The following is a 252,540-nucleotide window of genomic DNA, read 5'->3' as shown; positions in this document are numbered from 1 at the left end:
CACTGTTGAAGGGATTGTAAACTGGTGCAGCCGCGGTGAAAAACAGTATGGGGGTTCCTCAAAAAATTAAAAATAGACCTACCATATGATCTAGCAATCCACTTCTGGGAATAGTGAACACATTAGATCAATTAGTGGAGGAAAAGAAAGCACAGGCTTCTGTTACAGATGAATGTACACTTAAGTTGGAACCAGACATGAGTGGATAACGGTTGCACCACAGCCCACTCTGGAGTGGCTCCAAAAGTTAGTAGTCGCCAGTGGGCAGTGCTCTGCTATAGACCTATCTAAGACACAGGTCTAACTTGACTCATGGGCAGTGGCTAATAGGATGGCCAGCTGGTCAAGAATTTAGAGAGAAAAAGATGAGAAGATTGGTGACAAGGAGGTCCAGGGGAAAGATGGGCTTCTTGCAATACAGAGTATAAAGATGTTCATGTGTCCCGTATCGTAATGCATGTCGAAGGGCACCTGTTGTAGGTGAGACTCTCAATAATCAGGAGGAAAAGATGGTGCAACCTGTGGACATCAGATGGTCTCTTCCTCAAATGCTCTGGTGCTTGGTCAATAGACCCATTTACAAAGTGGCCATGTAACAGGGAAGGAGACAGTGCACAGACTCAGCAACATAGAGTTGCTCTCACCAAGTTGATCGGGCCATTGTCACCATTTTCTTTGTGGGAGGGATTTTAACTACAACTTCAAAATTCTTAATAGATATAAACCTGTGCAGGCTGTCTATTCTTAAATAAGCTTTGATAGTTTGCGTTGTTCAAGAAATTTGTCCATCTCAGCTAAGTTGTTAAATTTATTCGCATTAAATTGTTCGTAACATTGTCATATTACCCTTTCAATATCCGTATAAGCTGTAGTGATGTCACTTCTCTCATTCCTGAAATTGGTAATTTATGTCTTCCCTCCTTTTATTCCTGATCAGTTTGACTAGAGGTTTAACAACTGGGTAGATTTTTTTCCTCAAAGAATCCGTTTTTGGTTTCATTGATTTTCTCTATTGAATTTTGTTTACTATTTCATTGATTTCCACTCTGATCATTATTATTTCTTTCCTTCTGTTTATTTAGAGTCCAAATTACTCTTTTTGTTTTCCTGTTTCTTCACATGGAAGCTGAGGTCATTGATTTGCAACTGTTCTTTTGCACCATAGGCATTTAGTGCTATATTAAGTACTGCTGTTGAATGCCCAATTTGCATATTCAGAAGCTGTGTTGAGCCTAGAAATGGCACCATTTCCAGAGGGACCAGCCAGACACCTGGGTATTGGATCTCTTTCAACATGTGGGAGAAAGATATTTGTCTTTACATGAGTAGACACATATCAAGGGTATGAATTTGCCTCCCCTGCCTGCAGCATTTCTGCTGGCACCACCAGTTTATGGAACTGCAAATGCCTTACCCAATGCAACGATATCTCACATGACACTGCTTCCATCTGAGGGCCACATTTTATGGCAAATAAAATGTGACAATGGCCTCATACTGATAGAATCACTGGTCTTACCACATGCCCTATCACCCAGAAAGTGCCAGTTTGGTAGAACAGTGGATTGGCTTGTTTAAGTCTCCATTTATAAGCCTTAAATCAGCAACTAGTACATGGTACCATTTCCTCCAAAACCAGAATGCACGGTTTTGGGAAATAAGGGGTAAAAGAGGAGGTGACCTTCCTCACTGTTACACCAAATGAACAGAAAGGAATTTTTGGGCTTCCCATCTTTACAACCTTGGGCACAGTGGGTTCGGAAGTACTACTACCAAAAGGAAGGATGCTTTCACCAGGAACACAACCATGGTTCCATTGAACTGGAAGTGGAAATTGCCTCCTGACAATCGTGGCGGAGACTGACCCCAGAATCTAGCATCCCTTTCTTCCTTTAGGAATAGAATTCCAGAGTTTTAACACTGGGCATATGGTCACCCTGCTAAAGACCACAAAGCCTCGATTATTGGGAGCTAGAAGGTGCATGTTGAGGATGGCAGACATAGGATGGACCATGACACTATGGAGTTGAAATATCCACCCAGGACTTCTTTTTCTCAGTCTTTTATGTCAGAGGAAACAAATTTCTATTTTGGCTATTGTTACAGCAGGAAAGCTAGCATCCTTATGCAGTTTGGGTCTTCTATCAGTAGCAACCAAAAGGCCCTAAATGACAAAATGATTCTGTTATTAAATATAATCCTATAATCTAATCTTTCCCATGAGCCCCCACCCTGTTGGGTGGGAAGGGGAGATTTAGGCTTGCCAGTAAACAATATATTAGATTCTTTTGGTTTGAGCAGCATCTTTGGAGGGAAGGTCTCTTCTCCTTCCCGTTTCAAGTTGTCAAGAGGTTCCTAGGAGAGGAGAGGCTCAAATGTGATCTTGTGGTAGGATCCCTGTGAGCAGGTCCTTGTGCTGTGCTCTGGTTCTGCCATAATATACCTGGCCTATTTCTGGAGTTCCTCTAATTACCTGCTGAGATGCAGGGCCCTTACCTGGCCTCTGGAGTGTAATGCCAGCACCCAGAGCTGAAGCCTGTAGTCCTGACCATGTGCCACAAAGTTCTACCTCTGCAGCCTTTTCATCCCAGTGCTTTGCACAAGCCTCTGCAATACTTCCTCATGCCTTTATGCAGCACAGGGAAGCTTTTGCTTTCCTGCAGACCAAGTGTAGGCTGTGAGGGATCAGACATGGTTTCCTAGTGTTCACTGGCCTAGACTCGGCCCTCCATCATTCCTACATTATTGTTCCTACAGTATGTTGCACATGATGCAAAGCCAAGTGCAAGGCTTCTCCTAGTGACTTGCAGCCTCCCCCGAGCCACACCTGGGGAATCAGTCCATAAGCCTCTGATGTTCTTGGGTTCTTCATAGTTTCCATATCTGTCTTGGATATTCTATAGCTTCCCCTAGTCAAGATTTGGATGGGTTAGGGAGGATGTGTAGGAGGAAATGTGGACCCTGGAGGCTGCCTGGCTTCCTTGCTTTCCCTCTTCTGTTTCTCTTGTCCATATGACCACAGGTAACAAAAAACAAGTGGTGCTTTTATTTCCCCTTCCTTTCTACCAGTATAGTGACCGCCCTGGTCAGAATATTACAGGTGGCTGGGGTTCCATCCCTACAGTATGGAAGGAACACCATGGCTTTTGATATGAGGGCTGTAGGACAACTGTGAACTAGGGCTCTAAGGACAATTACATTGATCGTCCATCTCTCGAATTTTATCCCTGTTAAAAACTTAAGACCGTTTGCCAGGGTGTTTTGTGCAAACATCCCAGTTGCTGGTTCTACTCCACTGCCCTCAGTTCTGCCCATTTCTCTTCTTCAAATCTTCATTGTGCAAATTCCTTCCTTACCCTTTCTACATCCCAGGGTTGTGGCCCTAAGATCCATTCCCTTCCCCCAGGCAATTTGTGGGCACACCTATCTCCTGGTGGTACATTTCCTACAGCCTGCTTACTTAACCTTGAAGAATGCCATGTTTGTGTGTGCCCGTGCATTTACACATGCTTCACCAGGACCCTCCAAGGGGGCTTTGGCACTCCAAATTTGCTTCCTTCCAAAGTCTCCCTGCCACGTGGAATGTTAATAACACACCCTACACACCATATGCACACACATTACCAGGTGAAATTACCCAACTACACATTGAGAAGAGAAAGGCTTTTCCCAGCTACAACATAGTCTGTACAGCTTTACTTTCTGACGACCATAGTGCTTGTGTAATATGCAGTGAGTTCCTCTTTGTTTTCCTGCTTTCAGGCTGTGTCCCAAGCCTTATCGGGTGCATAAGGCGACCCATTATAGCACTACTCTATAATAGTTACCACAAAGCCACCAAATTATTTTTCTCTCTAGGATTTGCATGAGTTCAATTCTTGGGCAGGGTATTCTGTAGGACACTTTTATATAATTCTACAAAAGTCATCAATGTGGGTTTTATTATCCTCATGTCCGACTAGATGCTCTGTGAGAGGATGGCAAGGGGAGGCTGGGGGGCTAATTGGCTTAGCACTCACCTTAGGGGAACCAAGTTACCTCCAAAACACTGAACCAGAAGAATCTGATAATATCGTTTTTCCCTAAAATAAGACCGACCCTGAAAATAAGCCCCAGTTAAGATCATCAGCTGGACAGATGCATTTAGTATGTTATGACGATGTTCCAGAAGAACATGACATGACTGTATTTGAATAAAGGTAGATTGTTGTACGTGAAAAAATGACATCCTCCGAAAATACACCCTAATGTGTCTTTTGGAGCAAAACTTGATATAAGACTGGGTCTTATTTTTGGGGAAATATGGTATAAGACCCGGTCTTATTTTCGGGGAAACACAGTAGTAGGATAACACCTTCTCTGTCTGCTGGATGGTGTGGCCAGAGCATGGATTCTGCTCTGAGGTCATGGGGAGCCCACTCACTGTCATGGTCTGCTGCCATCACCAGGGAAGTCACACCAGTTCTGGAGCCCAGGTCCCTTTGGATGATGGGAGACAATCTCCTTTTTAGGCAGACTGCTCACAGCTATGCACATGGAGAACAGTTCATAAATGTCTGCGCCCAGCGCCCAGTTCATAAATGTCTGCGCATTGATTGGCGCAGACAATCAATGAGCATTTGACTGTCCCCATTTCTTGGTGTCCTGAAATTTCCAACTCAGTATCCAGGCAGGCAGGGGCCTCTCTAATTTTGGTAAACCTAAAACCCCAAATTCACTTGTGCAGGTTGGGCACTAAAGGCAAACAAGGCTTCACACTCCACTGGGGATCACAGATAAAGCCTGTATCAGATTTTGCTGTAAGAAATTAGGCAGTGCTATGAGATTTTAATCAGATTTTGCAGTAAGAAATTAGGCAGTGCCAGGAGCAGCAATGAGGCAGCAGTGGTATGACGTGACCAGCATCACGCAGGTGGTGGCTGAAACCTGTTTTACCTGAGTAAGCAGACCTGAGTCAGACCTACGGTAGGCACTGTTGCTTAACCTCCATCTCCGTAATGCTTTAGAAATAGTCTATTCCCACCAACTGACAAATAACAGCTATCACTTATTGAGCACTTACAAGTTAGGTCCTGTGCTAAGCATTTCCAAAAATTTCTGGAGGCAAGTTTCTTATCTTTCTGAGTTTGTTTCCTCATCTGTAAAATCGGCATAGAAACCTCACAAGGCTATTTTGCTGACCTCATGAGGTAGTTGTATCCCTTAGCACACATTGCCTGTCCGTGACAGGCACTTAAATCTGATTGTTGCTATGAAGATTTTGTTGGGCTTTTTACCTGAATTTATATTTTAAAAGCTAGACATGATATTTCATGCTGTCTGAAGTCATTTAGTTCCTGAGTTCAGAGACTGAGGGATACCAAGTTATCAGAAGATAAATATGAGTATTCCGTTCCTGAGTTTAAACAGTGAGCGATAGCTGCATTTTGAGTGTTTTTATAAACTACACCCACTTCGGAGATGATTTACTCCTGCCTAAAGTTGAGAATTAAACAGTATATACATTTTTGCAAATTTTCCTAAAAAGGAGAGAGAAATGCAGCTCTTCATAAATTTCTCAACTATCCTCATGCTGACAAATCTTAAGGTGGGCAAACAAACAAACAAACAAACAAACCGCAAACTCCACAAAAATTTTCTACTTCCTTTCTAGTGATAGGGTATCCCCCACTCCTCACAGGTGACCCGCAACCTAATTTGAAGTATAGAATATTCACACACAAAAAAGACCGGGCATGTGGCAGCACAGGCTAAGTGCCCAGAAATGGTCTGGGTGAGGTGGTAAGTGTACCTAATATTTCCCTCAGGGCTGGAACAATCTCCGGAAAAGTATTTAAAGTAGGGGGGAGGCGAGGGTGACCTACAAGCTGAACCTGGCAGAGCCAGTCAGACTTGGATGGGTGGACAAGGCAAGTGGCATTCCTGGAAGGAGAAATGGCCTGAACAAAGGGGCAAAGGGAGGCACAGTGAAACCAGGTTGAATAGAGTTTTAAAGTCCCCTCAGTGTGAAAGAAGGGAAGGGTAGATTGCAGGGGTATCATAAACATTAGTACTGTCGGAGACAAGAGAAACCAGACTTTAAGTCAGGAAACCAGGGACATCTATTGGAATTTGCGTGGGAAATAAGCTTTTGGGTTAAACCAGCCAGATTTTTGGGTTGCTACGTCAACTAGGATTACTTACACCAACACACGTTTTTTTTTTTTTTTTTTTAATGTATCCTATATTGTCCCACATAATATACGCGTATACAAGCAATTACCAGTTCTCTATCAGTGGATACCTCTAAGGTTGTTTCCAGTTTTTCCTATTACAATAGCACTACAATAAACATTCTAATGAAGTAGGTTTTTAGACATATAACACCATTAAAGAGATAGTGTTTGAAATGTAGCAACTCGCTCCACCTCAGTCAGGTATTTCCCATCTTTTGCTCACTCAGCTTGAGCTCATCAAGTTGGCATGGTGCCAGCAGGGGCGAACCGGAAGCTACTCTCTGGCTCAGAATCTAGCTTGATGTTGAAACTACTTTCAGCATGGACTGATTTTTTCCCCCTACAATAACCTTTGCACCTACCTATTTCTTGCAGGCTCTAAGGACCTGTCGCCTTGGATATTCACTTCCTGGTTTTGCCAAGGTATCAGCTTCTCACCAGGCTCCTGACTCCTCGCTTGTTCATGCCTCCCCTACTCTATCTCATCTATTTAATCAACACCATGCCTGAATATGTATCTGTGCATACTCCAGGCACAATGAGGGAGGCACACCTATGTGACATACGGGTGTTGCCCCTCTCATACAAGAGATGACGTTCTACTACATGTGACATGTGGTAAGGGAATAGATGGGGTGGGGGAACAGATTTTAGCAGTCTGTAGCTGGTCCCAGCACTGACATGGAACTGCTAAGAAAATCAGCTTTTGACAGAGACATAAAATTGTGCTTTTTTTTATATTCAGGTTACTCATAGGGCACACATTAATTTCTAGATTTCAAAAACTTTCTTTCATTAATGGAGCCTATAAAACTTGAATTATTACAGCTATAATTACCACTTCAAGGCACCACTAGTCTTGAAATCAGCCCTTGTTCCTCTACCAGGCAGGTGCAAAAAACAAAGCACAACGCAGGTAAGTTGCTTAAAGGCAACAAAGAAAGAAGGGGGAGCATGAATGTCCTTTCTCTCCTGGTTTTTCAGTCCTGTGATTCTCAATTTTGGGGTTCACACATTGTAGTAGACGCTGTCTATAGGTACTGCTGATACCCTTTGGCCTTTGACTCTGAAATTTGCTTTCAGAGAGTTCTAGAACACCAGGAAGACTGCCTGTGCATTCTCTGACTTTAGGAGCATGCTTTCCCCAACACTGAGCTGGGCAGAAGTGCAGGAGCATTATAAAGAGCGAAACGAGTTGGTGGGTCTATACCTCAGCTTCCTTGACTGTTAGTGGGACAATTCTGACATGTGTTCCAGTTTCTCAAACTGCTCACAGCAGGACTGAGCCCACACAATAGCCCCTCATGACTTTCCTTCCTTTCTTTCCTGTCTCACTTCTCCACTCCTTCAGAGCGCCTGCTGGGGTCACCTCGTAAATAAACTATTTGCATCTAAATCCTGGTTCAGAGCCTAATTTTGGGAGGAACCCAAACGAAGACAAGGAGTCCTTTGAAAATGTGTGGAAAAACAAGATCCCTCTGCCCAGGAAAATATGTCATACTTTTAAGAAACCAATGTATGATTTGGTGAAATGTTGCTATTAGGGCCAGGGTTCCCAAATCACCCTAGTTTCCCTTTTCTCCAATCCCCCAAGAGATTACTGAGGGAGCCATACACAAGGACAAGCAGCCTAACGGGAAAGAGGATTATTTTATTAATAGCTTCAAAGTGCCTAAAACCCCTTTGTTCCGTGTTTGCTCTTTGCACGGCTAGCTCCGTTTCCTCAAAGGTCTTCTCAGAACTCGCTACTAGTCTCTATCACAGTACACTGACCTTTTCCTGCATGCTGCTCTGTAACATAACTACTTATGTTTGCTTAGTTGTTTGCTGTTTCTCTACTAGACTATATGCTCCATGAAAACAGGAACTAAGTTGCTTTCTTTACCACTGTATACCCAATGTTTATATCAGTGCTCTCACATGGAAGATACTCCATAAGCTGAAAAAGAGGTTTGAGGTTTGGGCTCTGGCCTCAAAACAGCCACCACTTCCTTTCTCATTAAATACATGGAATCTTAACTTCTATCAGGCCGCATGGAGAAAGCCCAGGAGACGGGAGAAATAAAATAACCAGATCTGCAGAACAGGTTCTGGCTCAAACCATCAAGCTATGTGCTTGCAGGAAGCAGAAGAGAATCTATTAATAATTGTATAGTGACCCTGACCACCAAGAAGGTGGGTCAATTAATATCCTGAATTTTCACTATTAGGTTAGTAGCTCCTTTTCACTGGGAAAGGGGAATAGAGGAAAGTGGCCAAAATCTCGTCCTAAAGTACATACTATTCTGTATATAATTTCAAAGGAGTAAAAAGGAAAAAAACCCACAAACCTTCTGAAGTCTGTCCATGATTCACACAGGGCAACAATCCCAGGTTAAGAATCTCTGGTTTATGGATCTTTCTATTGGTATAAATCTTGAGATCTCTAATCTTTACCATCAGAATTAGCTCCTCTTTGATGTGTTTGACCTCCACCCCTCTTCTCCCTGCTAAATGAAAAAGGCGACACATGGCAGTAAGAAAGGTGTCAGTAGTAATGGCTGAAATCAATTTCTACAGCAAGGTCTGTGCTTTGCCTTCAAACTGGGGAACTCTGGTACCTTTGCTGCGACTGGAACAGTCTAGCCTCTCAATTTCCACCTGTTGAAACCAACTTTTCAGGGTCTGGTACAAATGCCACCTCCTCCACAAAACGTTTTCTAATCTCACTGACCAGGTGGAAACCTGCTAACAGCTCCAATGTGACTGCTTTAGTTCTGTGGCCAGTGGACCTCCTACAGCACAAGGGCTTCCAGTGCCTGTCAGGCAGGGCCTCGGTGAAGGTCTCTTCCTTAATGACTACTACTGGTTTGAAAGATGTTCTACTGAGAACAATTTTGCACCTAACCCAATCCATGTTGATATATTTTTTTCACTTCGCCAAGTGCGTCCGATTTTCACCTCATTAATTTCCCAATGGGCCTAAGTGGTCACCCTGAGAAAACTGAAGTTCAATGAGGTCACACAAAAGTCAAATCCCTTGAAACGACGCCAAACCGCGTGGGCCAAATCTCACTTGTTTAATGGCCCAAGCCGCGTCAGGAGAAACTCCCCCAACTTTCCGAGGCCCCAAGACAGTTGCTCATTTGAGCTGCACACCCAAACTTGAGAATGGATAGAACTCCCTCCCTGCCCAATAAGGGCTGCAGGCAAGCCGCAACCGGAGCTGCAGAGAGAACTTCCGCCTTGGAAAAAGTGTCGTCATTGGGCAAGCTTCCGGTTCCACTGTGTCCGTAGCCCAAGGCCTTTTATCCTAGTTGGCAGTCGTCCATACCCGAAGGCTACCCCACCCAGCTGCTCCCTCGGGTTTCTCCACACGCTGCGGAGCCGTTTGCACGTCCTGAGGGTGTAATTGCTACACCGTTAACATTGCTCCAGAAAAAGGGGTAAAACGAGCACAGAACCGGCAATCTTGAAGAACTGGAGCCCTGGTGCTCAGGAAACGAACTGAGCCTGGAGGCGGGACTAACTTATGACTGACGTCCACACACACCCATTGCCTTTCTGATTCCTTCTCAAACAAACCAATGAATGCGAAGACGGAGACGGCAACGTGCCCCCGCAGCCAGAAGGAGCCCCGCCCCCTCTACTCGGCCGCCCTTTGGTCGCCATGTTTAGTGTGGCTGCCACCTCTGTGCTACTTTAGATTCTCTTGTGGCTCTCTGATGACCTCGCTGAACTCCTTCCTAAGCATTTCTTCCCTTTCACTGTCAACTTCCACCTTCTCGGGCTTCTTGCTTGCTCGCTGCTAATCCAGCCACACTTGAGATGGCGTCCGGGGAGCGGGGGCCGAGGCGGAGAGTGCCCGGCGCGGTGACGTCAGCGCGCTGCGTGTCGGCAGGTGGAGGGAGAAGGGAAAGTTTGGCCCGTGCGTGGGGCTGGGGTGGAGGGCGGGACAGAGGGGCTGGGCCCAGGCGAAGCTCCTGTCGCTGCTGCAGCTGAGGACGAGGACGAGGCCGGGACCTGGACCGGGCCGGGAGTGCCGGACGTGGAGAAGCAGGAGGCGAGGTCTACCGGAGCTTCGAGCCCCCGCCGCTCTGCCGCTCTGTGACCCCCTCACCCAAGCGCCGTCCGACCCGTGGCTAGTCTCGAGGCGATTGGTGGGGTCGCGGCGGCAGCGGTTGGGGGTGGGGAAAGGCGCGGCGAGGAGACGAAAGAGGTCAGCGAGTTTGAGGGAGGACCGAGAGCTGTGCCGCCGTCATGACCGAGGAGTCGAGTGCCCTGCCCTGGTCCATCAACAGGGACGATTATGAGCTGCAGGAGGTGATAGGTGAGAGCTGGCGCCGCTGAAGGGGGAGGCACCGCTCTGGGTGGCGGGTGACACGCGCGAACGTGGGGACCCGCGGGAGCTCCCGGAGCGCAGGACTCAACAGAAATTCATGCGCGCTCATGGGGCCGAGGGGATTGTAGTGCGCGTGGGTGAGGCTCTGGGTTGGTGCAGCGCGTGTGAAGCGGGGAGGGGATTTTGAGTGGCGCGCCTGTGCGGCAGGGTAGGGTGCGGTTTGAGGGGCTCGTGAGAGATCTGTGTAGTGATAGATGTTTGAACCTGAGCGACAGATGTTTCTTGGAGAGAAAGAAAAGTGCAGGCGTGGGACAGGCCTTTACGAGGCTATGCGAAAAATGGGATATTGGAGTTATGGCACAGCCACCTATTTGGGGGATTGTGGGAAAGGGTGCTTTAGTTCATTCCCGCATCCGTGCGAGAACCCTTGCGTGCCCACGAAGTGCCCGGCATTGCTGGGGTGGAGCTAGGGATCCTCTCCAGATGAAGCTGCAGGTACCGCACTGAGCAACGTGGACACAACTTCCGACTGTTTGGAACTGACTTTCTAGGCAGGGAGGGAGACATTAAAAAAGTAGACAAAAAGAATTACAGGTTTTGGCAAGTGCTAGGAAGGAAATAAGATGTTCTCATGGGGAATAATCGGGAGATTTCCTAAGGGTGCTTTCAAGGAAAATTATTTTTTCGAGGCATTGACTACGTTGAGCACTCAAGTATGAGGAGGAAGCTTAAGAGCCTAGGGAAGATTTTTCCTACTGAGGGATGAGAAAATGCAAAGGTCCTGAGGAGGGAAAGAGCTTGATGTGTTTTAGGATCTGAAGGAAGGAATACTGGCATAGAAAGGATAAAAATGGATCGACATGGATAGAAAGGAAAGAGACGAGGCCATATCTTAGGGACTTCTCAGCTCTGGTAAGGATTTTGGAATTTTAAGTGTTATTGGAGGACTCCAAGCAGGGACATGACATAATCCAGTGGGTCGGGCTGTTGTGTGTGGAGTGGATTTGAAGGGGGTCCAGGAATACCAGTTGGCAGACACCAAACTTGCACAGACATAGATTGTAATTCTCAGAGAGGTACAGTAATTGGGGAAGTATGGGGACTGGAGATGGTGAAGTGAGTATTTGTTGGACAACGATAATCTACTGACTTTAGAAATCAAAAGGGGGTGGGTTTAGCTAAACAGAAGCTTAGTCCAAGTGACATGAGCAGACCCCTGTGTACTGGAGGAAGGAGATTGTCTACTTTGCTAGATCAGCATCCTGTCTCAAAATTAGTTTTATAACAAGGGCTGGCTGAAAATTCCTTAGCTGTCTTGGTGTGTTTATTGTACAGTATGTGTTTTAGGGAAACTTTGCCATTCCTCCCCCACCCCCCCTTGTCTGTTGTTTCTAAACAAATCTGGGCTGAGTTTTAGCTGAAAGACATCACATCTTTTTCCTTAAGTCACTTCATGGCCCGTGTTCTTGATACATGCTGAGTCTTGACATGTACTGGTTGGTTCTAAAGACAGCTAGCTAGGTCTGTCTGATTGATTGCTTCTGGGTCCCTCAGAGTTTCATACTGAAGAATGGGATTAAGTGGGAGTTTCCAAAGTGATGTCTGAAAAGTAAAGACGGGTCCCTATGATCGTGTCAGAAGAGGAGTTTTGCTTTCCTTTTTGGTAAGGTGTATATCCTTCTGGGGTGAAGAGCATGCTTGTGGTCATTCTTAATGCCATTAGCTATTAAGGTGGCGTTGGACTCGAGCGATTTTAGAGACTGGTGTTCTCAGACCAATAGGGTGTTCGGGATTGGGGAAAAAGGGAGTGTCAGCCCTCAGGGATAGGGTTGGTATTCATCTCATTCTCAGTGGTCCATGGATAAAAGGTTAAGAACTCAAATGTGATTTGATCACTGTGTTGTTGTTTTTTTGACAGGAAGTAGCATTTCTTGGTGGGTGTGAATAGACCACCTTATTTTTAAAAATAACTTTACAGGCATATAATTTAACCCATAAAATTCACCCATTTTTAAGTATAAAATTCAGTGATTTTTAGTAAATTTACTCTGTTCACACCAATCAGCGTAATCCAGCTTCAGGATATTTTCATCACCCAATTGAGATCCCTTTTGCCTGTTATAGTTAATCCCTGTTCCCACTCTGAGCCCCGGGCAACCACACATCTACTTTCTGTCTCTAGATTTGCCTTTTCTGGACATTTCATATAAATTGGGTCATATAACATGTGGTCTTTTGCGTTTGGCTTCTTTGACTTACCATAATATTTTTTCACTTTTTAAAACAATTTTATGAAGTTATCATTTATGTACCATAAACTCCACCTGTTTTAAATGTACTGCTCTATAGTTTTTTAGTAAATTTACAGAGCTGTTCAATTATTACCACAATCCAATTTTAGAACATTTTCATCATTCCAAAAAGATGCCTCACATCCATTTGTAGTCACTCCCTGTTCCCACCCCCTGCTTCAGGCAACCACAAATCTACTTTCTGTCTCTATAGATTTGCCTTTTCTGGACATTTCATGTAAATATAATCATATAATATGTGATCCTCTATGTTTGGTTTCTTTAACTTGGCATAATTATTTTTGAGGTTCAGTCATGTTGTAGCCTGTATTATACATTATTCCCTGTGTTTTTGGATACCACTTGATGGACATTGGATTTCTGCTTTTTGGTTATTTGCAATAATGCTACTGTGAGCGTTCACATCAAATCTTCATGTGAACATGTTTCATTTTTCTTGAGTGGAATTGCTGGGTCAGATGGTAAATTTATGTTTGACTTTTCATAGTGCCTGTACCATTTTACATTCCCATCAGTGATGTATGAAGGTTTCCCTGAAAGTAAGACCTGGCCAGACCATCAGCTCTACTGTGTCTTTTGGAGCAAAATTAATATAAGACCTTGTGTTATATTATATTAGACCCAATATTATATTATACTATACCAGGTATTATATTATATTACATTATACCCGGTCTTATATTATTAATTTTTGCTCCAAAAGACACATTTGAGCTGATGGTCTGGCTAGGTCTTATTTTCGGGGAAACACGGTATATCCTTGCCACCATTTGTTTGTCGTTTTGGTTATAGCCATCCTAACGGGTGTGAAGTAGACTCTCATTGTGGTTTTGTTTTGCATTTCGCTAATGACTAATGACGCTGAGCATCTTTTTGTGTGCTTATTAGCTTTTCATATATCTTCTTTGGTGAAATGTCTATTCAAATCTTTTGCCCATTTGGGTGCGCATCGGGTTTTCGTATTGAACGATAAGGGTTTGTGTGTATGTATTCATTCTGGATATGAATCTTTCACCTGATACGTGATTTCAGATATTTTCTCCCATACTGTAGCTTGTCTTTTCAATTTCTTAATGTCTTTTAAAGCACAAAAGTTTTGAATTTTGATAAGAGTTTAATTTATCATTTTTTTTTATCGATTGTGCTTTTGTTGTATCTAGGAAATCTTTACTAATCCAACATCATGGAGATTTTTTTCCTATGTTTTATTTTAAGTGTTATAGTCTTAGCTCTAACATTTAGGCCTCTTATACATTTTGAGTTAATTTTCTGTATGGTGTGAGATAAGGTGAACCGTCTTATTTTATAGATGAAGACACTCAGACATAGAAAGGTAAAATGACTTGTCTAAAGTCGCAGAGCTAATTAGTGGCAGAGCCAATACTGGTGTCTACCTCTCCTGTTGTCTAATTCAGAATCCTTGTTCCTGCATCTGTATTTGTTTTCGGATATAAACTGGAAGATGGTGGTAATAGCCTGACAAATTAAAGGAAATATTCTTACAATGAAAAAGATCTGAGAGGAGCAAATATTTTGTAGATAACCTTTTTGGATGTAGTAGGATTTATTCTCTTTTGTGTATCCTATTTTGTAGTTTTTTTTAATGTTCTCCCTCTCATTAGTAAGTTTCTGAAAGTTCCTTACATCCTTCCACTCCACTCCACACACACTCTCACCCCATCTTTCCAACAGGGAGGAAAAAAAAGTTTTTCTGCGAACTACAGCCTAGTACGAGTTGCAAGTCTCAATAAAGCAGTGTATTCTTATTCTAACTTTGCTTCCATGCTGAAATGTTTGGAATACAGTATTTTGTAATCAGTTGTAGTCTTCAAAATAAATCTTTCGATTTCTTCAGGTTCCACTAAATTTTTTCAGGGAACAAATGATCGAGTCCAGAAAAAAAGGTTTCAGGGATCATTTGAATTTTCTGTTGTCAAAGGATTGTATTTTAAGGACATGGTATAATGTATGTTCTTTCTCATCACAGCATATTTGTTTGAGCTGTAAGTTTTTTCCACACATGTTGCTTAGCACTATAATATTCGGGGGGTTAATTTCTTACATTCTGTTTTGTTATCTTTTTTTCTGGCAAAATCCTATTAGAGGAAAGAAAATTTCCTTCCTTGAATATAATAAAAGCATACAGATTGGGAATTCAAAGGACTTCCTTTCAAAGACTTGTATTATAACAAGCGTGCTTTGGCAAGATTTGAAGTTCTCTAAGTATAATTACTTCTAAAAAAATGTTAGTATTATTCTCACTATAAATCATTCATCTTTTCAGTGTTTTTGAGCTCCTTCCTAACCTCTATTATTGTATTAGATTTTCTGACCCAGTGTTGTACTATATTTGACATGTGTTGAAGCAACTCTAAGAGTATGGGCTTGAGGGTTGGACTGACTGGATTCAAATCCTGGCTTTACCTCTTACCACCTATGTATGTGATCTTGGGCAATTTATACAACTGGTTTTAGTGTTAGCTTTTTGCCTCTAAAAAGGGATAATGGTACCCATGTTAGTGGGGCTGTTTGGAGATTAAGTGTAATTGTTTGTGGAAAGCGTTTAGCTTGTATTGAATGCTTCGTAAAACGGTTGCTGTTATTATCTCTGACTCTTTTCTCTTTCTCCTTGTCCTTACATTTTTGGTATTGTCATGAAATAGTATTCAATTTGAAATCTTGTAACACAAATATTTTGAACCTGTTTTAATGCTTAGTGCAACATCATTGCATCTTTTTTTCTTACTTCCAGATCTCATTCATGTTTTGATGGATCTAAGGATTTGTGTTGGACATGGTAGTACGACTGTATAAGGCCCTGCCACCCATGGTATTATTGCCAGTAATACAATATGATGGGGAAAGTGGGAAACCAGTCTGTCCGGGGCTGTGCCATGTGGCTTTTATTGGAATGCATCTTGAAAAGTCTTGATAAACATTTGCTGTTTACCTTAGACTAGGTTTAGAAAAATCGTTCTTCAAGATCTGTTTTTAGTAAGCGATGATTCACCCAGCTGTGACACTTTGGTGACGGCAACCCACTAGCTTGATTCTCTACTTTCCCTCTCCTTTTTTATTTTCATTAGTTGTTCACTAGCCACACATTTTGATGTCTAAAGTAGTGGTTTCCAAACGCAGATCCCAGGATCCTACCTCTATCTAGCCCCTCCATAAATGTGAAAGACATAATGCGACTGTCTCAGTAGAGTGATGCTTAATGTTTAAGTGTATTTTCTTCCCCTGATTGAAAGACTTGGCTGTGGTGACATTTCCGTTAAGGCCAGTTTGGGGCCCACAACCTCATAAGGTTGTAGCAAACAGGGATTGCGTTTGGTTTCATGTAGTGGGAAACAAATAATAGTAGCTGAATAAAATGCTTTTTCCTTCTTTATATAACAAGAAAACTGGAGTGGCAGCCTAGCTACCATCGGGCACCCAGGCTCCCCGTTTTTCACTCCACCGCACTGAGCATGTGACTCTCTCATAGTGGCAAGATAATTGTTCCACTCCTCGCCTCGTGCTTGTGTTCCAAGCCGGAAGAATATGGCAAAGGGACAAAGGCACGTGACAACTCATTTGGCTCCCTTTCAAAGGACTTTCTTTCCTGGAAGCCTTACTCAGTGACTTCCATGTCTGTTTTATTGGAAGTGTGTAATTTGGCCATTTGCACGGGAGGCTGTGAAATTAAGCTTTTCAGCTGGGCACATGATTACTTCCAACAAAGCAGGTCAAAGTTTCTTTTATTAAAGGAGAAGGGAAAATTGTATGTTGGATAGGCAACTAAAAATGTTGGCCTCATTTTTCCTTTTTAATTAAAGTAGTTAACTAAGACATTGCAAGTAAATAATTTAACCGGACACATAGTAATCAGTTAATAAATGTTAGCTTTAATTTAAAGAGGCAGCTGCCTACCAATTAAGAGCATGGTGTTGAACCATCATGTAGTTCTGGTTTCTGGACCCCATTCTGCCTCTTATTAAGTCTTACTTTTGCTTCCATTGCTTTTCTTGTACTGCTTTGTAAGATCAGTAATACCTAACTCGTGGGATTACTGTGAGGATTAAATGGGAAAAAGAAAAGCAAGTATAGAAAGTGCTCAGCATAGTACTTGGTACACAGAGTAAGTGTTGAATAAAAATTCATGCTCATGGTGGTAATTATGCGGTAATGCCCATGAAAACGGGCCTGTTTTGTGTTTGTTCTGCCCCAAGAAAGTCATTTTTTTCTTGAAAATACATGCCACTACTTTATTGATTAATCTATTCAACAGATATTTGGGAATTCCTCTTATGTGTCAGGCACTGTTCTGAATGCTAGAGATACAGCAGTGAAGCAGACAGAAATCCCTGCTTTTTTGGAATTTATAATCGAGTGGTGGTGAAGGACAAAAATAAAGCAGGGAAAGGGGTTGGGGTTTGCTAGGGATAGAGGTGAGTTTTAAATAGGTCAGTGAAAGCCTCCCTAAGAAGGTGACATTTGAGGAAAAACCTGAAGGAGGCGAAGAAGTGAATGCTGTGGTTATCTGCAGGAAGTGTGTTCCAAACAGAGAAACTGCAGGAGCAAAGCCTTGAAGTAGAAGCATCGTGACTAAGGGACAAGGAGCTGAGAGTGGCTGGCGCAGAGTGAGACGGTGAGAGGTGGGCAGGTGAGCGATCTGAAGTGGTCCTGACCGGCAGATCGTGTGAAGCCTCGGCAGTCATTCTGGGTACTTTTGTGGGTGGCTTTTGCTTTGAGTAAGATGGAAAAATCATTGCCGGTTTTGAGCAGAGAATTGATACGACCTGACTTATTTTGAAAAGGAGAATTTGGGCTGGAGAATAGTTTTGGGCTGGAGAATAGTTTTGTAAATGGTGCAAGGGTGGAAGGAGAGGTTATCCAGAGGGGAGAGAGAGGTAGCAGTGGAAGTAGTGAGAAGCAGTCAGATGCTGGATATAACATATTTTGAAGTTAGAGTTCTGCCCTTAGGATTAGATGAGAAAAGATTTGAAGGTTTTTGGCTGGAGCATCCAGAAGGATGTAAGAGTTAGCATCCGTTCAGATGAGAGATCACCAGAGTGAACAGGAGAGAGGGATGACTCATTGCAAAACCATCAGGCTGCTTGAATAATTACTCAAAGCATATGGTAGTATGTCTTTATTTTCATCTTTGTGTGGAGAGAATGGCATGATTTTTATGATGACTATTCTTACATCTGTTTCACCAGTTCTAGAAGCTTTACTTTTCAGCATGACTCTGACAAGAGGCCTTATTTAGAGAAGTGTTTGCAAAATTGTAAGTTCCTGTATTTTCCATGGTTCAGGTGACAGTGCCTTACTCATCTTTCAGAATGAACCGTCTGGGCTAGTTCTTTAGTGAATGCAAAACCTTACTACAGAATACTTAAAAACAAAATTTTTAGAACATGCATCTGCTACAGTGATGGCTGGCCAAAATTTTGGGGGAAATATCTTCAACTGATAAGGTTCATTTGATTTATTTTTTCCTTACAGAATAATATGCATTTTTTACTTTCTCTTAAATTTTTGAGTCCAGTAAAGTGGAGAGAGATACTCTGAATGTTTTTTTAGTCCTCATGTCTTTGCGTAGGTTCTTTTCTGTCTCAAGAGATGAAGCTAGCCAGTTTGAAGGACTTTAGGAGATAGTTCACTCATGTTTTTGTGCATAAATCCATTCTGGTGTGTAATGTACATTAAGACTGAAGTTAAGAACTAACTAGGAGAGGACAGAAGAGGAGTGAAGAAGTGGGGACATAGGGAATGGTGCATTGAGATGCACCATGGTGTAATATGGTGACAGTTTGGATTAGGCTGTTTTATTGGAAATTGTTTTACATTTTCCATTGTATTATTATTCATATTAGACTAATGCTTATTAGAGGTCATTAGGGCAGTAGCCTTCACACTTTGACTAAAGCCATTTCTAAGAGGTACCTTTTATACATTCGCATGTGTGTTTGTACTGAAATAAAAGTTTTCCAAAATAGCATTTTCTTTACTATGTGCAATGCAGACTGATGTTTTCTTTTTGATTCTATTGAAGAAAAATGATGGTGAAGCTCAGTAAGTTGACTTGTAGTTTGAAAAATTCCACATGAAGAGATAAATGTTTTAAAATTTGTATCTCTAATCCTGTTTTAAAATTCTTGTAAAAATTGATGAGTAGTTAAAATCATTATACATTTTAAGATATTCTTCCCTATCCTCATAATTACATGAGTAGTTTGTATTTTCTGTTAAGTAAATTTTTTTGAGATGACAGAACGTGATTGACTGTTCTGAATTAGTGGTATTGAAAGTAGGGAGTTTTTATTGCATCACCATAATCTTTTATGTTAGTACCTTAAAATATTTGTGATTGCTGAACAATATTTTGGTTTTTGTTTTGGGAAGATCATATGGCAGTCAATGAAAGTGGTTGTTGAAGAACTGGAGCCTACACGTCTCTTTATCATCAGGTGTGGGAAACGTTAGCAACTTGTCTTTTGGCCATTTGTTAAATTACAGCAGAATTTAATATCTTGCTCCTAGCGAGATTTATTAAGTGAGTGAATCTTTTAGTGAAAAAAAGGTACTTTAGTATATAAACAATTATGATTGGTTAATACCTAGGTTTAGTGTTTCATTATTAGTGAAATTAATTCTGTGTTTAATGATGACTAGGAATTGATAACAACTAAACTTAAAATCAGATATTCTTTATCTGTATTTTTAACCACAGTGTAGTTTTGGTTTCTGTAGGACATGGCATTAGTATGTTTAAAGCTGGTATTTCAGATTTTATGTGTATAAGATAATGTTGAATTACCTGGGGATAGAATAACTGGTTTGAGAATTAATACTAGTTAAAAAGAATACCACGAGACAGTACATTTGTGAAAATTAAAATGAGAAAGGAACCATATTTACATATTAGAAGATGTCTGTTATCTGGGACCAAAGGTAACCTGTGGAGGCCACATTACTTTTCTGTGACTTGAGAATGCCTGTCGTCTTACCAGACAGCTATGTGACCTGCCTGATTAGCTTCCATGCTCCCTGGTGTTTCACAGAGTAGGGCAGTGGCCTCTCACTGAAGGCAAGAGAGAGAATTGATAAGTTTTCTTCTGAGTTTACACACAGCAGGAATTAAGAGAGGAAGGGATGGGAGTGGGAGGAATCTTAATGGTGAGTACTAACACTCTGACGAACTTTGACCTCTACTCATGTACTGAATAAAGAGAGCTCAGCCAAGAAGCAGACAAACTGCAAACTATCTCCATAGTAGCCTACTGGATCATTTTTATCAAGCAATGTTAGTGTACCTAAACCAGTGTCAAAGTAGTTCGAGTACACTGTTGGATGATGTCATTGAATGGTAAATGTGTTCTTGAATATTAGATTTTATTTTGAATTTTACATTACATGAAATTTGTGCACAGTTTTCACTTAGTTTGTTATAATTGTGATTTGGATCTATCCATGTCAGTGTTGACTATGGTTGTGTATGTGTGCTTCACACAAATTCTGTTGAATGATATAGTTATATTTGTAAATTGTTTTCAATTTTTGATGTTTGTAGCACATTAATAGAAATTTGGTGGCGTACTTCAAGAGATGTTTTAATAGCAGCTTTATTGAGATATTCACGTACCATAAAATTATCCCTTTTAAAGTGTACAACTCATTATATTCACATAGCTATGCAACCATCACCACTAATTCCAGAACATTTTCATAGCTCCAGAAAGCAACTCCATATCCATTAGCAGCACACCTCATTCTCCCTTTACTCTAGTCCCCGGCCACCACTAATCTGCTTTCTGTCTCTATGGATTTGCCTATTCTGGATATTTCATATAAATGGAACTACACTATCTATGGCCTTTCGTGTTTGGTATATTTACGTAGCATATTTTCAAGGCTCATCAATGTTGTGACATCTATCAGTACTTTATTCCTTTTTCTTTTGTTTTCTTATGATAAAATGCTCCTTTTCCATTCCCAGTTAACCTTCTTAATAGTTTCTCTGTATCCTGAGTTCTGGACAAGGTGGCAGAGTAGGTAAATGCTGTGTTTGCCTCCGCCTGTGACCACATTAAAATTGCAACTAATTTTAGAACAGTCAACCTAGAGAACTATCTGAAGACTGGCTGAACAGAAGTCTTACAACTAAGGATATAAAGAAGAAGCCACCTTTAGACTGGTAGAAGGGGTGGAGATGCAAAACGAGCTGGCCCCACACCCACACGTGACAGTTGAGAATCTGGAGACATGTCTCAGCTGCAGAGGTCCTTCCTGAAGAGCCAAGGTTCCTAGCCCCACGCCAGGCTCTGTAGCTGGGAGCACCAGTGCTGGGAAAAGGAGCCCCTGTGGCATCTGACTAAAGATCTGTGGGGAATTTCTTCTGTCCAGGTGAAATGGAAGGCGGCTGGAAACCCAGATGTCCTCTTAAAGGGCCTGTGCACAGGCTGTCTCCCACCCAGGCACTCATCCTGGGCTGCCTCGTAGTGACTACAGCTCAGGAGGTGCCAGAGACATGTGAAGAAACTGAGCTGTGTGGCTTCAGAGCGAGGGCTGGGGGGTGGGGGAACCACCATTGTCCCTGTGTTGAGTTCTCCCATGTAGCCAGTGGGCAGATATCATCTTTCTCGTGTTGAGCTCTCTCCCTACACAGCCAAATCTGAATTTTCATTGGTTTGGTGAGCTCTGTTCACTCTGTTATGATGACTTGCTGGGACTCTGCCACACTGAATTTGCACAAGGCCAGAGGCTTGTTTTGCAACTGGTAGGCAGTATGTTTGTCGGCACTGCAGCTTTTCTTGGACAACGCCTGTGAGTCCATGGACCCCAGGCTGATGGTAGCTGGCCACAGTGTGCTCTGAGATTTTTGCAGAGTGGCCCCAGGCTCAGAACTGGGGTCAAACCTTAATCTCCATTAACCCCATGAACACCACTTACCCCATGCTGATGACTCCCTGCCCCACCCAACTCCTGTACAACCTGAGGTTCTTTCAGTAACTGAACCTTATGGACAGCTGGCAGGTGGCACAGGCCTCAGCATGCCCTGGGCCTTTTGCTAAGATGCCTCAGGCCCGGTACTGGTGACGGCTGGTCTTGGTTCCCACCGTGGCCTCTCCTACACATCTCCAGGTCCAGCACAGGCAGCACAGACCAACTGTGGATGGCTTTGTAGCTCCTACCAGGTAGCTCTGGACCAGTCACAGGCATTGGTTGACCTTTACCTGCACAAGATCCCCTCCCAAGATGCCCCAGAACCAGCACACCCAGTCGCCAGCTTCAAACCACAGCAGAATACCACTCAATTAGCCCCACAAGTGGCACACCCAAAGGGTGGCCTCTGCAGGCACCAGAACCCACTGGAGTGAATTCCACTCTGTGGGGTCAGCCCTAGCACAGCAGCTCATACACCATGGTCGTGGCCAATCCTCACAGCCAGTAAGCCTGAGGGTCAGTCCCACCCACTGACATGCCAACCGCAGACAAGGCTCAACTACAACAGGAGGGCACACACAACCCACACAAGGGACACTCCTGGAACATACAGCTCAGGTGACCATGGAGACTGCAACACGGGGCCCCACAGGATAAGACAACATAAGGCCACTCTGCCAAGACTGGGAGATGTAGCAGATCTACCTAATACATAGAAACAAATATAGAGACTGCCAAAAGGAGGAAACAATAGTTTCTGTGTAGCCTTTCAGAAAACTTAACATATATGTATATCCTTCTAATAGAGTATTTTGCTCTTTGCTTTTTTTACTTTTTGAAATTTAAGTTTTAAAGCCCTAGATGTTAAACTGCTATATACTTCTTTTAGTTGATCTAATTAGTTCTTTCACAGGCTGAGACAGGGTCTTATTAAAGTAAGTGTTCTCTAAAGTGAATGCTGTGTATGAAAGTGTGTAGGTAATATTTTCCCCAGCATTCTGATTGAAGTTGCTTTTTCTTTTTCTTCCCCCCTTTCTTTCACTTCCCCCTCCCCACTCTGGTTCAAGCTGTTGTTTCTCAATCTAGTTGTGTAGGACACAGCTCCCTGGCTCATGCTGGTGTTATGAGCCTTGCGCTTCCCCCGGCTGAGGCAGTCGGTCACCAGTCGTTGGTCGGCTACTCACAGCAGCTTGCGGCAGCTCTCGCTGGCTGCTGGCTGCTCACGCTGGCCACCAGACACTCCTGGCGGCACACGGTAGCCCACGGCTGCACACAGCAGCTCACGCTGGCTGCCGGCCACTCACATTGGCTGCCGGCTACTTGCGCTGGCTGCTGGCCACTCATGCTGGCCACTGGCCGCTCATGGTGGCACACAGTAGCCCGCAGCATCACACAGCAGCCTTTGGCAGCACACAGCAGTCCATGCCAGCACATGGCAGCTCACACCAAACTCCAGCCCAGCTCCAGGGAGAGCTGTTGTTCACAATCTTAGCTGTAGAGGGCGCAGCTTACTGGCCCATGTGGGAATCGAACCAGCAACCTCAGTGTTAGGAGCACGGCGCTCCAAGGCGCTCCAACCACCTGAGCCACTGGGCCCGCCCGAAGTTGCTTTTTCTTAACGTAATTACAGTACAATACATATAGCACTTTTTCTTCCCCCTTGCTCTGTTTGCCAACACTTTGGTGAAATTACTTTGTATTTGGGAAGAGGATGGATGAGAGAATGGAGAGAAAAGAGGGAAGAATTTAATGATTGCACATTTTTTCCTTTTTTTGGTGTTTACAATTCATCTCTACTCAAGGCTGAGTATTTGTACAGGAGAACGGTTAGTCTGTGGTGATACCAGTGATTAAAACGTTGGAAAAAACTACAGTTTTAATGGGATGGGTAGAGATGGGGAGTTGGTGGGGATAATTTGTCCTCATGTATTTTGGTAAAGAATGAAGTGCTTTAGAAGCATAATAAACCTACACTATGCCAAATACTTGAGGAGACATGGCAATGTCTTTTAACAGTTTAAATATCTAACAGTAAAATAATGTGTGAATAAACAAATATTAGTGACATTGAGCATTATTATGTCCAGGCACATAGTCTGGAAATGAAGACTTACCCTGTTAATAGCAGTGGAGCTTAAGTTTGAATCTCAGTGTGTTTTCCATGGTGTTTCTTAAAGTTAGGTGAGTTTTGACTTGGGCTTTGAAAGGAAGGGGAGGTATGGATTAATGTGTAGAAAGCAGGGTGAATGGCTTGCACGAAGGCATGGAGATGGGGATAAAATAAATTGCATCTGGAGTATGGAAAATAAGTTAACATGTTCAGTTTTCAAGTAGCACAGTATCAAATAGCTGCTGTGGTTTAGTGATCTGAGGAGTGACATTGTGCAAATGGTGTTGGAAGATTATTTTAATGGTAGGGGATGAATTGAGGCCTAGGCACTTTTTTTAAACAATCCACAGAATTCAGATTTTACTGGTTATATGTGTACTGTACTTATTTGTGTGCATGTGTGTATAGTTCTATGCAGTTTTATTACATGTGTACCTTTGTGTAGCTACTCCTAAACTCAACGTACAGAACTGTATCCCACTCTAAATTCTGTTATAGTCCCTTTAAGCCGTACTTAACCCCTCTCTCCACATCCCTAATCCCTGGCAACCACTAATCTGTTCTCTTTGTCTATTATTTTTGCTATTTCAAGAATGTTACGTAAATGAGGTCATAAAATATGTAACTTTTTGAGATTGGCTTTTTTTACTCAGCATACTGCCCATGAGGTTCCTCAAGTAATTGTGCATATCAGTGGTTTATTTATTTTTGTTGCTAAGTAGTATTCCTCCATATGGATATACCCGAGTTCGTTTAACCATTCATCTGTTGAAAGATATTTGGGTAGTTTCCAATTTGGGGCTATTATAAATAAAGCTGCTATGAATATTTATATACACATTTCTGTGTTACTATATATTTTTATTTCTCTGGGATAAATACCCAAGCATAAAAATGCTGAATAGTACAAGTCCATTTTCAGTTTTAAAAGAAATAGCCAAACTATTTTCCAGAGTGACTATACCAATTTTTATATTTCCACCAGCATTTGGTGTGTTATCATTTAAATTTTTTTTCCACCTATTCTGATAGGTTATCCCATCTCTACTGAACTGCTTTTGTACTTTTGTTAAAAATCAATGGGGCACATTGCTGTGAATCTATTTCTGGGTTCTTTGTTCTGGGGGGTGTGTGTGTGTGTGTGTGTGTGTGTGTGTGTGTGTGTGTCTCCCTCTGCCAATACTATACTGCCTTGTTACGCTATATAATAAGTCTTGAGATTGGGTCGTATGAAGCCTTCAGCTTTGTTCATCTTCACTATTATGTTGGCTATTCTTGCGCCTTCCTTTTTTATACAATCTTTAGAATAAGCTTGTCTATGTGTACAAAATACTTTGTTGGGATTTTGATTGGAATTGCATTAAACCTATATATAGTCAATTTGGGGAGTATTGACATCTTTACTATGTTTAGTTTTTAAAAATCCATGAACATGGTATGTCTGTCCAATTATTTAGGCCTTTTTTTTTTTACTTTCTTTCATTGCTATTTTGTAGTTTTCAGCATATAGATCCTGCTTGTATTTTATTGGATTCATACCTAAATAATCATGTCGGGGGAGCCATTGTAAATGGTATTGTGTTTTATAAGTTCGGTTTTGACTTGTTTGTGTTAGTCTATAGAAATGCAATTGGTTTTTGTGTGTTGATCGTATATCTTGTAATCTTGCTAAACTCTCTTGTTCTAGGAGCTTTTCTTGTAGATTCCTTGGGATTTTCTTTATAGACAATCATCATCTACAAATAGGGGCAGTTTTATTTCTTCTTTCCCCATCCATATGCCTTTTATTTCTTTTTATTGTTTTATTGTGATGGATAGGACTTCCGGTACTATGTTGAATAAGTATGATGAGAATAGACATCCTTATCTATTCCCCAATCTTAGAGGGAAAGCATTCAGTCTTTCACCATTAAATATGTTGCTAACTGTGAGGTTTTTTTATAGATAAATGTTCTTTATGCAGTTAAAGAAGTTACCCTCTATTCCTAATTTGATGAGAGCTTTTTATCATGAAAGGTATTAGATTTATAGAAAGTTTTTATGGGGGCGGCCAGTTAGCTCAGTTGGTTAGAGCACGATGCTTGTTAACACCAGGGTTGCCAGTTGTATCCCCGCATGGGCCAGTGTGAGCTGCACCCTCCACGACTAGATTGACACAACTGTTTGACTTGGAGCTGATGGGTCCTGGAAAAACACACTTAAATAAATAAAAGTTTAAAAAAAAGTTTTTCTGTGTCTATTGATGCGATTATATGATTTTAATTCTTTAGCCGGTTGATACAGCATATTACATTGATTTTGATTTTAAAAAAAATACTGCACCAGCCTTGCTTACCTAGAAGACATATTACCAGGTTGTGGTGTATTATCCATCTAATGCTGGATTCGATTTGCTAATATTTTGTTAAGGATTTTGCAGCTAAGTACATGAGAGATATTGGTCTGTAGTATTCTTGTAATGTCTGTGTCTGGTTTTGGTCTTGTAATACTGGCTTCATAAAATGAGTTGAGAAGTGTTCTGCTTCTTCCATTTCTGGAAAACTGTGTAAAATGGCTATTAATTATTTTTTTAAAAATATTTGGTAAAATTCTCCATTGAAACCATCTGTGTCTGGTGACTTTTTGGATAACTTTTAAATTACAAATTTGATTTGTTTAATAGTTACAGAATTATTCAGGTTATCTGCTTCATCTTGGCTAAGTTTTGGTAGTTGCTTTCAAAGAATTGCTTCATTTTTTTCTAAATTGTTGAATTTGAACTTAAGTAGCTTGTAGTATTCCCTTATCATTTTTAAATTGGGATAAAAGTCACATAAAATAAAATTGACCATTTTAAAATGAACCATACAATTCATTGGTTTTTAGTATATTCACAGTGTTTTGCAACTATCGCCACTAATTCCAGTGTATTTTCATCACCCCAGAAAGAAAGCCTGTACCCTTCAAGCAGTAACTTCCCATTCTCCCCTTCTCCCAGCCCCTGGCAACTCTGAAGCTATATTCTGTCTCTATAGATTTGCCTGTTCTGGACGTTTCATATAGAGTCATACAGTAGGCTGTCTTTGGAATTTTTTTCAGATAGCATCGTGTTTTCAAGGTTCATCTGTGTTGTTGCTTATAGTATCAATCAGTACTTGCTCCTTGGCTTAGGGCGCTTATCACTGACCTCTGCTTTCATTCATTGTCTCATCTCCTCTGACCCTTCTGCCTTCCTTTTATAAAGACCCTGGTAATTACATTGGACCCATCCAGACAATCTTCCCATCCTTTATTCAACTTAATAACATGTGCAAAGTCTTTTGCCATATAAGGTGATGCTCACAGGTTGCAAGGATTAGGACATGGACATCTTTTGGGGGGGGCGTTATTCTACCTACCACATGGACTTTAGGTATTTTATTTCATTGTTCCTTGAGGCTTTTTTTTTTCCAGTCTGTTTTCTCTCTGTTGTTTAGATTGAGTAAACTATTGATCTTGTCCCTAAGTTCAGCAAATTTTTTATTTTGGAAATTGTATGTTTCAGTTATATAATTTTCATTTGGTACATTTTTTTAATAACTTCTATATCTGTACTAAGATTTTTAATTATTTTATTAAGGAAATTCTTAATTGTTTGTTGAAGCATTTTTTATAATGGCTGCTTTAAAATCCTCCAGCATGTGATTCATTTTGGTGTTGACATCCTGGTTCTTGGAATGTGACATGTGGTTACTATTATTTTTTACTGTATCATGGACATTTAGGATACTAATGTTAGGAGACTCTTGATCCTATTTAAATCTTCTGTTTTAGTAGGCAGTTCCTCTATTTAGGTCTAGTGCGGAGGCCCTGGCCTACTTTTGTGAGCTGTGTAACTCCTGTGGTAATTTAGTTTTCCAAGCTCTTGCAGTGCTAGTGTCTTCTGCTTTATTTCTTCTGCTTTATTCTTCTGGCTCCACAGGAGCTCCTGTTTGATCTGTACAGGTGTTACCTGGGCTGACTGATGGGTGTGGTGTAGGTCCCCAGTTCTGCTGCTGCTGCTAAGGGCAGTTGGGTGGACATTGCCCAGGTATGGGACAGGGACCTTTTGCCTCTGTGGTGGATGTGGCCTGCTGCTGTCTGGTGTAGGGGGGAGACCCTGCCAGTACATTGGGTCCCCCACTGTCCTGGGTAGGGATTGGGGAATCTGTCTCCCCTCTAGATCTCTGCTGAGCTGGCCTCTTTACAATCCTTTGGTCAGAAAACAGTGCTTTCTCATTTATTTGTTTGTCTGTCTGTCTATCCCTGATGGTGGTTCCAGGTTGCAGGCTACTCTGGGGCCCACTCATGATATATGGGAGATAAAAGGAAAATGCGGTCAACTCACAGTCATGCCTTTCCTCATACTGGGAGGATCTAGCCCGGTCACCTTCTTTCTACCTCTCAGAGTCATTTTATGATTGTCTTTTGAATTATTTCCAGGGTATTTAGTTGTATTTAGAGGAGAGGAGCAGAGGAATGTGAGCCCACACTATCATATTCAGCAATTTTGATTTTTTTGGGAGGGGTTGTATTTATTGGCAATTCTGTGAAATGGTTGAGGCTTTCATTTTTATTGACACCTTGCATTTCAGTGTTTTTCTGCACCTGTTGTTGAATGTAGGAACAAGATAAAGATTAACTTCTCTTTTTAAAATTGTGTGGGAATTAGAAATGTCATGTTTTTATCTGTCCATCTATTTATTTATTTGTTTATGTGTTTTTCTTTAGGGAGTGGAGCAACGGCTGTGGTCCAAGCAGCATATTGTGCCCCTAAAAAGGAGAAGGTGGCAATCAAACGGATAAACCTTGAGAAATGTCAAACTAGCATGGATGAACTCCTGGTATGCACATCTCATATTTCTTTTTTTTCTTTTTTATTGAGGAATATTGGGGAACAGTGTGTTTCTCCAGGGCCCATCATCTCCAAGTCGTTGTCCTTCAATCTAGTTGTAGAGGGCGTAGCTCAGCTCCAAGTCCAGTTGCCATTTTCAATCTTTAGTTGCAGGGGGCACAGCCCACCATCCCATGCGGGAATTGAACTGGCAACCTTGTTGTTGAGAGCTCGCGCTCTAACCTACTGAGCCATCTGGCCGCCCCCATCTCATATTTCTTAAGTGGAGAAATATACTCGTGTATATTCATGTTAGAGTGGGAAATAACTGGAAGTTTTTGTTTTTATTTTTAAAGGCTTGTAACTTTTTCGTTAATAGTAATGCTTATTATAAAATTTATAAAAATCCAGGTAAGTAGAGCGAAAAAAAGTGTTATAATCCTCTCATTCTGAGATTAACACTTGCAATATAATCTTTCTGACTGTACATTTAGACATCTTTGTGTATTTATGATAATGTAATCATACTTGTTTTTATTGAAAACTTTATCATAGAATTATTTCTGTGTCTATAAATATGAATTAATATAATTTTAAATACATGTGTAGTATTCCATTGAATAAGTAGACCACACTTCATTTACCCTATTCTCTGGTATTGGACAATTACCTTATTTTCTCTTTTTTATTGTTATAAACAATGCTTGCTTACTTCTCTTTCCTTAAAATAGTATCATGCAATTATGATTCCTAGGTCAACTGGAATATCCTTTAAAAGGCTTTTGGTCTCCTAGGAACATGGTGCAGTCTGCATTCTGACCACTGATGCAAGATGAGAGAATGACCCCACGCATCACTGGCTTTTGCAAAGGCCAGGGGAAGGAAGACGAAAGGGAGTCCCGAGGATTAATAGCAGCAAGAGATGTTCTGTGGCATTAAAAGCTAGTCACACAGGGATTGTTTTGTACTTCTTTTATGCAGCATGACATCCTGAGTAGTTTTAAGTATGTAATAGGTACTTACCAAGGGAAATAAGATCATTTTTTAAATCGTGTAACTTTTTAAATGCTCAGTTTCTTTGGCTTAAAATGGATATTACTTCTGCTTTGTGTACCTCATGAGGTTTTTCTTAAAGATCAGATGGCATAGTACTTGAAAACTAAACTTCCATGCAAATACTATTGGGAGTAAATAGTAGAAATCAAGATGAGTGAGTTTCATGAAGAAATGAAAAGTCATCACTAAAACATTGCTTCCAAAAGCTTCAGATGGGGAACTGAAAAGTCCAAACAAAAGAGCTGGCATTAGCAGATAATGGAGGACTTTGAAGAAAGCTCTTTCATTAGTAGGGGTGGAATTCACTTCTAAGTGTTGAGGAAGCTGCTGGGAAATTTGAGTCAGAATGAATATACCACTCTTGCAAAGCATTAATATATATTTATTTTTTATTTTTTGAAAGGAAAGGGAAAAAGATAACTCCAATGGGAATTAAGATAAAGGAAGGCTCCTCCTTCCCCTTTAAAGGAATAGAAGAAAAGGAATATTTAAGACTTTTTATCTTTGAATTCTATGGTTGTCTGATAGTCTCCTATCAGAAAACCCCTTGTGGTGCATCTTTTTTAGGATAAAGCTCAAAACCCTTACCATTTAAGACCTTGGACAATTTGACCCCAGCTATTTACATTGTGTGCTTGTGATCTCTCTGTCTCTCACCTTTACCATCCAATGAGTCACCAAGTCCTATTGTTTATACCTATTTAGTGTTATCTTTTGACTCCCTTTCTTTTCATTCATATTGCCACTTTTTTTAACTTTCTTTTTTGAGATAATTTTAAACTTAGAGAAGAGTTGCAAAAGCGGTAGTAGACAAAGTTTCCATATGTTGTTTACCCAACATTTCCTAATAGTAACATAACCATAGTACAGTTATGGAAACTGAAAAATTACCTATTTTTCATTTTTTCAGGCCACTATCGTCTCTCACTTGGGTCATGGCAGCAGCCTTAAACAGTCTTTGCCTCTGGTCTTGCCTTTTCTCATTTATTTTCTACATTACAACCAGAGTGAGTTTTATGAAACAAGTACAGTTAAACCTTTGATGCCTTTCCATTGCTGTTATGATGAAACCTAAATTCTAGTCCATAGTTAAAGGTCTTTTTGGATATGGTCTCAGGTAATTGAACAGTCAAAACCGGTAAAAACCTACTTGTCTTTTCTATTTCAGTATCCGTGTAGTTCAACTTCTCATTGGAAGCCTTCCCTGATGATTACTCCTATTTTTGGATAATTTGCCTCGTGGATGAGGTCATGTAGTATCTACTGTGTTTCCCCAAAAATAAGACCAGGTCTTATATTAATTTTTGCTCCAAAAGATGCATTAGGGCTTATGTTCAGGGGATGTTGTCCTGAAAAATCATGCTAGGGCTTATTTTCTGGTTAGGTCTTATTTTCGGGGAAACACGGTAGTACTTCCCCTATTAAACTGTTTATCAATCTGTGTTATAAATTAGTATTTGTCTAACTTCTTCACTAGGCTGTAAGTTTCATGAGGTCTCACCATTGTGGTCAAGCACCTAATACAGTGCCTGGCACACAGTAGGTACTTAGTAAATATCTGCTGAAAGCATGAACTATTTACCCTAGGCAGGTTTACTCACTGTGTTGTAAAATCTCGCTTGCATATTTCATCTTTTTTTGTAATTTTATATGCCTTTCACCTTGTCATATCTCCTGTAATATCTCCACATCCAGCAGAACTAAATCTAGCTCCCACCTCTTCTGTGAAGACTTCTTGCCTACTTAACTGTTCTTTCCTATGGATTTTTGTAACATTTAATATCTTGACTACTCATTTGGCATGTACGTGCTGTCCTATGTATTCCCTCCCATATGTGCATATCATATCTACTTGAATCCTGTATAACTGTCAACAGGCAGGTGTTTTCTTTAGTTCCTTCTTCCTTTTCCTTCATATTTACTTAGCTTGCAGTACAGATGACTGTGCTGGTGACTTTGGGGGGTTGCAGTGATGCATACGTCAAGGTCGTTGCCATAAAGGAATTGACGTTCAATTAGAGAAGATAAGAAAAGGAAAGCTGGTGTTTATTGAGCCAGAGATTATGAATCAAGGATTATGGGTAACTTTTACATGCTTGATCTTACTGAACAAATACCAAGGTCATAGAGCAAATATATGAATAAGTAAAAAGTATAAAGTGCTGTAGGATTTCATTTTATTCAACACGTGTTTATTAGAGATGTACTGTGTGCCAGGCACAATAAGTGCCAGAAATACAGAGTCTCAGCTCTCATTGAGCTTACAGTTTTGTGAGGGATGTAGAAAAATAAATAGGCGATTAAAGTATAGTATGACAAGTTCTACAATGTTTAAGAATCCACTTTTAAATTGCCTCCATGGAGCTCTCAGTCTAGCTCTCATTTGAGCTCACAAATAAGCACCCAGTGCACTATCCAGTATGTATGTGCCACGACGTGAGGACATGCACAGGGAGCTTGGAAGCTAAGAGAAGGCACAGCTAACGCGACTTGGGGAGCTGGGAGGAAATGATATTTATGTTTTGACTGAGTTCAGAAGAAAGAATTGGCATTTTTTAGCTAGGCAAAATAATGAAGGAAGTGTATTTGAGGCAGAGGGAACAACAAGGTAAAATGTTCATGTTAGAAGAAACATGACTCAGTTGAAGTTAGTATGGCTGGATCATAGGACTGGGGTATGTTGGAGTGCAGGATAAGTGAGGGAGTAGGAATGAGACTAAAAAGGTGAGCTGGGTCCTGTTCACACAGGGCTTTATAAGGCAGTATCATACCAAATCTAATTTAAATCCATTAACTGAAATTGTGTAAGCTTAGAATTTTAGTTCAGGTTTCTACTTTGGATTTAGTTTATGCTCTTGCCCTGCTTCAGTATAGTTCTGAAGTTTAGAATGAGAATTGTTAACCTGTTTCACAAAAATGGGATGAAACAGTATTTTGAAGGGAAAAAAAACCCCCAAAAAAACCCACAAACAAAAAACCATCCTCTGTTTATTAGTAATTATCCTCTCTGACTGTAAAACCAGATTTCCCAAGATGGTTTTTCAAGGGCACCTTGAAGTAAAAATATGTGTTCCAGTGGAGGCCTCTGTGGTGCTGTGCCAGGGTGTGAAAAATAGTGCGTGTTTCTGGTGTCAGAGATTACTAGTGTAGTGATAGGACGGAATCGAGTCAGAATGGATGGAGGGAAACTAAGTGGTTTTGGTTTTAACCATTCTTGAAGAGGTCGGGCCTTGGAGAGCCCAGAGAGATTGTCACATAGTCTTGGGGTTCCCAGTCTGTATTCACTAACTTGTAGTGTTGTTTTAGGCTTGCATATAATAAGTTATGTTTTTCCTCTTCTTTGTAGAAAGAAATTCAAGCCATGAGTCAGTGCCATCATCCTAACATTGTGTCTTACTACACATCTTTTGTGGTAAAAGATGAGCTGTGGCTAGTCATGAAGCTGTTAAGTGGAGGTGAGTAAAGTACAATGAAATGTTAACTTCCATGGGTTGAAAAGTTAATAAAAATGTTCTTTTTCTCCTGGTTTGGTTTTCATAGACATTTGCATTTGAGGAGATACTGAGAATATAATATCTGCTAACAATGCTATTGTATGAGTTGAGACAGGTTTCTTCACACATTGCATTTGGTTGTCATGCCTCTTAAATGTCTCTGAATCTAGAATTGTCCCCTCCCACTTCCTCTTTTCCATGACAAACTTGTGGCAGGGTCTGGTCTGAAGGATCTGATGGTGACTATCTTGCAGAATTCCCCACATTCTGGATTGGTCTATGTATTTCTTCCTGGTGATATTTAACTTGAGTTATATTCCTCTGTTTCTCAAAAATTGAAAAGTAGAACTAAAGGCTTGATTAGATTTAACTTAAGTATTTTTGGACAGAGTATTTTGTAGGTGATGCTGTGTAGTTCATATTGCATCACGTCAGGCAGTGTTTGCTATCTTGTTTGGATCTTTAATGGTGGTGTTAATTTTGATTGCTTAAGATTATGATAGCCAGGTCCCTCCATGGAAGAGTTAACTTCCCTTTGCAGCTGACAAGTAATCTGTGAGATGACACTTTGGCACTGTGAGTATCCAGTTCCCCATAAGTCTTTTGTCTGATGGTTTTAGCATCCATTAACAATCTTTGTTTGAATCAATTATTTCATCGGGGCTGCAGAATGGTGATTTTTCTTATCGCATCCTTTCTTTTACATTTATAAATGCATTCTTCTGAGAAAAGGAACTTTACCTTATGTACTGGGGCTCATTGATTAATCTATATTGTATTTCCTACTGAAAAGGCAGGATAAATAATTGGTTCCTTTATTGAAGAACCAATTTTTAAAGAGTTTAATGATCACCTCCAATGGTGGCACATGAGAGGGTTGCCCAACCCCCCATTCGGTAAGGCTTTCATTTTTTTGACTATCATTATATAGATTCAAGGGTTTTTATATATTCAGGGTCTTTCCATCAATTATGTTCTATTCTTTTGATGCTCAGGTTGTCCAAAATTTTGTCAGTTTGAGGAGTCCCTTTAAGCTTACTTTTGTGTCCTTTTGATAGGAATCCATCAATCTTTGAAAACTTCCTTGTTTTTTGGTTCAAGATTTCCTAGGCTCATGTTTCTATTGCTTTTCCCATACCCAGAATCAGCCAGTATTCTAAGGCACTTTGGTCTTTTTCCTGGGGAATGGTATTTAGAAAGCATATCCTGGATACTTGGGATGCTCATAGCTACTGCTTTGTCATTGCTTCTAGTGGCAAGGGCTTGTATACAAGGTTGGAAAGAGCTTGGAAATACAGTGTATTAAAAATAAATCATGATTTGACATTAGTGCTTCCAATTCAAGTTTAATATTACAGACATTTAAAACTTTCAAATTACACGTGAAAGTTTACACTGTTACATAGAAAATCTTGGTCCCCAACATTAACATAATTATATGCTTTATCCTGCAGTGAATTTGCAGTTATTTCTGTTTTAGCTCTTAGAATCTAATGCAAGTATTGCTGATTGCAAACAGTGGACTCTTGGCCTGTATAGACTGAACATTTTGTTATGATTACCTGAAGGCCTATGCCATAAAGTAAATTAGACAATTAGACATTTTGCTAAGGTATGGATTTGAGTCGTGGCAAGATTGAGAGTGATGGAGCCACCGACTTTCCCATTATGCTGCTCGGTTTTTGTTTGCGTATGTATTTTGTGTGGGAGCCTGATTTTTCCATTCTAGAGTGTAGGGTTACAGAAAAGAGGATCCATGTTTGTTTATAATTTCAGTACCATACCTTATCAAACACCTTACTTGCCCAGATAGGCTGTAAAGAGTATGGGCTTTAGAATTAAATTCTTAACTGTCCTACTTAGCAATTCTATGTCATTGGGCAAACTATTTCAATTCTTTGAACCTGTTTACTTGTTTGTTAAGTGGGGATACCTTTCTGCATTTGAGGGTATTGGGGAAGAGCAAATGAGATGCTATTTGTAAAGCATCCGTCACTGTGTAGGTGCACGAGAAATTTTAGTCATTAATAATAATAATCCCTTGTTATTTGATGCTTTTCAGTGTAGCCAGAATCACCTTTTTGTTTCAATCCCATTAGTGACACACTGGAGAAACTGGATTGCTTTGTTAAAGGCCCTGTTCATATGCTGGTTGGAAGCCTTGCTAACACCAACCACCTTTCAAGATGGTGGTCAAGCATGGTTCTTTCAGTATGGACAGATATGGGAATATTAGGTAATACTGTATCTTTTGTTATTGATCACCTATATATTAATTTTCTTTATTGTAATTTACAAAAATGTATAATACAAAGTTTTTAATGTTTTGCTAAACAGTCCTCTGATGAATAGGAATAAATTGTTTGCCTAATTCTTTCATCCATACTTGTATTCCAGCCCATCCTTTCTGCTACTCTTAAGCAGAATGACCTTTTTTTTTTTAAAGAATCCTTGTTGTTATCTCAGTGAGTATATGTCCTGATTGCAGAAGGGACAGAACATGTATCTGAGTGGAATGTCTTTCAGATGTAACTCTCTGTCCCTTCTGTCTTAGGTTTCCTGGGGTAGTGCCCAATTTTTTCAGGCTAGCACTCAGCATATTTCCTGGAGGATAATTTTCAAGCATGTTTCAGGCAATAATTCTTTTTTATAATTATTTACATTTTTATGAGTCAGCATAATCTTATATCTAAAATTTTTAAATATTAATTTTTAAATATTAAAAATTTTGCATCTTTTTTTAGAAAAATGAAATCTCGTTTTTGCAGTTATAGACTGAATACACATTTACACTGAAGAGATACATTATGCAATATTTAGAACACAAAAGGTAGAACTAAGCACAAATTTAATTTTTTTTTAAATAGGAGGAAACTGTCAAGATAGCTGATAAATTAAAATGCCATTTATCAAATACTTATTGATCACCAATACATTGGTGAATCAAACTGTCCATTCCTTGCTCTTGTGGACCTCATAATTAATTACAAGTGTGTAGAGTGCCATGAAGAAGTATTGGGTGCCGTGGGAACAAGTACCAGGAGAACCTAACCTTATTGAGGGAGGATGGATGTGGTAGGGTTAACAAAGACTTCCCTCAGGAAGCGATGTTCAGCTGAGATATGAAGAATAGGTAATAATTAGACATGTGGAATGGGAGGTGGAGGTGGTATCAGGGAAGATGGGAGACGTGATCCAAATAGAGGGAGCATTGCAGAGAATTGTCTGGAGGCAGGATGGAGGAGTGTGGTGTGTCTTGGCAACTAACGGAGGATGACAGATGGAGCAGAAAGAGAGTGACAGGAGAGGACCATTGATGAGCAGGGTCTCCCTTTGAATAATTAAAAAAATATATATAACCAGAGTTAACAGAGGTTTGTATAGGCTACCTTCTGGCACATCAACTTTTTCAGCCAACATATTTAAAACAAAAGCAGTGTTTATTTTTGATTTGGCAACATTGTACTAATGTAGAATTTGATAAGCTAATTGGAACATAATATGAATTGTAACTGTCATTCTTAAGCCCTAATAACCAGGTGGATGTCATGGTTAAAATAAATTTAAGTGTGTCAATATTATAATTATTTCATGATGCTTCCCTGTAACTATAATATTCTTATCTTTTGCCAATTAAAACTTTGATACTGAATGATGAGATTTAATAAGGAAGTTTAATCTTTAGATATTAAAAGTGCTTTTTATCTAAATAGTTATTTCTACAATTTATTAGCACCAAACTGCAAAGTAAGATTTTTAGAAATCAAAGTATTAATAACTAAGAAGTTTTTGAAGCTTTTTCTTACCTTTTTCTAATTAAAACTTTGATACTGAATGATGAGATTTATTAATACAGGAAGTTTAATCTTTAGATATTAAAAGTGCTTTTTATCTTAATAGTTATTTCTACAATTTGTTAGCACCAAACTGCAATGTGAGATTTTTACAAATCAGAGTATTAATAACTAAGAAAGCTTTTGAAAGGAAAAATGAAAGTAGTACCTGTAGGGTAAGATGCTCAGGAAATCATATAGAAAAGAGGGGGCCAGTATTTTCCAGTTAAGGATGAAGATCTTAGTGGTATAATCATCCATCCCTCCACCTATGAAAATTACATTATGGGAGACCGAAACTAGAAGGACATTGCTATCGCAGGGAAGAGGGCGCATCTTATATAGCCTTGTTCAGAATGTGTGTTCTTGACGTAGACTGGGGATGTGCATTGCCTTAATATCCCCACTGATCATTAGGTGATGTGAAATTAATAAAAATCGTCTAAGGTTTTGAAAGGGAGCTCCTGCTTCAAATGCTTAAAAAATACAGATCTAATAACTTTTATGTGCCTAGGGTCTTTGTTGATCAATTTCTTTGCAACACCAGACTGAAGTTCCTTGAAAGTCAGCAGTCATGCTTTATTTATCTTGTATTCTGTAGCACCCAGTTCTAGATCTTGCATATAACATGGCTTAATTGTTGAATGAATAAATTGTATTAATTTTTAATTCCTAGTAGGAATTTCTCCCTTTGCGTTCCTTATTTTAGATATTCTTTACATTATAAACATGTAACTCAATTGGCGTTTATACAGATGTCATCTTCTTACTAAGCAGTTCTTATGTGGCCTGATTTCTCAGAAGCATGAATTATGTGACCTCTTGGTGTAGTCACTTTGCTTTGGGGATTAATGTATGATTGGTTAAACTAAGCAGAACCGAAGTTCTTCCTTGGGCTTTCCCCTTTGTGGCTCAGTCTTGTGAATCCCAGCAAAAAAGAGGGGAAGTGAGGTAATGTATTAGGAAATGTTACCTGGTATCTGGATTCTCCCTGGTTTTGTCTACAGAGCACAAGCTGCCTGTCTCCTGCTGGAGGTGCAGAGAAGTAGTGGCCTTCTTCCAGAGTGGGGAGGAAGGTTCTAGGAATCTTATTCTCCCTTATATGAACTTCCAACAAGATTTCCTGCTTTCATTCCTTTCCGTCAGTTCCCCCTCGTTTCCCCTTATGCGGGGTCCGTATATTCTGAGCTTTTCTGGAGCTCTAGGATAAGTAGAGACCACTATTTCCTAACTGGCATACCTTCTCTGGAGGCAGTGAAGTTTCTCCACTCTGCTTAGTCAGTTCTTTTTTCTGCTTTCCTTCTTCCAGAAAATTATTGTTGTCTCTCTTCTGTTATCTTCTTTCTTGTTTTATTCTTCATTCTGCGTTCATGCCTTTTTTATCAAGTTAATGGATTTCAAGAGGGAGGTAAAGTAAACATGAGTTCAATCCTCCCATGTTTTTGAGGATTCCATCTAGACCACTTCTTTTCATCTATTTGGGAATACATTTTTTCTTCTTAAGTGTGTGAACTAAAAAGCACCCACTAGGGCAGGTTTTCATCAGAAGTGTGTGTTTGTTTTAATTTTAGTCTTGATCATTGAAGTTTTGTGTCAAGAAATGGGCTTCCAGTCTTTTCAGTGCAGTTTATATTATGTTCAGACTTCTCGATACAATTTCTAATATCGGAGATTGTTTTGGTTCTTTCGTCTTTATGGGCCACTGTACTGCTAGAAATCTTATAAATCTTTAGCCAACTTTGTAAAATTATCATCATCAGTTATGGTAGTCAGCATTCTATGATTTAATTATTGTACAGGTGTCTTTATCCTCTCTCCCTGTAATTTTTAGTGGGAACATTATTTCCCATCCTCGGAAGAATGAGATTGATAATACATCTAGGCTGTTATTTAAAGAGAACTGCCATTTTTATTCTTTCCAGATTTTTCTTTGCCTTACCTAGTTTATTTCTATTAACTTGAGACATAATTTCAGCCCTTAACTTAGTTTGCATACACATGTGATCTTTACTTTTCAAGTATTGTGTAATTTTCCCTGCGTTTTAATTGTGTTTTTCTGTCTTTATTCATACAGTGTTGCATACTCTAACCTGGTGTGGGAAACCTAAATGGGTTTGTGATATCTTATATTCAAGTTTTAATTGACGGACATGGTTTACCTAGGGATTCTTCAGAGGTGGTTAAAAATTCTCTGCTACCTTTTCCACATTCTCATTAGAAGTATAAAGATGATGCTGGTGTAACACTACTGTTTGGATATTAGCAGGCTACTTTCTGTTTTAAATTGGAATTCAGAATCAATTATGAATTTTAAACTTCTGTATTTCCTTATATTTGCTATTTTTTTCTCTTTTTCCCACACAGTTAAATTTGTCAAAAGGTTTACATGTGTTTTAATTTCAGAATGTCTCTGAGTTACATTGAATAAGTTAAAAGTTTATGAAAAACTGTTTTCTGTTTTCAGGGTCTGTTCTGGATATCATTAAGCACATTGTGGCCAAGGGGGAACACAAAAGTGGAGTCCTCGATGAACCTACCATTGCTACAATACTCAGAGAAGTGTTGGAAGGGTTGGAATACCTGCACAAAAACGGACAGATTCACAGGTACGCAAAAGACAACATTCTCCTCTTTTGGATAAGTACAGTGGTAGCTGTGCTATATCATTTCATTGAGGCCATTCCCCATTCTTTTGCAAAATTAATCACAATCTGAGTGTTAATATGGTTCTTTGTATTCCAGCACATTGTGGTTAGGGCTTTAATTACACAGCTAATAAGTATTTTAAAAGTAACGAAATCTTTAATCAAATTGGAAAAAAAAAAACCTGGAAAAATTCCTAATTTCCTACCAGGAGGCAGTCATTGTAGTCAGTCACTGATAACATTTTTGGAATATTCCTTTGTAGTTTCTTTTATGTGCTTAAAAATATTTAAAACAAAACTGTATATATAATTTTGCATGTTCCTTTCTTTATTCCTTTTATATCTTTATCTTGAATATTTTCTCAAAAGCTCTTTGTAAAATAACATATTTTTATAAAGCTTTTTTTAAAAAAAGAAAGCATTTAAAAAGCTGTGTAACAGAATAATAGGGTATTTTCATACACTATTCACATCAATGGATAGATTATCTAGACAGTAAATTAATACAGAAAGAATGGCCTTAACTGTCACATTAGACCAGATTGACTTAATAGGCATTTATAGAAAATTTCACCCAAAAACTGTAGATTACACATTTTGCAAGTGTTCTATTCTGGAACTCTCCAGAATAGGTCACATATTAAGCCATAAAACACGCCTTAATAAATTCAAGAAGATTGAAATAATATCAAGCATCTTTTCTGACCACAATGGCATGAAACTAGAAATTAACTACAGGGAAGAAAACTGGAAAAGATACAAATACATGGAGACTCAACAGCATGCAATTAAACAGCCAGTGAATCGAAGAGGAAATCAAAACTGTCCTGAAACAAATGAAAATGAAAACACCACTTTCCAAAATTTATAGGATACAGCAAAAATCAGCTCTAAGAGGGAAGTTTATAGCTATTAGAGGTCTACCTCAAGAAACAAGAATAATCCCAAATAAACATTCTAACTCTACACCTAAAGGAACCAGAAAAAGAAGAACAAACAAAACCCAAATTGAGTAAAAGGAAGGAAATAGTTAATTAAGATCAGAGCAGAAATAAATGAAATAGAAATGTAAAAAAATAGTAGGAAAAAAGTCAATAAAATAAAGAACTGGTTCGTTGAAAAGATAAACAACACTGACAAACCTTTAGCCAAACTCATCAAGAAAAAAAAGAGCCCCAATACATAAAATCATAAATGAAAGAGAAGTTAACAGCTGACACTATGGAAATACAAAGAATCGTTAAAGAATACCGTGAACAATTATATATGCCAACAGATCTGACAATCAGAAAGAAATGAAAAAAATTTTAGAACTATATTACCTTCTAAGACTGAACCAGGAAGAAATACAAAATCTAAACAAACTGATTACAAGCAATGAAATTGAAGCTTTAGTCAGAAACTCCCAACAAATAAAAATCCAGGACCAGGTGGCTTCACGGGTGAATTCAACCAACCATTCAAAGAATTAATACCTGTTCTTAAAATGTTTCAAAAAATTGAAGAGGAAGGAATGGTTCCAAACTTATTCTGTGAAGCCAGTATTATCCTGATACCAAAGCCAGACAAAGACATTACAAATAAAGAAAAATTACAGGCCAATATCCTTGATGAACATAGAGGCAAAAATTCTCAACAAAATTGTACAAACCAGATTCAGCAATACATTGGAAGGAACATACACCATGACCAAGTGGGATTCATCCCAGGGATGCAAGGATGGTTCAACACCCGTAAATTAATGTGCTCTGTCACATTAACAGAATAAAGGATAACAACCATATAATCTTCTCAATAGATGCAGAAAAAGTATTTGACAAAATTCATTCTTTTATGATAAAAACTCTGAACAAAGTGGGTATAGAAGGAACATATCTCAACATAATAAAGGCCACATATGACAAACCCACAGCTAATGAATGTCATACTCAGTGGTGAAAAGCTGAAAGCCTTTAAGATCAGGAACAAGCCAAGGATGCCCACTATCACCACTTTTATTCAACATCTTACTGGAAGTCCTAGCCAGACCAGTTAGACATGAAAAAGAAATAAAAGACATCCAAGTCAGAAAGGAGAAGTAAAACTATCTATTTGCAGATGACATGGTATTACGTATAGAAAACTCTAAAGACTATACCAAAAAACTGTACAACTAATAAACGATTTCAGTAAAATCACAGGATACAAAATTATACAGAAATCAGTTATGTTTCTATGCACTAAGAACAATCTGTTAGAGAAATTAAAACAATCTCATTTACAATAGCACCAAAAAGAATAAAATACTGGGGAGGCCGGATGACTCAGTTTGAGCACGAGCTCTCAACAAGGTTGCCGGTTCAATTCTTGCATAGGATGGTGGGCTGTGCCCCCCTGCAACTAAAGATTGAAAACGGCAACTGGACTTGGAACTGAGCTGCGCCCTCCACAACTAGATTGAAGGACGACTTGGAGCTGATGGTCCCTGGAGAAACATACTGTTCCCCAATATTCCCCAATAAAATTTAAAAAAATAAGAAGAAACCTCTTACTCCTACTACACTCATGGCTTTATTGTCATAGTTGTTAGATTCTATGGTAAAATAGTATAGAACTGTAAAATGAAAGGCTTCTTTCTTGAGAAAAGAATTAATATATGTAACACCTAGAAGATACTAAACAGAAACTTGAGGGGGCAGTATATTTGAAATTGTGAAGGGTAAGCAATTCATATAAAAATCATAAAAATAAACAGAATCTAAAGAAAAGAAAAGATGCTTAGCAACAAATTTAACTAAGGAAGTGAAAAATCTGTTCACTGAAAACTATAAGACACTGATGAGAGAAATTGCAGATGGCACAGATAAATGGAAAGATATTCTGTGTTCATAGATTAGAAGAATAATATTGTTAAAATGTCCATATTACCCAAAGTGATCTACAGATTCAGTGCAATCCCTACCAGAATTCCAGTGGGATTTTCACAGGAATAGAAAAAACAATACTAAAGTTTATATGGAACAGCAAAAAGTCCACAAATAGCCAAAGCAGTCTTGAGCAAGAAGAACAAAGCTGGAGGCATCACAATGCCTGCTTTCAAACTCTATTATAAAGCTATAGTAATCAAACAGTATGATATTGGCATAAAAACAGACAGTTCAATGGAACAGAATAGAGAACCCCCCCCCTAAAAAACCAAATGCATACGAGGTAGGATAATTAAGTTCACGAACTCATCCTAGAGAAAGTGCTACATACTTCATTGCTGAATATCTCTACTGCCACCTTCAAAGTCCTCCCCTTGGGAAGCTATGCACCGATGCCAGTGCCTAGTCCACCCTTCAAAGCAGTTTTGGAACTCTTTCTCTGGAATGGCCATCAGCACTGTTGTCATATTATCCTTGACGTCCTGAATGTCATCAAAATGTCTTCCTTTCAATATTTCCTGTATCTTCGGGTAAAGAAATAAGTCACTGGGGCCAGATCAGGTGAGTAGAGAGGGTGTTCCAATACACTTATGCGTTTACTGGCTAAAAATTCCCTCACAGACAGTGCTGTGTGAGCTGGTGCATTGTCGTGATGCAAGAGCCGTGAATTGTTGGAAAAAAGTTCAGGTCATCTAACTTTCTCATGCAGCCTTTTCAGCACTTCCAAATAGTAAACTTGGTTACAAGGTGGTACAAATTCATAATGAATAATCCCTCTGATATCAAAAAAGGTTAGCAACATTGTTGCAACAAGTTCATGAACTTGTCAGTCCTTGTGTGTGGTCAATTAATTTTTATTTTTTAAAGATTTTATTGGGGAAGGGGAACAGGACTTTATTGGGGAACAGTGTGTACTTCCAGGACTTTTTTCCAAGTCAAGTTGTTGTCCTTTCAGTCTTAGTTGTGGAGGGCGCAGCTCAGCTCTAGGTCCAGTTGCTGTTGCTAGTTGCAGGGGGCACAGCCCACCATCCCTTGCGGAACTCGAGGAATTAAACTGGCAACCTTGTGGTTCAGAGCCCGTGCTCCAACCAACTGAGCCATCTGGGAGGCAGCTCAGCTCAAGGTGCCGTGTTCAATTTTAGTTGCAGGGGGCAGAGCCCACCATCTCTTGCGGGACTCGAGGAGTTGAACTGGCAACCTTGTCGTTGAGAGCCCACTGGCCCGTGTGGGAATCAAACCGGCAGCCTTCGGAGTTAGGAGCATGGAGCTCCAATGGCCTGAGCCACCGGGCCGGCCCTGGTCAATTAATTTTTGACAAAGGGGTCAAGAATATACATTGGGGAAATGATAGTCTCTTCATAAATGGTGTTTGGAAAACTGGATATCCATATATAAAAGGATGAAACTGAACTCTTACCTTACATCATATGCAAAAATCAACTTCAAATGAATTAAAGACTTGAACTTAAGACCTGAAACCATAAACATCCTGGAAAAAAAAATCCTGGGCATGCTCCTTGACATTGTTCTTGGTGATGATTTTTTTTTTTTTTTTTTTGACACCAATAGCAAAGGCAACAAAGACAGAAATAAACAAGTGGGACTGCATTAAAAAGCTGCTTCTAAACAGCAAAAGAAACCATCAGCAAAATAAAAAGACATGGATGGGAAGAAATATTTGCAAACCATATTTCTGAGAAGGGGTTATATCCAGAATATAGAAGGAACTCATGCAACTCAGAAGCCAGAAAAAATCCAACCCAATTAAAAAGTGGGCAAAGGACCTGAATAGCCGTTTTTCCAAAGAAGACACGTAAATGGCGAAGAGGTTCATGAAAAAGGTGTTGAACATCACAAACCATCAGGGCAATGCATATCAAAAACACAATGAGATATCCTCTCACACCTGTTATGATGTCTATTATCAAAATGACAAAAGATGACAGATGCTGGTGAGGATGTAGAGAAAAGGGAACTCTTGTACAGTCTTGGTGGGAATATCATCTGGTACAGCCACTATGGGAAACAATTTGGAGTTTCCTCAGGAAATCAGAAATAAAATGACCATATGATCCAGCAATCCCATTTCTGAGTATATATATCCAAAGGAAATGAAATCACTATCTCAAAGTGATATCTATACCCCCATATTCATAGCAGAATTAGTCACAATAGCCACGGTGTGGAAACCACCTCAGTGTCTGTCATTGGGTGAATGGATAAAATAATATGGTATATATACACAATGGAATATTATTCAGCCATAAAAATTAAGTAAATCCTGTTTGTGACAACATGGTTGAACCTGGAAGGCATTATGCTAAGTGCATTAAGCCAGACAGAGAATGACAAACACCACATGGTATCACTTATATGTGAAATCTTAAAAAGAAATGTTGAACTAATTGAAACAGTAGAAAAGTGGTTGTCAGGGGCTGGGGAGTGGGTGAAATAGGGAGAGGTTGGTAAAAGGTACAAACTTTCAGTTACGAGATGAATCAAGTCTGAGGATCTAATGTATGGTATGGTGGTTATGCAGTAACTCCTCACTTAACAGCAGTTAAGTTCTGCAACTTGAAGCAAAATGATGTATAATGAAACCAATTTTACCATAAGTTAATTGGTGTAAGCAAGACTTAAGTTCCTACAGCATCTCATCAACGTTATAATGAAACGATACCGAACAAAACGGTGTTACTCCAGGACCTACTGTAGTTGATAACACTCTGTTGTATTACTGCAGTTTGCTAAGAACGTAAATGTTCTCACCAAAGGAAAAAAAAGGAAAGTAAATATGTGAGGTGATAGATATGTTAATTAACTTGATGGGGCAGGAAATCCTTTCTCAGTATATACATATGTCAAACCATCGCATTGTATACTTTAAATGTGTTAAGTTTTGTCACTTATACCTCAATTTAAAAGATCACCTACATAACCCTAATTTGTTAGCAAACAGACAAGCAAAGCCCAAGGAAAGTAACTGATCAAAGACCAGACAACTACCAAGTTGGAAAACTGAGATTTTAAGGAGTAATCAGAACATGGAGAAAAAATGCAAGGTACCAATCCCCCTTACCCCTCACATAAACTTTTGATTTGGTTACTCTGAAAATAGCATTTTACAGAAAATCAACATATAATAGGTGGAATCAACCATTTATATAAGCATCTCACTCTAAGAAAAAAGTCGATAATTCTTTCTAGTCTAAATTTTCCAACCTACTTAAGTCTTAAAAAGGAAAATAAATTCTCTTTTTATGAAGATGAAGAACAATTGACTCTTAAGGAAGAATATATAAACTAGAAATCTTGGAAACATTGAAGGTATATTCTTAAGAAAATAGGATTTTTCATCTAAAATTGTACCTTATCGTTTTGTACAAAGTTAAAATAATGTATTAACAAATGACTGAAAAGGGGGTATGACCAAAGAGTAAACATTTGGGAATGTATTTCCCACACTGTTAAAAAGAAAAGTACCCTAAAAACAGAGGATTCTTGTCCTTTGGATGCTGATAACCCTGTGAATACATACTTTGATACTAACAATGAACATAATTAGTTAATACTTCAGTTCTAGTCTATGTTCATCAAGCAATCTTCTCGAAAGAAATATGCCAGACACTGCTTATTGGCCCCCAATATGTCTCCCCTTCTTGAATTAAAAAAAAAAAATTACATTTTTGGGGCACATGACCATCCGGAAGAAAGGCAACATTTTATAACCAGCCATGCAGGCCAGATATGACCATGAGATTTAGTTTTTAGCCACTGTGATGAGAAGAAAAGTGTCGTGTACTGCTTCCAAGTTGTTCCTTATCAGGTTTTGTCAACCCCACCACTATTGACATTTGCGCTGGACAGTTCTGTTGTGGGGCTGTCCTGTGCATTGTAGGATATACTTAGCAGCATCCTTGGATTCTACCCATCACATGTCAGTAGCACCTCCCCGTACTGCCCACTGTGACAACCAAAAATGTCTTCAGACATTGCCAAATGTCCTGAGAACCACGGCTAACAGAAAGTAGCATTACCTCTATTTCCCTTTTCTTTCCTTCCATTGAAATGTGGATGTGGTAGTGAGCCATCTTAGACAATGCAGCAAGAACTTAGAGATGGTAGAACAATAAATAGGAGCCTGAGTTTCTGACTCTATAGAGTCACCATACTGAACTGATGTCACTCATGCCCAAACTATTATGTGAGAGAGAAAAAAAATTGTTTTTCCAAAGCCATGTAGATCATCAGGGATTGACAAACTATGGTCCACAGGCTGAATCTAGCCTCATGCCTGTTTCTAAAAAACAAAAACACAGCCAACCCATTCATTTGCAGATTGTCTATGGCTGCTTTTGTATTAGAAAAACAAAGTAGTGGTGACAGAACATCTGGCCCACAAAGCCTGAAAATATTTAAGTATCTAGCCCCTTAAGTAAACGTTTGTTGTTGACCTCTGGTGTAGAGAATAATGACACTGAAACTTGTATGCTAAATACTATTCTAAATGCATTGTTTACATTACGTCATTTAATCTTCACAGTTAATTCATTCCCATTTTACAGATGAGGAAATCAAGGCAAAGTGATTAAGTAACTTGCCAAAGCTTTGGCAAGGGTGTTGTCTAGTGACAGAGCTGGGATCTGAATTTAGGCAGTCAGCTTCCAAAGCCTGTTGGAAAAGATTGCGTTAATCAATGTAGCTGGCTATACATTGATTCAATATCAGTTATATTTTTTAGTTACTAACTCAATAGAATTTAGATCTGCCAGTGGAATTATTATTCTTTAAATATACCAAGTATCTTTTATTTGACATAACCATGTCTCTATTTTTAAAAGTCAGTCTTCAGAACACAATAAAAGTATATTGTTTTTCCTAAACCTTTACATATGCAGACTTTGTATAGTTAATAGTAAAATTAACCCAAAATACACACTGAAAAGCACATTAAGGTCACTGTCATTTTTAGAAAGTGAATTGGTTCACATCAAGTTCAGGCACAAATTTAGTCTGTGCTTTTTTGTATGATTTTAACATCTACTTTGTAAAATATATTAACTCTCATTTAGCTAAATGAGTAAAAGGGACACAAAAAATATTGAAAGAAGTGATGTCCCAAAGCTTCTAAATTTAAAGAAAAACAATCTACAAATTTAAAAAAGCCCGATGAAGCACAGTTAAGATAAATACCAAGAAATCTATTCCTAAACTCATCATAGTCACACTGTTGGAATCTAAACACAAAGAGAATATCTTGAAAGCAGCAAGAGAAAAACAACTCATCATGTAGGGGAAGCTATACTTGATGTTTGTATCCCCTCAAAATTTATATGTTGAATTCCCGTCCCCAATGCGATAGTATTTGGAGGTGGGGCCTTTATGAGAGCAGAGCCCTCATGAATGGGATTCGTGTCTTTATAAAAGAGACACCAGAGAACTCTCTTGCCCTTTCTGCCATGTGAAGCCACAGCAAAAAGATGGTCACCTATGAACTAGGAAGCAGATCCTCACCAGACACCAAATCTGCCACTGCTTTGATCTTGGACTTCCCAGCTTGCAGAATTGTGAGAAATCAATGTTGATTTGTTTAAGCCACCTAGTCTGTGGTATTTGTGTTATAGCAGTCTGCACAGACTAAGACAGAGAGCGTCAATGTGGTTAAGAGCTGACTTCACATCAGAACAATGGAGGCCAGAAGTTAGTAGGAAAGAGCCCTACAACCCTAATGACCCCCTTGAACTATTACTCTCATTGAAGATATGTTTTAGGTACATACAGGTTCAGGATTGTTATCTTTCTGGTGAATTATCTCTGTTATTAAAACTATATAAGGACCCTTTTTATTCCTAAAAATGCTTTTGTATTAAAGACCATTAGGTCTTATTTTAGTATGGTAGCTTACCTCTGATAAGGGTATCTTTCCTTCATTGTGGCTCAGTCTTCTCACAGTGGGTCCTGGCTTTCTGAAGAGTTTCAGTTCTACTTCTCACCCTTAAACCAGCTCAGTACCATATTTCTATTTAGGGGTGGGTTTTAAAACCTGAGCTACCTAGCCATTTGGGGGCAGTGTCTTTGCTCTGTCTCCCAAGGTTCCCTCTGGTTCTTAAGTGTCCCTTTTCATTTCTGAAACTTTAGGATTTCTTTTTTTAATTCATGCTCAACTATGACACATTTCCCTCTAATTTAGCCAGGGTTTCCTTGAGTTTGTAGCAGGGGAATGGTGTGTTTTGGGGCAAAGACCTGCTGGGTAGTAGTGATAAAAGTCTGTTTGCCATGCATAGTTTGCCATGTTACTGTAATAGAAATTCTCTATGTCACATTTTAAATCAGAGACTCTCAACCTTGGCTACATATTGAGATTACCTGGGAAACTTTGATAAGTACTGGTTTCCTAGATCCACCACCAGAAATTCATTTAATGGGTGTGGGATGAGACCTTGGCATTGGGATTTTTCAGAGCTCCCCAAGCGAGTCTAATGTGCAGCCAAGGCTGAGATACACTGAGACTTCAACAGGCTTGGGAGAAAATTGTTTTACTGGAAAACAGAGATGGATATTTTAAGTAGTTTTTGCTACCTCTCATATCTTTAAAGTTCAGTTGTTTTCCTCTATCTCTACTATGTTTTCCCCTTGAGCCTCTTGACTTTAGAGGTTTTTGACTAGCATGAACAGATCTCTAAATTAGACTTGTACTTTTCTCTCTATATTTACCCACCCAAATATTTTTCTCATTAAAGAAGTTAGCTCTAACAGAAATGTTAGCTATTTAGTCACTTTAAGATGCCTAAGTGTAGTGTGTTTGCCAACTTTTGTTTCGATTTGTTGCTTCTCTTGACGTTTTTCAAGTTTTCCATAAACTACGCCTATTTATGAGTCATAAGAATGTTATAGGGAGAAACTTGTGTTTTTCCCTTGTGTTCTGTACTAACAAGAAAGTCAAGCATGTCTATGACATTACTTTTAATTTTAAAAGGAATTTGTAACTTTGCAATAGTGACATGAGAATTGGCAGTAAGCTGTGAAAAACAAAACTCACTGTTCTTGCTATTCAAGAGTGGATGAAGGATTTAACTGTTGGGGATGCTGGGTTACTTGATATTCTTTGTGACAGAGTAAAAACAGTTCTTTAATCAAGGACTATATTGAATTCCAGGTATTTAGTTACAGATGTTTTCTTTGAAGGGTCAATTGTCCTGTGGTATGTGAAGACAGAATGTGATGTGTTTGATTATCCAGTGAGCCATTTAGCTTCATGATTTTCCTCTGCTTTTACTTCTGTAAGCTGTTCTACAGATTGTACTTGTGGTTTCAAAAGGGAAACATGAATTGATTAGCTGGGGAATTGACTGGGAAAAGTCATCCAAAGTGAAGGTTCACTGAAAATGGATTACTGTCTCTTCACTTATGAAAGACAAAAACTTAGAAAACATTATTTAAATAGGTAATATGTATACATGGCTTAAAAAATTCAAACAGCACAAAATGGTAGATCATAAAAAATAAGTCTTCTAAATATCCACTGTAGCTAAATTATGTTGATACTATGTACTCTTGATAGGATGTGATGAAAATGGCACTTCTGTGGTTTTCCTTCCAAAAATTCATAACTCCAATCTAGTCATGAAGATATCATACAAATTCCATTAGAAGGGCATCCTACAAAATACTTGACCGTTACTCGAAATTGTTGAGGTCATCAGAAATAAGGAAAGTCAAAGAAACTGCCACGGACAAGAGGAGCCTAAGGAGACACGGCAACTAAGTATAATATGGTATACGAGATGGGATCCGGGGACAGAAAAAGGACATTAGGTAAAAACTTAAAAAATCTGAATAAATTGTGCACTTTAGTTAATAGTAATGCATCAATACTGGTTCATTAATTATGGCTAAGGTACTGTGCTAATGTAAGATGTTAACCACAGGGGAAACAGTGCAAGGGATATGAGAACGTCTCTGCTGAGCTTCTCAATGTTTATGTAACTCTAAACTGTTCTAAAAAATAAAAGGTTTTTTAAAGTCTTCTTCCTTCCCTGAACCTCCAGTACCCTGGTCTAAAGGGAACCACTTCTTGCCATTTTCTTGTGACTCCTTTCAGAGAGATTTTAGCCCAATATAAACATAATGTATATGTCCCTCTCCCTTCCGTTTAAAAAACAACAACAAAACCAGAAAAATAGCAACATACCATATGTTGTATTCTTACTTCACGTAAGATTGTTGCATATTAACACATATATTCATTAGTATTCATTGTATTTCATTATCTAGATATACAACAGTTTAACTGGTCTCCTACTGATCGATAGTTAGGGTTGTTCTATTAGACTGCAATGTATTGGTTTATAACCCTAACATTTGGAACAGAGTTGGGGGTTGGCATGGTGGGGAGGGGACAATCAAGTTTTATTTTGATATTTAGTTGGATTAAATGATAGATTTAATATACTTCTCTTTAGAAACAATCAAGTTTTATTTTAATGTTTTGTTAGATTTATTCACGCGTTCATTTATTTAATATCATACTTATCTCTATAAGAGAATTTGAGGCAGGGTGTCTCCTATTTAGTTATTTAAATTTTGATGAATATCTGGGAGATGCCTCCTATGTTCTAGTCATAATACCAAATAAATAATTAAATTGCAGGTGATACAGAAATGTATTGAGATACAGGCTCAGATATGGCTCATGGTGAAATGAGAGACACGGACCCAGAAATATGATCATATTTCTATGATCTGTGTTAACACTGTGTTACAGCCTACTGAAGAGGCACAGAGGAGGAAGTGCCTACGCTATACATTGTATTTTCCGTTGAGTTTTAGGTATCATTCCAAATGAGCTCAGAAAAAGGAGGTAAAGGTTCATGGTTGACTCAGTTGAATGGTCTTTGTCACCAAGGGAAGGGAATGTCCTCAATTCTCTCCTGTTCATAGTATCTAGAATCAGAGACTTTAGGTTTTTAGAGCAAAGTGAGTCAGCTTCCACTCTAAGTCAAGTCTCTGGGAAAATGTCCTGTAAATTGTTTGGATTTATAAGCAGTACAAAATATTCAGTAACACGATTTCCTTACATTTTAGTATATATTCCAGAAAGTTATTATATACTCTGGTATGGTGATGCTGCTACACATAGCTACGAAACTTGTTCATTGTTTACCAAGGTTATAGCTAAATATGGAGGAAAACAAAACAAAGGGAGATAAAGTGTTGTGCTTTTCACTAGTTCCTTTTCATGATAAACAAAGCTTTCCTCCATGAGCTAGCCTTGCTTTTCTTTCTTGTCTAACAGCTTCAAGGGTTAGCTCTTTTTTGTTTATTTTTAAATTATATTTATTTTAATTACAAAATAAATAGATGAGTTCGTTCCTACAAGATATTCAAACACTGTTCCCCTTGACTCCAGTCCCACGCCTGTCCACCAAAGGAACCAGCCATTCATTGCTCTCTGTTTGGGTGTGTGTGTGTGTGTGTGTGTGTGTGTGTGTGTAACATTGATGGTGTCATACAAAATGTACTGTCCCATTTGATATGTTCTCTTGGGCATTGTATTAAAGGGCATTTAAAGTCATAACATGTTGATTGACCTTATTCCATTTCATGGATGTAACAGAATTAATTTAACCTTTCTGCTGTTCTTGGCTTTTTAGGCCGTTACCATTTGGGGATTGTTATTACAAATTACACTGCTGTGAACCCTCTTGTATTTATTCCCTGTACATTGTGAGAGTTTCTCTAGGTTATCAAGAAGTAGATTCGCTACTCATAGGTTTTGTGATTTTAAATTTTGCTAGATATTACTAACATGTTGCATGAGAAAAATAAGGTATAGAAAAATAAGGTATAGTGGATAGTATAATAACATTTATGTTGGAAGAAAAGCCTAGATATGTCACAGAAACATTCCATTAACCAGACTGATAATGGCTGAAATTTTTAGAGAGAATACTAGACTTCAGAATAGTGGTGAAAGGGATTTTGGCCTTTTCAGCGATGTTTAGGTTTTCATAACAAGAACATATTCATGTATTACTTGAGTTATAAATAGTTACCAATAAAAGTACAGAGATGTTTGAATAATTTATATGTATCTTTATGCTATAGTCATAGAATTATCCCTGTTTTCAACCAAATTTTAACGATGTATCAGGGTATTGAAAAAAGAAATCAATATATTTCAAAAAGAATCAGATGAAGGTAGTTGAGGATCACATTCTTTGGCCACTGTCATCCCAGTCAGGTATTTAATCACCGTGGGTTTTCTAGATTTCATAGTAAAAAGCTATATGTTATTCTAGCTTTCTGTTTACAATGTTTGGATTCTAGTACAAGTGACAAAAAATATTTTTAATTTTACTATTGCCTTAATGCCCTTTCATGCAAAAAAGAACACTTAAATAATGCCAGTGTTGTGTGCATATAGTAAACAACTGCTTAGATTATGTGGCTCCAAAGAATAGGTGTTTTTTTAATATGTAACTTTTGTTTTTCTTAAAGAGATGTGAAAGCTGGAAATATTCTTCTTGGAGAAGATGGCTCAGTACAGATTGCAGGTAATGATTAGTATTTCTTTTTATTTTGATAATGGTCAGTAGAACCATATTACTCATCTTTTACAGTTTCTTAGTCAGTTTGCTCTTCTCTTCCCTGGACCATTTCTAGTCAAGCATCCTATTTTGGCACATCCCTGCTGATTTTCAAGATATCCTCTACTACTCAATCTTCTTTTTTGATCTTAGACATTTTTCTGACCATTACTCATTACCTTTCATTTATCCACTCTTTATCCTCCATTAGGGTCTTCTTCTATGGGTTCTCATGACATTCTGTACTTTCCTTTAAAGGAGAAGTACTCAAGAAACTTCATTGTGTTTAAGAATAAATACTTCATAGAAAGGTGATACAGAGCTGCTTCTGTCCTGGCGGGAATGGGGTATATGCCAGTTAAGAAGAGGCATCTGAGAGGGGGAAGTGCACTTTGGGGAGATTCAGAGCTGAAGAGATGAGTTGGAGTCCAAGGCCTGTAAAAGTGGCTGTCCTTGTGAAATACCCCTTCCTCCAAACTGAGACTCCAGAGTGGCTCTACCACAGGATTATTGACAAGCAGACCATCTGAGCAAACCTCAGCTTAGTCCCATGGGCACTGCTGGAACAGTCAGGTTATTTGGCAGGAGGAGGATAACCACCCAAAATTTAATTATTTCTTCAGATTTAGAAGAAATCTAAATCTGATTCAAATAGGCACACATCTTCATGTCCTAAGGTAAGGGGATATTTTAGCCTAGCCACATAATGCTCTAACATAAAGGAAAAGATTATAAATTTGACTCCTTTAAAACGACCAACTTCTATTCATCAAAAAAAGGAACAGTTTATCATCATCAATAAGTAAAAAGCAAACCACAGAGTAAAAAGATATTTGTAGCATGCATAACAGACAAAAGGCTCAAATTTAGAATATATAAAGAGCTCATTACAAAAATGGGCATAAAACTTCCCAAACGAAGACATCAAAACATAAATATAATAAAAGGTGTTCAGTCTCACTAGTCACCAATTAAATGCAAAGTAGAATAACATTGGATAGCATGTTATACTGACTGACCTGGCGAAAACATCTAACAATACCAGTAGTTAGTATGGGTGTAAAGTAAGGAAAAATCTCATACTCTGATGTGGGAATGTAAATTAGTATAAACATTTTATTACAATATGCATACCCTAAGACTGGCTTCTAGGTGTATGGCCTAGAGAAATTCATGCTTACGTGTACCACGGTACTAATAAGCATGGAAAGTTTGAAACAGTCCCAAGTCTTTCATTAGTAGAATGGATAAATAAATTGTGTTTAATTTATACATTAGAATACTATCTAGTGATGAAATTGAATAGAACTACAGCTACGTACAAAAGCGTTAATAAATTATAAAGCCATAACATGAAAGAATCCAGTCAAATAGAATATACAGCATGTGATTCCATTTATGTAAGTTCAGCACCAGACACAATTATGCTGTATTGCTTAGAGAAGCAAAATCAAGTGGTGAAAAACTAAAGACGAGGATTCTATGAAGAGGGCAAGTAAGAAGCACCAGAAATCTTTCTCCCCACCTAGACAGCAATTGAACTGGCAGAATCTGTCTCATGTACAGCAGGTCCTCAAATAATGTTTCATTCAATGTTATTTCATTATAATGTTGATGAGATACCATGAGAACTTAACTCTTGTTTGTATCAGTTAGCCTGTGGTAAAATTGGTTTCATTATACACCAATTCACTTAAAGTGGCAGAACCTGTTGACGATGTCAAGTGAAGCCCTACTGTAACTATTTTGAAATTCTGTAGTCCATTAAAGGCTTGGAAATTCTAAGGGAAGTCTTGGAAGATAAATTATGGTTTATTTTGGCCAATTTCAGAGCTATTTATTCCTTGACTATCAGCCACATTGCAGGTAGCTGTGCACATGTTTTTGGAGCGACTTGCACACAGCTTGTGGGAACCATGGTGAGCAAAAAGGATCCTGTCCTCCAAATATCAGGGATCTTTGCTCTGATCACTGATTGCTGCTTTTGATCACAAAGGTGAGGGCAGAGAGGTGAGCAGCTGTTGTTGCTGCACCGCCCCCCTGCCAAGTGACTTCCAGGGGGAATTAATGGGTCAGCGCCTTTTTTCCTTCCCTTCATTTTTCTTTTCTTTCCCTTTTCGGAGCCAGACATTAGAGACTAGGACATTAAAAAACAACTACATGTACAGGGAAAATTGGAAAGTGACTGCATATGCCCAGCAAAAAGTGCAGAAAAGACCTGAGAAGAACTTAAGTTAACATCTTTGACTGATGCTTGACACAGACACAGTCTACAACAACCAAAAAGAAAAGAAGAACAAAAATGAACAAACCCTGGGAAAGGGGTAGAATATGATCTCCAGAGTTGTCATATTATTAGATTCCAGTCTTCAGTTTTCAACAGCAAAATCACAAGGTATTGAATGAAACAGGAAAGTGTGACCCATTCAAAGGAAATAAATAAATCAACAAATACTGAAAAAAGACCTGATGGCCGAGCTACTAGACAAAGATTTTAAAACAGCAGTCTTCAGGATGCTCAGAGAACTAAAGGATGATATAGAGAAACTAAAGAAAACAATGTGTGAACAAACTGAAACTATTACTAACGAGGGAAAACCTAAAAGTAACTAAAAAGAAATTCTGGAGCTAAAAAGTGCTACAAGCTGTGCTGTGAAATGAAAACTCACTAGAAGAATTTAGTTGAAGATTTGAGCTGACAGAAGAAAGAATTGGTAAACTTGAAGATAGGGAAATGGAAATTAGCAAGTCTGATGAATACAAAGGAAAAAGGTGAAGAAAAGTGCACAGAGCCTGAGGGACTTGTTGGAAACCATTAAGTGGACCAACATATACATTGTTGGAGGCCCAGAAGAAGAAAGGAGTGGTGAAAATATTTGAAGAAATAATGATTGAAAACATTCCAAATTTGATGAAAGACATGAATATAAACATCCAAGAGGCTTGGAAACATCATTTCCAAGGAAGATGAACTCTAAGAGAGTCACACAGAGACACATTATATTCAAACTTAATGTAAGCCAAAGACAAAGAATCTTGAACGCAGCAAGAGAGAAGTGACTCGTCACATACAAAGTTATATTCAATAAGGTTGTCAACAGATTTCTCATTGAAAACTTTTGGAGGCCAGAAGGCAGTGGGCCAATATGTTCAGAGCTAAAAGAAAAAAAAAAAGTTAGTCAAGAATCCTATGTCCAATAAAACTGTCCATCAAAAATGAGGGCTAAATTAAGACATTCCCAGATAAATAAAAGCTGAGGGAATGTTTTCACTAGACCTACCCTGCAAGAAATACTCAAGGGCGTCCTGCAAAGTGAAATGAAAAGACTAGACGGTAACTCCAAGCAGTATGAAGAAATAAAGATCTCAATAAAGGTAACTATATGGACAAGTTTAAAAAACATTATTATAAGTATTGTAAAAATGGTTTGTAGCTCAACTTTTTTTTTTTCCTACATGATTTAAGAGACTAATGCATTTAAAAAAATTAGTCCTTTATATTTCTGAGCACACAGTGTATTAAGATGTAATTTTGTAACAGCAGCAACCAAAAATGGTGGGAACAGTGCTGTAAAAGGGAAGAGTTTCTGTATATTATTGAAGGTAAGCTGGTATAAATTCAAATTACAGTGTTATAATTTTAGAATGATAAATGTAATTCTTATGGTAGCCACAAAAAAGTAGCTATAGAATATAGACAAAAGGAAATGAGAAATAATTTAAGCATTTCATAACAAAATATCAACTAAACACAAAAGAGGTAATGCAGGAAATGGGAGCAAAACTATTAGATATGTAGACAATAAATAACACAATGACCGAAGTCCCACCTTATCAGTAATTGCTTTAACTGTAAATGGATTAACTCTCCAATGAAAAGACAGATTGGCAGAGTGGATAAAAACACATGATCCAAATATATGCTGTCTATAAGGGACTCACTTTATATCTAAAGTCACAAAATAGATTGAAAATGAAAAGATGGAAAAATACATGCAAATAGTAACCAGAGAGAAGGGCTGGCTATTCTAATATCAGATAAAATAGACATTATATCATGAAAGGTTACAGGAAACAAGTACATTGCGTATTAATAGAAGAGTCAATACAGCAAGATAATATATGTATTATATATATATATAAAATACATATATGTGTGTCTATATATATGTATACATATATATATATGTACACACACACACCCACACACAACTTACTAAAAGCCATCTATGAAAGACCTACAATGAACATTATATTCCATGATGAAAGAGTGAAAGCTTTCCCTGAGTTCAGAAACACAGCAAGGATGTCTGCTTTTGCCACTTCTATTTAACGTAGTACTGGAAGATCTAGGTTGAACAATTAGGCAAGAGAAATAAAAGAAATTCAGACTGGAAAAAAAAGTAAATTATCTCTGCAGATTACATGGGTCTGCACCGAACATTCTGTAAACGATTTGAACTAAAATTAATTTAGCAAAGTAGGATACAAAGTCAACACACAAAGATCAGTTGCATTTTATTTACTAACAATGAACAATTTGAAAGGAAATTACAAAAACAGTTCCGCTTACAAGTAGCATCTAAAAGAATAAAATACATAGTTGTTTACCAAGAGAGGAAAGATTTATACAATGAAAACTACAAAAGATTGTTGAAAGAAATTAAAGAAAACATATATTAATGGAAACACATCCCATGTTCATGGACTGGAATATTATACAGTTTTCTCCCGCTATCCTGAAGTAGATTGTTCCTGTGAACCCTTCCGTAAGCCAAAATGGTGTAAAGCGAAGAGTATCCCTCACTTTTAGAAAGTTCACATCATGCCACTTGCTTTCACAAAGGACCTACATTAGTATGGTAATGGATTTGTTGGTAAAAGCAAAAATCCTGTTTGCATTTCTCTCGGTTAGTGAAAGCAGTTACTCATGTAGGTCTTTTCATAAAAGCAAAGTGGCATAATGCAAACTTTAGAAAAGTGGGGTATACCTGTATTGTTAAAATGCCAAGACTACCCGAAGTGATCTACAGATTCAATGCAATCACTATCAAAATCACAATAATGTTTTTGTAGAAATAGAAAAACCCATCCTGCAATTCCTGTGGAATCTCAGGTAACCTCAAATACCCAGGACAATCTGGGAAAGGAATGAACAGAGCTGGAGGATTCCACACTTCCTGTTTTCAGAACTTAATGCACAGCGACAGTGAAAAACAGCATGTTGTGGGCCTAAAGAGAGACATAGAGACAAATGGAATAGAAATGAGAGCCCAGAAGTAAACCCTCATGTGTATGGTGAAAGGAGTTTGACAAGGGTGCCAAGACTGTTCAGTGGGGAAAGGACAAATGGTTCTGAGAAAACTGGGTACCCTTATCTAATACCATGTACAAAAATTAATTCAAAATGGATCAAAGTCCTCAGTGTAAGACCTAAAACAATGAAACTCTTAGAAGAAAGCAGAGCAAAAGTTTCAAGACATTGGGTTTGGCATTGACTTCTTTGATATGATGCCAAAGGCACAGACACCAGAAGAAAAAGACAAATAGACCTTTATGAAAATTTTAAAATTTTGTACCTCAAAAGACACTACCAACAGAGTAAAAATGGGATCCATGGAATGGCAGAAAATATTTGCAAATCACATATATGGCAAAAGACTAATATCCAGAATATATAGAGAACTCCTAGAACTTAAAAGAATGGCTTAAAAATGGGCTTGAATAGACTTACTCCAGAGAAGATATACAAATGGCCCATAAGCACATGAAAAGATACTCAACATCACTAATTATTAAAACTACAAGGTGATACTACCTCATGCCCATCAGGATTGCTACTATCAAAAAAGGAGGGGGAGGGGCCGGCCCGGTGGCTCAGGCGGTTGGAGCTCCGTGCTCCTAACTCCGAAGGCTGCCGGTTCCATTCCCACATGGGCCAGTGGGCTCTCAACCACAAGGTTGCCAGTTCAATTCCTCATGTCCCGCAAGGGATGGTGGGCTGTGCCCCCTGCAACTAAGATTGCGCATGGCACCTTGAGCTGAGCTGCTGCTGAGCTCCCAGATGGCTCAGTTGGTTGGAGCATGTCCTCTCAACCACAAGGTTGCTGGTTCGACTCCCACAAGGGATGGTGGGCTGTGCCCCCTGCAACTAGCAATGTCAACTGGACCTGGAGCTGAGCTGCGCCCTCCACAACTAAGACTGAAAGGACAACAACTTGAAGCTGAACGGCACCCTCCACAACTAAGATTGAAAGGACAACAACTTGACTTGGAAAAAAATACTGGAAGTACACACTGTTCCCCAATAAAGTCCGGTTCCCTTTCCCTCATAAAATCTTTAAAAAAAAAAAAAAAAAAGGAAAATAACAACATGGATGTGGAGAAATTGGAATCCTTGTTCACTGTTGGTGGGAATGTAAAATGGTACAGCTGCCCTGGAAAACAGTATGGCATTTCCTCAAACGATTAAAATACTAAATGATCCAGCAATTTCTGGGTATATAACCCCACAGAACTAAAAGCAGGGACTCAAACAGATATTTGTACACCCATTTTTATAGCAGTATTATTCACAGTGGCTAAATCGTGGAAACAACCGAAGTGTTCATCAGTGGATGAATCAGTACCCAAAATGTCATATATACATATAATAGAATGTTATTTAGCCTATGAAGGAGGGAAATTCTGATGTGCTCCAACATGGATGAACCTTGAGGACATTATGCTAAGTGAATAAGCCAGTGGATAAACAGACAAATATAGTATGATTCCACTTGAGGTACTTAGTCAAAATCATAGCGACGGAAAGTAGAATGGTGTTTGCCAGGGACTAGGGGAGGGGGCATTGGGGAGTTATTGTTTAATGGATATAGAGTTTCAGTTTGGGAAGATGAAATGAAAAGAAGGGATTGGAGCAAGGAGGAAAAAGATGATATATTGGGGTGGAGAGGAATGGAATGGAGGACCTGGTAAAGTGTGTCTTAATTTAGTCAAGAAGTTCAGCAGGAGGAAGATATCATTCTGTGTGTATATAGGACTATAACTACATTATATTATTTTCCTATTCATTTATGTTACTTTACTTTTAATACCTTGATGTTGTATTCTATTTTAGACTTTGGGGTTAGTGCTTTTTTAGCAACTGGTGGTGATATTACCCGAAATAAAGTGAGAAAGACCTTTGTTGGCACCCCTTGCTGGATGGCACCCGAAGTTATGGAACAGGTACTGTGTCTTTTTGAAATGGTTTAGGGTTTTGTTATGAAATTGAAAAACACTGAGTAGTGTTTGCATTTGTTTGTTGTACTAGGTTAGCGTTGGGAAATACATGTTTCTGTTCCTTGGTTAAAACTTTGGTCCTCCCTTTAAAAAACAAAAAAAACACACGACTATAGAACTTTACAAAGGACATATGAAACTCAGGGTTTATATCAAAGACAACTAAGGAATAATATAATGAAGATTGGTTTAATAATATTTCCCTTAATTAAATGACCTAATCTTTTTACATGTACTTTTGTTGCTGTGGTTCTTGAGGGACTAGTTTTTCCCATGTCCCCATTTCCCATTTGCTCTCAGACAACTACAGTCTGATGTCACTCATCCTGTCACCTTACAGAAATTGCTAAGTCTCAAAACCAGTTCTCATTTCTTGTTCCTTGTTCTCTTCGTGGCATTTGACACTATTGGCCATTCCCACCTTTCACTTCCTTAGCTTCCCTAGGTAGTTTTCTCATAGTTTGCTACTTGTCAGGCCATTTCTCTGACTTCTCTGGCTTTCCTTCTACTGCTAAATGACCCTGCTCGCCACGACCTTGTTCTTGACTTCTACTCGTCTCTGACATACTCACTAGATGTTCTCTTTGCTTCCCACCTATTATTTCTAAATTATATCCAGTCCCGTCTTGTTTCCTCAGCCTTTAGGTAGATATTTCTAACTCCCTATAGGTGTTTTGCAGACATGTCTTATTTGTATAGCAAACTCAGTATGTAGAACTGAATTTACTTTCACTCTGTTATAATGCCCGTCTTCACCCTGTTGGTGAGGGAAGGATTCCCACCCTAGGGTTATGTGGATGGTTTAGTACACAACATGTGACACTGGACCGATGAGGTTGACAGCAGTTATTTGGTTGGTGCAAAAGTAATAGTGGTTTAAAAGTTTAAAAATAATTGTTTAAAAGTTTAAAAACAATTACTGATAATTGCATATACACATAGCTGGGGCGGAATAGGATACTGCATGCCACACGGGGTTGTACTCAGGAAGAGAGTGAACCGTTACTGTGGCAGACAATATTTGTGGTAGCAAGAAAGTGAGATGCCCTTTGGTTTCCTTGTGTGGATGTGATTGGCTCATTTGAATAATTCTGAGGGCTGGCAGCGACCTGAAACCTGCTACTCAGGGATAAGCAGGAACTACACCTGGTCCAATTGATAATAAGGTTGTTTGGCTAGGATACCTTATCCTCAGGAGCAAGGGGGAGGGTAACTTGCCCTTAGGTCATTAGAGACCCTTCTATTTACCAGATGTCAAGACAGCACAGAATATGGAGCTTTAATTTTAGGTCTCAAACCACACACTCCCAAAACTATTTCTACTCCTATATTGTTTAGAATAGAAAACTGAAATATTTACTTGTATAATATACTGGTAACAGTATAACAGGAGAGAAATTTGGCAAGATATTCACACCAACAACTTTAAAAATATTCACACTTTTTGTAACTTTTTTTCATTATAAAAATTAAGGTGATAAAACAATACCATAGCATAGGAAATTTTGAAAACGAAAGACTCACCACCACTGCCTAACATTTTGTTCTAGTTTTTCCATATTTGTATAGCCAATATACCTGTTTGTAATAGTATCAAAACTTATGAACAATTTTGTATTCTTTTTTCTTCATAAGTGCTTTATCACAGGTGGTTTTCTGTATTTTCATATAGAATTCATTACCACTGCTTTTAGTTAATATAGTATTTCTTTAAGTGAATATACCATATTTAACAATTTCCCCATTGTGGTGAACATTGATTCAGGTTGCCTCTTTTAATTTTTAAGTTTTTGCTCTTACCAAGTATATTTAGCTTTTGCCTACTTTAGATTATTTTATTGGTTTAAAGCAGGGGTGTCCAAACTGCGGCCCGCGGGCCAACTGCGGCCCATGATCCATTGTTAATTGGCCTGCAGCAAATTCCAAAAATATATTTAGTTTACTTAAATAAACCAGGTGAGGCAATACGTACTTCACCTCGACTGAGTTGCCCAGTTGTTTGTGTATTTTACCACATATGGCCCTTGGTGAAAAACGTTGAAAAAAGTTTGGATACCCCTGGTTTAAAGCTTATGAACACTTCCATGGTCCTTGATACATGTTTGAAGCTACCTTTTAAAAATGCACTTAGGGTGGTAAAAGTCATCATGTACATCTCTGTTCTTTTCAGGTCCGAGGTTATGATTTCAAAGCTGACATCTGGAGTTTTGGGATCACAGCAATTGAACTGGCAACAGGGGCTGCTCCTTACCATAAGTATCCGCCAATGAAGGTGAGGCTCACATTCCAAATACTGCCCCAGCTCATGTCCCAATACCTTTTCAGAGCCTTTCTGCATTTGACATTTTTATCTGTAGAATTCTGCCCTGTATTCCTTGTACCTCCTGTAGCAGTTGAAATCTGTATTAGATGTTTGGTGTTTAGCGTTGGATGACTCTACATTGTAGTGGACATTTTTGTATGATGACTCTCCATCTTCTGACTCGGTAATTAGTTTGATGTTAGGATCTGATGTCTCTCATTTTAGTGTGTGTTCCTTACAGTCACCTGTGTAGGACAGCCTTAATATGGGGATGCTGATCATTTCTACTTCATAAGGTTGTTGGAAGGGTTACATATTAATAGTAATTATAGCTGATGCTCATTGAGCATTTATCTGTGCCTGGCACTGTTTTAAGTGCTTTTCATATATTTGGTAAGATAATTCATGCAAAGTGTCCATGTGCTATACGTAAGTATTATTTTCATTATTATCGAATAAAAGTTCAAGTAAAAGTTTGCTTTGTGGTAGGGCACTGAGCAGCTTTTATGAAAAGGCTTATAATTACATCCTGATGTGATAGTTAACCTGAAACGTAGTTAGTAATCCTGCCTCCAACCTTAGTGCCAGAGTGAGTTTTTGGGGTTTCAAGATGGTGCTGCCAGTACTGTTGGTAACTGGCTTTATCTGTGTGACCCCTTAGTTCTAATATGCACGAGTTCTATTCTTCTGTTTGTAGCTGTAGCTATTGTGTATAGTTCTGCTTGCCCACTTTGCAAGATACCCTATGACTGTTTAAAATGTCAAACCACTATTGTGAATTGTTTTCATATTGATATTCACATCTGTATGATCTTAGTACACTTGAAATGTCATTCTGTCCCCTTTAAGGCTCTAACATTGTAGAGAGGGACAACACCAGTAAAAGGATATTATGAAAAATCTCTCTCTCTCCATATTCAAAACATACATGTATTGACGTGCATATATTATTGGTGAAATTTTGATTCTGTGAAAGGTTAGTGATGTTTTAAGGCCATGGTTTTCGTAAAGGTTGAAGATTCTTAGGAGGAAGTGGATGTTCATAAGGATTTACGAATGATTCCCCCCTCCCCCCACTCTGGTTCAAGCCGTTGTTTCTCAGTCTAGTTGTGTAGGACACAGCTCCCTGGCCCATGCTGGTGTTATGAGCCTTGCGCTCCCTCTCACTGAGGCAGCCTCGGTCGGTAGTCGGACGCTCACAGCAGCTCACAGCAGGTCTCGCCGGCTCCCAGCCACTCACGCTCGTCTCCAGCCACTCATAGCGGCACACGGTAGCCCACAGCAGCACTCAGCAGCCCACGGCAGCTCACGCCAAGCTCCTGCTACTCGCAGCCCGGGTCCAGGGAGAGCTGTTATTCACAATCTTAGCTGTAGAGGGCGCAGCTCGCTGGCCCATGTGGGAATCGAACCAGCGACCTCGGCGTTAAGAACATGGCGCTCCAATCACCTGAGCCCCTGGGCTAGCCTGGATTTTTTTTTTTTTTTTAATAACTGTAAGGTGGGAGGCTATTTTTAGGCCAAAGAAATGTCTTATTTTTTAAAAAAGGAGGTTGGGGGAGCATGAGATTTACTTTTCATCCGTTAATAGGCAGTGACTCCTGCCTGTAGCCAGATGTTAACCTCTTTGCTCAAAATGACAAATATCACCAACCTTAGAATTTCAGTAAATGTAAATCTGAAAAGCAAGTAATAATTCTGATTATAGCCTCCTTTTATTTTTTAGTGTTGTCTTGGTTTTTAGAAAATAGCTTATACTTTATAAAAAACTCAAGCAGTATAGAAAAACACAAATAACCCCAAGTCCCATCACATAAATATGACTTTCATTACTTACATCTCTGTGAATCAAGCTAGTATGTTGCCATGAAAGCCACAGTCAAAGAAGGAAGAGATGGACAGAATAGTCAGTTTATTCAGGGAAGGTAGGAAAAATGAGAACTTTAAAAAATAGGCTGTATCTTTGTTAACTAGGACATCATCAGTGATTTCTATGATAGAAGTTTCTGAGGAGTTCCAGGAAGAGAGGGCCAGATTACAAGGTGTCAGGTTGAAACAGAGCCATGAATAAGTGAAGTCAGCAAGGTCACACTCTGAATTTTGCTATGGTTTTAATATTGTTTTAGAGATAGTTTGGCAGTGTAAGAATGGGGACAGAAGACATGAAGAAAGGACTAACCAAAGAACATAACGCTGTTGATGCAGTTGAGCTCTGGCAGGCACGTCGTCTGGGAAGCCAACTTTCTATAGGATATTGTTTATGTAGAAAACACCTAAATACTCTGGGTTCTGAACAACTGATCTAGATATGAACTAGTAGAAAATAAAATCTGCTTGTATGTTGGGGGTTGTCTATATTGAAAAATCTTGGCCACAATATTTAACATTACTGAGTCTTAAGTTTTTATCATATTGAAAATTCTAACAGGTTTTGATGCTGACACTGCAAAATGATCCTCCTTCTTTGGAAACTGGTGTTCAAGATAAAGAAATGCTGAAAAAATATGGAAAATCATTTAGAAAAATGATTTCATTATGTCTTCAGAAGGATCCCGAAAAAAGGTAAAATATGAGATAAAGCTTACTTTTCTCTTCATCTAATATGTAACCCATTGTGGGAAGTCTAGGAATCACATACATACATATGTAGGGAATTATTTGTGCATATTCAAAGAAACTATAAACTATAAAAAAATAATACACAGACCATTACCCTAGGTTGGAAATGAATAAATTGCTTTCTTCTTTTTAGTATATGATGTATCCTAAATAGTTCAGCTATTTCCTGGTTAATTTCTTATAATTATGAATTTGTATGTTGTGAATTCTGTATTAATAAAACGTCAAATTAGTGGGAGGGCTCGTTTTTAATTTGCATTTAAAAGTTATAAGTAAAATATCTTAATGCTGCTTACAGATTTAATAGTAAAAGAAATATACATAGCAAATGTTTAAATATAATCATATTTATTTCTTTATTGGAAAGATATTTTAGTAAGTGAACCAAAAATTTGAAGAGCTTACGTTGTTAACACTAGGCAGATTGGATGACTAGCAAATAAATAACCATGATCATCTAATGTGTATCTTTATGAATTAAACAGAATCATAGAATATTGGAGATCCTTGAGTACAGCCTTTTACCTCTGAGGTCAACCAGCTACCTAGTCAGAGGTGGGACTTGAATCCAAAACTCCTGATTCCTAACCTCGGGCTCTGCTCCCATTGTATCTTATTTTTCTGTTTCGCATATATATTCCATTCAGTTTCTTAGCACTAAGAGGTCTTTAAGTTTGATTTCTCTAATGATCAACAAAAGAAAATGGTTTTAGTTGACTTTCATATATTTAATGGGGCTTCAGAATTTACTGTTGGAAATATTTGAAAGGATAAGGAAAATACAGGGAGCAAAGTTCAAACCTGTGTTTTTAGAACTTTTTTCTGTTTCTGAATAAATTTGTATAAAAGATAGGGAACAGTTTTGCCTCTGCCAAGTTAGTTGACTAAAATAACAGAATTCTCTTGTTACAAACACCCAGAAATGCTGGATAAATCTATCAAACTTAAAAAAACAAATCCAGAGATGAGCTTGCAATAAAGGGAAGTCCTCAGATGCCAGAAGTAATGAAGAAGCCATAAATTAGAGAAGAAAAATCATGAACTAAGCCTGTGGCTGCCTGCAGTGGGGCGCTATTCATTCTCACTTCCACATGGGGACTGGAAATGAGATATGGTGCCCGTCCAATGGGGATTTGGAACTGAGATCTCTACTTAAAGCTAGGACCACAAGTCTGCATCCTGAATGAAAAGCTAAACCAGAAATCAAAAAATCTGTCCATCGTCACAAAGACACAGCAAAAAATCTCTGCTGAATAATCAAGCCTCCGACCTGGACATTCTGCAGGTTTACAGTCTTCATTTATTCTACCTGTGTTATCCAGGAAACTACAGGATTAGAAAGTAAAATTATTTCCAAGCCAGTTTTATTTTTAGCCGAAGCTATTGTAAAACTGCACCATTAGAACACTTCACAAAACCCAGGTCCGTGAGATTCTTGCACATAATGCCCCACTGAAGAGAAGATTACAATCCAAAATTATAAAACAGAGTGAAACAGTACACTGTGAGCTAGAGTCAGCTGACACCACAAGCAGAAGGATTAGTGCTCCAAGAACTTTGGATAATGCAAAGATACCTGAAAAAACTATTAAATAAGTGTATTTAAAATAATTTAAAATCTTAACCATAACATAAGTAAAGAATGTGATTATGACCAAAAAGAAAAAAGATAAAAATCAAATAGAACTGCTAGAAATGACAAATACAGTAATTAAAATTTAAAACTTAAATGGATTCCCTTGCTCAAGGGTGACTAGACTTGCTTTTTAATGACTTGCTTTTGACGAATAGAGTATGAAAAAGGGAAAAAAACAATTTTAGAGTAGAGAAACCTGATAGACACCTTATTCCCACTTTCTTCAAGTAATCAAGGTTAACATCACCAGTAATAAGACACGCTGATTATTATATACTTCTTGATATGATGCAGAGAGAAGGACACATCACCCCTTTGAGGTAGTGTGTCTTTGAGGTAGTGTAGTCTTCCCCAAAATCTGCAACTTCAGGCTATCATGAGAAAACATCAGACAAACCCAAATTGACAAATACGCTGCAGACTACCTGATCAGTACTCTTCAAAAGTGTTAAGGAACGGAAAGACTGAGGCAGTGGCACAGGGTGGAGGGGTCTAAGGAGACATGAGACTAAATGCAACATGGTGTCCTGGGTTTGATCCTGGAACAGAAAAAGGATATTAGTCGAAAAACGGGGGAAATCTGAATAAGGTCTGTAGTTTAGTTAATGGTACTGTACCAATGTTAATATTTTTAGTTAATTTCTTGATAATTGTAATACAGTTATGTAAAATATTAACATTAGGGGAAGCTGGTGAAGGGTATGTAGGAACTCTACATCTTTGCATCACTTCTGTAAATCTAAAATTATTTCAAAATAAGCATTTTTAAAAAGAAGATCTGGAAGCTATAGAACATCTATTCCAGTTTGTAAACCAAAATTATACCTTATTTAGAACATTTCTAAGTTAAAAAAACACAAACCCTCAGGAGACTGGTTAAACAAAACAGCCAATAAAACAAAAAAGAGAGAATAATTGACTACTACCCTGTTTCCCTGAAAATAAGACCTATTCGGACAATCAACTCTAATGCATTTTTTGGAGCAAAAATTAATATAAGACCCAGTCTAATTTTACTATAATATAAGACCAGGTCTAATATAATATAGTATAGTATAATATAATATAAGACTGGGTCTTATATTAATTTTTACTCCAAAAGATGCATTAGAGCTGATTGTCCGGTTAGGTCTTATTTTCGGGGAAACACGGTAAGCAAGTTACCAGGTACTGTTATAAACACTTTGCATATATCATCTCACTTAATTTTTATAGTAATCCTATGAGGAGGGCAGTATTATATCCTCTGTTTTACAAATGAAGAATCTGAATCACAGAGCGGTTAAGTAACCTTGCCCAAAGTCAGTCACACAGCTAATAAATGGTAGAGAGAGCTGGAATTTCAACCCATACAGTTTGACTAGAGTGTCTGCTCTTAATCACACTGCACTGTACTGAGGAAATTGCACAAATGTAGCACAGAAAGATAAAAAGTGGGAATATGAAAAGAAAGATGAACATTTAGAGGCTAGAATGAGAAGGTTCACAGTGTATGTGCGTAACAGACATATACACATATACATACATACACATATATGTATACATGGACTTGACGAGTGAGATTAGAAAGAACATAGGAGATGCAATATTCAAAGAAATAATGGTTGAGAATTTTCTAGAATTGAAATACCTACATTCTTAAAGAACACCCCCCAAAATTCCAAGCAGCATCCTCCTTTCCCCACTTGTACACATGGTCCTGAAACTACTGGACACAAAGGCAAATAGAAGCTTTAAATGCACCCTGAAGGAACAGATTACCTTTAGGAATAGCAGGTAGACAGCCACTGCCCCAATAATAACAATAGAGGCCAGAAGATACTGGAATAATGCTAAGAGAAATACCTGTTAACTCAGACTTCTCCAGCTAGTCAAACTATTATTAAAGAGTTAAGCATGAAATTAAGATCTTTTTCAAAGATTGAGTTCTCCAGCCATGTTTTAGCACTTAAACAACTCTTATAAATTGTACTTTGGAAAGAAGGAAATGAACCAGGAGAAAGGAATGACTCATACTAGGAAACAATATTGTGCAAACTATTTGAACATATTGAAATCTTGACAGAATGCTAATGTCTGTTGTCAGTCTGCATAGCACTGTCACATTCATTCTCTCTTTTAATCTTGATACTAATCCTCTGAGGCGCTGGTTCTCTCAAACTTGAGTGCACATTGGAATCACCTGGAGAATTTTAACAACTACTGATGCTTGGGTTTGCCCCGACAGATTCTGCGTTAATCGGTATGGGGTGCAGCGTAGGCATCGGGGTGTTTTTTAAGCTCCCAGATAGAATGCACAGCAGTGTTTAAGAACCACTGTTTTTAGGGACTTGGCCAGGTAATCCTGAATCTTAGCGAAGTGATTTGCTCAGGATTCTATGGTGGGTGTGTGGCGTAATCAGGTCTAATCTCTCAAGTGTAGTATTGTTTATTCTTAATCATACTTATTTAAAAGTTTGTAAAGTTGGTAATGATGCCTTTACTCAAAGGAAGTAAGACTGTGTAGAGTTGAGTTAAAAATGGAGTTAAATTTGGGAAATATATATTAATTTAAGAATCTGCAATTTTTAAAGGGAAATTATGAAATCTATTATAAGACATGGTTACCTACGTTGAAGGCTGGCAGGCAGCCACATAGCAAAAAGCCCAGGACTTGGTGAGTTTAGATGTATTTTTATGCCTCTTTAAAGTAAACATTGTCTAGTCTATTTCTTGGGAAATCATATTAAATAGCAGATATATTAGAAGCCTCTAAGAAATCATGCTTCCAAAAGAAACATTTCACTAATGAATTTTTCAAAGAACTTACAATAATTATTATCAGAACATTTCTATTTGAGTTTTTATTCCACTCAATGTCTTATACCGAGTTTATCCTACTTTTTTCTTTTTAGCAGGTTAAGGAAAATGGAGTACACTGAGTTTTTAATCTTGTTGCTCAAGAAATCATTTTCTCATTTTTGAAGATAAAATACCACATTACACTTGAAATAACTATAAAAACTTTCTTTTCTGGTTTTAGACCAACAGCAGCAGAACTGTTGAGGCACAAATTTTTCCAAAAAGCGAAGGTAGGAAATTCTGACTTTTGATTTTATGTATCCATTTGATCTTTCTAAGTTACCTAAATTAGATTCACTGCTCAGAAATTGCATTATCTTAAAATAATTATATTTAGAAGAATGATAGTAGATCAAATAATTGCTAAGGGCACTATCTATACAATCTTTGATAATTAAGATATATCCTTTAGAATAAGTAAATTATTTTCATATAAATTAATTTAAATGTCAACAGTTTAAACATATAACAGGAACAGTGAATATTAAATTTTTCCGTTATAAATATAATCTGTGAAAAATACTGAACTCTCCTTTCGAGGTTTACTACTGAATTGGTAAACATCTCATTTCCCAAAGATACCAGATAAATGGGATGTTACTGTAGTTGTAAATATGGGACTATGATCCCAAAGGATGTATGGTAAAGCAAACTTTTTATAGATACTGGTTTATACAGTACACTAAAGCTCTGTCTCAGTTTATAAACCCATGGTGGTAATGTACTAAAGGAGCGTCAGAATAAAAGAATGGAAGCTTTTTTCCAAACTTTCTTGTAAAACACTTACTATGTCACATTTTAATTGTCGTGAACATTTCTTTGTCAGTTTTTTTGGTTCAATAAAAACATCTTGTAAGAAGAAAATACTTATTTTTCCTTTCCAGAATAAAGAGTTTCTTCAAGAAAAAATATTGCAGAGAGCACCAACCATTACTGAAAGAGCTAGAAAGGTAAATGGAGCTTTTGCTCAGTTTCCTGGAAAATAACTTAAGAATTTACTTTTGCATTTTGATAGTATGTATGTTAAGTAATACTTTGATAACTGTATAAGTATTAATCATTTTCTTTCGATCCTTTCTTTAGCATTCTTTTGATATATTCATTCAGCAAATATCATTAGTCTACTGCATGCCTAAGTATTTGTTACTCTGGTATCTAGTACGAGGAAAAGGTATGTTAGACAATTGATGGATGCATTCTATACTATGTTAAATCACTGTTTGCAACTACCAGAGTGAGTTGTGAAGTTAGGCCCTTTCCTCACACCATACGAAAACAGTGAAGATACCACTTCACACCCAGTAGAATGACTATAATAAAAAAGGCAGACAATAATAAGTATTGATAAAGATGTGGAGAAATTGGAATCCTCACATACTAATGTGAATGTCAAATGATGCAGCCACTTTAGAAAGTAGTCTGGCAATTCCTCAAAAGGCTAAACACAGTTGCCATATGACCCAACATTTCTACTCTTAGACATGTCAAAGAGAATTAAAAACATGTACACACAAAAGTAAGTACACAGATGTGCATAGCAGCGTTATTCATAATAACTAAAAAGTATAAACAACCTGAATGTCCGTGGACTGATGAATATATAAAATGTATCTATACAATGGAATATAATTTGGCAATAAAAAGGAATGAAGTACTGATACATGCCACAATATGGATGAAACTTAAAAACATTATGTTAATTGAAAGAAGCCAGTTAGTTACAAAAGACCACATACATACTGTACGATTCCATTTATATGAAATGCCCAAACTAGGCAAATGTATAGAAACAAAGTAGGTTATAGTCGTTGCCTAGGGCTGGAAGGATTGTAGAGAAATGGGCAGTGACTGATAATGAGTATGGTGTTTTTTTCCAAGGGTAGGGAGTGAGTGATAAAAATAATCTAAATTTTATTATGGAGGTTTCACAACTCTGAATATACTAAAAAACATCAAATTGTATACCTTAAATCAGTCAAGTATGTGGTATGTGAATTATATCTCAATAAAGTTGTTACTTTAAAAAGAAAAAGCATCTAGAGTATGGCACCACCAACAAAAAGCTCTTGGAAACAGAAAACATAGAACAAATGAAACAACTCAGTACAAAGGCTATAGGGTAAAGTTGAGGGAATTCCCAGAAAACGGAGCTAAAAGGCCAAGATATAAATAAGCAGGAGAGAAAAGATGAGAACATTAGAGGATCATTTGAGAAGGTTCAACATTTGAGTAAAAAGAGTTCCAGAAAAGGAAAACTGAAAAAACAAGTAAGTAAGGAAATCACTGAAGAAATAATTCTAGAAAAATTTCTAAAACTGGTGGTCATGAATTTCCAGATTGGGAAAGCCAGCACAATGAATGAAAATAGACCAATCCTAAAGCCTATTACCATGATAGCTCAGAATACTAGAGGCAAAAAGAAGATTTTATAGCCTTCCAGAGAAGGGGGAAAGATTACAGACAGGATCCGGAGTCGTAATGACCTCAGTAGTACCTCTGGAAGCCAGATCATAATGGAGCAGTTATGTTCAACATAGTCAAAGAAAATGATTCCTAGCCCAGACTGTTTTTTACCAGGCAAACTGAGTGAAATGTGGAGATGGAATCAAGATGTATTCAGAAATGCATGGCTTTAGGAAATGAGCCATGCTAGTAGTGGAGGAAGTGCTTAAAGTAAGAACAGGGAAATCATGTGATCCGGGAAGCATGGTCCTCTAGATGATGGTAGAGTGAGATCTAAAGTACCAGACCTGGTGTGAAACCTTTCTAGGATAGAGCAGATCAGGAGGCTTCCTCAAGAAGGTCATACTGATATAAAATACGTAATGTGTATGAACGTGGTGAGAAGATTTACATAGCTGGGAGAGAATTGGAGGGTAAATGTAACAAGTACATAGAAATAATTCCAGGGGAAACAAAGATGTTATGCAGGAAAGAAAAGTAACTATAATATACAATAAGGCTCAGCTGTATGAATTATATAATCATGTTATGTAAACACTGAATATTGATTTAACCGAAATTACAGTATACGCGTATCTTGAGAAAAGAGTAGGGGGTTGGTAATGGGGTTAAATTCTCATCTTCCCTAGTGGGAAGTCCAATAGATAATTCCTAAAACCAAAAACACCAACAGGTAATAATAAGAACACGTTACGTGGAGAGATTAATATAAATTCCGAAAGTAAAAGCTAAAATGAGTTGAAAGTGGTTGCTTGTGGGGCAAAGGATGAAAGGTAGGAGATTGTTGTTTTTCTTACGAAAACTTACGCAGCTATAGTACTCTTAAAACTGTATAGGTGTAACTGTGATTTCAAAGATTAAAATTAAAAAGAAAAAACAGAATATTTTTTATCTTGGGTTTATTTATTTGGGAGACTTAACCTTTTTTTTTTTTTTAAACATCTCTGGTCATGAAGCCATTGATCAGATTTGACCTGTGACTTCACATAAGGACTTGAATGATCTTTGGGCCCAGAGCACAGAACTACGTATAGGGAAAGTCAGTGGTTGTGAGTAAAGAAGGAGTAGAGATTGTGAACAGAGAGCGAGTGGTGGAGGATGCTTCTGGGGAAAATGATTATCTGCTTACTGTGTTGAAGTAACAGAAGGAGAGGAAAATATGACTGACTTTTCTATGTAGTAAATGTCAAATATTACCATAATTCACTCATCTCTTCCAACGAGCAGGTTCGGAGAGTACCAGGTTCCAGTGGCCGTCTTCATAAGACAGAAGATGGCGGTTGGGAGTGGAGTGATGACGAATTTGATGAAGAAAGTGAGGAAGGGAAAGCAGCAATTTCACAACTCAGGGTAACTTTTGTTAAACTATATATTTTAGCTAGAGCTCTATCTTTTTGTCTGAAGCCTCTGAGATACTATTGTATTCTGTGGTTCTGTTCAGCTTAACGAGCTAAAATATAAAAAATGCAAGTGGCAGAATTTTTTGAACAACTGATTAACAACAGGAGCCCAGTTAATTTTGCTGGCAGGTCTGTTCGAATATAATATTTAGAGTTTATACATATGCCCCAAATCTAAAGAAGAAAACTATAGTGTCTGAGATGAAAATGCACTAGGTAGGATTAATGGCTGATTAGGCATTGCAGAAGAAAAGATTAGTGAACTTGAAAGAGTAACAATAGGAGCGTTGTTCCTGAGGTCTGCTAATCTGTCTGAAGAGTTGTAGTATATCACTTCTTTAATTGGTATATCCTGGGTGGCGCGCCCGTGTGTTTTTGGGGGTAGATATATTCTTCAAAGGTATTTATGTGCCAGATGTAAAAGATCTTAACGAGACATGACAGCTAACTGCCATACATGATCCCAGACTGCATCCTGTATTGGAAGAAAAACAGAGTGAAAGTGAGCATCTAAATAATAAAGCAAAGAGGAAAAAAGGTGACTGAGTAAGGGATGTCCTTTTCATTGTGCTTATTCTAACGACTTTTTTATAAGTTTGAAATTTTTTTCCAAATATAAAGTTTAGAAAAAAAGGTTTTGGTTGGCCATATGCTTGCTGTGATGCATTAGCTATTACCTGAACCTTGAGTCTCCTTAATAAAATGGTGATGAAAACTTTAAAAAAAAGAAAGGAAAGAAACCTAAACTAACCTTTTAAGTAGTCTAACTCTGTATTTGGTAGAATTTACCATAAATTGTTATTTGTTTAGAGACATGTTAAGATTGTTTTGTTTTTGTTTTTTTGTTTTTGTATTCTCCAGTGTCTGTATCCAGAATTACTACTAACTGTTACAATTTACTAAATAAATTTTAACTTAGATTTTCATGTGGAAGATTATAATTGGTTGTTTCAATTTTGGTTCAAGAGTTTTCTCCATTAAAGCCCATAATCCAAATTACTCTTGGGTGAGAATGGGTTGAATAATTAGCTTGAAGGTTTACCTTTGGTCTGGGGTATTATGCATATAATATGTTCATGATTAATAGAAAGAATTGTACTTTGAGGAATGCAACCTCCCTGCTGAGAACTCGGTCCCATTATGTTTGCTAGGAATCTCAAGTTGTGACCTTTTCAAATACTGTAAGTACACTGATGCATTATAGGCCACCTGGACAAAGAATACAATAATATCACAATAGTTTTCCTTTTCCAGAAAACTTTCACTAGAGTTACTGGTGAGTGAATGTATGGATCAAAATGAAGTGGAGTTGACTTGCATTTCAATATTCCTTGCAGTTTGGAACTGACTATAACTAATACGAGTTTTGCGTTAACAAGCCTCCTTTTTTTTGTCTTTCTTTTAGTCTCCCCGAGTGAAAGAATTATCAAATTCTGAGGTAAGTAGCAGTGGTTTTTGAATTGTTAAAGCATAGGGTTTTGTTTTATTGTTAAGCACATTCTTTTTGTACTGTGTTTCCCCGAAAATAAGACCTAGCCGGACAATCAGCTCTGATGCGTCTTTTGGAGCAAAAATTAATATAAGACCCGGTCTTATTTTACTATAAGACCTTATAAGACCTTATTACTATAAGACCTTATTTTACTTACAGTAAAATAAGACCGGGTCTTATATTAATGCTCCAAAAGACGCATTAGAGCTGATTGTCTGGCTAGGTCTTATTTTCTGGGAAACACGGTATGTGCCTAAATGGGAATGAGAATTTATACCAGTGGATTTTATCTGAGTTTGAATGGACTTTGGCAGTAAATTGGTACCATTGAACTCATTTTATTTTTTAAAATGAAGTTTTGCTTAATCAGAAAACCTGAAGTTGTTTAGTCATTACATTGCAGTCTAACCTGATCTAAACAAGCCAAGCAAGGCATATATACCATATAAGCTTTTCTCTTCTAAAAATATCTCATTGCCATCCACAGGAACAGTTAAATATAGGTGTTTTGTTTTTATGGTCTTTATTTCTGAAACATAAAAACTTCTATGTTTCTAATCCCTAGGGGAGACTAAAATACTACAGTATCACTGAACCTCAAAAAACTATGCTAAGTGAGAGAAGCCAGACACAAAAGAGTGCATAGATTTTTGAGGTGCAGCCAACCTCATTCAGTGACTTTGAACAAAACGACATTATTTGCGGACCTGCAGTTGTGTATGTTTCTGTTACAGCTGTTTCCAACACCTGATCCCGAGGGTACTGTACTTCAAGTTCCAGAACAGATTTCTGGTCATCTACCTCAGCCTGCACAGCCAACTCAAGTCTCTCTCCAGCCCCCCACAGAGCCAGCAAAAACAGCTCAGGTAAAGCAGGGACACGCTTTAGTGGTCAACCTTCTGGGTCAATGAAGAAAGCAGAGAGTAATGTGGAACACACACACTGTAATAGGTTGATGTCTTGGTAGGGTTTGAAACAAGTTAGAAATTCTGTTTTCACAGTTGTAATGTAGGCAGTTAAGAGAGTTTTGCAAGTATCACAAAGGTTTTTCAGTAACAAAATAAGTTCATGATAGAAACATTCCAAACATCAAAAATTTGGGTGTTAATTTCTTGTCAGATTTTTACTAGATCATTATTATGTTTTACTTGAGAATGCAGCTGACTGAGTTCTTCTTGACACTTGGAGAATTGTTAGCTGTTTTGTTTTCTTTTTGTTCACTTATTTATTTTGTTTGTATTTATTAATACTGTCTCCCATCCATGATTTTCCTGTATTATTCTTTTTAAGATATTTGTCAGTTTTGTAAGGGTTGGTTTTATTAAGATGAGGTAATGTAATCTATAAATCCACATAATCAGACGCACAAATTTCTGAAAGCAGCCAAGGGAACAAAGGCCTCATCCCCCCCTCCCCCCCGCACTTTCCCCCTGCCCCGCTGAGTAGCTCCCACTCGTTTCCTTAAGGACCCTCAAATACTGTATGTAGCATGTGACCTTATGCTCTATGGTTAGAGTAAGGGTTTCAGAGTCTGTTCATTTATTAAATATTAGAGGTTCCTTTTTTTCCCCCCTAACATTTTAGATGGAAAGAAATAGAAAAAATCAGAATTGCCATTTTTGTACACCCCAGTGGTGGTCTGCCTTTAGAACCACCGCTTTGAGCGCTTCCAGTTTGTCGTGGTACTGACTTCATTTAACCTTTTCATCACCCAAGCTTTCCATGTCTGCCCATGTGGGAAAAGATACAGTTGTCTTATGAAACTGATAGAAAGATGGAGTTCATTTTACAAACAACTTAAGTAGAATGTATATCCCTCCACTAAGCAAGGGATGATTGTCCAGGTTTTAGAGAGGATTAGTTTAGCCCTTAAAAGACCTGGAATCTCCAAATTGGGTGGCTTCCTGAAGGGGCAGCCAATTTAGATCCTCCCTGTGTGTTTCCATATGTTACACTGGGAGATTTTTTTAAACGGGAAGAACCCAGCTTCGTGTTTTTCACCCTTGTCGAGGGGAACAGGGATCTGAGAAATATAAAATTGAAATGTGGCTACATATAGAACTTCATGTGGGTTTGAGAATTATCTTTCTAATTGTGTTCGACTCAGGCTGACGTTCAGCTCTGGTTGCTTCCTTGGCGTGCATGTCCTCCCACTGCAGGGAATGCCCTGGGGACTAGGATGGCCTCACCTGGAGTTGAAGAAAATTGCTGCCAAGTGGATGATTCCTCTACAGATGACCATTAGTCACCTCCATGCTTAATAGTCCATGCAATGACTTTATACCTTTCAATGCTTTTTAGGCTGATTCTTCAGGAGCAAGTTCACAAGAAACCAAGATCCCCATCAGTCTAGTACTAAGATTAAGGTAAGCAGACATTTTTGTTTTGTTTTCTGAATATTGCGAATATGCTGTTTTCTCTTCGAAAGTTACTCCTTATTCCAATAGTCTGTGCCTGAGAGTAACTGGATAGGATTGTATGTCCTTCCAGCAGCAAGTTGGCTTGTAGGTGTATTGTTTCCCTGAGAAATAATAGCAACATTGTGAGTCCCTGGGGTTAACAAGTCAACTGATAACTCACATTCTCTTGGTTGTTTCTCCACTAACAGTGACGACTTTGCGTTTGCAGGATAGCTATTTAAGTTAGGAGTGTGATCTGTATTTGAGGAACAGTTTTTAGGGGAGCAGCACTAGTTGATGTATCTGCAAAATTAGTCTTGTGATTATGACCATATAAAGGTCATGGACTCTGAGACCAACTAACCCAAGAGTGGAGCGCTTTCTGATCATGATAAATCAAATAAAGGCCTTGTTCTTAAAAAGATGAAAGGAAAAACCTCTAAGCATGTTTTTAGTCTTTTTCTCTATTTTACAGTAAGTATTCTTAATTGATAGTTCTTGGTTGGGGCATCTGGAGAGTCCCTGACAATCAATTCACAGGAAGTGGCATCGGTGGTGATCTGTTTATTTTAACCCTTTCTCCCTCTGCAGATAGTTGGATTAGGATTCAAGAGCATTCTTGTCTGTTGTATTAGCTGTCTGAATAGCTATGGCTGTTGTATTGCTCTACTGAGGTCTTTGTACTCATAAATGCATTTTAAAAAATTAATTTCAAAAGCATCACCTGAGGTAGCTCAGGCCTTCTTTAACTATTAGTAACATTTTAAAAATAGTTCCACTGAATTACCATTGCCTAATTCCTTCCTCTTGGTATGACCATAATTAGAGATAAAGACAGCAAGAGCTGTTTTGAGCATGTTTTGATTTTACCACTAGGAGCAATGAAATTATGCTATAAATATGAAGAAAGCAGATTTGGTTACCTTTCCTTTACAGAAGCTTATTCAGTAAACCTCGTTTTATCTCAAATAGTTCTGAATTAATAGAATGTTTTGATAATCTTATCCTATTTTAATTGTACATAAAGAATACCACTTGTGTCTTTTCAAAATTTTCTTTAGAAATCTTATAGCAGTTATATAGCAGTTAATAGACAGTACAAAAATTCTATTTGACATGTGCTTCAGGAAGGTGGAGAAGGTACTTTTTTAAGTGACATAGTTAGCTTTTGAGAAGGTGGGTTTTTTTAATGGACTCTATTGCGACCCTGCTTATGGAAGACTAGGCTAGATTCTTATTCTCAGTAATAAAGACTTTGAAGTTAAATGTTTAGAAGAGGTTTAATCCAGTTAGCATATTGTCTTTGAAGGTGTTTGTGTTTGGCCTGCCAGATAAATAACTAAAATGATGCTGAACAGTCTATCTTAATTTTATTCTGGTTTCAGAAAGAATAACTGAACAGTTATGTAGGCAGCAGACTACATGTAGCACTTTTGGCTATTATGGAAGGATACCAAGAAAAGAGAAAATGAAATGCCTCACTTGGTAATCAAGTCGAGGTTCGAAGTTGATTTGTATTATGTACTAACATAGCTAAAAACAAATTTAAGGTAGTATACATGCAGAAGTGAAAGTCTGTGTATGCAAATGCACAAAGGAGGTGAAGTGCAGGGGAAAAGTCACCTTGGGGCAGGTTGTGTTGGAGATGGGTAGCTGTATTTTAGGCACAATTTCAGTAACATCCTCAAGTATTTGTCAGATACACCTAAGCCCTCTGCATTGTTTAGATAAAAAATAGATTCGGATCCTAAGTGATCAGGCGTGTCTGCCTTTAGACATAATGTTCTAATTTCTCCACCTTCAGCCAGAATCTCCAGGGAGGCTGGTTAATCTCAGTACATGGTGTGTGTGGTGCGTGATCACTGTAACTGCCCCTCACCAGTTACAGGTTTGAACAGGGACTCTCCTAAGCATAGGGAGAGTGGGGTGGGAGTGGAGGTGAGGCTGAAAAGGGCATCCTATGCCAGTTTAATCACACCTCCCTGTGCTCAGACACATTTTCCTCTTGGTTTTATATGATCATCTTACTGGGAATAAGGATGGGAGTAGGGATATAAAAACATGAGTTTTTTATATCGATCACTGGAGGACATATGTTAAAAGGTTTGTCGGACAATCAGATGATCACTGTGAGTTGCTTGCTCTGAGCCCTGCAGCGTGAGCTCATTAGGACAAATCGTATGATCTGTGGGAATAGAGCAATCTTTGTGGAGGCACAGCTTTCCTAATATATGTTGGCAGAGTCTGTATGCGTAAATTCAGAAATTGATTTTACACATTCTGTTTTCTTTCATAGGAATTCAAAAAAGGAACTAAATGATATTCGATTCGAATTTACTCCTGGGAGAGGTGAGGCATTGAAACAAAATAACTTCTAATTTGTTTAATGAAATGTGTGGTGAAGTTTTTGTCCTTTAGATATATTTTGCTGTTACAGGATTATACAAGTGTTCCTGATTTAAAGAGTTATGGAAGCATATGAATAAAATAAAAACGCAATTTAGTTACTACTAACTTCATTTAGAAATTCTAGTACAGTTGACCTTTGAACAACATGGGTTTGAACTGCGTGGGTCCGCTTATACGTGGATTTTTAAAAAATACTGTAAATGTATTTTTGTCTTCCTTACGATTTTCTTAATAACGTTAGGAGAATGTTACTAAGCTTACTTTATTGTTAGAATGAAGCATATAATACATATAACATACAAAATATGTATTAATTGACTTTTTATGTTAGTGGTAAGGCTTCCAGTCAACAGTAAGCTCTTAGTGGTTAAGTTTTTGTGGAGTCCAAAGTTATCCGACTACACTGGTGATCAGAGCCCCCAACCCGCCCCCTGCATTGTTCAGGGTTAACTGTTTAATACTAACAGTAATTAATATAGCTCTAATTGACTGCTTACTTTAGGCCAGGCGTGTGCTAAGCATTATCTCATTAAATTCTCAATACAGCCTCATAAGGAAAGATTACTATCCACATTGTATAGGTGATGAAATCAGTGCTTAGAGAGAGGTGAAGTAACTTGTTGCAGTTCACACAGCTGGGAAGAGGTGTAGCTGGAATTCAAACGCAGATCTGTCAGAGTGCAAAGTTCTTGCTCTTACCACTGAACATGGTTGTCTTCCATGACAATAAAGAAGAAACAAGGCTTCCAGTCTCCTCTCTGAGGCTGAAGCTAAGCCCCGTCATGCATAGTTTTTAGCCATGAGCTTCTCCCTGGGACAAGGCTTGTTGCCTTCGTTACTCACAGTTCAGATTTGGGAAGTGGCCAGCAGCCAACTGATATCTGGCCTGTGTGCCATGCTTACTCTTCTTGCTGTCTCAGTATCATCAACAACTATTAAAGAGAACAGATGAAGATGTACCGAGGTGTACCCGTTTTACTTTTCTAAAGCCAGGCAGAGTTACATTTTAAAGAACTAATTTAAATCTCTGGTCATCTGCTCAAATGTGTGCACAACCCTTCCCCAGTCCTCCCATCCCCTCTGAGGGGTTCAGTGTTCAGTCTTCAGGAGGCAGCCCCACTGAGTCAGAGGTGAAAGTAATTGGGGATACTCTCCTCATCTTCAGTTTCTTGGTACACCCATTGCTCAGATTATACCACCTGGAATAAGTAAATATGAAGAGAAGCCCACCAGAAGAAAAAAGAAAATGATTTTAGCAAAAAGCATGGAGTATGACCCCCAAAGAGAAGAAATTACATTTAGTTCTCTCAAGACGTAATTGAGAAAAAAAATCACTTTTATTATTAGCCCTGGAGATGGTGCATGCTCGTCATCATGTCTCAGAGCTCACTGGGCTCAGGTCCAGGCCTGCCCTCAGAATAGGAGTTTTCTTCTGCAGCATCACTGTCAGGTGCTCTCCCAGGAAGGGCCTGAACCCACCTAAGTTACACCATTATCTAGAAAGTTATCTTTACATTGAGCTGAGATTTGCCATCTGGTGGTATTGATTTGGCCCTCTCGCTAGACCTGTGAGAATCCCTCACATAAAATAATCTCAGTCGTAGGAAAAACCTTTGAGCGGGAGGAAGACTCCTGCCTGCCTTCGTGGTCCTGTAGATTTAGCAGCTGAAATCTGGCAGCGCCAGCATCCGCTCTGAGAGTTAGCAGTGACATGCATGTACCAGAAATGGAGCACATCTTTTTTGTCCTTGCAGATACAGCGGAAGGTGTCTCTCAGGAACTCATTTCTGCTGGCCTGGTCGATGGAAGGGATTTAGTAATAGGTAACTTGCTTTGTGCCTTTGTGCCCCTGTGTCTCCGTCTGTGCAGTTAGGACCAAGAATACTAGGCTTTGATTCCACTGAGCATGTCTAACGATTCTTGAAATGGTTCTTAGCTTGGCTGAACTAACAGTTCTTGGGGACAGGTCCTTACAACAAAAATCTCACTTCTGAGTTTGCTTTGTGACCCCCGAAGATAGTAAGCGAAAGCACACCCAGTTCTTTGAGAGACCCTGGTAGAAGTGATGGCAAAAGTCACAAGTTAATTTAAGTTTGGCTGTGTCTGACCCATTTTGGATGATGAACTCTACTTTTGTGGAGCTGAGGTAAGCAAAAATCCTTAGAGATATAGTCCTAGAAAAAGCAGGAAGACACAGGCCATAGGTACATATTACTGAAGGAAAAGACCAATGTCTAGGGAACATCAGCAAAGTTTTTCTGTAAAGGGCCAGCTAGTAATAGTTTAGGCTTTGGGGGCCATGTACAGTGTCTGTTGTTTTTAACCACCCTTAACTCACAGGCAGAATAGAAATAGGCCACAGGCCATAGTTTGCTGATTCCCAGTCTGGGGCTTTCTGGCCCCTGAATAAACAAATCATACTTCTTTCACCTGAGTGTCTTTCCTAAGTTAATACAGCATGCTAAAGAAAGTTAATATGACAATGATTCAAGATGTATTTGTGCTACTTGAAGTTGAGTTAAAAGATACTTTCATTTGGGGAGTGGTTTATCTTTCTGCTTCCATTTTGATTGTACATAGAAGATTCTAAACTACGATTTAAGTTCTTAAAATATGGTTGAAAGTGGATTTACTAAGCTTCTCATTACTTTCTCTGTTTGTATGATTACAGTGGCAGCTAATTTGCAGAAAATTGTGGAAGAACCCCAGTCAAATCGATCTGTCACTTTCAAACTGGTATTCATCTCTTCCTCCTCCATGTTAAACCATCTTACTTTTTTTTTTCATACCAGCAGCCCTTTCAGACCAGCTTCCATATTCCCGGGGTGATGAGAATTATAAAATATAGTGATTGTGTTCAGTTAGTGCCCCCAAGCCCTGGGCTGAAATCTTCCTTTGAGTGGCCTCCCTTCCTCTGCCCCTCCCAGGAAGTCTCCTACCTCAGGCCCTTGACTATTCTTAGGAGAGATTGTTAGCCAGCTGGACTCCAGCTATGTGCCCAGCCACCACCCTTTCTGGAAGAGACACCTTCGTCCACCTCCTGTTTGTAGCCCAGGGACCTGTCCCCCACTGCCTGCCTTCTCATAGTCCCCATATCAGTTTTAATTGCTACCTGTAGTTTTGTTTATAAATAGCCACAGCTTCTCGTTTTGTTTGGTCCTTAGGCATCTGGTGTCGAAGGCTCGGATATTCCCGATGATGGTAAACTAATAGGATTTGCCCAGCTCAGCATCAGCTAAACCACAGCCCTGGAAGAGGCGGCCTAAGGAGATTCCACACATACGTATCTCTGTTGCTTCTGTTGGCCTAAACCCACTACTGCCAAAGAACCCAGCAACAAACCTCCCAGCTAGGAGCTTTAGAGGTCTTTCTTTATGTTCTTCCTGCCATCATTCCCCCTTTTTCCCACAGGGAAAGAAAAGTTGGATCACCAGTGGCCAGCATCCCTTTAAAGAGTTCCGTTTGTAAACTTACTGCACATGTCCCCTGTCTTCCTCCGTCTGAGAAGCGGCCTGTGTGCTTCAAGGCACAGGAGGGAGATTTCTCAGCTCATCTTGCCTTACTCCAGTGATGACACTGGGTGGAAAGTAGCAGCTATATTGGGCTTCCTCGTGCTGCCTATTCTCCCACACCTGACAGGATGTGGGCATTTTGGGATATCTCTTTACCCCACTGAAGTAGCAATTAGAAGTTGATTGTTCATCTGGAGCCCAGAGAATTTAATTTAGGGTTTGTTTGGTTTTTTGTTTTTTGTTTTTTTGTATCTGATGTGAATTCTAGCAACCTTTGTTAGGAAAAAGCACAGCCTCAGATGGAGGCAGCCTAAACTGTGTTCTAGTTTTGTTCATGATGTTCCTAAGCGTTTTGCTGAAGCTGCTCTCAGGCACCCCTCTTCACCACTCCCTCCAGAAAGGGTTGCTAGCCTTAACTTCAGCTGGTGCAAAACATCTGACTGTAGTCAGACTTCAGCCATCAGATCCTTCAAAGGAAAACTTCAGACTGTTTTTAGAGAAAACATCACGGAATGGATTGCAAACGTGAATTTTCCCAGCAGTGGTTTTTGAACAGGAAAAATCATAACTCATTTCATTGTGGAAGTATTTATTTTCAGAATTTAAAAAAATGAAATTGAAGAAAAACTGCTCCTCAATCCTCCCATGGGAATCAATTTGCCTGGCCTCCGAGTCATGAGGAAATGCAAGGCTGAGATTTCTGCAGCAATAAAGGAGATTCACATTGGGCCCGAGAGGCCTGCCTTCGGCCCCCTCGCCTGCACTGACCCTTTGGAGGGGGTCCCCACTGCGGTGCGCTGAACCTGACCCAAGGCGGAAAGGGAAACCACATGTGCCGTGACTTTTAGGATTTATGAGTAGACAGTGTTCATTTGATTTTCTACAGAAATAATATAAATTATTCTTTAGGTTTTTAAAAAAGAGCACTCATAATGCAATATGTGAATTATCAGTGGGGTTAATTTTTTTTTTTTGTCCTACTGTTTCACAGTCAGCCTTTGCTTAACTGCAAATAGCCCTAACAAGTTTTGTATATGAAAGGTGTCCTCAATCTGGCCTTAAAACAACACACAAAGAGGGACTGTGGCCCCATAAAAATGGGAGAGTTGCCTCTTACAGAATGGCTTCAGTCCTTTCCAGCATTGTTGGTCTGAGTAACAAGATGGCTTCACCTAGTTTTCTCTTGTAGCATCTCTGAAAGCTTTCCCCACAGCTGACTTGCTAAAGTTCTTATTTCATCCTGAGCTTATAGTTTTAGTCCTGGGCTTGCTTCACCTACCCTGGATGCAAAGGCATGTTGGGAAGGAATGGACGTGGGGGAGAGGGTAAGGGCATGAATTGGAGATGAGCGTTGGGAAGTAGATTAGAGGATCAGACACCAAAGCCTATGATCCCAGCAGGATTGTTAACAGGAGGGAGCCTGCTGAGCCTGGAGAGAGTAAAGAAGATGGATTAGATTGCTGGAAAAAATATTTAGCTTCCCTTTCTTTCTTTCTTCCTTCCTTCCTTCTTTCCTTCCTTCCTTCCTTCCTTCCTTCCTTCCTTCCTTCCTTCCTTCCTTCCTTCCTTCCTTTTCTCTTGGAGGCAGGTCGAGGGAGGACAGGGAGATGTTGGAACAGGTATGAAAAAAAGATAGTGTCCTCTTTGGCACAAGACTAGTGGCTTACCTTAGAGTCTGTGTTTTGGTGGCAAACAAGCCCATCATAATGTACTTTTGAATCCAAGAGGTGGTAGCATCACTCTGTTCTAGCTTTCTGTTTGGAGATGGTCTAAAGCCCAGGCTGGGAGGAAGCGGCAGCCCACCCTCCTGTTCCATTTCTCCAGCCCGCCGTTACCTTTGAACTGCAGTGGGACAGGCATGACAGTAGAAGTGGGCTAGGGCTTTCTCTTTCCTTTCAGTTCGTTTTTTGCCCTGCTGGGAATTAGGAGTCAGACACCAAACCCAGGACAGTGTTATTTTTCTTCTGCATGATGTATGGTGGACTCCCTTTGCTGCCTTATGCAGTGATGCTGAGAAAATAAGTGAACAGAAACTTCCCAGGTGGGACAGCATGTGACCGAGTGAGTGACCTGGCTCCTCTCCAGGAGTGGTGATTCAAGGTACATCTCTGTCCTGAGGTCCCCAGGATCACTGGCCCCTGGGGTAGGGACTAACTTTAGCACAAGGTAACATGTGCCAATGCTATTTGTGAAATGTATGGTCTTTCTAAATGACTAATGGATTTGTTTGGGTTTTTTGCTTAAGTTTTGAACCAAATCTAGAGCCAGATGATACTATTTAATAATCTGGAGGATAGAATAATGGTGTATCAATAAATGGAGGTTCCTCCTTATGACGTATGCTAGATTATGAAAGATGTAAAATATTTGACTTTTTTTCCCCTTTTTTTGACTTTGTATTTTGCTGCATGTTTCCATCATTTTTAATCAATAAAGAGGAAATTGTCTGTCATGGTGTAAGGATTCTTTACTTTAGTCGCTATGGTGGGGAGTGGGTCAGGGAGTCACTACTAACTTTAATTTTTCATGCGAATAGAAAAAAGCCAAAGTGCACATTAACTAAAGAAAGTATATATCTACAAATCACAACAGCTTAAAACCTTTGTACAAATGGGCAAACTGAAATCCCGGAAGAGAGCAAGGTAAGATCTGCCCAAGGGGATTTCACAGGGTGAGATAGGGAACTCCTTGTATTGACCTTTTCTAACTGATTCTGTTCGTACTGTTGGGCAGGGGAAAGACGCCAGATTCAAGTCCTTGGGAGTAGAAAGTTCAGAGCAGCGCTGAACTTGTCCCTATTTGGCTTTGATGTTGCAATGGTGGGATTTCATGTAAGATTCCAGACCCCTCCGTATTCCTCCACCTCCCAGATAAGTAATCTCTCTGATCGTAAGTCCTTCCCACCAGAAGATGGCCTTTGAACCACGAGAGGACTGCGTGTGGCTCCTGGTAATCTAGAGCTCAAGTCTGGAAGCCTTGGAGTGACAATAACACATCTGATTGAATTTGCATTCAAGATAAGCAGGTTGTAAATGTGGACTCTGATTATTGTGGGGACAGAAAGGAGGTACCAGTAATTTAGAAGTGATCATGGAATCTGGGGGGGCAAGGGGACGAAGCAAGAGTAAATAGAGCCTCTCCACATGCCTGTTCTCTCTAACATTATCAGAGCTTGTTCAGAGGCCTGATTCCCTAGCTCTGCCTCTTCATAGTCATATTGTTCAGTGCGGCAGTTCATGGATTCTTCCTTTGGGTCAGCTCACCTACCCCTTTATTTTTTAGAGCACTTTAAGTCTCATAGCAAAATTGAGCAGAAAGTATGCAGAGTTCCATATAACCCCTGAACTCACACATGCACAGACCCCCCCCCCGCCCCTGCACTGTCAACATCTCGCACCAGAATAGTACATTTATTACAGTCGACGAGTGAACATACATTGACACGTCATTATCACTCAGAGTCCATAGTTTACACTCAGGTTCACTCTTGCTGTTGTGCATTCTGTGGGTTTGGACAAATGTGTAATGACATGTACTCATCGTTACAGGATCAGAATAGTTGCACTGCCCTAAAATCCTCTGTATGCTTGCTGCCTGTTCATTCCTCCCTCCCCTCTAGTCCCCGACAACTGCTGATCTTTTTACCATCTCCATGGTTTTGCCTTTTCCAGAATGCCATAAAGTTAGAATCATACTGCATATAGCCTTTTCAGAATAGTTTCTTTCACTTGGTAAGAAACATTTGAGGTTTCTACAGGTCTTCATGGCTTCATAGTTCATTTCTTTTTAGCACTGAATAATGTTCCATGTCTGGATGGACCAGTTTGTTATCTGTTCACCTACTGGTTGCTTCTGAGTTTTGACAGTTATGAATAAAGATGCAGTAAACATTGTGCAGGGTTTTGTGTGGATATGAATTTTGAACTCCTTTGGGTAAATACCAAGGAGCCCAATTGTGGATTGTAAGAAGCCACCAACTGTCTTCCCAAAGTGGCGGTACTATTTTGCCTTCCCATCAGTGAAGGAGAGTTCCTGTTGCTCCACATCTTTGCCAACATTTGGTGGTGTCAGTGTTTTTAGATTTTGGCTGTTGTAACAGATGTATAGTGCTATCTCATTTTAATTTGCAATTCTCCAGTGATATAATGTTGAACATCTTTTCAAATGCTCATTTAGATCTGTTTATTTTCTTTGGTGAGATGTCTGTTCAGGTCTCTTGCCCATTGTTAATCACGTTGTTTGTTTCCTTATTGTTGAGTTTTAAGAGTTCTTTATATATTTTGGGTAACAGTATTTTTTATCAGATATGTCTTTTGCAAATGTTTTTTCGAGTCTGTGGCGTGTCTTATTGTCTTAACAGTGTCTTTTACAGAGCAAAAGGTTTAATTTTAATGAAGTCTGGCTCATCCATGATTTTTTTCATGGATTATGCCTTTGATGCTGTATCTAGAAAGTCATTACACAATGTCATCTAGATTTTCGCCTATGTTATCTTCTACAAGTTGTATAGTTTTGCAGTTTACAATGTGGCTTGTGATGCATTTTGAGTGAATTTTTGTGACAAGAGTAAGGTCTGTGTCTAGATTTGGTTGTCTAGTAGTTCCAGCACCATTTGTTGAAAAGACTACTTTTGCTCCATTGTATTGCTTTGGTCTTTTGTCAAAGATCACTTGAATCTGTGAGTCTATTTCTAGGCTCTCTATTATATTCCGTTGATCTATTATTTGTCTATTCTTTTGCTAATACCACACCGTCCTGACTATTGTAGCTTTATAGTAACTTTTTTTTTTTTTTTTAAGGGGAACAGGACTTTATTGGGGAACAGTGTGTACTTCCAGGACTTTTTCCAAGTCAAGTTGTTGTCCTTTCAATCTTAGTTGTGGATGGCGCAGCTCAGCTCCAGGTCCAGTTGCCGTTGTCAGTTGCAGGGGGTACAGCCCACAATCCCTTGATGTTAGAGGGGATGTGCTCCAACCAGCTGAGCTATCTGGGAGCTCAATGGCAGCTCAGCTCAAGGTGCTATGTTCAATCTTAGTTGCAGGGGGCACAGCCCACCATCCCTTGGGGAGTCGAGGAATCGAACTGGCAACCTTGTTGTTGGGAGCCCACTAGCCCATGTGGGAATTGAACCGGCAGCCTTTGGAGTTCAGAGCATGGAGCTCTAACCACCTGAGCCACCAAGCTGACCCCTTTATAGTAAGTCTTGACGTCAGCTATTGTCAGTGCTCTAACTTTGCTCTTCTCCTTCAATATAGTGTTGGCTATTCTAGGTCTTTTGTCTCTCCACATGAAGTTTAGAATCAGTTTGTCAATATTCACAAAATAACTTGCTGGGATTTTGATTGAGATTGTGTTGAATCACTAGATTAAATTGAGAAGAATTGGCATCTTGACAGTTTTGAATCTTCCTATCCATGAACATAGAATATCTCTCCATTTATTTAGTTCCTTGTTGATTTCCTTCATCAGTTTTGTAGTTTCTAACATATTTTGTTAGATTTATATCTAAGTATTTCATTTTGGGGGTGCTACTAGAAATGGTATTACATTTTCAATTTCAAATTCCATGTGTTCATTGTGGGTATGTAGGAAAGTGATTAGCTTTTGTTGATTAACCTAACATTCAGCAACCTTGCTATAATCACTTACTGGTTCCAAGAGTATTTTTGCCTGTTCTTTTGTTTTTTTTACGTACATAATCATGTCATCTGCAAATAAATAAAGACAGTTTTCTTCCTTCCCAGTCTATATACCTTTTATTTCCTTTTCTAGCATTATTGCATTACAGGATGTCCAGTATGATGTTGAAAAGCAATGGTGAGAGAGGCTGTCCTTGCTTTGTTCCTGATCTCAGTAGAAAAGCTAGTTTCTCAACATTAAGTATGACATTAGCTATAGGCTTTTTGTAGATGTTCTTTACCAAATTGAGGTCACCCTCTAGTCATAGTTTGCTGAGAGTTTTTATCATGCACGGGTGTTGGATTTTGTCAAATGCTTTTTCTACATCTATTGATGTGGTCATGTGATTTTTCTTAGCCTGTTGATGTGATGGATTACATTAATTGATTTTCAAATGTTGAACCTTCCTTGCATTAGCTGGGATAAATCCCACTTGGTCATGGTCCATAATTCTTTTTATACATTATTGGATTCAATTTGCTACTATTTTATTGAGGATTTTTACATCTTTGTTCATGAGAGGCGCTGCTTTCTAGTTTTCTTTTCGTGTAATGCCTTTGTCAAGTTTTGATAGTAGGGTAATGCTGGCCTTATAGAATAGGTTAAGAAGTATTCCCTCTGCTTCTGTCTTCTGCATTGAAGATAAAATCACACACACAGGCATGCACATGTGCACGCGCGCGCACACACACACACCATTATCATCATCATCATCATCGCCCATGTATATGACAGAAATGATGCAAAGAACAAGAGGGGAGAATTAGGATTATTTTGTTATGTGGTATTAGCACTACCTGTAAAGTGGTATAGTGTTCTTTGAAAATGGACTTCAGTTAGTTGTAAATATATATTGCAAACTCTAGGGCAACCACTGAAAAAAAAAGAAAAGAAAAGGTATAACTGATAAGCTAAGAAAGAAGAGAAAATAGAATGACATAAAATCTCAGTTAAAACTGCAAAAGGCAGAAAAAGTAGAAAACTTAGGAACAAAGAACAAGAGTAATGAACAAAAAACAGTAACAAATGTAGTAGATACTAATCCAACGGTGTTAATTGCTTTAAATGTTAATGGTCTAAAATATATCAAATAAAAGAGAAGAGACTGTCAGAGTGGATCAAAAAACAAGATCTAACTATATGTTGTCTACAAGAAACCCACACTTTAGATGTAGACACATAGATTAAAAGTAAATGGATAGAGAAAGATATAGCATGCTAACACTAACCAAAAGAAAGTGGGAGTAGCTATATTTCAGACACAGCAGACTTCAGAGCAAGAAACGTTATCAGGGATAGAGTATTATTACATAATGATAAAGGGGTCAGTACTCCAAGAAGACAATTCTTAATGTGTATTTGCCTAAAAGCAGTATCAAGGTACATCAGACAAAAATTGATGGAACTATAAGAAGCAAGACAAGAATCTACTATTACAGTTGGAGACTTCAACATCCTCTAATCAGAAATGAACAAATCCAGCAGGCAGAAAATCAGTAAAGACATAGTTAAACTGAACAGCACTATCAATCAACTGGATATAATGGACCTCTATAGATTACTCCCTCCAAAAACAGAAAACATTCTTCTCAAACTCACATTCAACAAGGTAGACTACAGGCCGGCCCGGTGACTCAGGCTGTTAGAGCTCCATGCTCCTAACTCCGAAGGCTGCTGGTTCGATTCCCACATGGGCCAGTGGGCTCTCAACCACAAGGTTGCCAGTTCAATTCCTCGAGTCCCACAAGGGATGGTGGGCTCTGCCCCCTGCAACCAAGATTGAACACGGCACCTTGAGCTGAGCTGCCGCTGAGCTCCCAGATGGCTCAGTTGGTTGGAACGCAGGCTCTCAAACACAAGGTTGCCGGTTTGACTCCCGCAAGGGATGGTGGACTGCGTCCCCTGCAACTAGCAACAGCAACGGCAACTGGACCTTGAGCTGAGCTGCGCCCTCCACAACTAAGATTGAAAGAACAACGACTTGGAAAAAAATCCTGGAAGTACACACTGTTCCCCCAATAAAGACCTGTTCCCCTTCCCCAATAAAAATCATTTAAAAAGAAAACAAGGTAGACCACATTCTGTGTCAAAACATATCTTAATAAATTTAAAAGAATAAAAATCACAATGTCTGCTCTCAGGTGACATTTCTATTCATTCAACTAGAAATGAATAACATGAAGATACCTAGAAAAATCTCAAAATACTTGGAGATTAAAGAACACATTTTTAAATAACAATTAGTTCAAAAAGAAATCTCTAGAGAAACTTAAAAATATTTTGAGCAAAATGAAAGTGAAAATACAATTTTTATCAAAATTTGTGGGATATGGCGAAAGCAGTGCTTAAAGGGAAATTTATAGCATTAAATATGTATATATTAGAAAAGAAGAAAGAACTGAAATCAGTAATTTAAGCTCTTACCTTATGAAACTAGAAAAAGGAGACCAAATTAAAGACAAAGGAAGTAAAAGAAAGAAACTTAGAACAGAAATCAGTTAAACAAACAGGAAAACAGTAGGGAAAACCAACAAAACTAAAAGCTTGTTCCTTGAAAAGATCAATAAAATTGACAAGCCTGTAGCCAGACTAAGAAAAAAGAGAAGACAAAATTGCTAACATCAGAAATGAAATAGAGGACATCATTACGAATTCTATAGACATTAAAAGGATAATAAAAGAATACTACAAACAACTCTATACCCACATATTTGACAACCGAGATGAAATGGACTAGTTCCTTGAAAGACAAACCAAAACTCACATGAGAAGAGTCTATAAACAGGCCTATATAAATTAAAGAAATGTGTCAATAACTAATACCGTGTTTCCCTGAAAATAAGACGGGGTCTTATATTAATTTTTGCTCCAAAAGACGCATTAGGGCTTATGTTCAGGGGATGTGATCCTAAATCATTTTAGGGCTTATTTTCCGATTAGGTCTTATTTTGGGGGAAACATGGTAACCTTCCAAAACAGAAAGCACTAGACCCAAATGGGTTCGTGAATGAATACTGCCAAACATTTAAGTAAGAAATTGTGGCAATTCTTTACAATCTTTTCCAGAAGATAAAAGCAGAGGGAATGCTTCCTAACTTTTCCTATGAGGTAGCATTACCCTAATATCAAAACCAGACAAAGACATTACAAGAAAATTAGAAAGCAGTATCTCTCCTGAACATAAATCCTCAATAAAATACTAAATCAATCCAACATATGCATAGATAATCTAATACATTGTTGTTCTTATTACTTTGAATGAACTGTTACCTGTTAGATCAACTAAGAAAAGGAAAAATAAAATATTTTATTTACTTTCACATATCCCTCCTCTGATGCTCTTCCTTTCTTTATGAAGTTTCAAGTTTCTGACTTCTAATTTTCCATCTTCCTGAAGTTCTTGTAACATTTCGGGTGAGGCAAAGTCTACTGATAAGAAATTCCATCAATTTTTGTTTGAGAACATCTTTATTTCTCTTTTACTTTTAAAGGATAATTTTACAGAATATAGACTTCTACGCTGGTGGGTTTTTCTCTCAACATTTGAGCTATGTCATGCCACTCTCCTCTTGCTTGCATGCTTTCTGAGGAGAAGTCAGTGTAATTTGTGTATTTGCTCCTGTGTAGGTAACGGGGTTTTTTCTCCTTCTCTGGCTTCTTTCAAGATTTTTTCTGTATCTTTGATTTTCTGCAGTTTAAATACAATAGGCCTAGTTGTAGATTTTTTTAGCATTTATCCTGCTTGGTGTTCTCTGAGCTTCCTGCATTTGTGCTTTGGTGTCTGACATGAATTTGGGGAAAATTCCCAGTCAATATTGTTTCAAATACAGTAGTACCTTGGTTTTTGAACATCTCCGTTGATGAACATTTTGGTTTACGAATGCCATAAACCCGGAAGTAAATGCTTCTGTTTTCGAACATGCCTCAGCAGTCGAACATGTCATGCGGCTTCCGCTGAGTGCAAGATCCTGAGGCCTAGCTGTCAGCTGTTTTCAAACGTTTCAGGCTTTTTTCCGCCATCTTGGCGCCTGGGGAGGCCTGCTGGGAACAGGACTTCTAAAACGACAATATGTCTGGAAGGCTGTGGTCCAAAGCCATTTTTGCTGGCTATAAACGGGGTCTCCGGAACCAGAGAGAGCACACAGCTCTTCTTAAAATTGAAGATGTTTATGCTCGAGATGAAACTGAATTCTATCTAGTCAAGAGATGTGCGTATGTGTACAAGGCAAAGAATAACACAGTGACTCCTGGTGGCAAACCGAACAAAACCAGAGTAATCTGGGGAAAGGTAACTCGTGCTCATGGAAACAGTGGTATGGTTCGTGCCAAATTCCGAAGCAACCTTCCTGCTAAAGCCATAGGACACAGAATCCGTGTAATGCTGTACCCCTGAAGGATTTAAACTTACTGAAAAGTAAATAAAGTGGATTTGTTCTCTTGTAAAAAAACAAAACACAAAAAAAAAAACGTTTCAGAACTCGAATGGTCTTCCGGAACGGATTCCATTTGAAAACCGAGGTACCACTGTATTTCTTCTGTACCTATTCTCTTTCTGGTATTCCCATATGCCGATGTTACACCTTTCGTACTTGTCCCATGGTTCTTGGCTATTCTGTTCCGATTTGTTTGTTTCCACTTTTTTCCTTTCTGCTTTTCAGTTTTGAAAGTTCCTATTGACATATCCTGAAGCTCAGAGAGATTCTGTCTTCAGCTTTATCCAGCCTGCTAATGAGCACATCAAAGGCATTCTTCATTTCTTTTGAACTGTTTTTAATCACTGGCATGTCTTTTTCTTAGAATTTCTATCTCGCTGCTTACATTACCCACGTGTACTTGCATGTTGTCGACTTTTTCCATTAGATCCCTTAGCATATTTTTTAAAAGGCCCAATCTGGTAATTCCAACATCCCTGCCATATCTAAGTCTGGTTCTGCTGCCAGCCATATCTCTTCAAACTGTGTTTTTGTCTTTTAGCGGGCCTTGTATTGTTTTCTGTTGAAAGCCAAACATGGTGCACTGGGTAAAAGGCATTCTTGTAAAGAGGGTGTTAGTGATGTGGTAAGGTGTGGGGAAAGGGACAGTGTTCTGCAGCCCTGTGATTAGGCTTGTCTTTAGTGACCTGACGAATTTCACATGTGCTTCTCAGTGTCCCCACCCCTTTAAGTCCGACAGGATGGCTAGAGGGGGTGGAATTGGACATTTCCCTTCCTCCGAGTCATTTAGGCCCTGATAAAACCCCAGCGGCTTAGGCTCTGGTTAACTAGTCTCTCTTGTTAAGAACAGAATGCTCTCATATATTTCAAAATGGGTTTCTTTCGCACGCTGCAGGGGTCACAGCATTTTTCTCTGATATTCACTGGGAGAACCTGGTAGAGCTGCTGGAGGTAAAATGCACAAAAGGGAGAGGAGCCCACTTTGGAGTTTTTAACTCTCAGCTTTATCCACATTGAGCCTCCAGCAATTTCTCAACTACAGTTCAGGTTTTCCTACTCTGTTGTTGGTTCCTGTGCAAACTTCTGTTTGTGGATTTCTACTCCAGTAATTTATACTTCTCTGTGTGTACCTGTGTGTCCCTCCAATTTGAGAGACAGCAGTATACCCTTTGACCCGACTTCTCTGGTAAATCCTAAGAAGAGCTTTTGACTTTTCAGTTTGTTCAACTTTTTACATGTTAGGATGAAGGGACAACTTTCAAGTTCCTTACATATTGGACTGGAAATCGAAAGTCGGAACCCAGTTTCTATTTACTAGAATCATTAATTCTCAAATTTGGAAAAGATTTGAGACATCATCTGTGCATCCCAATAGGCAATGTTTCAGAAATACCGCCCCATCCCCCAGGCACACACACCACCACCACCCTCTGCTCCTCGGACAGGTGATGCCCAGTGATGTACTGAATACTTCCTGCAAACAGTGTGTTCATTCCACAAACAGCTTTGGTGGTTAGAAAACTCCCGTTACACCCCTCTTTGGCTTTAGTTGTGCCCTTGAATGAAGGCAGGCACAAGGAGAAGAGGAGGGAGACAGCCTGCAGGTTCTTCCTGACGGGCCAGGGGCAAACCCAACCCTGTCCTGCAGTCTCCCAGAAGGCGGTGGGGGTGACCAGACCCCTTGGAGAAGTCACAGACCAGCACCCATGCTTGTGTTGGAGACAGCCTCTCAAGTCAGTGAGACCACAGGGCAGAGCAAGGCCCTTTGGGGCTACAGTGATGTTGGGAGGGCTTCCTCAAGGAAGAGAGCGGGTGGTGGGCCTTGAAGCACCATGGGGAGCCTTTGGCAAAATGGTTGGAATGGGGGATAGTGACAGGAGAAAGAAGTTAACCAGAAAATTAGGATTTGGGGACTGTAGACGTCAAGTGAAGCCTTTGGGATTCATCACCTCTGTTCCAAGATTCGGGGATCATGTTATAGTTCCAACTATGGAAGGTCTTGTCTCACTCGTGTCAGGAGTCTCCTCATCATCTATCTGTCTCCACGTTTAGAATCACACACCAAGAAATGGAAGAATCCTTAGAGACCATCTAGTTCAAGCTTTCCCTTTACACACATGGAGAAATTGAGTCCCATAGGGGTGGAAGGGGCAGATTTAGGATTACAATGAATGAGTAGCAGAGCCCAAGCTTCTTGCCTCCTAGCTCCAGCTCCCTTGGCTACTTGGAGCCAAAAGCAGCAAAAATCCTTTCCCTGACTGGAACGAGGAAGTCATGAGGACTCAGTTCTCCCCACCCCACCCCCGCCAGGTCTCCGCCATAATAGGAACTCCTAACTGGGGGTGGCCACAGGTAGCATCCTTTTCTGGGCAATTCAGTTGTGATGCTGAGCACAAGAACATGCAAGGAGGTAGGTGAGGAAGAAAAGGTAGAGCTGGGGACACTGGTGAGCCTGGTGGGAGTTCGGGGTGGGCGGCAGAGAGGAAAGCACTCTCCATATGCAGCATCGTGGGAACTTGCCTCTGCCCTGCCCTCACGTGCTGATTAGCAGGCAGCCAGACGCTGTGCCAGCCAGGCAGCCAGGTGGATACAAGCACATTGTATCCAGAAATGCCCTGTACAGCCTTGTTCCTTGTAAGGCCTTTACCCATTCCCTGCCCAGCTCTTAAAATGGTTCAAAATTCAAAACATGAAAAGGCTTTTCTATGCACAAGCAAATGCGTGGATGTGCATGCAAGCATACACGTGTATTTTTCCCTAACGCTCTCTAGTCCGTCATTCCCCACCTCCCAGGACTGAACCAGACACCTGCCAAGCCCTGATCTACCTCCACCCAGGAAGACTTTCTGCGGGAGAAGGATGGGGGCAGGGGTGGTATCTTTGGGAGATTCCTCTTTCACGTCCTGCCTTTCTGTTAGGCCCCAGTCCTGTAAGAATCCTGACTCCAGCAAGGGTAGGGCTTCCCCAGCTGGGCGGGTGGTAGAGGGAGACTTTGTGTTTTTCTGTTATCACTGAGATTGCCTCGGGCGCTAGGGCTACTCTGGGGCAGCTTGCATTTGCTTTTATCTGGGGATTGTGTTTATGGTTTGTTCTTTGATTAGAGTAGAGCTCAAAATGCAATTCTTGGCTCTTCTGTAATTGCTCTGCATTCTTGACTTGTCTTTGGTGCTGGAAGGGAAAGGCATTTATGCCCTGGGTGGGTCTCCTGGCCTTCCAGCTGCCCTGGAACTGACTGGTGTTGCATACTACCAGGTGCCAGAGACCCACCGGAGAAAGAGAAGCTGTTCAATGTCAAGGAGTCACTGTCAGATTGGGCTCCTGATGAAGTTAACAAATACGCAGGCGGGGTCCTTGATGCTCTCCTGACTTATCCTCCGCAGCCCACTGTGGGCTGCACCCTAGGAGGGATTTGTGTGTCCCCCTGAGTATTGCAACTGCTGTCAGAATGTGTTCTACTGTGGTGAGAGGGGTTTGAGCTGGATGTGAGTGGTGTGGGACGTTGCAGTTAGTGGGGGTAGGAGCGTGTGCTGTGTAATAAGCTAACGCTCGCTCCTGTGTGCTGAGCCTGAGACGGCCCTCGTGTTCTGCTCGTGATACCGGTATCTATCCCACAGTCAATAAAGTGTGCTCGGAGTCTGCAATCCAGAGTGGACTATGTTTTCATCAGATTCTGTCCTCCGCGGGTGGCTGAGGTGTTGAAGGTGGAGCTAAGCAAGGTGGGATTAAACATTAATTACTGCGGCTGCCATCACGGCCCACAAGAGCAAGCAACCCAGGATCAAGGTGCAGAGCTGTTGGGTGGCCCAGGGCTGAGGACGCGGTGACCAGTAGACATGGCTCAATTTTCTGAGGTCCTGGCTGAAATAGGCGACTTTGGTCGCTTCCAGATACAGCTGATGATACTACTGAGTGTCCCCAACTTCCTGACTGCCTTCTACATGTTTGCCCAGGTCTTCATGGTCCTGGATGAGACCCATCACTGCTCCGTGGACTGGGTCAAGAACCACACTTGGAACCTGAGTGCTGCTGAGCAGCTGTCCCTAAGCGTGCCTTTGGATGCCGCAGGCAAGCCTGAGCCCTGCCTCATGTTCCGGCCGCCCCCTGACGGTGCCAGCCTGGAGGACATCCTCAGCCACCGCTTCAATGAGACACAGGCTTGCGAGATGGGCTGGGACTACCCTGAAGACAGGCAGCCATCCCTGATGAATGAGGTAGGCTGCCCATGTGCCGGTCTGGGCCCTCCGTTTCGGGTCTGTCACTTCCTCTGTCTAACCCTCCGCCCTCGGTCACTGGTGTTGCCTCTGTATCTCCCCATTCCTGAATGAATAACCATTGATATGCCTTTTTTTCTCTTTGTCCTCTGCCTCTACCTCTCCATCCATTTTTTCTGTCTGCACTGTCTGCCCATGCATCCGTTCACGTTGGCCTGTCCTTCTGTCTTTCTTCCTCCTTCTCTGCCCAGTTGCCTGCCTTTTTTCCGCCCGCTCCTATTTTCCTATCTTTATGCCTTTCTCTCTCTCCCATGTTCCCATCTGTCTGTCCATTGGCCTTCGTCTTTCAGTTGCCTCTGCATGTCTGCCTGCTTACCTCTCTTCCTGTGTCTTTCTCACTCTCTTATGCTGTCCCTTCCCCTGTCCATTTGTCTGCCTTCCTGCTGGCTTGACTTGGGCTTCCTCCCTTTCAGCTTCTCTCTCAGTCTCCGCCTGCCTGCCTCTGGGAGCATGTGACTCTAGAACTCTATCCTGTAGATACCTGAGCATTTGCTCTTGCGAATAAATTCATTCTCTTGGAGGGACCCAGCCCCCTACTCCCACTCCAGCCACCTCAGAGCAGGGAGAGCCCTGGGAAGCATGGAGGCCCTCTGTTGCATCCCAGATGGCGAGGTCAGGCTCCGAGTGGGGAGAGGGCTTGGCCAGGCCAACACCATGGATTGACCATGGAGCTGGGAACTCCCGCAGGCTCCTGCTGCCCAGCTCCCTGCAGGAGCAGGAGAGAGCACACATAGTCCAGAAACCTGCGTGGAGGGTGTTGATGGGAGGTGCTGTATAGCGCTCACCTATATCGTGGCAGATCCTGAGCCTCTGTGGAGAGGGCAATCTGGAGTCCAGACATTAAACACTAACTTTCCCCACTATGGGTGAAAAACTCTTTCATTCTTGGAGATTCTCAGAGGGCAATGTTTTAACCAAAGGTAAACGTTTACTTTTTAGTATGTGACTACAAGCCTGCCTCCAGGACCCTGGCAGTCCGAGGATATTTCCTGCCATCTTCCTCCTGACCCTCCACCTCATTCTACCCCGCAAGGGGAAAGGGTAGCGTGGAGCTCTCCAGCCTATGGATGTAGCCCAGCGTAGCCCCGTCTGACGCTCACTGGCCTCTGGCTTATCTCCCAGCATCACCTCCATAGTAGGTGGCGGCCTGCACCAGTCCTCAGATGCTGTGGGTGTACCTGCCACTACACGTGCTATGCACTCTCTGTCCACCTGGCCGAATAGCAGCCTCCTTAAAGGCAGGCAAGCTTCCGGCTGGTGCGGAGCCCCCTCTAGCCCTTATTTACAGCCTGTGCTGCACTAGTCACAGAATTTTATTCAACCGAAGCCCCCTAAGTATTAACTGTGCAGGGAACAGTCAGAGGAAGGAGGTACCTTGTTCCCTTTCTCCAAGGAACCCTGATGGTCAAGGGACAATCTGTGCTCCTTGTAGGTGGAAACAGGACTGGGTGGGCTCTGAGGCTAGAATTTGCTTCCTCCTAGAGGGCATGGGGCAGGCAACTTCCAGAAGGAGTTGGTATGTGAGCTGAGCACCAAGGTATCAGAAGAAATTTGATAGAGAAGAGGGGAAGGCCTTTGCAGACAGAGAACAGCGCAAGAAAGGCCTGGCATCAGGAAGCGGTGACGTGTCTGGGGAGCAGCGAGAATTGGTGTGTCTGGAATAGGGATGGACAGCCTGTGGGAACTGAACGGGATGTTCTCACGGGACCTCCCCCTCCATCCTCAGCCATCGTCCTAGACTGGGTTGGCCCTTGGACTTCGTGCCTTTCCCTGGCCTGCTCCTACCCACACTTACCCGGCCAAGGGCCGTGACTCCCAAGGGAATAGCAAGTTTGGGCACTTTGAGACCATAAGTTGGGTCCAGTGTAGAGGTACGTTGGTGGGAGATCGTCTACTTCTGTTTCTCATCTATGAGGAGGGGCTGTGCCACACTGATTCACAGGACCCTCTCTGAGCTGACATCCGTTTCCTTGTTACAACCAGCAGCTTCCTATTCAAACGGAAATACAAACAGTCCTAATTTGAGAAGAAAGGAGCACGTTTCCTCATAGACGGTGTGCTCTCAAAGGACAAAGTTCATTTCTCCTTTTCATCCTACACATCCCACTTTTCGTAGGTGCCCATTCTTGGTGAAAGAAAACATGCATCTGTGAATGAGGAGGGAAATAGACTGTCAATGAATAGCTACAACAGTGTGTACTGACCTGGGACCAAAGAAGGGGCAGGGATGAGAGGGAAGGGGAAGCAGAGAATAGCCAGGTCTTGCGTCTGGAGAAAATGCCTGGTATGTCTGAGGAAAAGACATACACAAGAGGCTGGGAAATAAGCAAGTGTCAACTCTTAAAGGGTCTTAGATACACTGCTGAGGAATTTGGGCTTTCTCCTAGAGACCAAAGAGAGCCACTGAAGGTTTTGGAACAGGGAAGGGAGGTGTGATGGGTTGTGCGCCATGAAATGGGGACAGAAGTCTGTGGCGCACTGTGGCAGGCTCCAGACAGAACCATCCACTGGGGGCGTTAGGGCTGGGGTGGTTGCTGACTGGTGTCCCAAGCAGGAGCCCTCTTCATCTTTGTTCCACCTGCAACATGATGCCACCACACGAGCTTAGTGACATGTTGGCACGTTTCTAAGCCACAGTCTCTGCTCCTGCACAATGGGAATGGTAAGCCTTCATGGGGTGACAATGGCCATTTAATGAGATAAGAGGCATATAAACCACAGGAAGGTAGTGAATGGTGGCCACTGAGCAGGGATGCCAGCGTTGGAAGAATCCCATGCCTTCAGGTCACTGCAGCCCTTCGTGTCTGAGACAACTGTGTCACCAGCTGTGAGTTTCATGAGCACAGGGGCCAGTGCACCCTCAGCTGAACTAACATTTACTGAGAGCTTCCTGTGTGGCTGCCACTGCGCTGAGCATGTTACATGCATTGATTCCTTTAATCCTGTTGGGTGATACTATGTAGTGTTTATATTCTATCCCCATTTTATACATGGGAAACCAAGAAACCAACAGATCAGCTAACAGGCTCAAAGGTCCACAAAGTCACTCAATTCTGGCTCCAGACCCTGACAGCAGCCGGCTTTTATTCATTATTATTTATGCGTCTAACTACAAAGGCAATCTGTGGCTGCTAAACAAAAGCCGAACAGGATGGAATTAGGTGGAGCAAGTTCAAGACCCCTGTCCTTCCCTGCTTCATTCCCGTGGGGTACTAATTGCTTGGCACATATTCAAAGTTCTTAAAAATTAACAGTTGTCCTTGAGAACGGAAGTGTGAGCACAATGGTATTATCTGGATTGATTAATTTGTTACTAAAGGTTACTTAACTGATAATGATTGGCCCGTTGACTAGGTATTAGTGCATTCATTCCTTCATTCATTCATTCAGCATTTTCTTAGCTTTCACTCAGTTTCAGTCCTTGTCTGGGGCAGTAGAGATATCTGAACGCTCCTGACATCCAGCTGTGGGACCTAGGATTCACTACTTAGCCTCTCCTTCCTTAGGGGAACAGAATGATAAGTCAAGGATTGATGTCAGAATTATATGAGATAATGCACGTAAGGCATGAGGCATAGTACCCAACATGGAGCAAGCACTCGAAAGGCATCGTCATCATTGGGAAGCTATCTTCAGGAGCTCTGGAGAAGCGCGCACGTGTCACGTTTCCCCACGTGCATTTGTGTGTGGAGCTGAGCTGTGTGCAGGGGTCACAGAACTGGCTGGGGCACAAAACAAACCAGGGCGGGTAGGGCTGAGTCACATGTACTTACTGTGTGTGCCCATGCAGCAGACGTGTGTACAGTTATGGGGACACACGTTCTCCCCGTGGTGTCCCAGTCTGTCCGTCACGTTCTCTCAGTGTGTCTCCAAGTGCCTTGCCCCCAGCCCCACCGTGTGTGTACACCTGCATGTGTGTGCCCCGTGAGATCGCTCGGGTTCCCTGGGGTGCCTTGGCACACAGTTTGGGAACTGTGGGCATCTCCCTGAGAAGTTTACAGTGGGTGGGCTAAATGATAAAGGACTTACCCTCAGCTGCCCCTTGTCTCAACATCTGCCTCTGTCTGCCTCAGTTCAACCTGGTTTGCGATCGGAAGCATCTGAAGGCGACCTCGCAGTCAGTGTACATGGCTGGGCTCCTCATGGGGGCTGTCATCTTTGGACCCCTCTGTGACTGGTAAGAACCTGAGCCTTTCATCCCTTACCCAGCATGCTCTCAGACTCCTGGCACAGGGTCACTGGTCTCCCTCAAATGGGGCTCCCTGGGTGGGGCCACGTGTCCCCCCTCACAGAGAGCGTGGGGGAGGGCAGGGCTGGGTCTCCCTGGCTTCTTCCCCTCACAGCGTCCCGCCTGGCCCTGCCCCCTTCTTCCTCCAGGATTGGCCGCAAGGCTACTATCCTCGTGCAGCTGCTGTTCTTCGCGCTCTTTGGTCTGGCCACAGCCTTTATGCCCAGCTTCGAGCTCTACATGGTCCTGCGCTTTGCTGTGGCTACTGCCGTGGCTGGATACACCTTCAGCAATGTCACTCTCCGTGAGTATGTGGGCCCTGAAGCTGTTGGCCACACGGTGAGTCCTTGGGGTCTGGCCACATGCCCCAGACTGCCTGTGAGGGCCTCAGGCACCCGCACCTGAAGTGGTCACACCTGCTCTTCCTGAGCTGGGACAGAGGCCCCAAACCTGGCGGAGTGAGCGGGCAGGGTCTGGCCCAGCCTCAGCCTCTCTGTTACAGTTACAGAGTGGGTGGGGCCCTCGTGGAGGACTCAGGCTGTGGTCCTGGCCCAGTGCACCTTCTCGCTCGGGCAGATGGCGCTTGCAGGCCTTGCCTACGGTGTCCGTAACTGGAGGCTCTTCCAGATTGCTGGCACTGCACCTGTCTTGCTGCTCTTCTTCTACTTCTGGTGAGGAGATAGTTCCTGGGAGCCAGCCACCCTTGGTTAGCTGTGCTGCAGTGGGTTTGGCGTGCAGCACTCACCTTCACTCGGGCGTGTCAAGGAGACAGACTGCAAAGGGTGTGGGGTTCAGTGTGTACTGAAACAGTACCCCAAGCTCATAGTTATCCTGACCTATAGGGCTCTGCCAGAATCCGCACGGTGGCTCCTGACCCGGGGGCGGGTTGAGGAGGCTAAACAAGTGCTCCAGAAGGCAGCTTCGGTCAACAAGCGGAAACTCTCCCCAGAGCTCCTGAGCCAGGTACTTCCAGCAGGCCGGGCCTGCCCTGCCCCAAATCTCTCACATACAGACCTTTCTGCTGCCCCCTCACTCTGCGTCTTCCTCCCAGCTGGTCCCAGAGAAGACAGGCCCCTCAGGGAATGCCCTGGATCTGTTCAGACACCCCCAGCTCCGGAAGGTGACCCTGATTCTCTTCTTCGTCTGGTGAGTGCCCTGTGGCCCAAGCCAAGGGCTGCCACTTCCCTGGTATGTGTCAGTGGCATGTGGGATGGTGGCTCTCTGGCTGGGATGGGCTGTGTGCGAATGACTGGGTCTCTCCCTGGCGGTGGTACTGTTTTCTGGTTTGACTTCTGGCCAGCCAGGCCGTCTTTCTCTTTCTGCATGTCATGGTGTCTCATCATCCAGCAGTGACAGGGACTCTTGGACGTTGTGTAGGTTTGTGGACAGCCTGGGGTACTTCGGCCTGAGCCTCCAAGTCGGGGACTTCGGCCTAGACATCTACCTGACACAGCTCATCTTCGGTGCAGTGGAGGTGCCCGCCCGCTACTCTAGCATCTTCATGATGCAGTGGTTTGGCCGCAAGTGGAGCCAGCTGGGGACTCTGGTTCTGGGTGGCCTTATGTGTATCACCATCATCTTCATCCCAGCAGGTACCAAGGCTGGCTCTCCCCCGACCCATCCCACCCTCATTCACCTATGGCCAGAGGCCTATTGCTTTTCTTTCCAGGGCGAGAGCTTCCCTGGGGTTCGGGTACAGAAGGGGTGAGGAGCTGGGTTGAGCCGGGCAGGGGGCAGGGCCCAGGTGATGGGGCCATCTGCCCTCCGTGGGGCTGACCAGCATCCCTCACCAGATCTGCCCGTGGTGGTCACTGTGCTGGCCGTGGTGGGGAAGTTTGCCACTGCTGCTGGGTTTACCATCTCCTACGTGTACTCTGCTGAGCTCTTCCCCACCGTCATCCGGTAAGGGCTGCTGGTGCAGCTCATGCACCTCTGCTCCCGACACCATCCTTCTGCTGTCCTCACCGCCGTCTCACAAATAGCTTGTGAGGCTGGCTCTGGGACAGCAGTGCTGGGTGGGGTCCAGGACAACCTGAAAGCTAGTTCAATCCCCCAAGTTGTCCCCAGGCTGGTGGAGGAGCCATAGAGAGGTAGGCCATGCCCTGGCCTTGTCAGGACTGGAATATGGAGTAAGTCTAAGAATGAATGGCCCAGAAGCAACAGGCAGGTGGGGGTAGGGGATGGCAAGAGGTGCAGCCTTTGACCTGAGACTGGGTAGGCGGGCAGGTACGTAGCAGGCAGACAGAGAGGCCTGGAGGTAGGAGAAGCAGGGCACAGGTGGATGACAGGTAGTTCAATGTGCAGGAGGAAGGCTAGGTGAGCCTGGAGGCCCTGCAGGCCTGTGGGGGCCAGAATGAGGGATCTGGGCTCTCCCAGGGAGGTGTGCTGAGGTGGCGCTGTGGCCCGGAATTGAGGTTGGGTCGGCTCACTTTGTGCTGGTCTTCCCCTAGGCAGACGGGCATGGGGCTCGTGGGCATCACGTCAAGGATTGGGGGCATCATCACGCCACTTGTGATCCTGCTGGGCGAGTACCATGCAGCCCTCCCTATGGTCATCTATGGCAGCCTCCCCATCGGGGCAGGTTTACTCTGTGCACTGCTGCCAGAGACACGCGGCCAGACCCTGAAGGACACCATCGCAGACCTGGAGCAGGGGCCCCACCCACAGTGAGCTGCTTGCTTTTGCTGATGCCCAGGACCTGGCCCCTATCCTAGAAGCCCAACCCTCTCCCTCACCATCCGTTCATTGTTGCGTAGAGACCAACATTCGGGGGGGCGTCAGGAACCACAGATATCTGACTGGCTTTCGGTTAGAAGCCCCCTGCTTTGGGGAGGGTTGGGGAGGGACACGGCCACAGGACCATTTCCTGGTCAGCCAGTAGAGGCCTTCTGCTCCCTCCAGGTCTCTGAAGCCAGCGCCCTCAGAAAAGGAAACGGAGGCCGCAGGAAGTACATCTGGCCCAGGGCTGGCCTTTGTGAGCAGCACGTACTTCTGATTCTATTCCCCTGTACATGGCTGAGACCTGAAGGCAAGACCAGCTTTGCTGATGGATGTGGCTCAGCACCAGCACCCATTGCCGAGCCCACTCCCAGAGGCACCTGGGACAGGACCTCCGTCCTGTCATCACCTTTCTTATCCCCAGATCCCCACCTCTAACACCCTCTTCTGGTTAGGATCTTGGGCGGGTCTTTGGCTTAGTTTGTTGCCTTCAATCTGGGGTCCCCCTGTCTGCAAAGCACAGTCAAGCCCAGAGCAGAACACTTAGAGAGGGCCTTTCCAAGAGTGGAGAGGAAGAGGAGAAAAAGTGTGGATTGTGGACTCTGTCCACGCAGATGGATGAAAAGGCCATGGGTGAAGAGAAAGTGGTGGTTCCTTCTACTGTCTGGACCAGGCCCTTCTGGCTAAGGTGGGGGGGGCAGCACATATCTCATCCACTGAGAGAGGACCACGTCCAGTGGAAATCAAAGCTTCAGTCTTGCTTTCTCCTCAAAGACCCTCTATCCCTCTGCCCCGCACTCAGCTCATTGCTAACCCGCGTGGCTCAGGGACCAGCAGCAGGGAAAGAGCGGGGGCGGGTTCTGTTTCTCTCCATGCCCCCCACCTCCCTTTCACAGTCTGCTGCTTCCGGCTCCTGCAGGGCCCGAGCAGGGCGAGGGGAAAGCACGGCAGTCTTGACTTAGCTGCCACTGGTTGTGGTTGTTCCCAGGGTGTGCTGGCTAGTCATCAGTCAGTGCACTCCAGCGGGTGTCAGAAAGTTGGCTGTCCCGCGGGGCACATCCATGGCTTTCCAGATCCTCTCAGGACCTCTGATTGTTCCTTAATATGAGCCATGTCCTCACCACTGACCTCGAGACCCAGCATTGCTCCCCGCGTTGTGTCGTCTCTCTTACTGCTCGCATACCTTACCATAGAAGATCCCCCTCTCAGGTGGGATCCCTCAGGCCAGGCTAACTTCCCCAGCAGCTGATTCACCCACAAGAACACCGTACATCCTTGTGCCACGAAGAAAGGGAAAAGAGCTTGGGTGGCCACTACGCCTTCCTTTGCCCTGCCTTCAAACGCATCTCTGGCTGACCTCTCTCCAGACAGTAAGGTTCCGTCTCTCCTCACGGGCACAAGGGTTCAAAAAAGGGTTCCTCAGGCCTCCGTCCCTCACACTCAGCTCCTCTGTTGGAGCGTGGAGGTGGAGGCAGGTGCTGGACCAGTTTTCTCTTTGTCGATCTAGCATGGAAGCGTCCAGCTCCTCTCTTTCGATTACACGGATATTTGTTATGCACAGTTCTCAGCGTGGACGTGACAGGCAAAAGTTCTATTTAACTTCCTGCTGCATACCCAGTCATGGAGTCCCACGTCTAACTCTCCCCTTGGGGACACTCAGAAGTCTTTCTTGGCATTATGTGGCACCCAGGCTGAAACTGCCAAGGGGGTGAAAAACCTGAATCGGAGTTAGGAGACGGCTGTTCCGAAGGCAGTTTCCTCCTCTAATATGTGGACACTTGCATCCTTTTGAGGCAGAACAATCTTCATTCCTGGAAAGACACTTAAACGGATCCTTTATTGACACAAGCGTAAATGTGAAGATTCACCTATTGCCTCTGGGCAGGTCTTTAGAGACTTTTATTTCTTTAGGGATTGTGAACCATTGGGAGGGAGAAAGATGTATGTATGTATGTGTGTATGTATGTATTACAAAGCACCCTGTGACTTGTTCTGGACAATGCTAGTCTTTTAGCAGTTGCTGATGTCAGGTGAGCAGCCGAGACCCTGGGACCTCAGAGAACAAGATATGCAGGCCTGATCTGGACTCTACCTGGAGGCACAGTGGCCAGCCTGGGCTAGGCAGTGGCTGTTCTCCCTAGGGTGTTGGTGAGCACAGAAGAGCCCAGATTCGGGGGACATGCTGGTGGTGGGCCCATTACTCATGTAATGGTTAGCTTTGTGGGGGCTAGTACTGGACTCACCTGTCTGGCCTTGGGGGCAAGAGCCCTCCGACTCTGGGCCCCAGGCTTCCCATTTTCCAGTGGATGACTTTGTAGTTCCTTTTACACCGATCCTTAAGGATTCTAATCTCAGGTGCCCTGGCTGGGTGTGAAAGGCAAAGCACTCCAGCAATCTGCCCTCAGGGTCCAATTAGATAAGAAAGGAGAGCCATCCACCATCCCAGATCACTGCCAGGCACAGGGCAAGGCTGAGTCCTGAGCGTGGCCCTGACTCATACACCACTAAGCTTTGCCTCACTCGCTCGCTCACTCAGAACGATACCATGGCTGAGGAACAGAGGACACCGTGTTGTTAAACAAGGCCGCTGACCCCGTGTGCGGGGCCTGGAAGGCCCCCTTGAGGTTGGATATCCTGGGAGAGAACTGCCGGCAGGAGGGGATGCAGATGCCCTTTACGAGTGAAGACTAGCGATGAGCAGGGGCTGCAGCTGTGAGGATTTCTGGGAGTTTGAGGAACCAGACCTAGGTGGGGCTTGCAAGGCCAGGTCCTTAATTTTGAACTTTGTTCTGAGGGTACTGAAAGCTACGGATTTTCTTATTGTTGCCCAGTACGATTTGCATTTTAATAATTACCCTCTATATGAAAAATGTGTTGGAAGAGGGCAAAAGTAGAAGTGGAGAAGCCAGGCAGAGCGTCAGTACGACAATGAAATGTGTTGCCAGCATTCACGGCCTCAGTGGCTCCTCACTGCATTCGGTGATGAAATGGGGCGATGCCAATGGAAGTGGGGGAGGCTGGGTTTGAGAGCAAATTAGGAGGTGAAGCCCCTGTGATTGATTGCTCCCTGGGCCTGTGCCCTAGGCACACAGCGTAGCATCTCGGTTTCTTTTAGCTCTGCCCAGGGGAAGCCCCTGGCAGCTAGGACCCGTGCCCGCCCTCCTCAGAGGGACCCCTGAGACTGACGAGTGTACTGTGCATCTTGTAGTCACTGTGTCAATCCAAAGTCGAAGGCACCCCCACACTTCCCCAGCCAACTCCTCTGCTTTGACACCCGCCACTCACCTGGCCCCAAACCTTCCCACTTCCACCCATGGTCTGTGTTTCTGGATTTGCTGCTCCAAATCCAGCAGAAGCCCCCGTGTCCTCAGCCCTCTAGAAGGGTTCTCCAGCTCCTGCCTCTTCCTCTGGTCACGTATCCTCTCACAACCAGGGAGCTGGGGCGACAGCCTCACTACTCCCCATGGCGACCGCTTGACCACTTCGGCCCTTCCCACCTGGAGGAACCTCCTCTTGTAGAAACATCTCTTCCTGCTCCCACCTCCAGCCCTCCATCTCATGCAGCCTCACTCATCTAAAGCTGCCTGGTTCACAGTTGTCCCTTCCACTCCAGCTCCTGCCTCTAGCTTGGGAAAATTCATTTCCACCTCCAAAATCTCAAAAATGCCTGGCATATGAGTGAATAAATGAAGAAATCTCTAATTCAGACACCCCACTCTCTGAGCACAGCGTCCCAGCCTTCTGGCTTGTTTGCTCCCTCACTGAATCTGCCTGAGTCTGCCTGGGCTGCAATAACAAAGTACCACAGACTGGGGGGCTTGCAACAGAAATTCATTTTCTCACAGTTCTGGAGACTGGAAGTCCAAGCTCAGGCTGCTGGCAGGGTCGCGTTCTCCTGAGCGTCCTCTTCTTGGCTTGCAGACAGCCACCTTCTCGCTGTGCCCTCACATGGCTTTTCCTTGGTGCATGCAAGTGGACGGAGAGAGAGCTTCTCCTTCCAAAGCCACTAATTCCATCATGACGGCCCACCCTCGTGACCGCGTCGAACCCAGATGACCTCCCAAAGGCCCATATCCACATATCATTACATTGGGGGCTAGGGCTTCCACACAGAAACGGGGGGGTCTGGGGTGGATGCAAACATTCTGTCCACAACACCATCCTTAGCCTCATTGGTCCCTGCAGTCTGCTGACCTTGTTACTGCCTGCCCACCTGTGTCCTCCGCTCAGATTGGAGGATGGAAGCCATCACTTTCATTTCTATTGGGAGATAGGACTCGTTTCTCTGTTACCAGCACCCTGCGCTTCAATCCTTTCACCCTTCGGTTGGACCCAACCAACAACATCATGGCAGCGATGAGCCCGATTATGTGCCTTCTGTCTCCCTGCCCCGCAGACTGCTGGGCGCTACTGGAGAGAGATTGTCACGTGCCCAGCAAGCCTGTTCTGAGAATTGAGGGTCGTCAGCCTCAAATGGGCCTTTAATAGCACCCAGCATTCCCAGCAGCTACTTTTTAGTCAGCTTGTCTGCCAACTCTCACCAGTGGCTTTGTTGAACCTCCACTCTGCATCCCTCCCTTCACCTACCTCCTAACAGTCACTTCTCCACCTCCTTTCAGAGAAAAGACAAGCCCTCCGATGGCAGCTCCCCAAACTTCTCACCACTGAATCTTCAACCCCCATTCTCCCCGCCCCTTCTGCTAGAGTGAAAGAACTCTCCTGCACAGAGAGGGCAGTGAAGCTCCTGGGGGCCAGGCCCTTAGCGCTGTTCTCACCTCTGCCCCAGATCTGGGAGCGGCTGAAAGGAGGGCCTCGTCCCCCTCTGATTCTCCTCCCCAGCCCTGTCCCTGAGGCATGGGGACTGAGGATGGATCTGTTGTGTCTGGAAGGACAGGAGAATTTCCCTCATTGGAGGAGGGCCCCTTAATGGTAGTGCAGCTGCTCCTGGTGCCAGGAAGGCTGCACAAAGGCATGGGGCCGGCTCACGTGGACAGTTTCAACCTGCCTCGCCCGTTCCGTCCCTACTATCCATGGCCAGTTGTGCCCCTGGAGTAGAAGGCTGATCCTCACCGTTCTTACCCCACCCCAAGGAACTCCCTGCCCCATTGTGACACTACTCCCTGGTCACCAATGGAACCCAAAGGTTCTATTCCCAAGGGTCTGGCCAGGGCTGGCTTGTGGTCCTGTCTCCAGGGAGAAGGGATGGGAGGCTGTGGAGGGTGGCAATGATGATGATACCGGGCAGTGGCCAGCGGCATAATCAGCACAGATGTTGATAGGAGCCTGTCAGGACATGTCCGGCTATAGGGAGTCGATGGAAAGAGCAGACTGCCCTCAAAGGAAGCGTGAGTTCTCAGGTGTGGCATCCGGTCATTTCCGGTCCTCAGATTTCCAGTTTCTCCTGTCTCTGCCTCCCTGTTCCAGGCCTCAGTTTCCTCTTTTGTACATTGAGAATGAATTGCTTGGGGCCTGTCCACCAGGCAAGGGATCTCTGGAATCAGTAGAGGAAGCAAGTGCTCCAGGCCCTGGCAGACTGTCAGAACCCTGTGGGTATTCAGGTGATGCTGGGGGGACATGGAAGGGGACCCTGCAGGGGGAAAAAGGTACAGCTGGCTCTAGGACTGAAAGTCAAATATCTGTGAGGACAGCACATGTTCCCTCCCGCCTTCCTGGGACGTCTCCTCTGTCCCCTCCACCCCTCCACCCCTCCAACCTTACACACATATATACTGTATTAGTTTCCTATTGCTGCTGTAACAAATTACTACAAACTTAGCGGCTTAAAACAACACGAACTCATTGCCTTACAGTTGTGGAAATCAGAAGTCCACAGTGGGTCTCACTGGACTGAAATCAAGGCATCAGGAGGGGTGCATTCCTTTCTGGAGGCTCAGAGGAGAATTCATTTTCTTGCCTTTTCCAACCTCTAGAGGCTGCCTGCATTCCTTGGCTCATGGTCCCTTCCCATCTTCAAAGCCAGCAGTGGCCAGTCAATCTTAAAGGATGTAACTGAAATTTATTCATTTTCACTGCTGTATTGTACTCTATATAAATATACCACAATTTATCCATTCTTCTGTCGATGAGCATTTGGCCTTTTTTGTTTTTTTCATATTTGGAGTGTGTCGTCATGAACATTTTGGTATTCATTGCCTGGAGCACGCGTATAAATGTTCCCTCGGATTGTGTACCTGGGAGTAGATCTTCTGGGTCACAAAGTGTGTGAATGTTCCACTTTATAAGACAATGCCAGGTTGTTTTCCAAAGTGGAACTATGCATCATTCTGCCAGAAATGTATGAAAAATAGACGTTCTCCAACACTTGGTATTGTCAGACTTCTTTAGTTTTGTTAAGCAAATGAGTAAAAATATTTCATTCAGGTCTTAATTTGTATGTCCCTTGTTATTAAAGAGATTGAACATCTCTTCGTGTTTGTGGACCACATGAACTTCCTCTTCTTGAAATGTCCATTCGTGTCTTTTGCCCATTTTTCTATATTGTCTTTTCATTATTGATTTGTAGGGTTCTTTACATATTCTTGATTCTAATTTTATTTTCAGTAATATGTGTTTGCAAATATATTCTCCTAGTTGTGACTTGGTTTTTCTTTTCCTTTAGGATTGGCATTTTTTTAAAGTCAAATTTATAACTTTAACGTTGTATGTTTAGCTTCTGTGGTTTGATTAAGAAACCCTCACCTGAAAATTAAAAATATATTCCCTGTATTTTCTACTAAAAGTTTTGTTCTTGAAATTTTAGTCCTTAATAGGACTGGACTTTCTGTTTTTGGTGTGAGACAGGAATCCAATGGTTAATTTTTTTTTTCACTTACTGATCTGTCATGCTTTTTCTCTTTCTCCCTCTCTCTCATCAAAACTTTGTTTGCATAGGTCTACTTCTGAGCTTCCTGTTTAATTAGTCCTGCATTGGTACCACTTTGTCTTTAATGAATGGGACTTTATAATAAATTTCTATATTTGGCAGGACATATCATTCCCTCTTATTATTATTATTCAGAATTGTGTTATGGCCTTGTTCTTTCATATTAATTTTAGAATCATCTTGACATGTGTCACAACAATGTCTTTTGGATTTTGACTGGAGTTGTACTGAATCTACAGATCCATATGGGGGAGAACTGATAACTTTTATTCATGACCATGAACTATGTCTCTGTTTTTCTTCCTTCACATATTTGTGTAAGTTTTATAATTATTTTGTACACAGGTCTTGCACATATTTTTAAACCATTTTATTGTGATAAAATATGCATACACTTGACTATTTTAACCCTTTAAAATTTTTAGCTTTATTGGAGTATAACTGACATAAAATTGTAAGATATTTAAAGTATACATTGTGGGGCTTTGATTTACATATACATTGTGAAAGGATTCTGCCCATCTAGTTAATTAACACGTCTATCACCTCATATATTTATCTCTTTTTTTAAGTTCTATTCTCAGCAAATTTCAGTTATACAATAGTGTTATCAACTATAGTCTCCATGTTTTACACCCTCAGAACTTATTCATCTTATAGCTCAAAGTTTGTACCCTTTTTCTGACCTCTCCCTATTTCCTCCACCCTCCAGTCCCTGGAAATTACTTTTCTACTTTCTATGAGTTTGAGGGTTTTTTTGTTGTTTGTTTTTTTTAAAAATTCCACATATAAGTCATGCTATGCAGTATTTGTCTTTGTCTGGCATGTTTCACTTAGCAAAATGCTCTCAAGTTCCATTCATGTTGTCAAAAATGGCAGGATTTCCTTCTTTCTCAGGACTGAATAACATCACATCTTCTTTATTCGTTCATCCATTGATGGATACTTAGGTTGTTTCCATATCTTGGCTATTGTGAATAATGCTGCAATGAACATGGGTCTCTTTGAAATAGTGGTTTCATTTCCTTTGAATATATACCTAGAAGTGAGATTGATGGATCATATGGTAGTTCTATTTTTAATTTTTGAAGAAACTTCATATTGTTTTCCACAGTGGTTGCACCAATTTACATTTATTCCCACTCACAGTAACAGTACACAAGGATTCCCTTTTCTCCACATCCTTGCCAACACTTATTTCTTGCCTTTTGGATGACAGCCATTCTAACAGGTGTGAGGTCATATATCATTGTGGTTTTGATTTGCCTTTCTCTGCTGATTAGTGGTGTTGAGAACCTTTTCATGTATGTGTTGGCCATTTGTATGTTGTCTTTGAGAAAATGTCTGTTCAGTCCCTCAGTCCAGTTTTAAACTGGATTATCTGTTGTTGGATTTTTTTTTTCTTTTTTGCTATTGAGTTTACGAGTTCTTTCATTTTAACCATTTTTAAGGGTACAGTTCAGACACATTAAGTACATTCACACTGCAGTGAAACTATTACCACTATCCATCTCCAGAGCTTTTGCATCTCCCCCAGCTGAACTCTGTACCCCTTTAACAATAATTTCCCATTCTGTCCTCCTCCCAGCCCTTGGCAACCACCATTCTACTTTCTGACTCTGAATTTGACTACTCGAGGTCCCTTATATAAGTGAAATCATACAATATTTGTCCTTTTGTGACTGGCTTATTTCACTTAGTGTAAGGTTCGAAAGTTTCATCCGTGTTGTAGCATGTATGTATAAGAATTTTATTCCTTTTTAAAGCTGAATAATATACATATATTGTATATGTGTATATATATCACATTTTGCTTACCTATTCACCCATTAACGGACATTGGGGTTGCTGCCACCTTTTGGCTATTGTGAATAATGCTGCTATGAACATTGGTGTACAAATAGCTGTTTGAATCCCTACTTTCAATTATTTTGGGCTTATACCCAGAAGTAGAATTGCTAGATCAAATGATAACTCTATTTTTAATTTTTCAAGGAACTGCTGCAGTGGCTGCACTATTTTATATTCCCATCAGCAATGTCCAAGGGTTCCAACTTCCCCACTTCCTCACCAACACGTTTTTTAAACTAATAGCCATTCTAATGGGTGCTTTCCACATATTTTGTAACATTTGTTCCCAGTTTACATTTTCTTAATATTATAAATGGTGTCTTTTTTTCCAATTTCTCTGTCTCTAGAAATCTTTTGGTTTGAAATCATTTTAAAGTAACAAAAAAGTTGCAAAAACAGTAGTCCCTTCAGGGTGTACTGAACCCTATATATTCTATGTTTTCTCCTGTGCACACAGGCCTATGGTAAAGTTTACGGATTTTCTTTGGCGTATCTGAATTGCCTGCATCACTAGTCTTGTGCTCTGGGGCCATCATTAAGTAAAACAAGGATTGCTTGAGCACAAGGACTGAAGTATCAGTCGATCTGATAACCGAAACGGCTACTAAGTGACTAATGGGTGGAGAATGTATACAGCATGAAGATGCTGGACAAAGGGATGGGCCGAATTCCAGGTGGGGCAGAGCAGGACAAAAGGAGATTTCATCATGCTGCTCAAAATGGCATGCAACTTAAACCTTACGAATTGTTTATTTCTGGAATTTTCCATGTTATAATTTTGGACCATGCTTGACTGCAGGTAACTGAAACTGGAAAGAGAAACAATGGATGGAGGGACCACTATACACAGAATTTTTGTTCTCCTTCACCCAGCTTCCCCTAATGTTATCTTGCTTAACCATAGTACAATAATCTCAATCAGAAAATTAACGTCATTACAATACTATTAACTAATTTACAGATCTTACTTGATTTTGGCAAATTGTACAGATCAACAAATGTTCTTCTCCTGGTTTGGGATCCCGTTCAGGATCCCACATGACATTTAGTTGTCATGTCTTCTTAGTCTCCTCCACTCTGGGAAAGTCCCTCAGGCTTCATCTTTCATGCTTTGACACTTTTGAAAAGCACTCGCCAGTTATTTTGTAAAATGTCCCTAAATTTGTTTGGTGTTTTCTCATGATTATATTCACATTATTCATTTTTTTGGCAAGAATCCCTCAGAAGTGATGATGTGCCCTTCTTAATGCATGATATCATCACGGGGTACATGACGTCAACATGTCCGTTACTGGTAACTTGAACTAGCATCACTTCGGTGAAATGGCATTTTCCTAAGTTTCTTCATTATAAAGTTATCATTTTCCCCTAAGCATCTTGTGGGGAGATACTTTGAGACTGTTCAAATATCAGTTTCTCATATTTTCATCCTCTAATTTTAATATCCATCAATGATTCTTGCCCGCAACACTTAACTGCAATGCTTGCCAAACGGTGATTTTTCTATTTCCATCATTTCCTTCTATTTTAATTAGAATTCTGCAGGAAGGAAGAGCTATCCCTTTTCTCCTGTTTATTTCTTCAACTATTTCGATCAGCATGGACTCAGATATATATGTTCTATGGGTTATAATCTATTACTTTCATTATGCATTTTGTTGCTAAAGTTGTCTCATATTCGAGGGTTCCTTCTATTTGGCTCCTGTGTCCTTTTGATGTGGCCTCCATCATTTTGGGGGCCCTTCCTTACTTTCTGGCACCACAGGACATTCCATACTCATCTTGCCCCAGCTTTGGAATCAACTGCTTCTCCAAAGAACCCTGGTTCTTTTATTTAGAAACCAAGATCTGAAGACTAGGTGTGAACATTGCTATTAAGGTATGATTGCTGTTAGGCCATTTCAGTGGACAGAGATAGAAAATATATGTACACACATATCTCTATCTCTATCTCTGTCATCTATATCGATATAACATCATGAGTTCATAGTCTAAATCTGTTGTTTCTGGTTTCTGTAGACTCTCAGAATGGCTTGCCTTCTCAAGTGTTTAATAATCTTTGTGTTGAGCTCTTTGCTTGATCTTAACCTGTAAACGTCTTGCAGGCGTTAACTTGGAGCCATTTCCTTCAGAGCAGGCTTGCTTCTGCTTCTGCTTCTGCTTCTGCTGGTAGCCAAGGGTGCCTCAACCCAACACCTCTTCAGCCCTGATGAGGGTTTCGGCTCAAAACAGAGTTTTGAACTTAGTTCCCACTCACCACTCCATGCTGCCTTTCCAAAGTAGTGTTCTTACAATCAATAGTGCTACCTTACTCCTCCCACTGGCCTGCCTCTGGTTTGGCTCTAGGTTGATGTATGTCACCCTACTGTGTCGGAGCCCCACGGTACAGGCCCTGGCCCCCCACCTCTATGGCCAACGCTTCTAGCCATCAAACTTGGCCTCTCAGTTCCTGACCACTCCTGATCCAGATTTTGTTTTTGTTTGGGGGTTTTTTGTTTCTTTGGTTTTTCCTTTGTTTCGTTTTTTGGTTTTTGTTTTTTTTTGTGTGTGTGTTTTTTTAAGGGATGGTCCCTGGAGTCCTCTCCTTTTGCAAGACCGGTGGTGTCTTGGTGTGTGTATAAGCAAAGTTTCAGTTCTGCGGAAGTTGCAGGAGAACTCAGAACTCAGTCATTCATGACAACAGAAGCATAGCACTTTCTAAAACCTTAAAAAAAATGAGGGATGGGGGTGCCAGCAGGGCGGGGCAGGGGACAAATTATATTAACTAAGAAACTTCAGAAGCAAAGAGAGGGAACTACAGAGAACATCAAAGTTGGACTCCAAATTGTTCCAAGCCAGAGAGGCCAATTTCTGGTCTGTGGCTCCTAGGCCAACCTCTGATGTTTGGGAAGTGGTGTCAGTAGAGACTGAGCTGAATCCTTTCTTTGAACAGATGGTAAGCAAACACAGCTTGAAGGTGAAGCTCAAGTCCCAGCAAACTTGAACCAGCACGAGGCAGCCATACGCCCCTGTTCCTGATCTCTGCAGATGCTGTTACACATGTTGAAGGCCATGGAAACCAAGCAGGATGAAAATTTCACTGATATCCTGAATGTGGTGGGGGAGTTTGGCACATTCCAGCGGAGGCTGGTGGCCCTCACCTTTATCCCCAACATCCTGTTGGCCTTCTTCATGTTTGCTGACACCTTTGTGTTCGCAGCCCAGAAGCCCTGTTGTAATACCAGCTGATACTAGCAGTGGGCCCCAACCCGTCAGAGGCTGAGCAGCTGAATGTGACCCTCCCCCGGGAACCCAATGGCAGTTTCCAGACGTGCCTCATGTAGTTGCCTGTCACCTGGGATCTGGATTCCATCATCCAGTTTGGCCTCAACGACACACAGTCATGCCAAAATGGGTGGATTTATCCTGACAGCAAGAAGCCATCACTGATCAATGAGGTGTGCCTCGTCCTAAGTTGTGTATAGCTATCCCATGGGCCCAGAGATGTTCCCTCGCCCTCACCAAGCAGGTGGGGAAACTGAGGCTCAGGGAGGTGAAGCAGTGGGCACAAGGTCACCCTGCAGAGGGAGGGCCAGGGCAGAAACTTAGGATTCCTGCTGCCCAGCCCTGGCCATGCCTGTCTTAGCCATGAAGCTAGAGTGGATTGAGGGGTAAGAGACAAAAGGCTGATGGCAGGGTTTGCCATCTGTCCGGGGAATTGCTTCTATAGTTGTGGCTCCACCCTCTGAACTCACCGAAGGTAAGGAGTTGGGGAAAGAAACAGCTTTGATCAAGATACCTCTTACAGAATTTCTCAGTCTAAGCTGCATCCTGAGCCTGCATAGGACAAACCTGCCCAATATGAATCTCTAGGCTGGGTCCCAGCATCTGTATTTGGGGAAGGGTGCTCAGTGATGCCAGCTTTTACTCAGTGGCGTCTCCATCTGTCCACCCCCCACCCCCCCGCATTCTTGGCCTCTGCCTCTGGTCCCTGTCTATAGGCCTGACTCCCAGAGTCTGCCAGATGCAGGACAGGAGCAGAGGTAACAGATGAGGCATGCTACACACACAGTTAGGTGTCCCTGTCCCAGGCCCCTTCTGCCTAAAAGCCCACCCTGGGAAGAGGCTCAATCTCTGGACCCAGAAGACTGATCTGGGTTGGGAGGCCTGTGGCCAATCTCTGCATATAACCTCCAGTTTGACGTGGTGTGTGGCAAGGACTTAACGTGGACACTGCAGACCCTGTTCCTGCTGGGCGTCCTGATAGGCTCTCTCGTCTGCGGGTTCCTAAGTGACAAGTAAGTCTCCCAGAGTTTCCCCTGGTCCCTAGGACGCCCCGGCCTCCTCCTGGTGGGCATTCAGAGCTACCAAGTCTGAAGCTGGGGAGGCGAGGTAGGGGTACGCTAGAGGCCCGTGCATGGCTCAGGTCCTGGCCCCGGGTGTCTGGCTGGGCCAGCTGTGGAGGCCCATGCGCTTGGGCTTGGCGCAGCCTCCCTCCGGTAACCGCAGGCTGGGCTGCTACCCCTCCACTCTGCTGTCTCTGCTGGAGCTGATCATCTGTGGCTTCGGCACAGCCTTCATCAACAGCTTTCACTAGTATCTGTTCTTCTGTTTCAGGGTGTCCCAGGCGCTGGTGGCTACAACATCAGCAACGTATCTTTAGGTGAGGCTAGGCTGCATGGGGAGGGTGGGGTGGGACAGGGAGTGTGGGACAAGATGGGACTAGTGGGGGCGGGGCCAGGTGCATGGGAGTGAGGTGCACGGGAGTGGGGGGCGGGGGTGGTACTGGTGCGCTCACTGGGAGCCCAAAGGGCAGAAGTGTGGCCCAAATACGTGGGAAGTGGAAGAAGGAGCCTCCACCAAGACTGCCAGGAGGATGCAAAGAACCTGTGACCGGACTGCCCTTCCACCCTCATCCTCCATCCTACCCGCCTCCTACCCCGTGTTCCCCTCTCATACCCCTTGACACCCTCCACATGGCTTGCATCGAGCTCTGAAGCAGGACCCGGCAAGCAGCTGAACCCTTTGTATGTATTGGCTCATTTCGTCTTGGCAGAACTATTTAGCAGGCGCGGTCCCTTTGGCTCAGAGTTGAAATCCGTGATGGTCCTGATACCCTGGTGGGAGAGTGCAGCCTGGTCGCCTCAGGCACTGTGTTTGTCATCTACACTGCCGAGCTCCTCCCCACTGTCCTCAGGTAGGAGCCTGGTGGGTAAGTGTCATGGGGGGAGGGGAGAGAGGGACATTTACAAGATGAATAGCAGCAACTAAGACTGGCCATTCACCTGTTGACAGGCAAAAATCTCCCAAACATTGAAACAACAAAATCAGAGGTAAAGGCACTGGCTCAAGGTCAGACCAAGCAAGTGCCAGAACTGGCGTTGGGTCCGAGGCATCTGCCTCTGGTCCCTGCCTTGCACTGACTGCCTGAACCATGTCTGGGCCACTCTGGGGCTCAGGGCCTTCCCTGCGGGGGCCCTCGGCAACGGCAGCAGCAGCATCCTACCCACCCAGCATCACTACCTGCGTCTTCTCCCTGAATACCCCCTCAGCGTTGTATGGGTCTTACTTCTCCCACTCCCAACCCCGTTAAGTAGGCCCAGAAGAAATGTCTCCCTACTCTGAATCAATGGAGAACTATTCATAAATTCTCCAAGGTCGCACTGTGAGTCGGGACAGGGTGGAGACTGGAGGGTGTGGAGTTTGGGGGAACTGTCTCTTCCGCTCTCTCCAGCCTCTAGGCTCCCAAGGCACCGCAGGCAAGCTCTGACCTTTCCTTCCAGGGCGACGGATCTGGGGCTGTTGTCCCTGGCCTGTGTGCCTGGAGCCATCTTGTCGCTGACCCTCATCAGCCAGAGCCTCACCTTCCTGTCCAGTTTTCTCAGCTGCCTCTCAGCCGTCTTGGCCTTGTTCCTCTCCTCCCTGCTTCCAGAAACACATAACCAGCCCCTTTCCGACAATCTGGACAACTACTCCTTACATACAAGGTAGGTGTGTGAGGCCCCTGGGCTCTGGCCAGTGCAGGGCCTGGTTCTCAAGCCCTTGGCAGTGAGACTATGTCAGAGGCTGTCCAGCCCTGCCTCTGTGCCCAAGGGGCCTGTGACACAAGAGCCACTCTATGTCTATAGCAGGATCCCTAGCTCTCCTGGATGTCGCCACCCAACTCCATCCAGCTCAGTCTCTGTCAGCTCCTGTCCTGCCTGGCTTTTCTGACCCAGCCTGGGCTACGTCCTCTCCTCTCTTTGCCTTCAAGTGACATTGAAGGACATTTGAAGGAAGTGACATTTGAGTAGGGCTTTGGAGGATGAATAGGCATTTGCCCTGTTGTAGAGAGGGAAGTGGAATGCAGCAGAGTAACTGCATAGTAGTTAAGAACACAGGCTCTGGAGACGGGGGGCCTGGATTTCTACTTCTGCTTCCACTGCCTAGATGTTCACAGGGAACTTACCTAATATCTCCGACTCTCCCTTTACCTCTGAGTTTCTTCATTTGCAAAATGAAATAATGTAGTAACAACAATAGCTAACAGGCATTGAAGGTTTACTACGTGTCAGGTCCTGTTCTATACATGGCTTTTCACGCTCTGTCCTAACAACAACTACATGCAAGGAAAGTCCTGTCACTGTCCCCCATTTTACAGATGAGGCACTGAGGCACAGACAGGGAAAAACATGCAGCCTAGTCTTCCTCTCTCACAGGGTTTTTGGGAGGATTAAATCCACATGAAGCACAGTGTCTGACAGGTGGCAAGTGCTCAGTAAATGCTAGTAATGAAGATGGGGGGACAGAACCCCAAAGGTGCAGAAGAGTGAAGGGTCTGGCTAGGGTCAGGAGATGGAACAGGCCTGAACCTACAGGCGAGGGTTCGTCCTGTGCTCATGGAGAAGCTTGGCTGGGGACCTGCAGGCGAGGGAAAGGCCCGCCTCTCAGGAATACAGAGCCAGTCGTGGCTGGAGCTGGCCCAGAGTCGCTGCTTTTCTCAGCTCCCAGAAAGTGCCGCTCATGACTTCTCCAATGGCTTCTTCAGGAGCATGATCAGGGATGCATTCTGTGATGATGTGACTAAGGAAGTGGCAAAGAACACCTTTCTCAATGCCATGAATTTGGACCCAGACTTATCTCCACCACACCTTCTGCAGAAGTGACAGCAGACAAGACGGTGACTGAGAGCCAGGCCCCAAAATGATCTCAGGATGGAGCTGAGTGGCTGGGTATGGGGCCATGGATTCCAGGCCCCAAATTCCAGGCCTAGTCCACCTTGAGGGGCAGGGTCAGTCCTGCTCTGAGGCCAGCCCTTGATATCCAAAAATGGCCCCTTCTGGGGAGCTAAGATGTGGTTAATTACAATAAACCGTGTCGGACTTGAGGTGACTGGCTCAAACCTGACGGTGTCTGGAGAACCCAGAGACCCAGGGCCAAAGGCTAGTGAGTTGGACAGGTTCATCCAGAGTCCTTAATGTCTTTAGCTAACCATTGGGGACAACCAGGAGCTCTCTGGATGGGGTGTGGGGTGGGCCGTGTCTGTGAAGACCAGGAGTAGGCAAGGACAGGACTGTGCCTCCACCCTGCCCACAACCTGTAGCCCAGGCAACTGCTCGGGTGGGTGGGCTTCCAGCTCCAATGCAAGCTGAGGACACACTTCATGGTCCCACTGTATGTACCTGTCAAGGCAGGGATGGAATGTGAAGGAATAAAGAGAACTTCTCCATTTGTACCATGGCACGGGGCTTTCTCACTCTGTTTCCTTTGACGCTCCCCAATAAGCGTGGCCTTGGGGGTTACCCATCTCAGCCTCCAGGGGGCGCCTTCCCTGATGGCTCCAGCTTGGCTGACCTCTGACTTCCACTGCCCTGAGAACAAGCCCCAAACCCCAGCTCATGGTTCCAACTGCCCTGAGGGTAAGTCTGACCTTCTCATGAGGGCAGGCCGCTCCCTGGGCGGCCCCAGGAAGCCCCCTCCTCCCCCAATCTCTGGTGGGCAACCATGTGGACTCCCAAGTACTGGCACCCCTGAGGAGCGTCTAGGCAGCACCATGCTGGGCAGAAGGGGGGGGGGGGGCGCCGCCATCTAAAGACAGAGGCTGGTGGTGGAATTCTGAGCAGCTGAACGGCCAGCTAGGTACCATCTGCTCCCCCTGCCACCCCTGCCCTGATCAAGCTCTGTGGTTTCTGCTCCCTTGTTGGGTCACCCTCCTGCCTTCCTCCCCACTCTTGTCCAGCCATGTGGTCCCCTTGGGCTTTGGCCCATTTCACCTTTTCCCTTGGCCTCTCGAACTCAGTTCCATACCACAGCCCCATGACCTTCTGTCGCAGTCCACAGAAATAGGCCCGGGGTGCTCCCCTGCTGCCCAAAGCCCCACACGAACCCAAGAGTCATCCCTCAGCTGCCTCATTTGCTTCTTGTCCCCCCTCATCAGGTTATTCCCTTGGCCTGAATTTCAATTTAGTTTCCCTTCTCTTTTTATTAAACATTATTAAATAGAAGGTTTCACATGCGACCTCCTCCAGGAAGCCTTCCCTGGTTTTTCACTGTACAGTCCCTCACCTGCTCTGAACTCCTAAGACAAGTAAGGATGTCCATGGGCAAGGCCTCTTCCATGGCAGACTGGGCCCTCAAGGCAAAAACTGGGGCTCCTCTTATTTTAAGGGCCCTGTCAGGGTTTGTCCTTTGACCCCACCAGAACAGTTCCGCCACCCTCAGTGTGTGGGGCAGGCCTGGGACTCACCTGAGTGGTGCGGTTGGGGTACTCCAGGAACAGATTCTGGGTAAACACCATTTCTCTCTCTCCACTCGCGCTCTGCTGAATGTCCACTCGGAGCAGCATCTGATCAGCCGGGAGCCTCTGATAGGAGAGCAGCTCCAGGGACAGCGAGAAGGACACGTTCACCTGAGCAGACGTGGACGAGGCAGCACCTCAGGCCACTAAAGGCAGGCGGCAGCTCCCCCACTGGAGCTCCATCCTCCTCCCCCGCCCCCCACGGCCCCAGCAGGCCCCACAAGGTACAGCTCAGCCTGGAGCCAGCAGAGCCTGCAGCGCCCAGACTGACCCCGCCCTGCCCAGCAAACAGCCCAGCACAGTGCGCCTCCCCCACCAGCACTTGGAGCCCTTCATTCCACAAACACTGTGCCCTGCTCTGTGCCCAGCTCCCACAGGTCCTGAGGGCAATGCTGTGCCTGCCCTCAAGAGCTGAGGGGCTAGAGGGGGAGACTACAAGCCAACCACCCTTTGTCCCCTAGCGCGACAGTGCTGTGGGCAGGCCCATAGGCCTGGGTGAGGCCTGTGTCTTGATCCTGAGGACAGTGAGGGCCTGGGACGGGTTTTAAGCAGGGGGACATCCGGTTCAGCTTTGCCTTCCTCAGAGGTCAGTCTGGCTGCTGTGGGAAGGGGGGCTGGGGGAGAACAGGTGAGTATGAGGACATCAGTTAGGGGTCCAAAGTGTGACTTAGGCCCGACAGGATGGGGCTTGGACGTGTGGCTGCCAAACACAGTCCAAGCCCCCCTGGGGGATGCTGTGTATGGCATCCCACACAGCAAGGGATGGTGGGCAGCGCCCCCTGCAACTAAAATTGAACACGGCACCTTGAGCTGAGCTGCCTCCCAGATGGCTCAGTTGGTTGGAGCGCGTCCTCTCAACCACGAGGTTGCCGGTTTGATTCCCGCAAGGGATGGTGGGCTGTGCCCCCTGCAACTAGCAACGGCAACTGGACCTGGAGCTGGGATGTGCCCTCCACAACTAAGACTGAAAGGACAACTTGAAGCTGAACAGCACCCTCCACAACTAAGATTGAAAGGACAACAATTTGACTTGGAAAAAAAAAAGTCCTGGAAGTACACACTGTACCCCAATAAAGTCCTGTTCCCCTTCCCCAGTAAAATCTTTTAAAAAATGAAATAATAAAGAGCAGAGATTAATGGAATAGAAAACAAAGATGTAACCTAGAAAGTGGAGGCTGAAAATTAGTTAAGGAGATTAATTATATGGGCAAATGGAAAAATCTCTGCCATTAATTCCTAAAAAAAAAAAGAGAAGGTGAAAATAAACAATAGTAGGAATTAAAAGGAAAAAAGTTTTCTCAAAAGGTCAAAAATAGAGCTATCAAGTAAGGATGGCAGTATCCAATCTGATCCCAATGTTTGAGAAGTTGCACAGTGCCCAACAGGCACACATGTCCCCTTAGGACGTGATTCTGGTTATTTAAGAATAAAATGAAATATTGTTTTCTCCTCCAATGTATGTGTATTATTTTCCTTAAACAGCTACTAAGTTGTGAAGACATAAATATGTATTAAGCTGTTTGGACCTAACTACTTAATAAACAGAGCTGTTTGCCATTTCTTTTGGCGTAGGAGTACTGTGAAAAAATAGTTGCGCTTCTAAGGGTCTCAGGAAGTGAAAACATTTGGGAACCCCTGATCACGTTGAGGGTTGCTAATCGCTCCATCATATTCAATAGTGAATCGACCCCACATTTTCCTGTTCAGGCTCCCTGTGAGTGACAGTTGGGTGAACTCCAGGCTAATATATAGTTTTCTAAATGAGTAGTTTTAAGAGTGAAGAGTTAGGAGTACATTGGTAGCTTTAATTTCTATCCCTTCTACTTCGAAGACAAAGATAAATTCACTGAACCAAAAATAATAAGAAATTAGGGAATGAAATAGATAAATCAATTATAATTCAGGCTCACTAATTTATTATACATATCTGTTTGACATTTTATAGATTTCATCTCGGGATATGTTAGAAATGAAATAATTCTGTCTATTCTATCTCAAAGGTCGTACAAATTCTTTGTAAGTTCAGTGGGAAGCTATTATGAGGGAAGATAAATGTGTTGAACTATAGCTCTTAGCAGAGCCAACCTCACACAGATTTGTTTGTCCAAGTTTGAGGGCACGAGGTGGGTCCTGCCTCCAGTTAAATAAATGACTCATGTAGCTGAAGTTAACATTTTTTAAAGCTGACTTTGTGTTGATGTCTGGAGAAAGTGTGATGGACTTTGATGTTTAAGCAAAACAGATTCATTCCAAAGAGCTTTGTGAAGAAAGGTGCTTATTTTCACCAAAGTGGAAATATGCCTGCAGTGTATGCGTTTGTGTTCACCTCAGAAGCAAATCTGATTTTAGGAAAATTAAATGTTGGTGTAGATTTCTTCCATTTTTCTGATTTTTAAAGCATTCGTCCCTTGGGTTCTGCTCTCCCCCCACTACATAAGCGTGTGAGGCAGATAATTAAATCCAGGAGCTCTGAATACATGAAAGAAAGCGCTGGAAAATCATGCTCCAACTTATTAACAACGATCTGTGGGAGTGGGATCTAGAAACTGGTGGTTAGGGGATAACTTCTGCATTTTAATTTACTTTCCATAGAACCCCTTTTTTCTTCCCTAGGACTGTGGGCCTCCCCACTACTGTGAAGAGACACCTCCAGGGAAGTTTCTGCTTTGTTCCCAAGTCAGTGCAGGGGTTCTGTGCAGGGAGCCAAGTTCAAGCTTGAACCATGACACGTGAAAGACCAGCCTCAGGCCATGGCAGTGCTTCCCAAGGGTTCCCCCAAACCCCTCTACTGCTGGGTGCCTATTTTCAGCACATCAACAGGAGGACAACGTGAGAATCATGGATATCTTAGAATTAGGATGTTTGTCTTCATTCCGTGCTAATGGATTGGATCAGACTATAAATGTGCAGTCTCCTCATGAAGGCAAACGGGCGTTCAGACCTCTGTGGTCACAGTGAAAGGGCTGTTACATCAAGAGAAAGGATGAGTCACCAGCATGGGGTAAGTGCCACAGCCCAAGAAAAAGGTACTCAGAACAAGACAAGGCCTCCCTGTGAGGCAGCTTGAGAAAGAGCCAGTGGCCTTGGCCTTCAAGAAACCTTTGTATATTGCCACGGCCTTCTCGCAAGGCTGCCTAGAAAATCGTTTTGTTTAGTGGTTAAATGTGGATAACGGAGTCCAAGTTACTGGCTCTGGGCCCAGCTCTGCTACTGATCTTCGGACCTTGGGTGAAGAGGAGGATCTGGGCTCCAGGCAGTTCAGCAAGAGAAAGGTAGGTAATCAGACCATTGCATCAGGGGCTCTGATGGGCTGGAAAATTCCTGGGAGGAGCATCTCACCTAGGTGGGTGTTGGCAGGGCCTTGGGAAGAAGTCAGTTCTAGGGACAACAAGGCGAGGTGGAATGAGGGGAAGCGAATGTGTCCTCAGCTTTATGAAGAAAGGGAGTGGGTCTGATTTTGGTTCTCATTCCCCCCTCACCATGTTGGGCACACATTAGACCATCAGTACTAGTTGACAGCAGGAACAAATGAGCTCCTCTGTGGGGTATTAGGAGTTCTGGTTTTAAATACAGAGGTGGGATGTGGCACATGTTAGAGCTGGGAACCACTCCGATTTGCTGGGTCAGGACAGGGCCTGCTGGAGCCCAGTGCTTCCAATCCCAGGACACATTTCCCTGTGACCCCTGAGTCACCACCATGAGCGGACAGCTGTTCCAGTACCCAAGACATAACCATGTAGGTCTCCAGACCGAGGGCCACCAGAGACTGGCAGGGACAAGCTAGCTTCAAGGTGAACCCTCTGACCCAGATGTCCTTGGAGAGACACCAGGACGCGTTAGGGCGAGGCTTTTGCAGAGAGCACATTTAGATGGGGAGGAGGGCGGGGTGGGGTTGGGAGGGAGAGGGCTGTGCAGGGGCCACGGACATGTTGCACAGGTTCCAAGTTCCAGGCCCCGGGCCACATGCGCGTTCCCGCCCCCGTCGTCCGGCAGGCGGCGATAGAGTACAAGGCCGCCTGCGCCTCGGGTCCGGGAGTCCGGCCGGGCGGGGCGAGGGGCGGGCCCCGGCGTCTCCGAGCGTTGGAGCGCAGCGACAGTCACGCCGCGGGAAGGATAGACTAGTGCGCTGCCGGACCTTCCGTGGCCATGGCCGAGCCCGCCACTCGCCGCTGCTGCCTGGGCTGGGACTTCAGCACACAGCAGGTACTGCCGCGGGCTCCGGGTCCGGGAGGGGCGGGGCCGCCTCTCCGCGACGCTGGGAGGGCCGGCGGGGACCCGGGTGCGGGGACTCCTGGGACGAGCCGCGGGCGCGCCTCCCTTTCGGATCACTCGGGGATCCGGCGCCCCTGCCCGACGACTCCTTGCCAGTGCCGCCCGCTCGCTCGCAAGATGCGACAGCGACCGGTCGGCCTGGACCTCGGCCCTCCCGGAAACGGCGTCCTCCCCCTACGCCTCACCCCGTGGCGGGATCCTGCGGGCACGTGGCGGGAAAGTGCCCAGAGGAGCCAGGGGACCCGGAGGTCTCGCGCGCCGTCATTGCCACCGAGTGACAGGGACCCAAAGGAACTCAACTACTGAAAGACAGGGACAGACAGACTGGTAGACGTGCACACAGGCCCAACCAGTGACCAGGAACCAGATCACTGCTCAAAACTTTTTTTTTTTTTTAAGTGAAATGAGCACAATATACAAATGAACTTTGTTCCATCCTTGGTTGGCACCAGCATGCCCGCGTCAACGGTGCCCAGCACTACTGGCCAGAGGGCGGGCTGTGCTGCTCCCAGGACCTGGCAGACAGGCGAACAGAGTCAAAATTTGCCTTCAAACTAGGCATGGGGTACCAAGGAGCTCCTCAGATTGGGAAATCACCACAGTTGTAGTCAAGCCCCTCATTTCACATGGGTCAGGGAGGCAGGCCTCTGACAATCCATGACCACTAGACCTGTGGGACCTTGGACTAGCCAGGTTACCTTGCTGGGCCTCAGTTTCCTCATCAGTCCAGGAAAGGTATTGTACTGCTGAGTTTGGAGGTCTGCTGCATTAAGACACTGTGTCTCTAGCGCATGACCATCGCCACGGCCTATGGGAACAATAGCCCAGGGGCCTTACCTGGTTTCTCAGGTCCCTGCAGATGTGGACCCCCAGAAATAGCTCCAAACCTTGCCTCCCATTCCTTCCCCTCTATGACTTTCTCAGGCCTCCTTGCCAGGTGCAGGAAGCCAGCTCATCTGTGAACATCTGTCTCTAAAGGATCTTGATGTGGCTGTTTGGGGTGGGGGGCAGAGATTCCTTGAGCTACATGGGTCTCAGCTTCTTTTACTACATCTTTAGGCATGTCCCCAGATGAGGCTCTCTTGTCACAGTCACAGTGATGCACCCCAGCTTGCCAGGAGGTCTCCATGCTGAACCACTCACTCCTAGGGGGCTGGGCTTTACCTGGTGATATTTGTACCCCTGGACCAGTGTAGAAGCGGAGGAGAATTCTGTACACCATTTTTGAAAAATGCCTTCCAGGTGAAAGTTGTTGCTGTTGATGCAGAGCTGAATGTCTTCTTTGAGGACAGTGTGCATTTTGACAGAGACCTTCCAGAATTTGGGTATGTACCTAGTGTACGTGTATGGGGGGGTTGGTTTTGGGGTCCTCACTCAATCTTTTACATTCATTCACACACTGTTATGGCTTCATCAAACTATAAGAGTGGTTGTCTCGGTAGGATCCTTAGCACTTTTTTTTTCTATGCCTGGAATGGTCTCTTCTCCATTCATTCCCAGTTCCTTTCATTCATGCATGAATATATGTAGTAGGTATCAATTGAAACTTAGTTTGCGTCAGTCACTGTGCTGGGTGCTGAAATTTGATGGTAAACCAAAAAGAGACATGCTCTCCCAGAGCTTCCCTTTGAGTGGGGAGGACTGCTGTTAATCAAAGAATCTCACAAAAGAATATTTGGTTATAAACTCAGAAAGCCACTGAAGAAAAGGAACTCAATTCTCTAAGTGCTTCTTATAAAGAACGTCACCTAGACTTAGAAGGGAGAGTCAGGGAAAGTCCATAAAGAAGTAGTGATAAGCCAAGATCTGAGTCATTGGAGTTAGCCAGGTGATGGAAGGGAGAGAACATTCCAGGCAGAAGGAACAGCATGTGCAAAGGCCCTGTGGCAAGAAAGAGCCCTGCTTATTCATGGAATTGAAGACAGCCCATGTGGCTGGGGAGCAGAGAGGGAGGTGTGGCTGTGCTGAGCCATATAGACCATGTTTGTCTTTATCCTAAAAACTATGGTCAGCTACTGAAGGGCCATAGAGATGGGGGTGAGGTGTGACACAATTATGTTTATGTCTTGAAAAGATCTCTCTGGGTGAAGTGGGAGAGCAGATGGGGGTGGCCAGAGCGCGTGTTGGGAGATCATTGAGGAAGTTTTTCAAGATCATCTGGATGAGAAATAATGGTGGCTTGGAGGAGAGAGAGCTTGGTGGTCAAATTGGCAGGTCTTGGTGCAGAATTGAATGTGGGATGTGAAGGTGAAGTTTCTGGCTGGCCTTTGGGATGGATGGTAGACTGTGGAAGAGAATTGGTTTTGGGGAGAAAGGTCATGAGTTTAGCTGTTACATTAATTTGGTAGGGTTGCCAGAACAAAGTATCACAGACTGGGTGGCTTATACAACAGAAATTCAATACCTTACAATTCTGGAGGCTGGAAGTCCAAGGTCTAGGTACTGGCGGGGTCACTTTCCTCTGAGGCTTCTCCCTGTGGTTTGCAGATGGCTGCTTTCTTGCTGCCTCTCATATGGCCATCCCTCTGTGCGTGTGCACCCCTTGTGTCTTTTGGTTTTGTTATCTGTGTCCTATTATCCTTTTATAAGGACACCAGTCATACTGGTTTACTGTCCACCCTAATGACCTCAGTGTAACGTAATTACTCTTTAAAGGCCCTAACTCCAAATACACTCACATTCTGAGGAGCTGGGGGTTAAGACTTCGACATATGAATTTGAGGGGCACACAGGTCAGTCCGTACAGCTGTGGACTTACTGCTTTTGAGTTAGCTCTGAGAGTTCCTGGTGGAAGTATCCCTCTATGTCTGTTTTAGATGTCACCTCCTTCTTGAAGCCTTCCCTTCTGGCTGTTTGTGCAACACTCACTGCCCATCGTGTTGTATTGCCACCTTTCCCCCAAGGCTGATGTACCTACTTTGAGCTGAGGTTGGAAACCATCTTTCTTTCATATTTTATATTACTGCTGGCCACATATGTTTGTGTCTTTCAAGGAATTGGTCCATTTCATCAAAGCTATCAAATTTGTGGCCATGGAGTTGTTCTTAATATTCCTTAATTGTCCTTTCATGTATATGTGATCAGTAGTGGTGACTCTTCTATCATTTCTGATATTGATAATTTGTATCTTCTCCCTTTTTTCTTGGTTAGCATGGCTAGAGATTTAGCAACTTTATTGATCTTTTCGAAGAGTCGGCTTTTGGTTTCATTGATTTTTCTCTACTGTTTTCCTTTTATCATTTTCATTGACTTGCATGCTAATTTTTATTATTTCTTTTCTTCTGCGTGCTTTAAGCTTAAACTATTCTACTTTCTCTAGTTTCCTGAAGTGGAATCTTAGCTTATAGATTTTAGCTGTTCTTTCTTAAAATATGCATTTTTAATGCTGTAAAATTTCCTCTAAGCACTGCTTTTGCTGCATCCCACAAATTTTTTGTTTGTTTGTTTTTGTTTTCCGACTTTCTTCCACCTCCCTGCCCCCCACTACGGTTCAAGCAGTTGTTTCTCAGTCTAGTTGTGTAGGACACAGCTCCCTGGCTCATGCTGGTATTATGAGCCTTGTGCTCCCCCGGCTGAGGCAGTCAGTCGCCAGTCTTCGGTCAGCTGCTCACAGCAGCTCTCGCGGGCCACTCACGCTGGCTGCTGGCCACTCACGGTGGCCACCGGCCACTCATGGCAGCACACAGTAGCCCACAGCAGCTCACTCTGGCTGCCAGCCTGAGGCAGCCCACACCACGCCAACCTCTGGCTCTTCACGGCAGCCCAGCTCCAGGGAGAGCTGTTGTTCACAATCGCTGTTGTTCACAATCTTAGCTGTAGAGGGCTCAGCTCACTGGCCTATGTGGGAATTGAACCTGCGACCTCAGCAACCAGAGCGCGGCGCTCCAACCACTTGAGCCACCAGGCTAGCCCATGCATCCCACAAATTTTGATCAGTTATATTTTCTTTTTTTTTTTAGTTCGTTTTTTAGTTTCTCTTGAGGCTTCTTTGACTCATATTATTTAGAAGTGTGTTTGTTAATCTCCACATCTCCAGTTATCTTTGAGTTGTTGATTTCTAGTTTAATTCTGTTACGATCTGAAACCATACTTTATATGATTTCTTTTAAATTTTTAAATTCTCGCTCCATCATTCTTCCATTCAATAAATCAATCAGTTCTCTTCATTAGACATCTTTGGGGTGGGGGAGGTATCCATAAGCAAAGTACTATATTTTTTTTACTCAAAGTTAACATTTTTAAGATCTTTTAAACCATATACATACATACCTAGTTCATTCCTCCCTCACCCCCAGATCGCTTTCTGGTTTGGGTCTTTTTTCTTTTTTTTAACCATCTTATTGAGGTATAATTGATGTAAAATAAATAGCACATACGAGTATATAAAGTAAACAGCTTGATAAGTTTTGAGATATGTGTTCCTCCATAAAACTATCACCAAAATCAAGATAATCAACATTCCTATCCCCCAAAAGTTTTCGCATGCTCCTTTGCAATTCATCCCTCTTCCCCACCCCCAACCCCTGGAAATCACTGGTTTATTTTCTTATCACTATAGATTAAGTTTATACTTTCTCGAATTTTATATAAAGGGAATCTTAATTATGTACTCTTTTTTTATCTGACTTTGTTTACTCAATGTAATCATTTTGAGATTTATCCATATTGTTACATGTATCAATAATTTGTTCTTTTTATTGCTCAGCAGTATTCCGTTGTATGAATGAATCACAATTGGTTTTCCATTAACCTGATGAGGGACATTTGGGTTGTTTCCAGTTGTTTTCCTACTATGAAGAGGCTGTGAAATTCACGTCTTTGTGTCAACATAAGCTTTCATTTCTCTTGGAAACGAAATACCCGGGAACGGCTAAGTCATATGCTAGGTATATGTTTAACTTTGTAAGAAATTGCCAGATTATTTTCCCAAGTGGTTATTTTAATAACAATATTTTGTCAATAGGCATTGCATTTACTTGGTACATAATTCAAAAGAAACAAAAGGCAACAGTGAAAAGTCTTAGTCCCTCTGTGATTTCATCTTTCCTCCTGTCTTTTTTTGTATATCCTTGCAGTGTTTTATATTGAAATATCAGCTGATATGAATGTCCTTATTTTCTCCTTTACTTACACACAAAAGCACACTGTACTTTGCTTTATTTATTTCACAATGGTCTGATGGCCAAGAACTTTTCCCACAGATGCAGCACTTCCTGTAGCCACACCTCCTCTACCTCTCCGAGTCCAGTGGATTTGGGCTTATCCAATTCCACGCTCCCGCAGTCCCTTCATGGCCACTGCACCGTGACATCATGCCTGCCTTTCAGGGTGAACCCCTCAGTGTTAGAAGGCTTGTTTTTGCTGGTGTTTTCTGAGACGTGCCACTCTGGGCAATTTCTATGCCTTCTCTTTCCATCTCACTCTGCATTTGCACCTGTTCAATTTAGAGTGCCACTCGAGGTTGGGGAGGAGGCATTTCCACAGGAGGTACCCAGGATCTGCCACTGCTGGGCCCCCGCCTGAGCTGTGTCCCACATTCTCTCTTGTTTTCCTTGTAGCACTCAGGGTGGAGTTCATGTCCACAAGGATGGTCTGACAGTGACTTCTCCGGTCCTGATGTGGGTCCAGGTAAGCCCAGGGATTCCTGTCCCTCACCTGTCCCCAGCCTATCTGACCAGCAGACCTCGTGATTTGCTAGGAAGCCCAAAGGTGGCAGCTCATGAGAGCATTGTTGAGACAAGGTCTTCTTGGGGAAATGGAGTCTGCATGGTTCCCAGGGCCAGCTTCAGCTGGTGTCAGTGCTCCCAAGCTGAGAGGACTCACAAAGGGCATCCGAGTTCTGGAGCCACGGAGGCTGGGAGGTCCTTACTATCTTTAAAATACCAAAAGCAGACCTTTCCCAGACACTGCATTCAGCTCATGTGGGCAGCCTTGTACCCTGAGATCCAAACACAGCCTTGTGTTCTTAGTGCCCAGCCCCCAGACCCCTCATCTCCCAGGGCAGGGGCCCTCAGAATGGTGGCTTATGACCTGCCCCATTGGGCTTAGATTGGTCCCAAGCAGGCCCGCCCACTCAGGACCATTGAGAAAGGAAGATGCCTCTTGCCAGATCCAGGTGACCAATGGGGCCACAGGACCAGGGGTGTGGACAGCACAGATTAGCCCAATAGAGCTGGGGCTGCCTCGTGCCACAGGGGACCCCAGGCCCTGAGACCGGGTGCCAGCCAAAGGCAGAACTTAATGTGTTTGCCAAAAGCTTTTCTGTTCCTCCAGTACCTGTTTAACCAATTCCCTGCACTAAAGACAACTGTTATGATTTCTTTTTTATCAACCTGACCCTGACTAATAGTGGAAGAATGGGGTAAAGGGTGGATTTCCACCGGACAGCCTGGCTGGAATGTACTGCAGAGGGCTGAGCCAGATCGAGGGGCAGTGGCGGTGGGGCTGGGGGTGACAGGCAAGAGTTGGTGTCTGGAGGTCCCTGTGATGATGTCGAGAGCTTCCGGTGGGCCAAGGCCTTAACTTGGGGAGGTGAGCAGTAGGTAGAGAGCCAGGCTTGGGGTTGGGACCAGGGCGACTTCCAATTCCAAAAAGCACTCAGGACTGGACCTGTGCCAATCCCTGCCTGATATTTGGCAAACTGGGCTAGAGTTCACAGCCACAGTCAGGACTGTGAAAGGAGCCCTCCCAGCACAGGGTAGGGATGGCGGGGTCACACAGAAGCTCAGGTGGCTTACCGACCCACACAGAAAATCCAGCCTAGGGTGACCAATTCCTGCTGTGAAATCTTAGGGGAAGTGTCAAGCTTTGCTGGACAGTGCCATCCATCTCACCCACCGTTGGGGTCTTGGTAGAAAGAAGATTCCAACTGGATGGTGGAGGGTGGAAGGAAGGCTTGGAACAAATGGCCAGCAGCTCTACCTACTTTCTGCAACCTCGCGCTGCTGGACACGGGCAGTGTGGGCCTGGAGCCCCATTCCGGTGGGAGCTCTCTACTTTGCTCTTTGCTTCTTCATTGCAGTGAAGCCACATCACTACGTGGGGGATTGAGACTGCAAATAAAAGAAACCAAAATTTGAGCCACCTTGGTTTTGTTCTTCCTGAGTGCATGGAAGTCTCAAATTTGGGGAAGCACAACTTAAGGACTGGTGCTTTGTAATTCCACTTAAAATATTTGTGGCATAGTTCACCTTTTTTATGTGATTGATGCCTACTTGTTTCATTAACGTAGTCCAGTGCTTACAGATCCCAAGGCATCAGTTCTTTCTTTGTCAACTCCGCTGTAATGACAAGCACTTCCATTTCAGCTTCGAGGCTTGTGTGGCTGCCTAGTTCTGTGGTTTGGTACAGTCATGGGGATTCTGCTTTTCTTCTCAGGCTCTGGATATCATCTTGGAGAAGATGAAGGCTTCAGGCTTCGACTTCTCTCAGGTCCTCGCCTTGTCTGGGGCAGGCCAGGTGTGTCTGCAGCAGCCTCCCGTCGACCAAAGGAGGGCGGATATCTTAGGCAGCGGCCCGAGGTGGTGGCTCCGCTAGAGGGAAGGTGCTCGTTCTTGAGACCCACCGCACACATTTTGTTGTCAGCAAAAATCTTTACAGCTGTTTTGCCTTGGAGGATGTATGGCTTGGCTCCTTGGAAAAGGATCTGAGAGAGTTCTTACGATTCCGCATTGTTCGAAATAGGACAGTGGGTGAGGAGGAGCTGGAGAGAGGTCTGCTGAGGGATGGAGGGAGCATTTGACATGAATTTATTATGACTGGGGCCACTAAAACTGCTTTCCTATGTCCTGGAAGTAAAATCAAAGTCAGAAATGATACCGAAGATGACAGCAATTTTAGTAGTAGAGATATTAGTAATAATAACATTGATTGAGCACTTAGTGTATGGTGGGTGCAATGCTGAGCCTTTTACGTAGCTTATCTAACTGAATCCTCATAACGATTCTACGGGGTGGTATCAAGGGGTAGTTAGCACGGGGGTTCTGGCCAGGCTGCCAGCCCTGTCATTTACAAGCAGTGACGTGGGGCCTGTCATCCAGCTTTCTGGTGCCTCCATACCCTCATCTGCCATAGGTCAATGTGAGTGCTAAGTACATAGAACAGTGCCTCGTACACAAAACCCTACTGTTTTTATTATTGCCATTTACATGGAGAAACTGAGGTGACGTCAGAGAGGTGACGTCACTTGCCCAAGGTCCCATAGCTGCTAGGAGGGGAAGCCAGGACCCAAGGGCAGGTTGATCCTCTGAATCACTTTGCTCCACGCTGGACTGGCCTGTTTTCACATCCTTGTTAGAGAGCGCGTACTTATTTTTCTGAAGATGCCTCGTCTTCCCCTGACCTAACAGGAATTCATTGCTCCTGTCCTTGTTAAACTAAATGGATTCCCTGGGCGATCTTGTCTCATCTGAACCCCAGGCCAGACACCTTCTCTCTCCTAAGGCATCCCTGTCACACACATGGCCAGGTGTCCTGTGAATACCTCAGACTTGTCATGTCCCAGATGGAGGACCCATCTACTCCCAGACCTCCTCCCCCTCGGGTTCCCTTTCTCGGGGAGTTCTCCCTGTCCACTCAGAGCCACAACCCAAGTATCATCTCCCCACTTCATTCAAGGGTCCCCATGTTCATTTGTACACGACTCTTCTCCAACTCCGCCTCTGTTGCCCAGGCCCAGCGCCCGCCATTTTTCTCTGGGCCTCTACTTCAGACTGTCTGTCTCCAGCCTACGTTCTCCAAGACTCCCATAGGCCCCTTTGTACCTGCAGCCCTGGCCACATCCCTCCCCTGCTAATCCAGAGTTCCCACCGCCTCCAATACAAACCCCAGTCTCCTAAGCAGGGACATCAAGGCCCTGGTGCTGTCACCTTCCCTCCTTCCCCTCTAGACCCATCACCCACCTCTCGCCCTAGCTTTAGGCCCACTGCTTAGAATGCCACCCTTCCCTGCACCTGCCAAGCTCTCTTTCACTGATGGTTACACTCTGCATGGGACACACACACACTTAGCTCTGGGATCCTTTGCCAATAATCACATCACTTCTTCCTGTCTGTACTCCCAGCTGCTTAGCTGCTCCTCCTCTGTGTCCCCACAGCCGTCACTACACCTGCAGCGTTTTGTAATTTACATTTGTGTCTTCTTCCCTGACTCAACTCCCATCTCCCTCAGAACAGGGACGATACTATCGTATTTATCTGTCCCATGCCTGGCATGATCTTTGGGCTCAATAAATGTTTCAGTGGGTAAGTGAATGAATGAATGAGCGAATTTCAGGTAATGTTATGAACAATACATATAAATACAGTTTAACAAAGGCACCCAATCCAGACCAATCATTTGTTCTTGGAGCCTTCCTACAAGTTGGGAGGTGGACGGGGCATAGTTCCTTCCCATTTTATAGACAGGAAATCCAAGTCTCGTGAATGGGATGGGCTCTGTGACTAAGAAGGGCAGGGCAGGCCTGGAGCCCAGTTCTTTGGCGTGTGGCCCGGCGTCTTTCTGTGTCTCCAGGAGGTTGTGACACCCAGCAGTGTGTGGCCTCACGACTATGTACATGGGTTTCCCTTTGACAGCAACATGGAAGTGTGTACTGGAAAGCCGGGGCCAGCCGGGTGCTGACAAGCCTGTCACCAGCCCTCCCATTACACGGGCAGCTTCAGGTCAGTGTGGCCAGGTCACGGGAGCCTGAGAAACTTCTGTAGACGGGGGAGAGGGGCCCTGAAGTCTGGATTTTTGTGCATTGTCAGGGTGTAGGGAGGTAGCTTGGGCAGTCGTCCTACGAGCATGGTCTGCCCTGCCCCCCTGCGATGGGTATACCTGGTGTCTGGGGCAAGGTTCAGGTGCTAACAGCCCTCATCACACAGGCCCCCTCCTGCTCCACTCGGGATGTCTCCCGTTGATGCTGGAAGGCTGGCTTGGCTTCTCCTTTTCTGCCAGACTCCAAATACCGCAGCGAAGCCGCACTTCCCTGTTCGTCACTAGTACTGCCTGCGGTGCTCAGGTGTCTTTATCAGAATCTTCAATTTCGAGCTTTCTGGGCCAGGCCGAGGTTTGGGCGCAAAGGTGCTTTCCTGTGGGTCTTCCAAGGACACATCCAGAGAAGAAGTGCCCATTCTTGCTGTCATAGGCCGTGTGACCCCCCAGGGTCAGCAGGCAGAGCTCAAGCCTGAGCCTTTACCCCTTCTTTCCAGGCCTGTTTCTCCATCAGCAGCTGCCCAGTGTGGATGGACTCCAGCACCACAGCCCAGTGCCGCCAGCTGGAAGCCGCCGTAGGTGGGGCCCAGGCTCTCAGCTCCCTCACTGGGTCCCGCGCCTATGAAGTAGGTAGTGTTTGCTGTGGGCTGGGGACTAGGTTTGGTCCTGGGAGGAAGGTCTAGTTGTTGGCTCTGGTCCCTTCTCCCTGGGTGTCTGGGAAGACACAGCTGGTGGCTTGCCCCTGTTCGGATCATGTGAGGCCGTGATGAGCCCTGTGTTGTCACCCCATGGAGCCAGGACTGGGCACTCTGGCCCCTGGTTCTGATCAAGGCCATCCTGCCTCCTGGTGCTGTCCGTCAAGCAAGGGCAGCCCTCCCCTTGTATGTTCCCCGGTCAGAGCTGAGGTGTAAACATGGCTGTGCTCCTCACATCAGCTCCTGCCTATCGGGATGATGATAACACCTGGCTTTCAACCTCTCAAACCTGGGGATAAAAATAGCCCTTACATTTTGGGTAGTTTTGAAGCCAAAAGGAACCAGTGCATGTAAGATCTGTAGTGCGATTCCTGCAAAGTAAAGAAAAAGCTGCTGGTTTCAGCTGTGGTCCCACACCATCCCACAGGGTGGCCACAATTGGCCCAGCTTGGGTCATGCTACCCTCACTGGAGTAAAGGTTTGGGGGACAGGGCCAACCCTACTTGGGCCACCTGAAGTAAGAAGAATGTGGGTGAGGAAACTACCTGAGTCCCCCGCACAGGTGCCCTTGGTCACAGCAGTGCCTGTGCTGTGTGAGGCGCAAGGCTTATTCACTCAGGGTGGTTGGCAGATTTCAAACAGTTCCGGATTTGAGGCCTTTTTAAAGCTTTCATTATGCTGACTAATATCCGGAGCTTACCACTTTATGGAGTTGATCATTCCATGTAGGGTTCGGGTTTTTAAGAATTTGCGTTCTTTTTCCAGCGATTTACTGGAAACCAAATTGCCAAGATTTACCAGCAGAACCCCGAGTCCTACTCACACACGGAGGTTGGTAAACTGGTTAACGTTCCTATTTGATCGAAAGTTCACAGTTGAATTCCTTTTATTAATATAATACTTACCATTAGCATAAATGCATCTTGTGTGCATTGGTGGAAAACATTGATTTGCAGACATTAAAACTGATGTATTCAATTTGCTTTTTTCTCATCATTAGGTGGTTTCCAAAGAGGAGGGAAAGAATAGAATCGTGGGAAAGAGAGGTCGGGTTCTCCTGTCCAGAAGGGGTGGCGGTCAGGGTCAGGGTGGGAGCAGCAGGGACTCGCGTCTTCCTGGGATAGCCTGAGTGGGAGACCTGGGTGCCCTATAGGCTCTGTCCACTCAATTTCCTGTATGGGAAATGCAGGGTGGCTACCAGGCTCTTGATCGGTGTAGGGTCAGTGTTTTCTTAGGAAATTCGTGAAGCTGGACTGAAGTGTCCCCAGCGGTGGCCCTTCAACCAGAGCCTGCGTCCAGGAGCCCAAATTCATTCCTTGATCCACAGTTGCTGGAAGTCAGTACTTAATGCCACCTGAAGAGTGGCACTCCCACACCTTGGGAAGTGATTGCCATCTCTGAGTAATTGGAAAAGGATCAGCTTGTGTTAAACCAAAGTGCCTTAGTAATCTCGGAAGTTAACTTCCAATTTCTTATTTCATGATTCAAGATTACTCTGCAGCATTAGCCATGTAGATGGGGGAGGAGGAGGGGATGAAAAACCCTCTCCAATTTCTGTGTGAAACAAAGGACAAAGGTGGCCTGATGAGATCAAGAGGTGTCGGCATTCTCTCCGCTGGCCCAAGGGCTCCTGATTTCCGTGTGGAAGCGCAGACCCTCAGGCTGACATTTGAAATCCATTATCAGTTCCTCTGGCTCACATCTGGGGTCTGTGGATTCCGAGGGGCTGGCTTTCGCTGATACTTGCTCTGAACCCCTGAGACTGTCTTGGTTGGTTCTGAGTCCCGTGGCCACACATCTCACTTCCCTTGTAACTAGACATAAAGACCACAGAAGTAGAGGAAGGAAATCAGGGCACCACACTCCCTGGATTCCGGGTGGCAAACCCGCTGCCCTGAGCATGACTTTGTCTTGGGGCTTATTGCTCTTTGTCTGTGTTGAACTTGACAATTTTATGGCTTTTCAGAAACTGCAGAGTGAGGTGCTCGTCCTAGGGGGTCAGTTCTTGGTATTCCAGCTACTCAAAATGCTTTCATTATTGGAGCTCCTCGCTCACAGTTTCCACTTCCCTCTCCAATTTAAAACGCTTCGTGTGTGTGTTTGTGTGTGTGTGTGTGTGTGTGTGTGTGTGAGAGAGAGAGAGAGAGAGAGAGAGAGAGAGAGAGAGAGAGAGAGTATTCAGTTGCTTAGGATATATGGAAGTGAGTCATAGCTTACTGTGTTTCTCTCTTTTACAGAGAATTTCTTTGGTCAGTAGTTTTGCTGCTTCCCTATTCCTTGGGTCTTACGCCCCTATTGACTACAGTGATGGTAAGACTTCATGGTCCTGGGCGTGTGCCGGTGCAGTGGGCTTGCGGGAGCTTCATCCACCTGGGTGGGTGTCAGTCTTTCAGCCTTGTCGTCTGTTGCCAAAAAGAGAGTATATTTGTTATCTATTGCTGTGTAACAGATGGCCCCAGCACTTAGCAGCTGAAGACCACAGATGCTTATTTGCCCACAGAGTTTCTGAAGGTCGATAATCTGGGAGCAGCTTAGCCGGGTGGTTCTGGTTCATGATCTCTCATGAGGGGCCCGTCACGCTGGCACCCCGGGCTGCAGTCATCGGAAGGCTTGACCACATCCAAGAGCACATGTGTGGCTGCCGGCCCCAGTTCCTCACCATGTGGGGCCCCCATGGGGCTATTAAGGGATGGGAGAAGGAGAGAGCAGCCAAGTAGAAGCTACAGAGTCTTTCATACCCTAATCTTGGGCGTGACATGTCATCACTTCTGCCCCAGCTTACTGGTCGTACAGACCTATCCAGGTACAGGGAGGTGGAGACCTCACAAGTGTGAAAACCAGAACTCAGGGACGAGCAGGGGTCATCTTGGAGCTTGGTTCTCACAAGGAGTCACATGGAAGGTTTTGTTCCCATTTGGGGAACTTGTGACAGTTGTGAGCTTCTGGAATCAAAACCTGGACAACAGTAAATGCAAATGGTACCAGTAAAGAAGGAAAGCCGGGGCGAGATTGCTGACGGGGCTCTTAGATGAGGCCAGACTAAAAGGAGTGACCGGAGAGGGGAGCAGAATGCACAGCGAGAGCCCCGACCTGTGACCGTGGCTTCAGAAAAGCGTTGTGGAGAGCTCTGAGCCTCCTGGGATTCACCTGGAGGTTTTGGGTGCTGTTGTGTGCCAGACATCCTTGTTTTCAGGGATAAAAGGGGTGGTCCCTAAGCTTCTCTCAGTCTGGAGAAGACAAGGCTCCTACAGCTGACTCCATAGACATCAGACCAGGAGAACCCAAACCTGGATTGGTGTGAGCGCCCGCCTCTGCTCTCCACACCCACCTGCGGCTGTTAGGTGCTGCTGGGGGAGGTCACACCACTGCTCCAGTCGACATTCCAGGGGTCACATTCTTCAACCTCCACTGGGCCCTCCACTCCACTCCCCTCACTCTCACCTGGGGAGTCACCTCCTGATTTACCAGCTGTCCGTCCTCCTTTCATGGGCATCTGCATCCCAGCCCCTCTCTGTCTGCCTCCACTGTGCTGGGTTCCCCCCTTCCCCATGCCAAGGAGAGCCTTGGGAGAAGTAGATTGTTCTAGGAAAGGCTTAGTGAGCTGATCTTGGTGAGAGCGCAGAGAAGTTTGGAGGAGCCTGCGTGCTCTCCTCTGAAAGTTAGATGTGACTGGGAAGTCCCGGAGGCCTGACCCACATCAGCACCAGGCTGTCCCCGGGTAGACACCTTGAAACCCCAGGGGACACGAAGAGCAGGGAGAGCGAGCTGTTCCTTGTTGACATATTGCTGGTAGTTCCCCTCCCCCAGCCAGGTCTTAGAGCAGCAGGTTGCTAGGCTGCCAGTGGCATTCGAGCCTGTGAGGAATTTTTAGAGGAAGTGGTGGGGCCATGTGTTTCCAAGGGCCCTGGTGGCCTCCGGTTCTCCAGTTCCAGCATGACCCAGGCACATCCTATACCTTCCATTGGTACAAGTTTGCTGCAAGCAAATGATCTTCTCTCTGCCAGGTTTCTGCATTTTTACAGAAAGTCCTTTTTCCAGGTGCTCCTATTTCTTGTGTCCTTCCTTCCTTAGGTTCTGGAATGAATCTGTTGCAAATCCAGGACAGGGTCTGGTCACAGGCTTGCCTCAGTGCCTGTGCACCGCATTTGGAGGAGAAGCTTGGCCTGCCGGTACCGTCATGCTCAGTCGTGGTAGGTCTCCTTTCCCGTGATGGGCTCCTGCAAGAGCTGGCAGCTACTGGGGAGGCAGTGCAACGCGCACATGTGCATGCACACACACATTCATTTACACGCAGGGTTGGGATTTTCAGCTTAGTGTAAGATATGTAAAGTTAGATGTCTGGATCTGTGCCTTGCACTCAGGTACTCAGGTGAATACTGTGTTTCCCCGAAAATAAGGCCTAGCCGGACCATCAGCTCTAATGTGTCTGTTGGAGCAAAAATTAATATAAGACCCGGTATTATATTATATTATATTATATTATATTATATTATATTATATTGTATTTTATCAGGTCTTACATTAATTTTTGCTCCAAGAGACACATTAGAGCTGATGGCCTAGCTAGGCCTTATTTTCGGGGAAATGTGGTATATAGAACACTGTCTTATGGCCGTGCAGTTGGGGGTGGGGGGCACTTTGTAAAATTCCAGTAGGAACTTATTAGAATAGGAAAAAAATTGAAGGCATAAGTTCTGGGTGGTTGCGCATCTTAGGAAAAAATGCACAGCATGTTGCAATTCTAGGGCTAGGGACCACCAGGGAAGCTTGAAGCAGGCAGTCTGGAGGAAATGGAAAGAAACGCCAGTGAGTCTGGCAGAGCCTGGCCCTGGTGCCCGCTGCCCAGGATGGAATCCTGGCTCTATCCGTAACTGGCTCAGTGACGTTCATCTCTGCCTCAGTTTCCTCATCACTTCCATTATTCCTGGAACAATGAGAATAACAATACTTTCTATTTCATCAGGCTGTTGTGTAGGATAAATGCGTTGATGCCTTTAAAGTGCTTAAGCGCTGGCCGGTTTGCTCAGTTGCTTAGGTGCGGTGCTAATAACACCAAGGTTGCTGGTTCGATCCCCACATGGGCCACTGTGAGCTGTGCCCTTCTTAAAAAATAGAAAAATAAAATAAAGTCCTGAAGGTAGTGCCAGGTCCTGTTGTAATAATAAAAACTTTTAAGCATCAGTGTGCCACCCCATTCAGAATAGACACTGCCTGTGCATGCTCTGGTGTGCCCTAGTGGGCCGGCTCAGTTTTTGGCTATTCTGAGGGGAGAATAGAGTTGAGAGAGACCTGGGCCCTGCTCTTAGGGCCCTTTGGCGTAGAGCACAGGCCACACAGCCAGGGCAGTCAAAAATCCTGAGTGGGACATTGTTGGGTGTGCAGGAAGGAGGAGGGTCCCCGAGGCCTGGGGAGAGTCATGGGGCTGGGAGGGGTGGGCCCCGAGGAGAACCAGGCTATCACGAGTACTCCCCATAGGGAGTCCCAGCCACAGAAGCACTTGTCTGAGATCAACAGCGATACTCTGAAAATAGCCTTTGCCACCGTGAGCAGAACCACAGAGCCACACCATCACCATCCAGAGGGTGCCGTGAGGCCAACACACAGAGTTTAAGGGAGGGTATCCTGCCCCTAGCAGCAGACGTTCAGGACCTGGGCACACGGCTGCACAGCAGAGACAGAGGCAGGACGAGCAGAACACAGCCAAGCCTCGGCGCTTTTAGTTTCATGTGGGATGGAAGCAGCGTTTTGTCCATGGCAGCAGGCTTCGCCAGCCTTATGCCAAGCACAGAGACCACCGAGGGGAGCCTGTGCAGACGCTCAGCTTGCGGAACAGGATTCTAGAACGGTTCTGGATTTTCACTTGTGACATCTGCACCACATGATGGTGATGGGGAAAACAAGCGAAATCCATGTTTTCTCTCTCTTTTTTTTTTAAATTTTTATTTTTTAAATTAGTTTCAGGTGTACCAAACAATGTAATAGACATTTACACCCCTCACAAAGTGATAACCCCCGTCTTCCATTGACTACCCCTCTGACATCGCATACAGCTTTTATAGTTCCACTAACTCTATTCCCTATGCTGTACTCCACATCCCGTGACTGTGTATATATTTAATTATAATTGTCATTCAATATTATTCAGCTTCAGCTTCAGGTGTCATCTCTTTTTTTGAAGATGGTGTCCAGATAGCTTTCTGTCGTTTGCTCTAGGAAAATATTTGGTGATGGATTGTAAAGGACATTTCTGGGGCCCCACCTTGCATCCCCCCAGCCTACCTTTTTCATCGTCCATCATCACCTGGCAGCAGCCTGCCTGAGCTGCATCCATGTCTGTCACTTGCCTCACGCTCTGGGACTTCTGTGTCTCCACATTTGTGCTTTGCAAACCTGGAGGCACAGGGAGGACCTTGCACCAGCAGGAGCCTGTGGAGAGCTGCTCCCCTGTCCTGTCCCCAGGCGGGCAGCCCCACGTCCGCTTCACGCAGCTCTTCAGATGTTACCCCGTGGCTGAGTCTAGTCTGTGGTGCTGACCAGCTCCACATTGTACCCCCCGAAGCTCTCCCTCCTTCCCTGTTTCACTCTTCCTGGTTCCGCTTTCATTTCCTGGAATCACTTCAAATAAGCCACCTGCACACATGCCCAGACGCAGACTCTGTTTTCTGAGGCAACTGAGGCCTCTGCCTCTGTCTCCCGGGAGATGGCTTATTCTGATGTCAAACTGAAATTTTGCTGGGAGGAGCAAACCTTTCTGTCAGACATTGGAAACCCCATTGTTTATTTTAAACTTTTGGAACTAAGAAAAGCGGAAAAAAGCTTTCATACTATACTTTCTAAAAATTCTGTCTGCCCAGAGGGTGTCCCTGCCCTCTGACCCCATAGCCACTTTTGGAGGGGCCCAAGGGTGTGGTTCCTGGGGGACTCCCTCCCCCCGCACTGCCTTTTGGGGTTTGTTTTCTTTAGAGTGTTGCCCTCTGCATTTATGTGTCTGGTTATTAAATCCGATTGCTGGGCTGATGGACCGTGCATGTAAGGGTTTATCTATTCCTGTGAGTTTGCTTACTGCTGTCCTCCAGTTATTTATTTTGAATGTTATATCCAGACTTTGGAGCTAACACAGCACATACAAGTTGGGGATTGGTTTGCCCTAGTGACCTTGAATCTCAAAATCAAGTGGTCTACAAGGCAGTGCAATGACCTCATGTTCATGGTTCCAAACCTGTGCTGGGCTCCTTGGGCTTTTTGTAAACAAGAGGGACATCCCTGGTTTGCCGCAGGGAGTGTGTGACTCCAGGCTCAGTGACCTGGAGCCTGCAGCATTCCTGTGGCCTGAGGTGTGTGGCCTGCGCTGCTGAGCAGGCGGTCAGCAGGGCATACTGTCTTTTTCTCCCCAGGGAGCAATTTCTTCCTACTACGTCCAGCGCTATGGATTTTCTCCAGGATGCAAAGTGGTGGCCTTCACGGGGGACAACCCAGGTGAGTACCTTAGGGGATTTCACTCTCTAAGTGTCCTGACGTACTCTGTGCCAGTCTGGCCTCGTGATGTAGCCCTTCTGTGGCGGGGCCCCTCCCTCCAGGGCTGCTCCACGGCTGAAATCTGGCTCCTAGTACCTGCCCCATGTTGGCCCTGGCTGCTCTCAGGAGCAACTCAAGGCTGCCCCTCCACTCCACTGAAAACCGATCAGCGATTAAGGCAGGCCGTCCTGCCCACCCCTCTCTGACCTCCCAATTCTGTTCCAACCTAAATATCTCAGTGCCTGCAACCCTTCCTCTAGGACACCCCATCATTTGATCTGTAGGTATGACTCACTTCTCATCCAAACACCTTGCTTGCCTTTCAAAATGAAAATAACTTAATCAGGTCACATTAGGAACATGGATTAGTTCTTATGCTTACTCTATCGACTAGAAGAATGTCAGGGAGAATGACAGGCCTGTTTTTTAACCCTTGAAGTGTGAGCTTCTGGGCACATTTGAACGGGAATGACAAAGAAGCAGGTTTCTGTCCTTTTGGATTTTGGTTTCAGGCTGAGTGTCGGAGATACCAGGCTGGTAGCTCTCAGCCGATCCAGCCCTAAGTCTGACCTTCAGTTTGCTGTTGCCTTAAATAATACATTAGTTGCTCCTTCATTAAAATAACAACAATAACAAGCAAACAGACTAACAAAAGGCTCATGCTTTTTCCCTTACTCACAAGGGGTACCTCTTCATTGCAGAAAAAAATTTTAAATACTAACAAACCAAAGAAAGGATATAATGATCATTTATAATCCCTTAACCCAGAGATAACCACAGTTAAAATTTTGATGAATATCCTTCCAACCTTATTTCTGTGCTCATAAATGAGCATATTTTATTTTAACGAACCTGGGCAATATTTTTCGTGCAGTATCATTTTAATGGTTGTCTGGGGTTTGGTTATCCCAGCATTTATTTCACCAGTCCCCTGTGGAGGAGGTTGGCCTGGCTTCTAGTGTTTAGACAATGCAAACAACATTGCAGTGCACATCCTGTATTGTCCCTTATTCCTGTAGGATAAGTGCTCAGAGGGGATTCCTGGATCCAAGGCTCTGGCACACTGCTGATTGCACCTCACCAGCAATGTTTTGAATACGCCGTTCCTCCTTCACATTACTCTTTTCATTCATTCTCTCGGTGTTTAGTGAGCACCTACTACATGCCAGGCCTTCTTTCAGTTCCAGAGTATATCAATGAACAGGACAGATAAACATCACTGTCATGGCCCTCACGTCGAACAGGGGCAGAAGCAATCAATGTAACCTGCCCCTTTCCATACCGCTGGGGCGAAGGAAAGCCCGTCACTGCCGCCTCCCCTTTGTCTTTCTCTGCCATGTGTGTCCTGGTGTCTTGACTTGGCCCCCTTGGTTCTCCAAACAACTGGGAGCACCGGACAGTGGGCAGGGAATTTAAACCCCTTTAGGGAAGAGGTCCCAGCCCCAAATCAGGGGCCATGACCACAGAGACTCCACCTTCTGACCCCTGGGACCTCCTTTTGGGACCTACTGAGCCCTCAGCTCACTCTGTTGCTGCCTCTACCCTTAGCATGTGGATTCAGGTGGGAGATAGGGGCTGTATTCCCAACTGGCGGGTGATTATCATTTGCTCTGTGGCTCCCATATGACGTCCAGCTAACCAGAGGCTCCTCTCCTGTTCTCAGCATCACTGGCAGGCATGAGGCTGGAGGAAGGTGACATTGCGGTAAGGTGACCACAGCTACAGGTGCAGCCAGCTCTTTCAGCCCTGGGGACTGAGATTCTGGGTCTTGGCAGTATCTTTGCTGCCTGTCAGAGGGTTTGCGGGTTTTAAAAGGCAGCTGAGAAAGGGGCTGGGGAGACCCAGGCTTTTGCTGAGTCCCCCGTTGGCCTTGACAGTGGCCAGTCTTGGTGGACACAGTGGCAGACAGTCAGACATTGGGCCAGAGGACTGTGAGCTCCCCAGCTAGATAAGGAGGACGTCACCCATGCCCTCCTGGGTTTAGTGGGAAAGTCATTCGGGGAACCACTCATCACCTACACCATTAGACGCAGTTGTGGTAAGTTCTAGAAAATCCGCCCATATGATCCATGCATGACAACCTGTGTGTGGGGAGCTGACTTTGGGCTCGTTTGGTGTGGGAGGGTCAGAGAGGTGTCTCTGAGGAAGTGGCATTTAATCTGAGGTCTGCAACAGGAGGAGTGAAGCGATGGGGTTGGGGCGGGTAGAGCTGGGCAAAGGCTGAGGTGCCTCCCCCTGCCCATGTCTCCCCAGGTCAGCCTAGGCACCAGTGACACCCTGTTTCTCTGGCTCAAGGAGCCCACGCCCGCCCTAGAAGGCCACATCTTCTGCAACCCAGCTGACCCCCAGCAATACATGGCGCTTCTGTGGTAGGTGGAGTGGGAGGAAGGAAGAAGGAGGTTCGGACGGGCATCACCCCATCGGGAGCACCTCAAGTCATTCCGCTTGTGGGCAACTGAGACCCGAGGGGCTCTGCTGCCAGACAGCAGGGCTGGGTGGGGAAGAGCCCTGGACCTGGAGTCCCCTAAAACTCAACCCTACCACCCGCATCCTGTGTGGCCTGGAGCAGGCAGCATATCTGAGCCACAGTTTGCTCTGAAAATGGGGAGAATGAGTGTTTACTTCCTAGTGTTGTACACGGTAGACCTTTAACAAATGGTAGTAAGGACTCCTGCTTCCGGCAGTTCTCATGAAAGGGGTGTGCTCTGTGCCCGGACCACAGGCCTTTGGAGAAGCTACTTCCAGCTTTGCTGGAAGCTACTGAGTGAGGTTTCGGAGCCTCTAAACCCCAGGCACCGCTGGAGAATGTGTAGGTCTAGTAAATCTAGCTCCCCCTGCCCGTTGTCCAGGTGGTATGGCGTGTAGAAACCCAGCTCCCTGTCCCTCTCTGAGCTCCTTTGTGGCAGCCTCCTCTGTAAACCGCTCAAGACAAGTGACTCCGGGGACATGAGGAAGAACTTCAGATCCCTGCCACATAGCATCTGGGGCTTGTGGTCCAGCCTGACCTACAGCCCTTCTACTTGGGACTCGTCATGGAAACACATGGGTCCAGTCAACAAGTACTGGGTCCCTCCCTCAAAGTTGTGTATACTTCCGCAGCTTTAAAAATGGCTCCCTCATGAGAGAGAAGATCCGTGATGAGTCCGCTTCCTGTTCCTGGAGTGAGTTTTCTAAGGCGCTACGGTCCACGGAGATGGGGAATGGCGGAAACCTTGGTAGGCTGTTTGTTGATGCCCAGGTCCATGAAGGGGCAGCAGCTCACTGTGGGAGGGGCAGGGCCTGGGCCACCATGAGTTGGGATAGAAGAGGGCCAGGGAGAAGCCAAGGGGGTCCCTTCTGTCTACACTTCGGGTCCATGGGCCTTACAAGCTGGTGTGAGACCCAGTGTTCTGAGTGAGGTGGGCCATGAGGCTGTTGTTGGCTGCCACTCTGTGCCTGGAGTGGGAGACCAGGCCATTGCTGCATCCTCTGTTGCCTCTGCCCCTGGTGACAGCATCAGAGATGGCAGCCACAGCACCCACTCCACTCGGGTGCATTTCCATGCACAGCTTTCTGCCCCAGACACAGGGTCCTGTTAGGAAAAGTGCCCGGCGCCTGGAGCAGGCCTCTGAGCTGTGAGGGGATCTCCCTTGATCAGTCAAACCTGTGCTGGTATTTTAGGGTTAGTGGGGCAGCCACCCCTTGACCTGGCCTGCGTGGTGAGTCTAGGAGGAGCTGTGTAAGCAAAGCTAGCCTTGCCCTTTCCCGTTGCCCTCTGTCCTGCCAGAGAGAAGGAACTGAGAGTATTCGCAGGTCTTATCCAGGGGATAGGGAGGCCTGGGTAAGTCATTCCACCCTGCCCCTTTCTAAGTTGGTTTAGAAACTCATCTTTTGATTTTGACCAGCAAAAGTTAATCTCTTCCTGGTCTGTTTCAGGTTTCTATTTTGATGTAATGGAGATCACCCCTGAAATTATCGGGCGTCATAGGTTTAGTGCAGAAAGCCATGAGGTATGTGTGTTACTGGTATTGGAGCTACGTTTGCTCCAATTTTGAGTATTAAATTTAACAGTCACCAGTCAAATTACTTGTGTGCTACTTTTAGGGACTTTGTTCATTCACTCATCCATCCATAAAGTAAGCATTTTTGATGTGCTAGAGTGTGCGCTAGATGCTGGGGAGTCAGCAGCATCTAAGACCGAAGCCATCCTTCCAGAGAGGAGTGCGGAATACCTCAGGGCTCTCCCCTGAGCTAACGCGCTCTCACAGATAATCATTGAGTGTCATAGAGCCTGTTTCCTCCGTGAGCTTCATCCCACACCTCCCAAGAACTCACAGATCTTGAGATCATGAATTTCCTCCTTATCGAAGGAGCCTCTGGAATGAGGGGCACTCACATTTGTCAGCATTTATTGGGCACTGTTTAGTTCCAGGCGCTTTGTTGGTGGTTTTCTGTGTCTTCCTAATTTATCTCTCAAAGCAACTCTCTGAGGGAGGTATTATCAACTCCTTTACAGATGGAGAAATGGAGCCCCAGAAAGACTAAATCATGCACACAATTCACAAGGGCTTAGGTGATGGAGGGGCTCAAACTGGGTCTTCTTTGGCCCTGAAGTCACTGTTTTATTTTCCCCTCTACCATGTGGTCTTTCCCGGGAGAGATTTGGTCGTTACCTGCTGCTTTGAGGTGACTTTTCTATGAGATAGTCACCAGAGTCATCAGCACATTTTGGGTGGGACGTGAGAGATGTTTCTGACCGTAATGCCTGGGGGCTTCAGTCAGTCTCTGTCAGCAACTGTAACAGAGTTGGCATTGGATTATGTGGCCGATAATGGCGTTCCATATTAGATTGTAAATGGAAAGCTTCATGTGAAGTGAAGGGGTTCATCTCAGTCTTTTGATGGAGGATCAATTTGGTTTCTGTTGTTCATAAAGAGAAAATATGCCCGTTCTCTTTTACGTGACTGTCTAGGTTTGTCAAGGAGAAGGTAGTTTTCTTCGTTAGTTCCGCCAACAGATATGCATGATTGGGGCCAGGCATTGGGGTCGCAAAGGAGAATAAGATACCCTATTCCTCACTCCATGGAGTTTATTGCCTCGGAGGGAGATAGGCAGTAAACAAGTGAACAAACACCTATAGGGTTAGAGTGTGTGACCTGTCGAGGAAGGAGAAGGAAAGTGCCACTGAGAAAGCAAGGGTGAGCTGGGGGAGTTGCCCTAGGTGGGGTGACCAGGTGTGGCCTCTCTGAGGAGGTAACCTTGAAGGATGAGAAGGATCCCCCCCGTGGGAAGAGTGGACAGACGTCCAGGCAGAGGGAGCTGCTTGAGGAAATGAAAGGAGGTGAGTCAGGTTGATGGAGTTCGTGAGGGAGGGAGCGTCCATCACTGGTCTCAAGCTAGAGAAACAGGCCAGGCTGGAGTCGCCACCCACCGTCTTCAGCCTGAAGGATACCCCACAGTTGCGGGTTCTCGGCATAAACCCCTGGCTCTCACTTAGTATCAACTACAGAGACCAGGCTTTGTTGTCTGATTTGATCATTATAACAGCCCTGAACACAGGCACCACTGTTCCCTGAGTTTTGTTAAGAAAGAAAATGAGGTCAGCGAGATTTATGAAACGTATTCAAGATCACAGAGCTGAATGGCAGAGGCAGAATTTGAACCCTCAGTGGCCTGAGCTCTCTGGTGCTCTGACACCCACGGTGATACTCATGTAAGTCTGTGGACACATGTGTGCGAGTTGTGTGTTGGTGTTGAGTGTGTGTGACGAGCAGTTAGTGGTTCAGGAGCCGAACTATGCATGAGCTCCATTGTAGGCCTGAGTCATGAGTTCTGAATCTGGGCAGTTGTTTAAAAAGACCACACACACACACACACACACACACACACACACACGAGTGGACAATGAGAGGTCTTTACTCTGTGCCCACTTTTTCCTGGAGACAGGTCTCAGCATTCCCCAGGGACGTGGAGATCCGAGCACTGATTGAAGGACAGTTCATGGCCAAGAGGATTCATGCCGAAGGCCTGGGCTATCGAGTCAGTAAGTGAGCTGCTGGTGGGTTGTGTTCTGGGGTGGGGGCCCAGGGCCCCGCTCACACTTTGAGGTTCTTGAGACCCTTCTCAGCCTTCAGGCATGACCTGGCAGGGCCCTGTCTTAAGGCTCCATCAGAGGGGCCTCATGCAGAAGGGAGGTGGAGCCTGGCAGTTGACTGGCACTTGTGGGCAGGCATCCACTCGGAGGCGGGTTGTTCCTGCTTCTCTGCTCTGTCCCCAGTGCCTGATGACCTGGCCAGGGGCTGTAGGACATGGAGATCTTTCTGTAACCCTAAGCTCCAACCTGCAGAGGGACTGTTCCAAGCTCTGGACCCTGAGGACATGGGCAGCACATAAGGGAAGGGTCTGGGCTGGGGGCCTTGACTTCTAGCCTGGCCAGGCCCCATCTGCCTGGGGGTGCAGTTCTGGGCATTTCATCTTGGACAGGAAAGAGTGGGGATGTGGAGGTCTGGAATGGAGTGGCAGAACCAGGCCTGGAGGAGGCACACAGAGGGAGAAAGGGATTTCTAGGAGCTTAAACTATGGAATGGGCAGCTTCAGGAGGTAAGTCTCCCTTACTGATGATGTTGTAATGGCCTGGGGGTTCTGTAAGCAAGTTGGAATCCAGGTTTCTAAGATTTATTTCAGCTTTGAGCAGCAGCTGTTGTCACTAGAGAAGGTGGAAAACCCCTGAAGCCTCTTTGCTGGATGGCGTCCTCATGGTACTTTGGTGGGCAGTCTAAGTTCTATGTAGTGTATGTGTTATGTCTTTGAACCCACCAAGTGAAAAGGTACTTTAAAAATAAGCTTTGGGGAAACCTGAAAACCTGTTAGGCAGCCCTAAGCTGCATCACGCGTCAGTGAACACATGGCAGAACCGTGTTCTCCAAAGACGTACAGGAGACCATTCATTGTGGCTCTGTGCTGGGTAGCCCCACGTGGGAAACAACCCAATGCCTGTTGATAGTAGACAGAATAAATGCGTTGTGTGACCCCGCACAGAAATGAAAACAAAGCAGCCTCAACTACACACAACAAATGGAACTGAGCCAAAGAAGCCCAACACGAAGTCCGTACGGTAGGATTCTATGTGCATCCGATTCAGAAACAGACGGACTGTTTGCTGTTGTTGGAAGTCAGGATAGTTAGCAGGTAACTTTCTGGAGTGGACACCAGAGAAGGCTCCTAGGATGCTGGTGATGTTCTGTGTCCTGGGTTATACCAGTGTTTCATTTGTGAAAATGTGTCAGGCGGTCAGCTAATGATGTGTATGTACGTTTTCTAGGATGTGTGTGTGTTCGATAAAACATTTTAAATGCAATCATGTGCCACATAATGACATTTTGGTCAGTGACGGGCCGCAGGTAGGACAGTCCCATCAGATTATAATGAAGCTATAAAATTCCTGATGTCTAGTGAGGTCGTAGCTGTGCTCACATCATAGCACAACACATTCCTCACGTGTTTGTGGTGATACTGGTGTAAACAGACCTGCTGCTCTGCCAGTCCTATAACAGTGTTGTACCTTTTATGTTTACGTAACACAAATACAGTTGTGTTACAATTGCCTACAGTATTCAGTACAGTGACGTGCTGTACTTGGAGCAATTGGCTCGACCGTACAGCCCAGGTGCGTAGTAGGCTGTACCATCCAGGTTTGTGTCACAGCAATGAAATCGCCTAATGACGTTTCTCAGAACCTATCCCCTCATCAAACAACGCATGATTGTAAATCAATGAGCATTATGAATATTCCCATTCCTCTCCATCCTATTGTGCAAACTGAAAAAGAAATTCCCCCAAGGCCTTCAAGACTTCAAAGTTCCCTGAGAAAGGAGATCAGTTGAGCCGGGCAGGGATGGTGCTGAGGTTGGCGCCAAGTGCCTGGCACAAAGGGTCCCCTGGCTGTCAGGAGGGGGCATTGGTGGAGGGTGGCCCTGACAGCCCAGTGTTTGGGGAGAGGCCGTGAGGACAGAGAGGTCCTCCCGGGCTCAGGAGGGGTAATGTGATCATGTCATTATTCCCAGCCTCTAAAGCGTTTCCTGTGCGAAACAGCATAAAATTACTTATCCTCTTAGCAAGCTTAAAAGCAGAATCAAACCTGTCTTGCCAGCTCTGCTGGGTTCCTCTCAAACGAGATCATGTAAATGAACGTGCTTAGGAACACAAAGGGCCGTGCAAACAAGAGACATCATTCTCCCCTCTGCTGTGTGGATTGACCCGCTCAGGTTTCTGTTCATCAACCATAACTTTGTTTTAATAGTGTCTGAGGAGAACAAGTAAGACTGGTGATCGTGATAATTTTAACTGCCAGCATTTATTAAGCGTCCACTGTGTGCCTGGCCTGGTTCTGTGCACTTACTCCTTATTACCAGCAGTGCCTCTGAGGTAGGTGCTGGTATTACTCCCATTTTACAAAGTAGGAAGCTGAGCGTTAAGTCACTTACTCCAGGCTGGCAGAGCTTCTGAATGAAGCCAGTCTGGCTCCAGACTCTGGGTTCTTAACCACTGGTCTACCTCTGCTTTACTTAAGGAATGACGGCTCTCTTGGTGTTGAGATACCACCAGACATAGGCACCCAGCTGGGCTGGGCTACAGCCATGGTGCCTTTTCAGCTTATGTTCCTATGTATATTTCATTTTTCTAAGGTTGATTTGTAAAAGCAATAAAACCTTATCATAGCAAGTTTGTAAAAGTAAACTACTTATAGTCCCATCCTATCTTTTAGCCACTTGTCCTGTGTTTTCTCAAAAATAAGACCTAGCCAAACCATCAGATCTAATGCATCTTTTGGGGCACAAATTAATATAAGACCTGGTATAATATAATATAATATAATATAATATAATATAATATAATATAATATAGTACTGGGTCTTACATTAATTTTTTCTCCAAAAGACACATTAGAGCTGATGGTTCGGCTAGGTCTTATTTTCGGGGAAACACGGTACTATCTGGAGTTCTTCTAGTCTCTTTTATGAGCTTATATTTATATAGCCATAGTCCTATTTCCTTTGTACACAGAAACCCTAAGGTTTATCAAAAGCCTTCTTCATCGGCAGGATTTTGTTCTGGTTGGAAGATGAATCCAGCTTATTTCTCTGATGGACGGAGCTGCCTTCCGTGTCTCTATCTCTTTCCATCTCTACCATGGCAGTTACTTCAGTGGTACTTGAAGTTCCACTTCCCTCTCAGTCCCTCCAGGTAACCCTCCCCAGGTAGAAGCTCGCTTTTGCTAGAGGACAGTTCTTTAACTTGTCAAATGCTGCTGCTGCTCAATGTCGGGGGGTGGAGAGAAGAGGCTGAGAGTCTTACAGTTCTGGAGTCATTAGTCTCCTCTCAGCAGCAATGCACACCGGTGCCTGCATCCAAAACACTCCCCATTAAGCCCCTTGCAGTCGTTTGCTAATCTCATGGGTGTAAATGAAGATCTCAGTGTTGGTTTAATTTGTGTTTCTTTCATTAATGAGTTTGAACAGCTCTTTGTAACTTTGGGTTTTTTCCTCTGTAAGTTGGCTATTTATGTCCTTTCCCATTTTCCCCCATATTGGATTTCCTATCTTTTTCTTATAGATTTGCAGGAGCTTATTGTGTATTTCGAATATTAGATCATCAGTTTTCCGTGTTGCAAGCTTCCTCTGTCATTTGTCCATTAACCTATTTGTAGTGTCAACAGATTAACAGAATCTTGATTAAATTAAATCCACCCATTTTTCATCTTAAATTTTGTGCTTCTAGGATATTGTTTAAGAGGTTTTCCCATATTCCAATGCCACAGAGATGTTTTCACATTTTCTTTTGTTAGTGTAACTTCCACACTTAGGACTTTGGTCCATCTGGAGTCCACCTTTGTGAATGGTGTAAATTGGAATCCAGTTTAAGTTTGGTGGCTCAGTTGTATTTTCCCCCATTACTTGTAGTGCCCCCTTTATCATTTACCAGGTTCCTATATATAGGTGGGTCTCTCTCTGTACCCCTTTTCCATTCCATTGGTTTATCGGTCTGTTCTTGGGACAATCTGTATAATTATAGCTTTGTAGTATGTCTGTTATTAGATGGCTAGGGCTGCATAACAAAGTACCACAGACTGGGTGGATTAAACAATTTCTCTATCTTTGTATGGTCTTCCCTCTGTGTGTCTTCATTTACTCTTCTTACTAAGACACCAGCCATATTGGATTAGAGCCCACCCTAATGACCTCATTTTAAGTTAATTACCTCTTTAAAGATGTATTTGTCTTTATCTCCAAGTAGTCACATTCTGAGGTACTGGGAGTTAGGACTTCAACATACGAGTTTTGGAGGGACACAATTCAGCTCATAACGACGTCTTAATATCTAATATAGCAACAGGCACCCTCCTCACTTTTCTTTTTTCAATATTGTCTTAGCTATTTATGGGTCTTTCTTTTTCCATAAGTATTTTGTACATATTTGGTTCAGTTCCTGAAAAAAAAAAAAAAACCCAGTTGGAATTTTTATTTAGGTTGCATTGAATTTATAAATTAATTTGAAAAAATTGACACTTTTATAATATTAATTCAACCCATCCAAGACCCTGGGATATTTTAAAATTTATTTAGATATTCTTTTTCGTACTTTAATAGCGTTTCAATTTTTTATTCATAGAGATCTTTGAATTCTTTGCTAAGGTATTTCCTGGCTGCATGGTATTTCTGGTTGCCATTGTGAATGATAATTTATTTTTTATCCCATTTGCTAGTTGATTATTGATAGAAATGCCATTGATTACTGTAAGTTGATTTTGTATCTGGCAAATTTATTAAACATTTATTAGTTTGCCTATTTTTAATTTTTCTAGTTGGCCTATTGTTTGTAAATAATGGTAGTTTTATCTTCCTTTCAATCCTTATACATTTTACTTATTTTTCTGACTGGAATAACTAGTACTAGGTAACAGTCTATTGGGTAATATCTTTGTTTTGTTCCTAGTTTAGTTATCTATGGCTGTGTAACAAATTATCTCAAAACATAGTGATTTAAGACAATAATGCACATTTATTATCTTACACAGTCTCTGTGGGTTAAGAATTCAGGATTAGCATAGCTCATTGGTTCTGACTGAGGTCCCTGCTGAGGTTGAGGTCCGTGTGTCATCTGGGGCTACAGTCATCTGAAGGCTTGACTAAGGCTGCAGGATCTGCTTCCAAGGGGGCCTGCTCACGTGCTTGTTGGCAGGAGGCCTCAGAACCTCTCCCTGTAGACCTCTGCATAGCTTGAGTGTCTTCAAGACGTGGCAGTTAGCTTCCCCCAAAGAGAGTGGTCCAAGAGAGGGTGACCTACAACAGAGCAAGGTGTAAGTGTCAATGTCTTTTATGACCTCGTCTTGGAATTCATGCTCCGTCATTTACACAACATCCTGTTGGTCACCTGAGTCAGCCCTATGGAACGTGAGAGGCGACTATGTGAAGGAATGAATATTAGGAGGCAGAGATCATTGGAGGCCATTTTGGGGATTCTGGCAGGCACACTAGTTTTAAAGAGAATGCGGCTAAATGTTTCTGTTAATTTAGATATTTGTAAATTTTGGATGTATGGCCTTTATCAATTTAAGTAAGTTCCCATCTCGCATTGTTGAGAGATTTTGTTTTTTAATGATTTTAAAAAATGAAAAGGAAGAGGTGGGGCAGCAGCCTCACAAGCAAATTACATGTGATAAGCCTGCAGAGACAAAGCCAGCTTTGGATCTTTGCCCCAGTCCTGTGTGAGAAGCAAGAGGCATTGGCCCAACACAAGCCCTTTGTGGATGAAGAACTCTGGAAAACAACCTTTTCTGCTGTTTGTCTGTTCATTTTCCTTGCAGTGCCCAGGACAAAGATTTTGGCCACTGGAGGGGCGTCTCACAACAGAGACATCTTACAGGTAAGTGCCTGTAGCATGCCCTGCATTAGGACCTCTTCTACATCTGTTACTTCTAAGAGCTAGACACTCAGCAATAAGGACTACCTCTGTTCCCGCTCCTGCAGGGATGGGGAACTCACAGCTCGTACTGTCCCAGGAAGCCAGTTCTATTTCCGTATAGCTCACAGTGTGAGCAGTTATCTCATACGTAGATAAAATCCACTGCCCTGTATAACTGCACTCTCTGATACCAGCACTGGCTTTTCAAGTCACAAAAAAAGTGCCTGTCCCACATGGCATGGCAAATCTGACATCAAATGCCAGTGTCGTTGTCTTCCTAAAAGTTTCTCCCTTCCAATTTAAAGACCTCTGATTTTCCCAACCATTCCTCTTACAATATAGTTGCCAGACTTTGTCACTGTCTTTCTGGTCCTCCATTATGCTAGAAATAGATGACCAAAAGTGAAATCAACCTGCAAATGTCTGACAATCAGACTGTTACATCTTGGGGCTGTCAGAGTCTTATTGGGATACTGAGTATATTTGGATGTAGCCTGAGGCTGCCTGAGGTGTTTGAATAAGTGCATCAACTCTTGACTTGTAATATACGTGTCTCAGGTAAGATTCTCTAGAAGCAGAGTCTGAAATGGCATTTTCTATAAGTGATTTGTTTGAGAAAGTTCTCCAGGGAGAAAGGGAGGGATGCAGGCAGGGCAGGGGAAGAAGGGCAAGTAAGGATGTGGTTTTGGCTGGAGTGGCTTCAGCTCCATCCCATGGGGTGACTCGGAACATGAATTATACCACAGACTTGGTTCCACCTTGGGGTAAGGGGTCCAACTGGCTGCCCTGGGGAGAGGTGAAAACAACCTCTTGTGAGAGGCAGCCTCTGTTCAGCCCAGAGCAGTTCTTTTGAGGAGGGGCACATGTGAGCCATTAGCAGCCAGTACTCACAGCAGGGGGGAGAGCGTGGGGGGCTGTGCACACTGGTCCAGTCAGGGGATCTGGATGGGGCATCAGCAGCATCTACTACAATATTTCTGGTCAACTTAAGACCCCCCCCCCAAGGCTTTTCTATGTGAGTTCCTCTTAGTATACATCCTCCATTCTAACTTTATGTAATTTATTTCGGGGACCTAAGTGGAAAAGTTTATCCCTAGAAAACATGCCCTTGTTAGGTAGGTTTGTCTGGGCTTGTTAATATGAGTCTGATACCCAGCCATCTCCACCTTGACTGTTTGCTAAGCATAATTCCTAAGTCTTCCTCGTTGGTCTTGGATAAAATGGTTAAACAGTGCAGGGGCAACCTGGACTGCTGTGGCTCTTCACGAGGGGCGTCCCCTAGGTCATCCTGATAATAGTATCACCGGGCAGCATGGCCAGGTGTCCTTCCTTTAGGGCAGTAGAGGTGAAATGAAAGGCATCAGAAAGAGTGTGAGGAAAGAGAGCCTGGAAAATGCTTGCCAAAATGTCTGTGTTCCGTCTGAGGAATGACTCACCACAGTAAGAATCTCTGTCCTTTCCAGGTGCTTGCGGATGTGTTTGGCGCCCCAGTGTATGTCATAGACACTGCCAACTCAGCCTGTGTGGGCAGTGCTTACCGAGCTTTCCACGGTAGGTGATGGATGGAGAACAGATGCCTCTGGAAGAGGTTGGGGCACTGGCGGGGCTGAGGAGGGTGGAAAGGGGAGCTTAGGATGTTTCCAGTGTGTAGGGACATTGGAGTCTTGGGGGCTGTAGCTTCATTTTTCTCCCTCCCAGCACACGAGAACCAACCCAAACCCTCTGTTCCTTTTTTCTCGACTTCAAGTGGAGACAAAGAGGCAGGGTCTTAAGTGAATGAGGCCTGGTCGGAGTCAGGCTGAGCACAGGGACATTGGGAAAGAACATCCGGCATGCTGAAGGCACGTAGACTTGGGTCTAGACTGCTCGTGGGCAGGAGCAATGGATGAAGTCCAGAGCCATCTTTTCAGCAAGAGCAGAAAGTTGAGACAAAGGTGAGGGCTGCAGAGCCAAGCCGTTCAGGACCCTGGACAGCTCCACGGGGGCCCATTGCTTTGAAGGAGGCCTTGCTTGAAACTCCAAATAATAAAGGAATCTTCCCAATGTAGGCAAGTTCTGGCAAGAGCAGCACATGCCCACAAGGGTAATTCTTCCTCCCGTTTGGTCAGTTTGCTCAGGCTGCTCCTTTGGGCCACCCGTATACCTCAAGGGCTTTGTGTTCTCCCTCTAGACGGTCCATTCTTCACAAGTTTCCTCTTAACTTTTTCACACACCTGTTAAACTATTTTTCTACCAACATTGAGAATTAATCAGGGACCCTGTCCTTCTCTGAATAATTAACATCTTTTTTTATCCCCCTCCCTCCACACCCCATTCACCTCAGCCCCCCTCATGTCACCTCCTCTGTCAAGATCACTGGGTAATTTATTTCCAGATTGTTATGTTTTTAATTAAAATTTACATCACAGTGGATTTTACTTACACTTACCTATGAGGTTTTATTTCTTTTTTTTTTTTAATTCCCTTCAATTTCTTTCTCTTTCGTTTCTGTGCTAGTTTTGTTGGAATATACAACCTGGATATGTTTTTTAAGAGGGAATTCAGTAGGTGATAATTTTCTGAGGTCTTCCAGGTCCAGAAAGGGCTTTGTTTTGTCCTCCCAAAGAATGTTGCCTTGGCTGGGCAGAGGACTCTTAAGTTCAAAATACTTTTCTCAGAACTCTGAAAACTCTGTTCCATGATCTTCTGGCCTTGATTGTTGCCCATGAAACGCCACGGGTCCACTTCCCACTCCTCTTTCTGCCGAAGCAGGAAAAGAATTACACGTTAGGGACCCCGCTGTTATACTCCACTGCATTTCTTTTTCATTTTTCCTTTTCTGTGTCTATTTAGTTGTCAAATGTTACCTGGGGTACCACCCTATTCTGTCCCCCAAAACCAAAAAGTGAGCTAAGTCCTAGCAAACCAGTTCCCACCCCGAGGCCTGTCAGCCACTTGTTTAGAGACCTGTTCTCCCCAGCCGGGGCCAGGGATTAAGCTCACATGCGTCTGTGAATGAGAGGAGAGGGGACTGGACTAGCTCCATCCGTCTCTCTGCTGGCCACCCTACCACTCATCCCATTTGCTCATCCGAACAGCTCTGAGCTGGGATATTCCAGCATTTGGTTAGAAGACAGGGTCTCCCGTCCTCGGTGGGCCCTCCTTCACTCTTGGTGGTGTGTTTCCCTGTCAATCTGATACTACTCCTTAAATTGCCTAGAAATTCCTCACTGTTTCTTGCCCACCTATGGCAACCTTCCCTCGTTTCCAGCTCTGCCACTCATTTGCTTGGTGAGTGTTGATTGAGTGCCTCCTGTATGCAGGCAGTGTGCTTGGCAGCAGGGCTCTAGTGGAGACCCAGTCCCTGGCCTCAGATAGGTTCCGGCTCAGCAAGGTAGGGACCTTCAGCAAACCTGTGGCCAGGAATTGTGAGAAGTGGTCTGAGGAAAACGGATGGTGCTTAGGGATGGAGGGTTAGGGAGCCTCCCCAACCAGTGATGGTCTCTGCTGCAGCTTATCGGAGGAGAAGAAAATCGGTACCTGAGAAGAGAAGAACGTTCCACACAGTGAAAAGGCTCTGAGGCAGGAGGAATGGAAAGATGGCAGGGAGGCTTGCATGCAGTGAGCAATGGGAGGGCAGAGTAATGTGAGAGAGGAGAGGCCAGCGAACCCTTCCCTTCTGTCAGATGTCAGGGGTCAGCCACCGATTCCATGACAGGCGCTATCAGTGAGCAAGACAAACTAGGCCCTGTTGAAGAGGCCTGCATTTAAAAGCTTTCTTTTCTCTCTTATAACAGTTTTATTGAAACACAGTTTATAAGACATAAAAATTACCCAATTTTAAGTGTACAATTCAATGATTTGTAGTAAATTTACTGAGTTGTGTAACCATCAGCATAATCCAGTGTTAGAATATTTGACCACCCCAGAGATAAAATGCTGTTTCCGGTTAAAGTTCTCATTGGCAATGTGCACTGATGTGAAGTGAAATTTCCCTTCTAGGCCTTGCAGCTGGGACAGACGTGCCCTTTTCAGAGGTTGTGAAGTTAGCCCCAAATCCCAGATTAGCTGCTACCCCAACCCCAGGAGCTTCTCAGGTGAGAGACCATCAGAATTTGGTCAGAGCATTTGCATTGTGAAAACCAACCAGGTTCTTTTTTTCTAAAAGGTAAGTTTTTCTTTTTCACCTACATTAAAGTTGATGTGCTTAACCAACAGGGAAATCCAACTGTTTTTTTTTCCAATTGTCGAGGAAACAGCAAAAGAAGCAAGATTGCCAACTGAGATTCACAGATGCTGCTGATTTTATAGCCCCAGGGGACAGATAGATTTCTGGGCATACCCTCCTTGCTCCATATGCCTCGGGGTGGGCACTTCCATTGCACCTGGGAACAGAAGCCACTGAAAGACTGTCACTTACGCACAGGGCATGCTGGGTTTCTAGCACTCACATCTGAAGTCTGGATCCAAGACAGCTATGCTATCCCTCAGGCCAGGAAATCCTTGTGAAGGCAGCCCCCCACTTGTTACAGGTTGGGCTCCCTGGAAAGCAGACTCAGGATGTCTGTTAGGATGCAGGAGATTTATGAGGGGGTGCTCTTGGGGTCTATGTGGAAGGGAAAAAGAGGAGGCAGGACCGGGTGGAGGGAGGAGGTAAGCTGCAGCGCCATCTCAGTGGAGCCCTCAGCTAGTCCTACAGGAAGTTCTGAAGCTGGGATGAGCCTTTAGAGTTCGGGTGCAGGGGCCAGGCCTTTATAGCTCACGTCAGTCAGTCATTGCGTGCGGGCTGCAGGCAACCCTGAGATGGGGTAAGGCCGCTGTCCATAGCCGAAGCCATCCCCAAAGTGGGCTGTCGCAGAGGTCTGGGGAACTAAGTCCTCCATTCCTGAAGGGCCATCTGTGTGGTACATCACAACATCTGCTGCACCAGTCTCCTGTTTACAGAGCGTCTTGCAGCCCAGGAGCAGGGGTGGCTCAGATACAGGGCTCTATTCCTCACTGTCCAGGAGGCAGCTTGAGTTTCATGTTTGCCTCAGTTTTCCTTGGCCCTGAAGTGGGGTGATGTGGAGTGGGCCTAGGTGGGTACTGTGTACACCCTATGAGGGACTCTGAGCTAGAAACCCCCAACCTTAATGAAGGAGCTACAAGCAAACCTGCCCAACCTTTACCCCCAAAGGAGACATTATCTTTATTATCCTGGTCAGTAAAAAAACTTTCCCTCTGCCCCCAGAGGGCAACACGACCTTCTAAGGCTGCTATACAAACATCCTTGAAAAGATAGTCTGGAACAAAAGCTGTCACCAGTCATATATATAGAAACACCGTGGAGAATTGTTCCCAGCATATCTTGGAAGCAGAAGCTCATGCTTTCCAGGTGACCAGATAACCCACACGCATCAGTCTGCCCAAGCTTCGATTATCTTCTGTTGTGTGTCCTTACGTTTAAGAGGCAGCTCAGTGCAGTAGAAAGACCCGACAGTGAGATAAAAGGCCTTTGGGTTCTGAACTTACTCTGTCTCTCCCTCACCATCTGACCTTCATGTGACCTTGAGCAGCACTCCTCAACTCTGAACCTCTGTTTCTTCATCTGTGAAGTGGGGACATCTGTCCTGCCTTCTTTCAACCTTCCAGTTGCGAGGCTTGAGAAGAATTCTTAACTGTAATGGCTTTCTTACGTAACAGGGGGTCTGAGGTAGTTGCCAGTGTTGGTTCATCAGTGTCAGGGCTCCGGGTCATGTTCCCTGAAATTCTCCAGATCAGCACTGGACATTGGGGACATCATGAGAGCCACATATGTCGTTTTAAATTTTCTAGTAGTCTCTTTAAAAAAAAAAAAAGTAAAAAGAAATAAATGACTACTTTTAATAATATATTTTGTTTAATCCACCATGTCCAAAATGTTGTCATTTCAACATGTAATCAGTAAGAAAAATTGCTGGTGTGAGATTTTACTTTTTGTGTGTGTGCGAAGCTTTTACAGTCTGGTGTGTACTTAGCACAGTGGTTTCATTTCAAGCACTCAAAGGCACATATGGCTTGTGGCTACTGTATTGGATAGTACAGCTCTAGGCAGGTTTGTAATCAGATGTCACAGGATGTCTCCAGCTGCCCTAAACATCATGTCCCCCCACAACTGCATTCATAGGCAGGAATCAGAGCATAGCATTGGGTAGAGAGTCTCTGCTCACACACTTCTTGCTTATCAGAAGAGACATCCTGGTCTGTTCCCCTCAATTCCCCCAGCAGACTATCGCTTTGTCTTATGGTCAGCCTTGGTTGCAAGAAAGGCTGGGCAGGGTCTAGCTCTTTCATCCTCTCTAGAAGGAACCCCGCAAGGAAGAAGGTAGTTGGGGAAAGATGTAGGGAAACAAACAGCTGTATCTGCCTCATTACAGGTAGCAAAGACTCAGTGTGTGTACCGCCTCTCTCCCTGGCTTGCTCATGGCCAGTCACTAACAGTCATTATAAAGCTAAAGAACTCTTTACCAGTAAACCCAAGTGTAACCTCAGAATCTTTCTCAACACCAGGTTGCAAGCCATGACGAGTCTGATTGTTGGCGTAAGTGCCCTATTTGGGGACTGGATTGTAAATCCCTGGAGAACAGGGTGCCATCCTCTGTTTTCTCTCTATGGCACCTACAGCAGTGCTTTGCTCAGGTGGAAACTCAGAACCATGACAGTGTTTTCTCTCAGGTCTGCATGTTGCAATTTCCTGCTTGGAGAGGAAATCAAAGCCCCCGTACTTTCTCTGTGTTCACAGACAGAGCGGTTCTAGCTACATCAAGAGTAGGCCCTAGTTGTGTGATCAGTTACTAAAATCCTTGACTTTGGAGCTAATTAAGCCAAATTTCAGACGGAATGGGATTGGCATGAACTACTAGTGGCATTTGTGAGTCCCAGGGTAATCTGGGTCCCTTGGGTGTTGCTTGTCTGTAAAACAACATGTGCTCACCTAAGGGCACCTGCATTTCTCAGGTAAGGCTTACAGAGCCACAGGTGAAAACAGCTTTAAAAAAAAAAGGAACGAAGAATAAGAATGTGGGGTTGTGTTCTTTTGTGGTCTTTATTCCCTTGTTGGTTTTTTGGTTTGGGTTTCGTACATAACACACACTGCGTATATCATTTTGTAGTCTACTTCTTTTAATTCTACATTACAACCTAAGTATTTACATTCTTAAAAATGTACATACACATTATTTTTAGTGACTACATAATATTCTATCTGGCAAATTTTACTTGAGCATTTTCCATGTCTTAGAGCAGTTGCTTCTAGTTTTTCAATTATGATTAATCCTGTGTGGGTAAATGGTTAACAAAACCCTTTCCTGTTCTGTTAACTTTCTAGCTCTGCTTCCTTTGAGACGTAATAAAATGGAATGTCAACAGTGTTAACTAGGCAACATTGCTTGCGTAAAAATGGCCTTGAATAGGGAAACTGCAGCTGGAGTGGGAAAACCATGAATATTATTATCTGATGGGAAGTCCTACTTAGAGATTCCCCGAGTGCAGTGACTTCTCACGGGCATGTCTCTTGCCTATGGAGTTGTCATAAGAATTGCTCCTGTGGGACATGAGGTTTCAAAGCCAGGGTGATTCCTATACCTGTTCAAAGTGGATTTCATCACCTTGTACCTGAGCTTCACCTGGGGGACAGGGAGGCTAAGAGACCTTTCTCCGGATCTGTGCGAACTGCTGTATGGCCCACTATATGTTCTCCTACCAAAGAGGCGTGCCTGCAGCCACTGTGCCGACAGGTATGTTTTTCTAATGTATCCTCTTGAGAGGTAAGGTGTGGCCCATGGTAGTCTTATGCGTCTGGATGTTGAGTGATAGCTAAGAAGACTCTTCGTGGGCCTGGCACCTGACATTTAGGGTTAGTTCCTTAGGAATGTTGCAGAAGTAGAATAACTGGGTCAAAAGCTATGGGAATTTTCAAGCACCTTGATACAGATGTTAAAGTCAAGTTGATTTCCAAATGGGTTGTACCACCGACTTCCACTAGCTGTACAATGAGACCGCCATTTCCAGGTATCTTCACCAGAATTGTGTTTACAATTTTGTAGGTTTGATAACAAAAATGGGCTTCTTGTCATAATTTTCATTTTTTAAAAATCTTAAAATGTTCAGAATTACTAGCATTTCCTTTTTGTATGAGTTGATGCTTCCTTTCTTTTGCCCAGAAGAAAAAAAATTAAATTGCAAATAAATGGGATGTAAAATTTTTAAATTGCAAGTTGCAAAGAGATGGAAGAGGCACCTTCCCCTCCTCATTCTAAACTGTTCTTTCCACCCCTCCAGGTATACGCTGCCCTCCTCCCAAGGTATGCCCAGCTTGAGCAGAGAATCCTGTCCCAGCCCCGGGGGCCTCTGGAGTGAATTCTGCAGGCCCTGGAGCCCCTGTTGACCCTGCCCGCCCAGACCTGCCGATGCCACTTGGAGGTGTGGCCCTGGACAGCAAGGCTCTTCTTACCTTTCGCCGTGGCTCTGCCTGCTACCTGGCTCTTTCCATGCTCCAGCCCAGCCCAGAACCACCTTGAAAGCCCGCCTTAGTACATATTTCTGAACATAAATAGACTGCTTGTGTCCCTGTGCCCTTGTATCAAGGGCAGGAAAGCATCTCTCCTTTTCTGTCTTTATCTCAGGAAGCAGGATAACACTGAGTCTGGATATCGTGACCTTTTTCTTTTCCAAAACACAGAAGTGAAGCTAATCTAGGGACCTAAAGCAGGATTGGGGGGACAAAGCCGTCCCCCTTCCCATGGCGCCAGCACTGCCCTTCTCCAACCCTGACTCACTGGCCATTCCTCCCCATACCCGGACCCCACTGCCCATCCTTTCCCCAACCCTGACCCCCAGCCAAGTCTCTCACGCCCTGATCCTCCCCGCTGCCTCCTCCTTCATTTCAGGCACTGAAGTGCCTCCCAGTTTCCTTTTCTGTCCTCCCCACGCTCAGTCCTCCTTCATGCTCTCACCCATCTTTTAGCATCTGTCCTCCCTCCCTCCTTGATCCGTCCTCCCTCCCCTGCCCACCTGGTGTACTCAGCCCTTCCCACCCAAAAATACCTGCTGGGCCAGGTGAACAGGCTTCAGCTCTGCCCACAGGCTGCCTGACCCCCAGGCACATCAGACCACGTGGAGGGGCCATCGCCCAGGTAGCACAGCTTTGCGCATGTGTGCGTGCGTTCGTGCTGTGTGTGTGCATGTGTGCGTGTGTGTGTCTGTGTGTGTGTCTACTTTCAGTTCTCTTGCTGAAAAAATTGGGTCATTTATCTGGGAGAATTTCCCAAACTCTGGATTTTGTTAATTCTACCCCTGAGGTGTCATTTAACGTGTTCTCTATTTTCTGTATTTCCTATAAATTAGTAGTTGGATCTAATACAGGATTTTTCAACCTCAGCACCCTGGGCATTTTGGGCTAGATTTTTGTTGTTGTTGTGAAGGGCCGCCACGCTCGTTGTAAGACGTTCAGCAGTATCACTCACTGGCGTCTTCCCACTAGATGCCAGTATCACCCCTCCCCCCAAGTCGTGACAATCAACAATGTCTCCGGGCATTGCCAGATGTCCCCTGGTGGGGGTGAGGGAGCAGAATTGCCCCTGGTTGATAACCTAGATGCTTGATCAGATGCATATGTGGTTATTTTCCTTTTTATGTAAGACAGCTTCATAGATGGTGTTATGTCCTTCCGTCAGGAGGCAGATGTGTCTGGTTTTCTCACTCTTCTGTGATGTTCATGCCTAGCTCCATTTTCACTAGGAATCAAATTTTGTTGCCTCTCTTTGTTTATTAGCTGGGATTCTCCTACATGAAAAGCATCCCCTAGCCAGTTATCCAATGGTATTGTTTACATAGCAGAGCAGAATAGATTCTTTCCTCTTTATTCACCAGTTTTCAAAATAATGAGTTGATTCCCAACCATCGTCTAACAGCAACTAGATTTTTATTTGTAGTATCAGTACGATACACTTAACGTATTTTATGTGTTTTAACCCATGGCAGTAACTATTCTTATCCTTCTTTTTGATAGCCATTCTCTCCAACTTTTCTCGTGCTTTCCTGATCTCTCCCATTCATTCTTTCTTCACCGATACTTCTGCTCTGTCTACTTCTTAATTATTGCTGGGCCCCGAATCTCTGTCCTCATTGCTCTTGCCTTCCCATTCTGTCCTATCTTGTTGGATGATTTCATCTATTCTTGGGCTTCAACTACTACTTATATACCAGTAACACCAAGATCTGTGTTTCTAGCCAGAAATCTCACTGGAATCTACCAATCTCCACTTATCTTCCGTTGCCCTTCCACAAACCTCGTCCTCCAGAGTCCCTGTTTCAGTGAATTGGCAATATCATCCCCCCATTCGTTCATTCGGGAACCCAAACTCAAAACTCTTTTCCCTCTTTCCCACCAGTCCCAAGTGATTTTGGTTATTCCTTTGGTAACTCCTAAAGCAGTTCCTTTTTCTCCATCCCTCCTGTTTTACTTTAGACCCCTTTCTTTATTCCTTGCTCAGATTATTGCAAAAGCCTCTGTAGAAAGTCCTCTGTGATCTGCCTCCTGCAAAATCCTCCAGATTTTTCTTCTGCCACAGGCCTTTGCCTTTGTTGGCACTTCAGTTAAACCAAACTGCTTATGGTCTCACCCAGAGTGGAAAATGCTGCAGACGGGTCTGAGACCTGGTGGATCAGAGCTGTGGCCTGTGGGAAGTCAAAAGGAAGGGGTTTCCAAAATGAGTGGGACCAGAGAGATGACGTCATCTTGAAAGGGAGTGGTGCCCCTTGCAGGCTCGGCGAGTAAAGGGGAAAACAGGAAGCAAGAAGCTGATGATGATGGCTTAGCAACAGCAAGTCAAAGATTCAGAAGAAAATGGACTGTTCCCTGCCATGGCCACGTAGACGTTCCTTACTAAAGAAATGTTACATTATTGACCAACAGAAAAGGGTTTTCTTGGACCAAGAAGCAGAGAAAGCCACTCGATTCATTCTCCATTTTTACCTCTGCCCCCACAGAGTTGCCTGTTATTGCAAGCGTGTCAACATAAATAGAAAAAGGAATTCACCATTTATACAAATATAGGAAGAAAACGGAGTGAGAATCATAACTTTTCAAGCTGATGAAACACTCAAAAGGAAAAAGGGAACAACCCTGAAATACGAATTTTAAAATAATTAAAAAACAATTGTGAATATAAAAGAATACCACAGATCAGAAATCCAAAAACTCAGAATAAAAATGAAAAAGCAACAGGCATATGTGAAAAGGGAACTGACCAAACTTGGGAAAGAGTTTGAATAAAAAGATAAAATCATCATAATTATGAAGCCTGCATTACAACACATCTAAATTAAAATAAAAATGACTGCAAGTACAGTAAAGCATATAGAAGAAAGGAATGAAAAAAGCTAAGACCGCAAAACAATATAAAGGAAGAGCTAAAAAGGCCCAGAAAGAAAATGATGGATAAAAAGGCAAAAAAAGATTAACAAGTAAAATCAGAGCTCCTGAAGCCAAAAGATAAGACAGTGGAACAGAGTTAATATTTAAAACTGTACCCCAAGAGAAATTTCTGAAAACTCGAAGACCTGAATCTGTATCTTGAAGGGACCTATCTTGTTACTTGGAAAATGGTTCCAGAATGATCAACTAAGACATATCCTAGCCAACTATTACACTTTGAAGGTGAGGAGAAAACTAGGTCAAAAAGACCTAGTCTTTTGCAAAGGAAAAACCAGGTTGGCATCAGACTTCTCAAAAAGCAAGTAGCAGTGGAGCAACATTTTCAAGAAACTTAAAAAATTTGAACTAAGTATTTAGTATCCAGCTAAGCTGTCCTAAGTATCAAGGAGATATGTCTATCTCTATATCTATCTATCTATCATCTATCTGTCTAATGTTTTAATCATGCAATAGCTCAGGAAATAACCCCTTAGGATTCTACAAAGACAAACTTCATCCAAGTAGGAGATGACTGGGGAAAGTTCCACAAAAGGCCTGGTGGTGAGCATTGAATATCTTTAATTTTAGATCTAAGGTCAAAATGAAAGTAGGGATAAGGGTGAAAGAATAGTATCAACTAGTCTATGTTTTAACAAGGTAAAAGCAACACAACTAGAAATGAAAAGGGAGAGAGGAAGCGGACAGTACAAACAGCTCTTTGTTGCCAGAAACAATATGTGCCAATCAAACAGTATCACTTTAAGTTGACAGAACAAATAGTTGAGGCTTAAGTAAAAAGGGAGAGAAAGCATTATATAAAGATAATAGTATAGTATAAAGATAGTCACTAGGATAAAAATAGACCTCTCCCTCAATGTCCAAACAGACAATCATAAAGGCACTAGATCACATAGTGAAAAACGTGCAGTAAATGTAGCATCACACACACAGCAACTGGGAGGATAAGCAGGAGTCAAATTAGTAAATGGAAGGACTCAACTCATTTATTAAAAACGTTCAGATTGGCTCACAGACCAGTATCTTACTGGCTGTTATTTACAAGAGACACATTTAAAGTAAGTGACCCAGAAAGGCTAAAAAGGAAAGGGATGGGCGACAATATACCAGCAAGTACAAATTATGAAAAGCAGATTACAGTATCGATGTTAACAAGGTAGGTGGAATTCAGGAAAAAATTAGACACGACAAAGAAGGACTGATGTTAAAAGCCACAATTCACAATGAAGATACACTGGTTATGAATGTTACAGTGTCAGCCGGATGGTTTGTCAACTTCAAATGATAGTCTTTGATTCCCACCTAGAGATTCCAACAGAATCAGTGTATCTTCTGAATATATATATTGAACTTTGCACTTATTATAAGGAATAAGTAATAGATAATACACTTTTTTTTCCCGCTTTTTAACAGGATTTTTCATCTGGTAGATTTATTGTCAGATCCCCTTCAAAACAGACAAGATGCTTACCATATTTTAAAGATTATAGGTTACCACTGAAAGGAAATTTTACACAGTCACTGTACATCAAGGTTGAAAAACTGTCCTGCATGAAAAATATACTTGGAAATCATGTGAATAAAAGAAAAAGAAAACATTATTGTGAACAAGGAAAAATTAAAGTCCTCATAATGTGCCATCTAAATGTGGACATTCATTCTTCTCGGAGTCGCTTAGGTGTAGGGAGTTTTGCCTCTGCCCATTTCACTCATTATATTGTGTTTTTAACCAACAATATTCATTAAGGCAAACACATCCTTTTCTGAAGAGGTCTTGCCCTGCCGTATCCCATATCTGAAGTTTTATTTGTTTTCCATCAATAGTTATCATTCGAGCACCAAACTCTACACCAATAGTAAGGTCATGCACTGGCTGAAACCTCTTGTCTCTAAACTGCAGCAGTAAGTAGTATTTATCAACACCTGTGTCGCCAATGATGATGTACTTGAAGAGATAGGCGTACGCCAGTACGCCATGGCCATGGCCGCTGGGTGCCAGGGCACACGGCTCCTCCTCCTCCGCGTCCCTCACCCAGGCGCCTCTAGGCCTCGAAGCCAGGCCCCACCTGCTGCAGCCGCTGCCGCTGTCAGCTGCCGGGAGTGAGGGCCTGAGAGGTAGCCAGACAAACTGACACCGCCAGAGCCAAGTAAGACAGCGCCCAGCCATGCACAGTCGAACACTAATCTGTATTCTTCACTTCTAATTGGTTCCATTTTATGGTTTCCATGTCCTTTTTTTTATGCTTGCAGTTTCTTTGTTAAAGTTCTCACTGAGTTCCTTGAGCACCCTTATAACCATTGTTTTGAATTCTGTCTCAGGTTGCTTGCCTCCATTTTGTTTAATTCTTTTTCTAGAGTTTTCTCCTGTTCTTTTATTTGGGACATATTTCTTTGTTTCCTCATTTTGGCTGCCTCCCTGTGTTTGTTTCTGTGTAAGAGGTAGATGTGCTATGTCTCCCAGTCTTGCCAGGTGGCCTATGGTGCCCTTGCACAGTCTCCCCGGTCACCTGCACCGGGTGCTCCAGGAATGTCCCTTACGTGGTTTGTGTGTGTCCTCCTGTTATAGTTGAGACTTGATTGCTATTGGCATGTCAGTGGGTGCGATTGACCCACAGGCTGATTGGCTGTGGGGTTTTGCCCCATCCACAGCTTATGGGCTGCTGTGTGGGGTGCTTACCCCATGGAGTGGCATTTGCCCCAGCAGGCTCTGGTGCCTATTGAGACCACCCATTGTATGTACTGCTTGAGGGGTCAATTGAGCAGTGCTCTGCTGTGGTCTGAAGCCAACCTCCAAGTATGTTGGTTCTGTGGCCTTTTGGGAGGGGCTCTGGTGCAGGCATAGGTCATCCACTGCTTGTGACCAGCCAGGAACTACCTCGTAGGAGCTACAAAGCAATCGTGTTTTTTTGCTCCCTGTGCTACACCTGGAGGCACGAGGGAGAAGCCACGCTGCAAACTGAAGATGGCTGCCACCAGTACTGGGCCTGGGGTATCTCTGCAAAAAGCCAGGACTCCCCAAGTCCTGCTGCTACCTGCTAGTTCCCGTAAAGTTCAGTGGCTGAGAGAACAAAATTGTTCTCTACTTTTTTAATGCACAAAAGAAGTTTCCAGGACATGAATATCACAACAAACTCAATTTGGCAATATCTGTGACTCTACAGTGATGCTTTTGATTATAATTATCTATCTCGTTGAGGTAAGCAACAGTAATTTCAGGTTTCCAAAATATATTCTGTCTTTATAATACATTCAGAACCCCAAACTGAAATCTCACCTGCTGCTGCTTCATATTCCTATTCAGTCATGAGGAGTGAGATGTGCTCTGTTTTTTTATTGCAAATTATATCCCGGGAATTTTTGAAGGAGCTCCACTCCCAGAGATCTCTGTGGAATTGCACCCATGATAACAAGCCATGAGGCTATATTGAGAAGTTAAATTTAGTAGGCCAGAGTTGACATGTTAGCAAAATTTCTTCAACTCAAAATGATGTCAGTTTGATGTACTCACCAGTCCCTCTCTTTCTACCCCTGATGTTTCCTTGGCTGAAATGAGGAGAGATGTATAATCTCTGTCCTCATGGAGCCATGTCACCCTGGGAGAAAGGACATGGCTGAAAGATAAAAAGTGTGATCTTGTTGATGCAGGAGGTTTACTTAGCAGGTTTCATCTCCAGTGTGTAAGGCATTGTATAAATAGGTTCAGTCCACACTGCAGCCTAAATCTGCATCAGGCTGCTCTAAAGAATGTCGTCTTCATAGTCACCTGGTCCTAGAGCGTCATATACATAACGGTTTATTTTCCCAACAGGCAGGTGCTACCATTGAAAAGAGTGAATTAATACGCTGACAGTCTTGACTATAGCCGACAACCCAACCTCATTTCCCGTATTTCCCTTTTATACTGTCGTGGCAGCCCTGCACTCCAGCCAGCGCAGCCCCTCACTATAACCTAGCCATTCCTCCTTTCATCTGTGCCTTGACCCGTCTCGAATTCCCTGTTTTGCTCTGCCTGTGGACATTTGCTCTACCTATGAATCTCTCAAAAATTAAGGCAGTTCGTCTTTCCTCATCAGCCTTCTCTAAGTACTACAGACCTCCTGATCCTAGTCGTTCTGTGAGGTCTGTCACCAGTTTGTAGGGGAAATAGGGAGGCATTTCCCGCCCGAGAACTTAGAAATACGGTAAACAGCTTTTGAGAAGGCGGTTCCCCAAGAGAGAAACACCAAGGTCAACACACATCGTGGAGCAGAGCAGAGGTGTGTGAGGACCAGATGACTTCCTGGTCTGTCAGACATGAGTACAACCTGACTGGAGGTATTAACTACTAAAGAGCAGCGTGTCTGTCCGCAGGAGGCTTGGTCAGTGGTGAAAACAGAAAAGGTGAAGAAGAGACCAACATGGGCAGTGCCCATCCTAGCATTACCCTAGAGTGGAGATGGCACCTCAGGCAGCAGACGTGGAGGGTCAGCCCCACTAGCCAGGCTGTGCCTGTCGGGTAGATGGATGGATCTGGCTGCCTCAGTCTTTTCCATTGAATGCTGGATTCATTGGATTCCTATTGTTCTAATTCTGTTCTAACCAAGTAGCCTTCCGGTTGTGCCTTAGTGTGCCACGGTGGCCTACCTCTACACAATGTAACTCCTTGGTCATGTAGACAGATGCTGTCTGTGGAACAATGAACTTCTCATTGTCAAGTCACAATCTGGCATTCTGAGTTTTGATCACTCCCGTGTTACTGTTAAGGTGACACTTAAGGTGACACTACCTCAGTAGGAAGAAGGGAGTCCTCTCTCGGTGAGGACAGTCTGATTTCTCAACCTAGGAGGCTGGGGACTCCCATGGGGTCAGCTTGTGCAGGCCTCTGGGAAGAGAATCATTAGCCATTGACCAGACCACACGCTCTCCATCTCCAGGTGGCATATGGCCTTTGGTTTTTTGCAATTTCTATTAACTCCTATACTGCTTATAATTTCTATGTAGTTTAAACCTTGCATTTGTATTATTTATATGGTTTCATTATTTTCACTTGTCACTTACATGACAAGCTTTTGGAGGACAGGGACCTGCAGTTTTCCTCTAGTGGACAGTAATGGTTTCAATGGGAGAGAGATGAGTCTGTCTGTCAATTCCATACTGAGGAGTCATGCAACCTAATATGTATTTGAAGTAGCACAGAGCCCAGCAATAGACAGACCCATGTTTGCCTAAGACTTCTGAGATGTCACCTTTTAATAATCTAATCAGCGGAGGAAAATGAATACATGGTAATAGAACAGCTGCCTAAGTATTTGAGGAAAAATAACAGCAGATCTCTTTCTTACTTTAAGCAAACGTATTTACGTGAATATATATATATATATATATATATATATATATATATATATATATATATATGACTAAGTCCAAAGGGGACTGAAGTAAAATGCTTCTGGGCAGCTTCAGGTAAACCAGAGAACTTAGGACAGTGCTTCATTTTATATATATAAAAGAACCCATAAAAGTTTTAGAAAAAACTGCAAGCAGTATTTTTATAATCCAGTGGTAAGAGCTTCCTGCACCTGATCCCACAGGCAGAGCCCTGTGAGAGATTTGCCCTCTTGTCTGTGACACCATCAGCAAACTTGGCATCATTTAGGCCAAGTATAGGATGAAGTTTTCCATATACTGTCTGATTCGATGCCCATGAGCCTGTGGGGACGATATTACCACCCTCTTTCATAGATGAAGGACATCAACTTAAGGCCCCAGGGGCAAGACACAAAGCAGAACCCAGTTTTGCCTGAGTGCAAAGCCTGTGCCGCTTACTCCACTGCTCTGTCTCCTTAAAGGCAAAAACACTGGGGAATATTTGAAACATTGAAATTCAGTGAAATCCACCGAAAGGATTAATGTATTTCATATTTAAGAGAGTTTTGTAAATCAACAGGAAGAAGACAATCAGGGCAGAAGAGGGACGGGCTGTGAAGAGGGGATGTGTGTTCATTTACAGTCTGTCCTCTCCTCGTGGCTTATGGGGTGTGAGTTTTGTTAGTAAGGCCTTTGTCACTTCGTAGCATGAAAATAGTCTCTGACATTGTCTTCTAGAACTTTTGTAATATTTGTTATTTTTTCATATTTTTTAATCCATCTAGAACTTGTTGTATTTGTTTTTTAGTGCGGCCCAGGTATCACTCCATGAAGACCCAATTGTTTTCAAATCTTTCATTGAATGGCTCGTTTTTTCTTCACTGATGTAAAATACTGTCTTTATCTGGACTCGATTCTGTTGATCCAGTTATCTTTTCCTGTACCTGTACCAGTACCAGTATCACACTGTGTCATTCTCGTTGCTCTATAGCGTATTTTGATATCGGGTAAGGTAAGCTCCTGCTCTTTGATCTTCTTTTTCATACACTTCATAGCTATTCTTCATATTTTCTCTACCAAATGTCAGCTGACTACTTTTGTTAAAAAACCATCTTGGGATTTCAATAGGATTGCATTGAATTTGTCAGTTAATTTGAGATGAATTGACATCTCTACAACATTCTAGAAATATGGTATATCATGTCATGTGTTCATTTCTTCTTCCTGTCTGTCCTTCAGTACAGCTTTAATGTTTTTAGCACATAGGTCTTACACAGTTTTTGTTCATAGCGGGCCGGCTTGGTGGCTCAGGCGGTTAGAGCTCTATGCTCCTAACTCCGAAGGCTGCTGGTTCGATTCCCACATGGGCCAGCGGGCTCTCAACCACAAGGTTGCCGGTTCAACTCCTTGAGTCCTGCAAGGGATGGTGGGCTCTGCTCCCTGCAACTAAGATTGAACACGGCACCTTGAGCTGAGCTGCCTCCCAGATGGCTCAGTTGGTTGGAGCATGGGCTGTCAACCACAAGGTTGCCAGTTCAATTCCTTGAGTCCTGCAAGGGATGGTGGGCTCTGCCCCCTGCAACTAAGATTGAACACGGCACCTTGAGCTGAGCTGCCTCCCAGATGGCTCAGTTGGTTGGAGCATGGGCTCTCAACCACAAGGTTGCCAGTTCAATTCCTCGAGTCCCCCAAGGGATGGTGGGCAGCGCCCCCTGCAACTTATAAGATTGAACACGGCACCTTGAGCTGAGCTGCTGCTGAGCTGCTGCTGAGCTGCTGCTGAGCTCCCGGATGGCTCAGTTGGTTGGAGCGCGTCCTCTCAACCACAAGGTTGCCTGTTCGACTCCCGCAAGGGATAGTGGGCTGTGCCCCCTGCAACTAGAAACGGCAACTGGACCTGGAGCTGAGCTGCGCCCTCCACAACTAAGACTGAAAGGACAACAACTTGAAGCTGAACGGCACCCTCCACAACTAAGATTGGAAGGACAACAACTTGACTTGGAAAAAAGGCCTGGAAGTACACACTGTTCCCCAATAAAGTCCTGTTCCCCTTCCCCAATAAAATCTTTAAAAAAAAATTTATTCCTAGGTACTTTACGCATTTTTAATTGATATTATAAGCGGGTCCTTCTTCCACTTTTCAGTTAGTTATTCATGGTATGTAGCAAAGCTATTGAGGTTTGCATGTTGATCTCTTGATTTTGTATCCAGCCATCAATTCTCATATTACTTCCGATAAAAGATTAGTTGACTCACTTGGGTTTTTTAGGTTGTCCATCATTTCATATGCAAATACGTTTTGTTTCTTCCTTTCCAGTGATTAGGACCCTCTACAATGATGAGTAGGAGCAGTAATAACGCATCCTTCTGTTATTCTTGACTGAAGGCTTACCTGAGGCTCGACAGCCCACTTCCGAGGTGGCTCACTGACATGGCTGTCCAGGTGGTGCCGCTTGTTGGAGGGCGGCCTCAGTTCCTCCCCATGTGGACCTTCACATGCTACTTGACTGAATGTCTTCACAACACAATGGCTGGCTTCCTCCAGAGGGAGCCATCTTTCAGGTTCCTTTGCCATAGCTGCTTTCCACAGATTCAAAGTCGCTGCTGCCACTCAGCAATCAGGAAACTTTGGGAAACCCCTGCTGAGGCGATTGCAATGGCACGGCTGCGGGCAGGTGGGGGAATGTGGAGTCCGACATGCAGCCTGCACGTCTGCTGCTACCGACCAGAAAAGGATGACTTCCACCTCCTTCCACCTTCCAAATTGCACACAAGTACTTTTCATTGGCAGAACCCTGCTGTCAAGGGAATCTGTGAAATGTGCTTCCCGGCCGTCTAGCACTTGGCAAACAGTAGGAGCTTCTGTTTTCCACGAACGTTAAATTCCTGACCATTTGTCACCTAGGTTAGAGCGGGGATCCTCATATTTCACCAAGTTTTTATTTCTAATCTTCCTGCTCTGCCATTGACGGTAGTGAAAGCACTCAGCATTCATCCAGCATCTAGTGGACCCTAAGGGAAGTGAGCAGTGAGGACGCATTCCGTCCGAGGCCAGTGGCCACGCCTGTCCGGTAACGGGTGTAACGGATGTAACGCTCATACCCTGACGGGTTCCGAGCCTCCCAAGACCAAGCACCTGTTCAGGCGCTGGGAAGCCTGGGCGATAATACACCTTTTATCCTCACAAAGATTGGCCATTTATTATACTGCAAAGAAAACCTAAATTTCCACAAGATAGAAATAATACAGTTTTTAATCACAATGCAATAAAATGAGAAATTAATAAAATGTGTTTTAAAAGCCACACCTAGAGAAAGACTTTCTGTGAAACTACTCTTTGGACAAAGGAATATAAACCCAAATTTCAGAGCTTCTAGAAAATGGTAACAGTCTAATTAAAACGGTAGGTGAAATATAGCTTAAAAATACTGTAACATTGATAAAAATAAAAGATGAATTTAAAATACTCAAAAAGCAAAAGAAAGTGAACAAGAGAAAAGGGACATAAGTAATGAAGACAAGATCACACAAGTGAGGAAAACAGGAAAAAATAAACTAGCTAACAAGTAAGGGGAGGCAAGCAGAAATACACAAAATAAAAATAATAGTGAAGTGGCCGGCCCAGTGGCTCAGGCGGTTAGAGCTCCATGCTCCTAACTCCAAAGGCTGCCAGTTTGATTCCCACATGGGCCAGTGGGCTCTCAACCACAAGGTTGCCAGTTCAATTCCTCGAGTCCCGCAAGGGATGGTGGGCTCTGCCCCCTGAAACTAAGATTGAACATAGCACCTTGAGCTGAGCTGCCGCTGAGCTCCCAGATGGCTCAGTTGGTTGGAGCGCGTCCTCTCAACCACAAGGTTGCTGGTTGGACTCCCGCAAGGGATGGTGGGCTGTGCCCCCTGCAACTAGCAACGGCAACTGGACCTGGAGCTGAGTTGGGCCCTCCACACCTAAGACTGAAAGGACAACTTGAAGCTGAACGGCACCCTCCACAACTAAGATTGAAAGGACAACAACTTTCCTTGGAAAAAAGGCCTGGAAGTACACACTGTTCCCCAATAAAGTCCTGTTAAAAAAGAAAATAATAATAATAGTGAAAAATTAACATTGGAACAAAACAATTTTTAATATTAAAGAGTATTTTGTACAATTCTGCAAATAAATGGGAAAACCTAGATGAAATGGTAATGACCTAGGGAAATACAATTTACCAAAATAACTAGTAGAGACAGAAAGTTTAAACAAACTAATTTTCATAAAGGAAACAGAAAAGGTTGTCAACTACCCTATAAAAAAGACACTACAGTGTTTCCCCAAAAATAAGACCTAATCGGAAAGTAAGTCTAGCATGATTTTTCAGGATGCTCGTAATATAAAATAAGTCCTACCATATTTCCCCAAAAATAAGACTGGATCTTATATTAATTTTTGCTGCAAAAGATGCTTTAGGGCTTATTTTATATTACGAGCATCCTGAAAAATTATGCTAGGGCTTATTTTCCGGTTAGGTCTCATTTTGGGGGAAACACGGTAGGTCAGCTGGTTTCACAGGGGAATTTTACCAAACCTTCATGGACCAGTCAATCCCAATGCTATATAACGTATCCCAGAACACTGGAAAAAAAGCACTTCCAGATTATTTTTACAAAGCAAATACAACATCGATTCCTATACGATGTTGCAAAAATACCCCAATTCTTCACGCCATGGAATTTTGTTGTGCCCTCCCTCTCTGACTTGGCTCAGCTACGCAAGTTTGGCCAATGGGATTTTCACAAATATGTAAGCAAGGACTTGAAAAGCCCTTATGCCATTGAAATTGTTCTCACTTTGCTCTCTGCCTTTTTCATGAAAAATTTGTGCCTAAACTAGCCTGACCAAAGCCATCCTGGACCATCCATAGGGTGGATGTGAGTGAATCCAGATGAGACCAGAAGAACTGCCCAGTCAAGACCAACCTAAATTACCAGCCTACAGATTCATGAACTAAATAAATATTTATTACTTTAAAGCATGGAGATGTAAAGTGATTTATTACACAGCAATAGATAACATATAGAAATTGTTGCCAAAAATAAAAACGAATATATGTGACATTGAAACTGGGCTGTAGGTGTAGACAGGAAAAATGGTGAGGAAATTATTGGAGGCTGAAAAAATGCAGGCAAACTGAGTACCTGTGGTGACTTGGAAGGTAAGTGTACATACTGAACATTTTGGCTTGAGAAATTCCTAGGCAGAATGTTGAAAATGTCAGCTATTACTCAGAAAAGAACTAGCCAGATTTCAAGTAGAATTTAGAGGGAATATGAAGGTGCTAGAATGAAAAAATAACTTTCTCATCTCCATCCCTTTAAGCCAATAAAAGATTATCAAATTTAAGACATGGCTTTAAGTAAAAATCAAGGGCTGAAAGATACTTTAAGACCTCTGAAAGAATCAAGGCACTGTCTGATAGACCCAGCTGATTTAAATGACTTCCAGCTATCAAGATTCTTGTCCCACAGCAGCCTGATATAGCTAAAGTATTAGGGATTGAAAGAGAGAGCGAGAGAGCAAGAGAGAGAGAGAGAGAGAGGGACGAAAAATAATTGTGGGTATGGCTTTTGGTGCATAGAGTGGATTCAAATCAGACACAGAAAATTCACAGAACTTTTTAGGAAGCTGCAGTAATAAAAGTGACATCAATGTAGATAGAAAGGGACTAAATGTAAAACACTGTGGCAAGGAGGGGCTGTCATTTCAACATAGGATTTTCCAGAACTGGAAGGGATGTTTAGAAACCCAGAAATCTTTCAGGATAGTGACTCCAAAGTGTGTTTCCGGAAGTGTTCCTAATGCTTTGGAACCTGGTGATGGTGGAAACTCATTTCAACTTCAATTTCTATATGGTGGAGTTTTACATAAAATTTTGTTTGAATAAGGTTTCTGCTATTTAAAAAATGGAAAGCACGGGAGTCCAACCTCTTCACTTTCTGTATAAGGAATCTGAGACTTAAAGAAGTGAAATAACTCAGACTTTCAGGCACCATCTTCCTCCTGGCTATTCTTGCCCTGCTCCTGCCCTAACAAAGGCTGTGGCAAGTCAGGAGAAGAGGGAGGACAATTTCTGTATCCAAGCATTTTGCATCCCATCCCTGAGCTGTTAGGGGCTTTTCCTCTTTACCTGGGAGCCCCATCATGACCCTCCCAAACTGTGGTTGTGTGATAAAGAAGGTGGAATCTGAGATGAAGAACAACAACCCCCAAGAAGGAATCTGGGGTGAAGAGGATAGCGAAGCCATTCGCTAGACAAGATCTTCAACTGCGGGGACTGGCGGCAATTGAGAACAATTTTGAAGGTGCAGATTGAAGAGGGTGAGGGAGTGCTGAGGCCCAAATGCAGTAGTGGCGGGGAAGCAAGTTGCCAAGGCCCTTTGCCGTCCGTCTGCTGCTGCTCTGCGAGGCGGGGCTCGGCGCCCTCCCTCTCTGGGATGGGTCCGACTTCAGGATCTCCAGCTGTGCCTTTGTGTGTGTGTGTGTGGGGTGTGGGGTTATAGACGTGCGGGGCCAGTTGTCATTTCAGAGAAGTCAGCCTTTTCCTGCCGATACAGACATGACTCTCCTACGGTTCACTATGACCCCCACTTCACAGGTGGGCGCGAAGAGGAATCCAGGCCAGAGTCCTAGGGCTGTTCACCTACTTCGGGGTCGCAGGGCAGCGTTCGGGAGCGTGGGCTCCAGCGCGCAGAGCATGAATCCGCAGTGCCGAGGATACAGGTCCCGGAGTCCGGGACAAATTGGTCCAGGGCCCAACCCCGCCACCTCTGCAAGCGCGCCCCGGCTGGCCCCCCGGTCTTTAGGATTCCTTGCGTCCTCACGGAGGGCGCGGGCTGGGGGCGGGGCCTCTTTGTTGTTGTTTCTCTGGAGCCCCGCCCCTGAGGGGGGCGCGGACCACGCGGCCAGAGGGCCCGCCTCCCCTCCCCCTCCCCGCCCAGCTCGCCCGCCTCTTTGTATCCAACATCCGGGTTTCCCCGCTGGCTCGGCTCCGCGGCCGCGGCTCAGGAGCCATTTTGGACTCGGTTCAGCTCCCCTCCCCCCACCCCTCCCCCCGTTCATGGCCCCTCCGGACTCGGCCCCTGCGCCGGGGGCCCGGGCCCAGCCCCACCGCGCTATGCCTGAATCGGGCGCGCCCCGGCCCGCGCCCCACCGCCGCCCCCCGGTCCCCGCGTCGTCCCGGAGCCCGGGCCACAGCCTGCGCTGCCCGCAACAGCCCTGAACCCGGCCTCGCCGCCTGGCCCTTAGAGCCAGCACGCTGCCCGGGGACGAAAGCGCAGAAAGTGTGCTGGGAACGAGACCTAAGGAAGGAGCGAGAAGGAGAGCGCAGCCGCCGCCGGGCCCTGCGCGCCCCAGGAGCGCCGCGCGGCCCTGCCCGCGGGCTCCGGGTGTCCGCGGGGCGGCGCCGCGGAACATGACGGCGCCCTGGGCGGCCCTCGCCCTCCTTTGGGGATCGCTGTGCGCGGGTAAGGACTGGGCGCGGCGTGGGGGGCGCGGGGAGGGCGCGCGGGGCCAGCCTCGGGCGACGCGTGGTGTTTACCAACAAAGGGAGGGCCCCGCGGCCTCCTCGCCGCGCCACCTGCACCCAGCTGGCACCTCCCGGGGCGGGGACTGGGGGCGCGCCGGGCGCCCCGCTCGCTGATCTTGGTGGGGGGAATCTTGTTTGTGCGGCGGTCTGCAGGGCTCCGGTTCGCGGTGGCGACCCCATGATGGGGGGCCGAGACCCAGGGTCGGAGTTCGGGCTACACGGGCGCGTGGAACCCAGGGAGAATGAGAGGAAAACCAGAGCGTAGGGAAGGTAGCCAAGCGGGGCGGGCAGATCTAATCCCAGGATGTCGGGTTTGTAGGTGCAGCAGCAGCGGCTAGGGGGAGGGCTGCGCGACCCTCAGTGCCACTAGGTGTAGCGAAGCGAGGGGTTTGCTTCTCACACCTTGGAGGGGTCCCCTGCATCCCATTCCACTAGGGTCTGTGTCGTATTGTAAGGCGGGATGCTGGCACCCGCTCCCACCTGCTTCCGCTTTCCCTGCGATGGGCCCAGGGCGCGAGGTGCAGCCACCCCGCGGGACCGCTTTGTTTTGGGCGCCTGGGCTGGGAGGTGGGGCGAGAAGAAAAACCAACAGGTCTCTGTTCGCTCTGGCCTCTGGGAAGCACGTGGGGTGGGTGGGTGGCTCGCGGGGCTAGCGTTCGGCTCGCGCTGGTGTGGTTGAGGGTGTGTGGGTGCGGGTGTATACTTGAAGAGTTCTGCCAGGAAGGTGCTTTTTCCTTAAGGTCGAAGCACCGATTTCTTTCTTCTCGCGGTGCTGAGGCGCGCCCAAATCGGGTGTGCGCGCAGGAAAGGGCTCGGCGCTCTGGTTAGGATGGCTTCAGGCAGCCCTGGGAAGCGTACAGAGTCGCGCATTGAAGCTGCGGGGAAAGCCCGGGGCGGTCTGGGCCGCTGGTGCGCGGCAGCCGGAGCGCTGGGTGTTGCGCGTCTTTGTTCCCAGCCCCCATTACGCATGCAGCGCGGGTCCCTAGCTGCCCGAGGTGGCAGCAGCGCGGAGTCTGGGAAACCCGGGAAGGGCGGGGCCGGGCGTGCAGGGGCGGGGCTGGGATCCCCGCGCTGCTGGGAGGGTAGGGATCCGGGATCTCCATCCCACTCCCACCCCCCACCCCCACTCTGTCCGCTTCATTTGCAATGTAGTTTGGTTCGGCTGTCTACATCAAAGCAAGCGAATTCTCTGTGTGGGACTTGGTGTTGCCTAACCTGCATGCAAGGACCAGAGGATAGAGACCTTCTTGTTGGTATCTGGACATCTGGGGGAGGGCGTCATGGCTCTTTTGGAGCCATTAACTGTGTGGTAGAGGCTGCGTGGTGGTGGTGACCTTGTGCTGCTTTCTGCCCCTAGTCCCTTTTAAGTGCTGCTTTGAGATGCTTTTTCCCAAAGAAAGGATGGCATTGGCCTGTAGAGGGGAGAGTGGCAGCAAGCTGACTTAATAGGCACGCACAGTTCACCTGGCTGTCTCTAGAACCCTCCTGGACATTCCTGGGATCCCGAAACCCTCTCCCATTTTGTCTCACTATCCTCACTAGACTCACTTGCCTTTTCGATTAGGCAGGGCGGGATGGATTCCCCCCTCCCCCCAAGCGCTGTATTTCCCTCCTTTTCCCTTTTCTCCCCCCTCCTTTTCCCTTTGCTCCCCCCTCCTGGTTTGGGCAGTACCCTGCAAGGTGGGGCAGCTGGAGTTAGACTGAAGTCCACCAACCTGTGTTCCTACCTTGGGAGAAAGGTGAGGGTCATGCGTTTCTCGTGGTCACACCAACCAGTCCTCTGGTGGGCCACTGCTCTGACCTGTGAGGAACCGTGGGAAGAGCTGGCCCAGGTGCAGGTGGGGACAGAGCTGGCCCTCCTGTTCCTTTGACTTCATGGATGCCCTTTTTGTCAAGCTCTTGGCTTGCTGTTAGAATTACTCCCACTCCCTGTGGCATACAGTGTCCTTGTAGAAGGAAGATCTTTCAGAACAGCTCTGTCCACCAGAAATACAGTGTGAACAACATATGTAAGTTAAAATTTTCTGGTAGTCATGTGAATAAAAAGGAAAAGAAAGGAACAGGTGTGTCTTAGTCTTCTCAGTCTGCTGTAACAATACCATAGACTGGGTGACTTAAATAGCACTATTTCCTCACAGTTCTGGCCGGTGGAAGTCCAAAATCAGTCCCAGCCTGGTAGGGCCCTCTTTCTGGTTTGCAGATGGCTGCCTTCTCAGTGTATCCTCATGTGGCTTTTCGTTGGCACTCACTGGGGGGAGAGATTGTTCCTATTCCATTAACTCCATCATGAGGGCCCCACCCTCATGACCCAATCTAACCCAAATTACCTCCCAAAGGCCCCATTTCCTAATATTGGGTGTTAGGGCTTCAACATATCAATTGGGGGTGTGTGTGTGTGACAAACATTCAATCCATAACAAGGTGACATTTAATGATGTGTTTACTTAGCCTAAAATATACAAAATAATCATTTCAACATTCATCAATATTAAAACGAGGCATTTTACATTCTTTTCTATACTATTTCAAAATCTAGTGTGTATTTTATACTTAGAGAACATATGAACTCACACTTTCCACATTTTAAGTGCTCAACAGTCACATTTGGCTTGTGGCTACCATATTGGATGGCGCAGACCTAGACGAAAAGGCAGAATTTCTGTTGTAATAATGGCACATGTTCAGTTACTGCCACGTGTCCTTTGTGTTTTGTGCCTGTACCAGTGTCCTTGGGAAACAAGTTGTTTGGATCTCGCATTGCTGTGGTCATCCCAGACACACATCTGTATCCCACAGAGCTGCTGATCTCTGTCTCTGTACTGCACTTGGGGTTCAGATCAGGGCCCGTGGGGGCAGGGAGTTCTTCGTGGAAGGTCAGGAGCTACTAGCTGGGGAGGAGGACCTAACTCTAGTCTGTCCTATCAGGAAACGCAGGCCTTGACTGCTCCAGCCTGCCCTCAGAGGCTGGTTACTCTGACCCAGAGTCGTCTGTTTCCTCAGGGGAGAAGTGCGTGTATGTGGGTGAAGTGATGCCCAGGCCCAGCAGTGGTAACTGTCGAGGACGTGGACCACAGAGCCACGGCCATTGTATCTGCTGGGCACCCACGCTCTGCCCTGCCTCTGGCTGGGCTGGGCTTTGGGAGCAGTGATCCCCTTCCTTAGCTCTTGGAGGCTCTTCCAAGATAGATGATGTGAGAAACCTGCCCATCCTCCCAGGCCTTGAAAACGTAAGACCCAGACGCCATGCCTCCCACAGCTTGGGGGCCTCTGTGGGGTCTTTCTGGGCGTGGAGGATCCCCGTTAGGACCTGGACTTACCCTCGCACTTCACCCAAGGAACTTCCTTTGTGGGGACACCAGTGGAGAGCCCCCATCCTACACCATGATTCTTTGTATCGTGTGCTTCTCTGAGAATCTGGTGAAAGATGTGGACCCTTTTTCCTCAAGAAAATACAGATAAGTGTGTGTGTGTGAGTCCTTGCACACGTTATCCATGCACACTCACTGATCTGCACTGATACCAAGAACCTGTGGCCCCCTGGGTTGGACTCTGAAGTCCTGGTAGCCTGCACAGACCCAGTGTACCAGTCCTGAGGGGCGACTGGCTGTCCTTGGGGCACCTGGGTTTGTTCCCATCTTGCTGCTCCAACTTAACCGATTCTAGTCACTGGACCTGACTTCTTTACTTCTGCTTTTTGTGATGCCGCCCAGTGTTCAGATTCCAGCCCTGGTCCCCTCCTCACCTTCCTTCTCCCCCTCCTCTGAATGCCAGTGCATTCAGCTCCCAGCCTGGGAGCTCAGGGTAGTACAAGTGGGGACCAAGGCACATGAGGTCAGAGTTTAAATCCACCTGCAGTTACTGGCCTGTTACCGTAGACTGTGGTCTGGGGGCCGAGGGTGGGGGGCTGGTCTGGGTGATACTTTTGAGAATGACACTGGATACGCAGCCCTCAGGCAGGGTCCTGGCTGGGTGCACCTCATTCTAGAACAGGGTTTCTCAACCTTGACACTGTTGACAGTTTGGACCTAATGATTCTTTGTTGTGTGTGGGGGTAGGTGGGGGTGGGGGGGCTGCGAGCAGAGCCGTCCTGGGCACTGTAGGATGTTTAGCAGCATCCCTGGCCTCTACCCACTAGATGCCAGTAGCACTTCTAATCATGAAAACTGAAAATGTTTCCAGGCATTGCCAAATGTCCTGGGTGGGGCGGGGCTGCAAAATCACCTCTGGATGAGAAGCTCTGATCTAGAGTGTTCTCATGCTTTTAAAGAAACAGACAGTTGTGAGAGGTCGGGTTCATGGCTAGTGCCTACCCCCATCAGATTCAGGGTAGGACGTTGGATTTTCTTCAAAGTCTAGATTTCGTGCTTTGATAAACCTGCTCGTTGTGGGCGAGTTTGGTTGGAACTTAGTGGTTTAGGAGCACTGCCGGCCACCGAGGAGAATCCTGGCGTCCTTGAGTTTTCCCAGAAGTGGTTCGGGTTTCAGGGAGGCAGCGGTTGTGGGTGGCCGGGCAGCTTGCCCGCCCGCACCCGCCCACCCGCCTCTGACCGCTGCCTTGAAGTTTGCGCTCCTGCCTCTCCCTCCCTCCCTCCCTCCCACACGCGCAGAATGTCAGCGAGGGCCTGTTGCGGCGGCCTCGGCGCCGCCCAGCAGCCCGTCTGCTCACCTGGGAGCCTCGGGAGCTGAGGCGGGCCGCGTGGGCCCAGAGGAGCGCCGGGGGTTGTAGCAGGACGCGGCGGGCATGCCCTTTCCCCTGAGCGGGCCGTCGGTGTGGCGCCCTGAGGAGCCGCAGCAGCTGTGGGCCTGGAGCTCGGAACCCGGGGACGCCCGGGCAGGGGGGCCGCCTCTGCCTAAAGGTACGGGCACAGGTCTCCACGCTGGCCTCAGGGCCGGGCTTCCTCCTCTGGCCCTGGGGGGGTGTCGTGGGCAGGAGTGCGCGCAACAGGTGCCAGTGCTGGAGGCTCTGACCCAAGGGGTTGGTCCCTATGGGCTTGGCAGGCTGGCAGCCCCTGTGTTTGTCCCCCCACCCCCCACCCCCGTCCCGTTCCCAGCTCTGTTAGGGAGGGCTTTCTGGGGGAGCTCCTTTCTGATCTTGCTCAGTAAGGAACTGATTACAGATGGGGCTTTTAGGGCGGGAGGAAGCAATCTTCAAAGCTTCAGTTTTCCAGCTTCTCTGCATCCCTGGAGTGGGAAGGGCTTATTTAAAAGGATTGCTTGCAGGGGCTGAGACTTCCTAGTTCCATGTCTTTTCGGGCTTTTCCAAAGGAACTTGGTTGCCCTCTCAGAATCCTTTATCTTCTTTCCCCTCCCTCTCATTCTATCACCAATTTTTTGTTCCAGAATAGACACCTACCCTCACGTTTAGGGCTCCCTTTTTGGGCTGTATTTCTCCACCAGACTCACAGGCCCATCCCAGGCTGAGAGGTGCTTGTTCCTTGTGTCCTGTTGGTGCTGCTCCTGGATGCCCCTAGTTGTTCGCTAGGGATGGGGGTGGGGGAGAGGAGATGCTGCTGCCTTCTTGTGCGTCTGTTTTTTAAGTTTCTCAGCGATGTCTGCCTAAGACATGGTGGATACTTGAAAGCAGCTGATAATGCAAGCTGGGATTGTTTGGGGTTCATCCATGCCTCCTCCTGGTCAAGGATCAGTCGTGCTTCCCACCTTAGGACAGCCACGTGCTTTGCCCTGGTTATTGCAGTTCCGCTGTACACATGCGTGTGCTTTTTCCAGACTCTCAGGGACTGGCAGCCCTACTTGGGTGTTTTCATTCATGGACACGTGATCAGTGGGAGCCAGTATTGGAAAGGAAGTCTGTTCCACTGGGCAGATGTGTGGCTCCCCTCCCAAGGGGACCTTCTATAGGGGCCTGGCTTTCCGCACAAAGGGACTTCTCTTTGACCAGTTTCTGGTCTGGAGCTGAGGTGTTCTGTGAGGTGAGCTCATGCTCTTGTTTGCAAACGTTCCTCTGCCCACTATTTAAGTTCCACTCTGACAACCAAGGAGGCTAAAATTAGTTCTGGGGAAGGAAAAGGAAGGCTGGTTGGAAACCCAAGCCCTTGGCTGGAGGATGGAGAAGGCTGCTTCCCAGGTTTTGTGGCTGATCCTTTCTGAAGATGTGACCAGACCAGCTGTTGTCTGTCCATCTGAAGAGAGGGAGGGGCTCCTGCTTGCCTGTTAGACCTGAACCAATGAAAACAGGAGGCTGACTTGGAAGCTGAGTCTCTTGAATGTTGATGCGAGGATGATTTTTCCTTCTGGCTTGTGTGGTGGTGCACAGTGTTTTAAGGTATGAGGACAATGCCTTTTTATGGCCAAGTGTCATTGACAGCCCTCCTTTTCCCACACAGATTCAGAAAGCATGCATGAGGTCCCAAAACCTTGGGCTGGTCGCCATGGGTCAAGAAACCCTTTATGTGCGCTTTCGGAATTTTCTTCTCACCCAAGTTTTGACATTCCCTTCAGGTATTCACAAATCAGGTAGACCAGCCCGCTCTCCCACCCCGGAGCTGCTGGATTGGGTCAGGTGTGGGTTAGAGAGGTGCCCTGCGACCCAGGCATCATAAGGAGGTCCAGCTTCTCTGTGCCCTGAGCGCATCGAGGACCAGGGTTCATCTGCTCAGGGGCTTAGAACACAGAGGGGCAGAGAGTTATATGAATTCTAGTTTTCTTTCCCATCTGGCTGGGCCTCCTGTGAACCCTCCACCTGAGAGCAGGTCCTGAAGGGCCACTTGGGGGGAGACAGAGAGCCAGAGAAATGTAGTCCTGTCTTTCCTACCATGAAAAACCACTCTCAAAACTCCTCTCACTCAGGGCTCTCCTGGTTAGCTACCCTGGGGTATAGTTGGGGGAGTAGAGGTCACTTTGCCCGTAACTTCTTTGCCCATTTTAAGTTGCATTAATTCTTAGTTTTACAAATAATATACATACAATTGCAAAAGTTTAGATGTTATAGATAAAACAAGGGTCTCCCCTGTGCCCCATCTGAGTTCCTTCCAGAAGTGAGCCTTCTCAGGTTGGTGTATATTCTTTTAGACATTTTACCTGTGCACCTGTAGAGGTACTTAGAAAAATAGAGGTGTTTCTTTTTTTATTTAGCCCAAAGTGCTGTTGCCTTTATTCAAATATTTAATTGAAATATAAAATGCACGTATAGAATAGTGTGATTGTCGTAAGTGGCAGCTTGATGAGTTTTCACAAACTGAATACATCCATGTAATCAGCATCCAGGTCAAGAATCAGAAGTTTACCAGCCCCTCCTCCCACTAAGTCCTCTCTTGCTCCGTTCCAGTCTCTACCCTGAGCCCCAAGGGTCACCACTATCCTGACTCCTAACAGTATAAGTTAGTTGCCTGTTTTCGTGCTTTGTATGGATGGAATCTTACAGAATGAAGGGTTTGTGTTCATCTGTTGCTCACCATGTTTGTGACTTGCTTGTGTTGTTGCATGTCCCGGCTTTTTAAACTCAAGATATGTTTTGGCAGTTTTTCTAATACATGTTGGATCTACCTCAGTCTTCTTCATAGTTGTGTAAAATTTCAAAGTTTGGATATAGACTGCATTTCACCTAGTCTCTTATTGATGGGCTTTCTGATTGTGTACAACTTATATGCAGATTGTTTCTCAAGGATAGATGACAAGAAGAGGAATTTCTGGGTGGAGGGCATGTATATTTAAGATTTTAATAGATCCTGAGAAATGGCTCTCCTGTCCCGTTCTCCCCCCTTTGCCTCCCCCCCGCCCTGAGGCTCTCCAGGGGGTGGTAGTGGGGGCAGAAGCTGGGTGAGAGGGCAGGTGGCCCTCTGCAGCAACCTGTGAGCTTCCCTTCCCCTCCAGCAATGCTAGGTTACAGAGTTTGGAAGTAGCCGCTTCATGAAGGGTGCTGGGTCAGGGAGAGTGCGCGCGTCCGCTGGCTAGTGTCTGAGGAGAGCCAGGGAGGCTGCTGCTTGTGTCTGTCTCCTGGTTACTGTGCTGACAGTTGTGTGGGGGCGGGTGGGAGGTGGGTACCCAGGATGTGCAGGTCTGGGTTTAGGATGGCGTGTGTGTGTGTGTGTGTGTCTGCGCGCCTGCGCGCACTCACTCGTCATGCTCCATGCTGCTTCCACCCTCGAGAGACTGAGACAGTCGCTGAAGCTTGTTGAGGAGCTGTGGGTAGTGGTGTTGTGGTGACCTCTGAATTTGACAAGATCTTGGCGCGGCAGGATCCTCATTTCACATGTGGTGATAATGGGGGGTGGGGGTGGGAGAAACCTGTAGAAGAATTATTTTAGAGTCTGGTGACAGAAGGGGCTCTCGTGAGCTTCATTTCCTGACTGAGTACATGCCTCGTTCCCTCGCATAACCTTCCGCCACAATTGGCTGAAGAAGTAGGGAAGTCCATCTGAGATGACTTGTTCTCCAAAGCCCTTCCTTTCCTAGTCTCCTTCAGCACACGGACTAGTCCTTCACTACGATTTTACTGGGACTCCTTGTGTAAGCCCACTTGTCAGGCCCTGCTTGTGGATTTAGGTGACGCTGGATTTGTGGTACTGTTTCTAGCACAAATAATGTCACAGTCCACTTTCCCACGTTGTACAGGTGCTGTCCAATATCTATGTGTTAGTCTGCCAGAACTGCCGTAACAGAATACCACAGGCTGGGGGGCTTAAATAACAGGAATTTATTCTCTCAGTTCCGGAGGCTGGAAGACCAAGATCAAGGTGCTGGAAGGGTTGGTTTCCAGTCAGGCCTTTCTCCGTGACTTGCAGATGGCTGCCTTCTTGCTGTGTTCTCACATGGCCTTTTCTCTGGGTGGGTACACTCTGTGCTGTCTCTTTCTCTTATAAGGATGCCAGTCCTGTTGGATTATGGCCCCACCCTTGTTACCTTATTTGACCTTAACTAACTCATGAAAGAACATATATCCCAGTACACTATACTGGGGTTTAAGGTTTCAACCTCTGAATTTTAAGGTGGGACACAATTCAGTCCATAACAGTATGAAACAGTAAAGTTGGTTGAGAGTGAATTTTTTTCCTCTTCAGTTATACTTTGGAAAAGAAGTTGCTTTTTTCAGGACTCTGCCCTGGGGTCTGTGTTCTTAACACTTTCCATGGGCGATCTTATCTACACTGGTGGTCTCAGTTTCCATGTATGTGTCAATGTATATATACCCTTTGGGTGTAATATGGTCCTGAAAATATGTCGGAAAGCTGGGTACAAAGTAGATGTGGAGATTTCTTCTTCTGATAATCAGGAACAACTCTTTCTGAAGGTACCTGGAAAAGCTGGACACACTAAGAAAACATCTCTGGTTGAAAGCATTATACAGCTAAGAAGATAGTAAGGACCTACCAGGCCAAGATGTCTGTGAGAACAGAGACTCTGGTTGGTGACTTTGACATTTGAGTCTGTTTTCTGTCCTATATGGGCAACTGAGAGGCTGAGAATTGCATTTGATAGCCTTGTGGGGCTAGGAAGACAGGAATTGGAGTTCTAAGCACCCGGTGGGTATAGTGAACCCCTCCTTCTGGGTTAAGGTTCCATAGACATAGGGTTGAGGTGGAGCCAAAAGACAACAAGCTCTGAAGTTGGATTAAGATGTTATGGAATTAATGGTGCCTTTAGCTGCCTGCTAGAAGCGCATTCTAGGAATATAATATTATTTTAGGCCTCAGATGATTTCTACAAACAATTGTGCACATATGATGACTGATTGATCTTTTAAAATAAATAGCCAGCAGAAACATCACAGTGAAGCAGACCTGGATAAGCTCCAGATTGGAGTTATACACATATTGAAAAATAGCAGTATTCACTATGGTCAAGGAAATGAAAGTGCGAATTTCAGCAGAAAATATATGTAACAGAAAAATGTATAACAACCAAGTGAAAAATCTGTTACAGAACTGACTTGTAGACCAACAGAAAATAACTCAATGAATGGTTTTATCAGGAGATTAGGTGCAACTGAAGAGACAATCAGTGAACTGGAAGATTGGTCAGAAGATAATATACAGACTGAACCATGGAGAGACAAAAAGATGTATGAGTATACCATAGAAGAGAGGGAAAGACACATAGATGAAGTGAGAAGGTTTAAGATGCATGTAATCAGAGCCACAGAAATATAGGACAGAAAATGAGGCAGAAGAGATAATAGCTGAGAACTTTATAAAACGAATGAAAGACATAAGCCACAGATTCAAGAAACCCTGTGAACCTAGATAAGATAATAAATAATATTTCACACCCAATTCTATCACAGCCAAACTTCTGAAAACCAAAGACAGAGAATCTTAAAAAGCAGCCAGAGATAAAAGGCATTGCTACCAAAAGAGTAATGTATTGACAGGTAACTGCTCAAAAACACTGGAAGCCAGAAGACAATGGAATGATAGCTTTAAGTGCTGAAAGAAATAATTGTCAACCTAAAATTCTATATCAAGTGTAACTATCCTCCAAGAATGAAGGTGCCATGTAAAGAGGGTGTTCTTCAGACAGAAGGAAAATGGTCTAGATGGAAGGTCAGATGCAGAAAGGAATGAAGAACAATGAAAATGATAAATACTCAGATAATTATTTTATGAGAGAGATGTGTTATTGAGTTTGAAATACATTTAAAACAAAACACGTGACAACAATGTTATATTGAGAGTGGAATGACAATGAAGTTTAATTGTCCTAAAAGGTCTCACATTGTCCAGAAAGAGGGTATAACTACCCATTCATATTAGATTTTGATAAGTCAAGAAGGCATGCTGTAATTTCTAGGGTAACCACCACAGGATAGAAAGATTATAACTTTCAAGCTAATGAAAGGGACAAATGGAATAATAAGTAATTCTCAAATTGAAAAGAAGGCAATAAAAGAGAGATAAGGGAAGAAAGCGCAGGAGAGGTAAATAAACTAATACCTTCATGAACATAAAATGCAAAAGTCCTTAAAATAGTCACAAATAGAATCCAGCAATGTGTAAAAATAGTAATACATAATGAGCAAGTGTTTTTATCCCAGAAATGCATAGTTGATAATAACAATTGAAAATTGAATCTGCCATGTTAACAGAATAAAGAAAAACTATGAAGATTATCTCACTCGATGCAGAAAAAACCTTTAGGGTTTAATCTCTAGTTAACCCTCAGAAGAAAACAATTTGGAGATGCAAGGGAGCAAGAAGAGCCAAGAAGACGGTCTTGAAGAAAAAGGCCAATGTACGCCTACTGGACATCAGGAGTCATAGCAAAGCTGTCGTAATAAAATGGTAACCTTTTGGTGCAAGCTAGCCAAATAGACAGTGGAATAGAATAGAATAGTATTCTAGGTTCTAAGTGTTGGCTGCTGCAAGTTCAAAGCCATTCTGATTCCTAATCCTTTATAGGTGACAGTTCTCTCTTGCTAGACATTTGCTGTAGGGTCTTTTCTTGCCCCCACTGTTGTGAAATTTCAGTGCTATGCCTTGGTGGGGGGCCTGTTTTCATCCACTGTGCTGGTCTTTGATTTTTGTTTTCCCTTGTGTTTTCTCTTGATGGAACTCCTATTATTTATTTAGGTGTTGGACTTCCTCTCCTGAGCCTCCAAATTCCTTGTCTTTTCTCTTTTCTCTCCTATTTTCTGTATCTTTGTGTGTTTGCTTTACTTTTTCATGAGATTTCTTCAATATTATTATCTAATCCTTCTTCCAGTTTTCATTTTTGCCATCATATATATGTATTTTTAATTCCTGAGAGCTCTTTTGTTGTCTGGTCTTTTAGCATTGCCACCCTATTCCTTTTTTGGGGGGGCGGGGGGTTGCATTGCCTTTTATCTCTGTGAGGATATTGATACAGTTTTTGAAGTTGTCTTCTCTCTGCACAATTTCTGTTTTCTCCCAGTTGGTTTTTTCCTGCCTGTTTTTCTCTCTTGGCTTTCCTAGACTTGTTCATATTTAAAGATGGACCTGAATACTGATTGAAAGCTCTGAGCTTGTGAATGGAATCTGCCAACTGCAGGATGATCTGATCAGGTTATTTTTGAAGCTAGTTAGATTGTCCTGAGAAGTATCTTCTGTTTTCTGTTGTGGGGGTAATAATAGGCCTGGCTGCCAACATCTTGGGAGCCACAGGGGGAAGAGAGCTGGGGGTTTCAGTATTCTGTATTATCCTGTAGTTTTCTTATTTTAGTGTGTGGTACCTGTACCTTCAAATTTGCCTACTCCTCCCTAGCCAGAGGCTCTCTATTTTATCCTCTTTAGAAAATGACCTTCTAATATCTGCTGGGTTGGAAGAGGGGCAGCCCCCATCATGGTGAGTGGTAGTAAGATCTGAGGGTCTGGCAGCCTTACCAACCAACCCTACTGTATTTGGACTCATCTGTACCCCACTCTTCCAGAGGCATCTGATGCCACAAATTCCTGAGTTTTGGAGGGTTCTGTGATGGAGATCAGATTGCTTCTCAGCTTTCCCCACAGCCAGCTCAGGAGTCTGTGTGGTCATTGACCACTTAAGTATCGGCTTCCAACTTCAAACTTTCATTTCTGTTTCTCTCCTGTTCTCATTGTCCTTATGGGTTTATACCTTAAAAAACTTTACTGTGGCTTTAGTGGAATTACAGGAGGGAGCAAAAGTAATATTTATGTATACTCATTGACCTGTACTGGAAACCCTCTCTCCAGTGTTCTTCAGGAATGATGGGGCCGAGAGAAAGGCAAGTATTTCAGGGAATGGCCCTGGATCCATACCTTGTTCTGTGGGAGGAGGGTGCCGGGGACTTGTTTACACAGTCGGAGTTGGAAGTGACCTGAGGTGACCTGGCTTGATTCCATATTCTTAGGCTGGGCTTCTGAAGGCAGGTAGGGCTCCTCCTGTCACCCTTGGAAATTGCTCCTGGACTTCCATATCTGGCAATAACAGTAAACAAAACAGCTGAAAAGCCTCCTCATGCAAGACACTTAGAAATACTTGGAAAAGTATAGTAAATGCCCTTTTTAAATGCATATGCATAGCTGCATATATACGAGAATAAGGAAAAGCAAGAGTGTGCAAGAAACGAGCTCCATACCTCCACTAGCTAAAGCTGCTGGTTTCTTAGGGGGTCTTTGCCTCTCTCTATAATTTGGAGATAGATGTGGGTTTAGTAGTAGTGTGTGAGACACAGGAGATAAGATGTGGAATTGAAACTGAGGTTTTCACATGATAAGATGTCCACAGGATTATAACTTCAGTGAAGTATAGACTAGAAGAAACATCCTTTTGCTGACAAAGGGAATAGATAAATTAAATTGTCTTGGCCTAGGTTGGTGGGCAGGGTTAGGGTGGATACTTTCCCATGAGAGTTTATAAGCAAAGTTCTGCTTAGATGAGCTTGGAGTTGAAGTTTATACCATCTGTGTTCTCTGGGAAAGTTGAAGTTGAGAAATTAAAGTGATTTCATATTCATAATGTCTTGGAGAATTTGGCAGAAGTGAAAATATAAATTATCTGTGGAAGGTTGCCCCCTAAAACTTGGCTTCACAGTATTTCCACAGAAAAGGCCCCGTTGAACATAAGCTCAGTATCCAAAATTCCAAATCACACAAAGAAATAAGACACCATGAGTGAAAATAATCAGAAATAACAAATGGCAGAAATAGATGTTCAAGGAGTTAAATTATGGAGTTATAAAATAGGGATTTGGAAGTATGACAGAGAACGGAAGTATCAGAATTGACCAAGAAGGTTTTTTAAATAGAATTTCCAGAAATAAGAAAAATTGATGAATTAAATTTATGAATTAAAGAAAAGCTAAATAGCAATTAGACACAGCTAGAGAGAGAATTAGTAAACTGGAAGTTAGACCATGTGGACTTGTCTATAATGGTATTTAGACACAGAATTGGAAAATATGAAAGCAGAGTTAAGGACTGGGTAGAATGGGAAGGTCTGATATACTTGTAATAGGAATTTCAGAATTGGGAGGTGCAATATTCAAACTGATAAAAGCCAAGAATTTTTCAGAAATGATAATCGATATGAATTGTCAGATTAAAAGGATATTCTCCCAAGCAATACAAGTAAATTTAAATGTATACTTAGACACAGCTTGTAGTGAAACTATAGAGACAGTCTAAGAAAGCAGCCAGAGGGAAAAGACAGAATATCTTCAAAATTAAACTAATAGTCTTTTCAGCAACAGTAGTAGAAGCTTGATGACAGTGGAATGATACTTTCAAAACGCTGAGAGAAAATAACTCAACCTAAAAGTTTATGTTTTTCTAAACTGTCAGTAAGGAAAAAGGGCAAAATAGCATTTTCAGAAAAGCAAACAGACTTCTCTGCCAAAAGATCTTTACTGAAGGAGGATGTTACTCAGGAAGGGACAGTGGTTCCAGAAGGAGGAACAGAGATGCAGAAAGAATGGGTGAGCAGACAAGCCAATGAACGTACAGACAAATAAAATATTGACTGTATATAACACAAATAATATCTGTTTTGGGAGGCAGATAAGAACAATAACAGATTAAATACTGAACACAAATGTTATGTTAAATTAATTATAAATTGGAAGGAGGTAATTGGAGTTAGAACAATTAAGTTCCTATGAAGGACACTAGAGATATTAATTAACTTTAGGCTTTTAGCATAAATGTACATATTAAAATGTAAAGGCTAACCTGTAATAGAATAGAAATAGAGTGAAATAACATCCAGATCAGAAGTGGCCAAAATATGGAATTAAAAGAGATAGCCCAAAAGTGGTAGCAGCAGAGAAGAAACAAATTTAAACATTGAAGTAATCATAAATGTAATGGGACTCAATTCTAGGTCAAAAACAGTATTAGACTGAGTTGGAAAAAAAAATACAGAAACGTTTAAAATAAAAATTGGGAAAAGATACACTGGGAAAATATTAACCATGAGAAACGTCAATAGCTACGTCAGCATCAAAATAGTCTTTTTGGCAAACATAAAATAGATTTTTTGGCAAAGAGCAAATGAACAAATGAAGAGTGTTTCTATCTAGTAAGAAAAGTTCTATCATCAAGAATATATAAAGAGGACGGACGGATGGCTCAGTTGGTTAGAGCGCGACCTCTGGGCAACAGGGCTGCCAGTTCGATTCCCACATGGGCCAGCGAGCTGTGCCCTCCGCAACTAGAATGAAGTCAGTGAGCTGCCGCTCAGCTCCGGGGTGGCCAGATGGCTCAGTTGGTTGGAGCGCTCCTCTCAACCACAAGGTTGCCAGTTCGACTCCTGCAAGGGATGGTGGGCTGCGCCCCCTGCAACTAACAACCGCAACTGGACCTGGAGCTGAGCTGCGCCCTCCACAACTAAGACTGAAAGGACAACAACTTGACTTGGATAAATCCCAGAAGTACACACTGTTTCCCAATAAAGTCCTGTTCCCCTTCTCCAATTAAAAAAAAAAAGTCTTAAAAAAAAAAAAAGAATATATAAAGAGTTTCTACAACTCAAAGGAAAAGTAACCCGGCAAAAATGGGAAGGGATGTGAAGAGGCAGCTCTCAGAAGGAGAGGCTAATAAACACAAAAAGATGATCGTCTGACAAGTGATCAGGAAATGGGGATCAAAACTGTAATACACCTTTGCATCCCGACCAGGTGAGCAAATATCAAGGGAGTGAGGGTGTTGGGAACATAAACTGGTACATCCACTTGCAGAACAGTTTGACAGTATCTGTGAATGGAAGATGCTCGTAGTCTGTGACCCAGCATCTCTAACCTGTGGGTATCATCCTAGATCATCCTAGAGAAACACCACACATGAGCACAAGAAAACTCGCAAACAAAGATTCAGGAGGATTCCTGGTGGCAGTGCTTAAATCAGCAAACATTATACATTACCTAAAAGTCCAACAGGAGGATGGAGACGTGTGGTCAGTGATGCATTTGGCTGATACACAGCACGGAGAATGAACGCATTGCAGAGCTCGTAAAGGACGAGGACTCTAGAGCCCGGCCGCCGGGGTTCCAAGCTGGTTGTGACGCTTAATAAATAACTTGAGTAGGTTACTACACCTCTGTGCCTCGGTTCCCTCGTCTGGGAAATGAGGACCCTCACAGGCTGTCATGAGGATTAAATGTTGTTATTTGTAAAGTGTGTAGTATGGTGCCTGCTATGTGTTTGTAAGTACATGTGTATCAATTTGTATGGCTCACAAATACAGAGGGTGCCAAAACAATGTACACACATTTTAAGAAAGGAAAACACTATTAGAATTGTAATACTCAATACATACTGACAACAAAAGATGAATACAAGTCACATTTGACGTCTGCAATTACAAAAGGTGCTCAAAGCGGTTATCATCAGCGTCCAGACACTTCCGATTACGGCGAACTACTGCTTGAGCAACGTTGACCAAAGTGTCCACTTGTATACATTCATTTTTTGGCACCCCCTGTATATGGGTGAAGGAAAAAGAGCAAATGTGTCAGTGAGAGATTGTTTTTGGCTGCTACAAACAGATACTCAGGAGTTAACTATTCTCAAATAAAATGTAGGTAGGTTTTGGATTCTTTTCTGCCCCGTGGTACATATGTGCCACTCTGCAAATGTGTGCGTCCTTGTGTGTGTGTGTGTGTGTGTGTGTGTGTGTGTGTGTACACACCTCCCGCTTCAGTCTTCCCCCCCCCCCCCCGGTTTAGGTTTCCTTACTCCCCACAACCCAGTCATCTTACTCTGCTTGGGGAGAAGATGGTGAAGATGCTGTCACCACATGGCAATGCCCACATGGGTGGGGCTGGGCACCTGCCCCCTGTGGCGTTTTCCAGGAGCCAAGGTTAGAGTGCAGCGGCCTGCTGGCTCCTGGGGTCCACAGTTCCTCTGGGAGATGTCGGCTACTCTGGACACACCCCAAGTCCAGAGCTTGGGGAGCCCCACGGGAGGCATGGCTACTCCTCCAGCTTCAAATCCTCCCCTCAAGGCTCTGCCTTAATCACCTCTCACTTATCCATCTGTCATTCTTCCCTCTCTCTGAGCTTTTGAGTCCCTCACAGGCAGGACCCTGGTAGGATTTCCCCCTTTCTCCCCAGTGCATAGTGGGGTGGGACCAAAGCCAACTGGACTACGGAAACAGCCTTCCCAGCGCTTGTCCTTGGGCGTCAGAACTGGTCTGTTTAGGTCAAGCTCCCTGGATTGTTGGTTTAGAGTGGAATCTGCATGTATTCTGGTTTTTGTTTTGTTTTGGGGGGAGGGTGGGTAGTGGTGGTGGTGGTGGTATGTGTCCAGGAGTGGAGTTTTTCTGCCCTGCTTGGACTGAGGGCTTGGGAAGCTTGGGGGCTTCTTTTCACCAAAGTGTAGGCGCCCCTTGGAACATAGGGGCTGCCTGTTGGGGATACTGCTCCTTGTATACCTGGTTCCTTTGGAGGCCAGCATTTCTGCTGGCTGTGGCTTAGGGATCCAGCGAGCCCCTGGCCCAGGTGTCTGGGGGCAGGCACCCTTTTCTCAGGAGCACCGTTTCCGCTCCTGCGGTATGGAAGTCAGGGAGCCTCTTGTGCGTGGGTGCCTTGGCTCAGTGAGTGTGGGCTGGAGCCCTGTTCTATTAAAAGGCGGAGACAGCCTTGTGGTTGGAGTGTTGCCAGAGGCTATAAATAGCTGAGTGTGTGCAGAAGCAGAGGGCCAGGGAGGAGGGAGGGGAAGGCCTCTGGGTCTCCAGCTGGCAGCAGAGCTTGGGTGTGGCGTGGGAGGTGCATGGAGTCTGCCCTTTCCTCAGGTCCCCCTTAGGCTCTGAATGCACACTCCCCACTTGATGGGGCCCTCCAGGGGGGCTTGTGCTGAGAAGGATTGCCTGAGGTGGCAGGGGTGGGGTATGGCTCAAATATAACAGCTGACGTGCCAGGCATTGTTTTAACCAATCTTGAACTGCCTTAACTGATTTCGCTCTTGGAACAGCCCCAGGAAGGAAGTTTGGCTCTTATGCCCTTTTCACAGACGAGTAAACTGAGGCACCAAGTGGTTTGGTAACTTGCCCAGGGTCACATAGTTAGGAAGCATCAGAGCCAGGATTTGACCAAAGTCTGACAGCTCCTGGCTGCGTTTGTCGGTTACTTATAGGAGGATCTGGTTAGATAGAGGTCTGGTGAAATCCCAAACCCATGGGTCCTACCCCAGAGCCTTGAGATTTGGAGTTCCCAGCCCGGTGCCCTTGGGTCCTGCCCACAGAGTGGCCAGAGGGGTCCCTGCCTGACCAGTGGCCTAGAGAGGAGCTGGGCCGCTATCCATGTCTGTTGCCTCCTGTGGTCCGGCTGCTAGCCTTGCACAGGGGGGCTCGTTGCTTGTTGTCTGAATGGAGATGGAAACTCACCTGAGGACCTGAGAACTTGGGCAGCCAGCTGAGGCCACCCCGCCTGGTGTCCCCTCCCTTTGAAATCCTGCCCTAGCCAGGAAATAACTAGGTTCTTCTGTCCGTACGCTAGCCATTCCTTCTTGCTTTCATCCATCCATCCATCCATCCATCCATCCATCCATCCATCCATCCATCCATCCATCAATCATGTGTCCAGAAGTGGTTCTACCACTTCTGACAGTAAGGCTTCTGTCTTCATCAGCTTTGCAGTCTTGTGGGGAAGCCTGATATTTAAAAAGTAATTGTCAAGCACATTCATAATGTTTTATTTCTTAGATGAGTGTTCATTATGTTATTTTCTCTTGGGAATTATCTTTGGTAACATTATTTTTACACTTTTTGAATGTCTGACACAATCCTTTAAACAACAACAGTCAATTTGTCAAGGGTGATAAGTTAGAATTTGAAGGAAGCACACAGGCATGTGAGAGTAGAGTTTGCCTGGTCTCCCGGGAGAGGGAAGACCTGAAATTTAAAGGGAAAAGTGAGGAGCATCTTGCAGCCAGAGGTAGTCACTTGTGCTAAGCCCAGAAGCCTGGCATGTTCCAGGGTCTGGCAGTTGGTGTGACTGCAGTGAGGGAAGGCCGGTGGGGAGTGCCAGCTCCCCTGTCTACCCTACGTCTTAGTTTCTGGGGACCCCAGTGGAATTGCTGTCCATGCCCTGGGCCTCCAGGCTGGGGGCCCTGTGCCGCCTAGACTGAGTACTTCGTAAGGCCCAGCCCCCAGATGCTGCTGCAGGTGGATGAGGGGCCCGTGTGCATTGTGGGTACAACCTGGGTCCTTGCTCAGCCTGTGGTCGCCTACACCCGCTCCCCACCCACCTCAGGTTCTCCCCTCAGGCCTTAAGCCTTAAGCTGGCTGCAGAGCCTGGCTGGGAAGCCAGTGTGCATGAGCCCCTCTGTAGACTCTGAATCCCTTCCTGTGGACCGGGCTGTGTCCTCGCTGTGTGGATGGTTGGGAATCCACTCTTTTTCTTCTTACTTGTGTCTGAATCTAGGCCCCATTGGGTTGGATGGCCAGAGCCACGACTAGACACTGGCATTCTGGTTGGGTGACATGCTGAACCCTTGGGTCCTACCTGGAGCGTTCCGATTTTTCTGTTTGCCTCTGGCCAGGCCCTTTTAGATGGAGCCCTCCATCGCTGATGCAGAGAGATGGGGTCTGACCAGAGAATGGATGCTCCTCCGGTGGGGGGCCCCTCCCACCTGACAGCACTGTCCCGCTCCCTGGATGTGTCAGGGGATAGCAGGCTCTTTGCTCTCGATGGCCTCTGTTAGGGATGGAGCAGAGGGAAAGGGAAGCCTTGGCCCATCCTAGGATTCAGGACCCTTTGCCTTCCTTTGTGGTTGGGGTGGGGTCTTTCTCTTCTTGCTCCAGCCAGCCTTTCAGGCTGATGGCTGGTGAGGCAGGGCTCCTGGCTGCTGGCGGGCTGGCTAGCTCTCCTTCAGTGGGGGTGCCTCTGACCCCTCCTTTTTCCTGGACTGGGAATAGTTGTAGGGGAGACCAGCCAGGGTTGGTGTCAGGTCACTGACTTAACAGTAGGCCCGGGAAGTGTGAAGAGGTGTGGAGGGGGCTTGGTGCCGGTTTTCTCTCCAGTGTGTGCGTGGGTCTTTGGCAGTGAGGTAAACGCCACTGCTGCCCGTGATCGGATGCCCTGTAAAGGGACGATGGCAGTGCACTCCCAGAGGCCTGGGGGTGCTTCAGCCCTGGCGTCAGCCTCCTCCCAGAGAGCCTCCTGTGCTTTCCTCCCTCCCGCCACGCCACGGGGCTGTGTGTGCGGCCTGGGGGCAATGGGGCAGACCTCGGGGCTGGGACGGGGCTTGTTTTGGAGACGATAGCGAGAAAGATGGATTTGGTGAGTGTTCGAGGTCACGTTTGAAAGGGCAGTTGGGGGTGGAAGTGTTTGGCCACCTGGATGGCACTAGTGCAGGGGCAGGGGGGCAGAGGGCACAGGAGTGGTCAGGGAGCTTCCACAAGGGAACCCAGGAGCCAAGCCCATAGGGAATATGTCCTCCTGCTTGGGGCCGCATTCCCTATGACTCTGGGAGCCTTGCGCTGAGCACGAGCGCCTGACGCTGGACGACCTCCAGCCCTGCTGAGCATGAAGAGTGGTCGCTGGGTGCGGAAGGGATACTGCAGGGTCCTTGCTTTTCATCCAGTCTGGGTAGGAGGTGTGGGGGACACACCAGCAGTGTCTCCCTGGGGGGCTGTGGCAGGCGTGGGTCAGGACACAGACAGCAGCAGCCGGGCCCCCGGAGCCTGTGTCAGAATCATCTGAGAAAGACAAGTGATGGAAAATGTAGATTCTGCCCCCATTCCAATTGGATGGGTCTGGACTCCCCACCCCTCTGCACACAGCCATTCTGATGTGCACTGCGGTTTTGAGGGTCCCTCGATTAATTGCTGCTTCAGGGAAGCAGCCCCCACCCAGGAGCCTCAGGCATTGGTGGAGCCCCTCCATCTGGCCATCAGCCTGGCTGTCTGTTTATCCTTCTGTGGTGTGAGGTTTGCTGCTTCCTCCCTCTTGACTGGGCCTGGGGGCAGCTGCAGTGGGAAAATGAGATGGGGCTGGTGCCGGCTGGCACACGGTAAGCTACGAGGTGTCAAAAGGGTGGGTAGCGTGAGGCCTGGCACCCACCACCCAACCTCCCTCGGGTGGGTGGGGTGCTCAGCAGGTCTCTCACCTCTGGGGCGGGACACAGGTTCCGGGCGTGGGGAGGCTGAGACGCGGGAGTGCATCTACTACAACGCCAACTGGGAGCTGGAGCGCACCAACCAGAGCGGCCTGGAGCGCTGCGAGGGGGAGCAGGACAAGCGGCTGCACTGCTATGCCTCCTGGCGCAACAGCTCCGGCACCATCGAGCTCGTCAAGAAGGGCTGCTGGCTGGATGACTTCAACTGCTACGACAGGTACCACTGGTGCTCGCCCTCCGTCCCCACCACCCTCTGTCAGTCCCACTGGAGCCTGCCTGAGGGTGCACTGCCTGCCGGGCCGTGCAGGTCCGAGGGTGTCTGTGAAGCCGAGCCCGACATTTAAGAGCGGGAGGGGAAGATTTGGACAAGTAGGGGTGGTGCAGGGTCCCAGCCCTTCTGAAACTGTGTTTGCCCTGCCCCAGTCAGCTCTGAGTGGGTGTGGACCCCTGCTTGCCCCTCCCGTGTCCCCTGGTCATTCTCCATGAAGTCCTCTGTCTGTGGGGAAGGGTTTGGCAGGGCGGGCCCTAGAGTCTTGTGTCCCTCAGCTGAGGGCGTGTGGGCCACTGTGCCTCAGGCAGGAGTGCGTGGCCACGGAGGAGAACCCCCAGGTGTACTTCTGCTGCTGCGAAGGCAACTTCTGCAACGAGCGCTTCACCCACCTGCCGGAGGCTGGGGGCCCAGAAGGTGAGGCCGTGGGAGGAGCAGGCTTGGGCCTCTTGGGTCCTGAGAGCTCAGCTCCTGAGTTGGGTGTGAAGTGGCTGCAGGGCTCACTAGCCCTGGAGGTGTAGGGGTGGGCGGGCTGTGTGACACAGGGCTCCGTGTGTCCCCCAGTCACGTACGAGCCACCCCCGACAGCCCCCACCCTGCTCACGGTGCTGGCCTACTCGTTGCTGCCCATTGGGGGCCTCTCCCTCATCGTCCTGCTGGCCTTCTGGATGTACCGGCATCGCAAAGCCCCCTACGGCCACGTGGACATCCACGAGGTGAGGCCGTGGGCTCGGGGCAGAGCAGGGGTAGAGGTGGCAAGGCCAGGACACACCCTATAAGCCCTGATCTCCCCCAGGACCCTGGCCCTCCGCCCCCATCACCTCTGGTGGGCTTGAAGCCGCTGCAGTTGCTGGAGATCAAGGCGCGGGGGCGCTTTGGCTGTGTCTGGAAGGCACAGCTCATGAATGACTTTGTGGCTGTCAAGATCTTCCCCCTCCAGGTGAGCGAGTGAGGGGCTCCAGCTCATCCATCCCACTGTGGCCTGAGCGCTCCCGCCCCAGGGCAGTCTAGGCCCGTACAGGTGGGAGGAGAGAAGTGGGCCCCACTGGGGTGGGGAAATTCATCGTAGGGCTGTGGTAGGGCTTTGCAAAACCTTGATCCACTCTGGTTTTCAGGGTTTTGCTTTTGACATCAGGTCTGGTTAGAGGCCGTGGATACCAGAGGACCCCGAGCAGGTGCCCAGAACCCTTAGCAGAGCCAGGCCCAGCTCTGTCTCTCATTTGTTGGGTGATAGCAGGCCACTCAGTGGTGTCTCTGGACATCAGTGGGCCCGTCTGTAAATCAGGCGCTGGCCTTAAGAGCTGTCAGGGATCACCGTTGGCCAGTGCTCCAGGGCCGGCTCAGTCTGGGGCTTCTGCTGCCTCCTGTATCGGCCGAGGCGGGAATGGGGTGAGGGGGGTGGTTCTGCTCGGGGTGGGGCTGCAGTGAGGTTTGGCTGCGTCCCTGCCTCAGGACAAGCAGTCGTGGCAGAGTGAGCGGGAGATCTTCAGCACGCCCGGCATGAAGCACGAGAACCTGCTGCAGTTCATTGCCGCTGAGAAGCGAGGCTCCAACCTTGAGGTGGAGCTGTGGCTCATCACGGCCTTCCACGACAAGGTGAGCCGCACCCCGCGGAAACGGAGGGGACCGTGACCGCGGTCCGCATGGTGGCTTTCCACAGCAGGTGACCCAGCCGTAGGAGTGGATGTATGTACAATAAGAGGTCCTAACCCTGGGGTAGGTTCTTAGGAATAAGCATAGTGCCTCGTCATTAACGCCTCTGACCACCCCCAACACCTCCTGGCCTCATGTACCTTGCTATCGATTCCCACCTGCCCGGAAAGGAGGGCCCAGAGCCTGTGCCTAAGCTCTGTGCTGTCCCCTCTAGGGCTCCCTCACAGATTACCTCAAGGGGAACATCATCACGTGGAATGAACTGTGTCACGTGGCAGAGACCATGTCAAGAGGCCTCTCCTACCTGCATGAGGACGTGCCCTGGTGCCGTGGTGAGGGCCACAAGCCGTCCATCGCCCACAGGTACCTGGGTTAGCAGTTGTCCTCCCTGTGCTTGGCCGGCAGCTGCAGAGAAGCCTGGGGGGCAGGAACAGGGCCTGGGGAGGGGGTGGAGGTCTCGGTGTCATCAACATGCTTTGCCACTTTGCGCCATGTCAGAAGGGCTGCGTACATGAACTTGGGCCCACCTGCCACTGCGCCTCTCCTGCCTCCCACCTGTGCTGTGGGCGCGGCCTGGCCTCCCAAGCCAGTGTTCTGGTGCCCTCCAGTGGCCACATGAGGGAGTGCTGGCTCCATTACTTGGGAGAGTTGGCCCAGCAGTTCTCATACTTTTTGGTTTGGATCCTTTCCACTCTTAAAAAGAATTTTTGTGTGTATGGGTTATGTCTGTTGGTATTTTCTGTATTAGCGCACACACATTCCATTAACGGTCAGTGATGACATCACATGGATGTAGCCTCCACACACACTACTCTTGAAAGAATGAGCTTAAAAAGAGGCAAATAATGGATTAGTATGAAAATAGTTTTGACCTTGCAGATCTCCTGAAACAGTCTCAGGGACCCTCCGGGGTCCCTGGAATGTACTTTGAGAGCCAGCATGCCAGCTCCTCATCTTAGTGCTCGCTGAATGGCGGGCAGAGCGCTCAGTGCTTAGAAATACCGGCTCCTTTCGTCTTCACGACTGCCCTGTGAGACAGCCCCACCTCACAGACGAAGGAACTGGAGTGCAGAGAAGTGGAGTAATAGCTGTACCGAGTTTCCTGTGGTTCTGTGGCTCTGACGGAGGGAAGGAGCCTCGAATTCCTGGGCTCAGAGCTAAAGGGCCCCTAGTGGTACTAACATTATGTCCTATAGAGTTGACTGTATGAAAGTACCACTTTTGTAGGTCAAAATGGTGGTTGGTGGACTCTTCCATGTGGTCCAAGCCCACGCAGTTGCATAGAGTGCGCCAGGGGTGGCCTTAAGTTTGTGTGGTTACTACTCCCTCTGAGTTTATTTCTCACAACAAGGCCCTGGGGAAATTGAGGACCGAAAGTAACTCTGCTAGTAAGGGGTGGGGCTGAGTGCACTCGCCTGCTCCCAGCTCTACCCCTGCCTTCGTGGTGGGCTCGAGCCCCTCAGGGCCTGCACAGAAACCCAGGCAAGTTCGTTTAAACTTCTGTGCTCATGCACGTCCCAAATACTGTGAATCCTTCTGAGAAAAGTCTCCTCCCAGGCCAGTGTGCCTGCCTTCCACCCCTCTGTGCATGCAAGGGCTGTCTTTGACATGGTGGGGACTGGGGTGGAGTTTGCCCCGCCAACCAGGGTCCACCCTGGTGCAGACCCTGCTCCCCAGCTAGGGTGGGAAGGCCTGCTTTGGGGGCTGTAGGGCATAGGCATCAGTATCTTGGGAGCCAGGATAGGTCTCCAGGAGCAGGTAGGTTGGAGCATGATGCCCATCTTTCCCTTGGTCCACGTGTCTCCACAGGGACTTTAAAAGCAAGAATGTGTTGCTGAAGAGCGACCTCACAGCCGTGCTGGCTGACTTTGGCCTGGCTGTTCGGTTTGAGCCGGGGAAACCTCCAGGGGACACCCATGGGCAGGTAATGAGCCTCAGGGGGCACAAGACTGGGGCGGGCCCAGGGGTGCACACTGCCCTTCTGATGTTCAGCTGGCAAGGGGCAGGGCAGGGTCACCCCGGAGCTCAGAGCTGCCTGAGGACTCCTGAAAACAATGCTCTTGTTCACCAGTGGGGACAGCAGGGCCTCGCGTGTCCCGGGACGTTCAGCTGAGAAGCACGGAGTCCCGGTCGGGGCTTTGGCCACTCGTCCTTAGAGTCTTTCTCTCTGTCTCTTTTTTTTTCCACTTGTAACTATTAAGCTAGTTAAAATAGAAAGAAATATACTAAGAATCCAAACCCCAAAGTCTAGACAAAGTAACTGAAAATTAAGCTTAGGTAAATCATCTTGAAACAGTCCCTGTTAATACTAAGTATTCTCTTCGTTCTGTTTTTGGTCTTGATCTCAGTAAAATACACATCATCTGTGGAGCCTTCGTGGGGTGATGGAGTGAAGAGGCAGCAGTTCCGTAGTAGTTTACTGCTGTCTCAAGTGCGTGATATTTTTAAATTATCACCGAGGTTCCGTTTACACTGGGACCTCTCGCGACCCCCCCAGGAACGTGGCGAATCGAGGATTGCCATCATTTTTGGTGTCTTGCTCGGAGTTCTGCCATCTGGGGCCCCGTCTGGAGCACACAGGATGTCGTTTCCTGTCTGACTGTGAGGGTGTCTGTGCATGCTTGTAACTGTGGACCCTCCCCGTCCTGTGCAGGTGGGCACACGGCGGTACATGGCCCCTGAAGTGCTCGAGGGAGCCATCAACTTCCAGAGAGACGCCTTCCTGCGCATTGACATGTACGCCATGGGGCTGGTGCTGTGGGAGCTTGTCTCGCGCTGCACGGCTGCGGATGGTGAGTGGGCCGGGCGCCGAGATCCTAGGGGTGGCGGGGGGCCGCGGGACCTGGGGATGACTGCGCTGGGCTCTCTCTAACCCCAGGACCCGTGGACGAGTACATGCTGCCCTTTGAGGAAGAGATCGGCCAGCACCCGTCGCTGGAGGAACTGCAGGAGGTGGTCGTGCATAAGAAGATGCGGCCCGCCATTAAGGATCACTGGCTGAAGCACCCGGTGAGGGGCCTGGGGGGGCAGGCGACTGCGGGGGGCCTAGAGGGGGGGCCCCTCTGTTTGTGGTGGGAACCTGAGATCAAGGGTCATGGGGCAGAGAGAGACGATGGGGCAGAGGCCACTTAGTACGCGTCCTCCTTTACACCGGGAAGGCATTAGGCACGTTCAGTGCTCTGTAGGACGGTGGCTCTGGGCTTGGCCCCAGAGAGTGATGTGGCCTGACAGCTCCGTCAGAGCCCAGGTTGCCCCCGGGTGGGTCACTTGTGCAGTGGAGCTCACTGGCCCTGAGTCTGACCCACCTGGGTTTGAATGCTGGATCTGCCGGTCAGTAGCTGGGTAACTTCCGGCAAATTGCTTTATTTCTCTGAGCCTCTGTCTGCTCAGGGTAGTATAGTATAGATTTAATGAGTTATCATTTTAATTTGCTTCGCAGGACACCCATCATATAAATGCTTACTATGCATTAGCTCTGATTAAATGTTCTTTGTTCTCTGCCTTTATCATTTTCTGGGCATGGGCTCAGCTACATGGCATCTGGGCTCCTCCAATCGAGGGATACTACACAAAAGACCTCAGCCATGTAAACCGTTTCCTATCTTGGAAGGATATTTGCCCTCAGAAGCATTGAGCCCCTCTCCCTGCCCACCCCAGGGTTAATTCAGGAAAAGGACAGCCTTGGGGCCACTGGCGCTCTACCATACATCTATATCACCAAGGGTCAAGCTGTTGAGGCCAAGGTCATCTATCAAGCTGCTCCCTGGAACCCAGGGCTGTAAGTGGAGAAGACTTGAAGCGTGGAACGATATAGGCTGGGCCAGCATCTGTACCGTCTGTCTCCGACTTTCTCAGTCTCCAAGGCAGAGATGCTGGGGTAGCCAGTCCAGTTCCCTGAGGAGGTGCCCAAGGCGTGTGTGCCCTTGTACTGAGCAGGCTAGAGAGTTCCCAGATGTGGGCGTTTTGCCCATTCTTCTGTCTTTCCCAGCTCTACGCAGTTGGTTCCAGCACAGGATGTCACACCACGTTCCCTGGACTTCAAGGCGGTGCCCAGGGGCTATGGGGAGTAGGGTGGGACAATGCCTGCCTCTGGCCCCCACTGTGACTGCCACACTTTGGGCCCTTGCATGATTTGGGCTTCACGTAAGATTTTGTTTGAGCATCGTCGTGTCTGCCCCAGCAGGGGCCTGCTCCCCACCTCCTGTGTTGAAGTTCGGTGGCCCTCCTGTTGGGGCTGTGGAGGAAGGCCAGTGGGCTCGGGATGGGGACTGCCAGGAGGGGGCATCCTGGCTCCTGCAGTTCCCCCCAGGCCTCTGCTCACTGCCTGCTGCTGGGGTTGGGAGCGGTGGGTTCTGCCTGGTCCTCGGGGACATGGTCGTTTGCTGTCCCCAGGCTTGTCCTCACTGAGGAGCACTTACAGGGGTGTCTTTTCCCTTTCCCCATCACTGTGCAGGGCCTGGCCCAGCTCTGTGTGACCATCGAGGAGTGCTGGGATCACGACGCAGAGGCTCGCCTGTCGGCGGGTTGCGTGGAGGAGCGGGTGTCCCTGATCCGGAGGTCGGTCAACGGCACTACCTCGGACTGTCTGGTCTCCCTGGTGACCTCTGTCACCAATGTGGACTTGCCCCCGAAAGAGTCAAGCATCTAAGCCCAGGACACGAGTGGATCTCCCGACTCAGTGGATCTTAAGAGGAAAAGGAAAAAAAAAAGTTGTGTTTTGTTTTGGAAATCCCATAACAACACCACCAACAAACACATGAAATGCAGCTGCTATTTTACCTTGACTTTTTATTATTATTATAATTATTATAATTATTATTATTAATATTATTTTTTGGATTGGATCAGTTTTACCAGCACATCGCTCTACTGTATCGCAAACAGCGGACGTGCCAGCAGGCGTTGAGGTGCTGAGCTGTGAACGCAGAACCAGCGCCTGCTCAAGAGCCCCACCACCTCCTGTCCTTTGGGGGTTCATTGTTCCCGCTTTCTCTTTGTTTGTCGTCTCAGAATCTGTGACACAAAGAAACCCATCTCCTGTCTTAGGAAACTTAATGCTGCAAACTCTTCCTAGAGGAACCTTTGAAGACTGTTACATAAGAACACACTTTCCTCAAAAGAGGAGTTTCCCTCTGCCCTCATCCTCCTGCCTCCCTTCCTTTTATTGTGTTTTTTTCTCCCCTTTGAGACAGTGAGTTTAAGGAACAGCAGATGTGTCTTTCATGGATTAACGGGTGTTGTCCTGACCGAGGAAAAACTGGGATGAGGACAGGATGGTTTGGACTGGAGTTGGCAGGGGCGACGGAGCAGGGGAAGGGTCTGGAGCAGAGCTACACTGGACTCGGGCACAGTCGGAGCACCATCCTTTGCTATGAGGCTACTTCTCAGGTAACCAGGAATTGAGGGGAAGGACCGAGTGGAGGCCGAGCATTAACGGCAAGCGTGGGGTTTGGAGAAAGTCCAAAAGCAGGTGTGGCTGTGACCCATCTGTTGGCCCTGACCAGTTTTTTCCACTCACTTGGGCTTGGGCCTAAGACAGAACATTTTTTTTCTGCCCTATGTTAAGGTTAAGTAAGGGTAGAAATCACGGTTTAGGGAGTACATTCTTCATCCAACATGATGCTGTAAACATCTTTAATGGGGGGAAAGGTTGAAATACATGGCTTCCTCCTGGAGCAGTTCAGGGAAATGCCCACAGGGCAGGGGGTGCCCTGCACAGCCAGGGCAAGAGGATTTCCTGTGTGGGGCCCACTGAGGCCTGCCTCTCTGGCGATTCTGAGAGTCCTGCAGCGCCGGCTCTGCCCCATGTGGTGACATTATTGTCGTTTTTGTGGCTCATGGATACGGCTTTCTCCGGACCCCTTACAGTGGTGCATATTCTAAAATCCCTTTCTCTATTATGCCATAACCTTGCTCTAGTCAGTGAATGTTCCTAATGCTGCTGTTTCAACATTTGAATTTCTTTTAATTTATGAAACATGCAAGATTTTAAAAAAAACAAAATGTACACACATCCACATGTACACACACGCTTTGCTATGTGGCTTCCAAGGTTTAAATTTTGAAAAGTAAAAGAATTAAAACTTCACGACCACAGACCACCTCAAACCAGAAATACCTCAGAATTTTCTACTTGTGTAAGTTTTATTATATATTTTATTAGTTGTGTTGTCTTGTAATAAGTATATTTTAATGTAAGTTGGCTTTTATGACAAGAAAGTTTAAAAGAAATAGAGAAAAAGAAAAAAAGTTTGAGTCTTCTAGGTAGTGCTACCATTTTTGTTTGATAACAGCCCCTTGTAAATAAATAATTGTCATCAACTGTAGGTTGGCTGTCTGGGCCAAGTCTGGGCATTCATCACTCGTTTGTGAAGGCTTTTCCTTCTGGTTTCTTTAGACCATTTTATTTTAAAACTGGATCTCTTAATATTGAGGGGAGTTGGTGGGCAATGGGGAGAGGTTGACTTGGGTGAGAATGGGAGAGGGGCACCTCCTCTTGGGTTATTTGGAGGTTCAGATATTTCCATCAACTTGATTGGTTGATGTTCAGAATGACAGGTAACCCCACTTAAACTTGATGGCCCTTAGAGACCTGCATGAGGTAATTTTACTTGAGATTTAATTTCTTAAGGAAGTTAGCAGCAGTGGTAGCGGAAGAGATCCTTAGTGTCTCGGAATCCACACTGACTCGGGAGGCAGTCTGTGCTAGAGTCGCATGTCTGGAGTGGAGAGTTCTCTGCCTGTTGCCCCGGAGTTGGCAGTGTAAGAGGGCACTGCTTCCCACTCCGCACGCTACGTGCAGCATCTGGGGCCTGCCTCTTGTGTGTGTCCTTTTCTCTGCGTGTTTGGGCATAGGTGCTGTGGGAGGTGAGTTTGCTTCCCTCTCCGAGCTCAGTTTTTGCTTCATGGGTCAAAATGTGAGCTGGCCAAGGTGGTACAAGGACAGGTTTCTGTTTTTTTGGTTGGTTTTTTTCGTAAGCTATGATGTCGTTTACTTTTTTTTTTTTTTTTTTTTAAACTATTTTGTGCTGTGGTATTTTCTTCCCTTGGAATAATTTTTAACAGCAAAACAGGTCTTACAGCAGTTGCTTTTCTTTTTCACTTATTTCTTTAAGAAGCTTTAAAATATTTATTGAGAAGTGCCATATCTAATTTCTTTAGCTTTCTCCTCAGGCAGTGCCGGGCATCTCTACTTTTCACCCTCAGAAGAAACAAACCACTAACAAATGTAGCTCGTTTACTATGGGAATGATGGGATCACTGATCCTACCCAGGGTGGAATACTAAGCGCCAGCGTCTCCTTGTGGTTTTAGATTTCCTCTGGGTGATTTCTCGTTTGTGTGCTGGCTGGATTCTTGTGAGAACAAGCTTTGACCTGGCTGTGGAGGCTGCACCGGTGCCCTGGTCTGGGCACCTGCTTATCAGGGTGCAGCGCAGACACGCAGGCCTTTTATCTGAGTGGGCTCCCTCTTTGCTGACCCTGTGCTCAGCTTCTGTGGCATCTCTTTGGGGCCTTGGCACCAGAATGGAGTGTCAGGAGATGGTACCTGTTTGGTGTGGCCGGGGAGAGGGGAGAGTCGTGGGGGGTCTGTGCCAGTTCTTTGGACTGCAGGCTGCCCTTTCCCCTCAGGCTGTGTAAAATGCACCCGTCAGGCAGTATTGCTAATGGCTGCTGCTGCCAGAAGAAAGCGGGTGATCTCTTCCCAAGGCATGCCACTGGAGCCTGGGTGTATCTTTTGCCTCAGATCAGGTGTTTGTCTCTTTGTTGTCGTGTATTCTTCGGGGAGTGAACTGTCTAGAACGCAGGTTTATAGGGCTTCTGCCTATGCTCTTCTCCACAAAGATTTATGTGACATTCAGTACTGGGCAGCTCAAATAACGACGACTTTTTGTTTTCTTTCCTCACGCTCTGTGGAAGACTGGTGGCAACGGAGTCTGGCATCATTTTCCCTGCCCATGGGAGAGGCTGCCCCATTGACGGTGGGAGGGCAGCCAAGTCAGGGGAAGAGAGGTGACCAAGGGACCTTGTTCCTTCCTTTTTAGTGTGCTGTCACCCAAGCGGGCTCCTGGCTGTAGGATGGGGTGTGCGGGAGAATGTATTATGTTTGAAAACACCCGTGATTACTGTGGGAAGATATCCCTAGCCAGAGAATTCCAGGAATGAGCAAGAGGAGGAGGAAGCAAGTGGGGACAGAAACCACTGTGTCACAGTGTCCTGTAGAGGACTCTTGCTGACTGAGGGGTGAGAGGTAGGCAGGGAAGGCCATGGACAGTCACTAGGGCATCCTGGGGCTGGCACGAGCTGGATTTTCTCCTGGGACCATTGGTCCCTATCAGGAGTCCTTCTTTGAGTAAGTTACTCAGGGCAAGGGCTGCAGATGGACTATTCTTAGGAGAAAGGGAGACCTGGCTATGAGGGAAAGTCGTGAGCCATATCAGCCTTTGTCGTTCAGCTTGGCCTTGTCCTGTTGGCTCTTGGTCAGTGCTCAGCTCTGCCAGGGGAGGGTTTCCCCGTGTGCCAGCTGCTCCTGCCCCTGTCTGGACCTGGCACATGAGCATACACAAGGACTTTGTTCAGCCTTGAACATCTTCAGGAACCTTGCGCACACACACACACACACACACACACACACACACACACACACACACACACACACACACACACACACACACACATTCTTAGCTAAGGGACAGATCTCTCATCTCCAGGCCACTGAGATAGTTCTTCCATTGCCCCTCGGGGGCCGGCCAACCCTCTTGTCATGCATGGCTTATCATATGCTTTAGAAAGCAAGACGGTGATCCTGTAGTTCTGCTCTGTCACCTTTCCCTCCAGTTGGCCACATTCTTGCTCCCTGCCATCCTGCCACTCTGCACTGGGTGGTTGGACTGTGTGTGTGGTTTCCTTGGTAGTGGCAAGCCCAGCTGTGTATTGAACGTCTACCATATACTGTGTGCGGCTCAGAAAGCCTGTCATGTGGTCCCTATGCGCTGAGCTATGAGGGCAGGGAGGTGGCTGTCCCATCCATGGTGGGAGGATTGGTTGGTCCTCTTGCAAATGGAATTTTGCACCATGTAAAATCCCCAACATCTATTGGTAATAGAAGGGTTTGATGTTTTCTCGTAATATAGTAAGCATAAGTATGTAAGTTTTTAGGATTGGTACTGGAAGTCCAATAGCCAGGCATTATTCCTGAGAACTTCACTCACTAGAAAAATATCCAAGTTGGAAAGCATTTTCCAGAAGTTAACTCAGTTTGATCGTCAGTTCCAGCTAATTCAGTAGCCTGTTGGGTTCTTAATGGCTCATCTTTGGAGAGATGGCCAAGCGTGGTTCACATTTCAGGGGCACTAGACCACACCTTTCCAAGAAGCACAGTGCATTTACTCACCTACCCCTCATCTAGCAGCCAGAAAGGAAAGGGCACGGTGGCTTTTTCTCCTCATTTGGGCGATACCTACTCTCCCTGGTTAATGGCTGTTCACAAAAGCTGAACTAATAAAATACTCAGTAGCTAATGTGTTCAGCCAACCGTGTTTCCCCGAAAATAAGACCTAGCCGGATAATCAGCTCTAAAGCGTCTTTTGGAGCAAAAATGAATATAAGACCCGGTATTATATTCATTTTTGCTCCAAAAGATATATTAGAGCTTATTGTCCGGCTAGGTCTCATTTTCAGGGAAACATGGAAGTAATGGTAAGTTTAGGTCTTGATGAACTGTAATGTTTTGGTAAAGAAATAAGCCCAGTAATTCAGTTGAAGTTTTTCTTCTCAGTCTAGATTTGTGAACATTTAATGAATTCAGGGTTATACCCATAGTTCTTTAAGATTCCTGGTAGTTGATTTGTAACCAGCAATCCACCTATGAATGTATCCCAAACCCTTAGAAAGCTTGGAAAAGTTTTTTAAGATAATGATTTAGTTTTGTAGGTAAAAGAAACTGAAGTTTAAAACATACACACACACACACACACACACACACACCCCTGGAAATTAATTCAGTTGACTCAACCACATTTTAAAAACAACTAGTGGGTCCCAGAGACCCATAAACTAATAACTCATCAAATAAAAGTCCAAATTATCTAGGGCTATTTTGGGATATTCCTATTTTATACTAATTTTGGGTCTACTGTCAACTCTGGTTTGGATAAGAGTTTGAATTGAAAGGATTTACCATATTTACATTTTTACCAAGCTTTTCCATTTTCATGAGGGTATCTTCCAGGTGTGAATGAAGCAGGACTTCGATTGTGGTACTCCATGTATCCCTGTAGTGCCAAAAACCAGTGATACTTTATTTGCTCCTATGGTAGCTCGTAGAGATAACACAAGTGGTTTTTCCTCATGAATTAAAATGCATGCTCTATAAACGCCGGTGTGTGGTGATGGCCCTGCACTGCTCTTGTCTTTCCAGGAGTGTCTGGTTTGTCTGGGGCCTAGGCAATTCTGAAGAAATACACACATGGATAAACGTGTGTTTGCAGTGGATTATACAAACGTGGGCTCTTCTGGATATCTGTGGAAAAGTATCACATTTCATTTTGAAAGTTTACAATTTGAGCTCATGGTTATGAAAAATAGGACCCATTAGCTAATGCTTTTCAGGCAGGTGAGGATGGGTGTTTTGCAAGTGGATGAGTTCCCTCTTGAGTCCTGCGAATTTCTGCTGTTGATTGGGCAGGGGCTCATTTCCTGACTGTCCCAATCACGTTTGCATCAGAATGTTGTTAGCTAGCATTGTAAATAAAGAATAGGTTATATAGTAGAGATACAACACTTGAAACTTTACTTTAAAAAAGTCTATAGCTCTACATATATATTTAGTTATATCACCTGACAGATTCTTCTGCACAGTGTGGAGATTGTTTTATACCACAGATTATTTTTATAAAGTCTAGTGAGTTTGAATAAGAATGATTTTGTAACCAGAGTAATGAGCTTTACCTTTCAAGATAAATGTACACTGGAGTATGAGTGGTGTGGAGCTTGTACGTAGCTACGCTCACATGGATGCTCATGGTACACTGGCAGATGGGAGTCCAGTTATGGTCCTGTTTGGCCCAAACTCCACTGTGGCTGTGGAGGACAGTGATGCTTTGGCTCGGCTCCTAGCAGATGGGGAGGAGGGGGCCTGGGGAGAAGGCACGAGGAGCCTGTGGTGTGTTTTACATTGGCGCTTCCTCCTCAGATTTCTTTTGAACAAAGGGTTCTGAGCTTAAATATTAGTTTGTAAGCTCCTGCCATAAGATATAGTAGTGTGAGGGTGTTTTGGACGATAGAAATTGTATGGGGGTACAGTTGGGGCGGGTTGGGACTAGAATAAGAATCAGGCTACAGATTTTTGAAATTTGAAATAAGGACTTGGTGATTTGAGTAAATCACCAAACTGAATTATCTAGGACCAAATTACCCATTTTTTAAGACAGAATTTCCAGTTGAGTAATTATCTAGAAAGGGGGTGGGCAGGGAGGGTGGTCTGTGGACATAGTGATCAAATTAAATGGAGAGCTGCCAGGCACATTTTGTCCTCTCTGATCAGGGTGGTGTGGAGCTGAGAGTAGGTTGGCTCCTGTTTTAATCGAGTGAGTCAACCAGTAGCCGGTCAAGAAAGCTCAGATGCCCGGGCCAGCAGGGCATCTTTCAGATGTCTACACAGGTTTCCCATTTTTCCTACCAAGGTCAACATCACTGCCATAATATGGAAGGCGGTCTTCAACTTAGCCTTTTTATTTTGGGGTAGAAAGTGGATGGTGATTTGGGTGAGCCTTTTTGATAGGGATATAGGGGGAGTGAATAATGATCCTAATTCTGTGTGTCTGTAATTGCTAGTTCTGAGGCCCAGCTGAGGGCCTATTCCCCGCACCCTACCTGCTGGCTTCCGTCGGCTGCGTTCAGAGGTGCAGTGGTAAGGGCAGTTCTGTCAGGAGAATCCCTAATGTGTCATTTTAAACCCACTGTGCTGCTTATTCAGTCTGGTTTAAAGTTTTACACTTTGCCCCTTTTATACTTGGAGTAAATTTAGTTTCAGCAGATCCGTAGCACTCCAGGAACCAACCCATCGTTCCTTTCCCTGTTCCCTGTAAAAGAACATTTCTCTGCTCTCCAGCCCGTCTGAATGTAATTCTGTTGTGCCTTTGTTTTTGTCATCTGCCTCCCCCAAAAGCAACTGCTGTAAGCTTTTTTCTACTTGTCTTTTCTAGCCCCAAACCCCACCTTTTTCCTTTTTCCCAGCTGTAATTCCTGGATGCAGTTCTGTGTTCCAGGTATTTTAAGAACCAGTTACCTCAGACCTCATGTTGAACGGTGTCACCATCTGGGTCCTCTCAATACTGCAGGCTTGTAACATACACAGGCAGGAACCCTGCCAAGTGTGGGCACTTATTTGTTGTGAAGTAAAACTCTTCCCAAGTACTGAAAACAGGCTTCTGGCAAGCTCTTGGCGGCACTGTGGTGGGATGGGTCTAGAGTGTCATCTGAACGGTGCTTCCAGTGTTCCCCTTTCAATTCTGCCATTTTCAGTATTCTCGTGTCTGAATGGGCAAAGTGATTCAATTGACTGGTCTTGCACACAAATTAGTTCCAAAGATGAGCTCTTTGTAACACATTTCCAGTCGCTAAAGCTCAAATGTAGAACATTCCTTTAAATGGCAGGTTTAAAAACCCACCATCCACCGCAGTGCATTTTGGGAAGATGTCTGTAGCATATGTTGCTGTGAAATTAGGCCTTGCGGGATATGGCTGTTTGTCATTTTGATGTATTTTAAATAAATATATATATATATATATTTTTAAAAGAGTCTTTTTTACCAGTTCAAAAAGTTTAATTAACCAGCAGTCACCACATCTGAATTTTTGTCTCTGGGGCATAGAAGGCAGACCAAGACGAAAAGTGGTAACTCAGTCATTCGAATGTGGGCTGCCTGCCTGGGCTGTCCTGCTGACGGTGGGACACAAAGGTCATTGTGTTCCCATAGGGTCTGGACGCAGCCCCTGAAGTGTTTGGTCTCTGCCCTGTTCAGAGGACTGTTGACTTTAGTCCCTGCAAGTGCTTTAGCCCAAGTGGGGTTTCCTCAGAGCACTGCCACGACTTAAGTGTATGTTTAGCCAAATAATTTCTCCATAAGGGAAAAACATGCTCATCCAAATTTTACCAGCAATGACAGATGAGAGTAGGAAAGATGAGGCAACATCTGGGTTTTGATTTGGAAAGTGTCCAAGTCATTATCAAATGAGAGCCGGTGATCATATAGAGATTCCTAAGAGACCTCATTTGAAAGTGTTAAGATCTCCTGTGAGGGGAGGAATTGTTAAAATGCCAGCGGCTTTTCCCCCCATTTTTTCCCTGGAATTCTGTAAAAAAAAAAGCAAAGAAAATTGAGTGGTACTTGAGAATTGAGGGTGAGGGTTACCGCAGATTAGAAACATACTTCTATTATAGATTTCAATTTCATGCCACAAATCCACACAATGCCATTTTTCAACTGTACACGAGAATCTGCTTATGAATTTGACATGATCTTAACGGTAGCGTCAAAGGCTGAATTTTTCACCTGTTGATGTTTTTCCACATTTGTCCTTGAATCTGGATAACTATACAGTACTATAAATTCAACTTAGATCGAGTTTGATGTCAATTCTTGTGAAAAGAGCTTCTGCATGTAACAGACACATAAAGAACACAGCAGAGTATACAATTTGCAGGACCAATTTTGGAACAAACACAAAAATGTCACCTCTCATTTGCCATCTTATGTATCAGTTTTACCACCTACTTCTAAATTTGTACATTATTTGTAAGGAAAAGAAGGAAAAATCCTAAGACTTGTCTAACTTAGTGGAGAATGTGTGTGTTGGGTTTAGGATGATAGCGAAGTCTTATTGAGCTGTGTTATCTAACTTGTATATAAAAATTGTAATTAAAAGTTTGGATTCACCTGTTTCTTGCAGTTTAAAATGAGTAACTGCAACCTGGAAATGTGACTAGTATATGATTTAAGGCTGTAGAAGTGAGGAAGCTCTTCAAGTGCTAAAACTAAAGACTTCTAGTTTTTGGCTCAAATTCAATAAGTACTGTTTGTATACCAGGAAACGTGAGATGTAAATGTAATAGGTCACTTTTCACCCTTGTAGCTATAAAATAAAAATTTTGTAGAACAGAAATAGCTTGTACTACTGAATTAACAAAAGTTATACTAAAGTATCATGTTTTTAAAAATATATATGTATACAGAGTTAAGCTTGTTGCTGTTACCCTGTCTGGATTTGAAAAGTGTGCTAATATATATATATTATATACATGCACACATCTAAAATGGCCTAAAGCAGACATCCATGTAATTACAGTTGCAAAATGAAGACATTTTGGAAAGAACATTGTATCATAGTTCATTCATTTGCAGTGGATCTTTGTTCCTTTTTACTGTGGTAATTTTAGAAATGAGTGTCAAGTTTGAAATTAGATATGCTAAGTTGGGGTTTTGCTGCTTGAACTCTGCACTGGGTCCTCAAACCGATGTGAATGTAGTTTTTTCCCCTTGTGTGAAGAAGCAGCCACACCCCAACAGAATAGGAGGAAAAATCTAGAATTATTTCAAGTTTTATCTTTTTGTATATGAAAATAAAATAATAATAATAATAAAAACCTGTTGTCTCTCTTAATCACATGGCAGGGGGCCGAGGTTTCTTCTGGGAATTAGGAATAAATAAAATAGTGTTCTCCCATTTACAGTGCCGACTGGAGCAGCCCTGTGAGTTCCTGCTTGGAACACATGAAGTTAATAGTTGAGTGCCTAGTCTACCATGGTTCTATGGGCCTGGAGCTAAAGCACAGGTCTTCATTGCAGCTCTTTAGTAGTCCAGGGCCCAGTTGGAGACATTGTGGGCTTCTTTTAAATGGACTGTCTTGGGATTTGGGGTAAGTTCCTGTAGGGCAGGGATGTATTTTGCAAATCTCCAAGATCCCCCACACACATACCCCCCAACCCCCAATCTTAACGCTTTGCAGACAACCCCCAGCAATATTTTGTAAGTGGAACAGAGAAGCCTAGAAAATAAGTTCTATTCATGACTCCTGCAGAAAACAAACTGCCATTCCCAAACATGGCAGATCTGAATCAGCAAGCCAAGTCTTACATTTTGGAGTTTCCTGATTTATCTCACTGAAAACATGGTTCCCTGCTAATAAAATAATGGTAGTCTCTGCTACCTAACAAAGAAAACAGGAAAGCCCCAGAAATCACCTCACTGCTTTCTGCAGTAATGTAAAAGAATGTTTTGGCCCGTGAGTAATTTGGTAAGTAGAGAAACACCAGCTTTGAATTCTTCTAGTGAGGTTAATGCCTTCTTATTTACCCTTTATTATGAGGATTAGAACAACTTGCTTGGAACTCTTGGGTAACAATATCTGATAAAGGGGCCCCTTTAGGGAGCAGTTGGGAAGTTCACCTTTTATTAGTGAGTACCCGAATGATGACCACAGAGGAAAGGAAGGCAAAGGGTTAATTTTTGCATGAGGACCTTGGAGTTGGAAAGGCTGGAAGGTTGGACTACAGGGGTCATCCGGTCAAATTTTCCCTCAGCAAAGGAATTTCACCAAAAGAAATTGGACAAGGAAGCTGATTTATAAAAAAGCAGGCTTGCCCAAGTGAGCAGGTGGAAGAGGGCTCTCAGGCCTTCCCTTAAGTTTCAAGCACCCCTGTGGAACACTAGGGTCCCCTGATTACCATTTGAAAAATACTGGTCCACTCCCTTCATTATAAAGGTGGGCAGACAGGCCCAGAGGCAGGTATCCTACCCAAAGTCAGAGCCCTTCCAATTCTTAATCTCTTGGGGCCAAGTGTGGGGTTCACTGTTTTCCGAGTACAAGACCTGGATCTGGATGAGGAAGTCACCTGCCATTGACCCCGCTAGTGTTTAGCACAGTGCATGGCACTTAGGGGGGCCTTGGAGAAAAACGTCTTAAATGAATGTGTATATTTAGTAAATTCTGGTGGAAGCTGCCCAAGTAGCTTTGAAACCTACAGATACCAGGGTTGCCTGGTTGTATGTGTCAGGACTCTTGGTTGTAAATGATGGGGGGGGGGGTGTTACTGGAAGGATTCTGGGGCAAGTAGCTAAGCCACGCGGAACCAGGATGCGTCTGGACTTGAGGAGCCTTCGAAGCTGGGCTCACAGCATTGCAGGCCTTCCCCTGTGTCTCAGCGTTTCTGCCCCTGTGCCTTTGTCTGCTTAGCAGGAAACAAGTCTGTAGACAGTACGCTCAGAAAGTTCCATACGTCACAGCTTTCCTACCTGGAGAGAGCTCCAGATCCAAGATCCCTGACACGGCTCTGGTTGGCCTAGCTCAACCAATTGGGGTCAGAGGTCCACGGGACAAAAGGACTTCATGAGAGGTATTCCTGAGGAGGAGGCCGGAGCCATGAAACTATCAAAACAATGTCCACACTTCAGGTGGTTGTTAGAAATGCCCCCCCCCCCCCCACCCCCCCAGTTTAGGGAGCTATATCCACACGGACTGCTGGGGACTGTGCTGCAAAACGAAGACGACCCATTAATTGTGAGTGGGAGCGCATAAAACATACTGTCGGTAGGCATTCAGCAATCTGGGATTTATAGTTTATCAAGATAGAGACGACTACATAAAAATTGTTAATATTTACAGAGCTACATGCTTCAGGTTCAACCCAAAACGCTTTAACGTGGTTAATCTCTAATATCACAAAACCCTGTGGTCTAAGTATTATTATTCCCATTATAAAAGGAGGAAACGGAAGCCTGGAACGCTGCAGCCACACACCCAGGGTGGAAAGCGGTTGAGCAGCGATCCACACGCCCGCACGCGGATTCGGGGTCGTTGGCCACCACGGAGCACGCTCTCGTTAAGAAACTCCTCAGGAGGTACAAAGCTGTTATTAGAAGTAATGGTTTGTATATCACGTGACTCCAAAGTCAGGTATCATGAAGACATTCAGTGTGGCACAGGTTTTGGAATCAGACCTGAGTTGGAATCTCGGCTCTGAGGACCGTAGTGTAACCACGCCCAAGTGGTTTACTCACCGGGTAAGTGGGGCTAGAACAAAGGTCTTTTCTTGTCAGGACTATATACACACTATTGAGCCCTCAAAACGCCATGCTCCCCCCATCACCGGGTCAAGGGGACAGCGGAGAACGGGCGATACGCTTGGGTTTCCAAGTTTGTCACCAGGGAGCGCGCAAGGCCTTCAGTGAGGACGGCGCGCACTCACTCGCTCTCCGCGCCTCGTCTCCTGAGAGGCTCAGGTTGCGCATGCGTATCTTGGTCCTGAGGTTGTGATTGGCTTTCAGGCGTCAGACCCAGTGTGCGCATGCGCTACAGCAAGGTGCTCTGGGTAAGATGGCTGCCAAAAGTTTTGCATCCCGCTTGGGAGGCTCCAGGCGTTTTTTGAGCGGCTTCGTGGCAGGAGCTGTAGTGGGCGCCGCGGGAGCCGGGCTCACGGCCTTGCAGTTCCTCCGGAGTCAGGGCGCTGAGGCAGCGTTGGCGGTGAGGGAGCCAGAAGGTAAGTCTGTCAGTTCCATCTCCCTTCCCCGATCCAGGTATCCGAAATTCTCCACGCGCGCGCGGTGTGGGACAGAGTCCCAGAGAGCGGTTTCCAGGCTCTCGGTCTCACGTGGAAAGGTGCTGGCTCAGGTGGTAGATGGCCATCAGCTGTAACTAGTTGGCCATCAGCTGTTACTGGTCGGCCATCAGCCACTGATACAACTGCCATGGCTGAGCCAGCAAGCGCGGATTGCAGCTCGCAGGTTGGTGGGTTGGCAGAGAATCTGACGGCAGATTGAGAGTCCTATAGCTCCTGCTCCCTGTGTCTCCAACCCAGCCACCAGCGAGAATATAGTGGTGTGACACCCCTATCCATGGCTCTGTGGGTGTTTCTTTTTGGCCTCACCATATCCTGCGTTCTTATGCAGGGAGCGGGACCAGAGACCCCGCATGACAGGTGGTTCTCGCCTTTCTTCCGGCCTGTGATTTTTCGGCTTACCCAGTCCCTTGGTCGGCTTCCTCTCCCCACGTTGCGTTTGCTTGCCTCCTTCACTAACTTCTTTCCCCTGGGGCTTGGTCTTCTACCCCCAAAGTATTTATCACGCCATGTATGTTTTAATGTCTCGGTCACTGGATTGTTAGCTCGAACCATGTCTGTTCGAACCATGTCTGTTTTGTTCCGCGCCATATACACAGCGCTGTACCGGCTACATAATCAGCGTTCAGTAAGTATGGATGAATGATGAATGAGTGAATGAATGAATGGTTTTAGCAGATTAGTTCATTGTTCTCATTTTATCATCGTTCAAATGAATGAATACCTGCTAGCTCTTCTTCAAAGTATATAAATGCTCAGGTTGCCAGGAGTACCTTATATTTGACAAAGAAAATGAACTCATGCTCATTTTTACATTTTCCCTGACAAACTAATTTAATTTGCTCCATCTGTCACTGGCATTTAGCAAGAAAACTACCCTACATACTCTGGTTGGTTGAAAGACTGGAGAAGGCGTCAAGAAAGGATTATTTTGAAATCAACTCCCTGTGAAATGTGTCCTTGGTTTCTCCCACTACGTAGGAAACACAGTACCAATTTTGCCACTGTCTCACTGCAGCACACAACCCCTGCTTCAGTATCAGAACAATGAGGCCGTGTCAATGAATGATGGTCTTTTAAAAAAAAATTAGAAAGGCTTTGCTGTTGTCCCCACACTAATTCTTAAAACAATAAGTAAGTAGGCTCTTTCCTATTCAACCATATGAATGACTAGTTGTGACAAGAGTATTTCCTTTGCTGCTTTTGTATTCACAGTACTTTGTGAAGAGAGATTTGAAAATTGGTTGTGAAAGACCAGTAAGATCAGTTCCTTATTTAAAAGTTAATGAGATAGTTACAGTTTATCTCGATATAATTATACAACTGATAATAAAACCAGTATTTTGTCTACTGTCTCTCCTTTGTGTTATAAGTAATTGCAAAAATGAGATCTCCTGGTTGATTAGATTTTTTGAGCCAGTCCTTTGTAAGTCTTACTTTACTTATAATTTTTTGTTCCTAATAAGAATCATTAACTTTTTATTTTTGTCCCGCCCGCCCTCCCGTTTTTAGGTTCTTCAGAAAAGGCTCTCTTGGAACAATTTGGATTCCCTTTAACTGGAACAGAGACTAGGTGTTACACTAATCATGCCTTGTCTTACGATCAGTCAAAACGAGTGCCTAGATGGGTTCTTGAACATATATCCAAACGCAAGATAATGGGTAGGTGGTTAGAAGTAAAAGTATTGATGAAAGATGTTTCTAGATTTAGAACAAGGAGAATTATTGATAATCTCAACCTTTTTCACATTACAGCACACTTAGGAAATGATGATGTTTGTATGACTCACTATATAAATGGACCCTGCCTGGCAGCCAGGGAGCCCCAGACCCTTCCCAGCTGTCTCAGGGGCTGAGAGAATCCGTATCTTGACATGCACGTTGAAGGCTCTGTCATAAATATTGCTGCAATGAGCACCATTCATTCATTATCTCCGCAAATGTTTTTTAAGTGTCTGTCATGTGTCTGACACTGTGCTAAGCCTTGGGGATATATCAGTGACCAGAGGAGAAGGTCTCTACCTCCATGGCACTTTGAGTTGGGGAGGGGGTGGGTTGACCTATCAAGTACACAATCATGAATGTATAATTACACGTAATAACTCTTCTGAAGGAAAAGTGATTGCAAGTTGGGTTTGTATAATTAAGGAACAGTAAATGATATGAGAGATTATAACAGGAGAATCTGATTTTGATTAGCGAAGCTTCTCTGAGAAAGTGGCCTGAAGGGGGGATGGAAATTACCTCAGCAGAGGAGTTGGGTGAGCCATGCGATATGGAGAAGAACATTTCAGGCAGAAGGAAAAGCACAGGTGCATCTTCCAAGGCCCCAATGTGAAGAGTTTTGTTTCTTTAGGAACAAAGGAACATGATGTGAAATGAGACTGGAGAGTTAGGCAGGTGTGTAAATCTGTTCATGTGTCCTCATATGTTGGTAGATTCCTGTAATTATGATGACCAGATCTTGATATTTATTGTCAAATTGATTTCTGGGTCGATTATTCCAGTACATTCCTATCATCACTATTTGTCCTGTCTTTCCCGGCCCTCACCCATAATGGGCATTATCAAGCTTTACCAATTTAATAGCTGATTTTACTTGCATTTATTGATTGCTAGTGATGGTTAATATTTTGTGAATTATTCTTTCTTTGTGAATTACTCTACCATTTTCAGTTGGGATATTCTTTTTTGAATTGATTTGTAGGAATTCTTTTGTATATTAAGGACATTACCTTTTGTCATAGTTGTTTTATTCCCATTTGGTTACTTGCCTTTTAATTTGCTGTATGACCCACAGATTATATCTCCTTTGGTTTACATGTGTGCTATGTTTACGTATATTAAATGCTGGTAGTAAAATGAGTGTGTGCCTTCAGATAGTGTTCAGCAACCAGCAGAATGGCAGGAGGCTTGGACTGTGCTTGCTGCTAGCGGGAAACTGATGGAGGTGTCAACTTTATCATTGCAGCTGAGACTTAATTGTAAATTTACATCAAGAGAAACTCATTTGATTTAGTCTCAAGCCTAATGAGCTTCCTTTAAATATAGAAATTTTCCCAAGATAGAAAGAATTTTGGCTTTACAAATTAATTTTATGCTGCTATTCAGTTATTTTCAGAGGCATGTAAGCACTGAGTTTTGTAATATAAATTCTGTAAGTGGTTTAATTTTGAAGAGGTGAAATAAAGCCAATTAATATTTGAAAACAGGAAACAATACTGTGTTTCCCGAAAATAAGGCCTAGCTGGACCATCAGCTCTAATGCGTCTTTTGGAGCAAAAATGAATATAAGACCCGGTCTTATTTTATTATAAAACCACATCTTACATAGTGTAGTGTAGTATAATATAATATAATATAATATAATATAATATAATATAATATAATATATAATATAATATAATATAAGACCAGGTCTTATATTCATTGTTGCTCCAAAAAACGCATTAGAGCTGATGATCTGGCTAGGTCTTATTTTTGGAGAAACACGGTATAGATGTGATTTACTTGATTTGAGCATAAAGCATCTTGTTTTTAGTAATGACAAACTAAGTTATTCAGACTAACTCCCCTGCTGAAAACAAGAATGTTATTAGCGGTATGTAAAAAGTATATATATAAAAAAAAATCACTTAAAAAAAAAAAAAGCGCCAATATGACAGTGGAGAATTGCCAGGCTAATAGTTGAGGGAAAGCCAGAATCCAGAGAGGTAAAGGCCATCCTGGCAAGCAAAGCCACATTGCCTGTGTTTCTGCAGCCTTATTATAGGGTGAGGGGGACTGAAGCAAGACCTAGAGCTCATCCAAAGTAGATTTTCTTCTAGGAGATCCTCCCCACATTAACCTGGAACCCCAGAGGGCTGCACCTGTGGGGAAGGATGAGCCAGAACTAACTTGCCTGCCCACCACAGGGAAGGACTACATGGAAGGTTGTCTTGGCCCTGAGCAGAGAAGAGTTAAAAAGGAAAGTAAAAAGCTTGTTCTGGAGAAGTTGAGGCCACAAACTGGCCATCATGCAGACTTGTAACCCAAAGCCATGCAGCCTTTGTAGATCAAGGGAGCTTAATCCCTAGGCTTGATTTAGTATGGTCCTCCCCTGCTGATGCCGCAGATGGAAGTGAATTTACATTCTTTTTCCAGGAAGGCATCTTCATCCTAAGCCTTTAGAAATTCCCACAAATGATTTTTCAAGGGCAGTGAGCACCAAACATAGATAACCAGGCATATGAGGACGCGCTTCCAATGGTAATGACACTTGGAAAAGTTTATTAATGCTTCTTATGTATTATCAGTCACTTTTTCTTTATGAAGTGATTCTAAAAGGCTAGATATTAGATACTTTACTCTGAACCTTGGGATCTCAGAATTAAAATTTTTTTTTTGCTGTCAGCTATAATTGAAAAATTAAAAAGGTGAAGGGGAATAAGAGGTTCAAATTTCCAGGTATAAAACAAGTAAGTCATGGGGATGTAACGCATAGCATAGGGAATATAGTCAATAGTATTGTGATAGCCTGGTACGGTGTCAGATAGTTGCTGGACTTACCATGGTGATCACATATAGGTATATAAATGTTGAATAACTTGTGTATACCTGAAACTAATATGATATTGTATGTTAGCTATATTTTAGTAAAAATCTTTAAAAAAAATAAAGTAAAATTTTTCTTGGCTGAATGAAATGACATTGGAATCAGTGACTTCATTGATCTCCATTTTATACTTTTTTGAGTAGCAGCCAGATTATATTCTAATTTGTCTTCGTAATTTTTGTTGTTTAACAAGATCTGTCCTAATGACAGTGGAAAATGTAATGTTAGGATTTGCTGATGTCCATTGTGGCAAACTAGTCTGGAGGTATCAGGATTCAAGTAAAATTGAGACTTCTTTTCTCCTATGTGATACTCATATATTTTGTTTCAGGAATTTCTGGGTTGAGCTCATAACCTAAATATTTGTTTTGTCGTGGCTTACGAGGCAGTAAGCAAGATATCGGAGACACTTTCCCCCTCCCCTGGGCTGTGCCTGCCCAGAACAAATTGTTTTGTGTCTATATATATCCATTATTTCAGTACATTTAACTTGTCAAATACAGTTGTACAAAATACAATACATGGGGGTCTTTTTAAAAAGCAAGTGTTTATTTAGTAGCTGTGCTTCCTATTTAAGCAGCTCAGATATTTGATTGCGCGTTGTTTTTATGTAATTACTATGCAGGGGATTTTTTTTCCCCCTTTAACTTGAAAGGCCAGAAACAAAAGTATATGAGAGCTACACTGTATGAAAAGCATTCTTTCCTAGACTGGTCCTTGCTAAATTCAGATGAAGTATCTGAACTATCCCAGGAACTCGAGATATGCATGTGGTCCCTGAGTACTAGCTGCCCAGAGATACCGGCCAGCAGCAGTGAGCTTGCCTTGCTTAGATGTGAGGGAACAGGAGGGATATTTGTCCACTAAAACAAAACACATTTTCTATGTTTTTCTTCAGGTGACGCAGACAGAAAACACTGTAAATTCAAGCCTGATCCCAACATCCCTCCAACCTTCAGTTCCTTCAACAAGGACTATATTGGAAGTGGGTGGTCACGAGGACACATGGCTCCTGCAGGAGATAACAAATTCTCATCTGTAGGCATATTTTGGGGGGAGGGATTGGGAATATGGGGCTGCTATTGTACCATGGGACTTGGCAATTAAAAACCTAGGAGCCAAACCTTAAAACGAGAATTTCTATACTCTGTTTTGTATCTTTCTTCCTGACATTGATTGCTTTTTATGCTCAGGTGTTGAGACATTTTAAACAAATTGAATGAGGAAAACTAATGCTATGTAAAATGGAACTGGAAAGCCAATAAGCACTAAAGCTACTCATTTTTATTTTGAAAAATTTCAGCTCTGTAGAACAGTTGAAAAGAGTACAGCAAACACATTGTGATATATATAGATATAATTTTAACCATTGCAGACACCACAACACTTCATTCCAAAATAGATTGCTCAGGAGATTATCATTTAAGAATGAGGATATTTGTAGATATAACAAGAGAATCATTATACCAAGAAATGGGTACAAAGGTATTTTTGTATATTTGTACAATAATATCTAATATACAATTCACATTTCAGATTTACCAAATTGTCAAAATTATGTCTTTTACAGCTCTTTTTGGATCTAGCATCCAGTTATAAATCATTTATTACATTTAGTTGTCATGTCTCTCTAATCTCCTTTAATTTAGGATAATTTCTCTCCTTTAATTTAGGATAATTTCTCTGCCAAAAAGATAGATGTCTTTTATGTCATTGACATTTATTGCATGAATTGTTAGTGATTATTGTCATTAAGATAGTGGTTCTCAACTTTGGATATGTATCACCAGAGCAAGTTTTAAAAGTTTCTGATGCCTAGACCTGTAACCTAGAGCAGTTACATGAGAAACTCTAGGGGGTGGAACCCAGACATCAATATTATTAAAGCTCCCTGGGTTACTCCATTGTGCATCCAAGGGCGAGAGCCACTGCTTGAAGCGACGGGCATGGGCGGCATTGGCAGTTAGTGTAGATTCATGAAAGGAGATACAGGCATGCCCCAGAGGTACCGTGGGTTTAATTCCAGCCCACTGCAGTGCAGCAAGTACCACAATAAAGCCAGTATCGCAATGAAGCGAGTCATAATCCGCTGGTGGAGGGTGTTGCCTTCAGTTTGTAAAAAAAATGCAACATCTGTGAATTGCAGTAAAGGAAAGGACAGTGAAAGGTGGTCTGCTTGTGCAGTGGTGGAGCCTGGTGTTTATGGGTCAGAAGTGTGAAATGAATGAACACATAATGGCCAGAAATTCAGAAGAACAAGGAATTTTTCTCTACCACTTCTGGACTAATAGGTTTGCACTATGCTACTTAAATAAAATTCCTGAAAATCGACCTTTGAGAAACTCTTTACCAGAGACTTAAAACCAGAATTTACCCTTTAGCTTTATATTGGAAACTTTCAGTTCTTAGAGTCTACATTGTAGGTTTGAATTTTGTAAATTATAAAGAGAGCTAGGACACCAAACTAGTTCTTTTGTTATAGTCTTTATTTTGAATAATCATTGAGCTAGTCACTGTAATTGCCTAGAGCTAATGTATGAATAAGGAACTCTTTTCTGTGCTTTGTAAAATTGCTCAAAGGGAAGGCATGTCAGTGCAAGTTACTGTTTTTATTTCTTTTCACAGAAAGCCATGGCTGAAACCTTTTACCTTTCTAATATTGTACCTCAGAATTTTGATAATAATGCTGGATATTGGAACAGGTGAGGGGTGAAAGTTTTTAAAATGTGATTCTGTGACAGATGAGTGATGTGACAGGAGAATGCACTAGTGTGCTTAACTGCTTCTGTCTTTGTTTTTCAAAAGTTGTTACTGAAGGTAGTACTTCCATGAAATACTTCGGACTAGTTTTCTTTGCTCTATTTGGGGAGCACAGTTTTCTGTGGGAGAACAGACTTCAAGACAGCCATTTTGATCATGTTGGCCACTGGTCAGAAGTCAAGTTCCGAAAGAAACTATTCAAAATATTACTACCGAGGCAGTAAAATATTTTTGAATATGTCCAAAGGATACTCTATTTTACTTATATTTCAGGACTTGCTGAGCTTTTTTATAAAAATAAATCTTGGTACAGTTAAACATAGCCATTAATCTGTTTTTGATATCCCCTAAGTATAAAATCATCTGGGTCTTCTGCATTTTTCTGATAACTTTTAATCAATTCGGTGAGGGGCTCTCTTTGAACATTTAAAACTAGTACTGACTGAGGTTGTTTCAAGCTGTTGTGTTTTCCCCACAGTTCTTTGTGGTTTGAAATAAGAGAGCACCTGCGTGCTAAAGAAGACTTCAGCAATTATCAGTCACGGCCCATATTTGTTTTGTCTACATACCCTCCTTTCCCCCTACTCAGATTATTTTAAGCAGGTCACAGATATATTATTTTATCCATAAAAATGTCAATATATATTTGTAGAGATAAGGATTCTTTTAAAATAGAACTATAGTACTTTTAAAATAGAACTATTATTGCTCCTCAAAAATTTAACAGCAGTTCCTTATTACTAATTTTATAAGTATTCAAATTTCCCTGATTGTCTTTTTTTTAATTAATTAATTAATTTATTTATTTATTTTGGTTGATTGGTTTGAATCAGGATCCACACATAGATTTGGATGGTATTTCTCTTTAGTCTCTTTTAATCTGTGGGTTTCCCTTTGTCTTACAGATTATTTGTTGAACATTTGGGATATTTGTTCTTTTCATATTCTGGCTGATTGCATGCCTATGGAAACATTTAACATTTTCCTTTTCTAAGGGTTATATTTTTGGGATGAAAACTTTTCCTTGTAATTGGGCATATACTCTATAGGATATAATGTTGATTTTACTTTTTAGATAAGGAAACTGAGGGATGGTGACATGCATCGTTATTTCATAAATCACTTTCAACTGCATTATAAGAGTGCTTATTACAACTTCTTGCCATTTTTATCTAGTAAATAAACAAAAACATGTTTTAACTATAAATCCCAATGTTGTAAAGATTGCTGTGAAACTGCTATGTGCTATGTCATGTTTGTAGTTTATAGAGTAAATTGGGACAATCCCATTAAAAATGTTAGTTTTATACATAATTAAGTGTCATTAAAATAATTAATAAAGTGATTCTTGCCCTTGAAATTTATCCTAAGGAATTAACACAATGTTGCATTACATATTAGAAATGTTAGGATAAACCCAATTGTCCCACAACAGGAATGGTTAAATAAAAAGGTATATCAACATGTTGGAATGATACATAATTCTTGTAAAAAGTTTGAGAACTACAGTGTAGAAAAATAAGGGAGAAAACAAAACAATTTCAGTTCTAAGATGTACATGGAATGCACACACAGGAAAATGTAGATAGTTGTATTAATGTGTGTGACTTTTAAGTTTTTTTGTATAGTAAACAGCTGGGGAAAACATTGCTTATATGCTTATAATGTTTTGTGCTATATTCTCTTGTTTACATTAATTTCTCTAGTTCAGTATTCTTGACATCTTTCCTAGGGACTTGATGTGCTTTGCTTCTTTTCTGCATTTAAGTCAGAATATTATAAATTTTTTTGCCTTGTTTTTCAGAATAGAAATGTACTGTCGAGAGCTGACGGAGAGGTTTGAAGATGTTTGGGTTGTGTCTGGACCATTGACCTTACCTCAGACTGGAGGCGATGGAAAGAAAATAGTTAGTTACCAGGTAGGGATCTGTTTTAACCTTCAGGCTTATGCGGTTTGTATGAGATTATTATGTCATCCTGTCTTCTACGTTTCATTTTGTTTATTGAACAGTATTTATTGAACACCTGTTGGAAGGAATGATAGGCATAGAGGATACGATGGGTTAAAAAGCAACCATTACTTCAAGGAGCTCATGGTTTAGAAAGGGAGGCAGGCAGGTTATCAGTTAGTTATGTTAAAATGTGATATGCTATCATAGAGATAAATACATAGATGAAATGGTGTCAGAAAGGACTGACTAACCCTATTGGTGTGGGTTGGGAAGACTTAACAGAGGAAAACATTTTTGAGCTAGATCTTGACAGATGAGTAAGAGTAAACTGAGTGAGGCGAGCATGGGAATGCCAGAAGATGGAGCAGTATGAGCATAGGGCATTCGTGGTCAGTAGCGTGGTTCTGGGATTTAGGTCCCATTGATGAAAACGAGCTTATATTACAAGAAGTATGGGTGGCTTAAGGAATGAGGTTTTCTACAACAATAGCTAGAATAGGGGCTACATAATACAGGGCTTTGTATTCCAGGAAGACTTAGATTTTAATTTTTAGACACTGAGAAATCATAGGTTTGTTTAAACGTGAGACATGTGATTTGATTTGGGCTACATGAAGAGTATTGTGGCAGCATGGTGTAGAGAGATGGGGAGGAAGGGGGTGTTCGAAGGAGAGCTTAGAGGCAAGGAGGTGAGTTATGACATTGCTGCCGTAGTCCCTATGAGAACAGACAAGGGGTGCTGAACTCAAGCAGTTGGAGTGAGGATGAAGAGAGAAATACAGAAAAGAGTAACCATGAATTAACCTTTTGGGTGAGGAAGAGGGAAAGTTCAGATGGCATCCAGATTGCCGTGAGCTCATTGAATTGACTAAATGGGAGGAAAAGCTTTTCTTTTAGACAGATTTTTTTGAAAGGATGTATATTTTTTGCTTTCAAAATATTTAAGAACTTTATAGACTGAAGGAAAGAGATCAAAGATATAAGAGAGTATAGTGTTGTGAGAGCTTTAGACGTCTATTGCTGTCTAAGATTGAGGATTCTGCCAGGACAGTGGCAGAATTGACACACTGTGAGATCTACGCAGGGGAGGAAAGGAAGTGGAGCGAGGAGGAAGAAGTGATAGAGTAAATAAAAAGAGAGGATGGAAGGAGGTGTATTTGCAGGGAACACCTACCTCAGCTCTAGGAATAAAGTGGATATTTAATAAAGGCTAGTTAGATTAAATGATTACTTAAGAGGGAGTCTGATAAAATTGAATGACCTGAGAAACAGATTTAGGAAAACAAAAACAACTTTAGGGTATATTCTGTCCCATTGACTTGCTTGTTCTCGGCTTCCCTGGATCAAATGTGCAGTGATGTATAACTATCCAAGGTGTTCACACAGGTGCTCACACCCTCAGGGTGTGCCAGTAGTTCTTACGGGAGCGAAGGAGTGGCAGTGGAGTTGGCATTTTAGGTGGATTAGTCTGTCCTTTGATCAGCTTGTTAATTTAATTTTGGTATTTTTTGTAATAGAAGAAAAAAGTGGCTTAAAGAGCTTCCTGTAAGATTACTTTTCAAATATTAATTGTTCTTGAGCTTTGTTAAATCCTTACCATTGGAAAATGGGCTCTCCGAGCTTTGACTTCTAAACCTTAAGTGATAAAGTTTTCATAGAATTGTTTTGTTTTCATAGAATTGAAAGATTTATATGGCTAACTTACTGTGTAGAAGAAAAATTTATACAAAGTTTTAAAGGAAAAATTAACCAGTAATTAAGAGCATTTCACTAAACAATTTTTTTATGTGTGGATATTTCTAAATATGTGTTGGCCAGATTCTGTAGTGGAAAGTACATTATTTTCTTAAGTTGAATATAGTTTTTAGAAATACAACTTATAAAAAATATCATATTTCTGCCAGAAGGGCCTAGAAGCAGTGATATGTTTTTAGCAATGAGTTTTTAGCAATTGAGACCAGATCTTGGTTTTTAAAAAACCATCTCCTGCTGAAAGAAATGGCTGATTCCAGGGCTGGTACAGCGAAAGTTCAAATTGGAACACCTTGTGCCAGAAATCAAGGAAGTACTCAAACAAATGATGAGGACGTGTCAAAAGGGCATAGGAATCAGTTTGAAGGAGCTCCAACTTATTGTCTGGAACTGTATGATATCAAAATAAAATGGATTATAGATCTATTAATTAAGTAAGAATCCGTACTTTCAATAAATAAGGAAATATATGGGTGTAAGGAAAAGTTACCATAGAATGTCAATTAATAAATTTGTAAGAATGAAAAAGTTAGAAAAATCATTTGTAGTCATCATAGTAATGCTTCAGACAAGATTCATCAGTGGATGCTAAACGTAGTGAGTGAAAGTTTTATAAGGAATAGGACATTATAAATAGGACACACATATATACATAATAGGAATAGATATATATTTCCTTATATACTCGTATGTATGTAGGCAGAGGGTGCCAAAAAATGTATACACATTTTAAGAAGGGAAAAAACTATTAAAATTGTAATACTCAATATATACCGATAACAAAAGGTAAATACAAGTCTTGTTTGATTTCTGCAATTACAAGAGGTGCTCAAAGTGGTTGCCATCAGTGTAATTTTAATACAGTTTTTTCCTTTCTTAAAATGTGTATACATTTTTTTGGCTCCCTCCGTATATGTAAAAGAATCTCCCCACAAATTATTTATTCGTAACAAAGCAAGAAGTGACAACTTTGCAGTGGAGAAACTCCCGTTTAATCGTGCGATCAAGGTTAATATTGCCTGTAATGGCACTTATGAATAAACCGTACTTCCTGGTGTGACTCACTAAGGGTACAATGTCATTTCTGTGCTCTTTATTCCAAAAAGCCTAACACTGACTCTCATCACGCAGAAATACCAAGCAAACCCCAGTTGAGGGACACTGTGAAACCGCTGACTGCACTCTTCAAAAATGGTAATGTCGTGGAAGACAAAGGCTGAGGAGCTGACTATTCCAGGCTGACAGAGACTAAAGAGTCTTGAAAACAAAATGCATCGTGTGATCTTAGATATCTGAGATCCTAGATCAGAAAAGCAAAAGTTACTAGAAGGGACTTTAGTGGGACAATTGGCAACATTTGAGATCTGTTGGTTAGGTAATTATATTTTATCAGTGTTTAATTTCCTGATTTTACTAATTGTACTGTGATTATGTAAGTGACTATCTTTGTTCTTAGGAAATACATCCTGAAGGATGTGTCTGTGACTTATTTTCAAAAGATTTAGGGAAAAGAAAACAGAGAGAGAGAGAGAAAAAAGAGTGATAAAGCAAATTGGGCAAAGTGTTAACAGTTGGTGAAACTGATTTGTGTTAGTCTTCTAAATTTATAATTAATCCAGAATGAAACAAATATATATATATATATATATATATATATATATATATATATATATATGCATATACATTTTAGTATATCTTTTCTATACCAAATTACCTGTTACACCAGAATATATAAAACTAACCACTAAAAAGACTTACCTAGTTTCTCCTTGTTTATTAGTGAATGACCTTCAAGCATGTTCAAGTAGCCTTGAACTGTGTTGCAAAAGAGACCTGTCAGCTCTCCGCACCCTAAGTGTCATAGTGATGAAACACGTGAGGGCAGTTAAGATCAGCTTTCTGAAGAGAGTACTTTGAGGAATAGTTTTGTTTTTATTTTAAAGCCTTATGGGCCTTAGGTGTTTTCTTTCAGATTCTGAGCCTCTGACCCTGTATCGTTAGTTTTCCACATCTCTGTTAGTTTTCTAGGACCCGTTCATGCTCACGCTGGCAAATCTTTAGTTTAGCAAGTCTTCAAGTACCTGTCCCATGGGAGCAATGTATATGTAAATGGAAATGACATACCTCAAACTACATTCGTGATTATTTTCTCCCTTCTTTTCTATATTTCACATTCTGGATCATACGGTAGTACTGTGTTTTAACTTTTTGAGGAACATACTGTTTTCCATAGAAGCTGTACCATTGAACATTCCCACCAACAATAAACAAAGTCAGCATTAAGTCACTTTTGCAGTTTTAAAATACCCTACTTGGTTTTGTCTCTTTACAATTGTTTATGAAATGCTTTATATTCCTGTCTACGGCTAGAGCCAGGGCTTCCAGGTAGTGTTATTTGGTGGCTTCGTTCACTGCGAGGTTGGCGCAATCTGTAGCCTGGCTAGGGCACAGGTTTCTGTAGCCAGAGCAAGGGCAGTAACGAATAGAATATAAGGTAAAAGGGATCGGCAGAAGCCTATCTTTGAATAAACTTAGTAAGTTTGGGTCCTACTTAGTAAACCTGGTGCTGGGCACAGGGTAGTACCTGTGTCTGGTTTCTCTGTATATTACTGTGATATGTCACTATGCTCTGTGGACTGTGGTCCAACTTGTTACATTACCTGTTACAACACCATTCCTTGGAATGGTGAGGCCAATTTGGGAGATTGTTTTGTGGGGTTTTTTTATGGACCTCAGGTGAAAAGAGTTGCTGAGTTACCACACTCAGTTTATGGTACATTGTCATTATTGATTCCTGTTAGATTTCTCTTGATATTTTTCTATCTTTTGTATTCACTTACCACTTCTTTCTCACTCCCCAACCATTTACTGCGTGATCTTTTCTTTAAAATGTGGAGAGAAGTAATGACTTCCTAATCATAATCCTATTAATTAGTAGGAAATTCTTCTCATTGAATAATCTGCTAAAGAAGCCTACGTGTTTCTGGATTTAGGAAAAGCTGTTCTTTTTGTCATCAAAAGGCATGTATGACTGTTTACAAACTTTTCATAGACCTGGCTACTGCCAAGCAGGGTTTGCAAGTGGGTGTTATTAAATGATGGCCAAAACACCAATCTTTCTATCTATTCTGAGCTTGTGGCTTTAGAAATCATGGACTTGCTAATAGGGAGTGTGAGAAATACAGATCAGGGTGTTTCTGTGTTCTTTGATACATATACCCATAAACCTGTGATTTCTGAGGTTCTTTTTTTTTCCTCCTTTCTCATCCTCAAACCTCAGAGATCAGGTGCCTTTCTATTAATCTTAAGTTTTTGAACCTATTTTTCCTGAATTATATATTATGTTAGAAGTTGTGAAATTAGACATTTGATTAAACATAGTTTAATTTTATGCTTTTCCCCCCCAAGGCATTGAAGCCATAATCGCTAGTCTTTTAATGAGCCTTGAATTTAAAATTTAAAAATTTATTGTTATGGCACTATAATACACAGTAATGAAAACATTAAACCTTAAAGCATAAAAGTACATAACATTGTAATACAATCCAAATGGTAAAATACAAAATGAAAAGCTAAAGTCTCCCACTTCTGGTTCCAAACCCACTGTCCAGCTTTCCAGTTCTTCTCATGGTTTTTTTTCTGTATCTGAGAATGATGGGAGTTAAGCTGTATTTTTCAACTTTGATTTGTCAATTTTCAGCAGTCTCTGTTGATGCTTTCTCTGTGAAATGTATGAAATTTGTTTATTTCACTTCACACACTGCTCCAATCTCTGCCAGTCACGTTGGTTTTAGTTCTTCTACTGGTAAACTTTACATTATATCTTCACATAACATGCATTACCGCTTGATGAATCACTTATATATTGTCAAGTTTTATGACATTTTACATTTACGCTTGCTAACTATAATTTAGTACAAGCTTTCCCTATACCAGAGGTTGTAAACTGAGGCCTCCTATGACACATCCAGCCCACTGAGGCATTTGGTTCACACAGTATGTTGTTTTGAATTAGTTGGTAATGTTTAATAATTGGGAGATTTCACATAAGTCCAAATTTTAACTTTTCTTAAAAAAAGCAGATGACTGGTCAGTCACACTTGCGTATATTCCCAAAGGCACCGTTCACGAGATGAGAGCAGCAACTTTCTGCTGAGCGTGTTCTTCAAGTCACCATAGTCCTTACCTGGCCCATTTCACCCATTTATATTTCCTGTCTAGCCCTTGTTGGTCTTTGAGTTTATAATCCTGGGTCTATTGAAAGTATAAAACCAGCATTTATAGTGTTATGAATGTGTAAGTGGTATGTTTGGACTTGTAGAGAAGTAGATATAATCCTATATCATTAAGTCTGTGCCACTCGAAAGAGAAGTATTACCACTAACAAAAATCTGAGAAGTGGAAAGTAAAGGTAGCAGTGTATCGTAATTACTATTTTTAAAAGTGTAATAATATGCTTTTGCTTTCTAATTCAGATCATTTAACCTTATACTACTTTTTAAAAAAGTGAATCAGTTTCTTCTTGAAGACATTATTCTTGGAGCTCTCTGGCTTCCATTCTAATTTGCGCTACTTGTTTCCTCCCTCCTTTTATTCACCAAATATTTATGAAGCTTCCGCTATGTACCTGGCCCTGTTCTGTGTGCTTCTGACACAGCAATACATAAGGCTGTGTTTTACATGGAGGTTACATTGTAGCGGAGGAGATACACAGTAAACAAAATGCCACATATTAGGTTCGTGCAAAAGTAATTGTAGTTTAAAAGGTTAAAAATAATTGCAAAAACCACAACTACTTTTGCACCAACCTAATCGAAAAATAAAACATGGTAAAGAGTTACAGTGGGGTGGGAAAGAAGAAAAGGATAGGACACTCAGAGAAGTGAAATTGAGCAGAAACCTAAGTGAAGTGAGGGAGCAACCTGCATGATGCGTTTTCAAACAAGTGCAAAAGCACGGGTGAGCGTTAGCTAGGCATGTCCAGGGAGCAGTAAGAATGCCAGTGACTAGAGCAGAGTGGGCGCTGGGCAGAAGGAGGTCAATCAGGGAGGCGGACAGTGGGAAGAAGTCTGGGTTGTATTAAGTGAGATGGGACACTTTGTCAGGTTTGGATGAGGATAGTGGCATTCTCTGGTTTACATTTGTAAAGCACAGCCTGGCTGCTGTATGTGAAGAACAGATGGCTGGGTGGAAATGGGGGCCCAGTTAAGAGGCTAATGGACTAGTCTAAATGAGAAATAAAAATGAATTGAGCAGGGTGGTGGGGGTAGAAATGATGAGAAATGGTATAATTTATCATGTGCTGTGCAGGTAGAACTGATGGGACTTCCTAACGGACTGGTTGTGGAGGAAGAGGGAACGCATCAAGGATAACACCGGGGTTTCTGCCTGAGACCATGGAGACCAGAGAGGAGCGTGTTTGGAGGCTAGAGAGAGGGGTTGTGTCCTGGCCGTATACACTGGAGATTATTTGATGTGCAAGTGGAGATGTTGAGTAGTCAGGCTATGAGTTTGGATCTCAGAGGGAGGTGGTTTGGGTTGAGCAGCACAGACATGGTATTTAAAGCCATGATGAGTTCATGTCAGTGAGTATAGACGGGAGAGAACAGATCTGAGGTCTGAACCTTGGGCAATTCAGACATTTAGAGGTCGAGCAAAGGAGAGAGAAGGAGCAACCTCTGAGGTAGGAGAAAAATCAGGGGACAGTGGTGTCCCAGGAGGCAAGTGAAGAAAGCATTTCAGGGGAGGAATGATCAGTTGAGAACTGATTCAGGATACAATCCAGGATCGTGTATCACATTTAATCGTCATGTCTCTTCACCCTCGTTTAATCTGGAACAGTTAGTTCCGCAGCCTTTTACTCTTTAATGACAGTTGACACTTTTGAAGAATACAGGCCCGTTGTTTTGTAGTGTCTTCTTCACACTGGCTCTGGCTGTTGTTTTCTCGTGGTGAGATTCCGTTACGCGTCTGGCACAACACCACAGAGGTGACCTGTGTGCTCCTCAGTGCGTCACATCTGGACGTGCACGTGATGTCAGTTTGTCCCCTTCTTGGTGATATCAGCCTTGAACACTTGGTTAAGGTGGTGTCCTCCAGATTTCTTCCCTGCCACGTTACCATTGTCCCCTCTGAAATTAGCTAGTAATCTGTGTCAATACTTTGAGACCGTGTATCCTTTGTCTCTTCACACTTTGACCTGCTAGTTGTAGCATCCATTGGTGATTCTTGTCTGAATCATTGATTGCTACAATGGTTGCCAAAGGATGATTTTCTAATTCTTATTTCTTCTACATTTATTAGTTGACATCCTATTGAGAAAGAGCTTTTCCTTCTTATTTGTTATCAATGTGAACTCATGGGTTCTTACTTTATTCAGTGAGTTTTAGTCAATTTACTGTGTATTCATTTTGTTGCTCAAATTTTCCCATATTTGGCTAGCAGGAGCCCCTTCAAGCTGTCTCCTGTGTCCTTCTGATATAGCCTCATCGTTGATTTACTTTCTACTTTCTGGCGGTAACCGTGATTTTCCAGGCTTATCTTGGCCAAACTCTGGGATCAGCCATTTCTCCGGGAGCCCTAGTTCCTTTTAATGGGGATTGGAATTTAGAAACCAAGATCTGGATGACAGGTTGATTCTTGAGTGCTCGGTCTGCCGTTTGGCTTGTCATGTGTGTTCACCACATTTATTTTTAGCCTTTTGTAGTGAGTGGAGAGAGCCCCAAAGAGCAAAGTATGTGAATTCTGTTGCCTTTAGTGGCTCACTGTTGGGAAGGCCTTTTTACTCCATCTACAATGTTCTTATGTTTTGTTGAGAATGAGATTTATGGACCGTGGTCCTAAAGATAGCAGGTTACTGTGTGTGTTATGTATGTGTGTGTAAAGCTGAATGTTAATAGGAGTCTGTATCCATGTAGAGGCATACAGTTTTTCATTCTTTCTTGGAATCATATTGAAGTGACATCTACTTTCATCTATTTTATTTTTCACTAACAATTTCTCTGTAGTAACATAGCTTTTGTAAGATTTGGCATTATTTTTCAGATCGGACTTGGCCTCAGGTGGAATTTTAAAACTTAAAAATCTTTAGCATATCTATTAGCATATATCTTTACCTAAAGCAAAATATAATCCTTTAATAAATGAAATTGGAAAAATTGTCTCAACTTGCCATTTTAAGGATTTAGTTGGGCCCAAAATTTTATATGTATGCGTGTACATACATACACATAGAAACTTGGGATAATTTGGTTGAGAAAAACAGACATGGGAGGTAACGGTAGGCAAGGGGAAAAGATAGGACAAGGTAGGATATGTGCTGAGAAACAAGTAAGTTCCTGACATGTGGGTTAGAGTATTCATGTAGGGAAGGAGACAGAAATAAAAGGAAAGGTGGTTGGGGCCAGCTGGCAGAAACCTTGAATGCCCAGATAAAAACTTCAGCTGTTTTCTAGCAATTGATAATAAAAGCTGTGGATAAAATCAAGTCCTTTAGTGATGCTGAGGAAGGGGGCACCGTGTTACCCAGCCCTAGAGACTGGTCTGTTCCTCTCAAAGAATAAATACTTGAATTGTGAATTCTTGTTTCCAAGGGAATGTCTTGTAATTGTGCACGGCAGTTCAGAATATCTGGGAAGTATTTTGTTTTCTCAGATCCAGCCATTTAATATTTACTGTTTATTTACTACTATACTCTGAACCTAATTTTAGGAGAATGTGGCTAATAAAAATAAAGGTGTTCATTTAGTTTTCTATCTATACATGTGTATGCTTTGGAGGAAGTGAAGCAAATGAACTGGCATTTATTGAGGGCCATATGTACCACACAGTATGTAAGCAGCTTTATACATGCTGTCTTGTTGACTCCTCACAAACAGCCCTTACATAGAAGTGTAGTGGTTATCTCTTTTATAGGCAAGGAAATTCAGGTTTTGAGGGGTCAAATCCAAGTCACATAGCTACCGTGTTTCCCCGAAAATAAGACCGGGCCTTATATTAAGGTTTGCTCCAAAAGACGCATAAAAGACATTCAGGGAATGTCATCCTGAAAAATCATGCTAGAGCTTATTTTCCGGTTAGGTCTTAGTTTTGGGGAAACACGGTAGTAATTGTCAAAGCGGAGATGCATATATGGGTTTGTCTACTTGTAAGAGAATTGCCAATTATTCATAGCATTGTTCTTTGAACCTCTCTAAAGTCTCCAGTAAAGGGATTGCTGTGTGCTTCATACATAGAAGCTTAAGGCAACGAGGTAGAAGATGGTGTGATGGAGCTCAGTTATAAGTGATATTTGCTAGCATGCAAAACTAAGAACAGAAAATGGGCCAAGAGGAGGATTCCTGAGAGCCAGGCAGAAATGTCTGTTAGAATATGTAGGAAGGGATCACAGCACCAGAGGGCTTGCGTGAATGTGAGCCTAAGGGAAGATTAGTAGCAGTGATTTTATCAGAAGTGAGTCATCTGACAGCTCTAATCAGAATCACCCCCTTTATTATAGCTGAGGTCATCCATGTGCTTTGTCTGATGTGCACGTTTCAAGAAGAGATTGATTCCAGACAAGTGAAACATACCTGAAGATTCTGGCCTGAGCAGTGTAACTGACCTGACAAGAAAGTGAGCTTCAGATTTTTCAAGTCGGTGGTGGTGGTAATAATGTTAGTAGTGTTTAACAGCCGGTTTTCCTTCTGTAGCGTGACTTTCTGAACCTCTCCCAACTCCTAGAGGGGGAGGGAATTGAAAACATGCCTCCAGGGACCTTGAGGCATCACTTGAAATGGTCAGGGAGTAATTTTTTTGAAATCTCCTTTTTTTCTATAGATAAATCTTTTCATTTCCATACCTATTTGCTTTGGTTGAAAAATAAATTATTTTACTGGTTACGAGTCTCCTTACCCCACCCTAAATCGGGGAAGGTGGTGCTTGCTTTACTGTGACTTGGAAGTCTCCCGCCCTCTTGCCCAGAGCAGGCACCCAGGGTGAAAGGCGTCTCAGGGTTTGTGCTGCTACACAGGCACCTGCAGAGGCTTCATGGGTAACACACGGGCTGGTCCGCCACGTTCCTGTTAACTTTCCCACACATGGGGCTCCCTCGCTTTTCTTGTTTTTCATACGCCCTCAGGTATGGATTCCCTGTTTATCAAACGATCGTGGTTTCTTTCTTTCACTTGAGTGGCATGACTTTTTAAGGGCTTGGTCTCTTGGTGTATCCAGTGGTTTTATTTTTGGAATTTCTTTTTTTGTCCTGCCAGGGGAATGCAACCAAATATCTTTTATTTGTCTGATTCTAGCAAGGTTGCGTACAGTTTCCTCATGATGCCGCCTCGTATTTCATTTGATGCACAGTTGACATGAAAAATGACAGACTTGGCTGTTGTTTGTTGCTAGTCTCTTCTGTCGCTGAGTCCGCATGAAGGCCCAACTCTGTGTAGGTGGAGTTGTGGGCTGGGTGCAGGCGGGGGAGGCAGCAAATTGTCATTTCTGGCTCTTGCGTGGAAGGAAGGAAGCTCCGGCCAGCGTATATGAAAACTAACTTCAGGTCACGAGCGAGTGCTAGCTTTATGACTGATAATATACATATGTGTATATTGTGTTTTCTAGTCACTCCCAGTTGATTTCCAGTTTTTGTTGCAATCTTGACAAGAGTTCAGTGCTTTTGGTATTTTAACAGTAGCGAGGATTTCCTTTGTAAAATATTTTTATACCCAAATCTTACATGAGAAGGATTGTAGCTGACTTACTGATACTAAAGACTCATTGAGGTTAAGTCCTTGAGTCTTTGCTTAGGGCGTCGGCCTGCTTTCTCTCCTGAAACCCTGGTGTCTGCCCTTAACTAGTCCTGTTTGGCTTGATCACATCTTGCCCCACTGTCCCCTGCAGAACCATCTTTTGTACCAAATGCAGTTGCATCCCTAGCTTTTGAATGGCATCCACTACAAAAATAAATTTTTATATAAATCTTGCAGATTTTAAAATCTTTTTTTAACTAACACATCTTTATGTCTTCAGAACTACCCTGTGAGATAGACAGCGTTGGGGATTGTCATTCCCTAATTTATGAATCAGTAAAGCAGATACCGGTGAACGGGACTTACAGCTTAGTGGCAAAGCCAGGACTTGGCTAGGTCTCTGGGATTTGAGTCCACTGAAGCATTCTGCTTCAGTACTCTAGTAGTTTCTAGAAGCATTTTCTGAAAGTTTTCTAGTTTTCCTAAAAGTGGAAAAAATATATGATGTAGGTTGCGTTGTCTACAAAGAAGATGATAACTCTGAAATATTTTAGAATCTTTTTTAAGTCTTAAATTCAAGGAGGAAACAATGGGTTTTCTGAACTTCTAAATAGGACTGGTCCCTAAGTTAGACAGGTTAAAGATATTTACTGTGTTTCCCCGAAAATAAGATCTAGCCAGACCATCAGCTCTAATGCATCTTTTGGAGCAAAAATTAGTATAAGACCTGGTCTTATTTTACTATAATATAAGAATGGGTATAATATAACATAACATAATAATATAATATAATAATATAATATACCGGGTCATATATTAATTTTTGCTCCAAAGGATGCATTAGACCTGATGGTCTGGCTATGTCTTATTTTTAGGGAAACGTGGTACTTCCTGAGAACAAAGCAGACTGAATCAGAAAGGACAGCAAGTAGCTACATTTTTATTTTTCTGTTTATTCCTAGGGATAGTATTTTATACTTCTTTGTTGAAATATTGTAAGGTCATGCGTGGAAGAGTCACACCTTGTGGTTCTTAGTAGGAATCTCTGTGTCCATGAGATTTCTCAAAAGAAGTAATAGAGGTCCTCTAGCAATTGTGAGATTTTTTGAAAACCTAATACAAATGGTACATTTCCTTGAGGTAAAGCCCTGAATCTTAAAATGTCAAACTTCTTTACTTATGGCTGGAATTTAATGAACTTGAATAGAAGCCCTGGTTGGCAGCAAATGGACACGACCAATTAATTGTTTTTGAAAATTGCCATTTGTAGACGAAGAGTCCATGAGGAGAGAAAATAATCAAAAGAATGGTCCCTAAGGCTCCTTGCAGTTGGAGTCTGAGAACTGTGCTGCAGTGACAGAGAATATCCAGCAGATGGCACCAAGGATTTGCTTAACTGTGGCTCCCCAGCCAGCGCCCGGAACACTTGAAGCCCGTTTATTAAACTTCTCCCCCTGGTAAACTGTGGCTCAGCTGCAGCTGTGCCCTCAGCACTGGTCCCTGACTTCCCTACACCCAGCCCCTTAGCACCGTGGCTTGTGTTCTGTATTGGCGCCTCACCACATTCTACCTGCCACGAAAGCTGGGTGTTGACGCCTCCTCTAGGTGGGAAGCTTCTTGAGAGCAGGCACCGGCTGTATTTAAAGCTTACTCCTTTCTGTGTTTCCAGCAGTGCCAGGCACAGGACCTCTGAGCTGCATTGTTCTTGAATTAACATCTGTTGGTGATCTCTGGGCTAATTGTAGACCTCCATGGAGTTCACCTTCAGTATATATATATTTTTTGCCTTGAAAAGTACGTTTATTTTCCCAGCTGCATAAATGACTTGTTGGAGGGGTGTGGGGATTTTGTGTCTATAAATTGTTTAGTTTCATAAGCTTTAAACAGCACACTGACCACCACTTTGGTTAACTTCAGAGACAGCTTGTTACAGCAGTCTTTCCTGTGGATGGGTCTTCCCTGCAGCTCGGCAGTTGGTTTTGGCAGTGGGACCTCCATTCCTGCCAGACAGCAGATGGCTACGGGCTTCTTAGGTAGGAGCTTGGGAAAAGCAGAAAAGAACCCTTTGTAGCTCTCATTCCCTGGCCTTCTCTAGGCTCTCCACGAGGCCTCCTGAGGCAGGCAGGTTTGCCCAGGAGGCTGCCTTAGCCAGGAAGAGCCTGGGGGAGCCGGAGTACCACGAGCACAGTGTAGTTGCATTGTGTCATTTTACTGAAGACCATTAAGGAAATGGTGTTCAGTTCTTTTCAGAAAACATAATGGTTTTGAAGCCAATTGGAAGGAAATTTGAAAAGGGTTCATAACAATGGTATTTCATTATTACAGCCAACCTACACAGGCAACCAAGTTGTTTTCAACCCCGACTCTGGTTCTGGCTTCTTCCTTGTGTGGATTCCTTTCCAAAGTGATTTGATGACACATTCAGAAGTTCTGTGTCTGATAGCAGGCCCGAGAGTGTGCAAAACCCTGAGCAAACAGCATTTACATTTACTTAATTTAATTTAAAAAATGAGCCACAGTCTAGGCAATACGGGAGACAGGAATACTGATATAGTATGTCTGGCTGCTTCTCCAAAGGCTATTTGCTTAGCTCCCTAGTGAATTTGGTAAACAAAGGCTATATTTTTATTTCTAGAGCTGGGAGTTCCCAAGCTGGCAGTTTTGACCTTTAAATGTTTAGAGCAACAGAAGTTCTGATTATGAGACGAAGCAAAAATGACAGCTTTTCTTGTCCATTAAAAAACCCAGGACTCACTCATCACATTCCTTTGTCCTTCAAACAGAACAGAAAATTTGACCCCTGCTCTTTGGGATGGCATTGTTTTAAAGAATGTGATCAGAAGCTACCTGTTAAGTGCTCATCTTTGTGAATTTGTATTTTGGTTTATTATTACCTTTGGCAGTTGAATTTAAATTCATTGGGATGGGGTGGGGTTATCTTACAAGTGCATTTTCAGAAATGCATTTAAAGTTTTGTCAGCAAAAATTTAGGAGCTGCTAGCGTAGATAAGCATGACTAATGTGGCTGCTTTGCTTTCCAGGTGATTGGTGAGGACAATGTGGCTGTCCCCTCGCACCTTTTTAAGGTGATCCTGGCTCGCAGAAGCTCAGTGTCTACTGAGCCGCTGGCGCTAGGGGCCTTTGTGGTTCCCAATGAAGCCATTGGCTTCCAACCCCAATTAAGTGAATTCCAAGTGAGCCTTCAGGACCTAGAGAAATTGTCGGGACTGGTGTTTTTTCCTCATTTGGATAGAACTAGTGATATCAGGAATATCTGTTCTGTGGACACCTGTAAGCTCCTGGATTTCAAGGAGTTCACTCTGTACCTGAGCACGAGAAAGATTGAGGGAGCCCGCTCGATACTCCGACTGGAAAAGGTCATGGAAAACTTGAAGAACGCAGGGATTGAACCCGATGGATATTTCATGAGTCGCTATGAGAAGAAACTGGAAGAACTGAAAGCTAAGGAGCAGTCAGGAGGCCTGGAGAGAAAGCCAGCCTAGTCTTTATCTCAGAAGTGGGATGTCATCTGTGATGAAGCAGGCAGGTCCTCTTCAGGCTGATGTAGCTCAGTGGCTTTGCTTTAAGAAACGATGGAACCTTGAATTTAAGACTAAACTCCCCAAAAGATGAAAGAGCTAAAATTTTGGGGAGTAGTATTTTATTTGACATGGGAGCTAATTGTTAAGGAAACTGTAACACCTGCAGGTCAAGGGCTGATCTTGTGCCAGGTTAATGGGAGGACTGTGTACAAGACGACACTGTGTTTGTGTCCCTCTGAATGTATTGTATGTGAAGGCATTTTATGTTCATGTCTCCAAATCGTACGACATCCAATGTATCTGCTCAGTGTTCCTGGAACCCAGTATTGTACATTTTCTTTCCCTAGGACCTGAGTTGGTCTTAGAGATGGCTTTTAGATACTCTCTGTGCGTGATCCTGTGCACATGTATTGTCCATTTGTTCCTTGTTCCTCCTCTCATGGACCTGCCGTTCCTGCCATGTAGAAGCACTCAGCAACTTCACTTTCACTCACTTAGTGTGTGCTGTGTACTAAGCTCAGTGCGTTATATGTGTTACCTTGCAGCGACCCGCTGAGACATACCACTGTCCTCGTTTTACTCGTGAGGAAATTGAGACTCAGAAATCGAGCTTAAGTAGTTTATTCAAGGTTTACCTGCCCAAGGAAGTAACCCACCAGAAACGAGGCACGCAGGACTAAGGGAGGAAAGCGTGAGGTACAGTCACATCTTCCCCTATTCAGAGGCTTTTGACTCAGCAATACATACCCACTTGGGTGTTGGTAAGAAGGGTCTGGTTTCGTGTCTGTCATCGAGCCAAAGGGACTTTAATGTCCTCTGATTTGAACTCTCCTTAGCTCTTGGGAGAGACAGTCATAGGCATTTGAAAGTTGGAGGACAGTGCTTCGTAGGTTTCTCATAGCCCTTCCTTACTGGCCTCCAGAAATGCAATTCTTTTAGTGAGCAGATGGGGCCAAATTGATATGTTCCTTGCTTTCCAGGAGAGCTTTTTGTTCCCAAGATTAAGGGACCTAAGGAGGTCTGCCCATTGATTCACAGGCTCATGAATTGCCCCCCTTGGTGCCTGCATGTCTGCCTGGGTAACATAGGGCAGGTGGTGTTCGGGCTAAAGACCCAAAGACATTTGTCTCTGGGGGAGACTGGCTGTGTTTCTGAGCCCAGTTTCTAGACTTGGGTTTACATGGAATCCTTTCATGGGCTGTCGTAAGTGCAGACAGGGAACTGCCTTAAAATAGGGCGCAGGAACTTGTGTCATATCACTGCTATCTTTTCAAGTAGCACTACAGTTTGTGTGGTGTTTTGGTGTTTGTGTCTAACAGAAATGCCAAGGCTTTAAGGTAAAGGTAAGATGATAGTGATTAATCTTGTTCTGTGTTTTTTGGGGTGAAAAAAAGAAAGAAGTTAGGGGGTGAGAACACGGTAGCTTGATTAATACCAGTCTGTTTTACCACATCGATCCGCGTAGCTTGTGCTGGTCCTCTGCTCGGGGGTAAAGAGTCAGAATGTCACTGTGACCAAAAAACTCTGTTACTTTCTCATGGTTGGAGAGGTCATGGTGGAGTCGGGGTGTTTCTCCAGGAGCCGGAGTGGGCAGCTGTGTGGGAGAAGTCCCATCTCTAGAGGCAAGCCTCCATCTTCCTTCCCGCAGGCCTCTCGCTGTGCTCTGTTCTGACCGGAATTTCCAGCAGCCTTGGAGTTACTTCCCATGCTGTGTCACTCCTTTCTCTCCACCTAGATGGTAGAGAATCTTGATTTTTAAATCAATAAATGATAGTATCTTACATTTTCAGTTCCTATGAAAAATGCTACCTGATCACTGTGAAAAAGAACTGTTATTTTAATATTGCAGTTGTCCAATCATTTTTATATGTAAAAATTTTGTTGGTATATAGCAGTGCTGCTCAAATGTTGTCTCAACATTTCAATTAAGGAGCCCTCCAAACTGAACTTTCAAATGTGAATATTGGGTAGAGCTTAGAGTTTTACTCTAGCTCAGATCACTTCAGCTTCCCGCAGTGGCACTTGATTATTTGGACTCAGATGCAGCAGACCCCCTAGGCTTCTCCCCAGCTTCATACATGTGTCCCTCTGATCAGAGAAGCCCCTCACTATGGAGCCTGAGCAAATCACCATCCAATCTCCCTCCCTGGGTCCTGCTGAGTTCTCAGGCTGAGCCTGGGCCCCTGCCTTCTGCTCTGTTTGCACCCAGGGAGTCCTTGGTCTGAGGAAAGGCTGTGGAAGAACAGCTAGTCTGGGTGGGCTCTGCTGCCGGAAGCCCCCTCTGTGGGTGAGGGGGCTCACTCCCTAGTCACTGCCTACTCACAGTGCCATCTTTATTTTGGTCTCTGGATTGAGACTGTTACCCCAATATTGGCAAAGGCAGGATGGGTGTGCTAGCCCCTAAATCACTGCTAGCATTTCCATTGTACCTTGACCTTCAAACAACTGAAAACCTCTGTTCCTCCTTAGAGCTTGAAATAGAGCCCAGCAGGAGAGACAGAGTCTGCTCTTGAGGGAATGGCTTCCTGCAGAGCTGGGCCCAGCCTGCAGCCCTGCTGTGGGATGACCCTGAGTGTTGCTGTGTCACCTGTGTCCCCGGCTTCATCCTTCTAAGTACATACGTGTCACTGACTTCCACATCACGAATCTCAAACTTCCCGTCAGCAACCCATTCTTGACTCCTCTTCACCCAGGGTCTGCTGTTCTGTTCCCTGCTCGCTCCCTCCCATCTCCACCCCGTGTACCCTTCCTGCTCTGGGCCCTCACAGCATACGCCACCTTTTAAAATTCTTTCTGATGGAGCTGGTCGGGGGAGGCCTCACGACAGGCTTGGAACTCCTGCTCCTCCCTGCTGCCAGGCCCAGCCTCTCAATCTGGCCTGCTTTTCTCCGTGTCATCATGGAGATTATCAGGGGATCCAGCGCTGCTTCTTCCAGTCCAGCCCCACCTCCAGGGACCGACAACCCCTCCGGTCATCAGAGAGGGCCAAATAGGGCAAACTGCACTTTGACCTGGGTCCTGTGTAATTTGGGCAGGGGAGATGTGGATGGGCTTCTCTTTTGTGTTCCTGAGGGACTGGTCAGCCCCTAGGGGTCACTGTGACCCCGTGCCACACGCGGAGACTCCACACCAGAGAAGCCACCAAGTCGGCCTTAGGCGTCAGGCTCCAGGCTCTCGGGCTAGATGGCACAGCAGAGGTGATCTTGTCCAGTGGGCCTCATGTTTGGCTCACAGCAGAATTCCCAAGTTAGCTTAATCCCCCCCCCCAATTTTATTTTGAAAATTTTTAAGCCTGCAGAAAAGTTGAAAGAAGAGGACAATGTCCTCTCTCTCAATATTTTGCCTCATTTGCTTTATTTTTTCTTGAACTATTTAAAAGTAATTCATTGTTTAAAAAAAGTTGTAGGCAGGGCACTTCACTTTTAATACTTTGGCCTGTATCACCTCAGAATAAAGGCATTCTCCAATATTTCCAAAATACTACTATTATCACATCTAAGAAAGTTATCAAGAATTCAATATCATCTAATAAGCAATCTCTCTTGAAATTTGCCTCAGTATTCCCAACATGTCTTTATACTTTTTTAAAAATCCAGACATCAGTCAAGTTTCCTTTACTGTATTTTGTTATGTCTGGTTTCTCAATCTACAATAGTCTGCCTGGTGAGCTTCCAAAAAATACAGATTCTCCAACCCCACCCTTGAAGATTTCAATTCAGTAGATATGATGTGAGGCTGGACTTGTATAAAGAAGCAACGCTGGTGATTCTGATGACCAAGCAGGATTTGGACCCTGACCATGCCCTACTTGGCCCCCCAGTCTCCCCCAACACACGTTCTCTAGAAAGGAATCCTCTGGCAAGCAGATTGTCTTTTGAGCTTGTGAATATCAAGTGACAACTGTCTCCCATCCCTTTGAGCCCCCAGGTACCCAATCTCCTTTGTAGTAGAGCTTCATAACATCGAACTGAAACCTTCCCTGTAACTCCTACCCATCAGTGACGTGCCCTAACGGCCATTCCAGGCTATGCAGAACTGGCTGGCACCTTCTTTCACCTGATAGTCCTTTAGAGACAGGAAGCTCCTAAAGAGATCAGGACGTCTCATTTCATGCTCAGGCGTTCATGGATTTCAGACCCTCCGTCATGATTTTACATGCCCCACTGGTGTGGCAGTCACGTCTGGGCAGAGCACTCAGGATGTGGGGAAAGCAGTGCTGAGTTGAGTGGGGGGTTGACCTCCCGTGCTAAGGACACTGCACTGTTCTCACTGTACCACTGGGTCCCGCGGGACTCGCTCGGTCTCACCGCTTCGGGTCTTTTTCACACGATCTGCTGTCAAGTCACTTTCCCATCATGCACTTACATAGTCAATTTTCAGAACTCATATGTGGGATTTATGGATATGCTCAGCTGTTAAGATTGCATTTTATTATAGTTCTTACATATCTTCAAGCAAGTTCACGTTCTTGATCCTGATTTGGCCATCTGACACGTTAGCTCTGCCTCCCAGCTTTGAGACTGCAGATTGGATAAACAAGCCTTCAGGGTGTCCATAAAAGCATTGAACAAGACAGAGCCAAGGAACACCCTTTGGAAAAACACTCATTTTACATGGCAACCTGATTCACACCCCCAGCAAGTTTCATGGGATAATAACGTACGCTGATTTTTTTGATAGAGTTCAATTCTCTTCTGTTTAAAAAGAAAAACACTAAATTGCAGAAATAGGTCTCCATCACAGTTTACCTGTGAGTTAACTCTGGGACAGTGAGAGTGCCCCCCGCATTTCTGGATACACAGCATGGCTGGGCCAGCGCTGTGGCCGCCTGTGGTATGTGGGGGGCACACTTGGGTCCCCATACCACCTTCCCACTTACCAGCTGGGCAGCCAGCCTTTGATGACTGACTTCATCCTTTTGAATTAAGTCCTCATTTGGGGACGGGTTGAAAATGACCAGCAGGGTTGTTTGAGGATTAAGGATTAAGATAACAGGTAGTAAAAAAAAAAAAAGATAACAGGTAGTTTGCAAGCCCTTAATAAATGGTAGCCAGTTACTGTGAATTCTTGGCACTGATTATCAGTGACTACCATGGGCAGTGTTTGTGTCGCCCCAAAGTACGTATGGAAACCTAATCCCCAGTGTGAATGTATTAGGAAGTGGGGGCTTTGGGAGGTGATTAGCTCCGCCCTCATGAATGGGATTAGTGCTTTTATAAAAGAGACCCCAGAGAGCTCCTTTGCCTCTTCTGTCATGTGACAAATCTGTGGAATGATGGCTGAACCAGAAAGCAGCCGGCCTCTCACCAGACACCAAATCTGCCAGCACTTTGATCTTGGACTTCTCAGCCTCCAGAACTGTGAGAAATACATTTCTGTTGTTTATAAGCCACCCAGTCTATGGTATTTTGTAATAGCAGCTCAAATGGACGCAGTGACAAAGGTTATCCTGTCCTGAGAAGGTGAAGGACAGAGCCTGACTAGTATGTTGTTAAGCTCCGGACCAAGTGGAAGTAATTCTGTCTCTCCCCAATCCTAGGACGGGATCATGTGTTGCTCCCAACCTTTTGACCCTGTCAGTGCTTTGCAGTGTGCACAGTGCTTTCAAACTTACTCAGTCTACTGTTCGAATAGCTGCTCTTCTTCCCATTTCACAAATGAGGGGACAAGCGCCAGGAATTGATGACATGAAGGTTCTCTGGCTCCCCATCTCATGATTGCCCTCCACTCCCCAAGGTTTCGCAGTTACATTAATTTGCTTTGTATTTCAGTCATTCGTGCATTTACCCATCTTAGTCCTATAAGGCCCTGCTAACTTCTGGAGGAGGCAAGTAATGGAGTTGACAACTTGCTGGGGCCTCTCTAAATAGTACCTGCTCAAAAAATGATTTGGACTTAGCAACAAGGCAGAAATGTTGAGCTTATGCTGCTTGAGTCCCAGTGTGCTCATTGTCCCTGTGAAGGACCTGGGAAGGGTGGGGACTGGGTCAGTTCCCCTGCAGCGACCAGTTAGACCAGCTGAGGACCTAGTGGGAAGGCTGTGGGTAAGACACCTCATAGTAGCGGGAAGGCACATCCATTGGTCTGTACGCCTCCTGCTGGGTCTCTGGCTGTCGGCTTGTAGGCAGGCTGGTGTGAGGACAGTGGAGCAGGAGGCCTGTTTTGGGCAATACCCCCAGGGCCGAGCATTGCCTCCCGCAGGCTGAGTTCCCAGGGCACTTTCCCCAGAGCCCTTCACTAGGCCCTCCAGGGTCTGCTCTCTAGTCTGAGGCCGCCCGCTCTGGTGGAAAGATGGGAGCAGCAGGGAGGCAGGCAGAGTGCTGAGCATGGGCTTTTGCGCGTTTGGCCCTGAGGGAAGCAGAGCTAAACTTAGGTCTTCCAGCTGTGAGCAGGTGTGGGACCCCGCTTCCCCCCTCCCCGCAACCAGGATCTTGGAATTCTTTTCACTGTCTTCCTCCCCTAGCCCTATTTCTCTCATAGGCATGAGAAGGGCTGTCCTGCCTCTGGCGATGCCAGGGGTCCTTTCCACCAGAATGTCCTCTAAGGCTGCGGGCGTGGGGACAGTGGCAGGCAGGGGCTTTGAGTTTGACAAGCCTCCCCAACCCTTCGGAGACCTGGGTACAGCTTGGGCCCCAGGCAGGACCCATGGTTTAGTTCTCTACAGCCACCCAGGATGGGCCCCTGCCTGCCCCCACTGGCCTCCTGATTTATGTGCTTTGTGTCCCTTTCACCTCCCTGCCCACCATTTCAGAGGGAGCCTTTAGCCCCTGGTCGTCCACTGCCATTCAGACAGGTGGAGACCTCGGGTCTCATCCAAGTAAA

The 252,540-nt window shown here is 44.0% G+C and overlaps 5 protein-coding genes, 1 long non-coding RNA gene and 1 pseudogene across 14 annotated transcripts; 6 read left to right on the top strand and 1 right to left on the bottom strand.

Moving 5' to 3' along the window:
- The first annotated feature begins 10,085 nt into the window (after window positions 1-10,085).
- On the top strand, window positions 10,086-86,046 carry OXSR1 (oxidative stress responsive kinase 1). Its single transcript, XM_019727612.2, has 18 exons — window positions 10,086-10,524; window positions 28,618-28,730; window positions 33,123-33,231; window positions 39,568-39,709; window positions 53,155-53,210; window positions 60,361-60,470; window positions 62,695-62,796; window positions 65,252-65,385; window positions 70,101-70,149; window positions 70,804-70,869; window positions 73,610-73,732; window positions 75,188-75,220; window positions 76,009-76,140; window positions 77,576-77,640; window positions 79,970-80,022; window positions 81,837-81,905; window positions 82,754-82,818; window positions 83,247-86,046. Exons 1-18 carry the CDS (start codon window positions 10,455-10,457, stop codon window positions 83,319-83,321), a joined length of 1,566 nt encoding a protein of 521 aa, XP_019583171.1. The 5' UTR covers window positions 10,086-10,454; the 3' UTR covers window positions 83,322-86,046.
- Window positions 86,047-93,286: 7,240 nt separating this feature from the next.
- Window positions 93,287-93,727, top strand: LOC109445398 (large ribosomal subunit protein eL33; annotated as a pseudogene). Its single transcript, XR_002137038.2, has one exon. The product of XR_002137038.2 is annotated as a large ribosomal subunit protein eL33 (transcript).
- A 3,734-nt stretch (window positions 93,728-97,461) lies between these two features.
- On the top strand, window positions 97,462-111,347 carry SLC22A13 (solute carrier family 22 member 13). Of its 2 annotated transcripts, XM_074312604.1 has the most exons (11): window positions 97,471-97,557; window positions 97,657-97,917; window positions 102,051-102,154; window positions 102,355-102,509; window positions 102,708-102,876; window positions 103,048-103,168; window positions 103,257-103,351; window positions 103,583-103,797; window positions 103,999-104,107; window positions 104,656-104,871; window positions 105,107-111,347. In XM_074312604.1, exons 1-11 carry the CDS (start codon window positions 97,540-97,542, stop codon window positions 105,198-105,200), a joined length of 1,557 nt encoding a protein of 518 aa, XP_074168705.1. In that variant the 5' UTR covers window positions 97,471-97,539; the 3' UTR covers window positions 105,201-111,347. The 2 variants fall into 2 exon arrangements, with proteins under 2 accessions (XP_019583169.2, XP_074168705.1); XM_019727610.2 differs by having other exon boundaries at window positions 97,462-97,917.
- Window positions 111,348-120,159: 8,812 nt separating this feature from the next.
- LOC141567176 (uncharacterized) lies at window positions 120,160-122,503 on the bottom strand. Its single transcript, XR_012489616.1, has 2 exons — window positions 122,362-122,503; window positions 120,160-120,698 (listed from the first exon to the last, which is right to left on the bottom strand). It is a non-coding gene; the product is annotated as an uncharacterized LOC141567176 (long non-coding RNA).
- Window positions 122,504-126,423: 3,920 nt separating this feature from the next.
- On the top strand, window positions 126,424-165,902 carry XYLB (xylulokinase). 2 transcript variants are annotated; one of them, XM_019727608.2, is made up of 19 exons: window positions 126,424-126,615; window positions 127,927-128,009; window positions 132,243-132,312; window positions 134,062-134,142; window positions 136,257-136,343; window positions 136,875-137,003; window positions 137,838-137,903; window positions 139,310-139,382; window positions 141,144-141,262; window positions 144,467-144,548; window positions 146,251-146,291; window positions 146,841-146,956; window positions 147,687-147,802; window positions 148,503-148,576; window positions 150,513-150,609; window positions 156,430-156,488; window positions 157,991-158,078; window positions 160,509-160,603; window positions 164,805-165,902. In XM_019727608.2, the coding sequence occupies exons 1-19, from the start codon at window positions 126,559-126,561 to the stop codon at window positions 164,880-164,882; spliced, it is 1,611 nt and encodes a 536-aa protein (XP_019583167.2). In that variant the 5' UTR covers window positions 126,424-126,558; the 3' UTR covers window positions 164,883-165,902. The 2 variants fall into 2 exon arrangements, with proteins under 2 accessions (XP_019583167.2, XP_019583168.2); XM_019727609.2 differs by lacking the exons at window positions 126,424-126,615; window positions 127,927-128,009; window positions 132,243-132,312; window positions 134,062-134,142; window positions 136,257-136,343 and adding an exon at window positions 136,574-136,684.
- Window positions 165,903-180,317: 14,415 nt separating this feature from the next.
- Window positions 180,318-208,550, top strand: ACVR2B (activin A receptor type 2B). 5 transcript variants are annotated; one of them, XM_019727607.2, is made up of 11 exons: window positions 180,318-180,804; window positions 201,866-202,073; window positions 202,432-202,541; window positions 202,689-202,840; window positions 202,921-203,064; window positions 203,577-203,720; window positions 203,992-204,140; window positions 205,587-205,701; window positions 206,431-206,569; window positions 206,656-206,786; window positions 208,231-208,550. In XM_019727607.2, the coding sequence occupies exons 1-11, from the start codon at window positions 180,753-180,755 to the stop codon at window positions 208,423-208,425; spliced, it is 1,539 nt and encodes a 512-aa protein (XP_019583166.1). In that variant the 5' UTR covers window positions 180,318-180,752; the 3' UTR covers window positions 208,426-208,550. The 5 variants fall into 5 exon arrangements, with proteins under 5 accessions (XP_019583166.1, XP_074168703.1, XP_074168701.1 ...); XM_074312602.1 differs by having other exon boundaries at window positions 180,388-180,804; window positions 202,713-202,840; XM_074312600.1 differs by lacking the exon at window positions 180,318-180,804 and adding an exon at window positions 185,471-185,722.
- A 12,569-nt stretch (window positions 208,551-221,119) lies between these two features.
- On the top strand, window positions 221,120-247,531 carry EXOG (exo/endonuclease G). Of its 2 annotated transcripts, XM_074312599.1 has the most exons (6): window positions 221,122-221,315; window positions 222,906-223,055; window positions 226,886-227,025; window positions 228,613-228,689; window positions 230,552-230,666; window positions 245,218-247,531. In XM_074312599.1, exons 1-6 carry the CDS (start codon window positions 221,153-221,155, stop codon window positions 245,677-245,679), a joined length of 1,107 nt encoding a protein of 368 aa, XP_074168700.1. In that variant the 5' UTR covers window positions 221,122-221,152; the 3' UTR covers window positions 245,680-247,531. The 2 variants fall into 2 exon arrangements, with proteins under 2 accessions (XP_019583163.2, XP_074168700.1); XM_019727604.2 differs by lacking the exon at window positions 222,906-223,055 and having other exon boundaries at window positions 221,120-221,315.
- Window positions 247,532-252,540: the final 5,009 nt, after the last annotated feature.

This window comes from Rhinolophus sinicus, linkage group LG10 (assembly GCF_036562045.2).
Source record: "Rhinolophus sinicus isolate RSC01 linkage group LG10, ASM3656204v1, whole genome shotgun sequence".
NCBI classification, from domain to species: Eukaryota; Metazoa; Chordata; class Mammalia; order Chiroptera; family Rhinolophidae; genus Rhinolophus; species Rhinolophus sinicus.
The sequence above is the reverse complement of the archived record's forward strand: the minus strand, read 5'-3'. Positions and strand labels throughout refer to the sequence as shown.

Excerpts from the sequence above, each read along its gene's own strand:
- SLC22A13 (XM_019727610.2), top strand. The coding sequence starts at position 97,540 with ATGGCTCAATTTTCTGAGGTCCTGGCTGAAATAGGCGACTTTGGTCGC. Across the intron at positions 102,877-103,047 it reads CTGCTCTTCTTCTACTTCTG|GGCTCTGCCAGAATCCGCAC; the intron begins GTGAGGAGATAG and ends CCTGACCTATAG. Across the intron at positions 104,108-104,655 it reads CTCTTCCCCACCGTCATCCG|GCAGACGGGCATGGGGCTCG; the intron begins GTAAGGGCTGCT and ends GTCTTCCCCTAG.
- ACVR2B (XM_074312600.1), top strand. The coding sequence starts at position 185,608 with ATGCCCTTTCCCCTGAGCGGGCCGTCGGTGTGGCGCCCTGAGGAGCCG. Across the intron at positions 202,841-202,920 it reads GCCACGTGGACATCCACGAG|GACCCTGGCCCTCCGCCCCC; the intron begins GTGAGGCCGTGG and ends GATCTCCCCCAG. Across the intron at positions 204,141-205,586 it reads AAGCCGTCCATCGCCCACAG|GGACTTTAAAAGCAAGAATG; the intron begins GTACCTGGGTTA and ends GTGTCTCCACAG.
- EXOG (XM_074312599.1), top strand. The coding sequence starts at position 221,153 with ATGGCTGCCAAAAGTTTTGCATCCCGCTTGGGAGGCTCCAGGCGTTTT. Across the intron at positions 223,056-226,885 it reads ATCCAAACGCAAGATAATGG|GTGACGCAGACAGAAAACAC; the intron begins GTAGGTGGTTAG and ends GTTTTTCTTCAG. Across the intron at positions 227,026-228,612 it reads GAGATAACAAATTCTCATCT|AAAGCCATGGCTGAAACCTT; the intron begins GTAGGCATATTT and ends TTCTTTTCACAG.
- XYLB (XM_019727608.2), top strand. The coding sequence starts at position 126,559 with ATGGCCGAGCCCGCCACTCGCCGCTGCTGCCTGGGCTGGGACTTCAGC. Across the intron at positions 134,143-136,256 it reads CCTTGTCTGGGGCAGGCCAG|CAACATGGAAGTGTGTACTG; the intron begins GTGTGTCTGCAG and ends TCCCTTTGACAG. Across the intron at positions 139,383-141,143 it reads CCCTATTGACTACAGTGATG|GTTCTGGAATGAATCTGTTG; the intron begins GTAAGACTTCAT and ends TTCCTTCCTTAG.
- OXSR1 (XM_019727612.2), top strand. The coding sequence starts at position 10,455 with ATGACCGAGGAGTCGAGTGCCCTGCCCTGGTCCATCAACAGGGACGAT. Across the intron at positions 70,150-70,803 it reads AATTTTTCCAAAAAGCGAAG|AATAAAGAGTTTCTTCAAGA; the intron begins GTAGGAAATTCT and ends TTTCCTTTCCAG. Across the intron at positions 75,221-76,008 it reads AAGAATTATCAAATTCTGAG|CTGTTTCCAACACCTGATCC; the intron begins GTAAGTAGCAGT and ends TTTCTGTTACAG.